This window comes from Sabethes cyaneus, chromosome 2 (assembly GCF_943734655.1).
Source record: "Sabethes cyaneus chromosome 2, idSabCyanKW18_F2, whole genome shotgun sequence".
Lineage (NCBI taxonomy): Eukaryota > Metazoa > Arthropoda > Insecta > Diptera > Culicidae > Sabethes > Sabethes cyaneus.
This window is the reverse complement of record NC_071354.1, coordinates 178,147,572-178,394,910: the sequence shown is the minus strand read 5'-3', so window position 1 is coordinate 178,394,910 and position 247,339 is coordinate 178,147,572. Positions and strand designations below refer to the sequence as shown.

At 40.2% G+C, this 247,339-nt stretch overlaps 4 protein-coding genes across 4 annotated transcripts; 2 read left to right on the top strand and 2 right to left on the bottom strand.

Annotated features, from left to right (window-relative positions):
- Positions 1-6,039: 6,039 nt before the first annotated feature.
- LOC128736400 (uncharacterized) lies at positions 6,040-134,892 on the top strand. The gene is made up of 7 exons (XM_053830881.1): positions 6,040-6,188; positions 90,617-90,672; positions 119,543-120,836; positions 121,386-122,203; positions 122,881-123,317; positions 123,382-123,612; positions 133,714-134,892. The coding sequence occupies exons 1-7, from the start codon at positions 6,171-6,173 to the stop codon at positions 134,568-134,570; spliced, it is 3,711 nt and encodes a 1,236-aa protein (XP_053686856.1). The 5' UTR covers positions 6,040-6,170; the 3' UTR covers positions 134,571-134,892.
- Positions 134,893-165,810: 30,918 nt separating this feature from the next.
- On the bottom strand, positions 165,811-166,809 carry LOC128736399 (uncharacterized). Its single transcript, XM_053830880.1, has one exon. It carries the CDS (start codon positions 166,807-166,809, stop codon positions 165,811-165,813), a length of 999 nt encoding a protein of 332 aa, XP_053686855.1.
- Positions 166,810-167,418: 609 nt separating this feature from the next.
- Positions 167,419-171,183, bottom strand: LOC128736398 (uncharacterized). Its single transcript, XM_053830879.1, has one exon. It carries the CDS (start codon positions 171,181-171,183, stop codon positions 167,419-167,421), a length of 3,765 nt encoding a protein of 1,254 aa, XP_053686854.1.
- Positions 171,184-178,967: 7,784 nt separating this feature from the next.
- On the top strand, positions 178,968-180,044 carry LOC128738203 (uncharacterized). The gene has a single exon (XM_053833163.1). It carries the CDS (start codon positions 178,968-178,970, stop codon positions 180,042-180,044), a length of 1,077 nt encoding a protein of 358 aa, XP_053689138.1.
- Positions 180,045-247,339: the final 67,295 nt, after the last annotated feature.

Below are 247,339 nucleotides of genomic sequence, written 5' to 3'. Positions count from 1 at the left end.
ATTCGCAGGTCCTCCTCGAGCATTGTCCTTGTTTCATGCCCGTAGATAACAACCGGTCTAATAAGCGTCTTGTACAGGGAGCACTGTGTACGAGGCTTAGTCTGCTCGACCGCAATTGCTAGTGGAGCTCATAGTAAGCACGGCTTCGGCTGATTCTATCAAGAGCCGCTTTCAGAGCAGTCTAGATGACATTTACTTATTTTTGTCTTCCATTTACGCAATGCACGTCGTAGTAAACTCCGGCAAATTAGTACAAACGGAACGATCAGTCAGTGGCTGGTAAACGGCTGGATAATGCGGAATATAGACCCCATAGTAGTCGTTAGCCTCTTATCCAGCAACTCCGATCCCGACCTCCTCGTGGTACCAGCCGGAATACGAGCAACCTTTGCGGAGATCGGATAACCAACCCCGGTGGAAACTAAGGTCGTATACTAACCGGGAAGGAGGTATAGTGAGTCTTGGCACTATGAGATGGCAGCCTCATCGCTCGGTAGACTCGGTAGTGTTGCCCCAGTACGGCTACACACCTAAATTCAAAAACTAACAACATACAAGCATATTCGGAGCGGAATATTCGGCATCGACCTAGGCGACGGAACAAGGACGATGAATGGAGACTCGGGACTTGGAACTGCAGATCGCTAAATTTCGTTGGTGCGTAAAGGTTGCGAGCGGGTGCTAATTGAACAGCTGGAACCCCGCAAACTCGGCATCGTAGCTTTGCAGGAAATCTGTCGCAAAGGAGAGAAGTTATGGAAGATCCGTGGCGGAAAGGCCCAGTTTTACCAGAGCGGTGGCGCTACCAACGAACTGGCCAAATACCGACGAGCTAGGAATAGGGCTGTCGGTATTGGGCGCTTTTGGTGAAAACCGGTATTTCGGTATTGGCGTAGAAAATACCGGTAATACCGGTAAAATACCGGTATTGGCAGATTATTCGAAATCAATAGAAATATCGTTGTTTTTCAGTAAATCTTTTTATTTTGAAACTTTAGCTTCAGTATTGTTGCTTAGCAAACTAGAATTTAAGCAGATAGCGATTTAATTATCTTACTAGAACGAATTTAATTGCCAACACTTCCAACAAAACAAAAAACTCCTGTTTTTATCGATGTCTGGTGAACGGCTCTAAGCACATCAGGAATTTTCCTTTCATTTCTTCAAATTTATAGCAGGGAAACCCGCCTTTAATTATTTAAAAATATCTTGTATTTTAGCTTCCAGCATAATTAATACCCGGTCTCCTACAGCCTCTCAAACAATTTTTACTCCATCCCCAAACCGGAACACCTGCATAACGTCATCCTCTTCATTATCGTTCAAAAATACTTTCTCTTCTCTATTACCAATCCCACTATTCGAAGATTGTGGGATGCAGATTTCATCTCCTTGTTTAATCAATGTATCACTCGAAATACTTGAAAATATTCCAAATTCTTTCCTGGCAGATCCTTTGATGGCAAGAATATTCAAAAAGCGCAAAGATTCCCCTATTCTGATCAGAGCCCGGCATCGTCGAAACAAATAAATGAAGCTAACTTTCTCTTACCTGCGCTTCATACATGAAGCGACTTGTTTTTTTTGTTAAACAGAACGTTTCAAGCAAGTTTTAGCTGAAGCTACTGACTGTGTCAAATGACGACGATTGACAGTAAGCCACGAATTGTCGATGTTGAGTAGATTAATCATAATATGCTTTGAATAGTAGGAAATGTTACTCAAAATCAATTCAATTTCATTTTAAGTCTATGCTGACCTTTTTCTGAATATTTGATAGTAAAATACAAATGAAACTTTAAAACCGGTCGTCATGATGAAATTAAAATCCTTTCAATGACGCTGATTTAGGCCAGTTTTGAAACGAAGCGGCGCTGCTTCTGTTGAAACTGAAGCTTCATTACTTCATTGATGAATAACAATTTACTATTGTAAGTGTCGTTTCTGGGCCCTGATCTTGTTTCTTAAATTCGTTATTTGAGGCCTTCGAATAATTTGGTGGCCTTTGAATATCTAGTTGTTCAAAAATAAATTGAAACGCGACGTCTGGTTCATACAATGATACATTTTTTCAGCAAAGTTACGCTACTGTGCCTTAAGCGGGTTCAAGAGCTATAATTATTTGATCCACAATTTCACTGTCTTCATTGTTAGCAGTCGAAGAATCTCGTTACACCAAGTTGTTTTTCTAAGAGTTTTATAATCTTTTATCAAATTTAGTTCTTATTCGAATAAGGAGTTGGAAAAAACAAGCAGATTAGAAAATACCGGAAATACCGGTTTTTTGCCTTTCCAAAACCGGTATTTCGGTATCCAAAAATTGGCCGGTATTACCGGTTTCGGTACTACCGGTACTACCGGTTAGACAGCCCTAGCTAGGAACCAGTTGACCACGATCCTGAGGAGAAAAAAACACCAAAAGGAGGAGAGAGATCGTGAAGAATTAGAGCAACTATTCCGAGCTAATGACACGCGCAAGTTTTATGAGAAGGTGAACCAAACTCGGAAGGGCTACACACCGAAACCTGACATGTGTAGGGACGAGGGAGGGAATCTAATTATAAACGAGCGCGAGGTGGTCGACAAGTGGAAGCAGTTCTTCGATGAACACCTCAATGGCGAAGTCGCAGAAGGAGGCGGAACGGAAATTAACCTAGGAGCGCCCATGGAAGATAGTGATGTCCTAGCACCTGATCTCCAAGAAGTCAAACGAGAAATCAGGCTGCTGAAGACCAATAAAGCCGCTGGGATGGACCGCCTACCGGCAGAGCTTTATAAACATGGCAGAGAAACGCTAGCAAAGGCTCTACACTGGGTTATTTCGAGGATTTGGGAGGAGGAAAAGCTACCGGAGGAATGGATGGAAGGAGTGGTTTGTCCCATCTACAAAAAGGGTGATCGGCTAGACTGCTGCAACTATCGTGGTATTGCGCTGGTAAACTCCGCCTACAAGGTACTCTCCCAGATCCTGTTACGCCGGCTGTCACCGATAGCATAAGGTTTCGTAGGGAATTATCAGGCGGGTTTCATGGGGGCTCGCGCAATTACGGACCAAATTTTTACTATCCGACAGATCTTGCAGAAATGTCGGGAGTACAACGTGCTCACGCATCACATCTTTATTGATTTCAAAGCAGCATACGATACAGTCGATCGAGACAAGCTATGGCAGATAATGCACGAATACGGTTTTCCGGACAAACTGACGCGACTGATCAGAGCTACATTGGATCGAGTGATGTGTTTCGTACGCATCTCTGGGACACTCTCGAGTCCCTTCGAGGTGCGACGAGGGTTGAGACAAGGTGACGGTCTATCCTGCATGCTGTTCAACATCGCTCTTGAAGGGGTGATCCGACGAGCGGGCATCGAAACGCGAGGCACGATTTTTACCAAGGGTAGCCAACTTCTAGGCTTTGTAGATGACTTCGATATCATAGCCAGGAACTTTGCGACGGCGGAGGCAATCTACGCCAGACTGAAAGCGCAGTCTAGGAGAATTGGGCTAAAAATAAATGCGTCGAAGACCAAATACATGAAAGGAAGAGGCTCAAAGGAAACAAATGCGCCCCTCCCACGGACGGTCATCGTTGACGGCGACGAACTAGAAGTGGTAAAGGAGTTCGTGTATTTGGGATCGCTGATGACCGCGGAGAGCAACACTAGTAAGGAGATCCAGCGCGCATCCAAGCGGGAAATCGGGCCTACTTTGCCCTTCGCAAAACGCTACGATCAGGAAGCATACGCCGCCGCACGAAGCTAACAATGTACAAAACTATTATTAGACCGGTAGTTCTTTATGGACTTGAAGCCGTGACGTTGCTTACGGAGGACATACGCTCCCTTGCCGTGTTCGAGCGGAAAGTGCTGCGGACGATATTTGGCGGAGTACAAACTGAAAGCGGAGAGTGGCGGAGGCGTATGAATCACGAGCTACAGGCACTGCTTGGGGAGACTCCCATCGTACATCTAGCGAAAGTTAGCAGGCTAGGGTGGGCCGGACACGTCGTAAAGATGCCGGACGACAGTGCGACGAAAATAGTACTCTTCAACAACCCCACCGGCACCAGGAACAGGTGGGCCCAACGTGCACGATGGCTCGACCAGGTCGAAAGCGATTTGTGACTTCTGAGACGACTAGGGAATTGGCGACGAGTGGCCCAAGACCGAGTTGAATGGAGACGAGTGCTTGAAACAGCACGAGCCGGCTCTATGCTGCTGCTGAAGAAGAAGAAGAAGAAGAGGAAGAAGAAGAAGAAGAAGAAGAAGAAGGGATCGATCAGTCATGAAACCGTGTTGAACAGTTGAAATGAAACTCTTACAATTATTTCAAACAATTTAGATGATGCAGAAAGACTGGTGGTCCCGCGATAATTCCTAGCATCATTACGGCCGCCGAATTTATAAACCGGAAACATAAACGATTGCTTCCAAATGTCAGGGAATTTTACTTGTTCGAAAGATACAAGATACATAAAAGAAAGGCAAAAAGTGATGATTGCCAAAATATCAATACAGGTAATAAAACAATTCCTTTCATTTGGCATACAAGACGTCTCTGTCTCGGAGGATTATAGAGCATCACAAGTGTGTTTATGTTTACGAAGTGATAGGTTATTTGTTTAGTTCTAGGTGCTGATGATGCTAACCACGAAAAGATTTACGAGCATTTGGTAATGGAGAAGTTTGAACGAACGGTTTGGTTATACAGCATATACAGCATCCTGGCTTGAATGGAACTGTTTTATATTGTACTGACAGAATCGACGGAATCGCGCAGTGCTTCTTAACCTTCTGTGTTTGGCCAAACATGTTTGAATATCAAACATTAAAAAGACATTAAACAACATAATAAAAATCACATTTTCGATAATGAACTTTCCCGGCTTGAAGTGATTAACACCTATCCTACATTCCCTAGCTTCATTTATATTTACCAACTAGCTCCACTTATTGAAAATTTTACTATTTTTCTCAGAAACTGGACATAATTAGCGATTTTCTCTTCATCTGTACAGTTGTACAGCATTCCATGATCATCTGGAAGAAAACTAAACATTAACAAAAAAAAATTCTGTCGTAAGTTAATTATTGATTTAGAATATTTTCACTTACCTTAGTCTAGATAAACAAGTTTAATCTAATATTCTCAACCTAAAATCCGGACCATTTGGAAAGTAGTATTTTATTTTAATTTTTTCAATTATGACTTCTTGGATCTTAACTCAGCATATAAGTACAACTAATTTACAACTAGTTTAGTTTCACGGAATTATTCGTTACCCATCCATTCGCAGTTTGTGAAATGAACAGTCAATAAAAATGATTTCAGAATAATCAACTGGACTGAATTCAATTTGCATTTAGCCTCGAGCTGTTTTTGTATGGGGTCCTAAATTGCTTCCACACTGGCATGAACTCAACCCATCGCGCCGTCGCGATGGTTCATCTGCAACATTGCGCTTCACCGTCCGCGTCCATGAAGACGCACACACCCGGTCCCGAAGACCGCTCTTCGGGCCGGTGCGGTGGTGTGGTGCGGCTTTCGCTGTCTGTTTTGTAGCGTAGCCCCATCAACCATCAGCTAGCGGCCGCGATCGATGATGGTTCATCCGTATTGCAGCGCACTCTGCTGGTGCTGCTGCTGCTGGCACTGACGGGCACATCGCGTATCGCGTACGGCGCAGCGGATGTTAAAACCAGATTACCGGCCCGCTCGAACGCACAGTCCGAATTCAACAGTTGCCAGGGAACGACACGGCGAACCTTTTGCTGTTTTTGTGTTGCTTTGGAACAATTGGGGCCTTCGTTTTTTTTAATTTCATTCGCCTGAGAGCTGGGCGCGTTGGAGAAAGGGGAAGATCCAGTTTGCAGCCGAGAAGCGCCACAAGTCCAAACGATCCCATCGAAGTGTATAGTGTTGAAGCGGTGTGAACTTTGAGCTATTCTGTTGTTGTTTTTCTTTTCGGGTGAAAAATTGGAGCAGCGGAAGATTGCCGCTTTGGAAGAAGTGTTTTAACCGAGGAAGAGTTAGTTAGTGAACATTGTTTGAATCATTATCTGGTGTAATTGCTGTTTCGAGCTGAGAGTGCGATTCGACTCAAATAAAGCGAATGCTGACCTACTGCTAGTAGAGAGAATTGCCAGTTCAAAGTGACACCCTCGACAAAATGAAGATAATTTTAGTGGTAAGTGTGATTATGTGAAGTAAGAACGCTAGTTGTTAGCGAAAGCATTCCGTTTATGTCCGGTAACCATTAGATAATTCAAATTTCGCCCTCAATCGAGCAGACCGAGTGATAGGCAAGTGTGTAACCGTGATTTCTCCGCTTGGGAGTCAATCTAGGTGCGAGGGGTTTGACGCCTGTGCACCCATTAAAGTCTTCCGATCCCCTCGTCGATGAGGAGTCGATGGCAGGAGGCTCAAAAGTGATCATGTTGCATTCAGTGCTCCATCAAGCATTCATCATGTTGATTATTATTAGTGGCAGTCCTGGTCGAGGGCATGTCCGGAAAGGGATGGGAAGCGGTTTACAGTTATGTTGCTGCGAGTATAAATGCTAAAATGTAATTATACTTTCATTCGTCTTCTGTCTGCAGTCTGCACGTCGAGTAGATTCGCATACGGTCATCCATAGTCCATAAGTCAAACCGGACCGGGAAAACAGGGGAATGACCCGCGCGTTAGACCTCAAATGAAAGCACCGTGGCCAGTAGGGTAATGTGCACGCTGCCCGTTTTTTTTCGCTTCTTTACCAGCGGTGGATCCTATTTTTTGCCAACCTAGTATTGCTCCCGCGTTGTTGACGAGATCTTGAACTTGGCGGGTATTGAGTGCTTTCTTTTCTGCTAGCCCACCGGCCATCAGCCAGCGTACGTCGAGTTGCTGGTGCTTAACCAGTCGGCGGCGATGGTGGTGGTGAAGAATGGTGAGAAGTCATTTGTTGAGCCAAAGTGGTTCCGTTGTTGTTGTGAAGGAGATTTTGCAAACAAAACATTTCGATTCATTGGATAATGCAGATTATACTGTCAATCTTGCAATGAATTCGGGAAATTTAGGAAAGAGCTTCATTTTGAAGGCTTTAAGCATCATATGCTTTCTATCTAATTAATTCGAGAAGTTTTGGAGGAACGTTTGAGTTGAGCTCTTCACATAGCTCTATTGGTTTAGCTTATTTCGATGATCTACAACTCGGTAGTAGTGGTCTTCAGCATGGTCCTTAGTAGTAGTGGATTTGATTCACACAGTCAATGTGGAATATATGTTAATTACTTCTGCTGAATAATTGGATTTAAACAATCTATTGTCTATTTCCTAAAAAATAGTCAAAAAAATTGGATCAAGATTTCGTAATGTTCAGGCATCAAATATTTTATCTTTCTAACGGGTTCCTATTAGGATCTTAGAGCACATACGAAACTTTTGTTTGTTCAGAACCATACGTGAAAGAGGTTAAACACAAATAATTAAGTAAAATAAGTTAAAAACTATTTCGTGAACTTTTGTCATTTTAATTTTCAAAAGTTTAGAAGAAATGTTGAATAAAACGGTTGGCTTCAAAAGTTTACTGGAAGCAGTTCACATGCTCTTTTCGATGTGAAATTTGATTATTTGAAAAATATATTTAAGTAGAGCCTTGGATATGACAAACAAAAGTCCGTTTGTAAATTCTTTCTTATCTGGCATTCGTCCAGATAATTAATTTTACTTGTGGCGTCCATTCTTTCCGGTGTAGTGAGTAGTTTAGTATTTACACTTCTCACACCGAGGACTTAGGTTTCAATCCCAATCCCGCAGAAGTTACGAACGGGTCAGCTGTTAATGTGAATGACAACCTTTTAAAGAGGCTATAATCAAAATAAAAGGAATGAATTGTTTTAAACTTCTCTTAACTGAATTTACATGGAAAAAGAATTAGGTCGATCCGATCGGATTTTTACGATATTTTTGGTTTGAATGAAACTGTGCAAAATAGTTTTGTAATGAGGATTCAACTACAAGCTGAAAACAATATCATCTTTCTTCTAAGAATTGACAAGTTCTGAACAGCAAAATAGTAAAAATAGCTCAGTGATCCTTTCCGTGAGAATTAATTTTAAATTTTTCAAATTCGTTTTCAAGTGTCTTAATTGAACACTTTGTAAATGAAAAATAAAAAATAAATATTCTAAATTTCTTTAAAAATATTGGAGAATAGACAATAGTTTTTCTATTCTATCAATTGTTTCCTTAATTTTGCCCAAAAATTTATCATGCAAATGAGTATTCTCTATGCTTTTAAATATTAACTTGATACCGTAAATGATAGAGATTTATCATTATTACAATATATTTTATTTAATCCATTATGTGTAATACATTATTAACCACTAAGAATAAACAAGTGTACCCTTGCTAACATACCAGGATTTCTGCTTTCAGAATCCCAAAGATTCCTATTTCATAGGAAAGGCAAGTTAAGGAAATCCCGCGGATTCCAACTGTTGGATTCTCATACAAGAATCCTGGATCTGAAAGCAAAGCATTCTGTACGAGTATTCTGCAGAATTCTTCCACACAATTTCTTTAATAGGAATCAAGTGTGGACTCCGTGAACTCCGTGTGAACCATTTTTGTTTGTCCGGGATCCAATGTTAAATGGTATTTTATTGAATATTTACAATTAGTAATATCAGAAAATAATCATTACTTCTGAAAATACATTTATGAGCATCATCATAAACTTTGTTATCTAAGAACTCGTTAAAAGTAGCGGCTGCAAAGTAGTCACTCAATTATGGAAATTATTTATTCAATTTATTCAAATATTTTATTTGCTAATGAATGTTACTTTCTTAACCTTCCATGTTTTAGGTTTCATTGCTATCTGGGTTACAAATTTCACTAAATGCTTAGATTTCTGCCAAATTAATATCCACCACTCTATACCTATCTTTTCACTGATGAAATTTTTAAATATTTTTCCATCGAAACATTCCCAAAAGTTTGCGTGACGCACATAAAACTCTGAATTAGTCGGCGTTTTTTTTTTGTTAAAGAAATATGTAGTGATTTTGACCACGTTGTTGTTAAATTAAAATGATATGCAAAATTTCAATTTCCGTCAATTTTACGGGACTTGTTTCTTTGCTAGTAAGTAGGTTACGAAGGTAAGCGAGGTAAAGTAGGTAAACTGCATCATACCTAGCTACTTCTACAGTAAAAATAAATATGACACATATTTCGCAGTACCATTGAATTAATTTTTGCATCCCATCTAAACAAATTTTGCTTTTCATTCCATGTTGATCGCTCCTAACCAAAAACCAATAGTAAAAGTAGACCTCAAATCCTTTAAATTGGTCAATTTTGCGTTCGTTGTAACGTCAGTCACACAGTGTTATTCCTGAACGAAGCATTTTTGCACCTAATTTTAACGAAGAGGAGCGTTGTAGCCAAAGGTTTATCGAATCTGCTTTGTCAAGCGAGTGGTCTTGGGTTCGAATCTTAGTAGGATCAGACCATTCGATATCAAGTGACTTTAGCATGGGTTTATTCTCAGGCACCTCATTACCCTTCGTTCATGCTCAATTCTATATGACCCCCATAAAAGCACCCTTGACAGTGCAAAGAGTCACTCTTATTTAACTATGTACTGGTTAGCCTCGCCAGGGAAGGCTGTAATTGGAGGCAATACTGGCATTGAGGAGCAGGTGGGTTAAGTAGACAGCATTGAAGGGTAAATCCCACTACACGCAAGCACGCATAAAACTTAATAAGCATATCGCTCATTCAATTGCGATTATAGCAAAAAATGCAGTGCATGTTATACACCAAACACCCGGGCGATATCGCAATAGATCAACGATACATGGTCGCAGTGATTAGTCCATACAGGAAAAAATGTAGTATACTGCATTAAAAGGGCGAAAATATCGACACTAAAGCATGGATTATAAACAGCAGTTCATTCATTCTGTTGCGAAACTGCAAAAGGAATGAAATGAGAATGCAACACTTGGTCCACAATCACAATAGATCCAATTACTGGTCGCAGTGATAATGTCCATACAGAAAAAAAATGTAATGAAAAGCATAGAAATTTAATAATTTATCCAAATCTGTAGTGATTTTTAAACTTGATGGAAATTTGGAATATGAGGGAGTATATATGCTTTTGTTAAGAGCGAACATTGGAAGAACTGGGAAAAATGATACGCAAACTGTCAATTATTTTTCATAGTTTGTATATAATTTTTCTTATTTCTTCCAAGTTCGTTTTTTACAAAAAACACATTTACTTCCTCATGTGGTCGGTATTAAGTCAGACCTAACCAAGTGACAAAATCCTTATTTTCAGAAAAACGCACTTAAAGTTTGCCACGCTTTGATGTTTCTAGCTTTCATTTCATATCTCGGGTTGTTTACAACATTTGTGTAATCTGCTTAGAGTAAAATGTAGCTTCAAGAATCCTTAATCGTTTGCTGTCATTAACTAATTTTTTTTTAAACTTTGCGTCTTGGTCCGGTCTGTTTCAGCACCGACCATATAAAGTACAAAATAACTTGACCGTAATAAGTCGAGGTAGATAGTAAGTTATTTGATCTGCTACCAATTACACCCTTGAGAAATATTTGAGCTCAAAAAAGTACTAGTAATCTTCAAAAAAACTTAATATTTCGGAAATTTCAGGTAATATCGCATAATAGTATTCTACTAAAACGTGGCTTTTAGCAAGGTAAATAACTTTCTAGAACACTATGAACACGTAAAAATTGACCAGAATAAGTTAGGGACAAAAACTGTTTTTAAAGGTTTGTCCACAAACAACGCTTTATAGCTAATTTCCATGAAGAGATAAAGCTATGATGCCTTTGACAAAGTTGTTTGTATTGATATTTACTTCATCTTTGTTGAACGCATCAAATCTGCATCTCGAATAAGTGAGAAAATTTTTTTTGTATTTAACTTTTAAGGGGATTAATCACATAATGGATCCTGTCAAACGAAGGTTTTTTATATCAAGAAATATTGCAAAAGACACCGTTAGTGAAAAATTTCGCGTATCGGCGTAATCTCACGCGATCGCGTATTTCGCTGTTTGGATCACTGTGCAACCTGGTCCATACAAGATTAAATCGAGTGTTCTGTGACCTCAAAAAATCATTGAATAACTTAAAAAGAATAAACAAAAAACTTAGTTTTGGGGCTGACATAATCGGGAATATCAGCTGATATAATAGGCTGTAGAAATAATCGGGGCTGATATAAACGGAACCATACTGTAAATTTTTGAAATATTTGCTTTATTTTTATGCCGAGGGTCTGTAATCGATCCTGCGCCGAGTGTGCCATGGTTCTCCAACATCCGTCGATCCTGCGCATCCGTTTGATCATAATAGCCATTAGAAGAGCGCATTAAAATCCAGATTCCCAGATTAGAGCCCAGGCCCTACAATTAGATTGTGATGATTCAAGCGCTTTTCAGTAATTCAAGCGTCTATGATTCAAGCCTGTTGCATGTCACGAGTGGACCAATAATATCCATATTCATCAACTACTTCAAATTATTTTGGAAGGTAGTAGTGGAGGTAGTGTGTGACGTGAAGAATGGTAATTTGGATGAACTGGAAAACAAAATTAGGTATTAGACTACCTAATATAGCGGAAAGCGGTAGTTTAGTTAGTAAAACATTCGGGTACCAACCAAGAGAACCTTGATGCAAACCCCACCTGCCGTTGCTCTGATATAATTTTGGTCTATAGGTATCGAAATTCTTCAGTTCATCCAATTAATCATTTTTCGCATCAGATACTTTCTCCCTTTCCATAACAGTTTACGTCATGACCGCGTATAGTATAGAAGTAATAAAAAAGAAAAAATGCTCCATGCTTCAAATTGTTCCGCATCCACCTCCACTTCGACACCAACACCAGTTGGCCTTCTACTTTCTTTGCCGACTAGCATGTACTTTGTTTTGGCATTCTGCACGCTGAATCCCAAACTCATTACTTCCAACTTGAAGTTTTGAGAGCTTCTTCGACAGCTCTGCGATCGATTCTGATAATATCGATACCATCGCAAAACCACCCTACTAACACAGTAGTCATAAAGCAGTTATGGCAACTGATTTGAAACCAATTTCAGTTGTAAATAAGTTTCCTCAACTAAAAGTGTCAAAAGTGTGCTGCTTGGGCAAGTGAACATATCACATCTCATGATGATGATATTGTTATTTTTGCACGTTTATGCTATTTAGAGTGCACAAGGCAATAATGAATAACAGGTTTAAGAGTGTATTCCCTTGCTTCAGTCTAACAACGTTACGAAAACGACTGTGATCTCTTTTTTTATTCTGACAGTTGATTTGGTTCCATCCAGTGTCGTTCGACTCAGCCTTATCAGTTTCGCCGGAAAACCACATTCAAGTATTATATGCCTCTGCTCATTTCACTGGGCTGATTTTGCTTTTTAAGGTTCAATTGGTATAAAGACCGTAAAAATATTCAACTAATTCTCCGCTAGACCGAACTCGAATTGCCGAGTCCTGTTGGTCAATTCCTGTCGGTCAATTCCTGCCTTCACATTCTGTCCATTTATTGTTGGGTCTTTTTCAGATTTCACTTGACGATAGCCCAATATTTCTCGATTGGAGGACGTTCTGATGTGCTGGGAGCGTTCTTGTCCTTGAGCACCACCTGCACGTTGTTAGTATCATACTACTTCCACAGACTAACAGACATAACACATCGAACAAATTTTCTAACAAAACATCGTTTCAATGACACCCCTAAAACTTGGCAAACATACTGGCATCACCTGGTGTATTCTTCGCGCTACGCAGAGTGAGTTGCTATAAATTTAGCAATGCTATAAATTTACTTGTTATTATCTTATCTGACAACAACGCCAGGGCAGGCGAGCGGCGTTCTCACGCAGCGACTGTTATTTGAGTCTTGACTTAAGCGAAAATTTGAAATGATCGTTTTTATTGACGATGGAATGAGGCTCCAGTGTTAGTCTGTGCCAATTCTGTGGCCTTAGTTCCGTAATGGCAGCCCTCAACAACATAACCAAGAAATAACCAGAATTACCCATCTAATCAGTTGGCAGTACACTATATAACAACTGTGTTAGTAGGGATTCCGGCCAAAACAGCACGAAATTTTTGTTTTACTTTAGGAAAATCAGCATTCGTCCACAAAACTTTGCTTGAGGTTGACGACTCCGGTTGCAACGACAACGTCGCTTTGCAAGCCACTGGTACAGAAAACCTACCACACCAGATATCTTAACAAATTTCGACAGTTTCATGTGCTTTAAAATGTCTCTCGCCTTCCCCCTTTACGGTTACTGTGTTAAAAACTCCTACCCTGGTAGCTGTTTGAATTCGGCATTGGCGTAGGTTTCGTCACCCATCATCATACAATCGAACTCCATCGTGTACAGCTACCGGTATCGTGTTTTGGCTGTCTTGTTTTGATCGATGATTTGAAGTTACAATCTTTCTTTAAATCGATAGGCCGCTTTGTTTTTTTTAGCTTGACGCAAGGTTGTAAGCACCCCATCGACATCTTTATATCGAGCTGCAGTAAACGTCAGCGACAGCATGTCCGGGGCTCAAAATTTGACAGCAGGCCCAAATCAGACTGCTGGCAGTTGAGTGAAACGCAGTGCTGACATGCTATCTCATTTTCGCACACACGATATGTTGGCAGCGAAAACATGGTTGTCTGCCAATGGGGTGGTTGTAAGTGATGCTTCCAGGTTGTTTGCAACGTCACAGATGTCACAGGTTAAGGTTTCACCCGAAAGCGTTGGCCACTCTTTTCGTCGTCACTGTGGCTTTTGGCTTTCGGTTTTCTTCCAATCCCAGCTTCCTGGCTGTCGTCAAACATTTCCCGACTACTTCCCTAACATTGGTGATATTTGATTTGGTCTTCTTGAATGATTTTGCAAACTCGTCGTGGGACGTCGTGGGACTGGTCTACCTGAGTAGGTTGGTTGGTATCTAGTATGTTCGAATCCAAGTTGGGAGAGACTATTACAGTCAATAGGATCATTGCATTAGCCCCGCAATTGTCTTGTATACTCTAACAGCTGACTGAATTTTTATGATATGCGAGCTCCTCTTGCTTGGACTGCATTTTGATAACCGAAGAGTAAATATCAAATTCATAGCCAAATCATTCTGCACGCACACGCGTACAAAATAAGGCGTGCGCATTTTTTAAAATGCATGTTTAAAATAAATGCGTCATGTTTAAGTCAAACAAGTCGTGACACTGATCATCCTAAACGCATTATCACCGTGTCTACTTGCAGAAATCAGTAATACATACACTGAAGTTTAATATTTTTTGAAACGATGGTTCTACAATTGATGAAGGGACGATAGGGGAAAGAAATGAAAATTTTTGGTGAAGGAGGGGAAGAGCGGAAAGGAAAGGGGGGGGGGGTATAGGTAGCTACGCTTGACAAGTAGTCATTTTGACTCCTACCTTTTGTCCAATGCTGGAAGGTGCGTGGGTCGAACCAAGTTATAATCTGGGATTATAACCGGATTCGAACCCACAACATCCGCCAGGGAATGTGGCTCGCTGGTACTTGTAACTTTGAACCATAGAGGCGCTGGACAAAAGGAGACTGCACAACCCCCCTCATTAATTAGAGACATGGGCTGGCTATTTTTAGGCACAAATTGTGCCTCTTCCTCCACCTACAGATTATAACTTGGTTCGACACACGCGCCTTCCAGCATTGGACAAAAGGTTATTAGACCAATAACCCCCCCCCCCTTTTTTAGTTGCAATTCAATTATCAATTTCGTTTAAATAAAAAAAATGTTTGTTTCGACTTCGAGTTTACGCAACAAAAATAAAAATAAAGATGCTTTATATCGAGGTAATACTGTCTGTAATATCATGAACTGTAATATACGGAAATGAAGGATAAAACTTAATGATTATTATTACGCAAGTTATTAACAAATGCTATACATAGTATAGACTGTTTTTACTTTTCTTTGTCTCTACGGATATTATTTAATGAAAAAAAAAAACAAATCAGTTTTTGTGACAAACAATTTGACCTCTTTATGGTCTTCTTTCCTTATTTATTGGTTTAATACCTACATAGTAGGTATCATCATCTCTCCTGAAGACATTCGTGGGAATAAATGGTGAAAATTGTTCGAATAAATTAAGTTAATTATGTTAATGCCTGTGAGCGATAAGTGGGCAGTTCAGACTAAATGCAGGGAGTACAATGGAGCTCCCAGCTGGATAAAGATAGATTCTGTAGTGATATGTTTTTCCAGTGGCGATGTTGGCCACATTCCCCCCTAACGGTCATTGGAGTGTTATTATTCGCCGCTTGAAAAGGGTCAGTTGGTGCTCCATACTCATCAAAAAATACGTGCCGCCACCGTACGAGAAGAAACTTGCTTCGTAGGTTATACACATAAAAGAAACTTTTTATCCCAAAGATTTCAGGCCATCGTTTTATTGAATCAATAGGTTCGCAGACACGTGTCGATATGTTTTGTTAAATATGCGTTGCATAAGAAAGAGCAAGTCATTGCGCTGTGCTTTGTAGCGTGGCGTCAACGGAAAATCAAATCAAGACCAATATTGACAACGCCGTAGACCCGTTTATGACCTACTTGAGTCACACTTATGATCGACAGCTGTCTGTCCGTCGTTCATCATTTTGATTCACCTCTAATTGCATCTATTTCCATGGGCAGCAAATCGCGGCGGTCAAGTTCAAGTACATACAGCGCAGCGCTCGGCGGCCGTTCGTTCGTCACATGAAGTGAAAACAAAGCTGCGAACAAATGGAAGCAAAATGGATAAGAGTGAGAAATAATTTAAATTGAGAGGAAAAAAAACCGGTACAAATTTATGACTGGGAAAATGCTCGTACATTGTGGCACAACGAAACCAACAAGATTTCCATCACGATGGTAGTGCGTGTTTGGAAATCCGATCACGGACAATAATTTCGGTGGCTTCGTTTTTCGCAGGCGCCGGTATTCCTTCCATCGTGCGCCGACTGTTGACGTTCTGCGTAACCATGCAATGCTGCATCAGCAATAGTGGAAAAACAAAAATTCCACACCCGAATGCTGCTGCCTGGCTGATATGTATCTTCCCCTGCGTTGCGTTGGCCGCTCGAAACGGTATCGAAATCAAGAAACGAACCCCTCTCTCGCTCCAATGCCGACGCGGCTTGCGGTTCTCATAATTACCGGCCCGATCAGAATGATGTGACTTGACACATGTTGATCCGTGGGGTTTTCACTGCGTGAAAAACGAACACCATTTCCCGGTGTAAATGCGAAATGATCATTCAGCGGAGCGAGCGGTGCAATGATGCCGTGGAGGGTAACGAATGGAAAAGAATTTACTTTTTTTAACGGTTCATTATGCAGCTGATTACACGCTGAATGCGAATGGTGAATGCTCCCCTTTGCTTGGTCCCCTTGGTCCTACCAAGAGGTGGCAGGCGCCATTTTAGTTTGCTAATAAGTTGCCTTGTTAGTAGCCTCCCTGAGAACAAACGACTGGATGCATTTCTACTGGTGATATTCCATTGATTGATTAAATGGTTTGTTAATGAGGTGACAATTAAAGGTATCTCCAATCGAAGTCGAATTGGCCGGTGTCCAATTTACAATAAGCAGAACCGTACACTCGTGCGATGACAGTTCTGCACCGGGAACAGTAGTAAAACGGGTTAATGAAATTTAAAATCCCTCGTCATTAGCGTTCAATTATGGCCATCAAGTCAACAGGCTTTTGACAAAGATATAAACTGTGGAGAGCAGTAACCGTTCTCCAATTGATTGGCTGCTATTCTGGATAACACGGTCGAAATGTGCTTTTTTTTTCTTGTATGAAACAGGCCGAGAATCATCCGCAGCAGTAAAGTTTTGTGATAAAAAAGCGTACATCATGCAACCCAATAAATAAATTGGAACGATGAGCGTTTACTGACATGATACAACATTGCAACGATCAGTCATCAACTGGATGCTATTTGGAATTGATGAAGAAATTTCCGATCTCGGAACAAAAAATGGTCGTGAAACTGATCTACAAACACATGAAAATGAGTATAGGACTATCTAGGGCATAAGATTTATTTCCAGCCTATTAGGTGGCAGCATGAAGGATATTCAAGAATTGTGTTGCAAGTCCATTTATTCGATACAAGCTTTTCATACCAATACGTTTGCTAAGATTTATTGAATGTCTGAATGCATTTTGGTATTAATAAAACGCTTTTAAATTTGAACTATAGATTAGATAAATGTTGAGGTTGCGGCGATATTTTAAGCCTGCGATTGTGTATTTTCTGTCTATGTGTATTCTATTTGCAGCACGCAACAAGATACAGGCTATAAACCATAACAGTTATACAGTTATACAATTGCTGTAACAAATTAAGTATGAAAGATAGCCTTTTCATTTCTTCGGAAAAGTTACGCAACATTTAATGTTCAAGGCCGTCTGCGAAGCCTAGGAGTTGGCTACTCTTACTGAAGATCGTTCCCTTCGTTTCGGTGTCCGGTCGCCTTCAATATCACACATGGTCACACCTGCAATAAAGATGTTGAATAACTTGCAGGACAGTTTATCCCCTTGCCGGAATCCTCTGCTTGATTCGAAAGATCTCGAGAGTGTCTAGAGAACCATACTCGTGCAATATATGCCAGAGCTGTTCGCGCTCGACTGTATCGTATGCTGCCCTGAAATCCACCGCAATGCCGCGGTAATTACAGTAATCTAGCCATTTGGATTTTTAATAGATGGGACAAACCACACCTTCCGTCTAGCGATGTCCGTTAATCGTTCGATTAATCAAATAATCGAATAACAATAGAAATATTTCAACAATTTTCATTCGAATACTGCCAGCACGAGTAGTTAAATTAATCGAATAGTTCGAAGGGAATAATATGAATACAAATAGTCCCTAAATAATACCCCGTTAATTGTTCATAATCGTTCCATTAATCGAAATAATAAAAGGAATATTCGAATATTTTTAATCGAATAGTAGTAGCACGAATAACTGAACTAATCCGATATTGCAGGCAAGGCAATGATCGAATAACTGAAAATTTTGGACATCACTACTTCCATTTACTCGTCTGATAATTTCTCTTTCTATCAAATTCTTGAAATAATCATTATTGAAAAATGAGAGCCCTCATAATGTCACTAAAAATGCGGAAGCTGAAATAACATATTTTCTCCAATGACTCTATATACCTAGGACTAACGGTTTTAGTGTTATTTGTTGCGGCGGATGCAATCTATGCCAGACACGAGATCACAGTAGTCCAAACGGGCTTAAAGTGGAACTTTTTTTCCTAGTATCTTTTGTTTCCATTTTATCATTTATGGTCTTCAACACTTTTGTTCGTATGAATATCCCCCTAAATCTAAAACTGTCATAAGTTATTCATCGCTTATTATAATGAAAATAAAAAAAATAACTTTTTTGTGTTAGCAAATATAGACATAATTTCTTCGACAAAGTTGTAAATATTGTAAAAACAAGCAACTTTGCTGAAGAAATATAATTTCTATCTTTATCGAGTGCTGAACTATAGGGCATATTCTTAAAAACTTCTTTAAACATTAGTTTTTCATACTTAGCTTTTCTTAGTTGCATTTTACAAGAATACAATGTTCTAGGCAATTATCGAAGCTCTCAAAATACATGTTTTTGCAGAACACCTCAAATCTCTTGGACCCTTACTTGCTGAGTTATCGCATATTCAAGCTTCATATTTCCATAGATTCACGAGCCCATGGGGTAAAATGGGGCAAGCGGATTTATGTAATCAGCACCTTATCGTAAAGCTTAAGTCGAGTACTATAAACTTGTATTGGTTCCGCTTGTCCCCAACAACCCAAATGAGAGTACTGCAAGCATATGTTTTATGTGTTTCGCGTTCGCTGTAGGCTCGATACACGTCCATTTTTTGTGTTCGTAGACAGACGGATGGTTTCTTCGGCAAAGTTATAGAAAATATAAAGGCAAACAATTTTGCTAAAGAAATGACATTTCTATCTCTATCGAGTGCAGAGCTACAGAGCATTTTCTTCGGAAATTCTTTAAAAATAAGTTTTTCATATTAAGCGTATGTTGATTGCATTTTACAAGAGTAAATGGTTCCAGACGATTATTGAAAGACTCAAAACACATGTTTATTCTGAAGGTTGCAAATCTCTAGGACCTTTCCTTACAAAGTTATCGCTTGTTTAAGCTTTATTTTTCCTTAACTTCACGACTCAAAAGCGATAACTTTGTAAAGAAAGGTCCTAAAGATTTGCAATCTTCTGAAAAAAACGTGTATTTTGAGTCCTTCGATAATCGCCTGGAACCATATATTCTTGTAAAATGCAACCAACATAAGCTAAGTTTGAAAAACTTATTTTTAAAGAATTTCGAAGGAAAATGCTCTATAGCTCTGCACTCGATAGAGATAGAAATGTCGTTTCTTTAGCAAAGTTGTTTGCCTTTATATTTTCTATAGCTTTGCAGAAGAAACCATGTGTCTATTTACTAATACTAAGTTCAGTACTCAATAAAGATGGATTTCTTCGGCAAAGTTGCTTGTTTTTACAATATTTACAACTTTGCCGAAGAAACTATGTCTATATTTGCTAACATAAAAACGTTATTTATTTATTTTCATTATAATAAGCAATGACTAACTTTAGACAGTTTTAGATTAAGGGGGATATTCATACGAACAAAAGTGCTGAAGACCATAAATGATAAAATGAAAGCAAAAGACACTAGGAAAAAAGATTCGCTTTTCGCCCTTTTGGACCACTGTGGAGATGAACCAGCCCACGGCTGAAAATTGTTGCATAGCTAAGCACTCGTTCAGTGCATTTTGGTGATTTTGAACTAATGAAAGCAGATTTGTTTGTAAAACTGCTTATTATACCGATAGACCAATATAAAGTTAGTTCCCATAGGGATCATTCAATAATGACGTCCACTGCTTATGGGGGGGAGGGGGGGTGTCAATTTTGTGACAAAGGGGGGGCGGGGAAGGGTCTAGGCAAATGTGACATCCGTCGAAGAAAATTTATTCTCAGAAAAAGGCTACAAAAACTCATCGATTTATTTCGATTTTCGAACTTATCTTACTTCAGAAGATCGCAAGAGGGCCCGACATCGTCGAAACAAATGAATGAACTGATTCTTTCCTATCTTCTCTTCACTCAAAAAGCGACTTGTTTCATTTGTTAAAACAGATTCTTTCAAGCAAGCTTCAATTGATGCTGGTAATTGTTTCTGCTGACGGCGCCGAAAATCGGGCACGATTTGCCTATGTTACACTAGATTAATTATACCATGCGTTACATCGCATTGATATGTAAATCAATTTCAGTTCATTTGCAATCAAAGTTTCTAGCGTTTTACTAAATATTTGATAGACAAGTACAAAATAAACTTTAAAAGCTATCGTCACGATGTAGTGAAACCTGTTTCGCCGATGCAGATTGAAGTTGTTTTAAACCGGAGCGGTGCTCTTCAATTGAAACCAAAACTTCATTGATTTGTGACGATTTGCAATTGAAGGTTGTTAGAGGCTTTGTTCGCAGTTCATAAATCATAATCGTAAAAATATTTTTTACTAATAAAATTACATACAGCAATTCGGAAAAAGAAATCTGTAAAAAATCAGTAAAAGTCTGCTCGCTGGGTGGAAAAAGTACAAACGTGCAAAACGTGGAATCTTTTTATAATTTCGTTAAAAAGATAACTTCAAGATCTGTTTATCCGGAAAAATCTAGAAATTTAAATTTCATTTTCTATGATTGTTGAATCTTACACTACTTCTTAAAAGATTAAGCTATTTTTATAAAACACTTTTTACTTTTAACACGCTTTTTATTTCTATTTTAGGTTTGTGTGACGTCCAAAGGGGGGGGGGGGGGAGGTTGAGTTTTGTGGCACAATCGGACAGAGGGGGGAGGGGGGGTCTAAAAAAGCAGAAATTTGGTGGACGTCATACTTGAATCGTCCCATAGACTGCATCTGTATGGAATTCCTTAAATCGTATACAATGCGTCTTTTGTATAGCAAATGTTGCACAGTGTTCCGTTACGATCAGGGATGGCAAAAAATCGCTTTTTTTTCATGTGTGTACTCATTACTGCGACCAGTATAGTTGATCTATTGTAATATCGCCCGGGTGTTTGCTGTATGACCTGCACTGCATTTCTTTTTTTGCTATAATCGCTATTGAGTGAGCGATATGCTTATTAAATTGTATGCGTGCTTGCGTGTATTGGGGTTTACCCTTCCTTCAAAGCTTGATCTACTTTACCCACTTATTCCTCGCTGCCAGCACTATCCCATATTATAGCCGTCCCTGGCGAGGACTCATTCGTACCTCTGACCAGTACACTTAACTATAGGAGGGACATTTGCACTGTTAAGAGGCTTCAGAGGGTAAATATAGAATTCAGCACGAAGGAAGGGTAAATGGAGGGGCCTGAGAATAAACCCATGCTAAAGTCACTTGACATCGAGAATGGCTTGATTCTACTAAGATTCGAACCCACGACCACTCGCTTGTCAAAGCAGACTCGGTAACCTTGCGGCTACGGAGCCCCCCTCGCTTCTAGCGATCAAGATCATACACTCAAAAAAATCAGCACGTCAAGATTACGTGAAAACATAGGTAATTCTCATCCATCACACTTTTCATGTAACATTCACGTGAATTGTTGGTAACTCGCACTCATACTAACCAGTTTTCATGCGATCCTGGTAAGTTGTATCAATTTTCCCTTTAACTAGTACATGAAGCTCACGTAAGTTGCTGTACAGAAGATTACATGATTTTTCACGTGGATGTGACGTGTCGATTTTTTTGAGTGTAGGAGCGATCAGATTCAGATTCATTGACGTCACTACTTGTAAGCGACAAACACTTTGTCGCGACCCGTACAGATTATGACAAACCTCATGTCAGATCATGTTCATTGCATGACTGCGTTGAGAAATATAACAGATACAGACGATTGGCTGTGTGCATCGTATGAATCGCAATACAAACAACATGTGTGACCTTTTTTCTCACAGCTAGGCAAAATGTAACACTATGATCGACTGCTGAGACTGTTTAGGGAACAAAATCTTATGATCAACGCCAAAGGTTCACTGTTTGCCATGATTTGTACGGATCGTGATCTGTGCGTGTGGCGATAACTCACTGATTTTATCAAAATCACTGATCTTCCATCCTTGGTTACGATACGTTGCCGTTGATGTTCGCTGACAGTCAGTGTGATTCCAGTTTTAGTGAACCTCTCGTCGTCCATTATGATGCCTTTCAGCTGAACCAATCACTCGCGGTACAACTTCCTGGCGCAGGATTTGGTTCGGTTAGGCGTCTTCCTTACGTTGAAAGAATTGACCGTTTTGGCTACGTCCCGAATCGAAAGGTTCGGATTGTGCTTGACATGGGCGGCGCTAGCCAATTTGTCGCTCCACGCAAATTCTCAAAATGGTGCCCCAAGAACAAACGGAAAACAACTAGCTTTGCTGTGTGCAAACATTCTACTACCTACACACTCGCAAACGCAGAGTCCCGAAGCGTCTTTCTGCATTCTGCGTGGCAAACAACTCGTGAGCAGCCAGCTGTCCGTGAGGGCAAGCGGCACACTGGGATACAGATTTTGCATTAAATTTTCTGTTCTTATTCTTCTTACGCGCTCGATTCTACACGCGGGTGGGAGTGCGAGGTCACGCGCGTAAAAGGTATCAGTTGCTCAGGCTGTAATAACGTGCGAGAGCGACGACCGTAGCTGTTAGCTAAATACACATTCGCAAAAGTCATTGCAGTGCATGAATAAACAAGAGCGGGAGTCCGGAAGGAATGCTTATGCCGGTGTGCTTATTAGAACGAGTACGCGTGTGTGAGAAAATTAGCCCACACAAGTGCGGGCTTCAAAACACTGGCCACAGTCAACCGCCATTTCTTTTGAATAAGTTAATTGTCGGTTTCTTGAAACCCATTATTAGAATAATAAACCTTCAAAAACGAAAAAGTTCTGTTCATACTTCCTGTTACTTCAGAAACTTCGTCCTCATACCTAGCTACTTCATCGAAGATGCCACTTTCCCACCACGTTTATCTGAGTGTTTTGATTGTTTTCGCAAAACATTGCGAATAGATTTTTATCAGAAGAAGGTGGAGCGCAAACAGAAAGCGAAGAATGGCGTAGGCGTATGAACCATGCCCTGCAGGCACTACTCGGAATGATTCTCAAAGTACACTTGTCGAAAGTTGGGAAAGTACAATGGGTCGGTCACGTCGCAAGAACACCTGAAGACCGTGCAGTGAATCTGTTCTCTTCTAGACCTTCATCGGCCTTAAGGGCCTTATACACGCTAGCATATGTTGGGTTGGAAACAAATAAAATGGTGGCGGGTCATTCAGGTCGAGTGAAAAGCCCAACATCTATTTTTGCCTGCTTGGTTCATGGTGCTCATACACTGGCGAGAGTGGTGACCGAAGATGAATTCAGCAACATTTTCGGCCAACATGTTCGTACGCGTCTGAGGGCCTTTAGAAAAAGCCCAGGACTCAATACAGCGGAGAGTAACTCTAATTACACCACTTGCCATCCCGGCTTTATGCTGCTAAAGAAGAAGAAAGAAATTTTTAATTTAATGCTACAGTTTTTTTTAATGTAGAAGAAATGGCGTCCCCACGAAGTGACGCTCCAAGCAGCTGCTTGTTCTGCTTAAGAGAAGCGCCGGCCCTGGTGCTTGAAGTAATCCCTCACCTTCCTTGCCTTCATGAGGTCGGTTGTCTTCGTTTTTTCCGCTGCCAGGTCATCAATGGGTCTCCTTAAACGATTTAACTACACGGGATACGGTCGAATGATCGATTCCAAACCGTTTCGCCATCTATCTGTGGGACTGAACTGGATTTTCTACGACTGCACCCATAATTTTTCGTCAAAACACTTCTGGTTTAGAAGCCATCTCGATAACCTAAGTGACCAAGTCTTGACAGATTGTGACGAAATTTTGCACATGTAAACGTTACACTCTAAACTAGTTTTACCCAAAATTTCATCAATTTTTACCCATGAATAAAAAGTTAGACACAAAAGAAACTCACTTGTTACTTCCAAAAGAAACTATTGTATTTTTTTTCGAGTGCAATGTTTATAGCTCACAATGGACCTGTAAAGTTTTGTCCTGATTTGGCATGCTGCCACTACAACAAAAAAGTACGACAGCACTCCTATCGAGACAATGGGGTCTAGGAAAAGGACATCAATTCACTCAATTATCCTCAATAGGACACCGCCTCTACTTTCTGATAATAAGGAACAGAAATTGGCGCTAGTGTCTCATCATGCGCCATGCGTGAGAGTATACTTGAAATTGTTAATGTTGCCCTGTTGAATACAACAGATGTCGTTACTTTGTAACGTATATTGTACATATTGCAAACAGCCCAATTTAGCGCTACAATAAATTAACTCAGCGCAGCAACAGTACTTTCTCATGCATCTTTTTTGTGTTTATTGCTAATCGCAATATAACGTTTGACACCTGAACCAATAAATGTTTGGTAAACATTGTTTTAATTTACCGCGTTCATGTTGCGAAACTTAATTTCTTCGAATTGAAATGTCGCAAACATATTCAGTGCTCTCGTATCAAAATCGCTTTCCCCGGGCTCACGGAAGAATGGTAGTAAGATGATATGGAGAGGAAAAATAGGAAAAGTTTATTTTTTATCAAAACTAGGCAGAAGTTATGAAAACCACGAATAAAATGTGGTTAGTGATTGTTTTTTAGGTAGGAAAACATAGATAAGTGAGAAATTTTCATTTTACTACCACTAGAAAAAGTGCAATCTCTTGAAAAGCAACGGTTCGTGTGGTGTCCTATTCTATCCAATTGAGAAATATTTGTCAGAAATTGAAGAAACATGGAAAGGTGACTTTGGATGCAATAAAGATGAAGCGAAGTTCTAAGAAATTTTTTTCGCTATGTTTGCTTTCAAGTGCAATAAATTACCTTCACTTTGAGTGTTCAAAATTTTTATTTCATAAACAAGGTTCCGAGATAGATCTGTGTTTTTGTGTCCAGGTATTAAGTAGCTCAACCATTATGAAAAACTTGTATCGAATAAATATCGTTTAATCGTAACTTGTGGGAATGCTACAGGTTGTCACTTAATGATCGAAAAAAGGCCTTTTACCCTAGTAACAGAGAAACAGAGTTTGAGAGAAGTCAGAATAATAATGCCACAAAGTAAGCCGACTTTCCAGCCACATGATCATTTCATTTCAAGTGATTTAAGTAAGCGTGGGTTTATTCTTAAACCCCTCCGATTCCTATAAGATCCTATTAATGGTCGCAGTGATGGTATCCATATAAAAAGGAGAAAACCGCTACAAGCTAATCGCCAAACCTTGTATTGCTACCAGTGATGTTTGTTCCGTTGCAGGCGAAAAAGGCAAGCCATTCTGCCTTGTGACACACACCAGCATAAAGGATCGATGAGAAAGCAGGGATAGATTCACGATTTTTTATTTATTTTTATCAGCAGCCGGTCAACTTGGTGATCATTAATTAAGGCTAATGATGAGACGTTTTAAATTACATTAACCCGTTTTGCCCGGTGCGGAGAGCTGTCATCACCGGGACCCGATGTAGAGCTGTCATCACGATTCTGCTTTTTTTGCAAACTGGATAGCGGACGGCAGCACCGCGTTGACAGGTAGTTGAACTTGTTCTACAGGCGCCTTTAATTGTTACCTCACTAACAGCCTATTTAGTCAATCAATACGGTGGAAGTTAATTGACGTTGGCAAATGAATCTGTCTGCTAGCAATATAATTTATTGGGTTTTAATTTCCGCAAATTTCATTCCCGGAGGCGTCCATGCCGTCTCTTACTGGGCCGTGGAAAGAAAGGAGGCATTTCGCACTTACTATGTACTTAATTCCGTAACAAAAACCGTTCTATTCGTTACCCTTAGGACTATCATGGTTCCGTTTCGCTTCACGATCATGTTGTTGTTCCATCGGGGAAAAGTAGGTATTCGTTTTTCAAGCCGCGAAAAGCTCCTGTCCTATCTCTTAATTAATATGTATGCTATCACCGCCGATCTCGCTGTAGATCATGTCCACAGGCGTTAGGTTTACTGTTTTGCGTTGTATTTATCGTATAACGAACCGTCAACCAGGCGATTGTCTTGAAGATGTCGTGAGGTTCTGCTAATTAAGTGGACTCCCACGCATTGTTCGTAGCAACATGTTTGCTCAAAGTGATATAATTTTTAGGTAGCACTGAGCTTGATACTCCTTGTCTATATGATTATAATCATATCATTATCACATTACTGAGATAACCCTTTTACACGTTTGTAACACCGAATTCGTTGCGGTTAAGAATATTTATGAAAAATATTTAGTAAAATTCTTAAGGATTCTTAAGTTTTATTTGTTTGAATTAATATTGTCTGATTTCGTCGATTGACTTTAAGTTTATGAATTTGTTTTTTATTATTGTATTTTATTGTGAATAATTTACTCCTTTATTATTAATTTTTGATTAAGAAAATACTTTTTTCGACAATGTTTACTGGGATTTTTTTTGGTGGAAAACCTTTCACGATTATATTTTCGTCCTGCCCATTTATTTTTTATCCCGCCCGCGAGGAGGAAACATCATAACATCTGGAAACCTTACAGCCTACTTCATATGATAATGAAAGCACCCCAACAGGCTCGCAAGAAAAGACACAAAAAACAGCAAACTTGTTTGGAAGAATTATTCCTTTATGTCATTGTAATATTTTATGTCAATAAATTGCCGGCAAACATTGTCGGTTGGCAGCATCGACACGCTAACCGTTCATCAAACTGTAAAAACTGCTAGAATGTAGTCACGAGCAGAGCCGAGATTCATTGACCCTAAATCTAACCGGCTGCCGCGCACCGTCGTCGTAGGGGATTTGCAGTTCTTCAGTGTCTGCTCGTGTCCGAACTGTTCTTCACTATCCATTTTCACCACACTCACTCGTTATGATCCACTGATCACGGTCGGTCGGTTGGCCGGCCGGTCGGTAGCCTGCCGCGGCGGGTGGTGGCGATGGTGGCTGGGATCTGTGGATAATAATTTACTAAAAGCGCTAACGCTTATTATCAAAACGCCAAACAGCCGTACTACTTTGTTCAGCGCCGGCCATATCAGACCATCGCTCCCGTCAAAGATAGCATCTCGTGCGGCCGGGAAGAATTATGCAAATCGCTTTCTAAATTGGCCCCCCCCCCTCCTGGAAGAAAGGAAAGAATGGCAACAGGCAAAACTCCCACAGACCTTCTGGTTCCATACTGCCGAGCCTCCGAAGGGGGCTGCGGGGCAGAATACGGTACCAGGAATGCCATCTTCTGCTCAGTTGGGCATCATATGAAGCTAGAAGCATTGCTTCACATTGCTTGCATGTAACAGAACGCACGAATGCAAAATAATAACCGTCCTGTTTATATCGAGCAATCGACGACCTCATCCATCGTCATATCCCTGACGTAAAAGTAGAAGTAAGTGTTGATGGTATCGTTCTGTAGCAGACGTGCACAAACAAAAATGGGTGTGGATAACGAGTTTGCCCCTTCCCTCAAGTCCCCTTGGCAAACAAGAGAAAACACTTGAGCAACCATTAGCCTGTTGGGAAGCATGCTTACCCGGCCAAAGTTGGCTGAACTCTTGCCGGATTCCTGCCTTTCGCAATTTGGTTTCTTTTGTGGGCCAGACCTACGCGCGCTGCGCTGAAATGCGATCCGCTATGATCCGTTGCACGACCGGTGTGCCCATGCCGGGGCCAACCGGGGAACAGTGTTTGTTTTGCCTTCCTAACCTGCTGATCGGATAATTATGATTAGGAATCGAGCGGTATATTCCTTCAAAATATTGCAACAACCAGAATTGTGCTGTCTGGACGACTGGACTGCGTCAGCATGCGCGCGGAAATCAGCTGCCGGTCCGCGAAACGGGTGTCGGATAACTTTCTCCCGAGGTAGATTACAACAGAAAGATTGGAAGCGATTATGGTTTTGAAGATTTCAGCAGTACCGTTCGAATGCCACTCGAGTGAGCATTTGCGATAATCTCCTGAATTTGCGAAACGGCCCGAAGGTAATTTGTTCTGTTCTTTCGGGTGTTTTATGTAGTAGGGACATGCATTTAGCAACAATTTGTATGTCGCCTATGTTGCCAAAATCAAGACCCTCTTTTGATATGAAAACTATCAACCAACCCACCCTGCAGTAAGACGTAGTCCTGCGGCAATAAAAGTATTATTTTATCTTTTTACTTGTACACGCTAACGTCATCAATTTTTCGTCATTTAAAAGTTGGATGCGGAAACTGAACGATTTTTAAGCATATTTTTGAAAGGGAAATATTTTGTGTCTTTTCTGTTTTACTTGTGTTTGACTCTGTCGCGGTCCAACGTAAATCATTTTTTAATAAAGGTGGAGAAGCGTTTGGTGAGGAAGAATGGTAGACTGGATGATATTGCGAAAAATATATTGCGTAGTTTAATTGCCAAGCGGGACTGGGACTCAGTTTGCGCCCAAGTGTTTTGACAATTAAACTATCAGTACACGACACCTTATATTAGATAATCTCACATCTAGTTTTGATTATTGATGAACGAGAGAATGTGTGTATTGAGGATAATGGGCCGTTTCTTCAATTATAGCATCAGTAACGTGCACTGCCCGCACGAAGGTAGACCCGACGATGAGAAGCGTTCTACGCGAGGTTGAAGGCAACGTACGACAGCTGCTCGTCACGGGACATCAAGATCGTCATCGGGAATATGAACGCCCAGGTCGGTAGAGAAGAAATGTAGGACCCCATAGCCTACACACCGACACGAACGATAACGGCCAACGATGTATAAACTTCGCAGCTTCCCGAGGCCTGGTGATCCGAAGCACCTTTTTCCTGCGCAAGAATATCCACAAAGCCACCTGGAGATCACCTGACCAACGTACAATGAACCAAATTGACCACGTTCTCATAGAGGACCGGTTTTTCGCTAACATCACGAACGTACGCTCCCGTCGGGGTGCGGATATTGATTCTGACCATTACCTAGTAGCAGTACATGTGCGCTCAAAGCTGTCCACCGTATACCGGACACGTCAAAGCCGCCCTCCTCGGCTGAACATCAGGCAGCTAGATAACCCGCAAGTTGCCAAGAACTACGCGCGAATAGTGAATGAGGCACTGCCTTCTTCCGAGGAAGATTGGTTTGATGGGGAATGCCACCAAGTGGTGGAGGAAAAAAAACTGCTTAGAAAAATTATCTAAGTAATGCCACTAGAGAGAACCTGGCTAAATACCGACGAGCTAGGAACCAGTTGACCACAATCCTGAGGAGGAAAAAGCGCCAAAAGGAGGACAGAGATTGTGAAGAATTAGAACAACTTTTCCGAGCTAATGACACGCGCAAGTTTTATGAGAAGGTGAACCAAACTCGGAAGAGCTACTCACCGAAACCTGACATGTGTAGGGACGAGGGAGGGAATCTAATCACAAACGAGCGCGAGGTGGTCAAGAGGAGCAAACAGTTCATCAATAAACATCTCAATAGCGTAGTTGCAGAAGGAGGCGGAACGGAAATCAACCTAGGAGCGCCCATGGAAGATAGTAATGTCCTAACACCTGATCTCCAAGAAGTCAAACGAGAAATCGGGCTGCTGAAGACCAATAAAGCCGCTGGGAAGGATCGCCTACCGGTAGAGCTTTATAGACATGGCGGAGAAACGCTAGTAAAGACTCTACACTGGATTATTTCGAGGATTTGGGAGGAAGAAAGGCTACCGGAGGAATGGATGGAAGTAGTGGTTTGTCCCATCTACAAAAAGGGTGATCGGCTATACTGCTGCAACTATCGTGGTGTTACGCTGGTAAACGCCGCCTACAAGGTACTCTCTCAGATACTGTTACGCCGGTTGTCACCGATAGCACAAGGTTTCGTAGGGAATTATCAGGCGGGTTTCATGGTGGCTCGCGCAACTACGGACCACAGTTTTACTATCCGAGAGATCTTGCAGAAATGTCGGGAATACAACGTGCCCACGCATCACATCTTTATTGATTTCAAAGCAGCATACGATACAGTCGATCGAGACAAGCTATGGCAGATAATGCACGAACACGGTTTTTCGGACAAACTGACGCGACTGATCAGAGCTACATTGGATCGAGTGATGTGTTTCGTACGCATCTCTGGGATACTCTCGAGTCGATTTTTCGGCACGATTTTTACCAAGGGTAGCCAACTTCTAGGCTTTGCAAATGACTTCTATATCATAGCCAGGAACTTTGCGACGGCAGAGGCAATCTACGCCAGACTGAAAGCGGAATCTAGGAGAATTAGGCTAAAAATAAATGCGTCGAAGACCAAATACATGAAAGTAAGAGGCTCAAAGGACAACAACACTAGTAAGGAGATCCAGCGGCGCATCCTAACGGGAAATCGGGCCTACTTTGCCCTTCGTAACGATCAGGAAGCATACGCCACCGCACGAACCAACAATGTACAAAACCGTTATTAGACCGGTAGTTCTTTATGGACTTGAAGCCGTGACGCTGCTCACGGAGGACATACGCGCCCTTGTCGTGTTCGAGCGGAAAGTGCTGCGGACGATGTTTGGCGGCGTACAAACTGAAATCGGAGAGTGGCGGAGGCGTATGAATCACTAGCTACAGGCACTGCTAGGGGAGACTCCCATTGTACATCTAGCGAAAGTTAGCAGGCTAGGGTGGGCCGGACACGTCGTAAGGATGCTGGACGATAGTGCGACGAACATAGTCTTCTTCAACAACCCCACCGGCACTAGGAACAGGGGGACCCAACGTGCACGATGACTCGACCAGGGGTGACATTGCGATTCTCGTTTCAAGTGATTTTGGTTCGACCACGTTAAACGAATGGGCGAAACGAACGAAAATCACTCGAAACGAGAATCGCAATGTCACCCCAGGTCGAAAGCGATTTGCGACTTCTGAAACGAGTAGGTAATTGGCGATGAGGGACCCAAGACCGAGTTGAATGGAGACGAGTGCTTGAAACAGCTCGAGCCACCCCGGTTCTATGCTGAAGAAGAAGAAGAAGTTTTGATCATTTCAGTCTAACCACTCGTACGCACACACCATACGCTCAGAAAGGGCAATCATATAAAAATAATTACGTCGGCGGGTGGAGCGTATGGTGTGTACGTTTATGTTACCAAAAAAGTATGCTTTTGTTGCCAAAATCGGTCCGTGCCCAAATCGAACCATGCAACATCGAAATTCCACTGTATTGGATTTTTCCTTTTTCTGGTGATTCAGTCCGTCTTAGCATGAATTACTATGGTAAAGCTTGAGTCATTCAATATCTGGATGCAAAAACAAATCTATCTCGGAATCATGTTAATGAAATAAAAATGTTGAGTACTAAGAATGAAGGTCACTTAACGCACTTCAATTGAAAAATAGTGAAAAAAAAACTGTTGGCTAACCTGAGCGGCTATTTTGTTCCACCATCTCTTCTCCTCGGTCACATTCTGACTTACGTTTTCACTCTTCTATGGAAGGATACGTTTTTCATGCACGTCTGCTGGTATATTAACCGCCCAGTTACCTTCCAACAAACATTTTTGTCGTTTAACAGCTTATCAAGTGCTAATAACCCGATAATTAGCTATACAACGATTAAATAAGCTACTAATCAACAAAAATGTTCGTTGGGCTTCGCGGTATGATGCTGGTCTAACAAGCCAGTCGTCGTATGTTCGAATCTTGGCTAGGCGGGACTGCTAGATAGCGTCAGTAGGGTTGTTGCACTAGCCTCGTAGTTGTCATGTGCTCCAATAACCGGCGAAGTCTGTCGATAAAGAAGGGTCAAGTCTTAGAAAGACGGAAAAGCCCAAGGCAAGGTCTTGTTTGTCACGAAATCCTGAATTTTTTGTCCATAACTTCAAATACCTTGCCAGTTCATAAGTTTTCTTGCGGATTTGTCGGCACAAAATTTGAACTTGGTAGGGACATTCCCTCGACCAGTGGTTTTATAGAACTTTTGTGGAGGCCATAATCCATCTTCAGGTACGTTTCGTGGTCTACGATGATGCATTCCGCGTATTTCATAAGAACCACATTGTACAACATCCGAGCACATCTTTTGGACACTAGATTTTGCTTTCTCGGACGACTTCCATCCAAGTTTTTGGACCCGATTATGAATTTTCTGTTTTGGTTGGAACCCGAACTACAGTCGTAATTCTACTGGAGGTGGTGTTCTGATAGCTGTCCATCCTGGAAGCAAGTGCCATCGAGTATCCTATTTGTATCTGATTCTACCTGATTTGATTCTCAATCCTGATTCTGACAACTCTTCGGTCCACGCTGGTGAAATGAATCTTCTTGACAACTATAGTGCTGCAATGAACCCTCAAAGTTAACTATGTTGTCAACAAGAACAACCGTTCATTGGATCTCTGCTTCGTCTGATCACAACAGGACAAGATCCGATTTCGGCGGCTCCTTGTCCGTTAGTCAAGCTAAGGTGTTGTCCAGTATTGACTGAAAAGATGGATGCTTGATATTGACCACGATGAAACTATTGCGCAAATCTTCACACATGTTTTGATATAAATATGCTATCGATCGACACGTACCGAAAAGGGATCGTAACACTTCACATCCCTTTTGACATACAAATGAGCTATCATAGGCATAAGTCATACAATAGAGCAGTATTAAGAAGAATCACAAAACATCACACGCTTTCACTAAAACTCCATTATGCGAGGATAAATAATTCGTACAGGCGAATTATGAGACAATGCTTTTCACGATGACTGAAGCTTCACCTGTAAAAATGGATTTCTGTCTGTCTGTCTGTCCCTATGTTCCTTATAGAATCGAAAACTACTGAACCGATTGGCATGAAAACTTGCATATAGGGGATTTTGGGGCCAGGCAAGGTTCTCTCGATGGCAAAAGATCCCTCCCCCCACGAAGAAGGGGGGCTCCCATACAAATGAAACACAAATTTTTGCATAACTTGAGAACTAATCAAGCAAATGGAACAAAATTTAACATGTGAGTGTTTTTGGAAACCAGAATTTTTTCTATGGTGAATTGAAACCCCTCCCCACTTTAGGATGGGGGGCTCCTATACAAATGAAATACAAGTTTACTCATAACTCGAGAACTAATTAATCAAATGGAACCATGTTTAGCATGTGGGTGTTTTTGGAGGCATGAATTTTTTCTATGACGAATTAGGACCCCTCTTCCTTTTCAGGAGGGGGGCTCCCGTATAAATGAAATACAAATTTCCTCATAACTCGAGAAGTAATCAAGCTATTAGAACCAAATTTGGCATGTGGGGGGTTTTGGAGGCAGGAATTTTTTTAATGATGGTTTGAGACCCCTCACCCCTGTGGTAGGGCGATAAGGACTCACATACAAATAAAGCAGAAATTTTTGCGTAATTCAAAAACTAATCGAATCATTAATCAATTACAAGACCCCCAAAAACTATCAATAGTAACACTAGATTATTTAGGGCGAGACGGCTGCAACCCATGACTGTTGCCGGCCACTGCGAGGGGGTAGCCAGCAAGCAGATTTCACCTCTATCTAGGTTTATTTATTTTCCTAGGTTTACTGACCTCTATTACTTTCCCTCAATTGGGCCCGAACGAGCGACAGCGATTAAGGAGAGGATCTTTCCTGCGAAATGGTAATTTCCACGAAAAGATTTTCCGTGAAATGGTACATCCCGCGTAAGGGTTTTCGCAAAATGGTATTCTGCGAAACTCTATATTCCGCGTTATGGTCAACCGAGAATTGGTGTTCCGCAAAATGGTATTCGGTGAAATGGTTTGTAACGATGGCGAATATTTAAATGCTACCCGCTTTATTTTATCAGGCTAAGCAATGGGGGGAGCTGTTTTTTACTTTACTGTGAGGAAAATTTGTATATTAAACCACCCATGAACTCCTCAGAAACTTGAAAAACTTGAGATTGTGACAAAGGTCGTCCGAGATTCACGATGTATGTACAACACAGTTTAACTTGTGGCAATACGAAGTTTGTCGGGTCAGCTAGTATTCCTATAAAGTTGATACAAAAAGACAAGTTTAAATTTCGAAAGTTCAGGAATTTTGCATTACCGGTCGCCAATTTTGCTCTGCGTTGTGTGTTTACGTTTTTTGAACTATTTATTATTGTCTTAGCTATTAGTTTTTTCACAGTTTTTAGGGTTATTTTGAAATAATGAACATCTTCATGGAGCCGATTTTGGGATGGAAAATTATTTCTGGTCGTTATCAACTATGCCGAAGAAATTTGTCTTATATCGAGGTAAAAATTGTTTTATATCGAGGTTATTTTATAAAGAGGTTGTCTTATATCGAGGTATCCCTGATATTGCATTGTTTAATTTACGCTGGGGGAGGATGTGGCATCCTGTTATTTACACCATGTTACGGGGTTTGCCTGAAATGTGTAATGTGTGTTGTTTACACGTTATTTACGGAGCAGGCGGTAGCGTGTATAAACAAAGTAGGCAGCTGACTGTTTCCCGTGGAAACGGGATTCAAAACATAGTCGGTGCTAGATTATCACTATATCGACAGAACTGGCATAATGTGTATCTCCAACTGAATTAGATCGACACTGTATGCTAAAAAATCAATCGCTCAGATAAGACGGTTTTCATTCACAGCTTCACGTTGCAATTTGTGGAAATTCCACTTTGACAATGTCAGCAAACCATTGCAATAATTTGATAGGCAATCACACTCTATCAAGCATAGAAATGAATTATTTTCTGGTACGGCCATGTGAAAGTCTCAGTAGGAACTAAAGAGTATTACAGCTAGGTTGGCTGCTCCTTCCTGGTTGTTTTCTCCATTTCATGCATCCATAAACCGCCAACATTACGCATTTACACTCCAGCAAATGATCTAGTGATGAACGCTAGTGGCTCTCTAGTAAAGAATATAGAATCCCGGAAACAATCTAGCGATCCAATCTGATGACCACTTTTAAGTCATTATGACGAAATACAACCTCGGTGAAAACAAATGAATTTTATTCTTCACTGGCATTTAAAATACAAATCAGTAAACTATATAAGTGTGGTAAATAACTTTTCCTATTTATGGTGTAAGTTGTACTAACCCAATTGTAGAATCTGCTCGGAAATGATTATAACATTAAATGAACCGTTTTCTTGCGTAAAAATATGTTACAGTTTAACGTGTGAGAAGCGAGGTTGTTAAGTTACATTCAGTTATTCTTCAACAATACAGTTGGAATTACTGTATATCACTTGGGAAGTGAGTGCACTCTATAGTTAGCGTAATTTACTGGCAATAACTATGAGTTTGAGTTTATTTTCCAGTTACTCGTGAAGTACAATTAGAATCTTTTCTTTTTATTAAGTATGTGAGAGGCGCTTATTCATTAAAGTCATAAAAAAATGGTACCTCAGCATTAGCGTTTGAATGTAATGGAATAACTTTCAGCACAGTAAACGGACTAATTCTATGGAAAGGTAATTCAGTTTACGCACTTCATAAACTATGCGGTAGAGAATTTCTTTTTCGAGCAGCAAATGGTATTCTTCTCAATTATGTAGCAGGCAGTTCGTTCTACGACGACATTGAGAAAAGACGCGGCGCGGGTAAAGCTATATAAAATGGAATGATGCATTTATAACCTTATTGCGTCATCATGACATTGTCAACTTTATTTGCAATATTTGCTGTGATTACAGAGCACTCGGGCCGAACTGTAAATTTAGATGGGTTTAGCTGTAAATATGTTTTAGTGCAATTTCACAATAATGCTTAGAACTATTAGAAAACTTTCTTGGACGTCTTACTAGAATGACAACTGGGCAAATGACACCACTGAGTAATTTGTTTACATGTTTTGTCATATCAAACGTGTTCGATTTGAGTGGAATGCACTTTTTCTTTAATAAAAACTAAACAATTTGATCATTATTTTCAAAGTGAAAACATAAATTTCTTTGCAAATTCTAACACCATATAAACAAACCACCCACGGCTGTCAAAAAAGTGAGATTAGGTCGCCCCGTGCGCTAGGCTATATAGCTGTCTTATATTACAAAATTGTTGGTGATAGTGCTTGTAACAAAGAAGTTTGTTACATGTTACAGTCAGTGTGTTTTTTAAATAATTAGGAAAAAAGTAACATAAGTGACGCTTAATTCACTGGCGTAACTAACTGAAACCTCTAACCTGTGTCTGAACGAGGATCAGAAAGTTACATGCTTTATTTGCGAACGCTACACGTCGTCAAGACTGGAATCACTTTACTGGCGAATGAATCTGCGGCGAGCGGTGCTCTTTAATGATCCAAGGCTAACCAGTACCGGTACCAGAAATCGTTAAAGAAATTTATTTCTTGAGCATTTCTTGGTCTATCTTTTAACCCATTTCTTTTCATGTGCGTACCCCGCCCTAGGTATTTGATAACAGAGAGAAATAATGTAAAGTTTTAGTAGAAGGTCGATTCATAAATGTAGTTTGTTATCATTTGATATGGAATGCCTTTGAATGGAATAAAAATATAGACCTTTTTATTATCAATGTAAACCATGTAATGGTTTATTACATCCTGTGCCATCGCATATAATTGTAGCACATTTAAATGATTTCGTCGAAGCAGTAATCATGTTTTAACTAGTTTAAATTACAGTCTTTTTACTGTAATAACAGGAAACAATAGGTAATTGTTTTCGCAGAAGGTCAATGATATCCCTCAAATTAAAATAATATTCATATTTTTTTATGCTTGCCCTCGTTATGTCCTACTAATGAGACATATCCATTATTATCTGACGATTGTGGTAATCCCGTGAGCGAATTGTTTCAATTTTTAAGAGTATTCCACTTTACTCATACGGACATTCCGGAGACGAGTTGGCAGCCAACTCCACCGTATAAGAATATTTTCACATATTTTCTAAATCATTATTGCCACATTAAAATAAAGAAATAAAAACTAGCAGTGCGTATTGGTTATTAAGTTAAACATTAATAACTTAATATTCTATTCACCGCTTGATTATTCCCTCAGGAACAAAGCAAAAGTGTAGAACTGGTCTTCCCATTGGTTTGCTAGGTGTGCCTTCCGGACCACTAGAAATCCGGTCATTATCTGCTCGCCATAATGAACTACTTTTTACGATGTGATAAATAGAGTGGAACCTAGCACCGCTGGAGGTTAACTTCGAAATCTTCAATAGCTCTGTTTTTTATCCTTTCACACCATTACCATGATTGCGGTCACGATTGCACGTATTTATCCCGACTCAAGGCCGGTGATGTAAAAATATGTTTAGTGGTCGTTGGACTTGCAGCTGTTGTGCTCTCGGTATAGAAGGTCGACTGCTCCGAAAACGGAAACCCAGACTCATCAGCTGCGTCGACGCCCTCTCGATCGCTTCAGTTGGCGATGGCCTTCCGAAATTACGAGCCTGTCGAAGAACGTTTTGTTGTTGGTTATCTTTTCTCTAGATGTACCTACGTGCAAGCCGACGACAGACGACATTCTGGATTTGAATAGGTTTCACTTCACGATCGAAGATCGAATAAATTTTGTCCTGCAAACGAGACAACCAGCAACGCAGTCCAGCGGGGAACCGGAAAGAACGACAGTCGCACCAAGTCGTCCGACCCGCGTGCTATTTTTTTCCGGGTAAGAATAGCTTTTAGCCGGTTTGACTGCTCTAAAAAGTTGTTTTTTTGCCACAAACATAAAAATGCACTCGAAATGAGCTTTGAAAATAGCGAGTTGACGATGAAAACCGGTCATATAAGCTCAGTAAACTGCATTCTGATATTAGGTATCAGATATCGAGCCAGTGCAGTGTTGGTTCTGAGCAGAAAGAAAAAACAAAAATGATTATCTCTGCTTGATTACACAAGTTAAGTTCACCTGTTAGTACTGATTAGAATAAAGAAATTGAAAATGTTCGTCGTGGGAAAGAAACCGCTCTGAAACCTTTGTATATGACGAAGTGTTTTATTTTTCTTGCTACGTACCTATTATGTGAAGAAGCATAATATGTGGGTCAAGCAAGACATGAATCAGCGATACAGGAAAGAAGTTGGAATATTTCATCAACAGTTAAAGTTTATGGCGCGTATTAGCTGCTGCTTGCTTAGCAACAAATCATTATTAGTAATGAGTGTTGACATTCACTCATTATTGACAATTGCTTTAAAGTAATCAATTCAGTAGTCTGTGCCTATTCAGGAGAAATTAAGAATATAACTTTATTACTTTTATATGTAACTTTGATTAAATGATTATTTTAAATGGTGTAATCTTTTAAACTGGAGCAAATAGTGGCATAAATGTCAACTGATTCGATGCAACGCCAGACCAGCTATACGATTTGGGTCACCATCTCGTTATAAAAAAAAGTGGGAAATGATTTAACCCTCAGGGAAATATGATATATGAAATTTCGCCTTGCTATGCGTACGGCTTCCACGGTTTCTCTACATACTGTCGTTAGGCGCTCCGATCTAAAGACGGCAGTCAACTCGAAGAATTTCTCTTTCATCCTGGTGGCTCCAGCTCGAGCTCGTGTTGCGAGCTCAGTGTTCGACTTTCCACTTTTGCAGCAGATTCGATAGTATCTATGTGACTGCCGGTTGTCCCTGGTTTGACACATTTCTCTAACAACTTTTTCACTTCAACGGTGGACAACTTACAGTTTGAGATCTGGATCAGCCAAGAATAACATGGTTTGGTTTTGCATTTTCCTTGCAACACTCTTGGCAGAGAGGATCAGTGTTTTTTTACGAGTAGGGAAATTTGCTGAGCACCTGCGAAGATACGGTATTATCAGACACCTGAGCAGACAACTCAGGGAGTGGAGTTTGGTATCCAGACTCCCCTAATGGGGCGTGAGGATCCGGACCCACGAAAACCCTACTCGAGTCTCCAGCCTCAATCCCCCTTGGCACCACCTTATCGGTATTATTTCAGGGAGGGGCTATTGTGCTTAACGCACTTTACTGGACTATGGTAGTTAGGCTGTTTTGTAGCTCAAGTACAATCTGGGTAGCAGCCGCGTTGACCGCTTCCCAGACGTCCGAGCTGGAACACATCCTTTGGACTAAGTTATCCGGAGTCTCACTGCCATCATGTTGCTTCTCGCACCCGCGAAACGACGGCATATGAAGAAAGCATGATCTGCAGTTTTCTCCAGTTTCCTGGAGCGCATCCAATCTTCAACAATGCTTATAGAGTGGGCAGCCGTCAACTCAACCTCTCTGATAGATTCACCGTAGACTTCCAAGGTGATATCGTCCGCAAAGCCGACAGTCACCACCCCTACCGGGAACTTTAGCTTCAACACCTCGTCATACATGACGTTCCACTACACCGGGGCCAGTATTGAAACTCTGCGGCGATTCGAACGCACTTCTGACCCTCCTCTGTATTGTAGTATAGCACATGATTCTGGAAATAATTTTCCAGAGTTCTATACAGCGACACCGGCACTTGGACGTTCCGAAGCGAGTTGGCTATGGAGTCCCAGCTAGCGCAATTAGACGCTTTTCTCACGTCGATCGTGACAACTGCGCAATAACGGATACCTGTCCTCCTGGGCTGGATTGCCACCTCGGCTATCTTAGTGACAGACAAGATGGCATCCACCGTAAATTTGCCTTTTCAGAAGCCAAATTGGTTCCTTGACAGACAGTTTGTACCCTCAGTGTACTGTACGAGTCTGTTAAGGATAACCCTCTCCAGCACCTTGCCGGCAGTATCGAGCAGACAGATCGGCCTATATGACGAGGGGACACCCGGAGGTTTTCCCGGCTTCTGAAATAGGGTCAGGTTCTGTCGCTTCCATCTGTCCGGGAAGTGGCCAGCTTCCAGGCATCTACTCATTACTGCCCCGAATAGTTCGGGAGCCTCTAGAATAGCCGCTTTAATGGCGATATTCGGAATTCCGTCTGGCCCCGGTGCCTTGCTCACCTTTAGCGATTTAGCGATCTCAATGAGTTCCTCGTTCGAGAGTATCAGTACCAGTGTGAGAATCTGAGCATAAGGATGCAAACAAATACAGGGGTTAGATATATTAATATTTTTTGAAACAGTGGTTCTATAATTGATGAAGGGACGGTAAGGGAAAGTAATGAAGAAGGATTTTTTTGGGAATGGAGGGGAAAGAGTGCAAAGGAAGGGAGGAGTAATAGGTAGCTACGTTTAACAAGTTGTCGTTGTGACTCCTACCTTTTGTCCAATGCTGGAAGGTGCATGGGTCGAGCCAAGCTATAATCTGAGATTATAACCGGATTCGAACCCACAACACCCGCTAGGGCATGTGACTCGCTGGTACCCTTATACCTATGAACCACCCACAGAGGCGCTTAGACAAATTGATCTGGAAAGGCAAAATTTTGACGAAGTTCAAACGGCCATTTCTTCTACAAAAGACATTTTAGATGAAATCAATTGCATTCGATGGAGAGATTTTTCTAGTTTTTCAAAAAAATTCAAGATTCGCAGTAGGACACCGGAGATATTCCGGGTGGTCCGGGGTATATCAAAAACTGATTTTCTTCATCACTTCTATCTTTTTCTGTCAAGGAAGTTCAATAATATTCATATTTTATCTCATAACTAGATTTCATTTTCAGTCGATTTGTGTAGAGAGAACGAAAATACTTCGAGAAACAACCAAATTACGACCATTTCCGTGAAATGTACATGTATACATAGCTTCAACTTTCGCTGGGAGGGCCGAGAGCCGAGCTGGCTCTTGTCGTATCTACAACTCCTCTCCATTGTAGTCGGTCCTGGGCTAGGGCTACTCGTCGCCAATTCGTTGCGCGTCTCGACACACGCAAGTCGGCTTCAACCTGGTCGAGCCACCTGGCACGTTGAATCTTCTTACTAATATTATTGTCGGCGGTGACTAGAGATACCAAATATACGAACTCATCAACCACTTCCAGTTCATCGCCATCAATTGTCATTGTTCGTGGAAGGCAAACAATAGTTTCTCTGGAGCACGTTCCTACCAAATATATGTTTTCGATGCATTGATTTGCAACCCCATTGTCTCTACCTCTGCCGTTCAAAGGTTTCTAGTACAAGTTGGCAGCTCTTGCTGAAGATCGTTCCTCTCATTTCGATGCCCGCTCGCTGGACCAATATCAATAGCGATATTAAACTGTATCATTTGCTGTCTTGAAATCCACGAAAATATTATGCGTGGATACTCCAGATATTTCTGGAGGATTTGTAGGAGAGTAAAAATTTGATCCGTAGTAGTACGGCCCTTCATAAAGTCCGCCTGATGCTGCCCTACGAATTCTCTTGCTATTGGGGATAGACGACGCAACAGAATATGAGAGAGCACTTTGGGCAGACTTCATTTTCGGTTTTTTGCTCAGTAGATGCTCATTTGACTACAGCGCCTCAATGAAACAGAATTTGAAAAGGTAGTGCAATGGACAATTGTAGAGTTAATTATTATCTACGATATTGCTGAAGAAAGTTTAGTTTTATCGGCGCTACCATTGAGAAAGGCGTGCTGTTGCTTATGGTACTTGTCATTTGTCATTTGGGCTCGAGGAAGATATGCCAAAGTCGTCGTTCTCGCTCGTCAGTGCAGCCCCAGTAATTGATCCAATTCGTCGCGAGGCCTTACTCGTTTACACACGCAAGGGCGGAAGATGAAGAAAAAAGCAAAATCTGTAGCTACACATCCTAGTGGTGCGTTCACGGGCTGTTGGTTTTGTGAGTGGATTGTACAGAAAGACGCTACGAGCTTGTGCGCTCACGAGTGTGCATGTAGCAGAATTTATGCATACGGTTCCAGCGGTCGTTTGTTGTACGCTTGCCGCAGTGCAGTAAGCGTTGGATGCTATGCTTTTCATAGTCTCTCGCGTGTCCCTGTCGCTGTCGGTCCCGCCAGCATATACTTCGTTTTAGACGTAAAGGGTGTCCCACATCAAATTGCACCACGGTTGAAACACTGTAGAAAATTACCCCTTTGGGTATTTAAATTTAAGTAGAATTAGTTTAGAGTGTATTGCTTCCACTCTAGTTTTATCGCGATCAGTTTTTCGAAAATTGTAAAAAATGGCGTCACCCGAAAAGCAACGTCGCGACTTACTTCAAGGCGGATTTCCGGCTGCTTCCGGGGCTACTGCACTTCACCGCCCAGCACGAGTTTGATGTTCCGGAGGAAGTGAGGTTGCAGAAACTTACATAGTTTACCAAGAAATACATCATGTGGCAAACGGAATGCGCCGCTCGTGACTACCGGGACTGTAACCGGGCAGATCTACCTCAAGGAGTATTTACAGAAGCATCTGCCCTCTCTGTTGAAGCAACACGAGGGCCCTACGATCTTCTGGACGGACCTACCTTCGTGCCAATATTCAAAGGATGTATTGGAGTTGTACGAAGCCAACGGAGTCACTTTCATACCCAAGGACATAAACGCCTCCAACGCACCGGAACTAAGACGCATCGGAAAATACTAGGCTATTATGAAGCAGGCACTACGGAAGCATCCCAAGAAGGTCAAGTCTGAGGAAGACATGAAGAAAAAGTGGATTTTCGTACAGATGAAGCTGCAGCTAACCTGTACAAAACTTTTTGAGTGGAGTTAAACGTAAGGGGCGAGCATACGGTTATGGCATTAAAATTATATGAAAGAAATATGCCAAAAACTTACTAATAGGTTATATTTTGTTGTCTGAAAGTTTGAAAAAGAATCGGTCAATTAGGTAATTTTCTACAGCGTTTCTATCGTGGTGCAATTTGATGTGGAACGCCCTTTATTTATCTTCAACCCAATCTTCTCTGCTTCGCATTTGAGACTAGTGTACTGATCTTCCACTGCCACAAATGTTCTGTCGTCAGCATCCACGTCGTTAGCAAAGCAGTGAAATTGATGGGATTTATTGAAAATCGTGCCGCGCATTTCGATCGTCGCTCGGCTTATAACACCTCCAAACGCAATGATGAACAGTGATGAACAGCAGGCAGGAAAGACCATCTCCTTTGCGAACTCCTCTGCGAGATTCGAATGGGTACGACAATCCACCCGAGATTGTCACACAGCACTGGATTCCATCCATCGTAGCCATGATAAGTCTAGTAAGCTTACCCGGAAAGCCGTTTTCGTCCAAAATTTTCCATAGCTCTTGTCGGTTTACGCTATTATATGCGGCTTTGAAATTGATAAACAGGTGGTGCGTGGGGACTCGGAATTCGCGGCACTTCTGGAGGATCTGCCGCAGGGTGAAGATTTGGTCCGTTGTAGACCGACCCTCCATGAAGCCGGCCTGGTAACTTCCCACAAATCTATTGGCTTTTGGCGAAAGTCGATGAAAGATGACTTGGGACTGCGATGGGGGTGGCACATCTTTGTCGCTTGCTACACCAATGTGGTCACTTCCTCCGCTATCATGGTCTTCTGCCTGCACGCCATTCAGGTGTTCATCGTAGTGCTGCTTCCACCTTTCGATCACCGCACGGTCGTTAGTCAAGATACCTCCATCTTTATCTCTGCACATTTCGGCCCGCAGCACGAAGCCTTTGCGAGATCCGTTGAGTCTCTGATAGAATTTCCGTGCGTCGTGAAAGCGGTACAGGTAGTAGGTAGTGATCCGAATCATTGTTAGCGCCCGGATAGGTTCTGACGTCGATAATGTCTGAAAAGTGGCGACCATCTATCAGAACGTGGTCGATTTGTGATTCTGTCTGGTTGGGCGATCGCCAGATGTACCGATGGTAGAGGTTATGCCGGAAGAAGGTACTACGTATGGTCATGTTCTTGGAGGCGGCGAAGTCAACAAGTCTTAGGCCGTTTTCGTTCGTTTGCGGGTGAGCGCTGAATCGTTCAATCACCGGTTTGAATTCCTCTTCCTGACCAACTTGAGCGTTGCAGTCCCCGATGATAATTTTGACATCATGTCATGTATGTATTCACGCTCCAACTGCGCGTATACGTCTTTATCATCATCGGTACTTCCGGGGTGAGAGCTGTGCACGTTAATTATGCTTATATTGAAGAATCGGCCCTTGATCTGCACATTCGGGGGTTGATCGGCCACCACCCGATCACCCGCTTCTGCATCTCGCCCATCACTATAAAAGCTGTGCCCAGCTCGTGTGTATTGTCGCAGCTCTGGTAGATGGTATAACCATCTCTATACGTACGTACCATTGTTCCTTTCCAGCATACCTCCTGCAGCGCTACGATGTCGAACTTGCGGCTCTTCGCTTCTTTAGAAAGCACGTGGGTACTTCTGAGGAAATTGTCATGTATGTATTCACGCTCCAACTGCGCGTATACGTCTTTATCATCATCGGTACTTCCGGGGTGAGAGCTGTGCACGTTAATTATGCTTATATTGAAGAATCGGCCCTTGATCTGCACATTCGGGGGTTGATCGGCCACCACCCGATCACCCGCTTCTGCATCTCGCCCATCACTATAAAAGCTGTGCCCAGCTCGTGTGTATTGTCGCAGCTCTGGTAGATGGTATAACCATCTCTATACGTACGTACCATTGTTCCTTTCCAGCATACCTCCTGCAGCGCTACGATGTCGAACTTGCGGCTCTTCGCTTCTTTAGAAAGCACGTGGGTACTTCTGAGGAAATTTAGACCGACAGTTCCATGTTCCTAATTTCCAATTGTTAGTCCGTTTTCGTCGCTTGGGTCTTTGCCGAATGTTCCGATTAGAGTTATTATTATTACTTACAGTGTCCATTGCTTTGATTTTTTTAGTGGTTCAGGCTTGCAAAGCCCGCAACCAACCCCACAGTATCGCCGGAGGGCCAACGTAGCTCGAAGGAACCCTCCTCCCCTGTTAGCATACGACCTTGGTTTCCACCGGGGTTGGTTACCCAACCTCCACCGAGGTTGCTCGTATGCCGGCTGGTACCACGAGGAGGTAGGGGTAGGAGTTGCTAGATTAGAGGCTATGGACCACTGCGGGGTCTATTTTATGCCCAGTGCACAAGGCACCAATGGTACGCATTACCCAGCCGTTTACCAGCCAACCAGATCGACCCGTAAAGCGTAATACTAGACAGATTTCACTTGCACATTAAAATGAGTACTGTCAGTTTAACCCGGATGAACTCTCGATTCTTTTATGAATGCTTTGACAGCAGTTCGGTTAGAACTGAGTGCTAATCGACCTGAGATAGGTTAATTTATGAATGAGCTATTAGTTACAACCCCAATTTTTGCAAGTGTAAAATATCAGTGAAAGTCGGCACCCTCGTGGTGTCGTGTTACGCTGGAATGTATCAGATAAAAGTGAGAACAAAAAACAATGCAATATTATACGGGTCATTGGTAAGGTACTAGCAAAAACAGAGATATACACAACAATGCGATGATTTGTTTATTTAAAACAATAATAATAATGCAATTGAGTGCCATTAGGAAAGCATTTCGTGTCGTCTATTAAGAATAATTCGCAAAACAAAACAGCTGAAATAATAAAAAAGTCTATTACTGACCATTATATTCTATCATCAATCTGAATGACCGCAGCACGAACGTGAGATCAGATGGTGGTTCGTGCTTAAACTGCCTAATTAAGCCGGATTCCATCCCGATGAGAACTGCTTAAAAAGAATGCTATTTTTGCTATCAGTTTAAACAGTTTTCTAGCAAGAATCGAATATATTTAGGTGCAAAAAACTCACATTAAAGGCTGATTAATAGCTGATACGCGACTAATGATCACCGGGGCAGAGATGCCAAAAAAATAGAAGTGGATATTTTAAGAAAGGATACCATTTGTTAAGATTAGACTGAAACAGTTAAAAAAATAAACTGTGTAAATCTAAAGTATGCTCAATTATAAAGAAAAATTTCAAAAATTTGCATTTTATCATAATCTGTTCTCAAATTCCAAACCTATGAAAGACCTGCCTGCTAAAAAGTAAGCAGTTATCATTAACAGTCAATTATGTCTTGAAAGAATTGACAATCGCTTTAACTGTGAAATATTCATGGAATTTTATTTCATTTGCTGTTTTTGTTCCCTTCCTTGATATTTATTCAGGCAGTTTAAATTTGCATTTTATAGTACCCAATCCGTTGTCTTGTTGCTAACTTCTCACATAAACGCACTCTAAGTTCTATGCATTAATCTTATTTTAATGTTCTCTTTTCTATCATTTACAGGTAAGATACATTTTTCTGTTACTACCTACGCCACCGCCACCTAATTGGTAAGCCAGCAAACCTAGAATCGTGCTAGTCCAAAACAATAATAAGGCATCAAGCAACCAGTTCCAGTCGACATGAAATAGTAGGCGAAAAGTCGCTGAAAGAGCAAACCTGAAACTTTATTCGGTTGCCAAAAAAAACAGTTATTACTGCGTGGAATGACAAAATTTATCTTCCACTCGTTGTTAAGTCACAGTAGATGTAGAACAAGACATTAGCGGGTGTTGTTCTTCTTGTCTGCTTTGCTGTTGCTCTAATTTGGCATTCCATCTTGGAGTTAAGCCACTGCCGGCTCCGGCTGCAAGAAGTTTATTTTTGTCTTCTCAGGCCTCTGGTCTGGGCCGGGGATCTGGAAGCGTCGTTGGTCGAACACGGTAAGTTCAATGACCTACACGCAAGTAGATTGTTCTAGAGAGGAGGAGGAGTCCTGAAACTGATACCTTTCTATATATGGTACGACTAACGTTAGAGCTTCGGATGCACCTTAGGGCTATTTGTTAAGCAAGTATGATTGAGCACATCGCGTGCGTTTGATACATTTAAGCTTATCAACTTTGATGGGAAAAGTAGGCACCATCCGCAATTATAAAAGCTCATGGATGTAATTTACAAGCGCTCGGGACCTATTACGTTATTTGCTTTTCAATGTGATTGCACTCTTATTTTAGACTAACAAATTATTTGAAAGAAAATACATACCGACTTTTTTGTTGTAAATGTTTTTGCATTTAAATACCTAATTTATAATGGTTTTCTTAATTCTTATGCATAAGAAAGCAATAAAATTTCTACTGGATTCAAATAGTCCTGGAACAACCTGCACTCTAGATACTTTGTTCGTCAACGTTTATAACAAAAAATTCTTCTATTTGAGCTACTGAACTAAACTTACTAATATTTTCAGTTAGAACTGAAAACACTGATCGCCCGTTTTGAGTGCTCTTCTAACATGCTGTTAATCACAAATTGAAATGATCTGGTTTGTATGGACTCGAGAAAGAGATATCAGTCTTCTTGATGGGATGTTTTCGCTTAAAGCCTATAAACTCAGGTTATGTGCGAAAGCACTATTTCCTATCTTTTTATGGCTTCTAATCAATGACTTTAGTTTCACTTCTTATACTCTTTTTATCCGCTATTTCCCAATGCCCCAGAAAAGATTAGAAAAAAAGTTAACTAAAACAGCTAACCTGATCCGCTATACAAGTAGATATAAAGATTTCACCTCTTAAAAACTTATTTGTCATGTCCTTTTCAATCTATCGCTTGAAGCAAAAGTTACGGTATAAGCAGAATAAATCTTTACCAAGAAATCTTATTTTCTTTAGGCGCTTTTCATTATCGTTTTCTTTCGAACGATTTTTTATTGCATTTTCACTAGCCGCATCAGTCTGGAACTATATAATGGATGCGTTACTCATAAAAAATCTTAATTTTTGCTCATGCCGCTTCGCAAGAAAATTTAATGATATCCTCATTTGCGTGCACTTAACAACAACCGGTTTGCCAGAGTCTAACGACTAATGGCAACAAGTTTCACACCTAATTTCTCTCCTCGCTTGCCTCGCAATTTTTAGCAGCTCCCTGCCACAGCAAGTTATTAGCTAAAATAATTATTTAAGTCATTAGCCTGACCGTTAAAATGCAGACGTTATAGCATTATGTCCTTCTAGTTGTTCCATTGCTTTATAGCTCCAAATTTGAAGCAAATATTGTGGTTTGTGCAAAATAAGCTTTCAATGTACAATCCTTTTCTTGGTGCTTTTGTCGCATTCTGAACTTTGGATGTGACAATAAAATAGTTTAGGGTTTCAGCTAAACCGTTTGACGAAAGGATAAGTTAATGATTTTCTCATCTAGAGCATGTGAAATCAAAGGAATTTTTTCCTGACAAGCAAATGTGAACTTCACAGGTTGTTAGATAGCTTAGTGGAGATATTTCAGATGGTGATCGAGGATCACATTTGACGAAAAAATCCTTCTACGCACGTGACCAAATCGCAAGCATTACAGAGTTGACTGAAGTTTTTTGGGGCATCTTAGTGGAATACGAAATTTGAAATTAAATAAAAGAAACCTTTTTCCAAATTAGATTCTATTATTTATATTTATTTGCTACAGATACGTATTTCGCCTACGAAAAGTTTTCTTTTATTTGATTTCAGATTACAGAGTTATTAAACATTTTAAGTTTTCGGTTCTGTTTGCCTTAAATTAGCTCTGGTACAATAGCTCAATTCTGTTAATGTTACTGAGAGCTGAGAAAATTTTCGTTAAATTAGTAACTTTTTAGAAGCAAACAGATTTGAAATAAATGTTTCTCAAGGCGTTTTTATCGAGTTTCTTCTAAAAACGTGGGAAAAAACTGATTGCTTTTTTTCGCCAATTTAAAGTTTTGGTGTCGTTCTGTAATTCGTTCTTTGACGTTAAACATCTATCTCTTTTAACTTAATTTTATTTTAATTTTAAACGTATCGTATTAGGTTTTGAATTAGTATCTGGAAACTGCAAGAATCCATACATCATGCACAGCACAACAGATTACCGAGTGCGACTTACTCGTATAAAAAACAATAGCAACAGCAATGGTAGAATGGCCATGTTTAAAAACGCGGAAACTATTTTGTAAAATTATGAATGCGCATTTTATTTTGGTGTAAAACAAGCTAATTCATAATTGTGTAGCATGTAAAAGTATCAAACATAGCCACATCCAATAAACTAAAGCGATTATCCGCGATCTCATCCCACATGTAAGAAATCACGGTTTTCTCTTAAGCTTAAATACAGTCTATCTAATTGATATACTGTCATACTCGATGATTCATCACAAAAACGGCATTAACTAGGCATGGTTTTCACATAAATTAGAAAAAAACTTCAAATTACAAAACAGGGATAGATTGCACCACAGCGGGAACGAACAGGTATAAAATATTTTTAATTTGCTGTACATCTTTTGTTTCAGATTATTCATTAAAAATGTAGCAATATTATGTATTGTATAGGACTTAGAATTTGCCTTAAACTTAATTGTACTTTGTTTAACTTACAATATTTCATCACACATCAGTTGGAGAAAAATAAATGAATAAATTTTATTGCCAATTATGTTGAGATATGAACCCATTATCCAAGCAAACAAACGTATTGACAAACGCTATAACAGACGCTTCCGCCAATTTGGAAGCCTAGTTTTAGGAGTTTATACAACACGTGATTATATTTAAATTTGCTGGTTACATTTAACGCCTGGCTGGGCAAACTTGGTGCGTTTTGCCCACGCGTTTTGGCGTTTTGCCCCACATAATTTATTTATTTATTTATTTATTTATTTACTAGCTGACCCGACAAACTTCGTATTGCCACAAATTAACCTGTGTTGTACATAAATCATGAATCTCGGATGATCTTTGTCACAATCTCGAATTTTGCAAGCCCCCCAGTGGGCGGCGCTTCCGACGGCGGGTCACCGGCAACACTCGCGTCCGTCTCGTCCTGAATGATCTAGTGTTACTATAGATAGTTTTTGTGGTCTTGTATTGACTAATGTTTTATGGAAGAGTCTCGAATTTCTCGAGTTCGATTAGTTTTTGAGTTTCGCAAAAATTTCTGTTTTATTTGTATGAGAGTCCATATCCCCCTACCACAGGGGTGAGAGGTCTCTAACTATCGTAAAATGAATTCAAGACTCCAAAATCTCCCACATGCCAAATTTGGTTCCATTTGCTTGATTAGTTCTCAAGTTATAAGGAAATTTGAATTTCGTTTGTATGGGAGCTCCCCTCTTAAAAGGGGAAGGGGTCGTAATTCACCATAGAAAAAATTTCTGCCATCTAAAACTCCTACATGCCAAATTTGGTTCCATTTGATTGATTAGTTTTCGAGATAAGAGGAAATTTGCATTTCATTTGTATGGAAGCCCACCCTCTTAAAGGGGAGATGGGCCATAACTCGCTTTCTAAAGAAGAGAGGGGTCTCAATTCACCATAGAAAAAAATCTTGCGTCCAAAACCACTTACATGTCAAATTTGATTCCATTTGGTTGATTAGTTCTCGAGTTATGAGGAAATTTGTTTTTCATTTGTATAGGAGCCCACCCTTCCTAAAGTGGGGAGGGGTCCCAATTCATCATAGAAAAAAATTTTGTCTCCAAAAACACCCACGTGCCAAATTTTGTTCCATTTGCTTGATTAGCTCTCGAGTTATGAGGAAATTTGTATTTCGTTTGTATAGGAGCCCCCCCTCTTAAAGTTGGGAGGGGTCCTAATTCACCATAGAAAATGTTCTTGCCCTCGAAAACTTTCACATGCCAAATTTGGTTTCATTTGCTTGATTAGCTCTCGAGTTATGAGGAAATTTGTATTTCATTTGTATAGGAGCCCCCCCTCCTAAAGTGAGGAGGGGTCCCAGTTCATCATAAAAAAATGTTTGTCTCCAAAAACACCCACGTGTCAAATTTGGTTCCATTTGCTTAATTAGTTCTCGAGTTATGAGGAAAATTGTGTTTCTTTGGTACAGGAGCCACCCCTCTTAAAGTGGTGAGGGGTCCTAATTTACTATAGAAAATATTCTTGCCCTCGAAAACCTTCACGTGCCAAATTTGGTTCCATTTGCTTGATTAGTTCTCGAGTTATGAGGAAATTTGTATGGAAGCCCCCCCCTTTTAAAGAGGAGAGGAGTTATAATTCCCCTTATAAAGAGAGGAGGGGTCTCAATTTACCATAGAATAAATTCTTGTCACCGGAAACACCCACATGCCAAATTTTGTTGTATTTGCTTGATTAGTTGTCGAGTTATGCAGAAATTTGTGTTTCATTTGTATGGGAGCCCCCCCCTCTTAGTGGGGGGAGGGGTTTCTAACCATCACTAAAACCTTTCCTGGCCCCAAAAAACCTCTACATGCATATTTTAATGCCGATTGGTTCAGTAGTTTTCGATTCTATAAGGAACATACAGGCAGACAGACAGACAGACAGAAATCCTTCTTTATAGGTTATAGATTTAAGTTTATTTATTTATTTCGGTGCGGTGCGTTCTACACCATTTTACCCTAACAACAAATTTGCAATCTCTACCGGAGGGAAAACCCTCTAAACCGATAGCTGTAAAAACTCGTCTAGCTGTCTGAATACGAGCGAAACGCATCCAAGTCATTGCACAGTGGTCCCAGAGGCATCAAAACACGCGTTTTTTTAATTGCGTCGAAATGGTTGATTATACTGTTTAGACAGTTGTACTGTGTATGTTCAGAGGACTTTCCCAGCGTTAAAAGCTCTTTCATTAGGCATGAACGATTTTTTGATTGATCCCCCTAAAAGTCAGATAGAAAATTTATTTTTTTAACAGTAAGAGATACAGCAAAACAATCTTCTACAAAATTTTTGAAAAGATTATAATAAAGAACTTTGCCCAAGGAAGTAGCTTTCTAGCTATTATAGTTTTAGAGATAAGGAACAATTTTTGTGCAGACTACGAAAATCAATTTTTTGACCACAGCTCTTTCTACAGTATTTATACACATTTGATATGTTGGGCAAAGATTTTCAAACAGCCAAATTACATATTTTTCTAGAATATAGTAACTTGCTATCGTCAATATTTGAGGAGAAAATTAAAGTTTTCTTTTAAAAATCATACAATTTTCAATAGCAATAACTCCTAAACATGCAAATACATGCAATTCACTAATTACCCCTGTGAAAGTACAAGAATAATACTACAAAATGCAAAACAAATTAGCTTGACCCTGGTTATCCCTTTACCAAAACACTCGCATTGAAAATTGTTAAACGGGTGAATTTAACATGGCGTGATACCCCAATCACTGCAAAATAATTAATGAAAACGTGTAATGCAAGCAGCTTGAATTATTTTTATAGATTCAAAAAAAGATTTTCAAAATTCGTTTTTGCATGAAATTTAATTACTGCAGTTCGAGGTGTACAAATTTTGAAGTGTTGTTTCTTCATCCTTCCAATGTATTGGAGGGTTTGAAATGCGGAACTGGCTCTCAAACTCACCGGCTGTGCTGGCATCCTTGCAGGAAGAAGCGAGTAATGAAAAGAACCTTGGAGTCGGGGAAGAGCACACCACTGAGTAGATATTTGGGCTTTGGTGGAACACGACTACTTCACCTTCAAAATTTCTCCATGATATGACTATGAACTGTTGTCGGGACGTCGGCGACCTACTAAGCGCAAGATACTTCGGACGCTCATGATACCGTTCGACCCATTTGGCGTCGAACTACTTGTGGACCAACTCGGTACTTCTGGACCGACTCCAGAGATGTTGTATGCTAGATAAACTCTGATCATCTCCGGTACACCCCATTCATGGCATTCCGAGTGAACGATATTCTGGAGACTACCGATACGAAGCCGCTGGTTTCAAGAATCGGAATTCCTTCGGAAATGATTGGCCTGCTGTTCCTCAATATGGAGCAACAGATACGGAGCTGCGAGCTCACCTGTTAACGCATGATCCCACGACAGATATTAACAGGCAGATTGTCTGATAGTGCTCTACTACCGCCGCAAGTACCACCACCAGAACTGTCCTCAACGAGATTCGACAGTGATACAGGACCCTCCTCCTCAAGTCCGTATACAATACAATCCAGAAACAGTGCCAAAAATGTATGAACGAAGCAACAACCTCATGACCTCCAGCCATGAGTACCTTGCCACTAGCACCTCTGACCGCCTACTCTATCCGTTTGCACATATGGGAGTGGATTATTTTGGTCCGATCTTGGTTTCCGCCAACCGTAAAACAGAGAAACGCTGGGTGCTGTTAGTTACCTGCGTGACCATCCAAGTCATACACTTCCAAATTGCATACACACTCAGTACCGATTCCTGCGTCATGGTTTTGCGCGACGTCATAGATAGAAGGGGTATTCGACAGTGATATAGTGACTATAGTGACCAAGGGACCAATTTTCGTGGCACTGCTTAAGAGCTGAAGGCTGCTCTCGAAAGTCTGTATCGGGAACGTTTGATGGCAGAGTTTACTAGTCCCCGCACTAGCTAGAGTTTCAATCCATCAATATCTCCGCATATGGGCGGAGCGTGGGAGCGTCCTATCCGCTCAGTTAAACAGAATCTCAGTAAGCTACTGTCAAGCATCTCGCTTTCGTACGAAGTACTGGAAAATGCGATGATAGAAGTAGGAGAACATAATCAATTCACGACCTTTGACCAGTATACCTTTGGAAACCGTGCACATTCTAAACAACTTGTTGTTAGACTCGTCTAGCAGATTGAAGCCATGGGTATATCTCGACGGCAATCCTATAATGATTCGAAACCGTTGGCCAACTAATTCTGGAAACAACGAATACGCGATTATCTACCATCAATCACTCATCGAAACAATTGGCATGAACCAGTGAGACCCATTAAGACCTGGGACGTCGTGATAATTGTCGCTCCGAACTTCCCGCGAAATTGCTGGCCGAAAGGACTACGAAGCCAGGAGTTGACGGCCTAGCAATAATTCAGACCCCCAGTGGCATCTTCGAGCGTATACATTTTCTGGACGTCGGAATAAATCAACGAAATAATTTTTTTATTACCAATAATCTACCGCAACAATTTTTTTGCAAACCACCTTTGAAAATACTTCCAGCATCTAAAGCACTGCAGGAGATCTAGGGGTTCTCGGTCGACTTGGCTCATATGGTTGAAGGTTCTACCGGAAGTAACCAACCTACAAATTTCCTGGTGCTACAGACTTTCTCTACTAGCACAGTTGTTACAAATCAGTTGTGACAACCAAAATGTGACTAATTACAGTCGTATCTGAGTTGCCCAGTAAACCATTTGGTTTGTATATCTCGATTGCAACTGAGGTATACGAAATCATATCTGAACGAAAAAGTTATATTTCACGCAATTAAGAACATATATGTACCAAAGTGGAGGCGATATACGTGCGAAAATTTTGACAACTATTTGTTATTCTATTTTGCGCAGTTTTTATAACACGCAACTAAATACTCCTGAATATATGATTAAGATATAATCTATAATTCACAGTCATGAATTGTATATGAAGACACGCACGACTGCAAAACAACTTATTGTTCACTTCGATTTGACATACTCTAATCATTATACAATTCCAATGTGAAATTGACATGAAAACGATTTAATGTGAACTTTCTATTACGATTTTGTGTTATCTGGGTGAGGACGGTCTGAGGGCGCTTCTCAGCACAAAAACAAGAGTCGTCCCGCTAAAATTCCTTTCGATCGCACGTTCCGAGCTGCAAGCCAGCATTTTGGGAGTCTGCTTAGCAAACAGCGTTGCCCAATCGCTCTATCTACGAAGATAAGAAAGCGCTACTTCTGGACCGATTCCAGAGATGTTCTATGCTAGATAAAACTTAGTTTGTCTGATCATCGCCGGTGCAGCCCATTCGTGGCATTCCGAGCAAGCGAGATTCTGGAGCCGCTGACTTCAAGGACCGGAGTTCCTTCGGAACTGGAAAGATTTTTTTCTGTTTTACTTATCTTTTACTCTGTTGCGGTCCAACGTAAATCTTTTTTTATTAAAGCAAGGGGAGCGTTTGGTGAGGAAGAATGGTACACTGGATGATATTGCGAAACTTCGATGTGGAGCCAGTCCAGGTGTGTGCGTATGAATGGTTAGAATGCAATGATCGAAACTAGATGTGAAATTATCTAATATAAGGTGTCGTGTATTGATAGTTTAATAAGCAAAACACCTGGGCGCAAACCGAGAGAGTGTGGGTTAGAGTCTCACTCAGTAATTGAACTACACAATATATTTTTGGCCCCACATTGAAGTTTCGCAATATCATCCAGTGTACCATTCTTCCTCACCAATCGCTCCTCCAACTTTTAAAAAACTGCAAAGATTGTCAAATGAAAGATTGCTTAGGGAATGTCATTTGCTCGGTGTACGAGATGTGAAGAACAGACCCGCGTTTCAAAAACGTTTTTTTTGCGGAATAAATTGATGTTCATCCGTTTTGAAACGCTATTCGGAACTAAGATTGCGGTTGCGAGAAAATATGAGGCGATCCAGTTCCAAGCAAGCGTCTCTCCGAAAGTAATAAGGGTTTATTTGGATGATCTGACGCCCGTTGCGTAAAACATTACCCCGATGTCATTGTGAAATATGATGAATCGAGTTTATGCGACGATTCTAAATGTGCCAAGGTAATCATGATTCAGCTTAGCGCCAAGCACACTAAGCGAATCATGAACTCATCTAAATAGAGCACTTCGAGGTTACTTGTTAGACCAGCATCGAAGCTCACAGGGTGATAGGCTATATCTCCCTTTCGTTCCCTTTTCCGCGCTGCAGCATACTCTCATAGTCTCAGGAAACCATCGCATCATAAAAAAATTGTTTCAACTAATTTGCTAGCGGTAAGAAGATTTTGCAACTCAAAACATTAAAAATTCACTTTTTTATGACCCTTCTACTCGACGAAGCACTCACGAAAGTTAACTTGATGCACATAAAACTTTGACCTACGGCCGGAGTAGTTATTTAGAAAGCTATGATAACGATTTTACCTAAAATGTTTACTTGAATTGATAGGAAAAACTTCAATTCGTTTCAATTGCAATCACGAATTCACGGTAATCGTTTGCTGGTACATAACCAAGGCAACGAGCATAGATATGCAGTGGAGTCAACCCAATTAATTCATCATGATATGGACTAGATATTTTCGCTATTAAACTAACGATCATAGTGCATCGAAAACATGCTAATAATATTCATTTTTACCGTAACCTGAATTTTTGTAGTAAAAGATTTATCATAGCTAATTTCACAGTAAATTATGCATGCAATCTTATGCTTCGTAATTGATTGTAAAAAAGCGAAACTTGCCACTAGCAGCAACTCTTCTCTCTTTTGAGAAGTATGTGTCAATACATAAGCAAAAGAAGGTTAGTGGATTGTAAAAGTTCTGTAGTCACTTGAAAATACCTAAACCATTTAAGTTATTATAATAGTTACTTTTGGGGCACTTTTAAGATCCTTTTACAAAGTTTTGATTGGAAAACGGCTATGATTCTGACTTTCTAAGGGAGTTGTCAAGGGCATTTCGAATACCAACCAGGTTTTAGGTAACTCGAATATATTTTAGGTAAATTCATTTAAGAGTGCTAGTTATTAAATTACAAATGCTGGAATACTGTTATAATATGCTATCAGAACTGGGGCATTTGGCAACATGGGACGTCTAAAACCCTAATGAAATCGAAAGGTCCGTACAACCGTCAACCGACATCATTGAACCAGAGCAAAATAGAACATTGTGGAAATTAAATTATTCATTGATCTATTGAGCGAGCAATGCGAGTCAACCTACTGACAATGTTTATCGGCGGTACCGTCAACGCAGGTAATTCCGATTAGTTCCTAAATTCCGATCATTCAACTAAAGTGAGCGATTTTTAAAAGACTAAATTAAAGTTCAGAGCTCTAGGGCATGCTTTGATCATGAGGATTCTCATTAACTAAGGGTTTTGATTCAATCTTCTAAAAATCAAAGTTGTTTAGATCAAAATTGGTGGTTGATCGGAATTGTCAGCGTTCACGGTAAGTTCCGATAGAACGTCCATTCCATCTTTTCATCATCGTGTATAAAAGTGTACATAAGTGTTATAAAAGCTCGTAAACGTTTGCCATTTATGAATTGCCAGTTTTTATGCCCCTTGAAATGTTTCAAACAACAAGAGGCATCCTTTCCATTGAATTTATATCAAAACTTATTGCTGAATGATTCTTTTATTGCAATGTTCTTTTTCGTTACACTTTAGATTTTGATGGCAACATTGAGCATCCTTTCTTCTCTTTACGATGAAAATTCTATAGGCTAAGTTTTTGTTATTTTCGAACGACATGATGATTATGAATTAAATTGAAAAGTAATAAGCAATTCAGTGTACATATCAGGGTAACCCAGGATCGTTAGCAGAACCGGTAGCCTAGTAAAAAGTTTATCGCCGGCGATATCATCATGGCCTCATTTATGTCAATCAACTGTTCCTCGACGACCACAGGAATTCAATACTGTACTGTATAAAAGTTACTGACAGTTCTATTGATACGACTGGCACCCATTTCGGAGCGTAAACGGAAACTCAGCTGTACCAGTTCCAATTGACAGTTGGTGATTGAGCGTTTTGTAAACATGTCCGCGCGGAAAACGGGTTAATTGATTCAGGCCACAGAGTTACCATCGACCGGCCGCCGCGGCGGGGCGGTCTGTTGTATATCTTGGCCATTTCCAGTCTGACCACAAGGTCTGGTTTCTATTATATTAAACTGTTTATCTTTCCATTGAAATCATGCAGTATTTTCAATCATCTTCAATTACCCTGTAGAGACCGGCCGGATGCCAGAGCCACTGGGATGCATCTGAAATCATATGTATTGTTGCTACTGTCGACCGTAGACACTCCAAATCAAAGATAAATCTCATCTCCTCTGCGGGGCAGAGGACTAGCTGGCAACTACTGTGTGCTGCTCCGTCTCTCCAGCGGGCACCCGTAATTGATAGGAAAAGATTGTAATGATGCCTCTTCTGAGGTCTTGTTGAAAAATGCTGCTTGGATTCTTCGTTACCCAACAACGCAGCTACAAAGGGCCCCGGGTTCTGTAGCTATGAAACTGGCAGCATCTATATCAGATTGCTGATATATAATAAATAATCCGGCCTCGTAAAATTTAGATCACTTCGCTGTTTCTATCAAGTGAAATTGTTCCTATGCAGTCGAATATGCTGACGCTGAAGTAGTAAAATATTAATAACAAAGGTTGTATAACTATAATTAACTCTTCTAAATTGCTAATTTAAATTTTACGCCTTACATTTTAAAGGTAACCTGCCTTAATATAAGATTGTAAAACTTTAATATGAAATATGTCTGAATTGTTCGATTACAATCAAGATTGCGGTTGAAACTTTTATCAACTTTTATTGTTTTCTGGAAATATTACAACGAGAACCCAATTGGGTTCGCAGGCCTCTTCTAATTATTATTGTTTATCTTGAAACGTTATTTACTGCAATTGCATTGAAATTAACTGCACTGCCGTAGTTTTCACTAAACCTACAGTCAGTCCTTGTATACCTATTTATAACATGCAGTATACTATAAGTATTTAGATTATATCAGATTTTGGAACAAACACAATAAATGAATAGAAATAGAATCACAATCTAATATATAAAACTCTACGTATATTTGTTGGCACCGTTACAACTCCGAAACACTAAAACGGTTCTTCATCAAATTTGATATAGTGTAAAGTGGGGTAAGAACACGCACTTAGTTGTATACTTACAATATCTATCCAAAATAAACAATATAAGTTTTCGTCCTAGTAGTTAAACAAGATGAAAGTATGTCTTTTTATAATGAATCTGTAAAAAAATAGCTTTCGTATTGTTCATAAATATCAATAAAAAGTATATATTTTTTCATGCCTGACAAAGCAAATTTCTATCCCACCAGCGGGGCAACAGTAGGCATGGGGTAGGGTAAGAGTGCGCATAAATTAATTTCATTGCTCGAATGTGTCGGAATTCTAGACCTAATTAAAACCAGCATTTTTCGGCAAAACAAACCTTTCATTTTTTATTTCAAGGGTTGAAAAAGCTTGGTATGATTACGATTAACCAAGAAATTGAACAGAAAGAAGATGAAATTGTTCGTTAAATTTCAACGCCAGCTTTTTGCAAGCTTTTGCTTCCTTGCCCGTTTATATCTTTTTGGGTCCCGAAACCTTATGAAGGCTTATCTTTCATTATCTGTTGAGTTCCTATTGGAGCCTCAGCCCCAGTTGCAAGTCTACATTTCACCGAAAGGTTGCCTTCTTATCCTGAAAATTAGATTCCGCTTACTGCTTAACAGGTCTTAACGGATAATTATTTCAGATTTTTTACCTTTCTTCCGTCTCTGTTGTGGGTCCTTGCGCTTGGGAAGTGGTTGAGTCTCTGCGGGAATCACATTCGATCGTTTAGAAAAAGATCCTTTGTTTCGTCATGATCGAGTTCACTAGAATCTATTCTTCTTGAAGTAGAAGGCAATGGATCTGGAACTCCGTAACGTTTCTGTTCTTTATATTGTTTGGGCAAAGTGAAAGCTGTGGAGCATCTTGATTATCCTACTTGGTTCAAGGTCTACATCAGTGAATATCCTAGAGTTCATTGGCACAATCCCACAAACCTCCAAAGCATTCAGTGCTTTTTTAATTGTAATACATTTGCCGTAAGCAGAATCGAATAGCCGGATGGACGGTCAACCAATTGCTACCACATATATCCGTAAACATAGCTTAAAGCTTTAAAGGTCCTGGTTGTTCAGAACCAGCAAAATTAGATCTTTGACCGATGCTTTGACTGACGTTTGGAAATGATTAATCCACTCGCAAAACAACTTGCCTTTCATATAAGCGCAATCCGACACCATCATGGTCAAACCTTTCGGAGCTCCATCGATCAGTTCCGGTATCTTACGCTTCCATTGTAAGATCATGGTACAGAGTATGCTACAATTGCCTGTCTATCGTGAGTCCGAGGTAAATGACCTCATTGACTCATTGAACCACTGGATGACAGAGACAGATCTGGACTGTTACTTTTTCAGCCGGGACCAACCTCGGAAACTTCGAAAGTGGGAAAAGGATAGCCTGGGCTTTACAACAACAACGCGAGTAACGGAGGGTTAGGAAATATCTGGATTACTCTGTCAGACTGACACACACTGTCGAATGCCTTTTGGATATCTTAGAGTGCCACTGCTGTCATTCTGAATACCGATCTGTTCCGCTGAATTATGCTGGTAACTCGATGGTGCTAAATGATGGTGAACATTCTCTTGCGGATCCCAACCTGTTTCTTCAGGAAAATACCATTCTTATGAGCGAAAGAAAGAATCCGGCTTTGGATTGGTTTCTCAAACAGCTTGAAGAGGGCAAAGAGCAACAGAAGGAAACAAAAGGATCTTTCCCCGGTTTCAGCACTGGAATGACTTCATCCAATTTCCACATTGAAGGGAAGTAACCAAGCTGTCAGCACCTGTTGAACAAGTTTGCTATAAAAGCAAATGATCTATCGAAACCGGGGGCTTTCGTACTGACCCAGTGCTTTCGCTTTTTCACTTGAAGTGATCAGTTTAATTCCAGTGCCTGAGCCCCCAGATGAGACAAGAGGAGGAATGTGCTTTGGCCTTTTCTTGAGTCTTAGTTATGGACCAGAAAGGTTTTGAATGAGGTGGAATTTGTTGGAGCTTCTGTTGGAATTCCTTGTTTCTGAGCTCTTCAATCCACTCGTGGATAACCCTAGAAGGTCTGATTGTCATGGATTTTTTCTTCCAGTCACCAGTTGGTAGGCATCTAGGCCTAGGCATCTATTGCGCAACCACATTAGACGTTTGATGCTGGAATCAATATGAAGAGAGGTGCTCACCTGATTGTTGTTGAACTAGGACCTCAATTGCCCAATCCCTGGAGGGACTCCAGCGTCTGGTCCATCAGCTCTGGTATATTCAAAGGCTGTTCGAAATCCATATTGTCATCGTCGGTACGTTAAAACTCGACCCAGTTGGTACAACAGAAGTTTCGTCGCGTCCGTCTGTCTACCGTACCGGTACGGGTATCCAGCTTTAACATCACAAGGTGATGATCGGAAGATATTTCTTCAAAGACCTCTGGTACACTTTTATTACAATGATGTCCAAAATACAGTGGACCCCCGATCTGGAAATTCTAGTCGGACTATTTGGCGTCAAGATGCTGTAGTGTCCGGCTTCGAAATCTTCCGCCAAGATGCTCCCATTCTGATCGGTTGCCCCACACTTCATGCCGAGTAATGAGATCACCGGCAATGATGAACTTCGCCCGCCACCAAGTCGGATTGTAAATGAGGGGCAGTACCGGGCCCTAGTTTATTTGGGACATTAAGCCACTGTGATGTTAGTTGGGCTCATCGATGTGCTAACCTCGACCCTCGATGGGCTCGACGACTTTCAGGTTGAAGCTCGGTAGTAAACGGTATTAAACGTTGTGCCTTTCAGCAATGGCTACATCTCCTTCTTCTGCACTAGTTCGGGCGAATCTAAAAAGACGTAAGTCGGAATGGTAGTCGATGAATTCTAGCTTGAGATGGGTTTCCGTGATGTCACCGATGGCGACCTCCTTCCCGTCAAGGAAATCAAGCAGCTCGATATGTTTGCTCTTCAAAAAGCAACTATGGGAAGGGTGGATATCTGTTGGAGCATGGAGATGCTTAACTAAGGTCTTACAGGAACGCTTGACGGCGACAACCTCCGAGATGAGTTCTTTTGCCGTGAGAGGTATCGGCGGGTGGACCGGTAGTAAAACCTGCATAAGATAGTCCAGGCGTGGCGATAGAGCCTAGAGCTGGAAGGGCAGCTGCAGAGGCGAGTGATTTATTTAATAAAAGTTATATAATCAAAATCGCAAAAAAATTAGGTTTGCCGCACTTCCACGTCAAACGCGTAGCATTGGGCGATACTGTATCTGTATCGAAAAAATCGATACTTTTGGGCCGATACATCGATATTTTGGATCGATACTGAGCGTCCCGATACCGGCCAGTATCGATGCTAAAACGCCGATATTTGTATCGATACCTTTATATAGTAAAAGCTAGAGAAACTAAAATACTTATCCTAATTAATAACCTTGCTTATCCTAATGCGATGTCCATTAGGATTTCACCTGCATAACAATGTTCCGCCAACAAACTCGGTCCATGGCTGCCCGTCTCCAATTTCTCGAACGTCCCACACTTTCCAGGACTTGCTCCATTAAATGGAGTCCATTTGGTCTAACCGTCGAGCACGCTGCGTACCTCTGCGCCTGGAACCAATCGAATTCGAGGCAAACATCATTTTTACGGGATTGTTTTCCGGCATGTCTCGCCCATTGTACCCTTCCAGCCTCAGCAACTTTCTGAATACTGGGTTCGCCGAAAAGCTGCGCCAGCTTGTGGTTTATGTTTTTTCTCCATACACCGTACTCACATACACCACCAAAGATGATCCTAAGCACACAACGTCCAAACGTTGCCATGGCCGTTGCAGCGCTTTCAAGTCTCCGTCGAGCATTGTCCACATTTCGTGCCCGTAGACTATCGGTCATATTTGCGCTTTGTACATGGTACATTTGATACAGGGTTGAAGTTGGTCAAATTTTATGGTCTTGTAGAATCCGTAGTAAGCACGACTTCCGGCAAGAATGGTGAGGTGTGTTTCTCTGCTGCAGTTGTTATCCGACGTCATCAACGACCCGAAGTATATAAACTAGTTTACCACCTCGAACTCGTAGAAATTAAAATATGAGGTGTACCTAAAAATTAAAATAAAGTACGGCGGCTATTTTTATCGATAAATATACTAACGCTGCAAAAATAGATGCATTGCTAGTTCCAGTCTTAAATCAAATTTTAAATAAAACTTTAATTTCAATTTGAAATCCAATTTCAAGTCGGATTTCTTGGGCGATGTAAAAATTAAATTAAATTTCAAATCCTATTTCAAGTCCAATTCGAAGTTCCTTTTTAAGTCCGATTTAACTCCAATTTCTGGCGAAGTTGTAAGTAAAATTTCTAGTATAATTTTACATCCAATTCATGTTAGTTTCAAGTAAAATTTCAAGTTCAATTTCATGTCTCATTAAGTCCTATTTCATGTGTAATTTCAAGTCCTATTTATATATTCTAGTCTGAATTAGTCCAAACTTAAGTTTAACTTCGCGTCCAATTTTAAGTGTAATTTGAAGTCCAAATTCAAGTTCCACTTTTAGTTTAATTTTAAGGACAATTTAAAGTCTTACTTCCAGTTCAATTTAAAGTAAATATTTAAGTTGAAATTGATTCAAACTGTCCAATATCATTTGATCATCAATATCAATTTAAAGTTCAATTTTTAGCATAATGCCATGCTTAATTCTAAGTTAAATTTCAGTTTCTATTTCAAGTTCAATTTTAAGTAAAATTTCAAGTGCAATTCCAGCTCCGATTTTAAAATAATCTTCAAATGCGATCATTTAGATAACTCGCAAGTTGCTGAGAACTACGCGCACTTGCTGAGTGAAGCTTTGCTTTCCTCAATGGAGCTAGCTGTCTTGCCACTCGAAAATGGATGTGGTTGGATACGCTAGGCCGTCAATGAGGCCGCAACCGCGTTGTTAAGTGAAGAAACCCTGCATGGAGTGACTTTTGACGGAGATGAACTGGAAGGGGTTGATGAATTCATAAATTAGGGATCTCTGGCAACCGCCGTCAATAATACGAGTAAGCAGATTCAACGACACATTCTAGCTATGTCAGGTCTACTTTTGCCTTCGTAAGTGATTTCGATCAAGGAGCATAAACCGTACGCAAAATATAAGTGCATTTGCCGTATTTGAACGCAAGGTGTTGGTAACTGGAAGCAGAGAGCGGTCCAAGCATATAAACCACGAGCTGCAGGCACTACCTTGAAAGATTCCCATCGTACACGCATTGGCGTAGCTAGAGGGGGTGCCTGGGGTACCAGGCCCCCTCCAGAAATTTTCCACATTGTAATTGAAAAACCGGAAAAACATTCAGTGTATATATTCCCACCGCGTTGATGTTTTCCTTTTTTGCTAGGTATGGCAAACGCGTAGTTGTTGTCATCGTTAGTAGCCGTCAGTAACCTGATAGCCACCCCGGCTCATGCTGTTATAAACAGTCGTCTCCATTCAACTCGATCTTGGGCCACTCGTCGCCAATTTTCCAGTCTCAGAAGACTCAAATCACTTTCGACTTGGTCGTGCCATCTTCGCACGTTAAGCCTCCCTGTTCCTGGTGCTGAAGTAGCTGTTGAAAAGAGCTGTTTCCGTCACACTGCCGTCCGGTATCTTTACGAAATGTCCGGCCCACGATAGCCTACTGACTTTCGCCAGATGACAATGAGAATCTCTCCAAACAGTTTCTGTAGCACGTGATTCATTCGTCTCTGCCACTCTCCGCTTTCAGTTTGTTCTCCGCCAAATATTGTCCGGTGTGCCTCCCGCTTCCGGCAAGCGACGCTGTGAACAGTTACCGTCCGTGTGAGGCACGTGTTTGATTTATCGAGCCTCTTTCTTTCATGTATTTGGGCTTCGACGCACTTATGTTTAACCCAATCCTCCTAGACTTCGCTTTCGTCGGACCACCCCCTCAAGAGCGAAGTTGAATAGTATGTAAAAAGGATTCGAAAGTGTTCCCGAGTTAAGCATAGTATACAGTTCCAAGCGAAGTGAAAATCGAAGCAAGTGAAAAAGCGTGTCTTTTCGCTCGCGGAAAATAAAGACTGTGGATCTCTTCATAATTTCGTGAGCTTTCGGTTTACAGTTCAAGCGAAGTGAATTGAAGGGTTTACAGTTCGAGCGAAGTAAAAACAAATTTGCAAAATGCGGTATTTACAAGTGGGGCAATGGTGCTGCAGTAATTAAGTGTAGCGCAAAACATTATCAATACGTTTTTAAAACCTAAAAATCAGTAATAACGGTTTGGCGTGATGTCTAATTCTACAAAAAATCCACATTGCTCGTTGCGGTATGTTTTTGGAGTCATGAAGTTTTTTTTGCCAATATTAATAAATATTTCCCTTTTCCACACCTGTACACACTCAGTTTTCGCTAGCTGCAGCTTTGTTCACGAACGTAGACGCTCGCGAAAGAAAAGTACCCAAGTGAAAAAGATGTCATCCACAATCTTTAATTTCGGTGGATCACGTTTGTTTACAGTTCCGAGTGAAGCGAAATGCAGTTTTTGCGCTAGTGAAAAAGTTGAACGTTTTGTATGGGATTTTCACTTCGCTCGGAACTCTATACAGGGCTTTACACACGAAATACATCTCTCGATACAATGTAGCTCTGATCACTTGCCCCAGTTTATCCGGAAAACCGTGCTCTTGCATTATCTGTCATAGCTAGCCTCGATCGAGTGCATCGTATCTGCTTTGAAATTAATAAAGATGTGGTGCATGGGCACGTTGTACTCCCGATATTTCTGCAAGATCTGTCGGATGATAAACATCTGGTCTGTAATTGCGCGGGCTCTCATGAAGCCCGTCTGGTATTTCCCTACAAAACCCTGTGCTATCGCTGACAGCCGGCGTAACTGGATCATAATGAAATTTTTTTTCGGAAGGCACCCCCTGGGCCCCCTCCAGGGAAATTACCTAGCTACGCCAATGTGTACACGGCTGGCATGTTGTACGAATGCACCATTGGCACCAGGATGAAACTGACTTGGGAGTTCTTGATATAGCACAATCCACCCCGGGTCGCTACAACGTAGCATTTTTTTTCTTGTCTCTCTTGCTGATAGCCAAGATAACCAAATTTCAGCAGTGTTTGACTTTCATCTGTCTCAGCAAGTGTTACGCTCTACAGTTATTTCAATGTTTGGATGTTTACTGTATTAGGTGTTAAGGGCCATTAGGAGCATTGTTACCTGTTGGTGTTACCACTTGTAGAGCAAAGTGTTTAATTTAGTTATCTGTATGATTGTAGAGGTACATTCTCACGGTCATCATTATTGTCCAGTTTTGTATGGCTTGTACCTTTTGTAGCGTAAACAGAGGTGGAAGGGGGTTAAATTAATTGGTTTGTCGAATCTAAATCTTCATCCGCATGTTTGGGCAGAAAATGTTCTGATTTTTTAGTTCGACCGATATGGTCACCTCGCTTTTATTCATAGGTTCCATTTCTAGCATTTTTGTCTGTAAGGTTGCTGAGTGCTCGATTTCTGGCCGGCCCGGCCGGTTTTTCACTTGCAAAGCTGGTGACCGGTCAATCTGGCAAAAAGTCGGTTTACCGACTTAAGAAAACGGATTTGCTGAAAAAACGGATGAAAATTAAGCTAAATAATAAACAAAAGTATGGTTTTCGTTGTGGTTGCGTACACCCTGTCAGTGTATCGATACCGATATCGATACTACTGGTATCGATACTTGCCGCCCGATATTTCAGCCGGATCGATACTTTTAAAAAAATTGTATCGATATTCGAATATCGATGCTTCTCGCAGTATCGCCCAATGCTACAAACGCGATCAAAATTACAAATGACCTGTCGATGACCTGTCAAATCGTTACAGTGTTGCTAGTTTCAAAGTTGTTGTTTTCTGTACTGCGTTCTGTTGCGCGTACTTTTACCGCCTGTGTATTGTCCGTTCAGAGAAAAATTAGCGTTTTGCGCTCATTTTGACAACCGCAACTGACAACCGAAACTGACAGTTCTCATAAAACACTGATACAAATTCATCTCAAGAAACACGTAAACATTATGCGTACACGCTGAATTATTTTTAGTCATAACCTGCAAAAATATACATTTAATCACGTAAAAATTCAAAAATTTAAAAAGCACATTTAAAATATCCAGCTTTTTACGCGCTATAATGGCGGACGCTATAAATTGTGTTCGGAATATTCGAACAATCTATTTGATAACTCTGCATCCATCAAAACTGGGCACTCTTCTCCTGTACGGCAGTGTTGCTCTTTCTTTCGTTTACGCAAAAGAAGGAGAGCAATAGTTTTGTTTACATTTCGCACATTTTTGCTATCCTTCTTTGGCGTAAACGAAAGAAAGAGCACGGTAGGGTTGCAATAGAAAAGTGCCAGATTTGATGTATGCAGAGTTGTCAAAAAGATTGTTCGCATATTACGAACACAATTTATAGCGGCCACCATTATAGCGCGTAAAAAGCTGGATACATTTCAATGACGCAGAAACATATTTTTTAGAGTTAGCAATGTAAATACAAATTATTGGCATGGAAAAGGTTAGAAAAAGCATCCCATTAGAATCAAACATAGAGCTGTAGTGAGCTAGACAGAGTATCTAACTAAATCGTGCAGTAGTTTAAAAACCTACTCAACTCGTAGTGAACCACATATACCTGCTACCCCTATCGGGGCTGGTGACGGTCAGTTTCATCATTGATACTAAATGTCATCTTGCAAAACAGTCTCATGCGTTCTTTGTAAGTCTCGCCATTTTGAAATTTCAGATGACGGACTATTGTTCAGCATTTTGCATGAAAAACCTTGCAATTATACTTTTTTTTAGAACGCGTCTCACTGCTAGTAGTCGGAAATAGATGTTTGACACCATTTTTAAAACTAACTGCTTGTAGTTGAAAATAGATGTTTGACACCATTTGACTCATTTCTAGGGGGGGGCTTTAGCATCCGGCCTTTTTTCGACCATTTTATTTGTTTGCCCAGGTCCAGGCTAAACCTGCTCTTGGCCACCCCTAGTTCCGCCAATAAACTTGCCTAAGGTATCAAATATGCAAATTGGCCTGTACGACGAGAGATCAGGGTAGCAGCTGCAGATGTAGACGCCATCGACCACAGCAATCACGACGTCTGTCGATAGAACCTCCTGGATGCGGTATCTACCCATGGCAGCCATCGCTGCCATCAAACTTTGTCCGTTACCCCGTTACCCCGAGAGACTCGGTAGGGGCCTGCGATAATGGCAATATCGCACCTCGTCTCGGCTGCCGTTTGCCAAAGCAACTGCTGAGCCGTGTCGCAGTGGTTGAGGTTAATCTGTGTAACCTGCACCATTATCGTTGTGTAGCCCGCCTAAAATCCGCGCACAGTGGACCACCTGTTGCGTGCTTGTTACCTACTTCTGCTGTGCAGAGCAAGCATCTGGGTGGTTTACTACACACCCGCGTGAAGTGTCCTTTTTCGCCCCACCGCCTACACAACTTAGACCGATCGGGTGCTTTGCACTTACCCGCCCGATGGCCAAAGTCCATACACCTGAAACAGCGCTAAGACTGTGCCAGACAGAATATTAATGTTGAACCGGAAAAAACCTCACGGTCGAAGCATGATAAAGTTGAACTAGAAATAGCTAAAGTCTGACTAAACGTAAATCTGCACGCCCCTCGTGCGTCACCGGCACGCCTCTTATGGTAGGAACTGAAACCATTTGACACAACTTTGTTTACACGTTGTCTCTTGTCATAATATTGGGAGCTTTGCCCAAAGTTAAACGCGGTCTAAAGGAAACACCGCGCTTGAAGCAAACACCGCGCTAGAACTGCTGCCAGAATATTGTAAACAAACGTGTTGTTCGCCTAACTGTGTTGCCAAAAGCAACTAAAACATTATGATTTCTATGTAATTTCTTATAATAACATTAAAATCGTTCCGGATACTTTGAAAGAGAATTTCATTTTTTAGTTGCACGGTGGATAATTTTCAATGAAACTCACAATATTCCACCACGTTGCGAAGTAGTACAGAATGGAACTCGAACGACGTAAAAAATCTTGCACAAACACCTGGAAAATTCAATGTGGTCTGGATCAAGATTGCTAAAGTGCTAAGAATGCCAAAATCAACAGTGTGAAATTTTCTGAAGGGTTATAAAAAGTGCCTACGTGTGGAAAGGTGGTAACGAACCTTCAAGAAAACTGAAACTAAGCACCGAAAGCTGAGGAGGAAGATATTGAAGTGCGATCTCCATTCGGGATATGCCTAGAAGGTAGGGTAACCAACGTATTTTGGACCCCATTAGCAGCTGTACATAATTTAGACACTTACAGCAAATTGAAATGGATGTGTCCAAATTACGTACAGCTGCTGAAGGGGCCCAAAATAGGTTGGTTACCCTACGATGCCAACTAGCAAACCACGCGGAATATCCTCGCTCGGAAAGGCTACAGGTCTTACAGTGTCAGTAAACATCCGATTCGGCACTTGAAGCAGAATTTGATAGCCGAGAAGCAGGGATGATTTCTCCTCAGAGCACGAAAAGAGTATCGAAATATTTGCACTTTACTCAGTTTTCGATATGCAATGAATAGTGTGAGTATGAGGAAAGTACTCCTCTTTGAGTTTCGATATTTTTCTCTTAGTTTGAATGGATTTCACAATTGTGGCAGTAGTTGTTGTGATGAATCGAAAAGATGCACTTTGTGCACAGAGAGTGAGAGATTAGCAAGCCTGCCTAGAAGCGTGCTGGGGGTTTGTACGAACAAGTTTTATCAAAATTCAATATATTCAATATATTTTGATGGACGGCGAAGCCTACGTGAAAATGGACTTCATGCAACTTCCTGGTTAAAAATTTTACATTGCAATTGGGCGTGGCGATGTGCCAGGTAAGTATAAGTTCGTGTTTGTTGATAAATTTGCAATCTTGCTATGAACTGAAAACTGAGCCTTTCATCACTTGCTCAACAATGACATCAAGTATATGTACGGAAGCATGGGGAAGATGTGGCATGCTGACATTTCTACTCTTTTACAGGGATAGCCTAAAATGTGTTGTTTACACATTATTTAGGGAGTAACCGGTAGCGTGTAACTGTAACAAAACTATCTCTTCGAAGGTTGTTGAAAGCATCCCGCGTAAACGGGCTTCATGTCAATCAAGGCTAGATGACTCAAGAAAGCCAGAATAGCACAGATAGAAGACAGGGAGGGAACTCCTGACATGGTGTTTTAACCCATATTTGTTAAAATAAGTATTTTCAGCCAAATAATGTAGGTAATTTTACTACCATGCACTATAGAAACAGTTCCTCCTCTTTTGATTGCCATTCATTATACCTTGCATTCATCTAGAAGTAATCCGGACAATTTAAATTAGTGCAAGCCTGAAATTATGTCGAATTATCGGGTATCATCTAAAATAAATTTCATATTATTATGTCGTGGCCTCACTGTAATAGTACAGGCCGTCAAATTAATGAGTTTGAATTCGTCAATCTTCCAGGATTTTATTGAGGAAACAAGCTGATATGACATACAAACTATTATTATAATTAGCGTCCTCACTTATTTACAATTGGCCTGTTAAAGCTTTGAAAATTGACATAATTCGCAGCACAAAAAAAAAAAACATTTCGCATAGGGGAAAGCACAGGATGTGCAGTGAATCAGTACAGTATATTGTATTACTTTTTCAGCCACTAGATCGAATCTTAATTAGGCTGCGCGGTATGGTTGTAACGGTACATCGTGTTCTGCACTTCTAGAGCAATGTAATTATTTACAAAGCTTGGCTGTAAAATTAAATCAATTAAACTGGAAAACCCGTAATGCAGGAAGTACAGATTTGGTTAAAATGACCAACGTTGAATGCTGCCATCACTCCTCGCTCCCGGCTGGACTTCTTTTAACAGTGAAAATGCCGTTAGTTGAATGATTTTTTTTTGTTTTGTTGTTGTAATTAGACTTACTAAGATCATCAACTTTAGCAGAGCAAAACCTCCTCTCTGTAATTATCTTGTTTTATTTTATCGTTTATCAATCATTGTTAATGTGTCTATCTTGATTGAATCTTATTTATTGGCTTTATCAATTGATTTTATATTAATTCAGACATTACGGGAACCCAAGGAACAGTTTTGTTGCATAATAGCTTATAAACCGCTTGTTCTCACTACTGGTATACAATATACAATATCTGGCTTAAAGAAAAATGTGTGTTAGGGAAAGTAATGAAGTAGATAAAATACAAATAAACCATGAAACAATGAAACAAAAGCTAGAAATTTCTACAAGACGACTTATAGCGCTTCCTGTAGAGATGGATTACAGCTCATGAAGCAAAATCTCAGTAAGAAAATAAACCCTCAATTAAGCATACGGGTGTAATCACTACATAATGAGCGTATTTCGTTGCGATTAGCGTTCAAAATAATTACACTTACCCCACAATGGCGATGCAATGTATTGCCGATCCGAATGCTGGCTGATTGCTGCCATTAATAATTCTTACAAAATAAGTTCACGTTTCTAGTGTGCGAGTGTGATCAAGAGGCAGAGTGCGAGAGATAGAGAGGGAGGGAGAATGTGTCCACTCCACGGTAGCGGTTCAGTCACCCGCGGCTATTCGCAATGCCCTTGACATTGGCCTGCACGCCTTTGCCTGCAGCCTGATGATGTTGATGATGATGGTTACCTGTTCGGTGCTGGTGAGCGCGTGTATCAGACCTGTTTCTTTACTTTTTCTGCTGCAGCTTCCAGAGCGCTTTAGTGCCGCGATCCGATCCGAGGCGTACAAAATACTTTTATTATTCAACCGCTTCGGCGCTGCGCTGCCTGCACGCGTGTGACTGCATAAGAGTGCAACGTTGTGCACATACTTTGTTCCCCGTGCCGCTGCTGCCAGGATCCTGCGCAACATCATGCGGAAATCGTTGACACCGGTTGGATTTAATTGGCGCATCTTAATATGCGCTGCACTTGGGAATGGTGCTAATATGTGCACATGTTCGCATTTTTCAACCCACCGAGTCGTTGTGCAAGTGAACGGAGCCTAAATTATTTGGAAAACGAGTTCTAGTTATTAAAAGCTGTTGTTTTTCATATTTCACAGTGCCATTTTTAAAGAAATCTGATTATTATACTGGATTAGCTTGGCGTAATCGAAAAAAATATGGAATTAACAGCAAAAGCAAAGCTATGGTACTACATTGCGCATTCGGAACTTAGGCTTCTGTTTTTTATTCGACAGACTTCGCAGCCAGCTGTTAGAGTACAGGACAATTGCGTGGCTAGTGCTACAATACTTTTGAATCTTACAGCATCTCCTAGTCGAGATGGCAAAATAAATTTATTTATATCATAAAAAAATTAATAACGTTTTATTATAAACTCAGATCATTTTAGTATTGCGAAAGGTTACAATATTAATTTAATATATTTGCTTGGCTTTGTTGCATTGTTGATTGCTAGAAAAAATATACTTTTCAAAAGCATAATAATAAAAGTGCTATTACACATTGAATCACTTTGGTATTTTTGACGCGTATTGCTTGAAGTGTAATGAACAAGTGCGCCGAAGATAACAAAACGATTCAATCTATAATTGCACTTTTAAAAGCGAGCGCCCTTTTAAAGGTAAAATGATTCTTGCAATCAGCAATATATTAGTGACTTTATTTTCATGCGATAAATATTTCGGAATCCAGTTGATATTTTATTGTAAAATCTAGCAATGGCACTCACTGCTTCATAGTTTTGGATTTCTAACTTTAGAATCACCAGAATCCGAAACGGACGTACATAATTATCGTAGCATTGCCATTATCTCTTGCATACTCTGTGAGGCAATTGCTAATGGAAATAATTTCTTCCAATTTAAAGAAAATCCATTTTTAATGGTATAGATTTGTATGGGAGCCCTCCTCTTAGTTGGGGAAGGGGCCTCTAACCATCATAAGAACCTTCCCCGGCCCCAGAAACCCCTGCATGCAAATGTTCACACCGATCGGCTCAGCAGCAATCGAAATTCTAATAGGAACTAACGGACTGACAGACAGAAATCCATTTTTATAGGTATAGACCAGAAATGAAAAAATATCAACGTGTTTCAGAATTATATAGACATTCAAATAACTATTAAAAGCTTATTAGAGCTGAATGTAAAAATAAGTGGCTAACTACAGCGACAGTCAACAACAACAATAATGACAACGACAACGACAACGACAACGACAACGACAACGACAACGACAACGACAACGACAAAGACAACGACAACGACAACGACAACGACAACGACAACGACAACGACAACGACAACGACAACGACAACGACAACGACAACGACAACGACAACGACAACGACAACGACAACGACAACGACAACGACAACGACGACGACAACGACAACGACAACGACAACGACAACGACAACGACAACGACAACGACAACGACAACGACAACGACAACGACAACGACAACGACAACGACAACGACAATGACAATGACAACGACAACGACAACGACAACGACAACGACAACAACGACAACGACAACGACAACGACAACGACAACGACAACGACAACGACAACGACAACGACAACAACGACAACGACAACGACAACGACAACAACGACAACGACAACGACAACGACAACGACGACGACAACGATAACGACAACGATGACGACAAACGACGACGACAATAACAACAATAATAATAAAAATTAACAAAAGAAAAAGATAAGAATTTAGGAATCGAATAACACATTAGCAACCAATGTTGAACGCCAACTTTGTTTCCGACTATAGCATTGCATCTTTGAATCATTCCATAGATTCGAACAGTTTGTCAAAAAAAAAATTGCGGAGTCGAGACCTAAGCCTTTTGGACTTGCTCAATCAATTGTTGCTTAGTGCGTATAGCTGCACGTTCGTTTTTGCGACTCACGTTTTCCTTCACATTCTTGAACGGAATGAGATCCAGATGTGGAGGCGGCCATTTCATAAACGCAATGCTAACTATCTTTGAACCACTGTTTGTCCACTTAAGCGGTGTCCTTAGGGTCGCTATGTTGCTGAAAAATCTGTGGATCCCCCAGCATGGGTAAAGAGAAACGTTATACAAACTTAATAAACGTTGCTTCAATGACCTACCTAATTTTCCGCTTTTTCCCACTTCACGTCTCGTCTCGTCCTGGTGATACTATCAACACCTTTGGTTCATTACCTTCTTCTATCGGTCCTTGCGTCCAATGAAAAGACCACCGTTGTAAGAAATTACTTACCTCATCATAAGTGTGAAGACAACAAAACATGAAATTGGCCATCTTTCAGGACGATATTGTACGTGAAACGGTCCATAATTCCAACAATTTGATGCATCGAATCAATCTCTTTAGCAGAAAACAGTCCTAGACCATTAGGTTACCTCCATCGTGTTTTACGGGCCCATTAGGCATACGGATGTGTTAGGTATACGAATGTTAGGCATAATGGACGTTAGGTACAATGGACGATAGGCATTTTGCACCAACTGTCTGCCGTTAGCATACAAGAAGTCCAAACGACTCAGTTAAAAAAAGCAGAAGGTGGTTTCGCCGCATTATGTTGCATATAAAGTGAACCGATGCGAGGAGTAGGAAGACGACACCCCATCAGCCATATATACGTTTGCCATACGGACGGTTTCCATACGTACGATTGCCATACAGACGATTGCCATAATGTATGTTTGCCATAATAGACGGGAGCCATACAGACGATAATGTATGTTTGCCATAATGGACGGGAGCCATAATCCATGTTTGCCGTAATTTATATTTTTGGTATGCAGGCCCAGAACTACACTTCGACCAGTTCAAAGCTTAAAGGACCAGCGCGACCAAGTCGTAAGAGGGCTAAATAATTCAGTCTAAAAAAAGCGTCTTTGCCGCTTTTCACTTTATATAGGGTATCTCGATGCGAGGATTAGGGAAAACTAACTAGAGGACGATAAACCTAGAAAAACGAATTGACCTAGACAGATGTGACTTCTGCGGGGGGGGGGGGGCCTGCTCCGCTTCCGACGGTAGGTCACCGGCGAATACTCGCCGTTGCCTGCGGCTGGCTCGCCCTGAATCATCTAGGAAACGTTGAATGTATGGATTATGTCATCCGTCCATTATGGCTAACATACATTATGGCTCCCGTCCATTATGGCAAACATACATTATGGCATTCGTCTATATGACATTCGTACGTATGGCAACCGTCCGTATGGCTATCGTATTTATGGCTCTCGTCCGGTCACCGTCGGCAACAATTACGGCGTGCAGCCATTTAACTAAATCATTTATGAAATGTCATAAAACGAGCAAAAGAGAATACAAAAAAGTGTCTCCAAGGATGTTGACATTTTCTCCCTAATACCGAAAAGTGTACGATACGTAGAACAAACGTTTTCGTTGCTCTTGCAACTCTTTTCAGTGCTTGTGTACTAGTAACAAATGTCGCAAGAAAAATTGGTAAATGTCACCAACCAGTACATTCAACGTCCCTGTGACTTAGCCAACTAGTTTTATCCGCAATAAATTTGCTTTATAACAGTTTTATTATGGTTTTTTAGCTAGGTTTAAGTATGTTTTGATCCGTATCATCTCGGTATTACGTAAACCATAACTTATAAAATTCAACTAAAAACAAGCGGATTCAGCATTGTTACTGGGGAAATCAAGACGCCGTCCTCGTCAGTTAATGATACGATTTACTTGAAGCAGTCCATCAGCAAGCAGTAAGCAAGCATGATTCTGTGAGTTCTATCTCTTATTCAGATGATGCTTTAATGGGTGGATATCCATTTAGGTCTTCGTCGAACGGCGATATAAATTCTAGAAGGTTATATTCTCCATAATACCATAACAACATCAGTGTCATCCAGCCGATCACAGATATCATGGAATGCCGCAGTATGAGCAAGAAACTGATCAACGCTGGATGCTGAACGTAACTATATACAAAAGATATATTCTGAACGAGTTGGAAGTTTAACTAGAACAGTGACCTGTTCCAAGTTAGGAATTTCCACCGGGATAGTTTATTAATTCACGGAAGAACACTTCAGGTCAAATGTCAGCGCTTGGAACCATTTTCCAATATTTTTTGTTTATTCCGACTTTAAACGAAATGACGACGCATCGACTTCAGGTCAGCGTTTTGTTTTTGACCAGCTCTCTAACATTATCATGGTTGCTTTCTATTACTGACGAAAGCATGTCATCTTCAGCTTTAGGGTGGATACGGGACAGACCGACTTGTTTAGGAGAAACAACAGGGCAGTACTCCGATTCGATTTTAGAACATTGACGATTACTGATACATTGCATGTTGTTGCATATTGTAGCTGCAAATGTTTTCTCCATCAATCTTACCGCAACACAATACTTCTGAAGACGAACACAGGATAAGTTTTATTTAAGATTTAGATTGTATTTTAAGTTTTATAATCTATTTATTACCTGTATAATGTTAATATTACTCAGATAACCAATAAGTGTTAACATTAGCAGTAAATCAACCATTTATTGGCAGTTTTTCCTCTTTTGGCATAAGATTTCCTCTTCCTTCAAACCTCCCAGTTGGCCACAAAGTACGACACTGATGGTCTATAAAAGCGCTGAACTGGTAGAGACCGTTAGAGTCGATAGGATTGTAGCGCTACTACAAGGATGATTGATTAAATTTATCAGATTTTTACGTTCCCTTGGGATGGAATGCTCAACGAATAAAAATAAAAATCGATAGTAAATCCAAACAATTTACTCTTCGAACTGCTTCCATGTAGTCTAACGTGTCGTTTGACAATACATGATCTCATCCTTTGCACCACGTGGTTGATGGCCAGTCGGGAGCTGTAAAATATTACGCATACGGCATTACGATGCCGTTAAGAAAGATTGATACGGCGACGTTCGTTGATTTCTTCGAACGTCTGCGAAAGGCGTAAACACTATAATTAGAAGCTATCGGACTGTGAACACTAAACAAAACCAATATATTGCACTTTTCCAGAAAAAAACTGAAAGCAACGAAAGGGTTTTTTTTGACGCAGGGCTACGACTGGCGGAGAGGTTGACAGACATTGGTTTGATCATTGTCAGTGCAGTGGCACAACACACACGTACTCTTGATGATACTCATTTATGGCTTAGGGGAACTGTGGGTAAGACGAACATGGCGTATGGTGTGTGCGAACGAATGGTTAGACTGGAATGATCGAATCTAGATGTGAGATTATCTAATATAGGGTGTCGTGTACTGATAGTTTAATTGTCAAAACATTTGGGCGCAAACCGAGAGAGTGTGGGTAAGAGTCCCTTTCAGTAATTGAACTAAGCAATATATTTTTGACTCTACGTCGAAGTTTCGTAATATCATCCAGTCCACCATTCTTCTTAACCAAATGCTCCTTCACCTTTAATAAAAAAGACGAACAGGTTAAAAAAGCCTCTAATATAATACAGGGAACCTATGATTTCTAAAACCTAACTACAGTTTATTTCAGTTTTTATTATCTATATAAGGTGCCCCGGGGCAAGTGGAACCTAAAAAATGCATAGTTAGGGTTTATTTGACTGTGTATCTGTATGATTGTTTCGAAATTCGTTCAGCACAGAAACTCTTTAGTGGTATCTCTTCGAAGGTTTAATCACGAAAAAGCCATATAAATTTAAATGAAATGAATCTGGAGGAGAATTTTCAAAATTATGGCGATAGGTCCCACTTGCCTCATTTACCGGGGCAAGTGGGACCTATATTCAAATTTGATTAAAAAGTAAAAAATAACAGAAAATTGTGTATGTTAATATACAGCAACGTTAAAGCATTGCAAGAAGCAATCAAAGACAATGTTTCTACAAATGGTCCATGCAAAAATGCCGTAACAAAATCAGATCAGAACGGGCGACTTTATAATTAATATAAAACATAGATCGTGAGCAAATTACGCTGTAATACATTATTACAATGAAAGGTAGTTGAATATGTAGCCGTATCCAATTCTTGCGAGACATAATTTATGATTAACAATTGTTTAATAGCTTGAAAATACGATTATGATCTGTTTGTTCTACGAAGCACAATACGGTAGAGCTACACATAAGAGTTATAGTTACGCTATAACAACGACAACACTTTATTGTTTCAATTCCAGTTGCAGATTTGCTTAATTTTATTAACTTTGCCTTTCCAGTTTTAATTAACAACAACCAAAATGTGAGCAAACTGTTCGTTCCCTTATAAACTGTACTAATGGACTTGGTCAGCTTGGTTTAGTTCTTTCCGGTTTTATTTCAAAGCCTTACTGGAATAAATATTATGTAATTGAACTGAAAATGTTCGGTAGCATATCTAAAAAATGTATTAAGACAGGAAGTTTTACGCTGAAACACTTTATTTTTAATAGGTCCCACTTGCCCCGGGTGCTCTGAAGTGTCAACCTTATTTCGACCCATTTATTGATTGCCGTTTGTCAAAATGAACAACTAGTTTTCGGGTGTAACTTGTTAATACACTCATTATGTTTACTTATTGTTAAAAAACATGTACTTTTACGAAAGCCCGTGGCCAAAATATCGTTTATAGAAACGTGCGTCAAACTTACAACGCAAATTGAAAATAACGCTCGAATTTAAAATCCAATTTTGGTGTTTGGAATGCCAATTATAAATAATCTATAATTTTAATGCATGCGTTTGAGTTGTATCTTTCGTTTCTAGAAAGGTTCGGTTGAAGAGAATGAGGTTGAAGAGAGTTTTATGTAAGGTACCCTGGGGTACCTTATATAAAAGTGAGCGTGAGTACATTTGTATGTTTGCATGTTTGTATGTACTACCATAACTCCAGAACGCCTTGACCATTCTCCACCAAAGTTGGCACACATGTTCCTTGATTTAAGAGAAGAGATTACTAACAGGGGCGGAGGCCCTGACTCCGAAACGCATGGACGGTAGAACATGGCACACATATTCCTTGACATAAGGGAATCACAACTGAAGGGGTTGACAAAAGGGGGATGAGAGGAGGTCATAACTCCGAAATTACTTGACGGTTCTTTATCAAATTCAGAACTGAAGGGGTTGACAAATGAGGGGGGTCATAACGGGAGGAGGCCCTAAATACGAAACGCCTAGACGGTTCTTCATTAAACTTGGCACACCACGGTGTTCAAAATAACGTTATCAAAAAATAAAATATGCCATTTATGCCATGATATGACCAAATCTAACCCTAGATAGCAGATTTGGCTTCCATTGATCTAGGTATTGAATTCTAGTGTTATTTAAGATATCGCACGATAGGTTTTTGTTCGTGGACGAAATTGGCCACTTATCTGGGTGTTTCCAGAAGTCCCCGAAACTTGTCCAGATATAACCAACGTGGTGCTAGGTAGTTTATCTGACTGTCAGTGATCCAGTTTTCAAATTCTGGCGTAATTTGAGGTGTCGCATGATAAGTATTTGTTCATGTTCGATACTGACTATTTTTCACAACGAAAACTTAATCCGGAACATTTCCGGTTAGTCCCAATACAGCGTAAAACTCCTAAAATGGTCGGCATTGGGCATATGTTGCATAAAAAATCAATAACGGCTGTGATTTACGTTCATTTTGGAAGTGGCATTGAAGATTTGTATTTACTTTATATGAATAATCGGCCGTTTAAAACTTCAAAAGGGCGTAACTCAAAAATTCGTGGATCGATTTTTTTAAAAATAGGTTCAGAGGTGTAGGATGACGATACAAACCAACTGGCATTTTCCGTTTAAATGGCATATTTTATTTTTTGATAACGGTATTTTGAACACCGTGGCGTAAATGTTTCTTGACATAAGGGAATCAGAACTGAAGCCCATAACTCCGGAATACCTGGACAGTTCTTCATCAAATTTGGCACACAAAGGGGAGCCCTAATAAGGGGCTAAATGAAAGGGGTTGCAGTTGTGCAAGTGACTTTGAGAAAAGAGAGGCGTTCCATCGAAGAGGAATATATGAAATATAGACCTTTGTTTAGTTTCCATTATCGGGATTCAAATCAATGCATAATAAGCTGCGTGACAGAGGAGAGAACTGACTGAGAAAGAACTGACAAGTCGAGGAACATGAGTATGAATGTATGTTCCGCCATAGTTCTGGAACTTATGGACTGTTCTTCATTAAAACGATGTCTAATACATGTATTTTGGCATGAAAGAGTGAGCGGAGGAGATGGTCTCTTACAAGAGAAGAGAAAGGTTCAAATTGGTAAAGTGGTGCGCTCCTCTTCTATTTGGAACGATAGTGGTTGTTGCTGGTTTTCTGAAAGGGGGAATAAGGTGGCCATTAACAAAGGCGAGGCTCAAAAACGTAAAAAGACTTTTTGTCGATTTATATGGATTAACGGGAAAAAGTCAGATTTAAAAGTGGCTGGGGAACACCATGAGTAAAACTGATAAAGGGAGTAGAAACATTTGAATGAAAAAAGGGGTTTGTTTCTTACATTATGAGAATTTTCGTTACAATAACAGATGTACAAGCGACTGAGTGGCAAAGAGGCCCCCAGTAAGATCGGGCAATCAGCTAGTTAGGCCATTGCAAATCATTTTAAAAGTTTTTGTCACCCCCCCCCCCCCCTTGGTAATTGGCTCGAAAAATCGGGGGGCAAAAAAATAATTTGTAGGATATAAGTTAAATTTTTTTTATAAAATCAATTGTCTGTTGGCTCTACAGCTTGAAAACCTTGAAAAATGAGTGTACGAGTTGAGTTAACGCTTCTAGCATGAAATAGAAATGGAAATTGAAACAGCGGAATTTCCGAAAATTGGCCAAAAAAATTTTCTTTCGTTTTTGTCTTTTTTTCGTAGATTTTTGCATGGAATTTAACAACTTATATATTAAAAGCAAGAATAGATTTGGTTTTCACGTTTAAACTTAAAATAAAAATGCCTAAAATTCATATTTTTTTTTTGCTCGATTAAAAAATTCTCTTTGTTTTTTTTCGCCCCCCCCCCCTTCAGTGGCCCAACACCGGAGGGACAAAAACTTTTTTAAATATTTGTAATGGCCTTATAATATATTCACTGACTCACCCTAGCAATTGAATCGTTTGTTTGAGAAACCACACAAACGCCATTTGACATGAGTCAATTTTCATGAATTTTTGATAGTTTTGAATTCTCGGGGATTCCTACATCTTCTTTCAAATCCTGGGAAAAGGTTACTTCTACTAACCCCTTTTTGTTGGGGTTGAAAATAATTCGAGAAAATCAGTTTTTCGTTGTTTTCTTAAAAATTGTGTCAAAAGCACATTTGGGGTTTCTCAAACAAACGATTCAGTTGTCCTTTTCACCGCTTTATTATAGATATTCTAAAAGCGTATGTAAAATTTCGTTTGTGTTTTTAATGCAGACGTGCTTGAACAGGTATTAAATCGAAATATTTGGTTTTATAGCTAACATTTTAGAAATAAACCACTCAAAAAGCTTATTTCGATGACATAAAAGTTACATCCGCACTTGCAATCACTTGCAATTTTCTGTTTTTCTGTACGTTATCCAAATTCAACAGTTCTAAATGATGATGGGAATGTTCAGACATCATGAGATAGCGTGGTGGTTGGATGCCCATCAAAACATTTACAAATTTTAATGCTTAAGTAATAAAATCAACCGTCTTACTCACAGTTCCGCTACGCAATGGAATGAAACAAATAGAGCCGCACTTTTAAGGGGACATAAACGACTAAATTTTTTGAAAAAGTCATAAATTTTTTATTTTAGTTTTTGATTCTGCAGTCTTTTCCGCTTATTTTGATACTAATTTTGTAATGATCCGACCACGGGAAGTGACCGTAAAACGATCGAGCACATAACCATTCCAGTGCTGCGTGGAAGAACCTCACCGGAATAAAACGCCGCTCCTATAAAACCACGATTTTCAAACTTTATGTACCTTTTGCACAGAAACTACACAACGTATCGGAACAAACTTTTTTTTTGTTTTGTTGGTAGAAGCTTGGCAAAGACTTTTATAACTTTTCAGCTTTGTAAACGAAACACAACAAGAGAAAAAGGAAAAACAAGACAAATTTTAATTTTTTCAGCCATCTTTTTTTCTTCTTTTTCTTTTTTCTCAAGCTGTATTTCGTTTTTCATTTTGGATAAGCCCCCAAGCGCCAATCCATTGTACCGCAAATCATGTTTTTTTCGAATGATCATGTTCAAAGAGCCGTAGGGAAGAGGGGAAGGGGTTCACATATGAAAACCAAATTGTAAATCTATACCTATAAAGAAGGATTTCTGTCTGTCTGTCTGTCTGTCTGTCCTGTGTTCCTTATAGAATCAAAAACTACTGAACCAATCGGCGTGAAAATTTGCATGTAGAGGTTTTTGGGGCCAGGAAAGGTTTTAGTGATGGTTAGAGACCCCTCCCCCCACTAAAAGGGGGGGATCCCATACAAATGAAACACAAATTTCTGCATAACTCGAGAACTAATCAAGCAAATAGAACCAAATTTGGCATGTGGGTGTTTTCGGTAACAAGAATTTATTCTAGGGTAATTTGAGACCCCTCCCCTCTTTATAAGGGGAATTATAACTCCTCTCCCCTTTAAGAGGGGGGGTTTCCATACAAATTTCCTCAGAACTCGAGAACTAATCAAGCAAATGGAACCAACTTTGGCATGTGAAAGTTTTCGAGGGCAACAAAATTTTCTATGTTGAATTAGGACCCCTCCTCACTTTAAGAGGGGGGGCTCCTGTACAAATGAAATACCAATTTCCTCATAACTCGAGAACTAATCAAGCAAATGGAACCAAATTTGGCATGTGTGTGTTTTTGGAGACAAAATTTTTTTCTATGATGAATTGGGACCCCTCCCCACTTTAAGTGGGGGGGGGGGGCTCCTATACAAACGAAATACAAATTTCCTTATAACTCGAGAGCTAATCCAGCAAATGGAATCAAATTTGGCATGTAGGTATTTTTGGAGGCAAGAATTTTTTCTATGATGAATAAGAACCTCTCCCCACTTTAGGAGGGGGGGCTCCTATACAAATGAAATACAAATTTCCTCATAACTCGAGAACTAATCAAGCAAATAGAACAACATTTGGCATGTGGGTGTTTTTTTGGTGACAAGAATTTATTCTATGGTGAATTGAGACCCCTCCCCTCTTTATAAGAGGAATTATAACTCCTCTCCCCTTTAAGAGGGGGGGCTTCCATACAAATTTCCTCATAACTCGAGAACTAATCAAGCAAATGCAACCAATTTGGCTTGTGAAGGTTTTCGAGAGCAAGAAAATTTTCTATTGTGAATTAGGACCCCTCCCCACTTTAAGAGGAGGGGCTCCTGTACAAATGAAATACAAATTTCCTCATAACTCGAGAACTAATCAAGCGAATTGAACCAAATTTGGCATATGTGTGTTTTTGGAGACAATTTTTTTTTCAATGATGAATTGGGACCCCTCCCCACTTTAGGAGGGGGGGTCCTATACAAACGAAATACAAATTTCCTCATAACTCGAGAACTAATCCAGCAAATGGAACCAAATTTGCATGTAGGTGTTTTTGGAGGCAAGAATTTTTTCTGTGATGAATTAGGACCTCTTCCCACATTAGGAGGGGGGGCTCCAATACAAATGAAATACAAATTTCCCCATAACTCGAGAACTAATCAAGCAAATAGAACCAAATTCGGCATGTGGAGGTTTTTGGAGGCAAAAATATTTTCTACGGTGAATTAGGATCCTTCCACACTTCAAGAGGGGGGGCTTCTACACAAAGGAAATACAAATTTCTTCATAATTCGAGAACTAATCAAGCAAATGGAACCATATTTGGCATGTGGGTGTTTTTGGAGGCAACCATTTTTCCCATTATGAATTAGGACTTCTTACCTTTTTAGGAGGGGGGGCTCCCATTCAAACGAAATACAAATTTGCTCATAACTTTAGAACTAATCAAGCAAATGGAACCAAATTTGGCATGTGAGAGTTTTAGATGGCAGAATTTTTTCTGTGGTGTATTACGACCCCTTTCCCTTTTAAGAGGGTGCGCTCCCATACAAATGAAATACAAATTTCCTTATAATTTGAGTACTAATCAAGCAAATGGAACCAAATTTAGCATGTAGGAGATTTTTGAGTCTTGAATTTATTTTATGATAGTTAGAGACCTCTCACCCCTGTGGTAGGGGGATATCAGAAATTTTTGCGAAACTTAAAAACTAATCCAACTCGAGAAATTCGAGACTCTTCCATAAAACATTAATCAATAACAAGACCACAAAAACTATCTATAGTAACACTAGATCATTCAGGACGAGCCGGTCGCGAGTGTTGCCGGTGACCCGCCGTCGGAAGCGCCGCCCACTGGGGGGCTTGCAAAACTCGAGATAGTGACAAAGATCATCCGAAATTCATGATTTATGTACAACACAGGTTAATTTGTGGCAATACGAAGTTTGTCGGGTCAGCTAGTATTAGTATAAAATGCAATGTTTAGAATGCGACAAACCCGAATCGATTCGCTTTTCGCGTTGTTGAGAACAGAATATTTGAAATTAAGCAAAAAATATGGTGTAAAAAGTACTATGCCCCCTTAAATGATTCTACCTGTAAATAGGTCGAATTTAGTTAAAGCTAGGTTGAAACTACTCAAAATGCTCTTGAAGTGTACAAACTCAAACTTTGGGTAAAAATTACAACCAACTTTGGCTACATGCTACCGATAATTGAATTATTCTCTATGACAAATAACGCACTGTTAAGTTCCTACTACCAATTTTTTGGTTGAAAAACTACTTAAAATCTGAGTTTGTACACTTTAAGGGCATTTTGAGTAGTTTCAATCTAGCTTTAACTAAATCCGACCTATTTACAGGTAGAATCATTTAAGAGTGCGGAGTGACATTTGGCATTTTGATTGGTTAAGAATGCAATGATATAATACAATGGTTGCACATGGGTTAATATTTTTTTGAAACGATGATTCTACAATTGATGAAGGGACGGTAAGGGAAAGTAATGAAGAAGGATTTTTTCCCGGGAATGAAGGGGAAGGGTGGAAAGGAAGGGGGGGTAATAGGTAGCTATGCTTAACAAGTTGTCGTTGTGACTCCTATCTTTTGTCCAATGCTGGAAGGTGCATGGGTCGAACCAAGCTGTAATCAGAGATTATAGCCGGATTTGAACCCACAACACCTGCCAGGGCGTGTCGCTCACTGGTACCCGTGTACCTTTGAACCACAGAGGCGCTGGACCAAAGGTACACGGGTACCAGTGAGCGACACGCCCTGGCAGGTGTTGTGGGTTCAAATACGGTTATAATCTCTGATTACAGCTTGGTTCGACCCATGCACCTTCCAGCATTGGACAAAAGATAGTAGTCACAACGACAACTTGTTAAGCATAGCTACCTATTACCCCCCCCCCTTCCTTTCCACCCTTCCCCTTCATTCCCGGGAAAAAATCCTTCTTCATTACTTTCCCTTACCGTCCCTTCATCAATTGTAGAATCATCGTTTCAAAAAAATATTAATATATGCCTGACCGCATTTCAAGGTCATGACTAAAGTCACGAGTTTGGTCAATTGCACATGGGTGTCAAAGCCGTGGAAAATGCGGTCCAGTTTATAACATAATTCTTTAGATTTTTCCTATATTTAGTTACTTTAACCTACGAATCTACTATAGTTTACACAAACTCTGCGCATATGCAACAGGCGAATCATTTACTTATCTACGCAACAAAAGTCTGTTGAATATGGGTTAACGTTTTCAAATAGACGACTGTTTTATTGGTCAGAATTGTTCCAGGTTGCTTCAAACTTTGTTGGGCACGTGCTTGTTAAAGATGCCGATAATACGTAAAGCCTTTTTTCTAGCATTGATTTTATCGTAAACGTCGTTTCTTGGTTAGCCGAAATTAAACACTGCTTTGTATGCGTTTAACTAGCACTACAATTTTGTATGCTACAATTATGTCAATCAATAAGAAATGTCTATATAAACCAATTGGCAATGATCTCCAGTTATAGCCTTCCCTATCGGTTTCAAGCTTTACAGAAGCATGTCTTTAAGACGAAAGTCTTATGGCGTACAATCGATTAACACCCTTTATACAACTCGTTTACAATACGACATTAGTCGGAACATGCAAATTGCACTAGCGTACCAGTGCCTTAATTGAAAACGGGGCACCAACAGCAAGTTTTCGTTGCAAGCTTTGCTCCCGATGCTTGGCCTGGGCACGTCAATGTAATGTTTGTAACGTGGAATAAATCAATAAAAGCGAAGCATTATTCACGATTCGATCACTCATTAGTTCGCAATCACCAATTGGGTTCATTGCCCATCGACAAGAATGAATCACGTTTCGTCGGGAAGAATCCTGCGGCAGGTCTCGGGCCGAAGATTGCCTCCACCATGGGCAATATATTTTTTTTCTCCCTATTGATTGTAACAGATGCCAATGCAGTTAGTTTGATTGCTTCTGGGTGCATGTATAATCGTAAAGAGGCGGGGTAGAATAAGAATAAGGTTTTATTATGGAAGCTACATTCGCTAATAAAAAAAAGCATTCATCAATACATTTGCCGGAGTGATGTGGCTTTTTTTCAATAAAAGTTTGTTCTCAATAAAAGGATTGTTTGTATTACGATGTACATAAAACTAGTTATCTGCATTCTATATTGTGTGTTCAATCACAAGTGGTGGCTGTTCAACACTATCTGAATTATGTTGTTTGGCATAATTAGGATTTGTTTGCTCTTACCATTAGGACTATTTACCGGTAGAAATTAAAATCTATTTATCCGGTAGAAAAATAACGACAAAAAAGTTTGAAACCAACTAACACCTAACTCAACCTTGCATATCATTCATAAAGAAAGTTGATTATTGCAATAAAATTATGATTGGATTCCAATTTATAATTATTTTAAAAAAATGTTGAGTTCTTTCCCGTGGCAATGAAGAATAATTCCATTCGCCTCTGTTAGATTGCAATCATCCTTACACCCAAAACTCGGGGAGAATATTTTGTTGTTTTTGAGCAATAATCTATTACTTTTTTCGTCTTATGACTGTACATTAGACGAAAATAGTAACAACCTAAAAGTAACAAGAAAAATGACAGCTACATCTATGTATGCGTCTCAGCAAAGTACCACACATTCGAAAACTGCGCTATATGTGTTAGTTAGAGATAAGTTCTTGTGGCTGTATGGATGTGATATTCGCTAATTACTCTATTCTTCACTTACTAATTTCGGCGCTAGCGTATGAGTACACTAGCACCAGAATCGAGCAGGTTTGATTTTAGTAACCTGTTCCCAATTTCCAAACCACTCTTCATGGATCCATTCGCAGACCGGCGTCACTTTTGTCCGTTTGCATCTTGATAGGGTATAATAACCAAAACCGTTTTTGTACTTGAGTTGATTTCTCTTATGAGAGAAAAGTTGATTGTTGATTGTTAATTGATTATACGAAATGCCCAAAAAGTTATATTTACATCATCAACAATATTGTTTTATCATATTGTTAAGCTGTATGTTTACCGTATTGCGACACTTTTATTATATAACAATATTCGTTTGCTAAAAATATTGACATTAATTATCGAACTCGGAAAATGTTTTATAAATTAAAGTGTATTTTATATTGACTTTATTCTGTTTCAGATCGAATATATATAAAAATATGTATAAGTTACAAAAAAATTATATGCAAGGGTTCATAATATGAAAAAGGTCCATAACTGGTAGACGAACCCCATAGTTAGAGTGACTATATACAGAGTGGCGACAATGTCAAAATTGGAATGATAATTATCTGTCAGTGTCATTCCAATCGAGCAGACGACCTATCCAACGCGTATGCAGGAAAGAGAAAGAAAAACCTTGGAAAAACCGCATTGCATACATTTGGGATGACATGTCGCCACTCTGTATATAGTCACTCTACCCATAGTTGAAACCGGTTATATATTTGTCATGGCCTGAGCTGCTAGTATAGTTTAACTTTTGAAAATTGACTTTCGATTGTATACCAATTCATTTTTTGAGAGCGGATAAATGAAAATAAGCTCTACAGTTTTTGTTTTCTAAGCAAAAGAAATTCTAGAATTCAATAGGCGGTAGGAATAAAATAGTTTGCTTTGCTTCTTCCATAAAGCTGACACAATAAAAACAAAGCTTAATAGAACAATTTTTCGTTCACTCATTCAACTTTAGCTGTAAAAATATACTGCAATTCAGTAAACAACTATGGGTTTCAAAATATCCGATAATGGATAATTACCTAGTTGCTTTTTGTCCAGAAATTCTGGCCGCGCAGTTTCACTTTTTCGTATTGGAATACGCAAATAAAGTTTACCAATACGCCTACACTTTACAGATGCAAACCAGGGAGCTGGCAGCCAGGCATGTTTTGCAGCTAACATCGAACATATTGAAAAGATGCGTTTAGACTGGACAATTTTTTGGCAACATGTCGAATGAAACAAGTGGAATGCGACATGTTGCTCAATGTTGTTTCTGTCGCCACTTGAACATTTGTGATACGTTGCCATGCATCTCATGGAAACTTCGAAGAACAGTTTGGAACAAGTTGCCAATCTAAACGCACCTTAAGTGTTTTAAAATGTGGTTCACGTTACTCTTTGTTATGTCCGATCTGATACTCCTGCCAGTACGGGTACCAAATGGTTGCTTAGATAGTTTGATGATTGCACAAATTGTAATTGTGTCATCATCTTTACAATAAAAAACAACAAACAGTACCGGATGATAGTTTTCAGTCGCATTCGAATAAGGCCCACGGTTGCTGTCATTTGTTGTAGAAAGGAATGGGGCTGCTAGTCCCCCGATGCAAACGGTAACGGTTAGCAAATTCAACATACAACGCACATTTACAATCAATGTTTTTGTATTGAGTGCTATCCAACAGTCATGCTATGAATGCAAATCAAAGCGCAGGCGCAAATAACAGATAGTTGGACTGTATAACGTATACAATATGCATTAGTGTATGTTATTATTCAGCCGACGACGAACGCTATTACTCTTTAAGTAACAAAGTTGTTAGCAAAAGAAGAATTTTTCGTTATTCCTTTTAAAGTAATAGTTTCAAGTTTTGGGTGTATGTAAAACTTCTACTGATTCGATGTTTTCAATGCGGACTTTCTTATGGCCGTTATACCGTCTAGTTGTCAAGTTGTTCCAATTTAAAATTAGTTCCCAAAATAGCTCACCACAAAACGTTCCTTTCCGGTGCCAGGTGTGCCCGGTGCGCCATAGCAAGTAGTAACATGTTTGGCAAAAAGTGCAAATCGTCGCATCAACTGCCAAACCTCATCAACTGTATAAAAGAAAGCATCAAACAAGCGCTCGAAAATCGATTATCGCTCGTTCGAATAACAGTGACTCGTACTCCCGGAAAACTGAACTAGTTGAGCAATTACAAGCAAATGAAGCAACAGGAAACGATCGGTTCAGTTTCCCGTAATAGTACAAACAACCATCCAAGAGCTCCCCCCACCCCAGCCCACCCCTCGGGGGGTCCAAATGACAGGAAACGTTCCACATCGTGATGCATTTCGGTCGAACTGAAGTCGTAGCGACGAATGTCGTTTCGCCCTTGTATAGCCGTAAAATCGACTATTTAGGCGTCGCATAGACCATGTCCATGTCTTTGGGTCCACCACGCTTTTGCTGAGCAACCGAAACTAATTGTCTGCCTAAAAGGTTTGCCAAATGTGCCACGGTTGCTCCTCGAAGAGTCGAGACGAAAAGCACAAAGCATCCATCCATCCATCATCATGCCAGAAAACCAGAAACGAATCTCTGGACCAGCTTTGCTCCACATTCTGTTATGCAAGTAGTTTCCCACTCCGGGAGGGTATCGCATAATAAATGAATAATTTCGGAATCATGGTTGAAAATTGAAAATGGTTTAGCGGAAATTTCTTTATTAGCTTATGGCGTACGTGTGGCAAACAATCCGGCTTGTTGTGCTGCCAAAATAACAAAAATAAAACGGTCCAAACGAGAGTTCACTTTCATCTGCTGTTGAATCTGCGTGCAATAGCTGCATCGTCAGGTTGGTTGGGTTGGAATGTTTTGCTTATTTTTTTTCTTCTTGCTTACGGCCAGCAGAGGGAGCTTCCTACGGGAGGGAAAATTTCCGTTTTTGTGGGGAAATGTGCATTTAAAATTAACCAAAAAATTAGATCGGTTGTGAGTCGAAGTTCATTGAATTCGAGCGATTGTTTTTTTGCGAACTTTGAAGTAGGTTACAGGAGCAAACCTTTCTGGGGTAAACCATGTTTTCTCTGTGTTTGATGGATTGCTTTTGATGAATGAAACTCATTTTGTTAATTGTGCCATGGTTGAGTTAGTTGGCAATTTAATATTCTGTAAGGGAGACTTCACAGCTGCCATCAATTGAGAAACTGTTTCGGAGCTCTTGAATTAAATGGCATCCATTATCAGCTCGGGTTACATCTGCCTAATAAAAACGAACATTGTTTCATATCGAAATAAATTGCAGGATTCAATCAGAAATCAAATCATTTGTATGCGACCGACCGAAACGGTTTTCGACACAGACGGTCATAATTCGGCGCTCGGTCCGATGACGGTGGGGTTTCTCGCTTGTACCAAATTTTCGACCGTTTGAGTTCTTTGTTCGTACTGAGCTCAACGGCCGGTTCTTGTGTTGTACCACATGCTGAATTATTCATCGCACTAAAACGGTTTCATTTACCATTTACCGCGGTTAACAGGTGCTAGCACTTCATTGCCGATTCTGCTCGGGTGGAATTTCGTTCAAACGAAACGAATGGGTTTTATTTCTCTAGCGATACGATTTTGCTGATTTCGGGCAGATTTTTGCGATAATTGAAATCTGGCATGTTTCTTCGATTCTGATTCGTTCTTTCTTGTTTCTTATCTCTTTCAGATATGTATTCTAGCGACGTGCGTAATTAGTATACAATGCCGTCCCCAGGCAGTGCAGTAAGTTTCGCAAAGATCCGTACAGGAGTTAAGAAGACAAAAAAAATAATAGAAAACAGAACACCGCACCTGCGGTTTTAATGAAGAATTTTATGTTAATTGTTTCGATTCAGCGCATGTTAACCATTTGACGAATAATTGTAAAAGTTCAGTGGAAATATTGATATAATACAATGTAGAACCTATTTCGTAATTGAACTTTTTCAAGTTTTAGTCTTCTCTGCTAGTTTTATGTAAAACCTGTTGTCAATGTTACGAATTGTCCTTTCCAAACTTTCCAAACCGTTTTTCTGTGCTTTTTCTCAGCCTGCATCTTTTATCTTTCAAACTCTTTTAATTAGTCTGTCTAGTATGTTACACATTTTCTCTTGTTTCAAATATTGAGAATGCGAACCTATCAGTGCCATCCATAACCATAACTATTCAATTTTGAATTATTCATACATACCTGGTAGCCGATACGATATACTTAATGAAGCTTTATTTTCAAAAAATTTCAAGTGTTTTCTGCTTTGTATTGTTTGGACATTAATGTACAAATTTGGTTAAATATAACATATAACAGTGTTCATTAGTTCATCCGACAACAAATTGTAGAAATGTTTTTAGAACAACATCATCTTGAGGAAATTTTGCAATTAATCTAAATGTTATAAATTTTAATGAGTTTTCGTTTTTTAACCAGCTCATAAAAGTTTACCATTATTATATTAGTTTCAAAGTTTTTCAAAGTTTCTAATAAGTACATTCATTGCCTGCTTTAAAACATTACAGTTACATTTAAGTTGAGTCGAAGAAACGAGTGTCTTGTTTTGGCCGAAACTGACTTAATTTTCTCAGTCCGTATTTAACTGAAAAGACTCTACTGATTTGTGCAAAACGAATGGTGGTTCCCTTCACTGAAAATATGTTGAAAGTTTCATTCGAATCAGAGACGTTTAAGTTGAATCGTTTACTGGAATCGCTCTTAAGGGAACAACACAAAGGTCCCGGCAATCTGAAAAGAAGCACATAATTAATTGCCCCTGTCAACTCTTTCTGAAGCGCACAGTATTGCAAAGATTTCAAGTTAAAACCCATCACCTAGCGAACAAGATTCTTACAATTCCAACCGACAGAAATGTGGCATTGCAAACATAACCATGTTTGAGCAACGGAGCAATCCACGGAACGCCGAAGGCCAGTTGCTTGAATGCGTTCTATACATTTAGTGCCTCTTGCTTCAGGCGGAAGTGACGAGTGTTTCAATTTGAGAATATCCTCTTCGGCAGTATTAGAGGGCTTGAAGTAAAATGATACAGAATTTTCGTCTTATCCCAACCAGATTCAATGCGAATGTCATTTTTGAGCAACTTAATTTTAACCACCTTCTGTATACTGGGTTCAACGTGGAAACCCGCGAGTTAGTGGTTTAAACTTTTTCTCCGTGGAATAAATCTCGGTGCAACGGTTAGCATTTATGCCAAGAACTCGGGCTCAAATCACAACCTTCCATCTAGAAGTTACGAATGACCTAAGTAGTTAGAACCCACTCAGAATTCAGAAAACTGCGGATACATTCCATTGGCCAGTGTTTGCGAAGATGTTTAATCTTTGTATTAGTACTTTGAGTTCTTATATTGCATAATATAGTTCTAAGATGTTGGACATAAAAGAGTCATAGCCGGAAACTGAAACAAATAGTTTTTATGGTCGTATTGGATTTTATTTAACTGAATAAAAACTTCTGGCTGCTTACAACATCCATGTAGGCAGATTAGAGTAAAATGTTGCTAAGAAAATTCTTGATCGTTTGCTATCATTAACTCATTTTTTAAAATCTTGTGACTTGGTCCGGTCTGATTTAACACCGACCATATATCGCGACAAGCAACCGCGTTGAGCAGGTGAGTCGAGCAGCCGAATAAAGCAATCAAGTCAAGCAGTTGGGTCGTGCAGTCAAGTCGAACAGTCAAATCGAGCAGTCAAATCGAGCAGTCTACTCGAGCAGCTAAATCAAGCTTTTCAGTCAAGCAGTCCGGTCGAGCAGTTGAGTCGAGCAGTTGAATTGAGAAGTCGTGTCGAGCAGTTAAATCGAGTGGTCGAGTCGAGCAGTCAAATCGAGCAGTTAAATCGAGCAGTCCAGTCGAGATGTTTAATCGAGCAGTTAAGTCGAGTAGTCCAGTTGAGCAGTTGAATCGAGTAGTCTGGTCAAGCACTGGAGTCGAGCAGTCGAATCGAATGGTTTAGTCAAGCAGTCGGGTCAAGCGGTTAAGTCGAACAGTTGAGTCGAGCAGTTCATTCGAGCAGTCGAGTTGAGCAGTCGAGTCGAGTCAAGTGATTCAGTCAAGTGACTGAACAGCTTGATTCAACTGCTCGACTAGACTGTTCAATTTGACTGCTCGACTCAGCTGCTTGACTTCTGGTAGTTGAACCGAGTAGTCAAGTCGAGCAGTTTAATCGAGCAGTTAAGTCGAGTAGTTTAGTCGAGCAGTTGAATCGAGTAGTCTAGTCGAGCAGTTGAGTCGAGCAGTCTAGTCGAGCAGTCGGGTCAAGCGGTTCAGTCGAGCAGTGAGGTCGAACAGTTGAGTCGAGTAGTCCTGTTAAGCAGTTTAATCGAGCAGTTAAGTCGAGCTGTCGAATCAAACAGTTAAGTCAAGCAGTTGAGTCGAGCAGTCGGGTTGAGTGGCTAAGTCGAGCAGTTAAGTCGACTCGAGTTGAGCTGTTGAATCAAGCTGTCAGTTGAGTCGAGCCATCAAATCGAGGAGTCTAGCAATCGAACAAACAGGTTGGGCAACTGAGTCGATTCAGTTGATGTCGATGTTCATTCGAACAGTCCAGTCGAGCAGTTCAATCGTGCAGTTAAGTCGAGCAGTCGGGTCGAGTAGTAAGTCAAGCAAATGTGTCAAGCAGTCGAATCGAGTAGTTAAATCGAGTAGTCCACTCGAGCAGTTAAATCGAGCTGTTCAGTCAAGCAGTCAAATCGATTTGTTCAATCAAGCAGTTGAGTCGAACAGTCGAATCAAACAGTTCAGTCGAGCAGTTCAGTTAACCAGTCCAGTCAAGCAATCTAATCGACCAGTCCAGTCGAGTAGTCTAGTCAACCAGTTGAGCAATCGAGCAGTCCAGCAGTCGAGCAGTCTAGTCAATCAGTTGAACAATCGAGCAGTCCAGCAGTCGACCAGTGAGGTGACTGCGAATACAACCCATTACTACGAAAGCTTGACGTCCTGTCAGGGACCTGTTTTTAGTTACCGATAAGCCTCTTATGACGTCCTGTCAGAGACCTGGTTTTCGGTACAGACATAAGCCTCTAATATAAATAGATAATTCACACTTTATGTACGTAACTGAGCTGTTAGAAAATTATGGTTTGGTACTCAGGCACCGTACTTGAGCTGCGTACTCTAACTTGGTATGAACCGGTAGGTTGGCACGGTATCGCTCGCAAACTTTATGCTCGCTGATGATGGTAAAAACCCACATGTTTATAAACGACAGTACTAGTACTAGTTCCCTCCCAGTTGGCCTCGAGGTAAGATGCTGGTCTAATAAGTCAGTCGTCGTATGTTCAAATCTCGGCTGGGAGAGGCTGTTAAAGTCAATAGGATCGTAGTAACTGGCCCTGCAATTGTCATGTACTCTAACAGGACTCTAAAGGAATGCGATTAAATAAGTTGTCCGGCTGCCTTGCTCTGGCACGGTGTCGCACGGTGCTTCGAACACAAACAATACCGCACCATATGAAAGAACTTGGCTCCGAGCTATGGTTTCATTTTCGTTTCGGCAAAATGCACCGAAAACCGAGAGCGTGCTAGCTATGAGCGGAGCAGAACATTTTAGCACGGCGCTGCACGATGGGCGGTGCGTGTTTTTACAAGTCTGGTTCTCAGTAACCTCAGTAATTCAGTTGGAAAACTCCAAGCGCTCCCAGGTTCTCTTCAACCAATTTTCATGTCATAAAGTCCATAAAGAATAACAGGTCTAATAAGCGCCCTTTATGTGGTGCATTTTGAATTGCAGCTCGGATTATGTGACCGTAAATGCACGGAAAGAAATCAAATTGTTATGAAAAACAAGAAAAATGACTTATGATTTGATGATTCTAGTGTATGTTTTACAAAAATATACCATGAATAATAGTCATAATTTCACGAATTTCTTACGGTACAAAGACAACACAAGATCATTAAATTTTACTCGTAATCTTGTGTTCCTAGACCGACGGAACCTAATGGTTCCAACGCTTCTCAAATTTTGCTCCACCACCAAACCTTCTGCACAGCTCTGCTTCGGGTACCAACCCGATTCGAAGCGAACACCATTTTTGTGAGGTGTTGTTTGGCATTCTTGCAACATGTCCGGCCTGTTGTACTCTTCCAGTTTTAGCGACTTTCTATACTGCTGGTTCGCCGAAGAGTTGTGCCAGCTAAATGGTACTAACCCGACACAGCCGATATGTGAGGTCGTTTACGTACAGGATAAAAATAAGTGGCCCCTGTACACTCCCTTGAGGAACTCCTGAAGTTACGTTGAATGTTGATGAGGTTTCAAAGTCAACCTGAACTGGAGCTTTTCATCCAGTGAGGTATGGCTCCAGCCACTCAACTGTCCAACTTTGAAAATCAAGATTGGCAAGATTGTTGATTCAAATGGTTTATCTGTCAGCACATACACATGGCTAGTGAATTGCTTAGTGTTTGTCTTTATCAGTTGTTTGTCCTTCAAAACAAATCACCCACGAATTGCATGTGCTGAAGTCAACTCACTCGACTGTCAGTCATTTTTTTGCACTTTAGTGATCAATTCAGTCGTACTTTACCAGCCGAGAGCCGGGGTAGCTCTTCCCGTATTAAGAATTCCTCCCCATTGTACTCGGTCCTGGGCTACTCGTCGCCAATTCGTAACGCGTCGCGACACATGCAAGTCGGGTTCAACGTGGTCGAGCCATCCAGCACGCTGGACCTCTCCATTTCTGGTGCCGGTGGAGTTCTTGAAGAGAACGGATTTCACTGCACCGTCGTCCGGCATGCTTGTGATGTAGCCAACCCACCGTAGTCTCCGAATTTTCGCCAGGTGAACGATGGGAAACTCGCCAAGTACTGCCTGCAATTTGTGGTTTATACGCCTACGCCATTCTCCGTTATCCGTTTGAACTCTGCCAAAAATAGTCCGCAACACCTTTCGTTCAAGTACCACAAGTGGCACGTATGTCTTCCGTAAGCAAAGTTACTGTTTCAAGTCCGTAGAGGACTACCGGTCTAATTAGCGATTTGTACATCATCAGCTTTGTGCGGCGGCGTATACTCCTTGATTGAATCTTTGAATCTCTTTACTCGTATTATTTTCAGCGGTGACCAAAGATCTCAAATATACGAATTCATCAACCACTTTCAGTTCATCGCCGTCAATAGTCACTGTCTATAGGAGGCGAACGTTGTTTTCTCTCGAATCTATTCCTACCATATATTTGGTTTTCGACGCATTGAATTGTAACCCTACCCTTCTAGCCTCCGTTTTTTGGTCTGGCGATTATTGCCTCTGCCGTCCCAAGGAAATCCCTAGCAAATTATGTCGAGGTCGTCTGCGAAGGCTAGTAGTTGGCTAATCTTCCTGAAGATCGTACCTTTCGTTTCGATGCTCGCTCGCCAGGTCACACCTCCAATAGCAATAGTGAATAACATACAGGACAATCCATCCCCTTGCCATAACCCTCTGCGCGATTTGAAAGGACTCGAAACGCCACGTAGCACTTCACGTGCTCCAGGGTAGCTTTGAGAAGTCGCGTCAGTTTGTTCGGAAAACCGTTCTCGTGCATTATGTGCCATAATTGTTCGTGTTCATTTAAATCGTACACTTCCCTGAAATCCACGAAAATATGATGCGCGGGCACCGTGTACTCCCGACATTTCTGGAGGATGTAAAAATTTCTGGAGTAAAAATTTGATCCGAAGTAGCACGGGACCCCCTTAACCTCGCCTGATACTGCTCTACGAATCCTCTTACTGTTGGGAATGGATGCCGCAACAAAATTTGGGAGAATAGCTTGCAGGTGGCTTTGATAACTTTTGTCACTAGTCAATTTTCGTGCAGTACAAAAGATTGAAAGCTATAAGATAATAACTTTCACTGTCAATGTTATCAATACCGGCTATATTAGCAACACTGACTAGATAATTTACCGCAAATCTACTTACTAGCGGGGATAGACGGCGAAACATAATCTGCGAAAGCACTTTTTATGTAGCGTTGAGAATGGTGATCACTCGATAGTCCTCAAAATATTGGGTGGATCTATCTGTGAAGCTCCATGGACTTCTTCATGAACCCAATGGCATTTTTCACTGCGCTTTTGCTAGCTGCTTTGACGCCACCCTGCAGTCTTCGGAAGAGGCTTCGGTTAGCTCTTCTTTACCCGGCAGCGATGCCTCAGGGCCCACAAAGCTCCCTTTCAATGAGGAGAACGTGCTGCTCAAACCACAAGTACTGATCAAAGAAGTACTGTTTAGCGTCCCATACTGCTATGCGGAAAATGGTTTCTCTTTCCTATCAGCATACGACCTTAGTTTCTACTGGGGCTGGTTTCCCGAAGGTTGCTCGTATCCCGGTAGGTACCTCAAAAAGGTACGGATAGGAGTTGGACACGAAGCTGAGAACCACTATGGGGTTCAGTTTTTGCCTTGTTCAGCTTTTTACCAGCAAATTACCAGTGCAAATGCTTGTGGGGTATATAGAGGCGTATGTAGTCTGTGGAGCCTTCTCTAATAGGCCTTATAATCTTACGACTGATATTGCTGTTACCGGTTGCCAGTGAACCAAATTTAGTTCCCAAATCGAGTTAGAAAATATTTGGGAGCACTGCTACTAATAACATCTTTTTCAAATTCTTTGGGCAATTTCTTTTGAAAATGCGAAAATACTCAGTTTCTAAACCCACTATTTCCGGAGATACAAGAAAAACCCCGATTTAATCCACCTAGTGGTGAAAGGAACCTTTGTTATACGGTCTTATTTGCTATTTGAGATAGAAATCGACACGTCTTCGGAACATAATTCATCTATTGGTTATCGTTGCGTAGTGCGTTGGTTTACATAAATTTTTTGAAAATTGAATAGGTTTACAAAATTTGAACAAAATAGAAACACCTTTAAATTTTGATAGATAGATAGATAGATGATGATTGATTATTATTAACCTGAGTAAGTGCAAATAAAAGTAAGTTGTAAGAGGAAATCTTATTCTTTAACATATACATTGTCTAGTAAAGTCTAGTTTATAGGTTTTTGAGCTATGCATAGTTTCCTGTAATGCCATTCTATTTGAATCACATCAATAGAGTTTTCTTGAATAATTTTCATCAATTGTTATTAATCTTCGGTTACTCACGCTGTTGTATTTTGTACAAGACGTGTAGGTTTTTCAACGCCATATTGTTATAAAGTTACAAAACGTTGTTCAACTAACGTACCTTCTTCAACAAACTAATTGTGCGCAAAATGTCATAATTATTCAATGCATTAATAATTTAAATTGTTGGGAAAATGTATGCAGCAAAACTATCAGCAAATGTAAAATGTTTAAAATGTATCCGTCTGCTGGTAGTCGAGTAATTCGGAGTCAAAATTAGAGTATTCTTTATAAGCAAAGTTCTACAGTTCCTAAACAAGCAAACCTACTATGTTCAGCAAAGTTGTGTATTTTTACTATTTGTACAATTTTGTAGTACATGAAAAAGTCATACAACAATTAAAAAAAGAACGAAAATAGAAAAACTGATTTTACAAATTCATATACAATAAATAAGATTTTTCTATCTTCGCTGCAGAGATAGAAGGTTACTGTAATATCTTGTAATAATATGTTCTATAACTTTGCAGAACACATCAATGTGTTATATTGACACTGAAGAAAAATATTTTATTTATTTCGCTTTTAGGGGGATTAATCAAAATTTGTATTCCACCAAACGATAGAGCTTTCAATTTCAAGAAACTCTTTCAAAGGTTTGATAAACCTAAAACCAAGTTTTGCCAGTCAAAACTCTAGTGCACATGTTTTCTTTGGTTTGGGGCTATTGTGCGCGCGAGTAACTGCGTTACAAAAGTTGGCGCGAATGTTCGAGGGTTAATATCTTTTGACCGGTAAAACCAATTCTTATGAAATTTTGCATATATATTCGTAGTGTCAAAACCTCTCGTTTGATATTAAAATAATTGAAATTAGGTTAATTATCTTGGTTAAAATCTGAATTAATTTTTGTTAATTTTGGTGTGGTGTATACGGTTGCTCGTAACTTTCAAATTAAACGTCCAATCAAAAAATCATTTAATAGTGATCTATTAGGATATATTATCTTGCAAATGAGACTAATAGCGCATAAATCGGTTTGGTCATCTCTAAGAAACAGGCGATAATTATTACCTTGTCAAAACAGGTTTTTTAAGCATAACTTTTAAACTGCTTGTTTGTTTTCAATTAAAAATTCCTGGCCAATTTAGTTTTAATAAGGGCTTTCATTTGATACTAAGATCGTTGAAATCGGTCGTGTAGTTCCGGAGAAACCCGTGTCACGTATGTTTCACATTTTTGCTAATAACTTTTAAACGAAATGTCGTATCACGAAACAACTCAATAGTGATCTACTAGACAATAACACCTTTCAAACAAAAGTAATAGCGAACGATTCGGTTCAGCCATCTCTGAGAAACAGGCGATAGAAAAAATCATTACATACATACACACACACACACACACACACAGACATTGCTCAAATCGTCGAACCCTATCGATTGGTATATGTGACTTGGCCCTCCGGGCCTTGGATCAATTTCGTGTTTTTCGACCAATTTTTAAACCTTTGTTATAGTATAACAAAGGTAAAAAGAGAGTTTGACAAAAACGGGTCTTTTCTTACTAATTGTAGGTGCTCTCGTTAATCGAGGGGAAGTCCAACGGGAACCAAATTTTGGAATTTTACTTTCTGACTTAAAACGAACAATATGGTAAACTTTGGCTCAAATCCGCGAAGGTCGTTCACACGGATCTCGGATACTTCGCGTGGAATGCTCTATATAATAATTCTTGTTGGAGCCGACTGATCAATTTATTTTTGGTAAAATTAGTTACAATAATTTGATTTTGTCTTTTGTCTTTCGAGCTTGTCTTTGAGTAGACAAACATTATAATATAGTTAATAATTTAGACGTTGGGCATCCAAAAATCCAGTAAGAAACAATATTTCTGTTTTACTCACCTTCACCTAACTTCACTCGTTTACAAAATTCGTACGTGATCGGAACAATATCTCTCTTGATCTCTTGTAGCACCTCCCACATAATAACCTAAAAGTCATGTGGCATAATTATAATTATTCTGGAAGAAGTTCAATCAAAAGCTTCGCAAGTTGGCAGCGGCAGGCACTTTGATCGGCTTCCGAGGCAGAAACAGCGAGGCAGGCTGTTTTTCACAAATCATTTCGCTTTCCAGCATAGAAAGTGCTTGATTAATCGATTTGCTTTCCTTTTGGCTGGTTAAAAAGTTTAGAAGCAGTCTCCATTCGACAATAATAGGAATGTGTGTGAACGTACACACCGGCAGCCCGTTATGAATGGAATGGTGTGGTTTGGTGGTTTTGGTGGCGGGGTTTTTGAATACCGCCAAAAAGGCCGAACACTTTGCTAAGTTGGAATATCTGGTGGGTTTCTTTAATTTATTACTGCGCTCGAACCGACGCTCGTTCATTGAGCTGTTTCATTTTTTTTTTGTTCTCGTTAATTTCACTCTTCATTTTGTCGAAATTATCACACATAATTGCTAGGTTGGCCACTTTTGCAGCTCTGCAGGTTTCCTCCGCCCACTCGCTGCTGCGTTTTTCTTCATTGTGCCTAGTACAGAATTTGCTTGCCGTATGTTTGCGCCTCATAAATTGCATCAGAGAAAGCACCGTTTTTCATGCATAAAATTTTCAAGCTTTATCAACTTTTAATTTTTTTTCTTCGCTGCCTCGTATGAACTCTACCCACCGATTATCTAACGAGAAATCGAGAATACAAATCTTGCGGCCATAATCACCAGCGTTGGACCACGCAACAAAGAAGTCAGACTGTGAAAGCAGAAAAATAAATCAACCAGCTAATCATAATTCCACTGAACGCGGAAGTCATTTCTGGCGAGCGAAGAAACACGGGAATAAATGTTCTACCCAATTAAGGGCCAACCTAGGGATTCATTTCTTGTGCTTTGTTCTATAATTTTGTGATCATGAAATTGTAGTGATTGAGCAATCAAGTTAATTTTCTGCCCTGTTGTTTGCTACTTTAGTGCTGTTTTATTATTCTAAGCGAAGTGAAATTAGATTTGACACATAGTGGTGTAGATTTTCTCATGACTGTCTCTCATCCAGTTGATGAATTATGTGATTTCTACAGCGAGTACCCTCTCAGTTTTAACCTATTATTAACAAATATATTTTATGAGATCAACAATCAAACAACAAAATTAATGTAATGTAAAATGGATGTTCTTTTTGGTGAAAGTATATACATTCACAAGCCAAAAAATAAAAGAAGTTTTTTTATTGTGACATGTACAGTCACTATCGGCTACCAGACGTATAAACATCTCAATTTATGGCTACCAGATAAAACGTCGATGACTTGTTTAGTCAAGTGTTCTCAGACTACTCCGTCGTTAGATGCGAACACAAGGTGCACTTTCAATTGTATCGGTACTTAAAAGCAAAATATCACAATTGAAATTGTTCGAAAAAAAAACGATCTAACGATGGCATTGAATTAGCATCTTGGTAGTGCCCTTCTATCGAGAAAATATCGGCCTCACGACGACGACTACGGCCGACGACGGTGGCCATAACTATCTCTCATCAGCGCCTTTTCATACTTTTCCCCGCCTCGACTGAAGTGACGAGGCGGAATTTTACTCACTCACATTTTCCGTGGTGTTCTGCTTTTCCCCCCTATTTTTTTCCTATCTGTTCCGATATTTGTTCGAAAGAAGATCCCAAACAATCGATGACTCTGCATTCGTGACGGTGAAAATTATGATGATGTTCACGCGTTCGATCGCCGGGATGACTGAGGATCGCGTGCGCCGTGAAAATAATTCGTTTATGTTTCGCTTTATTGCTACACACGTACTTTAGGTCTTTATAGAGCTGCCAAACGGGAAAATTAAGCGCGAGAAAAGCTGAACCGTTTTCTGTAGAGCGAAGCATGACGATTATTGCATTCTAACCAGTTCTGTGGTCTAATGAAAAGACTCGCTACAGTAGTCGAATTCGAGCTGTAACGCCTTGATGTGGCTGATTTTTTGTTTGCCTCTGTGTGTGTATTTATGTTCTCGTGTTGTGCTTTAATAACAATAAATGCCATGGTTCTAGTATGTACAGGTACGTTCCACGAAGTAAAGTTATTAATTTTAAAATCTACCTTTATGTTGTGTTTGCCCCTCCTTCTATCCTATCCCGTGTACATATCGCCCACTTGATCTCGTAGAACTTTAGTTTCCCTATCTTTTCCTCACATAACTGTCAAGTTTAATACCAATGATGAGCTGCTTGCTATGGTGCTTTATTAATTCACTTACCAAATGTTGTGTGTGTTTGATCTAATAGTAGTTTTGGAAAGCTGCCACCACATGCCAGCCCCACACGGGTTGAAGCGGTGCCTTAGCATTGCCGGCTGGCTTCGTTTGCTGCTCGTTTCTCCGGAAGAACGCGAAGAGGATCACGAAAGGCAGAAGCTCATCGTTTGTTTGAACTTTTCCTCCCTTCTAGGATTTTCAACGCCAAATGCAGTACGGTGTAATGATAAATTTTGTCATTAAAGTTTTTGAACAGAGATTATCATACCGAGGGAATTAGCAGAATGGTTCAAGATATTGAAAGAAAGGTTAATATGGAGTACATATTCCATTAGTTGATATACCAGTCAGTAAGTATGATGAATTTTTGAAATTTAGAGCGTCAATGTTTCATATAAGCTAATAGTGTGAAAGAGGTTATTGCAACTCTAGTTAAATTCCCAACTCGCAAGAGATAAAAAACTATTTAGTGAACTCGAAATACGATTTGAATTTGAAATTAATCAACCTCTCTTATAGCCTTTATTCACATTCATTGAGAAGTTCTACTGGCGACTTATACTGAGACAATTTTCAGTAGATTCAGTACAGTATAGAGTACTACTTTTTTCCAAAAAAAGCATGAATCTGAATAGACGTTGTGACCAAAATACCGGATAATTCGATTGTTTTTGTATCATATGGCATTCATATGCGAGTAAGTTGACCATAATGATAATAATAATTTAATCAACATTCGTATTCAGTCTAAATTCTAATCCAAATCGATTTTAAATTCAATCCAAATCGAATCCAATTCCAAGCAAAATGTAATCTAAATTTAATCCAAATCCAATCCAATTCCAATCCAAAACCAATTGAAATCCAATCCAAATAAAATCCAAATCTAATCCAAATCCAATCCAAATCTATTCCAAATCATATTTAATTCCAAACTAAATTTAGTTAAAATCTATTGCAAATCAGTGTTCGAAAAAATTGACAACCCTGCATGATGGCGAATATAACGCATTCAGCGTATACAATGGTAGTGTTTCTTTATCTATCAGCGCATGAACATGACTACTGAACTGCTGACAGTGTTTGTCTTTCTCAGTTTTCTACTCTTCAAAACAATTCAATCATGAATTGCAGTGCTGAATAGTTGCTTGACTAACTGACTGATGTCAGTTGCGTGACTGATATTTTAGTTTATAAAGTTTACTGTTTTAAACTGCCTGCTTTTTAAAATCAATCAAAGCCTAGCTGGAGGAAATTAATTATAGCTTCGGAGCAATGTGTACGTTTATTATAATTTCGTTTGCCGTTGTCGACAATTCAAAATGAATGAATGATTCACATTTGATTCCATTCACAATTGTCGAGAATGAATGAATGTAGAGAACAATACGAACATGAACATGAACACAAGTGATTCGTGTGAATTGTTGGTTTCAGGTTGGCAATGCTGAGTTTATTTCATTTTTGTACTATAAACAACAAGAATGAGCAGTATATTGCATTAATTCAGGCGTAATGCATGAATTAATTATGCGATTTTTAGGCACTGATCCAAATCCAGTCTAAATCCAAATCCAATTTATTTTCAATCCAAATCCAATCCAAATCCTCTCCGATACAAATCATAAAGCAAATCCAATCCAAATCCAATTCAACTCCAAACCAAATGCAATCCAAATCCAATCCAAATCCAATCCAAATCCAATCCAAATCCAATCCAAATCCAATCCAAATCCAATCCAAATCCAATCCAAATCCAATCCAAATCCAATCCAAATCCAATCCAAATCCAATCCAAATCCAATCCAAATCCAATCCAAATCCAATCCAAATCCAATCCAAATCCAATCCAAATCCAATCCAAATCCAATCCAAATCCAATCCAAATCCAATCCAAATCCAATCCAAATCCAATCCAAATCCAATCCACATCCAATCCAAATTCAATCCAATCCAAATCCAATCCAAATCCAATCCAAATCCAATCCAAATCCAATCCAAATGCAATCCAATCGAATCCAATCCAAATCCAATCGAATCCAATCCAAATCCAATCCGAATCCAATCCAAATCCGAACTAAATTGTTTAATGCAACCATTTTTGATATTTTTTTTCGGTGTCTCTAGTACTTGATGTACAAGTTTTTTATGAGACTTTTGAAGTGAACCACTAATTCAGTGAGGTATTTTGCATATTCTATCAAAACTTGTTAATCTTTTTTTATATATGTTATTTATTCGTATAATTCATCGGACAATTTAGATCTAAATGTAAGCTTAAAAATTCCTTAATTATTAATATTTATATTGTCAAATGCGTGATGGTTCGTCAAAACTAAAAAGAGAGAGTTGGCAGCGTATTGCGTCAAATAGGAGTCGTCCTGTACCACCATTCTGGGCCGTAAAACTGTTATCTACGTCGGCTTTGTGTGTTTAAACCCAACAGTCGACAGCGATCTTTGTACGATGTTAAATATTTCTGATCCCTCCAGGGTAGATGACGAAGCCCAGAGCGAACAAATTTGCGCTGTACGTTTTCTAGTCTAGTGGTCAGACAGACCCGTGCGGATTCCAAAGGATGCTCGCAACCTCCAGCTTCGACCGTACAATAGAACTATGGAAAGCTTTGAAGTAAAGCGGGTCGTTGTATTCACCAGCGATCTTAAATATGAACCCAGAAGCACGATTGGCTGGTTAATGATGACAGAAATGTGGGACTTCATTATGAGTTTCTCTTCAAGTATTACTCCAAGATCTTTCACCTGTTCCACCCTATTCGGTTTGGCTCCGGATATTTCGTAATCAAACTCTATTGCGCTTCTAGTGCGATGAAAGCTGATGACGCCACATTTCTCCACACTCAATAACAATTGGTACCTTACGCACCTGCCACTAAATAAGTTCAGACGCTTTAGTAATATCCCAAGTAACACACAAAACAAGTTAGAAAATAATCTGTATGAAAAGTAGTCGTTTAAGAGTACTATAAACGTACTATGAAAACATGTGTCGTTATTATTGAGGTTTTGAGATGTTTTGTGATAACATGAATTTATTTGACAGCTCATATCAAATGAATAATGTTTGTTTTTGTACATGTCAACACAAAGTTTTTATTATGTCTCCATTACTAAATTTAAACTACTGGAAGAACAAGTTGTAGCTTATGCTATAATAACGTTTTAAAATGGAATGAAATAACCTCATACATACTTGTTAGAATTGTTGTTTCATTAGATTTCAATTTTTTGCGCTTTTCTGGTAATAAAGAAGTTCTGATATATGTAATGTTATACTATTCTATAACAAGCTGTGTTGCATGGGATTATGCAATCATCTGATAGATTTTCAAGTGATTATGTAAGATAGATTTTCAAATCGTCGACGAAGCAAAGCCTTCCACCTTCATTGAGTAGTAACTCTGTATCGTTTATGTTGATACAGAATAGTAGTGGTCCCAAATTGCTACCCAGTGATACACCAGAGCTATTTGTAAACGCGGCAGACCGGCAGTTACCAAGTTTTGCGAAAAGTTGCCTATCCGTGAGGAATGTTTGCAACCATCTGCACAATCTAGTGGTATACCCAAGTTTCTCCAGCTTGCTCAAAGAATAATGCGATTAACGGTATCAAAAGCTGATACCAGTGTTACGAGCAGTACTAAATCTAAATAAGTAAACAGTAATCTAAACAAGCGAATAGACACTGATGCTGATCCGACTACCGGATCACTGCAGAATTTAGGATCCGTCTCCATATTAATTGGTTATGGGCTACCATTTCCCATTCGCCTCTAACACTCGCTGCTCTAGGAACCTCGTGAAGAGGGCACATCCAACGGGTAGGGTCTGTCTGCCTGCGAACCATCAATGTGAGATCAGGCTAACCATTTTTGTTGGAACAGCAGGTTCAAGCATAATTCATCACAGCTCATTTTATTTAATTGAATCGTACCTCGCCTTGAAGTCTATAAACAAATGGTGAGGTGGCAAGCTAAATTGCTGAAATTTATCTAGAATCTGTCATAAAATGACATTTGGTAAGAACGTTTGGTCCGTCGAGGGGCATCCCTCTCGAAAACCGCACTTGTTTACTGCAACAACATCAATCTATGAAACCGGATGCTGGAGAGAATTGCATGCAGAGTTGAGAAAATACAAACGAGCTTATCCTTAGGGTCTCTAGAGAATGTTAACAAATATTTTGAGACTACTTATCAGGTTGCGATTTGAGAGGAATCATAATAGATCGAGGAATTTGTAAAAGACCTCCCAGAAATTCTACCGTCTTCATTCGCCACCATTCTATGCAGATGATCCAGCACTCTAGAATGAATTGGGTCGACTATGGCACGGCATTTGGGATAAAAGTTTAGTTACCCACGTGTTCGCCGATTTACCGGACGATTGAACTGCTGCTGCTGGTCCCTTAATCGTCGCTCTTACTGCTTTTCCAACATCCGTCCAATAATCTCTATTTTCTTTACCAGCTGTTTTTGTTTTCGCTGAAGGTCGTCTGGCAGCTGAAGCTGTTCTTGTCACAGCCGTTCATGGCTCCTTACTTGCAAGTTGTCTTTCTTTCAGGTTAGCTAGCTGTCTCGAACCCATTCTTCAAATTGACGGTGAGAAGCGTTGTAACTCTGATTCTGGCCCGCTTCATTCGCTACGTTCGTCACGATTCTGTACTTGTTATCGAGATTTCCCTTGTGCTCCTGGGCTTTTTTCTATTTTAGGAGTCTTCAGCCCTCTTCTTGCCCTAAGCAGCAAGATTGGTTTTGATAGACTACCCGTAGTTGCACTCCGTGATAGGTCGAGCCAGTAAGATTACACAAAGAACCACTTGGATGATGCTTGGGAGTAGCATGACACTTTCATTGTGAGTCATCAGTCTTCTTCTTGCTGCTGCTGAAATACTCACTCTGCCTGTAACCTGCAACCTCAACAGTTGCATCTTGGCAACTGCTACGAAGAGATAGATATTTCTGTGGAACTACCGATCTAATGAAGGTTTTGTACCAGATCAGTTTCGCACAGCGGCTTATACGGCTTATACCGTAAGCCCGATTTCCAGCTTAAATGCGTCGTTAGATCTCCTTACTAGTTCTAGTGTTGTTCGTGGCCATTAGCAATCCTAAATATATGAACTCATCTTCCATTTCCTGTTCCTCGCCGTCAACGGTTGTTGTCCGTGGCATCCTACTTTCGTGTATATGGTCTTCGACGCATATATTTTTAGCCCAATCGTTCTGGATTCCAAAGTCATCTGCGCAGCTTAGGAGCACACCTTTACATCAAATTGTACCACTCGTTTCGAAGCACGCTTGTAGGATCACCTCCTATGGAGCCGTCACGTTTTCTGAAACCTCACCGCGTCTCGAATGAAGTCGAGAATGTGCCCGAAATGTATGCAAAACGCTTCACATGATCCTATGTACCGTGAATTCGGGTGAAATTGATCACTTTTTCGAGTATTTTTTAAATATCTTTGAATAGAAACATATTTAGGAAGATGATTCAATTTTAAAATAAGTACTGTAGTGCTGGCTACACGACAGTATCATCTATATCTTATATAAATAATTTTATTTTAAATAAAACTTAATGTAATCGTGAAATTGAAAATTTACAAATAACGGGTGAAATTGATCACGTAGAAATCAAGACGATATTGCTATTAAACCATACGCTCTGACAGCAATAACATAACGTGCAGTATAACATCTGGCGTAATCGAGATATTGCCTGTATGTAGGCAACAATGTCGCGTACAGCAACTAGCACAAAAATCAAACAGTCAGCTCTACATTAGCATGGTGGATGCATCTGCTAAATAAATATGAACGATAGAAAAGATATTAAGCCAATTTTAGCATCGTAATCGTTTGTTTTTGTTTAAATATTGCTGTATATATGTGTAAATGTACGATTTTCGTATACAATCTTCACCAATCTAGTGAAACAAATAATTTAATTCTCCTCATATACGGGAGCTTGACTGTCTCTTTGAATGTGTAGTTGCATTTCGCTATGTAAGCACAAACCGATCTCTTGCACTCTCATGCAACTGCCATATGGAGCGTTTGTAAAATTTGTGCGAAGTATTGTCTGTCTTTTGCACCCTTTTATAAATCTCCATTCTGCTTCACAGAAAGAATAAACTTTCGCAGGTGGCAGCTCCATTTCGCACCCATAGCGATCTAGAAATCTATGTTGCCTCAGTTCATGATGTTATCAATCGTTTTATTTCGTAATAGGTCAAATCAAACAATTTCTGTCGCATAATTTTATTCATGGAAATTATCAAAGCACAGCCAGATAATTAGAGAATCGAATTAGTTCTATCAAAATTTCCTTCTGCAACGAAATTTGTGTTAACAGCAAGGAGTTTTATCGGGCATGTTGAAAATTGCGATTCGATCAAAATAGTAAATTTTAAAAAATCAAGCCATTTACAAGATCAATCTTGCTGAAAGCCAAGTGACTTTGACCTGTAACTCAATCTTTATATGGATGGGTGCATATTCAGCTTTATGAATCAGTATAAACGTAGAATAAAGAGTTTTTTACTCGTTGGTCCAAGGTGATCAATTTCACCCGACTGATCAATTTCGCCCGAATCGACGGTAGCTTTGATTAGTCGCATCTGTTTGTCCGGGAAACCGTGTTCGTGCATTATCTGCCATAGCTGGTCTCGATCGACTGTATCGTATGTTGCTTTGTGGTCAATAAACGTACACGTTATACTCCTGTCATTTCTGCAAGAGTGGATGGTAAAAATTTAGTCCTTACTGACTCGAGCTCTTATGAAGCCCGTTTAATAATTCTGTGATAGCCGACGTAACAAGATTTGGGAGAGTACATGGTCGGCAGCTTTTACCAACGTTATGGTTGCAGCAGCTACTTCTCCTCCCAAATTAGGGAAATGACCCGTTGCCAGCGTTTCTCGGTCATCAATTTCTTCGATGAGGTGTCATCAACGAATTGCTTCTGTCGTATGACGTTGGTTCATCTTCTTGTTAAATTTGCGTGTGTCATCAGCTGTGAATAGTTAAAGTAAGGTTAGCATATTCAATACCTTTCTTGCTATCCTTTTCAATGCTCGTCAACCCATTTCCCATTCGTCATTGAGATCCAGAGAATTCCAAATAAAACTGGTGTGAACAGCCTCGCAATTGGTTAAAATTTGCTCTTCTTAGTAGGATCTGATAATAGAGAGAGATGAAACTTTTCCTTTTAATTTTTACTATTTATTTATTTTTATGTCAGTTAGACTGTTGACCCCCTTGACTTACAACCTTCAAGTAAGCTCGAAACATAGAACTCATGCCACTAATTAAGAAGGATTTAGTACCTTTTACCACAATTGAAGTTAACATATATCCCATCTTAATGGATGAAGTTATTGTAATGGTTTCATATTATACAAAAGAATAAAAAAGACTACATTTAAATAAGACTAACAGTTCCAAAATAAAATGCCAATTTCTTTATACACATCGGGCTGCCTGTATTAGAAAGTATACTAAGAAACGTCAGGTTGTGAAAGTAAACATCGGTAGAGTATAAAAAAACGACACGTAAAAACGGTGCAATCGAACTAATGATTATTTTTTATTGAACTTTCAGGTTTCACTTAAAAGAAGCTCAAGTTTTGATTTTCTAGCAAATGTAATTATCTTTTCGAGCGGGTAAGAGAAAGCCTAAAATCTTTTTTTTACGTGTTTCAAGACTTCAACATGTTTAACACTCTACGCACAGAGTTTTATAAATTAGATATACAGTGGACCCCCGTTCGTTTGAACGATTCCTCATGCAAACTAACGGGGTTCGTTTTTAATTTGAACAACTAGCAATCCTAAATATGCTGAAACTTGTATGAACTGGCCGCCCTGCTCTTTGTTATTGTTTTGGTGGTTTGATTTAGTCTCGTTTAGTTGGTAGTTTCGAGCAGCGAATATGTTATTCTCCGATCGGATTTCTATCGTAATCGTTGGGAAACGAAATGTGAAACTGATTAAACAAGGATTAAACACGCTAGAACAGTACAAACAAATCGTGTTTATGTGCATTGTCTGCGAAGGCAAATGATGCCATGTTGAGAATGACATTTGAACCATTTTTAATTTGCACATCGTGCAAACCAGCGGGGTTCAAATTAAAAAGTGTTCAGATTAAAAACGGTCAAACGAACGGGGGTCCACGGTATTACAAAATTTAAAGATCCAAAAGAAGGTTCTAAAATCCGGGTACAGATGCCTTTATCCCTTAGAGGATTATCATAGAATGGGGCTACTTGCAACACGTAGAACAAACAGCTTTCATATTGTTCATAAATATTGAGCAAACTGTATTTTTCAACAGTTGCTAAAGCAGGCTCTTATACTTACCACTACTACGCATGTGGTGGGACAAGATCCTTTCTGCTCGGATGTAAGTGAGGTGAGAATAAAACCCAATATTTTTCAGCAAGAACAAACCCTTTATTTTATATTTCAAGGGGTAAAAAGCAGCTAATTTTACCAATAAATTAGATTAGCCAATAAATTTAAAAGAGAGAATATGAGACTTTTCCTTCCATGACATTTTTTTCTCTTAAAGAGCCTTTTGAAAGCAATGTCTTTTAGTTTCTTTTGTAGCCTCAGTCTCAGTTGCAAGCTTGCGTTTCGCCGAAAGGTTTTCGCCCTTCTGCTGAAGATTGGTTTGTTCTTTATTAATTCTGACATTATTTCTTCCGTTTTTGTTATGGGTCCTTGCGCTTGGAAAGTGGTCCAATATCTGCAGGAGTCACATTCGATCGCTTTGAAAGATCCAGTGGTTCGTCATGATCCAGTCCGCTAAAATCTGTTCTTTCTGAAGCTGAAGGCAGTAAATCTGGAGCCTCGTAACGCCTGGTATTTTATAGCATCCAGCATAAATTCCAATTATTATGTATGTTTCATTTCTGCACTACTGACAAAGCGACTCCAGCAACATAAAACACCATTCCTCAAGTATGAAGAGTATCATTAAAGCGAAATATTGATCAACGTTTTACAAAAAAATAGTTTCAAAAGCACTTTCCACCGCGAACTGTATCCGTGACAAAAATCTAAATTTAAACAAACAGAGAAGTGTTGCAAGCATCCCCGCCTTACGGTAATCAAAAATGTATGATAAGAGATCTCACACAGACCTATAATATTCATAAAATGAAAAGAAAGTATGCTTACTGTTGCGTTTTATAGTTTACTGCTGATGAAAACCGTTTTTCCACATGTTCTAAATTAACGTGGGTAGTATTAACGACTCTCGTAAATGGTCGGTATGAAACTAATTCTGGGCTGTTGCCCTCTGCTGCAGCTTCAAGAATTCAAGAAAATCTAGAAGTGTGAAAAGTGCAACATAATGGAACTTTTAATAGGACCGTTAGACTAAACTCGGTTATTAAACTTGTATAAACCATCTACGTTGGATCGTAAAGTCAGTGTGCGGAATCGGGGAAAATGGAGCCACAGCTTTTTAATGAACAAGATATCATTCCATTTGAAGCGGTAATAAAGAGAAAATTACCTGATATCGTCGTTGGAGACGAATGGATAGGTGGAGACGATTTCAGTTTCAAAGCTTTAAACTTAAAACGGGATTCCTCGGAAAGTAGCTCATATCAGTTATATATTCAAAAAATTAAAGTAATTTATTTTGTTATTAGTAACGAAATCGATTTAAATTTCATTAAAATTTAGTATTAACAGAGCCATTTCATTGCTAATAGACCAATGGTAAAAGTTACGTTGAGATGCTTAGACTTCTTCATCTGGTTAAAATTGAATTGAAATATATTCGGTTTGAAACAATTTTGCCCTGCCAAAATGTTTTTTTTTGCTGTTTCCTGATGACATAGAACAAGCTACTTTTATTTAGAAAAATCCACAATTGCGTATATGTAACTCGAAAAAAAATTGACGTCACGTAACTTATATGTCTAATAACTGTGCCAAATCTAGTCAAGATCGTTGCACCTGTTGAAAAAGGGAGTTTGCTCCCTTTGATAATGTTCTTTTTGAGAAAACTTGAAAGGGGAACTAGATACTTAAAACGCTTAATTTTTCAATTTGCAATAGTTGGAATATTTCTAAGATGTTGTACATATCATAAAAAATGATAATGTTTACTAACAGAAATCTGTTCGAATCAAGATGTAAATCGTGTGCGTTAAAACCTATTTACTTCTTGACGTGAAAAGATTAAATGATGTCTTTGAACAGATCAGATAAAATACCGATTACTTTCAGTATTACCGTAATAAACCTCAATATAAAACCAACTGATGAACCAAATGAAGTAAAAGTGGTATTACTTAATGGCCGCTTTTTCTTTGAATGTTTTACGTCAGATCATGTAGATTTTCTTCTGCAATTACCTTTTCGAATCGCAATAAAATCCGTTAGCTATGAAGGTACTATTATAACATGGCATTAAGTATCCATAAAATATCCCATGTAAATGCGTAGCAATACAAAGCCGATCTTGTGACGGTTGTTTGTAAAACCGCAAAAAAAACTTCTCAATCGTTGCGGGTTTAACTTTAAGGAGCTTTTCAGTGATGTTTGTGTTGGTTGGGCTTTTGCATGGTGTGAATGTGACTGAAAATAAGGGTAACGAAGGCAGTTAAACAAGGAAGCTGCAAACCTTTGTCAGCAAGGTATGGATCGATTTATTTTTCCCACTGACCCAAATGCCTGCAGGCATTCTTAAACTACGAGCTTGAACTTTGAACGGGATGAGATAATAGACCGAATCAAGGTGACGACATTTGGCAGATACTGGCGCCCTTGTTTACATAACAAACGCAGCATCCAACAAAGATTCACTTGTTTAAACGGCAAGTTTGTTGTTTAAATAGCAATATGATTAAATTATAAAAGCCATTATGCCTATAAAATATGAAATACACATGCTACATTCGATATAAACGAAAAAGAAAATAGTCCAAAATGTAAACAAAGGCGCCAGTATCAGTCAATTGACGGTATTATGATTTGGTCTATATACCATTTTATGAACTGACAGCATTCTTGATAGTGATATTGCTTTACCGTCGGGTAACTGCGTTATGTCAAGTACCAGCACAGGGAAAGTGCAATATCGTTATCAGCAAGTTACCATGTCTCTTGTCACTTAAAATGCTCTATTGACATGCTCTCAACATGCTTAACAGTACTGAGTAATCGGAGCAATACGACTAGTCCTATTTTTAGGCATGTTTTTTGGTTTATTTACATATCCAATACTCGAGCTGTTCCACAAATTTGGAGGTTAAGAAATGAAGGTGATAATCATGTACATACGTCTATTTTGTGTTCGCTACTTTGAGTGTTTGAGATGTCGGAAAACTCTATAGCCGGGAGACCTAGCGTAACCTAGCAAAAAATAATCAACAAGTGTCAGGTTACACAATCTAAACGACTAAATCGCAGGTCAAAAACGAGAAAATTACTGGTCATGAAATTCGCCTCTAAATTGGTCAATTGTTTACCATACTGTGCAGCACGTAGTGCTGTCTTGTAAAAACTATATGAAGACCATTAATTCAATAGGGCCGAAGCCCAACATATAACGGGTGACAACTAAAATTTTGGAATTTTTTTCTCAAGCTGTCAAAAAAAGACTTGAAGAAGAACTGGTTCACCGAAATTAAAGATACATTGTCCTTTGTTGACAATAAATTAGTGTACATTTGAAACATTTGATGTCGGAACAGGAGCGTTGTATGGCCGCCATGTCAACTTTGCGAATGCATACCTTGATTCCCAGGGGCAACACACTGTTGAAAATATATTACTTTTCCCTATGAAAATATTTTTTCAACCTTAATATATTTATACCGTTTCAACTCTAATATAACCTAAAGCCCTACAAAGATTTGCGATGATGCTCTATCCGGCCAAAACACGGTCCATCGGTCCATCTGCATGAAGTTTTTGTAGGAACGGGATTTTCAAACATTCGTCTGGTGCAAACCTTAATTGACAGCCAAACCAGAGGGTTTGTTTTTGAGGGCACGAGAAAGAGAACGATGTTCTTCTGCGTCCATAATGTTGGTTGGTCTTTCACTACCTTGTTTGCGAATAGTTGTTGGGGATCTTAGGATATGGTAAACAGTCGAAGCTGCATCTTATTTGCTTTTTGAATGTTGTACCGTTTACTTTTTGCCGAGATTTCTGTGGCAGCTCGCTGAAGTTTATAACGCGCTACCGAAATGCTTTTTGTTTCGACACCATTTTAAGCATAACTGGGTAAGCATAAACAATGCATAAAATATATTGACAAAAAGAGGAGAGAGAGAGAGAAAGAGAGAGAGAGAGACTTTCATTTCTCTCTGAGCTCGTATGTTGTTGAGTATAGGGGCATCGAAAAAATTCTAAAATTTTAGTTGTCATTTAGTTGTCAGTTAAACATACCGACGATTGACATAACATACAAAAATGACATAACAAAAACATAACATAGAAAAATGACTATGCCAAACCAGCAGAAATGTAATAACAACAGGTTTGTTTACATATTGAGTAGGGTTCATGTGGGTATTTTCGGCCCATCAAGCGGTAGGCTGAATAATATTCAGGAATTACGTTGAAACTATATTTATTCTTGTCTCGAATGATTCTTTATTCACATATCACATCATATAAACCTTATAATTTTCCTACAAATTCAACTTTTTTAGAAACTTTCGGGCCCCTTGGCGAACTAGGAGTCCACTTTGCGAAGAATTGAAAGTGCAATTTTTATTTCTAAACTATTTTCAAGCAATCAAATGCAAAAGTTCCAATATTTGAAGACCTCGTATCAGTAGTGGCCCCGTTTCAGCGAGAATTACTCTATTGCACATCGGCCGTATTGAATTGTTGGTCTTTATATATGTACACCATTGCGAGATAAAGCAATCTAAGTAAAGCTGACCGTGCGTCCCGGAATTTGTTCATTTGTCCTGGATGATCAAGTGACCCGGAAAGTATTCCGCGTGGATTAATTGGTCGGTGTTAAATCAGACCGGACCAAGTCGCAAAATTAAAAAAAAAGAGAAAATAACAGCAGACGACCAAGAATTTTCTAAGCTATATTTTACTCTAATCAGACTACATAAATGTTGCGAACAGCCGGTGTTATGAGATAATTTCGAACGATTGATACGTATAAACCATACATAACAGCAAACTTTAAACGCGTTTTTCTCAAAATCCGAGTTTTGTCACTTGGTTCGGTCTGACTTAACACCGACCAATTCTGCACTTATACGCCTTACTGGAAACCCCTTGCGCACACGAGATTTGATATTGCTGTTGGTGGTTTTCCCATTGTGCTGTTGAGTAGTTTTTCAAGCTGGAGGAAGAAAAACAACTAACACAACCACCAATTAGCAATCTTCATGAGCAGAACGCACGTTTCCTTTCGCTACTTATGCTACTACCATAAAAGTATACCATGCAGTTATATATGGAGATTTCGTAGATAAACTTTACATACAAAATAGTCAACAGAGAGTGCTTGCGCATGAGCTTTGAAAGATGCGCACTATGTTGTTTAATACAGGCTGAGGGTTTTATCCTGATAAAGGGTGTCCACGGTAAAATTGCAAAATTCGAGTTTTTATCCGATTGTTATCAAACTTCCAGAGCATCGAATGAAACCATTAAACGTAGTTTTAACGTCTTTATTTTATTAAATTTCGCCTTCGAATCCGAATGCCCGTACCTTGGCCAAAACCCCACCCATTAGATTTTTCACAACCTCAAAATAGACATGTTTTGCATATTTACCCATACTTTCTTCATTTCTTCGAATGTTTTGACTACTTTAGGATGGTTCAAAAGATTCTGCTTCATAATTGCCCAGAATTTCTCGATTGGTCGCAGCACTGGTGTATTTGAGAGGTAGCGATCTTTCGGCACGAAATCGACATCATTTACCTTATATCACTCCTGCACGATCTTTGCGTAGTGGCATGAATAAAAACCCTACCAGAAGATCGTAGGACAGTTGTGAGACTTTAGAAGAGGAAGAAAGCGCTTTTGGAGACACACTTTCGGACACATTTATCTATGTTTGTGGTAACTGTGGTAACGATATTGCTTGCCAAATCAAGAATTTCTTGTCGAACTTCGACATCTTCTGTTTTCGGAGCTTCTCTGAAACATCAAACTTATCCTTGGAAGTGAAATACTGATTCCCCGGAATCTGGTTGTAGTCCGCTTTCACGTTGGTCTCGTTGTCCATAACCCATTTTCGATTTACTTGTGCAGAATTTTTTCGCGAACGAGCTGTTCTTTCCACGCCATTTTTCAGATCTTTGCACAGCTGATGAAAAGACTCACACAGTGTAAACAATGCACTTTGAACTTTCTCCATGAAAAATTTCTTTTCTTTTGCTTTTAATTTTGCCCAATAGTTCAAAAGTTATAACAATTTGAGGGTGTTTGAGGGTACCGTGGACACCCTTTACTGACATATGTATACTCAAAAAAATCGACACGTCGCATCCACGTGAAAAATCATGTAAACTTCTGTACAGCAACTTACATGAACTTCAAGTACTAGATAATGGGAAATTTGATAAAATTTACCGGGATCGCACGTAAACTGGTTAGTATGAGTGCGAGTTACCAACAATTCACGTGAATGTTACATGAAAAGTGTGATGGATGAGAATTACCTATGTTTTCACGTAAACTTGACGTGCTGATTTTTTTGAGTGTATGTTTAATACTTGCTGTTTCATGCCAATTATCCTCCGAAATAACAAGTACAATCTAATAAACGCCGAAACTGTACCCGAGGTCCATTATAGGCAAAAGTAACTTACCCTACAAAGCATATAGGAAGCGAGCTGCGATTGTTAACACGTAATCCGGTCAGGGGCCTGGTTTTGGTTACAGACAAAGCTCGTATCTTCAGGGAATCAAAAATCACGAGCGCTCAAGAGACAAAGATATTGTCCCTGCTTCAAAATATTGCGACAACGTATGATGAAAGTTTGTCACTATTACATAGAAGTTAGGACAAAGCCAAGTTATCGTAGTTGTTTATCGTGGATACAGATGGTTCATGACAACAATTTTATTGCCTGCGAAAAAGATAAATTTCTGTATGCAACACGTATTGTACGCAACAGAAGCAATCCTAATTAAGTCACACTGTGTCGGCAGCGGCTGTGTTTGGTAGTTACCAAGGTAACGTTGGTAACTTCTGTACGTCAGACTTCCCAAGTAACAATTCCAAGTTTTATTACGTTCGTATAGCGGTTTTCATGACCAATTTCATAAAAGCGCTAATAAAACTATGAGCTCCACCAGAACTTTCTGATGACCGCTATAAAACTGCTTTCTGACTAAGTGGCCCACTCCTCAGAATGTTTTCATAACCGCTATAAGAATCAGGTTATAAACTGAAGTAGTCGTATCACGCTCTGCTAAAAGCAACAATAAAACCGATTAAGCTTTCGCTGCTTGACACCCTTCGCCATAATTTTAAAAAAGCTTTTCGCTTTTCGCTTTTCGAGCAAACGCCAGATAAGTTCGCTAGCTTTCTCAACTTGCAGAAAAGTTTTAGTTTTACTGACAGATCATTCTGAACGATTTGGTTTATAGCGACTAGAATAAAATATCCCATAGAATATTTATTAAATTTTAAGCAATAACGTTGGTTTGCACTATGTGCGCATTTAATTTCATCGTGCATTTTGATATGATAGGTCGATAAAATCAGCGCGCCACTGAAATTTTGCAATTTTCGAAAACTGGTTATTTTAACAAATTGAAAATATTCAGTTAGTGAATCTCAATTTCTAGCAAAATCATTTTAGTTGCTTTTTCTGAAAGAAAAACCGATTGATAATGACCTTCTTTCGGCAAAATACTTTGCTTTGATGAATTGTTGTTTGCGAGGTAAACAAAATACTAGAATATGGCAATATGGCTTCGCATAAAAAAATGATTTTGGTGTTGAACTTTGGTATTCTTCATAATAGCTGTTTGGTTAGGGTGTTACCATTTTAATAGCTCTATAAAACTAACAGATTTATTGCGGTTTGCCAAGTAACCGCGATAAGATCAATTTTGATTGGTGCGCCATTTTGTGTTGCTACGCCACACTTATGGTAAGTTTATAGGAGACATGGTGCAGCCAACAAGTTTTAACGTGGTAATATAAGCAACCTCAATAAATTCGCTTTATTAACAGTTTTATTATGGTTTTCTAGCTAGCTATAAGTGTGTTTGGACTCGTATCTTCTTGGTATTACGCAATACCACAATAAATCCAGTGGTAATGATTCATACCGCAATAAAACTCTTATAAAATTCAAGTAAAACCAAGTGGCTTTGAATTGTTACTTGGGTTTGGGTCAAAGCAAGCTGGTCCTTTTCTAAAGGTTTTTGCTGTTTGTCCCTTTTGTTCAAGTTGCTGATAATGTATTGTCTTTTACCAGCCGACTTGGGACAAAGACATATTTTATTGTATACCTGCATCACCAACAACAAGCGTTTGTGAGAGCGAGTGTGTGTCAAGATGTATTTTTACCGAAAGTTATCATTCTCACTGGTGTGAAGGGAATGTTCCTTTGTCATAATATTTTGTTATCGTGATACATTCTGGTTACTATGTATGTTATCTAATAACTGGTTTATCGCTCTTCGTTTTTGTCGGTTATTTCTGCGTATGATCAATGATATTTTGATACCCTGCTTATCTTATACTAGCTGTAACCCGCGTGCGTCGCCTTGTGTCTAGTTAAGAGCGAATCGGAGGTACGCTATGTAACTCAATGCGATGCAACCACGTACCTTTTGCTCGTCTTGAATACAATCTGCTATAATTGTCTTCCGTCTTTACCATATGTGGGCGGTTCTTACCACGAAAATTTGGCGCCCTATCAGGGGCCTGGTTTTGGTTACAGACAAGACTCTTATAGATAGATAGCCTTTTGTTAGCAAGCACTAAACATTAAAATATTCATATTATATTAATAATATTAATGACAATTATGACAAATGGCGTTATGCCAAACGACTTTATGCCATTGTTTAAAGTGTATCATAATTTTCATATCAATTGAAATAAATGACTGCGTTTATCTACATCAACATTCACCGGTATGATAGTGGAACATAGAAAATTCTATCTCTCTGAGTCCTTAGCCATTACACCGTACTGCTACATTCCCCTCCCTCAGTTTCCCTATCACTTACCAACCGAAAAAAAAGAACCGTTCGCACACCGGGCCACTACCTAACGCAACTTTTTCTCTTTCCAGGATCGAGAAGCAGGTGCTTCGCTTCATCCCGCAGGAAACGTCATTCGAACCGCGGCGCGGTTCACTAGAAGAAACGCATCGTATTTTGCAGGAAATCGAGAAAATCAACATCGCCATGGGTTACAAGAAGAAGCAGGACGTCGCATTTCCGCGAACGCAGGGCTTTAACGAGGGTTACTTCTATCCGAGGCCAGTTTATCAGCCGCTCAATTTCCGTACTACCACCAGTCCGGCTCCACTGTTCAAGCAATTCAACGGTCAGGAACTGGTCAGCACGGTGGACCCTTTTCAGGCTCAGGTTTACTACTATCCGGCACCCTATTTACGCGTACCGATGCCGGACGGAGCCCGTGCTTTCCGACCGCACTTGAAAATGAAGAAAACGAAGGAACTGCAACCGAAGATTTACGTCCTACCGATAGCCGTACACTCGGCGGATGGACAAACGAATGAGATCCGTTACCTTCCTAGTACCGTGGATTTTGGAACGCTTCGAGCGTTCGGCGGTAAAGGGAAGGCAATGCAAAACGGGGAGGTTCCGTTGACACGAGGATTAAAAAAATCGAAAGGAGTAATGGATGAAGTTGCCGTATCGGTAGAGGAAGAAAAGATCGAGGAAGATTTGCTAGAGGAAATGCTGGATGTTGTTGAATACGAATTGGGGGTGGATGAGGAGGCTAAGGATAAAAAGAAGAAGGCACCCCTCGTACCGGCTTTACCAAATGATAAATTTTTAAATAGTAAATTTGCGGATAGCGGCAGCGATGAGAAGGATGATGGAGATTCGGATTTTGACATGTTAATTTTGAACAAATCAGCTGGTCCTGCGGGGAGAAGCTTCAACATTTCCGCTACGTTTCAGAACTTTACCAATCGTTTCAGTATTCTACCGTCGAGTACGCCTACGACAACGCTAACGTCAGAAGAAGCTGATCTGAAGGAATTAACCAACACGACGACGGTGGAGGCTGAAGTAGAAGAAGAGAAGAGTCCGTTCGGGTTTTTTAACCGTCAGAGTGAGCCCGCCAATGGAGGTTTAGTCATTCAGCGGTTGAGAGTTCGCCACGGAGGTATAGCGATTGCTGGTCCCGGTGGGGTAGCAACGGCGGGAAGTGGCGGAACGGCAATTGTTGGTCCCAATGGGACCGCCATCACTCATCCCAGAAGCCTCACGATTGCCGGCCCGGGAGCGAAAATTTACGCCGTACCGGAAACCGTTGACCTGGGGAAAACGATCAACGCAACCAGAAGGAGTTTACCCGTGGATGCAGTGTTGGTAGCCAACGGACCAGTCGTATACTACAGGAATTAGAGGAAATGGATGTGTGACTATTGTTTGGTGTATATATCTTTTGTATAAATTTCGTATACAAAATCCCTTGCCATCAGCTGAGATGAAAATTTTAAATTTTTTTTAACTTAAAGCTTAGAAAGTGGGAAAATTGGGGTTGACAAAGCGCGAAATTGTTGTGGTCTCAGAGCAAGACATTGGTTTCATTGCAAAGGTTGCATTTTTATTCTAAGATTTTAGGTTAAGAAGAGAACAATAAAACTAATGATGATGTTTGTACCAATAATCATGGCAGTTTCATTCGTAGCATAGGTTGCATGTAGTTTAACTTTAGTTTTAGTTTAACTCCGTTACTAGCCCGAACTAATCGTGCGGAAGTGAATAGCTGTCTGTGTGTGATGTAGTTTAACACCTGGTACTAAGACTCGGTGGTTAACAGCAAGCATCTAGTGGAGTGGTAAAACTAGCCCTTTAGTGCCTCTCCCGACAAAGCACATTAATGAAATATTCTTTTCTTACCTCTTTCCCCTCGCAAGCTTCTTCCCCTTCCAGCCACAGCCGTTCCCTTCACCTTACCTCCTGGCACCGGGTACGAACGTGAACCTGAACTACCCACCACCAGCTCCTTTGGTTCCTTTCGGAGGAAGGTCTGGATTCTTCGACGATGCCACCTTCCATCTGATTCCCAGTGCTTCTTTTGCGCCACATCCATTCGGTCGGATTCCGAAAACACTGCCTGTGGATCCGAAGCGAATGCGACTCGGAGGAGCAACCGATCCTATCAAGCTAACTGATATCCGGAACCAACCGGTCGCTGAAAACGGCCAACTAAGACAGCCGAAGCGAATTGTAAATGCACCCTACGTCCAAGCGCTCCAACAACCCAACAACAAGTTTAAAATACAAAAACTTAAGTTAGCTCAATCACCAATCAAGGCTGCACCAGCTAAAATAACTAAAGTAACGACTACGAAAAATGCCGAAAATAATCCAACGAAAACCCAACAAGAAGCAGCTCCTGAGAAATTGCAAGCCTTGATCCAGGATTTTCCTGTCTTTGCAACGGCCACCGGTTCGACAGCTGCCGATCAACCAGTTCCCAGAGTTCCCATCGCACCGGCCGTAGCAGAGTTCTATCCGTTCTACGGCGTACCGGTAACTGAAAACCGAGACGAGGCTTCGCTGATTTTGGAACCGAGCTCGAAAGCCGTTTCGGGCAATGGTGGTACTGCAATTTCAACGCCTGTTTCGCACGCAATTCTAAAGCACGGTAGTTCAACGCGAATTCTTTTTCGCCCGCAGTCCGTAGCGATAGTCGGTGCTAACGGGCGCGCACATGCTCAAGCTGATTTGATTGTAGACTATGTAAAGTAATCAAAAACCAAGTTAAACTGCACTACAGAACAAAGTACGCTTCCGAAAAAAAAAAAAATAAAATAAATCAGTAACTGAATGTAAATAGTGTACAACACGGTGGTTTTCTTAGCATTAACCTCGTCCCACATTCATTGACACACACGCGGGTAGTCCCCCCAAACAGTTTAGCGCATTCAACGGTTGACCCGCTTGTGCAAACGTGACCGACGCACAGTTTCAATATCTAGGTCTTTGTTTCAATCGCTGTAGCATTACTAAATGGTTGTAAATAGTTGAGCCTTCGCTTTGCTGCAGTCCGAAAAGCATGAGCCATACGACATATTATTACACGCACCCACTGCACACCTAATTGGGATGCATGGCGCGTGGCACCATTCCTCCTTCACACCACACCTCAATCTCACGCACAAATTTCAATCTAGCAACAATTCACCTTTTATTTCACTCTATCCTATCAAACTATTTTCTTGACAACACTCAGGCTGAGCAAACCCTCACAGCCGCTTTTAGAATTAGGTTACTACTGATCACCAACCAGCGTTCCAATCCGAACACGGTGCCCTAGTTTAGCTCTGCTCTCGTTATCCTGGCGGTATTGCAGCTGGCAAACCGAAGTTGCATAGAGAGGTGTTCAAACGTTCCCCCTGTCTATCTCCTGTCTCGTTCACAGAGCCTCCGTCGAACATCGTACCGCGTCGGACGTTCTAAAATTGCCCTTCTATGGTGGTGCTCGGGGTCAGATTTTGGAGATTCGTAAGAACTCCGATGGAACGGTGGTTAGTAAGATCCTCAGGGGCGACGACGAGGAAATGAAGCTAAAGGTGCACCAGATCGTGGATGAGTTGAAACAGAACGAAGATATCCTGGCGGAAGATGACGATATCAGGGCGGCCGATCAGTCCTTCGGTGATTATTTGCTGAACATTCAGAAGGCGGCGGCCTCGCTGGTGACGCTGCAGGAGCAGGTGAAGAAAACCGGCAAGCTTTCGAACGATCAGAAAAAGGTCTACGCAGATAATCTGGAGAAACTGGGCGTTGCGGCGCAGAAGTTGGCTCACATTCAGCAGCAGGACGATGATCACGATGCGATTAAATTTTTGTTCGATTGTAAGTGCCCACTGATGAGTGACAATAAATGCAAATTACTAATTGCTTTTCTGTGCCATTTTAGCTCAATTCGATCAATCGGATGCACAAAAGAAAAAGGCCAGCCCTACCACCCACAAGGTTACAACGTTTCCCGGCTACAAGGGTAAAGATGAAGAGTCACATCATAAGAAGAAAGAGGAAGAGGAAAATGTAGGTGAAGACGATAGTAGCTCCAATTCGCAGAACGACAGCGATAGTGTTCAGGTGAACTCTCCCGAGAAGGAAGCCTCGATTGCGGAAGCGAAACCAGTTGGTAAGTGCCGTTGATGATGATTTCATTGAATTCGTTGAATCCGATGCTCTAGTTGGAATAATTTAGTGTAACTTTACAACCACTCTGTTTAGTTCTTTATCAATCAAAGAAATGGTTTTTCTTGTGATGTGATGCTTTTTTATTTATTTTATAAATGCCTATTTTTATTATCTTTGATATTCTATAAACTCATTTGAAATTAGTTTCACATTGCTACATTCATTGCAATTGTAATATGCGATTCCTTCGTTGTTGAAACAAAACACAAGTCAAATATTCAAAGGTTCTAAGATTTGCGCATTAAAAGCTAAATATACCGTTTTGGTAGTAGGGATGCTATACTGGTTTTACCGAAACTGGTTTTACTATTTGGCTATTTTCCATTACAGAATTACCGGGTTTCTCACGATCAAAAACCGGTATTTTAAATATTTTATTTGCATTATCAATTTTTAAATAACAATTGAAGAGACCTTCAATACTATTAAAATGTTTAAAGGTATAGGGAGAATTCAATTTTATGATTGAAAGTTTGAAGAAGATTGAAGATCACTTTCGACCTGGTCAAGCCATCTTGCACGTTGGGCACGTGTTCCTGGTGTCGATGGGGTTGTTGAAGAGAACTGTTTTCGTTGCACTGTCGTCCGCCATTCTTACGAAGTATCCCGCCCACCGTAGCCTACCGACTTTCGTCAGATGTATGATGGGAATCTCTCCAAGCAGTGCAGGGTAGCTCGTGATTCATACGCCTCCGCCACGCTCCGCTTTCAGTTTGTACTCCGCCAAATAACGTTCGTAGTACCTTTCGCTGGAATACGGCAGGGACGTATATGTCCTCCGTGAGCAGCGTTACGGCTCCAAGTCCACTACTGGTCTAATAAGGTTTTAGTACATCGTCAGTTTCGTACGGCGGCGTATGCTTCTTAATTGTAGCATTTTGCGAGGAGCAAAGTAGGCCCGGTTTCCCGCTTGAATGCACCGCTGGATCCACTTACTAGTGTTGTTGTCCGCGGTCTCCAGCAATGCCAAGTACTCGAACTCATTTACCACTTCTAGTTCGTCGCCGTCAATGGTTACTGTCCGTAGGATGCACGCATTTATTTTTTTGAGCCTTTTCTTTTCATTTATTTGGTCCGCGACGCATTTATTTTTAACACAAGCCTCCTAGACTCCGTTTTCAGTCTAGCGTAGATTGCCTTTGCCGTCACAAAATTTCTGGCTATGATATCAGAGTCATCTGCAATGTCTAGGAGTTCGTTATTCCGTACCTCTCGTTCTGCCATAGCTGTTCATGATCGACTGTATCGTATGCTTCTTTGAAATCAATAATGATGTGATGCGTGAGTGCGTTGTACTCTCGACATTTCTGCAAAATCTGTCGGATGGTAAAAATATAGTCCGTAGTTGCACGAGCCCCAAAGAAATCCTACAAAACCCTATGGTATCGGTGACAGCCGGCATAACAGGAACTGGGAGAGTATCTTGAAGACGGCTTTTACCAGCGTTATGACGCTATGAAGTCGTCAAGCTGAGATAGGACAAATCACTCCTTCCATTCATTCCTCCGGGTGCTTCTCCTCCACTCAAATCATGGAAATTGCCCAGTGTCAGCGTTTCCCGGCCATGTTTATAAAGCTCAGCCAGTAGGTAATATTTACCAGCGACTTTGTTGGTTGTTCGAATCACGGCTAGGCGGTGCTGCTAGATAGAGTCAGTAGGATTTTTGAACTAGGCCCGTAACTATCCTTTACTCTAACAGCCGACCGTGAAATCTGTCGATAAAGAAAGGTCAAGTCTTAGAAAGACGTTTAAGCTCAAGGCTTTGCTTTTTTAATTGGTCTTCACCAACCCAATCTCTCGTTTGATCTCTTGGAGATCAAGTGCTGGAACATTACTATCTTCTATGAGTGCCCAGGTTAGCTTCTGTTCCGCCTTTTTCTGCAATCGCGCCATTAAGATGTTTATCGAAGAATTGATTGCACCTGTTGGCCACCTCGCGCTCGTTTGTGATTAAATTCTCTCCCGCGTTCCTACGCATACCAGGTTTCGGTGTGTAGCTCTTATGAGTTTGGTTCACCTTCTCGATAAACTTGTGCGTGTCACTAGCTCGGAATAGCTGTTTTAATGCTTCGTTATCTCTGTCTTCTCTTTTGCGCTTTTACTCCTCAGGATCGTGAGCAACTGGTTCCTCGTTGGTATTTGGCCAAGTTTTCTCTAGTGGGAATGCTCAGACAATTTTTCCAAGAAATTGTTCTCCACATCTTGTTGGCATTCCCCATCAAACCAATCATTTTGTATACTCCGGGGTTCTTCATCTAGTGCGGTAGCGGCCACTCCGATGACCAGGCATATTTTGCCCCAACCGTCTTCGAGGTTTGAAACACCTGACTCCTCGGAAGAAGGCAGTGCCACATCCAATATTCGCGCGTAGTTTTCGAAAGATTACAGATTATCTGCTCAGCCGAGGAGGACGGCCTTAACGTCGCTGGTATACGGATAAAAGTTTTAAGCGCAGATATAGCTGTGAGGTGATGGTCAGAGTCAATACCCATACCCCGTTGGAACGTGTGTTCGTGATGTTAGAGAAGTACCGGCCAACTATGAGAACGTGCTCATTGATTCGGATCACGAGGCCTCGGGAAGCTACGAAGTTGATACATCGTTGGTCATTATTTTTCGTGTCGGTGTGCAGGCTATGGGGTTCTCCCACCAGTTTATACATTTCTTCCCTATCGACCAGGGCATTCATATCCCCGATGACGATCTTGATGTCCCGTGGCGAGCAGCTGTCGTACGTTTCCTCCAGCCGCGCGTAGAACGCTGTTTTCTTAGCTTCGTGCGGGCAGTACACGTTGATAATGCTGTAATTGAAAAAACGGCCTTTTACCTCAACAGATACATTATTTCGTTGATCGCCTTCCAATCTATCGCGCGACCCTGTTTTCTGGAAAACACTCAAAGCCCGTTCCCAGTTCGTTAATAGCGTTACTTGATAAAACTGGGCATATCTGTCGCGGATCTTTCTCTCTTTTGCGACAGATTTCACTGCAGAGATACGTTGTCAAGTTTGCGGGGTTCAAGATGTTCGAGCAGCACCCGGTCATCAGCAGTGAAGTTTTGCGATCTGCAGTTTCCAGTATCGAGCATCCATTTGGGGTTGGCTACCTGATCTTCCTTAAGTTTACTAGTTTTCCGGCTGGTAGCATGAGTAGATAGGGACAGGAGTTGCTGGATAAGAGGCTAAGGCAGGCTAACCAGACGTCTCGGATATGGATGGCTTGTCTCGGATGGTTTGTCTCAGCTTTCGCTTCATTATCACCCAGTATTTCAATACTGGACGAACTCGGAGACAGTTTAATGAAGGGCAAAATTCGCCTGGTGAGGCACCTACCCCTTTGTATCTCCAAATTCTTATCCGTCACAAACCACTTCACAGTGGTCCAGCAGCGAAAATTAAGTGGAAAGTTTTTTGTGGTTCAAAATAGCTCCCCACAATGTTCAGCAAAGTTGTACAACGCTAATAGACAATTAATGCGAAATCAACGACTAAGTTCCAGTATGGCTTGTGAACACATAATCCATAATAACTTTTTATAAGAAAGAGATAGAAGGATAACTTCTTCGACAAAGTTGTAGCTAAAGATTATATAAGTAACTTTGCCAAAGACATAGTAGGCGTATTTTTAGGCCTTTCTAACTTACTTACCCATCAATCACTTTTTCGCTGATTTATTCAAATGCAATGGTTTTATTGCATCATAATGTTCTACAAAGTTGGTTATCTTATCAAAAGACATATTTTTGTAGAACATTGTATGTTGAAAACTCATACGTATAACGAGTTCTAACGTTTTTCCTGTGTTTTTTTTAGTCTTTTTTGGAATAGAATATCTCAAAAAGGGGCAAGCGAAAAAAATCAAACTTGGCCGTTTCTGAAAGCTTGGAGTTTTTTCTCAAACATATGTGAAAATAAAAATCTGGTTTTTTCTCTAACTCGAGTAATTTCAGTTTAATTATTTCATGTTTGACCATTGTCTACTATGCAGTATTTTCTAATATCTTCTTGAAGACGATTAAAGTCAACATGTAAATAGTAAAAAAGTCTTCAAAATTGATTCTTATACGTATTCAGGAACAGGAACATGACTATGATCGTAGTAAAAAAGGAGGAACATTTTCAAGCAAATCCTATTAGAGTCCTGGAGTTTTTTGTCAAATGATTTGAGGGTACCGTTACTGTTATTTTAAATTAGTATCTAAAATGTTCGTGAAAGTAATTAGGTAGTTTAGGAGATTATTTCCCATTCAATTCCATATTAGCTATATCGCCAACCGTTAATAAAATGCTAGTACACGGCGCAGATATTATTAAGGCCACGGCACAACTCATAGGGATATTAAGCGAAGAGGTACAGGAAACGCGAAATAAATGTATTTATAAGTTCAGGGAATTTCACGTCAGAAAATTTAACCGGATTGCCAATTTGGAGGATGTGTTCAAACGCCTCCTGCTGTCGTCCGATCCAGTCAGTCATTGCAATTTAAAATCGTTCGTATTGTACACGTACTCTGGAGCTTCCACCAAGCGCAAACCAATTATTAATATAATAAATTATTATATTGCTAACAATAATAAAATATTTCGAAAACAAAACATTTATTGAATCTCTCAAATAAATGACTACCCTTTTTGTTTTCCAAATCAACGATATACTGATATAAGGTGGTTAAAGTTTGCGAAAAGGATCTATAGTTTTTTTTCTCTTTTACCTCTTTGCCTGTTTTGATATACTTACCTGCGATTAAAAAATGACATAAAACTAAAATAACAGTTAACAATATTACGTATGAAATAACCAATATTTTTTGCTTTTTTATTGAAAATTAATTTTAAAACATTATTGATGGTAGATTGAGCATATTTGCAAAACAATGAAAATTGAAAGATAGATATTTATCGAAAACAGCTGGTGCTGATAGAAAACTGATGTCATATCTAGAGTTCGAAGACTATTTTACGTGACAATCAGAAGAAATTGTGTCAAGATACGACAAATTTCTTTTTTACTATTGACATGTTAACTTTAATCGTCTTCAAGAAGATATTAGAAAATACTGCATAGTAGAAAATGGTCAAACATGAAATAATTAAATTTAAATTACTCGAGTTAGAGAAAAAACCAGTTTTTTATTTTCACATATGCTTGAGATAAAACTCCAAGCTTTCAGAAACGGCCAAGTTTGATTTTTTTCGTTTGCCCCTTTTTGAGATATTCTATTCCAAAAAAGACTAAAAAAACACAGGAAAAACGTTAGAACTCGTTATACGTATGAGTTTTCAACATACAATGTTCTACAAAAATATGTCTTTTGATAAGATAACCAACTTTGTAAAACATTATGATGCAATAAAACCACTGCATTTGAAGAAACCAGCGAAAAAGTGATTTTTGAGAGGTCTTGTTGTAAAACACCCTGTAAGTTAGAAACGCCTAAAAATACGCCTACTATGTCTTTGGCAAAGTGACTTATATAATCTTTAGCTACAACTTTGTCGAAGAAATTATCCTTCTATATCTTTCTTATAAAAAGTTATTATGGATTTGTGTTTACAAGCCAAACTGGAACTTAGTCGTTGATTTCGCATTAATTGTTTTTTAGAGTTGAACAACTTTGCTGAACATTGTAGGGAGCTATTATAAAACGCTTAGCCGCAAAAGTAAGTTTCCACTTAACTTTCGTTTCTGGACCACTGTGCACTGGTTTTCACTCGGATGCCAATGAAACAGATCCCTTGCCAAGTCATGACTTTTTATCACGAACCCATCCCGCGTTTCGTCACCACCCGGCCGCACAGCCCTCGAGACCGGATTCTTGCCTATGTTTATTGTTTGAAGCTTCTGTTGGGCTCCCCACTTGCACGGTAACACTTGTAGCCATTCCGAGACGGATTTGCCGTACAGTACAGCGGTCATTATTCAGTTTTTCCACCAAAGCACAATCCGTGATGCTGTGATCTGCTTTGACTTTCTGAGTGACCCTCAATCGCAGTTGACGATCAAGAGTTCAGCTCCAATGTCTGGCCTGTGCCTTACGGACAGCCCTGAGAGTTTCCTTACACCCCTCAATTACTCACACCACAGCTTTTTTAGGATAATCCTTCAATCCCGCCAGCTCTCGAGCCGACACTGATTGATTCTGCAGGTGACCGCACACAATTACCGTCATTTCTCCTCCTGCATGATGAATATCTCGAAGCCAAAATGAAAATCTCCAATTTCAAAATGATTACATTTTTACTACCGAACCGATTTAGCCAATAAACCACTAAATATGTCCCACATTCATCCAAAAAAATCTGGTCCTTTTAGGCTAAGAACCACTATGGGGTCTGTCTGTATTATGCATTACCCAACCGGTACTACGAGGTACTATTTAAAAGGTATACTGTTTGAATTTTATGTATGAAAAATAAAACAAAAACAATCAATCTAGCACTGAGTTGGCTGTTCTCAGCATGTTACGAATCTCAGTTAATGACAGTTTGGAAAGCACGCCATTTTGTTCACAATTGCTAATTTTATAAATTAAACAAATATTAACAGTACAACACAAAACAATTTGATGCTTCTTTACGTTAGGGAGGAACACAAACTTTTAGAAAGTTTCAAAAAACAAAAAGTTTGATTCCACTTCATTTACACTACTACAGTACTACCACGCTAATCTGACAAATTCATTGCCGAGTCGAAATTCGGCTGTGTGGGTATGAAATGTCGTCTTGCTTACATCCAGAAAGTTTTCAAAAATATTTATCGGAGATATGTACTAAATTTGTTTTATACTATATAATGACATGTAATTTTTTACGGTTTGCGATGTTCCATTTATGTGCATGTCAAAATACGCAGGATTTTTTTCGAAGTGTAAAGTTTTGCCCAAATGAGGGGAATTTTACCTTATTTTTCGGGGTGTTTACAGATGCATTGATCAATAGCTCTGGAAGCCGCTGAAAAAAAGCCAATCTTTTTTCGCCAAAAGTAAGCTGCATCATTTTACCCTTATTTTCTCAGTTAACGTCGCAAAATTAGTATGGCACGATCTTTATTTGTAAAGGAAACAAACAGGACCAGCGAAACTGATAGATATAGCTGTGTGCGGTGAGCAAGGACTACATCATTCAAATCCTTATAAAAGTATTTTTCTTTTGATATCAAAAAATTGAACCTAGCTCAGCGGAATTTTGAGATATAGAGATAATTGTCTTTTTTTTTCAAGAAAATCCCTACTGGCCAGCACACCGGAGTTTCACAATTCGATTTTAATTTGTCATGTTCGATTTAGCTGAAACTTTGCATAGACAATCTCTTTAAAATATAAGTCGTTTTTTGACATTAGCTTTTTTGAAGGATTTTGACTGCTTTTTTAAAAGGGAGTATTTGCCCTAGTATATTTTAATCAATTTTATTACAATATCGGCTCGCTCAATTTACAGTGTGCATTCAGTAAAGTTGTATAATATCTCGTTTAGTTTCATAAACAATTTATATAGGTATACACTGTGAAATTTAAAAAAATCAGCATTATTTTATACTTGCCTGTTATGAAATGTTGACGAAACAATGCCAGTGCTCTAAGAAATTGGCAGCCCTGCCAAAATGCATTGTTAAACGCATTCGGCGCATACAGTGTTACCCCTGGTAGTATTCTTTTATCTATCAGCGCATGGAGCTGACTACTGAACTGCTGATAGTGTATGTCTCTCTCAGTTTTCTACCCTTCAAAACAATTAACCCTCTAACGGGCAACATCGTAAAAGCGATGCGATCGAGCAAATGATTACTTTATCATGAAAGTACACTCAAAAGAAGCTCGAGTGTTGATTTTCATGGGAAACATTTATCTGGAGGACCATATGTCTAGGTATGAAATAGTCCAATTTCTCTTTTTAGTTTTTTATGCCTAACGCTCTACCCAAATATTGTTTTAGTTCAAATATCTCACAAAATTGAAAAAAAAGCATGTAAATTACGCATTGGAAAAGTTTGAGATTGAACGTTTTGTGTTAGATGTCCTTTTTCTTCAAACGTAAAATAGGGGATTTTCGCACTATAATTTTTTTCGGAATTTTTCGGAATTCTTGTTTTTGAAAGATGATAACTTTTGAACGCATGGTCAGAATGTTGTGATATTAGTATCAACATGCAAGGAAATCTGTTCTCAACATATTTCTCATATTGTCAATTCAAAAAAAAAATCGTATGTGGTTCTGAAGCTTCAAAAGCGAAGGTCGTCTACAGACGGTCTTACCCGTTAGAGGGTTAAGGTGAAATTAGTGATTATGAAGATAAATTGATCTCTTCATCTTCATAGTGGTTTCCGAATGGAATAAGAACTGCAAGCGACCAATAATCTATTTATATAAGAGGCTTATGTCTGTACCGAAAACCAGGTCTCTGACAGGACGTCATAAGAGGCTTATCGGTAACTAAAAACTGGTCCCTGACAGGACGTCATGCTCTCGTAGCAATGGGTTGTATTCTCAGACACCTCACTGGTCGACTGCAGGACTGCTCGATTGCTCAAGTGGTTGACTAGACTGCTCGACTGGACTGGTCGATTTGACTGCTCGATTTGATTGCTCGACTGGACGGCTCAACTGAACTGTTCGATTCGACTTCTCGACTCAACTGCTTGATTGGACAGATCGACTTGACTGCTTGACTGAACAGCTCGATTTAACTGCTCGAGTGGACTACTCGACTTAACTACTCGATTCGACTGCTTGACACATATGTTTGACTTAATACTCGACTTGACTGCTCGACATAACTGCACGACTGAACTGCTCGACTGGACTGTTCGATTCGACTGCTCGACTGGACTGCTTGACTGGACAGCATGATTTATCTGCTCGACTAGACTGCTCGATTCAACTGTTCGATTAGGCGCTCGACTCAACTGCTCAACTCGACTGCTCAAATAAACTGTTTTACTGAACTACTCGATTGGACTATTCGAATCGGCTGCTCGACTCAACTGCTCAACCCGATTGCTCGATTCAACTGCTCAACCCGATTGCTCGATTCAACTGCTCGACTAGACTACACGATACGATCACTCGACGCAACTGACAGCTTGATTCCGCAGCTCGACTAGACTGCTCGACTTAGCCACTCAACCCAACTGCTTGGCTTAACTGTTTGATTCGACAGCTCGACTAGACTACTCGACTGAACTGCTCGACTCAACTGTTCGACTTAACCGCTCGACTGAACCGCTTGACCCGACTGCTCGACTAGATTGCTCAACTCAACTGCTCGACTATAAATAGATTTATAAATAGATGAGACTTTGACTGACCGATAGTAAACATTGTTATATTTGAAGTGTCAAAAAAATGTAAAGAACTGCGCTTATTTAAATATTTTCCTTTTTAATTTTTGAAATCGATTTATAGAAAATCCCATTACTATTAATTTTCATACCTTGTAGCTCTGCCGAATGGTTATAGGGGACAAAACCTATTTTCGTTCCTGTTTTAAAACTGTACATCACTGGGACACTTACAGTAAAATGAAATGGAACTATCCAAATTATGTATCGCTACAAATGGGACATAAAATAAGCTGATTACCATAACTGAACAACTTTTGAATCTCACTAACGCTTCCTGCATACTTAATTTTTTCGTCTAAAATTGATGTTCATTTTGAAATGTATTCAATGTTACTAAGTAAATATAGTTCAAAATGTAGTACAGCAATTCCCGATTAGGTCAAGGGATCTTTTAGTTGAAGGGTTAGCACTGGTGTGCAATTTATTCTATGCCAAATTGGCTAAAGTTATATCAAAGTTCTCTTGGCTATCATCATTATTTAAATGCGTCTATAATAGGTCCTTAGCCTAAAATAAGCGAAATCGTTAGTTTCAGTCAAGGTATTTGATAAAGTTTTGTAGAACTTTGAAGATGCTCTTAAATTTACTAAAGTTTGTTGTTGAAAATAATATCCAAAAAACGATTGATCACAAAATATCAATAAAATTTTATTACCTTACTTCTCAACATAAGCTAATTATCTTATTCCATGTCGTCCACAGGTTTGGCCATTGCCGGCGAAGGAGGAGTCGCATCATCGAAGCCCGTTGCTACCGCAGTCGTCGGAGATGGAGGCCTTGCCGTCGCGCGTCCCGTAGCTACTGCCATCGCAGGAATCAAACCCAGTGAAATCGGATCGCTAGGGTTACCGATCGCCATCAACAAGAAACTAGTTACCAAAGGCAAATACGGCTTGGTGGCAGCAGATCAAGATGTACCGACTGGACTGCTTGTGGGACCAGGATTTCAAGAAGCTCGTGTTTCTCAAAACGAAATCGAAGCAGAAATTGACGATGCTCGTCAGCAGGCATACGGGCAGGTCGACGCTCTAGCTCCATCCTTCGATACGGAAAAGTTTTTGGCCAGCTTAAGACTGAAGGCAAAGCAACAGCAACAACAACAGCAAAACCAGCCACCACAACAGCAGCAAACGACGTTTAATCCTCAATCGCTTTACTATCAGCCGCAGTCGAATATACCTCAATCGTATCCCTTCTTGAGTGATTACCTCAGTAGTTCCCAGTATCCCGTGTACACTCCGAGTTTCCTGCCATACTACAGTTGGAATCCTTACACGGCTGCTGCTGCCTACCAGAATCAACTGGCACTCTTGGCTGCCTATCAGCAGCAACAACAGCTGGCATTTCAGTCCCAATATAATCCATACTTTTTTAACGGCGGCCACGTTGTCCCACAGCATTCCTTTCAGCAATATGAATATCCCCAGCGAGCTGCATTTTACTCTGCCCCAAATGCCATCAACCAAGCCCCACTCAGTGCCACTGCCGCTGCCTATCAAGGCTATTACAATTATCCATCCTACTCAGCCCCATCGCCATACAGATTTTTCTACTATTAATCTGCGCATCACCAATCCGACCCCGGATAAGCCGGGTATGGGTGATTCATACATTCTAAGTATCAGCTCCAATGGGAAGTAAAACAAAGAGACTTGAAATACATTCCACCCCGTCATTTAGGATAGTCGCGTACTGTATCACCTCACCACCGGTGTGGGGATGACTTTTGTAGATCGTCTCAACGAACGGCAGGCAAGCTTCGTTGACGAAGATCTACGAGACCTTTGCCTCCAACGCCGGGGCCGGGCTAGTTTTTCCATTTAACAAATTATAGGGAATCGCGACGAGGGTGGAATTCGAAACAATACAAATAGGTTAAGGTTGCTTTCCCAACGAAACACAAACACACACACACACTCACACGATCAAATTCGGTTGATTAGAATCGAACAAATTAAGCAATTAGCGATTAGACTGTAAGAAAACGATTTAGGAAACAAAGAAGTAAAGCTAAATAAAGAATATTTTGATAAGAACTTATTTGAGTTATTGGGTTGGTCTAGAGTAAGTTCAAAATTGGTGGAATACAAAAAAGAATCCAACAGGACCGGTGTAATGCTTGAAAACAACTAAACCTTTGTAATATTTGTAATTGGAATGATTTATTGGTTGCTTTCTGAGACGGCGGGCCAAAGCTAAACTAAATACATGAAAAACTCTGCAATATGGCTAATTTGAAACGAAGACGAGTCGAAGAAAACAAAAGGCCCTATTAGTTAAGTCTCGTCGAGTGTCACTTTGCTCGACTGACCGACTTTTGATATTACACGAGTCACACGTCACACACGATGTTGTGGAGTAATTCTGACTGAGTCAACCACTAAAAAGCTAGTGACTCAACCGTCAGCAAATGATGCCTAAGTTTGGTTTGTTTTACTCATGCATTGAGTCGCTATGCTGCCCGTTTTACCCGCACTCGACACTCGACAGGGACTGAGTCGAGTCGAGTTGCTCGATATGACTTACATTATAGAGCCTATAATATCTGACGCCATTTTAGACCAAAATCGATGGTACAACCCTTTTGGTTAGTAGTATTGCCGATTCAGCCAGGGTGTTCGTTTAGATATACACTCGGTTAATGCTAGTATTGCGAATTGATGTGACTACTTTAAGCCTTCAGCAGAAGCCACCAGACAAAAGACGATACGTGGTTTTAACCCCTTTTTTCTCCTCTGTTGGGTACTCTTACCACTGCGTCCATTATTTTGAACTATTGTGGTATGCCCCGTTTTATTATTTTACTATACGCTTCAAGCTAACCTATCACCTATTAAGGAATTGACAGGCTGGTAGCTGGAGTGAGACATGTGCCAATAAGAGATGATTAGGTTCATGAACCTAGCAGCAAGGGTAAATTGCTGTGGAGGGCATCCTGGTACTCCACAGGCTCCGTTGCGACGAGAGAATTTATAGTACCCCCTCCACCATTCATCCCTCGGCACGGGTCGCGTCACACCTTGAATTAGGGGTTTATCCATTAAAGTTTTTACATAATAGCCATGGATAACAGCTATTACAACCATCCCCTTTAGGGGCTATGAACCCTCTGCTTTGGTTCCTGGGAGTCGAGAGAACCGTCCTGCAGGCGGAGAGTTTACACTTCAGCCTTCGCACCCTTGAAAAACCCTAACCCTAACCCCTTGAAAAAGATGTCAAATAGATCGAAACGTCAGGCATAGAAAAGGTAAAGTGTCGTTTTACTTTGCCGACTGTTCTGCCGAAAAAAACAAAATTCGTGAATCTTCAACAGTCGCCAGCTCCAAGTTTATAGTTATCGAGAATTATTCCGAGGTGTTTTACTTCATTCAGTATAGGGGAAGTAATAGTATGTTTCCTTCGCCTATACCATTCCATTACGGTTGTGTTGAAGGGGTTTACATTAAGCCCCTCTTGTAAGCACCATAACGCGGTGGTGTTTTGAGCTGCTTGCAAGCGACTTGACAGTACTCCGTCAAACTTTGTCAATTGTCTCATAACCAAGCAGTTATAGCATGTAAAGGGGTGCCCCGGCCACCAGTGACCAGACCAAGGGGGAGAGAACTGCTCCTTGTGGACATCCTTTGATCACTGAAGTCGTGGCCGACGTATCTCCCAATGATATGTGATTTCTCTACCCGAAGGCATTGCTTTTTGGCGAGTAGGGAAATCTGCTAAGCACCTGAGCAGATACGATCAGACACCTGGGAAGACAACTCAGGTAGTATGTGAGGATCCCGAGCCACTAAAACCTCACTCGAGTCTCCAACCTCAATCCTCCCTGGCACCACCTTATTGGTATTACTTCAGGGAGAGGCTTTTGTGCTTAACGCACCCTCTTAGATAAGTACTGGACCAAGGTGAGTTAAAATAGGCGATCTAGTTTTCACAGTTTGTAGAACAGAAGTGCGCGGAACGATTGGTTAGCAACCATTGACGTTGTTTATACATTCAATAGTTTGCGCTTTGAAAATTTCGGTGATCGTCAAGGGTAACCCAGCGGGGGTGAAAAACAAATTCTTACATCACAAAACCTCTCTTGACTAACCTTGTACTGGACTATGATAGTTAAGCTGTCTAGTCGCCGTTGATCGGCTCTCCGGCGGTTTTTTAAAATACAATCTGGGTAGCAGCCGCATTAACCGCTCCTCAGACGTCCGAGCTAAAACACATCCTTTGGACTAAGTTATCCGGAGTAGTGTCCTGTCCGCTCACTGCCATCAAGTTGCTTCTCGCACTCGCGAAACGAGGGCGTATGAAGTAAGTATGTTCTGCAGTTTCCTCTACACCCACGCATTCGGGACACGCGGGAGACTCCGTATGCCCGAACTGCTGTCTAAAACAAGCATGTCCTGACAGAATCTGTGTCAGGAGGAAGTTGACCTCGCCGTGGCACCTGTCGACCCACCCGGATACTTTTGTGGAATCAGACCATGCCCTCTGCCATGCACTATGGGCCAGAAATTAAAATTTCGGGACAAAAATATTTGCGGTTAAACAGCATGTCTCAGCTCAATGTGGTCTTCGGCAACTTTTTGAATAAAAAATTGATGCATATTTTGAAGGGGTCGTCCAATATTTAAGCGTTACTTTAACAACAATCTAAGTAATAACTTTTTGAGTAACCTTTTTTGGCTGGTAAATGGCTTGGTAATGCGTACCATCGGTGCCTTGTGCACTGGGCATAAAATAGACCCCACAGTGGTTCACAGCCTTTTACCTAGCAACTCCTACCCCAACCTCCTCATGGTACCAGCCGGGATACGAGCAACCTCGGGTGGAGATCGGGTAACCAACCCCGGTGGAAACCAAGGTCGTATGCTGACAGGGGAGGAGGGCTCCTTCGAGCTACGTTGGCCCTCCGGCGATACTGTGGGGTTGGTTGCGGGCTTTGCAAGCCTGAACCACTAAAAAAAACCAAAGCAATCGACTCCGTAAGTAATAATAATAACTCTAATCGGAACAATCGGCAAAGACCCAGGCGACGAAAACGGACTAACGATTGGAAATTAGGAACATGGAACTGTCGGTCTCTAAATTTCCTCGGAAGTACCCACGTGCTTTCTAAAGAAGTGAAGAGCCGCAAGTTCGACATCGTAGCGCTGCAGGAGGTATGCTGGAAAGGAACGATGGTACGTACGTATAGAGATGGTCATACCATCTACCAGAGCTGCGGCAATACACACGAGCTGGGCACAGCTTTTATAGTGATGGGCGAGACGCAGAAGCGGGTGATCGGGTGGTGGCCGATCAACCCCCGAATGTGCAGATTAAGAATCAAGGGCCGATTCTTCAATATAAGCATAATTAACGTGCACAGCCCTCACCTCGGAAGTACCGATGATGACAAAGACGAATTCTACGCGCAGTTGGAGCGTGAATACGACCGCTGCCCAAGACATGATGTCAAAATTATCATCGGGGACTGTAATGCTCAGGTTGGTCAGGAGGAGGAATTCAAACCGGTGATTGGACGGTTCAGCGCTCACCCGCAAACGAACGAAAACGGCCTAAGACTTGTCGACTTCGCCGCCTCCAAGAACATGGCGATACGTAGTACCTTCTTCCAGCATAACCTCTACCATCGGTACACCTGGAGATCACCCAACCAGACAGAATCACAAATCGACCACGTTCTGATAGATGGTCGGCACTTTTCAGACATTATCGACGTCAGAACCTATCCGGGCGCTAACATTGATTCGGATCACTACCTAGTGATGGTAGGGATACGTCAAAAACTATCTGTTGTGAACAACATACGATACCGCCGCCCGCCACGGTATAATCTAGCGCGACTGAAGCAACCAGAGGTCGCCGAAAACTACGCGTTATCTCTCGAAACCGCGCTGCCGGAAGAGGGAGAGCTGGATGAAGCCCCTCTTGAAGACTGTTGGAATGCCGTGAAAACAGCCATTAACAGCGTAGCGGAGAACGTCCTAGGCAGTGTGGCACCGAATCGACGTAACGAATGGTTTGACGAGGAATGCCAGCAGATATTGGATAAGAAGAACGCAGCGCGGGTACAAATGCTGCGTAGAGCCACCCGTCAGAATGTGGAGCGATACAAACAGAAGCGGAGGCAGCAAACCCGACTCTTCAAGGAAAAGAAGCGCCACCAAGAGGAGAAGGAGTGCGAAGAACTCGAACAGCTGTACCGCTTTCACGACACACGAAAGTTCTATCAGAAACTCAACGGATCTCGCAAAGGCTTCGTGCCGCGGGCCGAAATGTGCAGAGATAAAGATGGAGGTATCTTGACTGATGACCGTGCGGTGATCGAAAGGTGGAAGCAGCACTACGATGAACACCTGAATGGCGTGCAGGCGGAAGACCATGATAGCGGAGGAAGTGACCACATTGGTGCAGCAAGCGACGAAGATGTGCCACCCCCATCGATAAGGGAAGTTAAAGAAGCCATCCAGCGGCTGAAGAACAACAAAGCAGCGGGAAAGGATGGCATTGGAGCGGAACTTATTAAAATGGGCCCGGACAAGTTGGCCGGCTGTCTGCATCAATTGATTGTCAAGATTTGGGATACGGAACGACTACCGGAGGAGTGGAAAGACGGGGTTATCTGCCCTATCTACAAGAAAGGTGATAAGCTGGATTGTGAGAACTACCGAGCCATCACTATCCTGAATGCCGCCTACAAAGTGCTGTCCCAAGTCCTCTTTCATCGACTATCGCCAATAGCCAATAGATTTGTGGGAAGTTACCAGGCCGGCTTCATGGAGGGTCGGTCTACAACAGACCAAATCTTCACCCTGCGGCAGATCCTCCAGAAGTGCCGCGAATTCCGAGTCCCCACGCACCACCTGTTCATCGATTTCAAAGCCGCATATGATAGCGTAAACCGACAAGAGCTATGGAAAATTTTGGACGAAAACGGCTTTCCGGGTAAGCTTACTAGACTTATCATGGCTACGATGGATGGGATCCAGTGCTGTGTGAGAATCTCGGGTGGATTGTCGGACCCATTCGAATCTCGCAGGGGACTTCGACAAGGAGATGGTCTTTCCTGCCTGCTATTCAACATTGCGCTTGAAGGTGTTATAAGGCGAGCGGCGATCGAAATGCGGGGCACGATTTTCAATAAATCCAGTCAATTTATCTGCTTTGCTGACGACGTGGATGCTGTCGGCAGAACATTTGAGGCGGTGGAAGATTAGTACACCAGACTGAAACGCGAAGCAGAGAAGATTGGATTGCAGATAAATACGTCTAAAACGAAGTATATGCTGGCGGGCGGGACCGAGCGCGACAGGGCTCGCTTAGGCAGCACCGTGGTAATCGACGGGGATGAGTTCGAGGTAGTCGACGAGTTCGTATACCTTGGCTCGCTGGCAACAGAGGACAACAATACCAGCCGTGAGATTAAAAGACGTATTATCAGCGGAAGTCGGGCCTACTACGGACTCCACAAACACTTGCGGTCGAACAATCTGAGCCCCCGTACAAAGTGCACACTGTACAAAACGCTAATTAGACCGGTTGTCCTCTACGGGCACGAAACGTGGACATTGCTAGAAGAGGACCTACGAGCACTCGGAGTTTTCCAACGGCGGGTGCTAAGAACCATCTTTGGCGGAGTGCAAGAGAACGGTGTATGGAGGCGAAGAATGAACCACGAGCTCGCGAGTCTCTACGGCGAACCAAGTATTCAGAAAGTGGTTAAAGCTGGACGGATACGTTGGGCAGGACATGTTGCTAGAATGCCGGACAACTATCCTGGAAAAATGGTTTTCGCATCAAATCCGGTAGGAACAAGACGAAGAGGGGCACAGCGAGCGAGGTGGCAAGACCAGGTGGAGCGAGATCTGGCGAGCACTGGGTGCCCGCGGAACTGGAGATCAGTTGCCATGGACCGAAACAGATGGAGAAATTATACTGCGCAGGCCTTGTCATAAGACGTTAGGCCAATTAAGTAAGTAAGTAAGTTACCTTTTTTGTACCTTTTTGGTTTCACAATATTAAAGATTAACCAGTTTCAAGTAATTTTTGTGAAGATATCAAACTTCTACCTTTTACCCATTTTCAGCAATAGACCTTTGTTTATAAACGACCCCTCAAATCACATTTCTTCTTGTAACATGTTTATTTCAACAGACAGCTTAATGTAATGTTCTAGAAAATATTTTGCACATGAAAGAGGAATATTTTTGCTGAAAACTGTTTTGCTTTATATGCATTAATTAATAAGATATAACTGATTTTAGGTTAAAAACCGTTTGATGAAAAATCCGAATATCTTAGCCATCTGCAGGTATCTGCAATTAGTTTGCATACCAATTTGTAGGGAATTATTAAAGCTATCTGCCCAAATATGTATTTCAGAGAATACCTGGGAATACCATGGCTGGAAATACCTGGGAATAGTGCGGATTTTTTTTCCATACATTTTATAACTTAATAAATATGCGTCCCAGCGTCAAACAGTCTTCACAGAAAATATGAATTTCAACATACTAAATAACTTTGTAGAACATTTGTAAGCAATAAAATAATCGTGTGCAAAGTTATTGAGTGTAATTGATTTTTAAATGCTCTTTTTTAACACATCATTATATTTTGTAACCGGTAAGAGATAGATAGTTACTTTATTCAGCAAAGTTGCTTATTCTAGTATTTTCTGCAACTTTTGGAGAAAAAACCTTGTCTTTAAAATTATTTAAGAAAACAAAAGTTTGTATCACCCTAATAGGTGAATTCATGGTCTCCCTAATAATGCAGAAAGAAGCGCTATATTTTATTATTTTACTATTATTTTACTCCGAAGACACCACCCTTGAAAAAATTCACATTTTTCATCAAACGGTTTTTAGCCTAAAACAGTTATATCCTATTAATTAATGCAGAAAAAGCGAAACAGTCTCCAGCAAAAATATTCCTCTTTTATGTGCAAAATGTTGTCTAGAACATCACATTAAGCTGTCTGTTGAAATAAACATGTTACAAGAAGAAATGTGATTTGAGGGGTCGTTTATAAACAAAGGTCTATTGCTGAAAATGGGTAAAAGGTAGAAGTTTGATATCTTCAGAAAAAATGCTTGAAATTGGTTCATCTTTAATATTCTGAAACCAAAAAGGTGAAAAAATATTTACTCAAAAAGTTATTACTTAAATTGTTGTTAAAGTAACACTTAAATATTGAACGACCCCTTGAAAAGATGCATCATTTTTTCATTTAAAAAGTTGCCGAAGACTATATTGAGCTGAGACACGCCGTTTAACCGCAAATATATTTGTCCCGAAATTACAATTTCTGGCCCATAGTGCCATGTGGTTATCGAAACCGATCTTGTGATACTCCTTATGCTTCTAGTTCCACGTTGGTTGAAGCAGACTACGTCCTCGCTGGTGATGATGCCAATAGGCATCATATCCGCTAACACGTAGATTGCGTCATGCGAAACTGTGCGATACGCACTCGCCACTCTCAAGTACATGAGACGATAGGTACTTTCCAGCTTACCTAGGTAGCTTTTGGTTCCTAACGCTGATGACCACATCGGCCCGCCATACCTAAGTATGGACTGGTCCACGTTGGCTAATAGCCTTCGCTTGCTGCCATATACTGCAGAGCTATTGGACATCATACGAGACAATGCCGAAATAGCTGTGGAAGCCTTCTTGCAGGCATAGTCGACGTGGCTCTCGAACTTAAGCTTGTCGTCGACCATGACTCCCAAGAGTTTTAAGGACCGTGTTGACAAAACAGTGCAGTCCCCGACGCTGATCTTTACTTGCTGCACCGACTTGCGGTTGTCTACCACGATAACCTCCGTTTTATGATGCGCTAGCTCCAGTTTACTGGAGTAGACTTCTCAGGTGAAGTCGTCCGCAAAGCAGACAATCACAACCCCTACCGGGAACTTTAGCTTCAACACCTCGTCATACATGACGTTCCACAACACCGGGCCCAGTATGAAACCTTGCGGATCCCTGCGGGGATTGGAACGACTCAGCGGTCTTAGGGCAGAGCCTTGGCTCATGGCGCGGAAAGAGGCCCTCGATGATCCGCTCCAGTATTTCTGGCGATCGCTCTGCGGGCACCATCACGCCCTTGGTCTTTGCCATTACGACCCAGTAGGCATCACCCCACAGGTTCGCATTGGCACTAGCGCATAACCTTCTGTCCACCAGTAAGCCGGTGACCTACCATACCTCGGTCGACTTTTCTTAAGCTTAGTGGCGTCACACGCTCGCGACAGTACCTTAACCAAATGATCAGCGTTCGGATCGGGCATATCGCGATCACCGCACTCTCTTCGGATCGCTTCCAGAACTACTTCGGGATCGAAGTATGATGTCTTCCATCCACGGGTGGTCGGAGCGTCGGCTCTACCAGCCGTCTGCCGCATTGTTATCTGACCGACCGTACTGCCTGATTACTACTGTGAGCAGGCTTGGCATACACTTTTCGCTTCGATTTTGCTCTTTTGATTACTGCATCTCAGCCAAGCAAAATTTGAAAAAGTGATGTATGAGGCGTTTGTAGAATTTGTTATTATCTACAATATTGCTGAAGTAAGCATTACTGTACATTTTGTATTTATGGCGCTATAAGGCTGCTACCCTCTTGGTAGCAAAAAGAGCGCTCTTTTTGCTACCAACGCCATTACTACCCTACAGCGCGGTAAATACTAAAGATATAACTTCACTTTCTTCAGCAATATTATAGATAATTACTAGCTCTACAAATGCCCCATACTCCACTTCTTCAAATTCTGCTTGGCTGAGGAGCAGTAATCAAAAGAGCAATTAAAAGCGAAAAGTGCATGCCAAGCCTAACCGTGAGTGTAGCCATTGTTTACCCTCCAGTCTCCTATCAGACCAGGACCGAATGTCACGTCGACGATTAACTCCGCATCATTTCTACTGAACGTACTTATGGTGCCGACGTTGGCCAGATCTACGTTAAGCTTTGCCAGAGCCTCAAGCAGAATCCGACCCCTATGATTCGTGCGGCGACTTCCCCACTCTACCGCTCAAGCGTTAAAGTCTCCCGCCACAACCACCGACCTTAGACCAGTGAGCACAACTGATATTCGGTCTACCATCCGCATAAGCTGCTCGATAGACCAACTCGGCGGAGCATAACAGCTGCAGTAGAGCACTCCACCCATTTTGGCAACCGCAAATCCCTCGTCTGTGGTTGACACAACCTCTTGAACCGGGAACCTGCTTGTGGTTTATGTAATCGCCGTCCCGGACCTATCCGAGACCCAGTTGCCGTTTCCGGTATGGGGTATGGGTCCGAGATGATTGCAATGTCGGCCAACGACTCAGTAACTGCTCGGTACAACAGCTGCTGGGCCGCATATCAGTGATTCAAGTTTAGATGCGTTATCTGCACTACGCCCGTGTTTTAGTCGCCGGCGCGCCTGCCGGGCTCTCCTGTTGTGTGCTTAGCATCCCGTTGGCCGGTACATACAAGCACTTGGGCAGCGCTGTACAGTCCCTCGCTATATGACCCGCACCGCCACATCTCCTACACATGTGGCTTCTATCTGGCTCCTTACAGCTCCAGGACTTGTGCCCTCGCCCAAAGCGACGGAAGGAGGCCTCCTGCTGCTGGAATACGCTCAATGGGCATACGAACTATCCCACCTTCAGCTAAGCCACTTTCAGGGCTGCATTTCCGTCTACCAGTGGAAGTCTTATAGTTGCTACCTGGGTTCCCGTCGGTCCCTTGCACAGACGAACTGCCTCGGTAGTCACCGCCACGTTACATTACTTCTTGACAGCTCGTGCTAGTTCGCCCGCTTCAGTGATCTCGTCCAGGTTTTTGAGCTGGAGTGTTAGTGCGCGGATCTACGCTATCGCCGAAGACCTTTTCTGCCAGCACTTTGTAGACAGAACCCTTCTCAGTGGATCATGACGCCCGTGCGACAGCGGCGGATACTCCGCACATCTGCGCCAAGACCTTTCAACTCATGGCCTTCAAAACCTCCGCATATTTCGTCCCCTCAATTTTAAGGATAAGGGCATCGCCTTTGTTCTTCTTTTTTCTGACTACTTTCGGTGGAGCTCGATCCTCCTCTTTCTTCCTGGCCTTCTTCTTTTTGACTAATTCCCACTGATCGACTTGTTACCCTCGGTGGGTCCTTCAGTTGACTTGCGACCCTTTACGATCAGGCGCTTCTTCGGGCCCGTGGGGGTTTCCTCCCCTCGATTCAAACGACTTCTCAGTCTCTTTCTCTGCCACTTTTACTCGCGTTTCGAGTTCACTGTGCTCCTTCGTCGCAGCACGCATGGTGCTCCGAAGCATGATTAAACTTTGTTTCAGGTCCTTTGCTAGGGTGCTGCGACCTGCCACGAACTCGATAATGGCATCGAGCTGATGAGACGCCGCTATCACTCTTGGTAGTATATATCTCTTCCACTGCTTTTATTAGCGTTCATCGCTGCGTCCGGCGTAAATGCAGTTGGAACGATAGGTGTGCCGCTTCCCTTTCCGCTTACGCTGGCGCTTCTACTCGTGTCCATCGGCGGAGGTCTCTGGATACCACCTCTTGCGAACAAATTATGTAATCCGTCCATGCTCACTGAAGTAAGGTTTGTTTTGTTATTATTCAAATAGAATCCCACGAGTTAAGGGGAAAGAAAAGTGCACCGCATCAGAGCCCCTCATGATGTGGTAAGGGCTGAATACTGTGGAGAGCGCCCTGGTACTCCACAGGTTCCGTTTGAGGCTGAGTATTTATAGAAACCCCCCTCCCCCCTCTCCCCTCCCCTCCCACTATTCATCCCTCGGCACGGGTCGCATTACACCTTGGATTAGAGGTTTATCCATTCACGTTTTTACTTTTAGCCATGGATAACAGCTATTAAAACCATCCTCCTTTCAGGGGTTTTGAACCCTCTGCTTAGGTTTTCAGTATTTCCAGGTTCATCAAACATGCTTCTACCGAGATATTCAAGAACTCAATAAAATCCGGTAAGTTTTTGAGGCAAAATATCGTGTGCTCGTCGACACTGACGTGCAGAGGCCCGGGCACATTGGGGCACGTGCCCCACCTTCTATAACAAATTTAAGGGGGCATAGTACTTTTTACACCATATTTTTGGCGTAATTTCAAATATTTGTTTCTCGATAACGCGAAAAGCGAATCGATTCGGGTTTGTCGCATTCTAAACATTGCATTTTATACTAATATATACAAGTTTGTTTTCATATGTGAACCCCTTCCCCTCTCTCCAATGGCTCTTTGAACATGGTCATTCGAAAAAAACATGATTTGCGGTACCATGGATTGGCACTTGGGGGCTTACCCGAAATGAAAAATTCCAAAACGACATGAAAGTATATTAAATTATCTCGTGTTTGACCCATCCTTTTTTTGAAATTCGAATGCATAACAAAATAGTGGACATTTAAACATAAAAGTATGGTTTTTAGTCGAAAAAATTGACTTTAAACATTTCTAAAAAATACAAAATTTGCAATATCGAAAAAAGGATGGGTCAAACACTAGGTAATTTTGTTGGCTTTGAAACAAAAAAAGAATCACGAGAATTGCTTGGGCCGTTCTTGAGATATTTATGGTACCGACTTTGAAAACCTGGTTTCGAGAAAAACGGTGTTGAAGTTTTTATTCGCTGTGTAATCGCTGCAGACATGCGCGGTACAAATAGCTGTAACTTTGTCATTTTTTGAAATTCATCGAAGCGGTTTCAAACACACATGCTCAAAATGTTAATCTTTCGATATAATCAATAAAAAAAAAATCGACTTTTTGCCTTTCTACTATATAAATATATAGTATAAAGGTATAGAAATCACTTGGAAAACCGGAAATGGAAAGAAGGTCCTGCGGGCCGAATGTTATATACCATTCGACTCAGTTTCGAAAACTGAGCATTTTCTGTGTGTGTATGTATGTGTGTGTGTGTATGTGTGTGTGTATGTGTGTGTGTGTGTGTGTATGTGTGTGTGTGTGTGTGTGTGTGTGTGTGTGTGTGTGTGTGTGTGTGTGTGTGTGTGTGTGTGTGTGTGTGTGTGTGTGTGTGTGTGTGTGTGTGTGTGTGTGTGTGTGTGTGTGTGTGTGTGTGTGTGTGTGTGTGTGTGTGTGTGTGTGTGTGTGTGTGTGTGTGTGTGTGTGTGTGTGTGTGTATGTGACGCTTTTAATCTCACTCACTTTTCTCGGAGATAGCTGGACCGATTTTAATGTTCTTGGTGTCAAATGAAAGGTCTAGGTGTCCCATTGGTCGCTATTGAATTTCATACTGATCGGACTTTTAGTTCAACAGTTATGTATAAAAATACGAAAAATATGGGACTTCATTATCTCATAGGTCTCTTAACCGATTTGAACAATATTGATTGCATATGAAAGAGGAGCCTTGCAAACCCTTAACTTCCAAATTTCATGACGATTGGACTTGTAGTTTGAAAGTTACATAAAGAAATGTGAAAAAATAGTATTTAAAACATATTTATGTAACATATAAGCATTAATTTAATGAAAAACATCACACATTTTATGATTATTTGAAAATTACTGCTGAGATCTATCAAACGAAACCGAGTTATTTAAAATCGGACGGTTCATTCAAAAGTTATTCAAACTTTAACACTTAAGCACCGTATATTAAACCGTTAAAACGTGTGAAATCAAAACATATCAATCAAATGTTGATTGTATTCAATGTATGAGATGTGTATGTATGTATGTATGTATGTATGTATGTATGTATGTATGTATGTATGTATGTATGTATGTATGTATGTATGTATGTATGTATGTATGTATGTATGTATGTATGTATGTATGTATGTGATGACAATTTGCAATTTTAAAATTTGCAATGAAATTCAAGAAAAGTGAGAAACATGTCAATTGTCTGAAGTTTTTGAAGCCTCTTAGTGGAATACGAACTCTGAAATTAAAGAATAGAAACAACTTTTACCGACTAAATTCCACTATTTAATATTCATTCGCGATAGATACGTATACGCTTTGAAATAAGACACTGATGAAGCCTGCACGTCGTAGGCGAACTACGTATCTGTTGCAAATAAATATTAAATAGTGGGATTCAATCGAAAAGTTTTTTCTTTTCTTTGATTTCAGATCTCAATTGTCATTTTCTTCGCTTGCTGTTACTCACAATTGTACAAGAAAAGCAAAAAGCGAAGAAAAGCAGTTTATTTAAGCATGTAGGTATAGTGGTGTATAGAATCAAAAATACTAGTGAGTTGATTTTTCCAAATAAATTTGTACAAATTCCAAACAAATTCTGCGCATCAATAGATGCTCTTTTCAATCAATAGATACTAAGGCTTAGAAATGTTATGTGAAAAATAGGAAGTAAACGTTGCACGGTAGAAATTTTGTAAGATTTGTTTTCGTTAGTGATATTTTAAAGGACAGATATCTTATATCATGTATCATGTTTTAATAAATAAAAGCACTGGGAATCATATCGATCGTATTTCCCATTCTCAAGCATGTTTATGGCGCAGCTTTGGCACTATTTTTCGACCTCATCTTGTTGTCCTAACCCTCTAACATTGTAAAAACGATGCGATCAAGCTAATGACTATCTTTTCATGAAAGTACATTCAAAAGAAGCTTAAGTTTTGATTTTCATGCAAAAATAATTATCTGAAGGAGTGCTAGCTAAGAAATAGTTCCATTTCTCGTTTTCATATCTAATGCTCTATTTAGTAATTTTTTTCTAATTCAGATATATTGCAAAATTGAAGCCAAGCAAACCAATAGTAAAATTTTGAGATCAATCATTTTGTTGTAGATATCCTTTTTCTTCAAAAGCGAAATATAATAATAATTTTTCTGAACTCTTGTTTTTCAAAGATGCTAACTTTTGAATGCCTGGTATTAATATCAAAATATCAAAAAATCTGCTATGAACAAATACTTCATATTGTCAATTCAAAACAAGTTTCGTATGTGGCTCTGAAGCGCGAAAGTAGACGTCTGTAGACCCGTTAGAGGGTTAATTTCTAATTTTCTATACATATTCATTCAAGTCTGTAAAAATTATCTTTTGTGTTTACATTATTTTTCTATAAATATTATAAAACTAAATAAGGTGTTAAATGACGCTTACATGTATTTACGCACCCAAGGAAAGAAAATATGATTATTTTTCACAATACGTTGTGAATTTTACTGGCAAATAAGGATTTTGAGGAATACGGAACGGATATTTAAAAATATAGTCTAATATAACATCTATACATCTACAATTAAGTTCCTGAGAAATTAAATAATGATTATTGTGGCAGTAGAAAGGCTAGGTTACGCCGCTAGGTGGATTAATTCGGGTTTTTAAATTGAAAAAGTACTATGCCCCCTTAATGTATAAAAAATAGTTCCTCAATATGTGAAGTCGTGAAGTCTGGAGTTGTCAATTCAATAACCCGGTATTGAATAATAAGCGATAAGAAAATTAATTATGTTAAAATAGTTTCTGCTTCAAATCCAATTTTAGGTACAATTTGGAGTTTAAATTTAAGTCAATTGTCATGTCCAATCACAAGTTCAATTTCAAGTCCAATTTCAGTGGCCCATTTTAAAGTCAATTTGTAGTCTAATTCAACCCCAATTTCATGAACAACTCCCGGTTTAATTTCAAATCAAATTTCAATTTGGTTCTGATTTCATGTTCCATTTAATGTCCCTTTCTAAGTCCAATTTCGAGTCTTAATTCCATTTTCACTGTTCATTTCATTTTCACTGTTTTGGTTTGGGCACGCCAGTGCTCAGCGACAATTCGCCATATTCGAATTAAAATAAATTTAAATTAAAATAAGGATAAAATTGATTTTTGTGTTCCAACAGCGGTCGGTCAAATTTGGTATAGTTCATACCAAATTAGTCGTCGGTTTCAAATTTGGTACAGTTCATATTGCGAGGATTTGCAAGCAATATGCCAACGTCGATGCCGCTTAAGACAATTTTATATTTCAAGTAAACCTTCAGGTTTTTTTGGTTTGCTCATACCTAGAATATCTCCTACCTTCGCCCCCAATCGCGGCAGATTTTCACACATTACGTTAAAAATGTCCAAAATAACTTGTATTTAAAGCGGTGCCAAAGAGATTAAATTTACCATTGGCTAGAAACTTGAATTTTAACAATGAAAACACTCTCCTTCCTGTTAGGTTAAACTGTACTGCCAAATGTAACCTCAATCAATTCATTCAATGAAGGATATAAAAACATTAAAACACTTTATTGGAGTTTGTGCCATAGTTTTTTTTTCTTAAATCCTTCATTGCCAGAAACTAGAGAACGCGCAATCAGGCCATAGATTGTCGGTCAGTCGTTATAGGATAATAAAATTTATTGTTGCAAGCAGAGTTTATGCTCAATGCAATCAAATTTATAATAGCTCTATCTGTATGGCGTATGGCGCGAAGCACAAACCAACAAAGTTTTCCAGTTTTTCCCACTGCAAGAAACTGCTAATGACCTTTCGGTGAAAGTGTGAAGATAACTGCGATATAGATGTTTATATTTAGATTATGAGCCAACAACGCAACGGTGGAAAGGGTTCTGGTAGAAAGGACGAGAAGGCTGATTTACGATCTTGAATAATCTTGCAGTCGATAGGTTCTCGTTAAAGCGTAATATAACGTTGGTAGTTGGCAGACGAAGTTCAAGAAGTCCAAGATTTTCCTATTCATCAACCGAAACCAGTTAGAGGCTTTATGGCCGAGTATAGGTGTCATAAATTCCTTTTTATTGCACTTGCTTCCAGATCGAATAGAACCCGATGAGGTTTGAGAACAATTTTTGTCGCGGTCTGGATTTTCCGGCTCGAGACGGGTCCTGCAGATAAAACTATTGTGACTTGATGATCATCAGGCTCAGACTTTTGATATTCTCTTCACTAATGAGAAAAAATAATTTTTATTAATTTAATAACAATTGGCAGTCATTCTTATTCTATTTTTTATTGTGCTGCTTCATCTGTTAGAGTAATAAATTAGGTAATGATACAAATTACATTTTTATTGAAATTCCACAGTGGAAATGAGAGGAAGATCATTTATTCACGTGATTGCGTTTAAAATTACCTCTCTCGAGCAATTAGAACTTAGGTAATAAATATACTGTTTTGAAGTCAATTATTTTACTTATACTGAACGACGTGTTTCTCGAGGCTTCGTGATTCATGACGTCGGTCGGCTAGCTCTTTCACAGTCAGGGATGGAAAATCAAAAGTTTTGATCAAATCTGTGAGTTATCGCCACACGCAGAGATCGTGATCTGTACAGTGCATGACAAGCAGTGAATCTTTTTGGATTCAATCATAAGATTTTGATTTCGTAAATACTCTTAGCAGTCGACCGCTTCTTTCCTACCTACGAGCAGGGTTGCCACATGTACAGATTATTCTGTGTTTAACAGATATTTGAAAGAAATCGCCTGTACAGAATCTGTATGCATAGAATACCGATTTTCGCCAAATTACACAGATTAAACCGATTTTTGAGTTTTTACATGAGAGTGAAAGAGACGGAAATAGTCAGTAAAATGACTTTCTATCTCTTTCACTCCCCATTGTTTTGCATTGGACAGATTTTTGCACAGATATTTTTCCTCGCCGTACAGATTGTCAGATTTTTCCAACAAAAAACACAGAATTATATGTGGCATCCCTGCCTACGAGGACAACGGTTACCCGCTTTACTCACGCAATGCATTCAACCGATCATCTATTTTATTTCTCATCGCGATCAAACAATGCACACGGTCTATAATGAAGATTGCCATAAACTGTACAGATCACGATCAAGTATTTATCGATGAGCGACGGTGTCCTGTAGTTAACAGTCTTTTTCTTAAGTTCTTTGCTGTTCTATCCTATTCTAGGTTCTATAAATACTCAGCCTCAAACGGAGCCTGTGGAGTACCAGAGCGGACTTTTCTTTTCCCTCAACTCGTGGGATTCTTATGGAAAACAAAATCAAAAATACAACAAGTGTAGATACGGTGGAAAACCCGTTCGCGAAAGGAGGTATCCAGCGTTCTCCACCAAGGGTGGAGAAGGATGCAACTAGGAGCGCTAGTGTGGGTGGCAAAGGCAGCGGTATGCCTACCACACCGGGCACAGCGATGAACGGCCCAGCGCTAATCAGGGCGATGGAGAAGAATAGACACGCTGTACCTGAAGTGGTAACAGCGTCACAGCAGCTCGATATAATAATCGAGTTCACGTCAGGTCACGGTAATTTCTCCAAGGACCTGAAGCAGAGCTTGCTCATGCTTCGGAGAACCTTGAATGCAGCGACCGAAACGCACAACGACCCCGTGGCGCGTGCAGGAGTGGTGAAGAAGGTGACCGTGAAGGCGTCGAAGGCAGTACAGACGGACGCTTGCCCGTTGACGGAGTGTCGCAACGCGGCCCAGGAGGCCACGGAAAGCGCTACCACTAGCGGTAAGGCGTCCGCCAAGCGTCTGAGACAGTCCCCGGGGGATAGCACACCTGGTGGACCGAAAAAACGCTTGATCGGTAAAAGCCCTCAGGCTAGTGGGTTGGCAGAGCTAACCGATGAACCAGCGAGAAGTTCTAAGACGGGTGGCCCGTCGACCGAGGTTAAGGCCAAGAGAAAAGGCGGAAGAGGCTCCAGTAATAAAACAGCTCCACCTAAACCAGCAAGGAAGCGAGCGAAGAAGGGCGACACTCTTATCCTGAAAACCGACGGGTCGAAATACTCTGAGGTTCTGAAGGCCATGAGAGGAGACGCCCTACTCAAGGATCCGGGCGCGGACGTGCAGAGCATCCGCCGCTCACGCACGGGCGATATGATCCTCGAGCTAAAGAAGGACGCCATCAATAAGAGTTCCACATACAAGTCCATAGCGGAAGGAGTGCTCGGGGACGGAGTGCAGGTACGTGCTCTCACACCAGAAGTGACTGCCCAGCTTAAGAACTTGGACGAGATCACCGAAGTGCGCGAGGTTGTACAAGCTCTAAAAGACAAAAATGGGGTGGTGGGGGTAACCGAGGCGGTTCGCCTACGCAAGGGTCCGGCCGGGACCCAGGTAGCCACCATACGACTTCCGCTGACTGACGGAAACGAAGCCCTGAAAGCTGCTAGGCTAAAAGTGGGGGGGGGGGGGTCGGTATGCCCACTGAGCGTGCTCAAGCAGTCGAAAGCTTGCTTCCGGTGCTTTGAGCACGGACATAAAGCTTGGAACTGCAAGTGGCCAGATAGGAGCCAGTTGTGCAGGAGATGTGGCAGTGCTGGCCATAAAGCAAGGGACTGCGCGGAGCCTCCCAAGTGCCTAATCTGTACCGGTAAACGGGACGCAAAGCACGTAACGGGAGGTCCAAGGCGCCCAGCCGGTGTGCCGGCGACTAAGCCACGTTCATAGTGCAAGTGACACAACTCAATCTGAACCACTGCAGCACGGCTCAGCAGCTGTTACACCAAGCAGTTTCTAAGTCAGTAATGTACATTGCCATAATCTCGGATCCATGTCGCGTCCCTGCCGGAAACGGCAACTGGTTCCCGGATAGGTCTGGGACGGCGGCTATATGGACGACTAGTAGGTCAACTGCAGACGAGGGATTTGCGGTTGCCAAAGTGGGTGGAGTGTTCTACTGCAGTTGTTATGCTCCGCCGAGTTGGTCTATCGAGCAGTTTACGCGGACGGTAGATCGAGTGTCAGTTGTGCTGACTGGTTTAAGGCCGGTGGTTGTGGCGGGCGACTTTAACGCTTGGGCGGTAGAGTGGGGAAGTCGTCGCACGAACCATAGGGGTCGGATTCTGCTTGAGGCTCTGGCAAAGCTTAACGTAGATCTGGCCAACGTCGGCAACACAAGTACCTTCAGTAGAAACGTTGCGGAGTCTATCATCGACGTGGCTTTCGGCAGTCCTGGTCTGATAGGAGACTGGAGGGTAGACAATGACTACACTCACAGTGACCATCAGGCGGTCCGCTATTGTGTCGGTCAGATAACGAGGCGGCAGGTGGCGAGTTGAGCCTACACTCCAACCACCCGTGGATGGAAGACATCATACTTCGATCCCGAAGTATTTGCGGAAGCGATCCGAATAGAGTGCGGGGATCGCGGTGTGCCGGATCCGAACGCTGATCATTTGATTGAGGTACTGTCGCGAGCGTGTGACGCTGCCAGGAAAAGCCGATCTAGGTATGGGAGGTACCGGCTTAGCTAGTAAACGAGTCTGCTTCGAAAGGTTATGTGTTAGTGTTCATGCAAACCCGTGGGGTGATGCCTACAGGGTCTTAATGCCAAAGATCAAGGGCGTGATGGCGCCCGCAGAGCGATCGCCAGAAATGCTGAAGTGGATCAACGAGAGCCTCTTTTCTCGCCACGAGCTAAGGCCCTGGTCTCGGGCCGCCGAGTCATCCCACGACCGACGTTCCAGTATTTCAGACCATAACGTAAGATGGTCGACCTCCCTGCCGAACATCCAAAGTAACGTGGGCGACGGCGGTTGAGAGGTAGGGGAGGAAGCGACGGTTATGAACGAAGAACTCATTGAGATCGCTAAATCCCTAAAGGTGAGCAAGGCACCAGGACCAGACGGAATCCAGAATTTGGCCATTAAATCGGCTATTTTGGAGGCTCCCAAATTATTCGGGGAGGTAATGAGTAGATGCCTGGAAGATGGCCACTTCCCGGACAGATGGAAGCGACAGAACCCGGTCCTATTGCCGAAGCCGGGAAAACCTCCGAGTGTCTCCTTGTCATATAGGCCGATCTGTCTGCTCGATACTGTCGGCAAGGTGCTGGAAAGGGTTATCCTCAAGAGACTCGTACAGTACACTGAGGGTACAAACGGTCTGTCAAGGAACCAATTCGGCTTCCGAAAAGGCAAATCTACGGTGGATGCCATCTTGTCTGTCACTAAGACAGCCGAAGTGGCAATCCAGCCCAAGAGGACAGGTATTCGTTATTGCGCAGTTATCACGCTCGATGTGAGAAATGCGTTTAATAGCGCTAGCTGGAACCCCATAGCCAACTCGCTTCGAAACGTCCAAGTGCCGGTGTCGCTGTACAGGTTTCTGGAAAATCATTTCCAAAATCGTGTGCTATGATACAACACGGAAGAGGGACAGAAGTGCGTTTCAATCACCGCAGGGGTTCCGCAAGGTTCCATACTGGGCCCAATGTTGTGGAACGTCATGTATGACAAGGTGTTGAAGCTAAAGTTACCGGTAGGGGTTGTGATTATCGGCTTTGCGGATGACATCACCTTGGAAGTCTATGGTGAATCTATCAGAGAGGTCGAGTTGACGGCTGCCCACTCTATAAGCATTGTTGAAGATTGGATGCGTTCCAGGAAACTGGAACTAGCGCATCACAAAACGGAGGTTATCGTGGTGAACAACCGCAAGTCGGTGTAGCAAGCAGAGAGCAGAGATCAGCGTCGGAGACTGCATTATTTCGTCAACGCGGTCCTTAAAACTCTTGGGAGTCATGGTCGAAGATAAGCTCAAGTTCGAGAGCCACGTCGACTATGCCTGCAAGAAGGCTTCCACAGCTATTTCGGCATTGTCTCGTATGATGTCTATTAGCTCTGCGGTATATGGCAGCAAGCGAAGGCTATTAACCAATATGGTGCAGTCCATCCTTAGGTATAGCGGGCCGATGTGGTCATCAGCGTTAGGAATTAAAAGCTACCTAGGTAAGCTTGAAAGTACCTATCGTCTCATAGGCTTGAGAGTGGCGAGTGCGTATCGCACAGTTTCACATGACGCAATCTGCGTCTTAGCGGGTATGATGCCTATTGGCATCATTATCAGTGAGGACGTGGAGTGCTTCAACCAACGTGGAACTAGAGGCATACGGAGTACCACAAGATCGGCTTCGATGACCACATGGCAGCGGGCATCGCCTGATTCCACAAAAGGCCGGTGGACACATCGGCTTATCCCGGAACTATCCGGATGGGTCAACAGACGCCACGGAGAAGTCAACTTCCACCTGACACAGATTCTGTCAGGGCATGGTTGTTTTAGAGAGTATCTGCACAAGTTCGTGCAAGCGGAGTCCCACGCGTGTCCCGTATGTGGGTCGGGATCCTCACGTCCCATTAGGGGGATCGGGATACCTAAACCCCACTCCCTGAGTTGTCTTCTCAGGTGTCTGATAGTATCGTATCTTCTAAGGTGCTTATAAGGTCTATTAGACTACCTAATGTAACGGGCGCCAGTAGTTTAATGACTAAAACATTCGGGTACCAACTGAAAAAGCGTGGGTACGAGCCCCACTTGTCATTGCACTGCACATTCCAAAATTCATCCAAGAATGATTACTTCGCATCAGAAACTTCTTTACTTTCCAATATAGTTTACGTCATGATCGCGTATAGTGTCTTATACGAGTACACCCAATTCTTTTTTACACGGGGATGCGTCCCGTGTAAAAAAACCGTGCCAAAATAAACCGTGTTATTTCGAGAAACCGTGTAAAAAAACCGTGTTATTTCGAGAAACCGTGCAAAAAAAGTCGTGCAAAAAATATTCATGTAAAAAAATCCGTGCAAAAAAAGAATTGGGTGTACATAATGTATGTGACCCAACCTTCCGGGCCTCATATCAATTTCGTGTTTTCCGACCGATTTATAAACCTTTGTTATTGTATAACAAAGGTAAAAATGTTGAAACACGATGAAGTTGTAGTTTTTAAAATCAAATTGAACTAATTGAGTGAAAAAATGAGAGTTTAGTTTCTAAACAAGGGTAAGTCGCTTAGAACACTTTATCCACCTCAGCTCATTTGTTCCGCTTGACATTGTCAAAAATCGGCAGAGCTGCCAGATTCCAGTATTTTAAAGTTTGGTCGTCAAAAAGGTCAAACTTGGATACAACAAATTGTGCAATGAATGCACAGCAATTGTGATCAACGAGGTGAACTGTGTAAGATATCGTACCCTGGATAATGCCTAGCACAATGGTCTCACTGACTATCTCCTTGTTTTCAAATTGAATTAAAAAATATTCTGCAGCACTGCCGCTAAAAAGAATATTTCTAGATAGAGTATCTGTGTAAGATCTATGCAGCTTTTTTAAACCTAATATGTAGGAGATGTAAGCCAAGGAAAATAGGATGGTTTAACAAAAACGGGTCATATTTTTAAAAAAGGAGGTGCTTCATTAATCGAGGGAAAGTTCAACGGACATCAAATTTAGGATTTTTACTTTATGACCTTAAACAAACAATCCGACAAAATTTGCTTCAAACAACCAGTACTTTTTCTTTTAGTTTTGTTCAATATACATGACTACTGTGCGATGCAATTTTTTTTATCAATAATAATAGGTATTCTGAACACTCGAACATCGGTCCCCATCGGTCCGACCCTAATTATTCGATCCGTATTCTACGCACTCGGCGTAAAAGTACCTCGTTCGCCATTACCCTCGTTCTGCCGTCAAGCGTGGCCTCAGCTGATGGGCCTCTAATTTGTATGGGCCTAAGGGTTCACGACGTTCTGCCAGTCATCAAGCACTCATTGCTATCGGTATGAAACTTTCAAGTTCACAGATGCTATTTATTCCGATCGATTGTTGTTGTGGTCACGCCGGCAACTATTTCGAAATGCGCACATGCAAATGCAGCACATCCAGTGCAGCTTCAATATCAAGCTCAAATTGCAGCATCGTCCGTTCGGTGCCCACCACTCTGCTGTATGCTCGACCAGCAGCAGTAACATCAAAGGCAAATAAACCGGTTCGGGCTTTGCTTGTGCATAGTACACAGCCAGAGACCCCCTGGGACGGGAGCCGCGAGATCAGGCATCAGGCACTGCATTGCGTCTCTATTCGTTGCATTAACGTGGTGCGGGAGAAAGAATCTAAACTCGAATTCTTGCAGAACCGGTTGGTCCGTATAGATACGTACTTGTATAGTTATTCGTGGGAGCATCAACCAATTCGAGATGATACTGAAGAAGCGCTGCTGCGGCCTGCTTGCTACAGAGTGATGGGCCTCTACTCGAAATGGGCATTTCGCCGAGCTGCAACGAAGCAATTTTACATAAATTATGCTGATTGTTGGTTCGCGATTGCGAAATATTTTTATGCGTCGTTTTCTAATGATTTAGATTTCTTTTTATGGCGTGAAGGAAAAACTGGCTAGGATTTCCTGTTAGATATTTGTTAGTTGAATATGAGTTATGGAATGTGGTAATCGGTAATCGTAACGGTATTGTGGCCGGTCTATTACAAAGATAGGCGATTTATATCACTTTAACTTCAGCTTAAGAGTAGGAATCAAATTGAAGGGAGTCTTCGATTGGAACAAACACGACAAAATGGACACCAAGCATAATAAATGACAAAGAGTGAAATATACGAAAAGATAAAAATGCAGTGAACAAATGCATTATGAAAATTGGGGTGATTTATTTCAAGATATTGGACTTTGGACAGCTGAACGTCGTGCAATTAAATCATTTATTTGTCTATTTTGTTCCGATATGTTCCGATTTTGTCAGCCCCATGTTGAATATTGGGCTGACAAAATGGGGACACTGACAAAATCGGGAAATTTTTTTCAAAATTCAATACTTAAAACCTTGCAATATCGAAGACTTCTAATAAAAATTAAATTTTAACCCTCAATTGGTCAACCGAAAGCTCAATCAACCGGGCACAGCACACTGGTCCAGTGCCTTTTTTTGCGCGCATTAGCTTTGAGCGGGAAAATTTGGTTTTAGGTTTATGGAATCTTTGAAAGAGTTTCTTAAAATTAAAAGTTCTATCGTCCAGCGGAATTCAAATTTTGCTTAATCCCCCTAAAAGTGCAATAAAAAGTTTATTTTTCTTCAGTTTCAATATAACACATTGATATGTTCTGCAAAGTTTTACAGCAAATCCTTACAACAAATTTTTCTGAAGACAGTAACCTTCTATCTCTTCACCAAAGAAAGAAAAATCCTGTTTCTCATATATGAAAAATCGTTAAAATCAGTTTTTCTATTTTAGCTGATTTTGTAGTTGTTGTATGACTTTTTCTTGTTTTACAAAGTTGTATAAATAGTAAAAATACATACTATTGCTGAATATGGTATACCTCTATCTTTACTTGTTTAGGAACTATAGAACTTTTACTATAAAAATACCCTAATATTGACCCCAAATTACTCGCAAGAAGGTATCATTTTATTCAAAAACTCTCCCCAGAGAATCAGAATAGTGTTGAAGTAGACTGAAATGTTTTATAAATCATGTTTAAAAACACAAAAGCTAAAAAAAAATTTTGGAGTGACAAAATTAGGAAAAAAGCTGATAAAATCGGGAGTAGACTAAATCGGGGGTAGAATAAATCGGGAGCCGACAAAATCGAAACATTACTGTATCATGTAACGTTGATAATTTTTGAGGATTTTCATCTGAAGTACAGTTTTACCGGCTCTTCATGCAAAAAACTGAATTTGTTCTTGCAATGGGTATGAGCTTCGTTGCTTAAAAAAAGCATATTTGGTGTGTGGTATTGTTCCTTACCGCAATGTATGACCATCGTCAAACCGCAGATCCATCACACAATTCGTCCATATGATATCCTTTGATCGGCTGGGAATAAGCCCGTTCGTTGTCATGATTTTATGGGAATCTCACCGATAGCATCGTAAATCTTTTCGATTAGCGAAGATGCATTAAAGTCAAGGCTTTGTGATAAACAATGTTAGCCACCACGAAGAGCACTGTTCCTTTCCTTGTGTACCGATTGAGTGACGACAGACCGGCAGGATGCTGCGGAAGGTGGTTGTATGCTGCTGCCAGGAGAAATAAATAGCGCAGAGCTCGATCGCCACAAAGGGCTAGTCCGGTTGAGATGGGATCGACGAGCAGAAACCAGGCGAAATAGCAAGAAGGAAAATTTCCAGTTTCAATTACAGTGAGAAAGATAGACGGGTTAAGTGCGCTGCACTAGGCCTTTCGATGCATTTTTTTATGCTTCTACTTTACGGTGTTCCATGTTTTGTGTTTTGTTTTGCCGATTTCTTCGGTTTTGCTATGGTTCGCGCGTTGTTTGTTGTTGCTGTTCTATTGCACTGATAGCATTGAATTTTTTTGCAGCTTGGACGACCGAGGGAGATGGCGTACGATGCGATGATGATGCGGAGGTGGTTTACGCAGGACTATCTACGTACGGAGTCGCTGGCCGGCTAGTTGAAGCACACCAAGAATGGTAGTAGATAAAGCTTATAAAGGGCTCTTCTTCCTTGGGCACTTCCAGTCAGTGTCGGATAGACTCCGGATCTAGTCGCAAAGTTGGATCAATAGTTGGAATATCGTGAAGGCAGACGAAAGAGTGCTAAGGTAAGAGTGTTTGTGATTGTGATGCTAGAAGAAGCTGTAAAAGTTCTGAGATATGAAAATAATCATTTTTTGGCGACTGAAACAAAGGATCGTTGATCATTTCAATGTTGCATACGAGTCCTCGTTGCGAAAGTTTTTGTAGTGTTAATAGATTACTATTAGTGAATGCACAAGCTAAAATTATTTTTTTTATGTTGTTTTTCAAAGCTCAAATAATAGTTTGAACAATGAACAGAAGCACAGCGCAAAAATTGTATTGTAGAGCAGAGATGTAGACAGATTCGTTGTGAAAACATGAACATTACTTCAATGCTGTAACGATTTGGTTTTACCTTACAATTGTTATAATAAAAATATTTAAACTTAACTCTTGACTTCTCAGTCAAAAACCATAAATTTTCATACCAGGTTTTACATCACTTTAACATTCTCTGTAATAGTTCGGCCAAAACATGCTGTGTTTTAAACTCTCAATGTAAAGCAAGACTTGGGATTCGAAAAATTTATTAGAAGGAGTTAGTCGATATACTGTTTTTTTTGTAATTTGTGATAATATTATTTCCAATCAGTGATTAATGCAAATTATGTTGAATAATAAAACTGCTCAAGATAGTATGTGATAGTCCTAGTCCTTTATACGTGATGTTTTTTTATATTGGGGAAAAGTAAATGTTAAATGTGAAAAATTTAAATTTGGGCAAACTGAAAAATTCTCAATATCAGGCCAAAAATATAGACTTAGCGAAGGCGAGTAGTACTGGAAGTACAACGGTGATATTCGCAACGAAATGAATCTAGATTTTGAATCGATCAGTTGCCTATTAGAGATTCTTTTAAAAAATCGTTTGTTTTAGCATCTTCAAATGCCACTGGATTGGTTTCGACCTTTTGATGCTCAAAGAATGTTGTTTTTATTAAGGATCCCAGTTGCATAATGCTCTTTTACGACACGCAGTTTTGATCAAAGTAACTTGTTCTGGATTTCACAGGGATAAATTAACCATTTTTCGTCAAAACGCTGCGGCCAAAAGAAAGCAATTTTTTATTGTGAAATCCTTACCCCGGCCAGGCATGCTGACGAATGTATCCTATCATCTCTATAAAATTTATATTAAAAAATTGGGCGCAGTTTTTAACCTTACTTTTGTAATCATTCGGCATTTTTGCGATAAGGTAATTTATGTCATCGAAATAGATGTATCACTACATGATTATGTCTTATTATTTCCAAACAGGCTTCCGATAGGTTACTGCTTCTCCTTATGTTAGATCTTGGTACGCCGATATGTATGATCACCTTGGAATGCTTCCTGAATGCTTACAGAACACGATTGTTTATTGATGCTTTAGTCAAATGAAATTATTGGGTTAAAAGTAAATATTTCTAGCTTCCGCTGAGCAAGATTTAAACTTTTTGCTTCTAAGAAATGGTTTGCATAAGGATTTCAATTGTTTGCCTCTTGTGATCGGCGGATTTCGCGCCAACCCGACCACAGTCTGACACTATCCTTTCAGAAAGTTTTGTTTAACTTTTCACATCGCAAAAAATAGAAACTTCCTTAAAGAAAACCTAAACTTAATGATCACGAAGGCTGGTAAGGGGAACAAAACAGTGATCCTAGCTGTTGAGGAATGCCACGAAAAGATGGTTGAATCAAGTATTCAACTATTGTACAGATATTACCCGTGCAATAAGTACTGGATAAGCTATTATACAACAAGGACCAATAAAATGTTCCTCGGGTTGTGAAGTGATACGGCATGAACTTACAGCAAACTTAAAATTGTACACAGGAAATAAATGAAAGTCCCTTCTTTAAAACGGCATTGACTACAAACAAAGAAACAAACAAAGTAAACAAAGAAAATGGGGGGCTCCGTAGCCGCAAGGTCACCAAGTCTACTTTGACAAGCGAGTGGTCGTGGGTTCGAATCTTAGTAGGATCAGGCCATTCTATGTCAAGTGACTTTAGCATGCGTTTATTCTCAGGCCCCTCATTACCCTTCCTTCATGCTGGTTTCTATATGACCCCCATAAAAGCACTCTTGACAGTGCAAAAAGTCACTCTTATAGTTAAAATGTACTGGGCAAGCCTCGCCAGGGATTGCTGTAATTGGAGACTGTACTGGCATTGAGGAGCAAGGTGGGTAAAGTAGATCTAGCATTGAAGGAAGGGTAAACGCCACAACACGCAAGCACGCATAAAATTTAATAAGCATATCACTCATTCAATAGCGAATATAGCAGAAAAATGCAGTGCATATTATACAGCAAACACCCGGGCGATATCATAATAGATCAACGATACTGGTCGCAGTGATGAGTCCATACAGGAAAAAAACTAAGAAATGCACTAGAACTGTCAAAAACGCGATGCGTAGAAGTGTTGCGGGTAACCTCACCGTTAAAAGTATCCCCTGATGACGGTAAAAAACTGATATTTAAATAAGTTTATTGTGATTGCTTATTACTTACTTATTCAGCCGATAGCCGGGGTGGCAAGAATTGCTCTCCATTGTACTCGGTCTTGGGATACTCGTCGCCAATCCGTTACGTGTCTCGACACACGCAAGTCGGCTTTAACCTGGTCGAGCCATCTAGCACGTTGAGTCCCTCTATTCCTGGTGCCACTGGTGTTCTTGCAGAGAACGGATTTCCCTACACAGTCGTCCGGCATCCTTGCGACGTGACCGGCCCACCGTAGTCTCCCAACTTTCGCCAGGTGTACGATGGGAATCTTTCCAAGCAGTCCCTGTAGCTCGTGATTCATACGCCTCCGCCACTCCCCACTTTCCGTTTGTACTCCGCCAAAAATAGTCCGCAACACCTTTCGTTCAAAGACGGCAGATGCACGTATGTCTTCCGTAAGCAAAGTTACTGTCTCAACTCCGTAGAGGACTACCGGTCTGATTAGCGTTTTGTACATCGTCAGCTTTGTGCGGCGGCGTATGCTCCTTGATCGAAACGTCTTGCGGAGGGAAAAGTAGATTCGATTGCCAGCTTGAATGCGTCGTTGGATCTCCTTACTCGTATTATTGTCGGCGGTTACCAGAGATCCTAAATATACGAACTCTTCAAACCACTTCCAGTTCATCACCGTCAATAGTCACTGTTCGTGGGAGGCAAACATTACTTTCTCGGGAGCCTCTTCCTACCACATATTTGGTTTTCAACGCATTAATTTGCAACCCTATCCTCCTAGCCTCCATTTTTAGTCTGGCGTAGATTGCCTCCGCCGTCCCACGGTTTCTAGTAATGATGTCGAGGTCGTCTGCAAAGGCTAGGAGTTGGCTACTCTTGCTGAAGAGCGTTCCTCTCGTTTCGATCCCCGCTCGCCGGATCACACTTTCAATAGCGATATTGAATAACATACAGGACAGTCCATCTCCTTGCCGTAACCCTCTGCGCGATTCGAAAGGACTTGAGAGTGTCCCCGAAACGCGCACGTAGCACATCACTCGTTCCAGAGTAGCTTTGATCAGCCGCGTCAGTTTGTCCGGAAAACCGTACTCGTGAATTATCAGTCATAGCTGCTCGCGTTCAACGGTATCGTATGCTGCTCTGAAATCCACGAAAATATGATGCGTGGGCACGTTGTACTCTCGACATTTCTGAAGGATTCGTCGGAGAGTAAAAATTCGTAGTAGCACGGGCCCCATAAAGCCCGCCTGATACTGCCCTACGAATTCTCTTGCTATTGGGGATAGACGACGCAACAAAATCTGGGAGAGCACCTTGTAGGCGGCGTTGACCAGCGTAATGCCGCGGTAGTTACAGCAATCTAGCCGGTCACCCTTTTTGTAGATGGGGCAGACTACGCCTTCCATCCACTCCTCCGGTAGTTTCTCTTCTTCCCAAATCCTTGAAATCAGCAAGTGAAGTGCCGTTGCTAGCGGTTTTTGGCCATTTTTGTAGAGTTCTACCGGGAGTCGGTCCTTTCCGGCGGCTCTATTATTCTTCAGCAGACCGATTTCTCGTCGAATCTCTTCGAGATCGGGAGCCGGTACGCTGTTGTCCTTTGTAGGCACTCCGAGGTTAAGTTCCATTGCGTCTCCTGCTGCTATATAGCCGTTGAGGTGCTCATCGAAGAACTGCTTCCACCTGTCGACCACCTCGCGCTCGTTTGTGATTAGATCCCCTCCCTCGTCCCTACACATGTCAGGTTTTGGTGTGTGGGCCTTGCGAGTTTGGTTCACCTTCTCGTAAAACTTGCGGGTATCATTAGCCCGGAATAGTTGTTTAAGCTCCTCACGATCTCTATCCTCCTTCTGTCACTTTTTCCTTCTCAGGATCGTGGTCAACTCATTCCTCGCTCGTCGATACTTGGCCAAACTCTCTCGCGTGGATATGCTCAGATAGTTTCCCCAAGCTCTGTTTTTTCTCTCTATCGCTTGTTGGCATTCCCCGTCAAACCAATCATTTCGTGCACTCGAGGTTTCTACACCTAGTACCGCGGTTGCGGCCTCATTGACGACCGAGCGTATCCCACGCCATCCGTTTTCGAGGGTCGAAACATCTAGCTCCACAGAGGATGGTTTTTGATATGAATTAAATTATGGTTGTATATGAGCACCACTGGCATTATATTAAATTTGTTAAAAAAGTATTTTTTATATCCTAATTTTCGTAGTTACTGGCTTTACAAGAAAATTTTCGAATATCCAGGTAAGTCTCATATAACTGGTGCTTACATACTTACATTATCCATCTAGCTCCCCCCATCTACTAACAACAATTCCTTTACCGAAATACTTGTGAAGATGCAGAGGATTCCCTGGTCTTTAGTAGCAACAAGTATTGGACTAACATTCCTTCCCATCCAACCAGGACCCGCATTCGGACGTGGCCGGCATCGCTATTGATCAGCATGTAGGGACCTGATAAGGTTGCACAATGAGAAATAGCGTACTGTCCCAAGTATGCTTTTTCCAGTTATCATTTTGCAATTTTCATCGGTCCTGGTCAATAACGGAGTAGCAGCACACGGGCGGTATCCCATGCTTATGCTTATGCTTAAAATATGTTACTTGCAAAAATTATTTTAATCACCATCATCATTTCAAAAGTATATTACATACGTCACTTCACAGTTGCTAATACTTGTGTTTGTTCTTTGCCGAAACTGGTCGGCGGTATGGTTCCAGTTATCCGAAACTGGTCGGTTAAGTGGATCGAAAAGTATGGGATGTGAATTGACACAGCGAACGAATTTGATACGAGCGATTGTCTCCGTGATCTTTATCGTACTGATTGGTATTGTATTATATTGAGTGTAAGATTGATTTGAATACAATGTATATATATAATGAGTAAGGTATATAAGCGGTATGCATTTATGTAGTTTTAAGTAGAATAATTATTGGGTTTAGGATTTAGATTAATTCTTTTAATGTTTTGCATGTTTAGATTATAAGGTTCAAATTTAATTTCGAGGAACGCAACATCCTGGGCCCCGTTGAAGCGTAGCATTCAAAGTTAAACTGGTTGTTTGAGGATAGCTGTATATTCTGCATCACAATTTTCGATGGGCAAAATGCAAAGTTCTGACGTTGCACGACGTCGGGTTCCATTCTGTGTGCGTACATCTACGACTCGGGTGATGCCATCAGCCCCAGGGTAGACAGCAACCACTCGTCCTAGTGGCCACCGTTTTGGAGGTACGCAGTCCGTTTTTAGGACGACCATCGTCCCGACAGCAAAGTTAGGTGGCACCTTCCTCCATTTAGCAGGTCGTTGATGGAGCAACCCGATGTACTCAGTTGACCAACGTTTCCACAAGTCAGTTATGGCACGTTGGGTTGCCTGAAAGCGAGAAAGGCGATTGAGTGGCTTTTGTTGATAGTCCTGCTCGGGAAGTTGGAACGGTGACTCTCCAATTAAAAAGTGCCCAGGAGTGAGGACGGAGAGGTCACTAGGATCGTTCGATAGTGGAGTCAACGGGCGGGAGTTCATGATGCTTTCAGCTTGGGCGATAGCTGTGCGGAAATCATCTAAACGGTACGGCGTCGTTTTCATGATGCGAATGAGGTGATATTTAAATTTCTTAACTGCAGCCTCCCATAAACCGCCGAAATGTGGTGCCCGTGGCGGAATGAACTGGAACTCAATTCCACGTTGCAGGCATTCATTGGCCCAAGAAGTTGATGCAAACTGCTCTCGATACTGTCGTCGCATATCCCGTAACTCGCGCGCGGCGCCTACGAACGATGTGCTGTTGTCGCAATGTATGATTCGAACGCGTCCGACACGACTCACGAAGCGTCTAAGCGAATTGACGCACGCAGCTGCTGATAACCCGTCGACGATGTCCAGCGCTACGGCTTTAACGGCGAAACATACGTACACGGCGACCCAGACTTTTACCGATGCGCCTCGACCTGCGAGCGGTCGAACGAGAAACGGCCCACAATAGTCTAGCCCTGTTTGTTCAAAGACCTTCGATGGAGTAATGCGTGCAGCTGGTAATGGAGCCATGTATTGGTCACATGGATGAGGACGGCAACGGGAGCATGTCAAACATTGGTGCACTGTTCTACGTGCGAGTTCTCTTCCACGTACAGGCCAGAATCGCTGGCGAATGATTGACAGTAATTGTGCAGGTCCAGTGTGTAGTGTTTGATGATGGATGGATCTGGCAATCAACCGAGAAAAGTGATGATCATACGGTAGTACCATTGGAAACCGAGTATCGAAGCTTCCAGAGAGATTGGCTAACCTGCCTTGGATCCGCAACGTCCCTTGTGGGTCGAGCATGAGGTCGTAACTGTTGAGTGGTGACTTGAGATTGGCTTTCTTGAGAGAGGTTTCACCATGACCTTTCCCCTCGAGATAATGAATTTCACTGGGAAAGGATGCTCGTTGAACAACACGAACTAACGATTTGAGCGCCTCATCATATTCGTTCGGTGATAGAGCACCGGTAAGCCTGTTTTCCGTATTCGATTTACAGTTACGCAAGAATCGGCGACAGTACGAAGTAACCTTGAGTAAGCGAGCCAGGTCCGAAAATCTTTCTATCAAGCACTGATCAGTAGTGAACGCTGCTAACACAGTGGTTGCCTTACGCTCCAAAGTTAATTGTTCCTATGCCATCGATGAAAGCGTAGCAGTTTGCTTAGGCCAGTGTTCACGGTCGAGAAGCAGAAACGGTGGCCCGTGCCACCAAAGAGTATTATGTTGAAGTTCATCGGGCTGGAGTCCTCTCGATAAGCAGTCGGCAGGATTGAGTGCTGTAGGAACATACCGCCACTGGGAGTCTTGGGTAAGTCGATGAATCTCGGCAATACGGTTGGATACGAATATCTTCCACTTCGACGGGGGTGAGCGAATCCAGTGTAGAACGATGGTTGAATCGGACCACAAAATTGGGGTTCCAGCGAATGTGGTCGTCTGAAGAATCGTATCTATCAATTGACTTCCCAGACGGGCAGCGCAAAGCTCTAACCGTGGCATAGTTTCGCCACTTTTTGGAGAAACACGGGATTTTGCGATGAGTAAATTACTGAATTTTGGACCATTTGAATCGCTTGCGACGACGTAAAGGCAAGCTCCATATCCTTTCTCTGAGGCGTCAACAAAACAATGAAGTTGGTAGTCGGTTATACCAGTGCCTAATACCCAACGAGGAACACGAATTTCTTGCAGCACGTCGATAGACACTCTAAAGGATAGCCACCAGGATCGTAACTCTTCGGGCAATTCGTCATCCCACTGGAGTTCTTCCAGCCACAACCGTTGTATAAACATTTTAGCGCTTATAACAATCGGTCCAACAAGACCCAGCGGGTCAAACAGTTGTGAAATTTCGGACAATACTACTCTTTTGGTTACCTTTTCAATGGTGGATAATTGCGGAATCTTGAACCCAAACACATCCGCAGTTGGAAACCAGAGGAGTCCGAGCGTTTTAATTGATGGCGAACGATCCAGTTCGAGTTGCGGTTGCCTTTCCCAGCGTTCCTCTGGAATATCCATAATGCACGCAGTATCATTGGAACTCCATTTTCGTAGAGAAAATCCAGCACCATCCAACAATTCGATGAGCTGCCTCGCAATTTCTTTCATGTCTTCGATGCTGTTCGCGCCGGTGAGAAGATCGTCGACATAAAAGTCTCGCTTTACTGCCTGTGAGGCTAGTGGATACTCCTTTCCATCGTCATCGGCTAGTTGGTTTAAGACTCTCGTGGCAAGGAATGGTGCACACGAGGTTCCGTACGTTATGGTGTTCAACTGGAAGGTCTTCAAAGGTTCTGACGCATCATTCCGCCACAAAATTTGTTGGAATTGGCGATCATCTTGATGAACCATGATTTGGCGGTACATTTTTTCAATGTCCGCCGTCATGACGTAGCGGTGTGTACGAAAATTGATAATAATGGATAATAAAGCTGGCTGTACTGTTGGTCCAGTAAAGAGTAGATCGTTTAGCGCAATACCGTTACTGTCTTTACATGAACCGTCGAACACGACTCTTATTTTTGTGGTTGTCGAGTCGGGTCGATGAATGGCGTGATGGGGCAGAAAAAACTGGGGTAACGCGACGCGAGTCTTCATCTCTTCCATGTGGCCAAGCTCTTCATATTCGTTCATGAATTGAGTGTAACTTGTTTTCAAGCATTCGTTCGTTTGCAATCGTCTTTCTAAAGCAGTAAATCGGCGGGCGGCAACGGGCCAGGAATCACCGATCTTTTGTAGTATCTCACTGCGAATCGGCAACCGCACGATGTAGCGCCCGCTTTGAGTACGGCTGTGAGTAGTTTGGAAATGATTTTCGCAATGTAGCTCGTCAGGAGTGAGAGCCTTCCCTTGATCGAAGTCTTCGACTTGCCAAAATTTCTTCACTTGAGCGTCCAAGGAATCCAGTGTAGATACCAGACATGCTGTGGGTGTCACGACATTTGTTGGAACTCTACCAGCTATGAGATAGCCTAACGATGTTTTGTAAAACATAGGCAAATTGTCTGTCAATGTGAGTTGCTCTGCTTGAAAGAAAAATGGAAATAACTCGGCTCCGATGATAAGGTCAATGCCGTGGCTTACATTGAACTGAGGATCCGCCAGAGGTAAATGTTCAGGAATCCTCCAGTCACTAATGTCAACGGTGCTAGTCGGCAGATGAACAGTGAGCTTTGGCAGAACTAGACATTCCATTGCATAGTTATCCGTTTCAAAACGAGATGAAAACGTGATTGCACATGTGTATCGAACGTTAACGATGGCTTGGCCAATTCCACTCACCGGCACGTTTACCTTTTGACGTGGCAATGAGAGACGTTGATATAGATTCTCCGAAATAAAGCTTGATTGAGAACCACTGTCCAGGAGTGCACGAGCAGCTTGCGGTTGGCCGAATTTGTCTTTCACTAGCACTAGTGCCGTAAACAAGAGCACAGTGGAATCACTTACAACTGTTTGACATGGAGATGAGACTATACCGCGCGAAATGCAGGGAGGCGCTGAAACCGGAGGCGGTACGAACGAAACCGACGGATTGACCGAAGCGACAGCGATGTCACTGATAAGCGATTCGCGGGACGAGTGTAACGGCAGATTATGAACGCATGGCTGGACCTTACACAATGTAGCTTGGTCCTGGTGGTAGCTTGCCGGAGCGCTTGACGTGCACAAAGCGGTAGATGGTTGAAGGTGAAGCAAAGTATGGTGTCTTTTTTGGCAATATTTGCAGGGCCCACTGGTGCAGTTTTTGGAAAAATGGGTCGACTTGATGCAGTTAATGCATAAATTGTTCTTTTTTACCAGCTCAAAGCGTTGCTGGGGGGTTTTTCCCCGAAAAATTTCACATTGGAATAGATAATGTGCCTGTTGGCAAGCAGCACACTTCAATCGTTGTTCAGATGTAGACTGGTTAGAGGTAGCACGTGAATTTTGAGGTTTAGTTTCTTCTAGGTTGAATGCCTGTTGCGATAACTTAAGGGACTGCAGTGTGCGGGAATGTTCATGCATAAAGAGTATTAGTTGATCGTACGAAGGTCTTTCTTCTTTGAAACGATGGGTTTCCCACAAAGCTTGCGTGTCTTTATCCATTCGACGAAATAGTAATTCTACTAAAACTGAATCCCAGTGTTGTTCTTTCGTTTCAAGAGTATCTAATATTTTGACGTGCTTTTCAAATTCATCTGCAAGATCGGAAAGCTCACTTGCAGATGCAGATTGCATGGGCGCGATAGAAAAAAGTGCAGCGATGTGCTGCTTGATTAAAAGATTAGTATCTTCGTAACGATCATGGATCATCTTCCAAGCTACCGCATAACTTTGGGCTGATATCGGTAGCGAGCAAACAATTCGAGCAGCGTCACCTTTGAGAGAAGCTCGAAGATAATGTAATTTTTGTATGTCCGAAAGCAAAGCATTGTCGTGAATCATGGATCGGAACAAATCGTTGAAAGCCGACCAATCTTCTGGTTTCCCATCGAATTCAGGGATTTTTAATTCCGGAAGACGCACACCAGGGGCCGTGGGCGATGGTTGTGGTACCGGCACAGGTTCGGGAACAGGCGAGGGCACTGCAGGGGCTACAGGCAATTTGGCCGATAACGAACCTTTCAACTGATAATACATTGTTTGAAATTCTGCACGCTCTTGATTGAACTCGGGCTCATCAGTGCGCAGCACATCGAGTTCAGTTTCAACGAGCTCAAATTCTTCCCAAAGGTGATCTAATTTTTCCAGACGGAATGGCACTTCTGCAGCTCGGGATGGATCATAATTTTCATTGAATTCCTCAATAAGGTGAGCAGTTCCAAGAATGTTGATACGTTTAGCATTAAGCTGCTTAAGTTGCCTTGCCTTTTGCTGCCTCGTCCTGAGGCCTCTCGTGGAACTATTCATGACAAAAGATCACTCACCTGGTCGCACCGTACTTAACCTCAACTCAAGCTACGGTGTATTAGTAGCTGAATAGAAAACTAATCCCGGCTCGAAGAATTACGTAGAGCCGGCACTGATGCAGCACGAATCTGGTACACAGGTGATTTTGGCCTGCACGATGGCAATGGTTCCAGCACGATCTGTAGTAGTAATAGGCCTCGATGATTTCTCGACGACAGCAACAGCAGTAGCAGATTCCGACGACCGCAACAGCAGCAAATGATTTAGCACATCCGTTGTGCGTACAACCGGCAGAATTTTCACAACACTTCACTTTAATCCTAGATCCGAGACACGATCTAGAAATCTGAACGATGGTATTTCCGCGTGCTTATGAGGCTTAGACGAAACCACGTTTTTCTTGCTCACAATGGACACAATAGCAATTTGTATAGCAATGGCGCACTATTCACACGGCACTGGGACGTATGGTTTCACGCGGGTTCGAGATTATAGAGTTCACCGGGATTGTCCCGGGTTTCGGCACCAAATTTTTTTTTTTTTTTTTTTTTATCGTACTGATTGGTATTGTATTATATTGAGTGTAAGATTGATTTGAATACAATGTATATATATAATGAGTAAGGTATATAAGCGGTATGCATTTATGTAGTTTTAAGTAGAATAATTATTGGGTTTAGGATTTAGATTAATTCTTTTAATGTTTTGCATGTTTAGATTATAAGGTTCAAATTTAATTTCGAGGAACGCAACAACTTGCTAATATATCTTTATTTGCTGTGTTATTTTTGGAATATCTTGAAATGTTGGCAATTAAAATTTAACACAATGTGTTTCAATTAAGAAAATCATTACAGGGTTTGTTATGAATTAGGTATTAATAAGAGGCAGTTTAGTTATAGTTTTTGATATTTTAATCACTTACGGAGGCTAATTTATAACAACGGTTGTTATAATATATTATAATATATCTAATTAATAACAACTGTTGTTAGAAATTTTGATAACAAAATAACAAGATGTGTTATCATTTTTGTTAGGTCCTCCTGATCGGGTAATCTACAGGATCTTGGACTGATTTGACTCCAACACGCTTACTTTCCGATCCGTGTATTTTCGACGTAGGACTACGTCTTACGGCAAGGTTTGGTTGGGTAGGGTCTTAAATCAGTAAAATTTTTTTCTTTTTATTACCTTTGTTATACTATAACAAAGGTTTAAAAATTGGTCGAAAAACACGAAATTGATCCTTGGCCGGAGGGCCAAGTCACATATAACAATCGATAGGGTTCGACGATTTGAGCAATGTCTCTCTCTCTGTGTGTGTGTGTGTGTGTGTGTGTGTGTGTGTGTGTGTGTGTGTGTGTGTGTGTGTGTGTGTGTGTGTGTGTGTGTGTGTGTGTGTGTGTGTGTGTGTGTGTGTGTGTGTGTGTGTGTGTGTGTGTGTGTGTGTGTGTGTGTGTGTGTGTGTGTGTGTGTGTGTGTGTGTGTGTGTGTGTGTGTGTGTGTGTGTGTGTGTGTGTGTGTGTGTGTGTGTGTGTGTGTGTGTGTGTGTGTGTGTGTGTGTGTGTGTGTGTGTGTGTGTGTGTGTGTGTGTGTGTGTGTGTGTGTGTGTGTGTGTGTGTGTGTGTGTGTGTGTGTGTGTGTGTGTGTGTGTGTGTGTGTGTGTGTGTGTGCGTGTTTTTTTTTTTAGCGAGTAGGGAAATCTGCTATCAGACACCTGAGAAGACAGCTCAGGGAGTGGGGTTTGGTATCCCGTGAAGATCGTGAAGATCCAGACCCACTAAAACCCTACTCGAGTCTCCAGCCTCAATCCCCCCTGGAACCACCTTATCGGTATTACTTCAGGGAGGGGCTATTGTGCTTAACGCACGCTCTTAGATAACTACTGGACTATGGTAGTTAGGCTGTTTATTCGCCGTTGATCGGCTTTCCAGCGGTTTTGTAGCTCAAGTACGATCTGGGTAGCAGCCGCATTGACCGCACCCCAGACGTCCGAGCTAGAACACATCCTTTGGACTAAGTTATCCGGAGTAGTGTCCTGTCCGCTAACTGCCATCATGTTGCTTCTCACGCCCTCGAAACGAGGGCATATGAAGAAAGCATGTTCTGCAGTTTCCTCAACGTCCGCGCATTCGGGACATTCGGGGGACTCCGCATGCCCAAATTTGTGCAGATACTGTCTAAAACAACCATGCCCTGACAGAATCTGTGTCAGGTGGAAGTTGACTTCGCCATGACGCCTGTTGACCCATCCGGATAGTTGCGGGATAAGTCTATGTGTCCACCGGCCTTTTGTGGAATCAGACCATGCCCGCTGCCATGTGATCATCGAGGCCGATCTTGTGGTACTCCGTATGCCTCTAGTTCCACGTTGGTTGAAGCACTCTACGTCCTCGCTGATGATGATACCAATAGGCATCATACCCGCTAAGACGCAGATTGCGTCATGTGAAACTGTGCGGTACGCACTCGCCACTCTTAAGCACATGAGACGATAGGTGCTTTCCAGCTTGGCTAGATAGCTTTTGGTACCTAACGCCGATGACCACACCGGCCCGCCATACCTGAGTATGGACTGGACCACGTTGGCTAAAAGCCTTCGCTTGCTGCCATATACCGCAGAGCTATTAGACATCATACGAGACAATGCCGAAATAGCTGTGGAAGCCTTCTTGCAGACATAGTCGACGTGGTTCCCGAAATTGAGCTTGACGTCGACCATGACTCCAAGGAGTTTTAAGAACCGCGTTGACGAAATAGTGCAGTCCCCGACACTGATATTTGCTTGCTGCACCGACTTGCGGTTGTTCACCACGATAACCTCCGTTTTATGATGCGCTAGGTCTAGTTTCCTGGATCGCATCCAATCTTCAACAATGCTTATAGAGTGGGTAGCCGTCAACTCAACCTCTCTGATAGATTCACCGTAGACTTCCAAGGTGATATCGTCCGCAAAGCCGACAATCGCCACCCCTACCGGAAACTTTAGCTTCAACACCTCGTCATACATGACGTTCCACAACACCGGGCCCAGTATGGAACCTTGCGGAACCCCTGAGGTGATTGGAACGCATTTCTGACCCTCCTCCGTGTTGTAGCATAGCACACGATTCTGGAAATAATTTTCCAGAATTCTGTACAGCGACACCGGCACTTGGACGTTCCGAAGCGAGCTGGCTATGGAGTCCCAGCTAGCGCTATTAAACGCATTTCTCACGTCGAGCGTGACAACTGCGCAATAACGAATACCTGTCCTCTTGGGCTGGATTGCCACCTCGGCTGTCTTAGTGACAGACAAGATGGCATCCACCGTAGATTTGCCTTTTCGGAAGCCGAATTGGTTCCTTGACAGACCGTTTGTACCCTCAGTGTACTGTACGAGTCTGTTAAGGATAACCCTCTCCAGCACCTTGCCGGCAGTATCGAGTAGACAGATCGGCCTATATGACGAGGGGACACCCGGAGGTTTTCCCGGCTTCGGCAATAGGACCAGGTTCTGTCGCTTCCATCTGTCCGGGAAGTGGCCAGCTTCCAGGCATCTATTCATTACTGCCCCGAATAATTCGGGAGCCTCTAAAATAGCCGCTTTAATGGCCATATTCGGGATACCGTCTGGCCCCGGTGCCTTGCTCACCTTTAGGGATTTAGCGATATCAATGAGTTCCTCGTTCGTAACCGTCACTTCCTCCCCGACCTCCAAACCGCCGTCGCCCACGTTACTTTGGATGTTCGGCTGGGAGGCCGACCATCCTACGCTATGGTCTGAGATACTGGAACGTCGGCCGTGGGACGACTCAGCGGCCTGGGGCCAGGGCCTTGGCTCGTGGCGCGGAAAGAGGCCCTCGATGATCCGCTCCAGCATCTCTGGCGATTGCTCAGCGGGCGCCATCACACCCTTGCCCTTTTATGTGTGTGTGTGTGTGTGTGTGTGTGTGTGTGTGTGTGTGTGTGTGTGTGTGTGTGTGTGTGTGTGTGTGTGTGTGTGTGTGTGTGTGTGTGTGTGTGTGTGTGTGTGTGTGTGTGTGTGTGTGTGTGTGTGTGTGTGTGTGTGTGTGTGTGTGTGTGTGTGTGTGTGTGTGTGTGTGTGTGTGTGTGTGTGTGTGTGTGTGTGTGTGTGTGTGTGTGTGTGTGTGTGTGTGTGTGTGTGTGTGTGTGTGTGTGTGTGTGTGTGTGTGTGTGTGTGTGTGTGTGTGTGTGTGTGTGTGTGTGTGTGTGTGTGTGTGTGTGTGTGTGTGTGTGTGTGTGTGTGTGTGTGTGTGTGTGTGTGTGTGTGTGTGTGTGTGTGTGTGTGTGTGTGTGTGTGTGTGTGTGTGTGTGTGTGTGTGTGTGTGTGTGTGTGTGTGTGTGTGTGTGTGTGTGTGTGTGTGTGTGTGTGTGTGTGTGTGTGTGTGTGTGTGTGTGTGTGTGTGTGTGTGTGTGTGTGTGTGTGTGTGTGTGTGTGTGTGTGTGTGTGTGTGTGTGTGTGTGTGTGTGTGTGTGTGTGTGTGTGTGTGTGTGTGTGTGTGTGTGTGTGTGTGTGTGTGTGTGTGTGTGTGTGTGTGTGTGTGTGTGCGTGTGTGTGTGTGTGTGTGTGTGTGTGTGTGTGTGTGTGTGTGTGTGTGTGTGTGCGTGTGTGTGTGTGTGTGCGTGTGTGTGTGTGTGTGCGTGTGTGTGTGTGTGTGCGTGTGTGTGTGTGTGTGCGTGTGTGTGTGTGTGTAATGATTATTGTCTAGTAGATCACTATTGAGTTGTTTCGTGATACGTTTCGTTTCGTTTAAAAGTTATAAGCAAAAATGTGAAAAATACGTGACGCGGGTTTCTCAGGAACTCTTTACTTGATCGATTTCAACGATCTTAGTATCAAATGAAAGCCCTTATTAAAGCCAAATTGAATTTTTAATTGAAAACAAACGAGTAGTTTAAAAGTTATGCTCAAAAAATCTGTTTTGACAAGGTAATAAGCATTGCCTGTTTCTTAGAGATGGCCAAACCGATTTATGCGCTATTAGTCTCGTTTGAAAGATAATATATCCTAATAGATCAATATTGAATGATTTTTTGATTGGACGTTTAATTTGAAAGTTATGAACAACCGTATACACCACTCCAAAATTAACAATAATTTATAATGATTTTAACCAAGATAATTTACCTAATTTCAATTTTTTAATATCAAACGAGAGGTTTTGACACTACGAATATATATGCAAAATTTCATAAGAATTGGTTTTACCGGTCAAAAGATATTAACCTTCGAACACTCGCGCCAACTTTTGTAACACAGTTACTCGCGCGCAAAATAGCCCCAAACCAAAGAAAACGTGTGCACTAGTGGTTTGACTGGGAAAACTTGGTTTTAGGTTTATCAAACCTTTGGAACAGTTTCTTGAAATTGAAAGCTCTATTGTCTGGTGGAATTTAAATTTTGATTAATCCCCCTAAAAGTAAAATAAAAAAATATTTCAAGACAACACATTGATGTGTTCTGCAAAGTTATAGAGGATATTATTACAATAAATTTTGCACAGTACCTTCTATCTGTGCAGCGAAGTTAGAAAAATCTTATTTATTGTATATGAATTGTATATGAACTTTGATTATAATGAAAAAAGGATCTATCAAAATTTAAAAGTGTTCCTATTTTGTTCAAATTTTGTAAACTTATTCAATTTTCAAAAATTTTATGTAAACCAACGCACTACGCAATGTTAACCAATAGATGAATTATGCTTCGAAGACGTGTCTATTTCTATCTCAAATAGCAAGTAAGACCGTATAACAAAGGTTCATTTCACCACTAGATGGATTAAATCGGATTTTTTTTCTTATTTTACCAACTATGTCGGCCAAGACAAGATCAAATTTTGATATGAGTTATTCGAATTCCACAACACAGTTTGATATTATTTTGCTCTTCGCTCCTGCTCTGGATATCTCGGGATTCCAACAACAAACAAAATTACTGTTTTCAGTTGATTACGCAGTTCCGCTGGTACGCAGACCAAGATCCTTCAAACGCTGGAAAAAGTTTAATAAGTTTTTCACCAAGCAGCATTAATATACGAGTGAATTCTGTTAGGTTTATGCACGCCTCTAAATCCAAGTTGACGCGAGTAACGAAAGGTTAAGGCACAGACTAACAGACGTAACACCTCGAACAAATTTTCTAACAAAACATCGTTTCAATGACACCCCTAAAACTTGGAAAAAAACACTAGCATCACCTGGTGTAGTCTTCACGCTATGCAGAGTAAGTTGCTATACATTGAGCAATGCTATAAATTTACTTGTATATTATCTAACAACAGCGCCAGTGCAGGCGAGTGGTGTTCTCGCGCAGCGACTGTTATTTGAGTCTTGGCTTAAGCGAAAATTTGAAATGATCGTTTTTATTGACGATGGAATGAGACTCCAGTGTTACGTCTGTTAGTCTGTGGTTAAGGCATCGCTGAAATAATAAGATACGATGACAAGAGGAATACCATTTTTAGTACACTGCGTTAAAAACCGATTTTGACCGATAGGTGTTGGGCTGTTAGCTGTATTGAATGTTGTTAAATTTATTGTAATTTAATTTATTAGACAATAATGCGAAATAGAGCCAATAGTTTTGAGCTTTTATATATAACTCAAAAGTAGATCTGGAAATCATGGGTGCAATAAATCTAATTGCACCGCGTACGAAAAATCTAAACCCCAAAGCCCATTATGCGTTCGATTTGGGTGCAGTTTTGCTTATAGGTATAGGTAGGTAATAGAAATTTTATCAAACCATAAAATACTTCTTTCTATTTTTGGAACTCTGTAACTTGCTGGCACCTCTCCATTTACCGATCGTAGCGCTCTGCCAACTCGAGCCGACTTTTTTTGTCGCGTATGAATCCATATATTTTATAGATTCGTCATTCTGTTCCCTGCTGCAGCAGACAAAAACGAAAGCCACTGAATTGCGTATAGGGTGTTTCGGCAAAGCAAAATTCGATGCCGACCAATTTTAATGAAACCTGATGGCAAGGACAAAGCTCGCGTTCATCCGCATCCAGCAACAGCCCACGAGGGTTCGCCAATGTCGACTTCGTGCGCCTGCATTGTCCATTTTGCTGGACCAAAGCCAAAGCGGTCCGCCGAGAAGCCGATAAGACGAAAGTCTGGGCCATTCGGACTGTTTTTTATTTATTTTTTGTTTCTGCCAACCCCGAAAACGCCGGGACGGTTGGCGACAGGAATACACGCGTGGCGTTATGCGAACCGAAATCGTAAACTTGCAAGCTCGTAACCATGGCACGGCATGCGTGTGCTTGTCTGGTGGCCGCAAGTCTGAAGGTTGAATGGGATGACATTGAAACATATTCAGCAGCATTGGGATTGTGAAGTCGCTGCTGTGTCCTTTATTTTTTGGAAGGCTGACGCGTAATGTCCGGTTGCTGCAACAGGATAGTGCAGTCACTGCAATTATGCTTTATTCAAATTTCAGCCTCTGTTTTATGACACCGATTTATTATGTCAACGATTTATATTGCGGTAGAATCTGATGTTATAGCATTCGTCATTTAACTTTTTCATTATTTTCAAAAAATTTATTAATTTATTTCGATTGCGTGTAGTTTCCAGAATTTATTGCGAATTCCTATAGATCGCGCAAAAGCAAAATGAATTTCATTAAAACTTCATGGTGACAAATGATCTTAGTTATATTAAACCAACTACATTCCATATAAACTTCTTAATTATATTTTCTTTTCCACCTATAAATAAATGATTAACCGTTTAACATTTTTGATCACTTTTATCTCCACCCTCAGATGGGACGACTGTCTTCACTTATCCTACTGGTAGCAGCTTTCGCCGGATGCCAAACGGCACCAACCACCACTACATTCATTCAGCCCGCTCAGTTTTATCTGCTGCAACCTCAGCCATCAACACTGAAGATTCAGCCACACCTAATTCAACCGATTCAACACCTCAAATTGCAACCTAAGCAGCAACTGATCTATTACTATCCGTCGATCCCTTTGGGAAGTCAAATTCATGACAAACCGATTCAATTGATCACTCTAAAGGATGAGGAAGAGGCACCCTGGTGGCAGGGTTTTGTTAATTTCTTCCAACCAAGCACGGAAAAGCCGGCGGGAGCACCCGAGGCGGCAACGGAAGCACCCGCCGAAGGCGAAGCCATGAAAAAACAACAAACGTTCATGGTACCAGCCGACGCTGAGCAGCTCCCTACGAAAACCGGAGTCCAATACAATCCACATGGACACCGATATTACATCTTATCTGGGGCTCCGCAGTTCTACGGGAACTTCGACGCTCTTCGAAATCCGCTGAGTCCTATCTTCAGTCTGCAACCACTGCAGGCTATTCACGCCCGGGCTAACTCGGATATCCAAGCAGAAGACGATCAGCAACGTCTTCAGCCCCAGATAGTAACCTCTCTCGCACCGATCGCACCTGTTCCGGCGCCTGTTCCAGCACAACTCAAAAACGACCTTTTGGAGTCGCATCCGGATAAAATCCATGCCACCTGGGCACGCTCTTTGGACGAAGAATCCACTCCGGAGCCTCAGCAGCAGGAGTTGCCGCAAATTCAAGGTCGTTCACAGCAGGATGAAGACGAAAATGGACAAAACCTTCCGCAGGCCGATATGGACGAAAGCAAAAAGGAAGACCGAGAAGAATCGCGATCATCGCACGAACCATCCGTTGCTGCGGTGAAACCTGCCGGATTGGCTATCGCCGGCAGTAGTGGTCTAGCTGCTTCCGCTCCAACTGGCACAGCCATTGCCGGAAAGAAAGGCTTAGCCTTGGCGTCGCCTTCCGCTACCTCCGTTGCTGGGAATTTCTTCGGCGATGATGACGACGATAAGAAAAATTAGGTTCTCTCGTTAGGCACGAAATAACATAAACAGACACACAATGGCTGATCTTTAGACTTCGCTTACTTACGAAAATCTTGAACCGGAACTAGTGATAGATAACTCAAACTGTGAGCTGCTCGAAAATCTCAACAATGGTGCTGGTAGAAAAAAGCTTACTGGGCGAATCGAGCTCCACATGGGAGGCGTTCATCCAATATTAGCCATTTTAGGTACACACAAGGATATTTTCGTATACGTAATACTAGCCGTCCCTGGCAATGAGAATTCTTCACTGGATTTTACGACGACGGGGACACAAACCGGACTGACTATCCCACCTCAAAGAGCGCGGGAATTACTTCTAGACCTACTTATGTATGAGACACAATTTGGATTCGAAATCGTAGTGTTATACTAGTATTTAAATTATTAGCCAAAATTTTTATAAGGTGTAATTATGCCCCATTCATTAGCGATTAAGTATTTCAATCATCAATTCATTCATTCGTTCATTTTCACTGTAAATGGATTGAGCTGAAGGTAGCCCGAGAAAATGTGACTCAAATATTTCAATTCAATCCATGGAAAACCCATAGCTAACCAATGTCATGCATTTCATCACGATAAAAATGTTTTGAAAAGAAAATAACAAAAAAAATATATAGAAAGATGGTAGAAAAAACACGAATCTTTTATTTCTTCCTCTAATATACCGTTTGCAATTAGGATGTAACATCTCTTAATTAGAGGACAAATAAAACTATGCGGTCATTAAAGATCTAGCTGATTGCTCGTTCTTAATCGGGATTCGAAATTAGTCTGAGCTTATGCGCTGTATGATCGCGTAAATGTATTATATTTCGCCCCCTAGAACCTAATTTCCAATTAACTTTGAGAGTTTAGCTAGCTTAGTTTGGATTTTTTCAAATTTATGTTGCCAATTATGGTCAATCAACGTTTTCTCTACAAGAATTTATGATTTTTATCATTAATCGGTTACGTTTTATTATTGGAATTGGGTATTTAAAATCTTCAGAAATAATTTAATCTTCGCCCCCCTATATTCAATTTTGGTCGCCCGTATGTTCTAATTTTCGCCCCCATGCGGATTGTAAGCCGTTTCCTTACCACTTTTTTACTTGGAACGCATATGCCGTGCTACCGACATATTTTAAGAAAACAAATCTCTGAAACTATTCACGTTTGAAACCGCTTGTTTCTTAGTCAACCTTTTAGTCATGAATATCAGGCCATTCCTTAGCTGATGCTTGTTCTCCAACAATAACGTGTTTACCTTTGTATATTAAAGATGCAAACCGCTCCGAAAATTTCAAGATTCGAACAGTTCAATGACATCCTTCCTGCATGCACCCAATGCATGGTAAACAAACTGTATCTTTGAGTTTTACGTTCTTAACGTCCAAAATTGGGGTACGTACTTGGACATTTCACGGAATAAAACGACCAATTTGGAGCTCCGAAAGCACCGATAGCTGATATTCCGGAGTGACTAATTTGTCGTATTTCAATTTTTATCCAATCTAGTGCCTATAACGGGCAAAATTATCCCACTGCAATTCAGAATATCTCCGTCAAAAGCGGTACCGAATTTCACTCATATATTGTTTGATTGATCTAACCTCAATCTAATTCGTTTCTTTTAAAACAAGTTGAATTAAAATGGAACGAAATTTAAAGCAAATGCCGCCACAAGTCTGATTGCAAGCACCCCGATTTTCGACGTGGGGAACATAAAGGTTAAGCAAAATAGTCGCCTGTGACTTGTAGCAGGAACCAGAAAGCTTAGTTGGTGAAAGAAAGTTGATCAAGACTAACAGCATAATTGCTTTAACTTTGCACATATTGGATAATGTAAACTCATTGAACTGTAAAAAATCTGCTTATCACTCAGGAATGCAACATAATAATATAACAACACTTTATTTTTTTGCCCCTTTATATTTCGAAAATTTTTGAAGGGGAGGGGGGGGGGCGACAAAGACTTTTTTACAAATTTGTATAAGCCAATTTACAAAAAAAATCCAATCCAACAAATCCAAAATGAAGCCTGAATATTCCTTTCTAACGATTCTAACGATCTTTTACTAATGATGATGATGATGATGATGATGATGATGACGATGATGATGATGATGATGATGATGATGATGATGATGATGATGATGATGATGATGATGATGATGATGATGATGATGATGATGATGATGATGATGATGATGATGATGATGATGATGATGATGATGATGATGATGATGATGATGATGATGATGATGATGATGATGATGATGATGATGATGATGATGATGATGATGATGATGATGATGATGATGATGATGATGATGATGATGATGATGATGATGATGATGATGATGATGATGATGATGATGATGATGATGATGATGATGATGATGATGATGATGATGATGATGATGATGATGATGATGATGATGATGATGATGATGATGATGATGATGATGATGATGATGATGATGATGATGATGATGATGATGATGATGATGATGATGATGATGATGATGATGATGATGATGATGATGATGATGATGATGATGATGATGATGATGATGATGATGATGTTGATAATAAAAAATTTTCTCTCCAGTAGCTTCATCACAACCCAGGTAACCAATAAGCATTTCCAATGCAATTTAAAAGCAAGCCAATAAGCATTTAAGTTGCCTTAAATGCTACTTAAATGCTATTTTGGCAAAATATGCGGCTACTTTACTGCTAGCCCTCTTATAGTGCTGACAATGCTTATTTGCAGCTAGTTACCAGCAAGAAGAATTTAAATAGAATTGTGGATGCCAATTTACAACAGTTATGCAGTCAAAAAGCTGATAAACAACAACCTGCAGTATAAAATGTCAGGGATGCTAATAAACGACTGATTTACTGCTTATTTTAATGCCTATTGGTTACCTGGGTATGTTATTTAATACTGTTTTTCGAAAATATGTATGACTTTCAAAAATAAATTGCACGAAATCTATACCTATAATCGTGAAAATTTGCACGTAGGGGTTTTTGGGGCTACGGAAGGTTCTCTCGATAGCAAAAGTCCCCTGCCCCCATTGAGAGGGGGGCTCCCATACAAATCTATACCTATAAAAATGGATTTTTGTCTGTCTGCCCGAATGTTCCTTATAGAATCGAAAACTACTGAACCGATTGGCGTGAAAATTTGCATGTAGAGGTTTTTGGGGCCAGGGAAGGTTCGTATGATGATTAGAGACCCCTTCTCCCTCTAAGAGGGGGGGGGCTCCCATACAAATGAAACACAAATTTCTGCATAACTCGAGAATTAATCAAGCAAATGGAACCATATTTGTCATGTGGGTGTTTTTGGAGAAAAGAATTTTGTCTATGGTGAATTGAGACCCCGCGCCACTTTATGAGGGGGGGCTCCTATACAAATGAAATGCAAATTTCCTCATAACTCGAATGAGATCACCTCTATCTAAGTTTATTTATTTTCCTACATCTACTGACCTCTATCACTTTCCTTCAGATGGGTCACCCCTGCGAAATGGTACTTTCTATGAAAAGATTTTCCGTGAAATGGTACATTCCGCGTAAGGTTTTTCACGAAATGGTATTCTGCGAAACTTTATATTCCGCGTTATGGTCAACCGAGAATTGGTGTTCCGCAAAATGGTATTCGGCGAAATGGTTTGGTAATGAATGCGTATATTTAAATAGCATCCGCTTTATTTTATCAGGCTAAGCAATGGGAGGAGTTGTTTTCTACTTTACTGTGAGGAAAATTTGTATATTACAACACCCATGAACTCCCCAGAAACTTGCAAAACTCAAGATTGTGACGAAGGTCATTCGAGATTCACGATTTATGTACAACACAGTTTAATTTGTGGCAATACGAAGTTTGTCGGGTCAGCTAGTAAAATATAGGATTAGCATTATATTTCAAGGCATAGCAACAAATAGTTGTATAAAGCAGACTTTTTCTGACTTTTTTATTTCCTTTGTTGATCTAGTTACGCTTATTAAAACTAGTACTAATATGCCCAGCTAAGCCGGAAGTCGGTGATATTTAATTCATTCCAATTTCAATCTATTTTAAGCCTATTTCAAGTGGAAATTCAAGTCCAGATTCAATTTAATTTCCAAGTTTGGTTTCACATTTTGGTTTCACAGACTCAATTTGAAGTTCCAATGTGAATTTATTTTCAAATTCAATTTCACGATCAATTTAAATTTAAAAATAACCTAGTTTAATAGTTTAGACCTGTATTTGAATTGTTCAAGGTTCACAACAAATGTAGTTAATACAACTATCATATTGTATTTTATAAAATTCAGAAGATATTTACTTACCGCTCGATTCATAAAATTTATTGAGGCCTTTGGATTGGCACGTATTCTGGTAAATATAGCGATATAAACAGCATACCGTTTCAGTTGTGAGTTTCTTTAAAAAACGGAAGCGAAAAAATTTAAATATCTACAAAAAGTTTTCTCGATTTTGTCCCATTTCACCTTGTTGTTGTAATATGTGATATCATAGGATTAAAACAACATTTCAATTCAAAGCGTTTTATTCATCAACCAAAGCTAAATTCAGTGCCTACAAATGTTCGTAACTCCGAATCCGCTGATGGTATCCTTTCAGATTATTGTCCGCTTCCCGTACAAGCAGCATTTGGGGTCCATATCCAAAGAGGTTGAAATTCTCGTAGACGTCAGTGAGCACGGCTCCCATGTACCAGTTGATGTTTCTCAGCGGAAAGGCTTTCATAATGTTGGAACCCGCTTTATACAACATATCCATTACCTTTGCATAACGCTCGTCATCAGACAAGTGTGGTTCGTAGCCGTGCGGAAAATGGCGATTCATTTCCAGCGAATTTTCCGCGATCGGAGGGTTTACTTGACCTTTAACGGCAGCTTCCAGTAGAAGAACGATTGTAGTTACTATGAGTAGTACAAATTTCATGTTGATTAAAGTTTAAAAATTTCAATTCAGATACGTCTTGTTGTAAAGAAGAATATCAACTGAATTAAAGTGGTCACGTTGCTGCTACTCGTAGGTAAAGAGAATTTACCCGCTGTGTCCTTTCTCTTGCCGAAATCGTTGATTTGGCTTCTCTAACTTTCACCATTTTGGTGGAGGGGAGACTTTTGTTGATAAACATTCTTACCATTACTTGGCTCTGGCAAGAATACCTCAGTTGATCATTTCATGTCCAACAACTGACCGACCAAGGTGTGCGCTTATTGTTGGGTCTCACTTTATTCAATTTTTGATTTTCTCAGCAATTACGGAATATCCAACAATGTTAAGACATGCATCGTTGACCTTAATATCCTTATCGTTGCTTCTTGCTGCAAGCGTGGTACGAACGGAGTCACACACAAATTTCAACACATTGGCCGGATTGGAAGGATTCCCCGCGGGTGACGCTGAGGCCGAAGCACAGTACAAACTGTCGGAAGAGGCAGTGCTACGGCTGGCGGATGCTCTCACGGCAGCCAAAAATGGTGCACGGGATCCGCAGGCACTAATGAACCTTCTGATTGGATCTTCCAGTTTGATCAGTGACATGAACAGCAATCCTCCGTCGTGGGTGCTGTTCGATCAGTTCGATGCCTTTTTCTATGTAGCCCAGCTGCTGCCGCAGCAAAATCAAATCCATTATGTGAAACGGTATTGAATGGAATAAAAATTATATGTTGCTGTAATCTAGTTGGTACTTTGTTGAAAGAAATTCCTCCATGTCTTATTCGTAACCGATTCATTTAATTCTTTTAATTCGCCGATAATTCGTATTTCGCATTGAAAGGTTGAATCTAGAAACGTTGAATTGATGCCATGATTTTTTATGACTTTTGATAATTGATATGATGACTTAATTTGAATAAGATTCATTGTAAATAAAAGGACAAAATATTGTTTAAAAAGAACAGTTTTCTTGTCTTAACAAAAGTTTATCTATATTACTACAACCGAGATGCTAAATTATACGTTTAGATGCACAGTAGGTATTTATATTTTGCAGAAATTTTACGAAAACTGTAAGGAAAACAATAAATGCATGTAAATCATAGAATTGTTGCATATTTTAATACTAATTGATAATATTGAGGGATGTATCTAGTAATGTCAGTAAAATAAAATTAAACAGTTTTATCAGTAGTTAACCTTATTATACGTGTGGAAAACTTTAAATATACATTACGATGTATCAATTAATGCAGATTTCTAAATCATTCCCTAAATTGAACAAAAACATTGTTAAAATCTGGCATCGCTGTTTGTTTCTGATCCTTTTATGTGTATTACAAATAAAAATTTATAACTTAACTATAAAAAATATAGAAATTTATAAACTATGACATTGCTAATATCTGATACGTGCATCACTATCGCAATATAGTCTATCTTGCCTGAAAAATTTCAGTTATTTTGCTGCATTTTCGTATCGGCTGCTTCTTCAACTACTGCAGATACAGCAGTTAAAAAGGCGATCCTACTTCCACTCAGAACTCATTCAAGTTTAGGCTGTTGCCAAGTAAAACACGTCCCCCAACTTTCACCACAATGAAACTCAAACCAAGTACTGCAGCGATCAAATTGCTGGCACTGCTGGCGATTCTCACCGTCATCATCGGCACGGTGTCTACAACCGATTCGTCCTTTTGGAAAGCTTCGCCCAAGCACGGAGGCAAATTTGCGGCATCACTAACGCAACACCGAGAAACCCCGTACAGCAAACAGCACCCGGTACCGGTCGAAGCTCGTCAGCTGACTGATTTACCCACTCAGCAAAACGCGAAACAGGAAGAAGAACACGCCCCGGTGGCACCACCAAATCGGAACGTTCAACAGTCCCCAAAAGAAATAGTGAATGATGTCCCTTTTCCCTCCTGGAAACCCACCATCAATTTCGAGCAATTCCAAACAGACGGATCGTCAAATCTTTTCCAGATGCAAGCTCCTGAGCTAATAAAAAAGCTAATTTCATTCAATTTCACCAGCGCAGATTTTTACAACTCCGACGAGACTCGTGCCGGGTACAATCCTCAGGTTCAGTTCGCTGTATTTCAACCATTATCTGATAAAAGTATGAAGAAAATTGAACGATACCTCGCCGCCTCCGAAGAACTGCTAGCCCTCTACAACGACATACAAGTTCTCTCGATAAGTAACGTCGAAATTCTACAAAACATGGTCTCAAACACTAACCAAGATTTTGTCGGTTATTTCAATTAATATCGGTTCGCAACAAAAAATAAATTAGCAAACATTTCCCCTGATTGTATATGTTTTCTTTTACACTAAACTCCGAAAACTCCTCCCTTGAAAAAAAAATAGCAGTTTCAAGTGTCAAGGCTGGGAAGCCTTTATTTACTATCCCCCGGTTCCGTACAGACCACAGTTCCTCTTTAACCATCAACCGAACGAGATGCACTTGAGCGTTGTTCTGATCGCAGCCGTGGCTACAATCCTGTGGCTGCCGAACGTTCCCCGGGTAGTCGTGGCACAGACGACGTACATCGAGGAGATCCCAGTGAATGCACCGGTGGCCTGGTACCCGCAATTCATGGACGTCATCGTTGGGTTCTACACGCACGTGCTGTGCAACTTGATAGAGATTTACAAGATTGCCAAGTATCGCTTGGAACGGCAGAATGCTCTGCTGAAGCAGTTCCCACCGTTTTACGGTAGCATCGGTTTGTACTACGACGGTGACCACCTGCGATCGGTTCTGGCCAGAAGCAGCAACTTTGACGAGATACGGAGCGCCAACTATTCCGTTCCGCAGCCAAAAGTGGCGCTTGATGTGGTGGATTCGGTGAAAATTTTAATGGAAAATTTGAAGCAGTTGAAGAACTAGAACGAAGTGTTTCATGTTGATGTGTAGTGTTAAAAAAATATAAAAGATACAAACAACCGAAATTCGTTTATTTATTTTAATTCTGTGTTAGCAATTTGGTGACATTCTCATGAATTTTCCGTAATCGGATTTGTTTTGGCCTAATAAAATTATTTATTCAAAATTCTTCATTTTGACTAACTGGAATTATTTTCTCGTAAAGACCCATAAGTTGCCAATACAGTGACTTACATTTAAGTTTTGAAAAGTTTTATCATTCTGGTTAGGCATGTCTGTTCTTTACATTTTTATGAAAATATTATTTAATCAAAATGTTAGTTTAAGGAGAAATGAGTCGTTATGGATTCCGCAAATTTCAAAAGCAGTTTTTTTATTTGAAACAAAAATTCTGTTCATTAATAACTCCTAAAATCATTCTAGCCAGGAACACGGCTTGATCGTCGACATGTCTTCTTTCCAAAGTCTAGCAAGCGGCAACGTTCGTCATACGACGGTAGATTTGGTGGAGCACTTTGAGATGTTGACGGAAGGCATGTTACTCGAACACCAATCTTCAAATTTGTACACTAGGCGATGCAGTTTAATGCAGTCGGAATCTATTTTGATTACTTTAAAGATTTTTACATCATCGGCATAAAAAGACCGACAGTCAGGTGGCAGAAGAGCTGATAGTTCATTTAAAAAAATAGAAAAGAACAGTAGTCCACGGGTGCTCCCCTGTGGTACGCCACAGATGTTGCAAAACGAGTCGGAAAACTCGGACCCGATCTCCACACTCAGCCTACGGTGTGTTAGGTACGATTGTAGCCACTTGCACAACGGTGCGGAAACTCCCACCTTCTCAAGTATCACGAGGAGGATACCATGATCCTCCCGATCAAACGCTGCTTTCAGGTCCGTGTACACTGCACAATTTGCATTCCTTAATTCATGTTGCACAGGTGGAACGAGACAATGTATATTGATATGAATTTTTATTGAAAACTAGCTGACCCGACAAACTTCGTGTTGCCACAAATCAAACTGTGTTGTACATAAGTCGAATCTCGAATGACCTTTGTCACAATCTCGAGTTTTGCAAGTTTCTGAGGAGTTCATGGGGGGTTTAATATACAAATTTTCCTCACAGTAAAGTTGAAAACAACTCCCTCCATTGCTTAGCCTGATAAAATAAAGCGGATAGTAATAAAATATTCGCCATGATTATATAACATTTCGCCGAATACCATTTTGCGGAGCTCCACTTCTCGGTTGACCATAACGCGGAATATAGAGATTCGTGGAATACCATTTCGTGAAACCCTTACGCGGGATGTACCATTTCACGGGAAATCTTTGCGTGGAAATTACCATTTCTCAGGGGTGATCTTCTCCTTACTCGCTGTCACTCGTTAGGACCCAATTGAAAGAAAGTAATAGAAGTCAGTAGACCTAGGAAAATAAAAAATCTATATAGAGGTAAAATCTGCGGGCTGCCTACCCCCTCGCAGTGGCCGGCGCTCCCGACGGTGGGTCGCTGTCTCGCTGGCAACACTCACGGACTGCGGCCCTCTCGCCCTGAATCATCTAGTGTTACTATTGATAGTTTTTTATGGTCTTGTTATTGACTAATGTTTTATAGAAGATTCTAAAATTAAGTTTTAGTTATAGAGTTAAGCAAAAATTGCTGTTTTATTTGTATGAGAGTTCTTATCCCCTTATCACAGGGGTGAGGGGTCTCAAACCATCATAAAAAAATTCCTGCCGCCAAAACCCCCACATGCCAAATTTGGTTCCATTTGCTTGATTAGTTCTAGAGCTATGAGGAAATTTGTGTTTCATTTGTATGGGAGCCCCTCCGTCTTAAAGGGAGAGGGGTCATAATTCACCATAGAAAAAATTATTGCTTCCATAAACACCCACTTGCCAGATTTAGTTCCTTTTGATTAATTAGTTTTCGAGTTATGAGGAAATTTGTATTTAATTTGTATAAGAGTCCCCCCTTCTAAAGTGCAGAGGGGTCCTAATTTACCATAAAAGAATTCTTGCCTCCAAAAACCTTCACATGCCAAATTTGGTTTCATTTGCTTGATTAGATCTCGAGTTATGAGTTATGCATTTCATTTGTATGGGAGCCCCCCCCCTCCTCTCTTAACGGGGAGTGGGATCATAATTCCCCTCGTAAAGAGGGAAGGGGCCTCCATTCACCATAGAAAAAATTCTTGTCTCCAAAAACACCCACATGCTAAATTTTGTTCCATTAGCTTGATTAGTTCTCGAGTTATGCAGAAATTTGTGCCTCATTTGTATCGGAGCCCCCCCTCCTAGGGGGGAGGAGTCTCTAACCATCATAAGAATCTTCCCTGGCCCCAAAAACACCTACATGAAAATTTTCACGTCGATCGGTTCAGTAGTTTTCGATTCTATAAGCAACATACCGACAGACAGACAGACAGACAGACAGACAGACAGACAGACAGACAGACAGACAGACAGACAGACAGACAGACAGACAGACAGACAGACAGACAGACAGACAGACAGACAGACAGACAGACAGACAGACAGACAGACAGACAGACAGACAGACAGACAGACAGACAGACAGACAGACAGACAGACAGACAGACAGACAGACAGACAGACAGACAGACAGACAGACAGACAGACAGACAGACAGACAGACAGACAGACAGACAGACAGACAGACAGACAGACAGACAGACAGACAGACAGACAGACAGACAGACAGACAGACAGACAGACAGACAGACAGACAGACAGACAGACAGACAGACAGACAGACAGACAGACAGACAGACAGACAGACAGACAGACAGACAGACAGACAGACAGACAGACAGACAGACAGACAGACAGACAGACAGACAGACAGACAGACAGACAGACAGACAGACAGACAGACAGACAGACAGACAGACAGACAGACAGACAGACAGACAGACAGACAGACAGACAGACAGACAGACAGACAGACAGACAGACAGACAGACAGACAGACAGACAGACAGACAGACAGACAGACAGACAGACAGACAGACAGACAGACAGACAGACAGACAGACAGACAGACAGACAGACAGACAGACAGACAGACAGACAGACAGACAGACAGACAGACAGACAGACAGACAGACAGACAGACAGACAGACAGACAGACAGACAGACAGACAGACAGACAGACAGACAGACAGACAGACAGACAGACAGACAGACAGACAGACAGACAGACAGACAGACAGACAGACAGACAGACAGACAGACAGACAGACAGACAGACAGACAGACAGACAGACAGACAGACAGACAGACAGACAGACAGACAGACAGACAGACAGACAGACAGACAGACAGACAGACAGACAGACAGACAGACAGACAGACAGACAGACAGACAGACAGACAGACAGACAGACAGACAGACAGACAGACAGACAGACAGACAGACAGACAGACAGACAGACAGACAGACAGACAGACAGACAGACAGACAGACAGACAGACAGACAGACAGACAGACAGACAGACAGACAGACAGACAGACAGACAGACAGACAGACAGACAGACAGACAGACAGACAGACAGACAGACAGACAGACAGACAGACAGACAGACAGACAGACAGACAGACAGACAGACAGACAGACAGACAGACAGACAGACAGACAGACAGACAGACAGACAGACAGACAGACAGACAGACAGACAGACAGACAGACAGACAGACAGACAGACAGACAGACAGACAGACAGACAGACAGACAGACAGACAGACAGACAGACAGACAGACAGACAGACAGACAGACAGACAGACAGACAGACAGACAGACAGACAGACAGACAGACAGACAGACAGACAGACAGACAGACAGACAGACAGACAGACAGACAGACAGACAGACAGACAGACAGACAGACAGACAGACAGACAGACAGACAGACAGACAGACAGACAGACAGACAGACAGACAGACAGACAGACAGACAGACAGACAGACAGACAGACAGACAGACAGACAGACAGACAGACAGACAGACAGACAGACAGACAGACAGACAGACAGACAGACAGACAGACAGACAGACAGACAGACAGACAGACAGACAGACAGACAGACAGACAGACAGACAGACAGACAGACAGACAGACAGACAGACAGACAGACAGACAGACAGACAGACAGACAGACAGACAGACAGACAGACAGACAGACAGACAGACAGACAGACAGACAGACAGACAGACAGACAGACAGACAGACAGACAGACAGACAGACAGACAGACAGACAGACAGACAGACAGACAGACAGACAGACAGACAGACAGACAGACAGACAGACAGACAGACAGACAGACAGACAGACAGACAGACAGACAGACAGACAGACAGACAGACAGACAGACAGACAGACAGACAGACAGACAGACAGACAGACAGACAGACAGACAGACAGACAGACAGACAGACAGACAGACAGACAGACAGACAGACAGACAGACAGACAGACAGACAGACAGACAGACAGACAGACAGACAGACAGACAGACAGACAGACAGACAGACAGACAGACAGACAGACAGACAGACAGACAGACAGACAGACAGACAGACAGACAGACAGACAGACAGACAGACAGACAGACAGACAGACAGACAGACAGACAGACAGACAGACAGACAGACAGACAGACAGACAGACAGACAGATGTGCTCGAAACGTCTATTTTTTCGCGTAGTGTTGAAATCCACAAAGTTTTTATCACGCGAAATTTTGGTTTTTTTTTACTCGAATTTTGGAATATACGCGGTTTTTTACGCGGTTTTCGGAATTTATGCGGTTTTTTAACGCAGTTTTCGGAATTTACGCGATTTTTTTACGTGGTTTTCGGAATTTACGCGGTTTTTTACGCGATTTTCGGAATTTACGCGGTTTTTTTACGCGGTTTTGATTTACGCGGGACGTATCCTTCGCGTAAAAAGCGACTTGAGTGTATCTGAAAACTGGAAGAATTCATACAGCACAGCCTACTAGATTACCGCGTGCGATGTATACAATCTGACACGTATGAAAAACGATAACAATGCTTTTCATAATGCTAATAGAGTCAGTAGGATTGTTGCACTAGTAATTCCTGTAATACTCTAAGAACAGACTGTGGAGTCTGTCGATAAAGAAGGGTCAAGTCTTAGAAGGCCGTTTAAGACCAAGGCTTTACTTTTTTTGCTTTTCATAAGTTGAGGGTTCGCTTCCACTTTTGCTTGCATAATCTTGCAAAACTCAAGCCGCCTAGGTTTATTCGCTGGCAGCAGCTCTTGAAACTGCATTGTGCAAAAGATGCATTTTTACCCGGTTCAGCACGTTCCACACCTCCATGGTGACAAGGAACTGTGCCGCAATTTGTTTTGTGCTAATCTTGGCGTTATCATAGACGTCCCTGGATTAAAATCATTGTGCAACAAAACGAACACTTCGGAATTTGTATTCATTTACTTGCATTAGGTAGCCGACGATCAGAAAAGCTACAACCATACGTCTGCTGGGCTGCTGTACAATTAGCGAAGCCTTAACAAAAGTGAATGTCCACGAGTCCTTCGGGAGAATACATTTTAATAGTGCAATCGTTTTCAGAAATGTCCCAGAATGACCCTATAAGTCAGCTTCAAAATTGTTTTCCAAATGCGTCTAACCGTGTCCGTCGCACGCCTTGATCTAGTGTGCTATGCGTGATGTATGAGTTCGAGCAGTTTTCCCATACTAATTCAACACCCAAAACCACGCGTTTAAAATTATATTGCAACGACACTAAAACTGATAGACGTTTTACGTTAAAAAACGAATTGTAGAACGGTACTAGAGGTTTGAATTGGTAAAGAATTTTTATCAGTTTTATCACACATTTTTAGGAAAAATTCAATAAAAATGACTAGAGAAATACTTATTTCAAAGCTTTCATAAAAGTTACTAAATCTCATGAAGTAGGAAGTTCAAAAGAAAGTTTCAGTAAAAAAAAATTCAGCTTTCGAATGAAAGTAACAGAATTGACCTAGCTAGCATAGTTTTTGTACCAGAGCTGATTTAACGTAAAAAGAACCGAGAACTAAAAATGTTCAATAACTCTACAACGATTGAAATTTGGCCATATGCGTAACAGGATTTTTTTCATCAATTGTGATCATCACCCCCTGAAATATCTTCACTAAGCTACCTAACACCCTGTATATTGCCAAGTGAATAAATTTATCTCCAACTATATATTAGGTAATGCAGTTTCGCAAACTTTACTTTCCAGGAAAGCAGTTTGAATGATTGGTCACAGACCAAGCTTTTCTCGTTGACTCACTATTCCTGCCCTCTCACTGCTGCCTATTTTCGCCCACACGAAATGTCTCGAAACGAAGGCAACTTATTTCACGAACCAACTCTAATGCATATCTTGTTTCGTAAACCCTGCAGAAAATTTATAGCGAATTTATTTATTTAACCCGGGTTGAAACTGGATGAATTTAATCTGTTAAATAATTAAATTCGCTATTTGAAATAGTAAGACGACAATCTTGAAACGAATACAGTGTAGTGCCGTACATTGCAGTGATTTGATCCTTTTCTGGTCATTATTGGGTGTGATATATTTACATAAATAAATTACAATTAGTCTTGCAAAAGTATATCTGCAAAAGTGTTCTGCAAAATATCTTTATTATTAAACCAACTTCTTGAACGCTTCGCGCACTTCCGGCATCATGCTCAGCACTTGTTTGATGTCCTGCTGGTCGAGAGTCTGCTTGAGCATGTCCGATATCAGCACTCGTTCCGTTCCATTGTAGACGCCATTCGGTGCCAACAGCTTCAGCTGTGGTACCGGATAGTCGAGCCACTTCCGATAGTAAAATATCATCCCATCATGGTACGCCGGTAGTGCGTTAACCTTCCGTGCCAATTGCTTCAGCAGGATGTTGGCTTTCCGGTAGACCGAAATCCGTAAATCGAACCACCGCAGGATGGCTTCGACGCGTTCGACGAAATTCTCCGGCAAAGCGGCATCGGAGGGGCCAATGATGGCGGCGACGCACAGGATCAACAGTGAAGCCGTAAGTTTCATGTTGTTGGTGGTTTTCCAAAATCGCTCTATCTTACCCAGTCGAACGACCATTCGAAACTGTTCGAAATGAGATGGTACAAGCAGTTTAAGACATCGTTCTTACTCTGTCCTGCGAAAAACGTGACAGAATTGGAAAGGAAATTTACTTTCACCAATACACATGTTGGGAGTTGGGAGCTATTCAGTAAATATATTTCAGTATAAATTTCAGTACATAAGATGTTATTCTTTATTTACCAGCTTTTTTTTTAACAATTTAAGCATTTTGAATCGTCGATCTTATCTTTGATCAGATTGTTGGAAATGAAACTGATATGCTTATCGTATCCCGACGAGAGTCGAGCTTTATCGATGAACAAAGATCGGAAAATGGATCTTCGCGGTAGCTCACTTTCCAAGGCGTGGATGACGGCTTCGCAGTACTGCAGATACGATTCGATTGAATCCCCCTGACTTGGTAGATCGGCGATTGCGTTACGTGCCTGCTGCAGATTCTGCTGCTGCTGCTGCTGATCGTACGGTGACTGGAAGGCCGTGGGGAACCGGGACGCTCCGTGGGCTGTGGCCAACAGGGTGAAAACCAATAAAGCGGAAGTGACGCACTGCATGATGGCGACTGGCGTTGCTCGAAACGGTACCGACCTGGGAATGAGAAGAGTTTGTTGGGTTGGACCTTGTGAGTGAATGAGTAAAAAGCATAATGCGGTATTCTTTATATGCACCACTTGCAAGATGTTGGAGGCCCGTCACTTTAATATGTATGTATATAGTTAAATAGACTCCATAAGGTTGATTTTTGTTTTTGAATTCACATGAAGTTGAGTAGAGAGAATTTTGTGACTTTCTTATGAAAATGGTGCGTAGTTGAATATATATTGCAATACGCAATAAATGCAATAAGAAAATTTAATAAACTGTATTTTTCTAGAAAAATAGAATATAGTTATCTGAAAGAATGGTAGTTTTCGGTTTTGTAGTCAAATTGCTGTTAAAAAGAATGTTTTTCTACTGCTTTCGACGTTTCGATTTATATTAAATCTTTTTCAAGGATACCTTGAAAATACTGTGCATTTACAAAATTATTTAACGGGTAATATAATATTTATGCTTATCTCCAGATAAGTTCATTAAATCAATTAATGTGGCACGCTACACTATCTTGTTGACACGACAGCTCCTACACATAGAGGACACACAATTGCGACTAAAAACAACAAAACACAAATAAATTTTGCAAAAATAAAATGGGTAAGTAAAAGGGATTGCATTTGGTCTTTATTTAGACTGTTTACAATTGCGCAAGAGGTTGGGAAATAAAAGGGCGGTAGGATTACAGGGGCTGGGGTTTGAGAGGAGGCCCGGAGGAAGAAGCAAAGCCTTGAGTATAAACGCTTTTAAGACACTTCCACTTCTTTATCGACATTTATCGACTTTTCTGCCGGTATAAGAATAGAAGACAATTACCGGGCTAGCGCATTGATGCTACTGACCACCCAGCCGAGAACAGAATATGAAGTTTTTATTTGAAAATGGACTTGAGATTTTACTTGAAACTGGAATTGGTCTCGAAATTGGATTTGAAATAAATTTTGTTTGCTCTTTGAATATGAAATTAGATTTGTAATTAAGCTCGTAATTGTACTTAACATTGAAATTAAAATAGGACGAAATTTGTTATGAATTTAATTTAAATTGGACTTGAGATTAGACTAGGGATTGCATTTGAAATTAGAACTGAAATTGGTATTCAATTTGTACTAGAAATTGGACTTGAAATCAGAATTTAAATTTGACTTAAAATTGAATTTAAATTGGAATTAAATTTGACTTGAAACTGGACATGGACACAAAATTAGATACGAAGTTTGACTTAATATTAGAAACTGCATTTTTCGTCAGGGTTTATATTTCTTCTGTTCCGTTTTTTCTCTTGTTCAGTACTGCTTTTTCACTTTTTGCTCCGTTTTTCTTATTTCCAGTATATGAAAAAATGAAAATGGTAGAAAAAAATGAATAGTTAAAATAAAAACAATAAATTTTATTTTAACTATTCATTTTTTTCTACCATTTTCATTTTTTTTTCTCATTTATCCTTTTGCTGTCTCTTATTTCCTGTTTGATTCTTTCAGTTCTCTTCGTTTTGTCTTATTTTACTTTCTTTTTAATTCTGTTTTTGCCCCTGGAATTTCACTCGTTTTTCTCTGTTGTCTTCTCTCCTGTTTCCGTCCTTTCACTTTCCACTTCCATTTCTAGTTTTCATCTTTTTCTAACACTTTTTATCTCTTTTTTCTCCTCTCTCGTCCCCATCTGTTTCGTTTTTCCTCTCTTATGTGGATACTCTGTTCTTCCTTCTGTTTGGTCACATTTATTCTGTTTTTGGCTGTTTGTGGCGGCCTCCCAGTTGGCTCCGAGGTATGACGCTGGCCTAATAAGCCAGTCGTCGTATGTTCGAATCTCGACTGGGAGATGCTGTTAAAGTCTGTCGTATAAAAACAGAAGGTCAAGTTTCGATAATAAAATGTAGCACCTTGGCTTGGCTTTGCTTTGCTTTGGCTCCCTTTTTCCCATTGCTCTCCAGTTTACCTTATTTATCTCTGTTTTTCCTCTATTAAAGCGGGACTTTTTTTAATGATTCTTTGGAAAATTACTGTTTTTCTATCTTCTTATTCTGTACCCTTTGACCATTTTTTTGTCCCATCTTTCTCTTTTTATATTCCGTTAGACCTCTTTTTCCCGTTTCTTTTATCGGGTTTTTTCTCTCTCGCTGTTCTTTTCTCTTTTGTTTTCAATTGTTTTCTGTTTTTTTCCTCTTTTGTCTGGTTTTCTGTCTTTTTCTCTCTCCTGTTAATTTTTTCTTTTTCTGCATCTTCCCTTTATTTGTCTCGTTTTATTTCGTTTTTCCTTTTTACTGCCCTCTGTTTCCTATTTTCTCGTTCTCTTCTTTTTCTATCCCAATTTGCCCCTCGTTTTTCCTCTTTTACTTTTCATTTTTTGTCATTTTCATTTGTTATTTTTAGTCTTGTTTCGACTTGTTTTTATTACTTTTTCCTTTTTCGTCTGCTCTGTTCTTTCTCTTATTATAAAAAAGCAAAACCGTGGGATTAAACGTCCTTTCTAAGACTTAACCCTTCTTTATCGACAGAGTTCGCAGCCGGCTATTAGAGTACAGGACAGTTACAGGGCTAGTGCAAAAATTCTACTAACTAAGCACTGTCTAGCCGAGATTCGAACATACGACAACTGGCTTGTTGGACCAGTATCGTACCTCGAAACCAACTAAGCAGTATCTGATTGTCCTCATGTTGTATCACTTGCTTTTTTTCTTTTCCCTCTTGTCTTCCGTTTTCATTCGCTTTTCTCATTCGGTAATTCTTTTGCTGCCTCTTATTTCCTTTTTCATTGATCCGTTACTATTCGTTTTGTTCTTATTTTTAATCAAATTTCTGCGCTTTTTTCACTCGCTTTTTTTTGTAATTTTCTTACCCGTTTTTATTATTTTCATTTCCTTTTTTTCTATTTTCGTTTTCAGTTTTCGTCATTATCTAACTCTTTTTATCATGTTTCTTGTCGTCCTTCGCTGTTCGTTTTTCCTTTTATCAGATGTCCCGTTTTTCTTTCTTTTCTGTCACATTTATTCGGTTTTTGGCTCCCTCTTTTCTTTTGCTCGCCGATATTCAATTTTTATCACCAGTTTATTTATTATTATAATTATAATTATAATTATAATTATTTGACTCCTTTTCTCTCTTTTATCTCTCGTTTCTGCGCTCTATTTTTTTCTGTTTTTGTTTTCTCTCGTTTTTCCTTTTTTATTTGTCATTTTCAGTCTTGTTTCGTCTTTTTTCCCTTTTTCAAAATTTTATAAAGAGGCGAACCAGCCGCAGGATGAAAACCTCTCCAATAAAGAATAAAAAACCATTTTATTATTTTCTCGTTTTCGTCTGTTCTGTTCCTTCCTCCTATTGCCCTTATTTTATATCACGTGCTTTTTTTTCCCTCTTGTCTTCCGCTTTCATTCCGTTTTTCTCTTTCATTTATCCTTTTGCTGTCCCTTATTCCCTGTTCCTTTGTTTCGTTTTGTCTTATTTTTGCTTATTTTCAATCCTATTTTCGCTCTTGTTTCCGATTTCCGTCTTTTTGTTTCCCTTTTTTCTTTCAGTTTTCGTCTTTTTCTATCTCTTTTTATCTGGTTTCTTCTCGTTTTTCGTCTGTGGTTTCCTCCCTGTTTTTCATTTGCTAGCCGATTTTCAATTCTTTCTCTCTCTCGTTTCTCCCGTCCTCTTTTTACTCCCGTTTATTTCCTATTTCCTCTATCGGGTCTCTTTTTTCTCTCGCGCTATTCTTTTCTCTTTTGGTTTTGTTTAGTTTAGTTTAAACTTGCTTTTTGTTTAATTTTCCCTCTTTTTATCTTCCGTTTACCCATCTTTTCAATCACGTTTTTTGTTTTTCTTGTACTGTCTTCCCACTATTTGTCTAATTTTCTCTCTTTTATCTCTCGTTTTTGATTTTTTGTCTGCTGTTTGCTCATCCTCTCGTTCTCTTTTTATTCTTTCTCGATTTTTCCTTCGTTTTTCTCCTTTCTTTTTTGTTTTTTGTCTTTTTAGTCCTGTTCTGTCTTTTTTCTCCTGTTGACTTCGTTTTCTGTTGTTTTCGTTTTCGAGAAAGCGGGATTAAAAAAGAGAAAACAGTGGAAAAATATAAATGTTAAAAAACAAGGCCAAAAATGAAGAGACTCAGGGGGAAAAGAAAAGAAGAAAGATTATTATTATTAGGGTATTATGCCTATCACTGAACGATTCCAATTATTGGACAGCGTCCAATAAAACGGTAATTCTAGAATACACATACGCTCAAACCGTATCAAAGTGCACGAATTACTCACTTTGATCAGTTGTGGATCATTTCTTGTAACAATAGCGTTACATAAGGCAAGATTTGATAACAAAAATTCAAGTTAAACATTGTCATGTACAATATGGGCTATAACCCTCAATTTTGTTAGCATTTCAGATAATAAACATGTCTCACTAATTAACGTTTAAAACAACTATATTACCACATCAAGCTGTACACAGCTAATGATATTCATCTATGCATTATTTGTCAACATTTTCAAGCAAAATAAAAAATTACTTATAGTTTTTAAAATATTAAATTTTGACTGTTTAATCATTGGACAATAAAGCAATGATTGTCCTAAGCTTGTACAAGAACTGAAATAGCGTGAAAAAACCGCATTACTTCTCATTATGCATGTGTATTTGACAGTTTTTATGTTTATGGCACTGTTTACAAATAGTTTTCATTCGTACGCAAAAGTTTTCCGATGAAATATGTAATGGTATTAATTTTTTGTTTTATATACATGCTTTTAATTTTTTTGTTTTAATACAACAATTTCGAGAAAAATAGTCCTATTGCAAATTAAAGTTACTCCAGATTTGTTTAAACTATTTGTACTTGTACTTTATCTGAGAAATTTTACTATCGTGTATTTTATTTGTTGCTAAAAGTGCCTGCTCCTGAATCAGGGTAATCACAAAAATTATCATTTTAGTCTAAAGACTTGAAGAAAATTAAGAAGTTTGAATCACCGAATCGTTCTGGTCTTAATAGTACTGACAGCAAACGTAAGATACTTCTATAAATATTGTAGAATGGTGAATGGTGCATTTTTTCAACTGTAAGGAAACGAATATTCGCTGATTTTCAGATTATTACCTTGCTAACAAATTTGTTTCGAGTAACCAGGAGAGAAACAAACATAGTTTCCCTTATAAAAAACAGTACTTGCCATTAGGCCGCAGGAAATAGAAGAATAGGAAAAAGTATGCTTCGAGGAAACCGTAAAGAGAAAAAAATTTGCGGGAAAGCAACAGAAATGAAGGAGAAGAGCACCGAAGTTTAGAAGAAATATATTGATAATTAGTAACATTTTAACTAATTGCTGATTATTTTTAATGAATATATCTTAAAATGTATTCGTTCCTAAAGCTATTAAATTAACTTTGAGCTCGGTGCAATATATTGCATGTCCAACCATTGGACAATCAGTGTCCAACTATAGGACAATACGGTTTCAGAACTGTTCAACGATTGGGCATTAAAGCGTTGTCAAAAAATCGCATATTTTCCACGAAAAGCTTATTTATTTCGCGAAAATGGCTATGTAATGTGAACATATTTTGTGTCTGATTCAGATTTTTATGTTTCTGTCTATTTGTAATTATTTGTTTAGCAAATATCGTTAAAACTCAAAACTCAGAGGCTTAGCTGTGCGATCATTGGCAAATTACCCTATTTAATGTGGTTTTAACCAATTGATCGTTCACCAGAAGAAGAAAGATGAGATGGTGAATGACCCTTTGGGTTAAACCACCCAAAAAAAAAAGATGAGATATAAGAGAACAACAATAACAAAGAGTAAGAAAACGGACAGAAAAACAGGATAGAAATGGAGGAAAAGAAAAAGAGAAATTACGAGAGCAGGAGGAACGAGAACAGATAAAAAAGAATTGAGAAAGAAACGGAAGATAAACGGAACGAAAACAGGTTAATCCAAAAGAGAAATGAGTAGTGAGAGAAAAAAAGAAACTCGTTAAAGGAAACGAAGAAAAGTGGCCAAACGGAATATAAAAGGATAAAGATGGGATGAAAACGGGAAAATGCGTCAAAAAAAAGACAACAGTGAAAAAAATAATTTTCAAAAGAATAAAAAAGTGGTAAAACAAGAGATAAAAAAGAACAATAAGAGATAAAAGGAGAAAAAACAGGTGATAAAAATGGAAAACCGGAGAGCAAAAGAAAGAAAGGTACCCAAAAACAGAATAAACGTGAAAAGAACGAGAAACGGGGCATCTAAGAATAAAACGGAACAAACGATGATAAACGAGAAAGAAAGTAGATATAATGAGTTAGCAGGGAAGCCTTACCCTGGGCACGCCAGTGATTGTTACGCTAACTTTATTCGGAAGAAATATTATCACGGTTTCTTTTTTCTTTTCTTGCACTTGCATTCTGTAGTAATAAATTGGTTTGGTTAAATACAAGAGCGGAGAGTGTCGAATAATTAGAAGGCTGCCAAAAATATACTCAGTGCTCTATATAGTTCATCTTTTTCAGGATCTTATTTCGCGTCACATTTACCCAATATATACTTATATGTGAGGATGTACATGGCCGGCTGAAAGCCCTTCCCAACGCGTTCGTGTAATTTTGTGCTCTCTCTACGTTCTTCAAAACTTTTTCGAAAACTACTTTCACCAATCAAAAACAACCCGTACCAGTGAATGTAAGTTTAGTGTATTCTGGACCTTCCCCGCTGATTCTTCGACAGTTTTACTCACTTAAATCGTGCCAACTCTTAAGGTTGTGGTTTTCCAACAAGCATAATTGATTTACTTCCTTTCAGTACAGCTACGGCTAAGGTAACTCGAAATGGCTCTTCGATTTTTCCTTTTCACTCTGATGCTAGTTCTGGCGTTGGCGGTCGGATCGATCCGTGCCGACAGAGATGACATCGTGCGGGACATGATGCGTGATGTAGCCGGCAAGTTCGAGAAATTTTCCGGAATTTACTATCTTAATGCGTACTTGATGGACATGGTTAATATACTGTCTAGCATGAAACCACACTACGGTGCTATAGAAATGCGATATAATGAACCACTGCCTGTGCTGTAGTTTGTAGATCTAGGTCTAGATTTTAAGAAGCCTATACTAAAAATAAATCAATAAAACCTTGACATTCGATGCGTATTATTTGGGATTGTTTTCTTTTGCCCTTTTTAAAGTCTATTATCTTATACTTTCCATAAAATCCGTTCGCTGCGTACTGGTACAGGAGTCAAATGTTGATCTTGAATTTTCGTTTATCCAATCAGAAAAAATGCTAGGTTCGAACCTAGTAATAACCGAATTCTTTGACATTAGGCCGTATGAATAAAAGAATTAGAGCAAACTCTCCCATAAGATTTACACGGGAAAAGCAAAGCAAACTGTTTTACTCATACGGCCTATTGTCCTGAATCTTGTTCAGATAAATTGTCTTGTAACTCGTCCGGGTATGCAAGCTGACATAACAAATGTGATTTATGTTCAAAGCAGTCTTTATTTCATATATCTAGTTTGTGGAATGTTATTGATAAATCCGTATCTAGCAATCGTAGTCTTCAGATTAGACCAAATCAAATAGATGAATGACAATGGAACTGTATTGCCAACACTAATTTGCGTTCTAAAACTATTAGATGGTGAACGTATGTTTGTTAAGGTGTGATAGAAAACATTTGAAATAAAAACAAACGAATTCATTCATCGATCAATTTATTTAGCTAAAACAATAAACTTATCCTTGGAATGTTCAGCCAACCTGCCAAAAGCGATAAGTAAATTTACCGCCGAAACTGCCACTTCCTGAGCCACGTTGAAAAACTGTCCACTTTTGGACTGTAGCTTTGCCATCAATGCACTGACCCGTTCCGGTGGCACTTCTCCGCTATCTTCTGGCTGCGGTTGCTGCTGGTGGTGATGGGGGAAACCAAGTTGCGCAAGAGCACTTTTACCGGCGGTAGTTTTCTGTTCCGATAGGGACTGCTGGCTGAAAAACTCGTAATCATCATCATCGTCCGATAGAAGCAAATCCCGCTCCTGTCGCGCTGAGCCCGGGTTTTGAATGAGAGGAATCACCGATTTGGTTTGGTCATAGCTGGACACCAGCACCACCAGGCAGGATGCGGTCAGCAGCGTAAATAGGAATAATCCGGATGTCATTACAGCTGAAAGTGCATAAAATTTGAATTGCAGTCCCAAAAGATCCACTCCAAAAGAACTCACCTGGTATAGTACGATGCGAGCGTCGGCAGCGAATGAAACTGGCCAAGTGGGCTCAACATTGCTTTATACATTCAAGTGGACTGAGCGCGGACCGGTGCCATGTGTAGAACTTTCGCAGCCGGAGAAAGGTACCCCGAGTGAATGAAAATAGTGTTTGCAGTGCGCGTTTATCAGCGTGGAAGATTTTTCAACACATTTTAAAACCCAATCAAAATCAAAAATCAACATTACAAATGATTTTTAGTAGCTTGGTACTGAAAAAAACCACTCGTCTCCTTTTTCGTTGGAATTTATAAATGCTCCTTGTTCAGTTCGTCTGTAAAGCTTTTTGTTATAATAAAGCGTCGAAAAATTAAAAGTACCGATATGATTTTATAATTTAGATATATTTTTCAGTTTATTTTTTAATTTTGCAAGAGTTTGATTTTTAACGAAACATTCAAGATTGTTGCTCCCCGTCTCCTAACTAATGAAATGCTCAGAACGAAAGTCGATTGGACGTCTGTGGAGGTACTTTCACTCGTACATAGTAACACAGAAACAAACAACTTGAACGAGTTTATTGACAGTATGAAAAATGCTTCTGCAAGGAAGGTAACGTATGATTGTGGCGGATCTCTTATCTAGAATTTAGTAATGGTAAGCAAAATTGAAACATTTCAACCTCAGCTGTCAGAATGATTTATTACTCTTTGTAGAATCTTTTATTTCGCCTGGCTGTCCTCTTGGTGGTAGCGCACGAGTACTGCTGCATATCCACTGACTATGGAGATCAACAATCGGAGGAGATTGACCCTCAAGAAGTAGAAGAAGCGCAAATGAAAATTCACTTTAGCCTGATGACCGAATCTCGCCAGTTGCCTGCGGTAGACAATCGACTCGATGCGAATGCAAGTGCCAACATGGATCGAATGGAGTTTGAACAGTTGGTTCAGAAAATAAACGAGGAAGTTTCGGCGCTCAAAAGTCAGGCCTTGATTTTGTCCAAAGCCTATCAATCGCTGCTAGCCAAATATAAAAGCGAGGTGAAGAAACATTCTGAATGTTCTCAACAGAATGGACCAAATGGGTACAGTGGAGGACAAGGTAAGATTCTGTTCTTTCAAATCCTATGACAGATTACAAAATGTTGATTTTGTGTTTTTCAAAAATCTAATTAAAACGTCTTTTTAATAGGTTCAAATCAAGGAACTATTCCCCAGCCTACATACAGTAACATTCCAACTAGTATTACAACACAACGCCCACCGGCCAGCAATTACCAACCTGAAGCTTGCAACTGCAAATGTCAATTCACTTGTCCGGTGTGTTATGAATCTAAACCGGCAGGAAATACCTACAATTACTACATCAATGGTGGAACGCCCGCCTTTCTAGATCATCAACAATCGTTTCCTCAACATTTTCATCCTACTCAACAACATGCCTTTACCGGTCCCCCAGTACAAAGCTACCAAACGTTAGTAGATAAACCTAATCGAGTTTATTCGGCCGATCCTGACAACCCGGATGCTGCCGGAGCCGACGGTTGGAGGAGCAAACCGCTTGAAACCCTTCATGACCTTCATCAACATCTGGATCCCAAAGTCGAACGATGGAAGCAAAAGTTTTTCGATCGACACGAGCTTCGGAAATTGGAGAAGCAGTACAGTCCGGATGAGATACGGTCGCTGTTCCAACAGTGGCAACTGGCTCGGCTGTAAGCGAAAATTTGCTTGTAAAGTGTTTATTTAAACTAAAAAATATTTGACTAATCAATTGAAATTTTATGTCTAATTGAGATTTGAACTGAGTATACACTGGTGCTTCATCAATACTAAAAGTACCAAAATTGTTAGAAACTAGCTCTATAAAACCCGGCAAAGTTGCATATTTGTGCTGCAATAAAGACAAAATATTCAAACAAAATAAATAAACTTTGATAATGAAAAACGACCGTTTGTTTCTGTTTTAAATTCAATAGAGCGGGCTTTTGGTCACGGGTTGCGTTTTATTTTCCGTTTACAGTCAACGTTTCAAAGGATATCTTTTCATCTTCAGCACAAAATGTATACAAATATAAACTACAAATCCTTTGTCAAGTATTTTTTGAAAAACACGAGGTTGATCTAAGTATTTTGTGTCCTAGAAATACATATAGTTCCCGGTTTCTGTACAACAAATTTTACTCGGGCCCGTCGAATACAGATTCATTGATTCAATTTTTTTTCTTGCTGCTTCTTCTCAATCGGGTAGGTAGACGTTTTTTGGTACATAAATATCATCTCTGTACTAGACTAACACCGCACTGACTAAATAACTTTCTTTAAATACCCAAAGTCAGAACAGGAAAGTCAGAAAACACAGAAAACTGGACAGTCAGAAAACAACGAAAGCTGAGAAAACAGGAAATTCAGAAAACAGAGTAAACTGAGCAAACAGGGAAGACAGAAAACAGAGTAAACAGAGTAAACTAAGAACAAGAAAGTCAGAAAACAGAAAAAAAAACTGGAAAGTCAGAAAACACAGTAAACTGAGAAAACAGGGAAGTAAGTAAACAGAGAAAACTAAGAAAACAGGATAGTCAGAAAACAGCGTAAACTTAGAAAACAGGAAAGTCAGAAAACAACGAAAACAGGAAAGTCAGAAAACAGAGAGAACAGGAAAGTCAGAAAATAGAGTAAACTAAGAAACCAGGAAAATCAGAAAACAGAGAAAACAGGAAAGTCAGAAAACAGAGAGAACAGGAATACAGAAAATAAAGTAAACTAAGAAACCAGGAAAATCAGAAAACAGAGAAAACTAGAAAGACAGTAAACAGAGCAAACTGTGAAGACAGGGAAGTCAGGAAACAGAGAAAAAAGGAAAGCCAGAAAACAGAGTATACTGAGAAATCAGGAAAGTCAGAAAACAAGGTAAACTAAGAAAGCAGGAAAGTCAGGAAACAGAGCAAAATTAGAAAACAGGAAAGTCAGGAAACAGAGAAAACTGAGAAAACAGGCAAGTCACAAAACAGAGAAAACAGGAATTAGAAAACAGAGTAAACTGAGAAAACAGGAAATTCAGAAAACAGAGCGAACTGAGAAAAGTCAGAAAACAGGGTAAACAGAGAAAACTGGAAAGTCAGGAAACAGAGTAAACTGAGAAAACAGAGTAAACTAAGAAAACATGAATGTCAAAAAAGAGAGTAAACTGAATGAACAGGAAATTCAGGAAACAGAGCGAACTGAGAAAACAAGGGAAGTCAGAAAACAGGGTAAGCTGAGTAAGAAAGCAGGAAAGTCAGTAAACGTAGCAAACTGAGAAAACAGAAAAGTCAGAAAACAGAGTAAACTAAGAAAACACGAAAGTTAGAAAACAGAGCGAAGTGAGAAAACAGGAAAGTCAGAAAACAGAGAAAACTGGAAAGACAGTAAACAGAGTAAACAGAGCAAACTGTGAAGACAGGGAAGTCAGGAAACAGAGAAAAAAGGAAAGTCAGGAAACAGAGTAAACTGAGAAAACAAGAAAGTCAGAAAACAGAGTAAACTGAGAAAACAGGAAAGTCAGAAAACAGAGAAAACTGGAAAGTCAGAAAACAAAGTAATTTGAGAAAACAGAAGAGTCAGAAAACAGAGTAAACTGAGAAAACAAGAAAGTCAGAAAACAGAGTAAACTGAGAAAACAGGAAAGTCAGAAAACTAAGAAAACAGGAAAGTCAGAAAACAGAGAAAACTAAGATAACAAGAAAGTCTGGAAACAGAGAAAACAGAGAAAACAGGAAAGACAGAAAGCAGAGTAAACTGAGGAAACAGGGAGGTCAGGAAACTCAGAAAACAGGAAAATCAATAAACAGAGAAAACTGGAAAGTCAGGAAACAGAGAAAACAGAGTAAACTGAGAAAACTGGAGAGTCAGAACACAGAGTAAACTGAAAAAACAGGGAAGTCAGAAAACAGCGTAAACTGAGAAAACAGGAAAGTCAGAAAACAGAGAAAACTGAGAAAACAGGAAAGTCAGGAAACAGAGAAAACAGGAAAGTCAGAAAACAGAGTAAACTGAGAAAACTGGAGAGTCAGAACACAGAGTAAACTGAGAAAACAGGGAAGTCAGAAAACAGAGAAAACAGTAAAGTCAGAAGACAGAGTAAACTGAGAAAACAGGAAAATCAGTAAACAGAGAAAACTGGGAAAGTCAGGAAACAGAGAAAACAGAGTAAACTGATAAAACAGGAAAGTTAGAAAACAGGGAAAGCCGAGAAATTAGGAAAGTCAGGAAACAGAGAAAACTGAGAAAACAGGAAAGTCAGGAAACAAAGTAAACTGAGAAAACAAGAAAGTCAGAAAACAGAGAAAACTAAGAAAACAGGAAAGTCAGGAAACAGAGAAAACAGAGAAAACAAGAAAGTCAGAAAGCAGAGAAGACTGAGAAAACAGGGAGGTCAGGAAACAGAGAAAACTGGAAAGTCAGGAAATAGAGAAAACTGAGAAAAAAGGAAAATGAGAAAACAGAGAAAACTAAGAAAACAGGAAAATCAGAAAACAGAGAAAACTAGAAAGACAGTAGACAGAGCAAACTGTGAAGACAGGGAAGTCAGGAAACAAAGAAAAAAGGAAAGTCAGAAAACAGAGTAAACTGAGAAAACAGGAAAGTCAGAAAACTGAGAAAACAGGAAAGTCAGAACACATAGAAAATTGAGAAAACAGGAAAGTCAGGAAACAGATAAAACTAAGAAAACAGGAAAGTGAGAAAACAGAGAAAACTAGAAAGACAGTAAACAGAGCAAACTGTGAAGACAGGGAAGTCAGGAAACAAAGAAAACTGGAAAGTCAGGAAATAGAGTAAACTGAGAAAACAGAGTAAACTAAGAAAACAGGAATGTCAGAAAGAGAGTAAACTGAATGAACAGGAAATTCAGGAAACAGAGCGAACTGAGAAAACAAGGGAAGTCAGAAAACAGGGTAAGCTGAGTAAGAAAGCAGGAAAGTCAGTAAACGGAGCAAACTAAGAAAACAGGAAAGTCAGAAAACAGAGCGAAGTGAGATAACAGGAAAGTCAGAAAACAGAGAAAACTGGAAAGACAGTAAACAGAGTAAACAGAGCAAACTGTGAAGACAGCGAAGTCAGGAAACAGAGAAAAAAGGAAAGCCAGAAAACAGAGTATACTGAGAAATCAGGAAAGTCAGAAAACAAGGCAAACTAAGAAAGCAGGAAAGTCAGGAAACAGAGAAAACTGGGAAAACAGGGAAGTCAGGAAACAGAATAAACTGAGAAAACAGGAAAGTCAAAAAACAGAGAAAACAAAAAAGTCAGAAAACAGAGAAAACTGGTCGGTCAGAAAACAGAGTAAACTGAGAAAACTGGAAAGTCAGAAAACAGAGTAAACTGAGAAAACATAAGAGTCAGAAAACAGAGTATACTGAGAAAACAGGAAAGTCAGAAAACAGAGTAAACTGAGAAAACAAGAAAGTCAGAAAACAGAGAAAACACAGAAAACAGGAAAGTCAGGAAACAGAGAAAACTGGAAAGTCTGGAAACAGAGAAAACTGAGAAAACAGGAAAGTCAGGAAACAAAGTAAACTGAAAAAACAAGAAAGTCGAAAAACAGAGAAAACTGAGAAGACAGGAAAGTCAGAAAACAGAGAAAACAGAGAAAACAGGAAAGTCAGAAAACAGCGAAAAGTAAGAAAACAGGAAAGTCAGAAAACAGAGAAAACTAAGATAATAAGAAAGTCAGAAAACAGAGAAAACTGAGAAAACAGGAAAATCAGTAAACTGAGAAAACTGGAAAGTCAGGAAACAGAGAAAACAAAGTAAACTGAGAAAACAGGAAACTTAGAAAACGGGAAAAACCGAGAAAACAGGAAAGTCAGGAAACAGAGTAAACTGAGAAAACAGGAAAGTCAGGAAACAAAGTAAACTGAGAAAACAAGAAAGTCAAAAAACAGAGTAAACTGAGAAAACAGGAAAGTTAGAAAACGGGAAAAACCGAGAAAACAGGAAAGTCAGGAAACAGAGAAAACAGAGAAAACAGGAAAGTCAGGAAACAAAGTAAACTGAAAAAACAAGAAAGTCAAAAAACAGAGAAAACTGAGAAGACAGGAAAGTCAGAAAACAGAGTAAACACAGAAAACAGGAAAGTCAGGAAACAGAGAAAACTGGAAAGTCTGGAAACAGAGAAAACAAAGTAAGCTGAGAAAACAGGAAAGTTAGAAAACAGCGAAAACTAAGAAAACAGGAAAGTCAGAAAACAGAGAAAACTAAGATAATAAGAAAGTCAGAAAACAGAGAAAACTGAGAAAACAGGAAAATCAGTAAACAGAGAAAACTGGAAAGTCAGGAAACAGAGAAAACAAAGTAAACTGAGAAAACAGGAAAGTTAGAAAACAGAGAAAACTAAGAAAACAGGAAAGTCAGAAAGCAGAGTAAACTAAGATAACAGGAAAGTCAGAAAACAGAATAAACTGAGAAAACAGGAAAGTCAGAAAACAGAGAAAACTAAGAAAACAGGAAAGTCAGAAAACAGCGTAAACTGAGAAAACAGGAAAGTCAGAAAACAGAGTAAACTGAGAAAACAGGAAAGTCAGAAAACAGAGAAAACTAAGATAATAAGAAAGTCAGAAAACAGAGAAAACTGAGAAAACAGGAAAATCAGTAAACAGAGAAAACTAGAAAGTCAGGAAACAGAGAAAACAAAGTAAACTGAGAAAACAGGAAAGTTAGAAAACAGAGAAAACTAAGAAAACAGGAAAGTCAGAAAGCAGAGTAAACTAAGATAACAGGAAAGTCAGAAAACAGAGTAAACTGAGAAAACAGGAAAGTCAGAAAACAGAGAAAACAGGAAAGTCAGGAAACAGAGAAAACTGAGAAAACAGGAAAGTCAGAAAACAGAGTAAACACAGAAAACAGGAAAGTCAGGAAACAGAGAAAACTGGAAAGTCTGGAAACAGAGAAACAGAGAAAACAGGAAAGTCAGAAAACAGCGAAAACTAAGAAAACAGTAAAGTCAGAAAACAGAGAAAACTAAGATAATAAGAAAGTCAGAAAACAGAGAAAACTGAGAAAACAGGAAAATCAGTAAACAGAGAAAACTGGAAAGTCAGGAAACAGAGAAAACAAAGTAAACTGAGAAAACAGGAAAGTAAGAAAACGGGAAAAACCGAGAAAACAGGAAAGTCAGGAAACAGAGAAAACTGAGAAAACAGGAAAGTCAGGAAATAAAGTAAACTGAAAAAACAAGAAAGTCAAAAAACAGAGAAAACTGAGAAGACAGGAAAGTCAGAAAACAGAGTAAACACAGAAAACAGGAAAGTCAGGAAACAGAGAAAACTGGAAAGTCTGGAAACAGAGAAACAGAGAAAACAGGAAAGTCAGAAAACAGCGAAAACTAAGAAAACAGGAAAGTCAGAAAACAGAGAAAACTAAGATAATAAGAAAGTCAGAAAACAGAGAAATCTGAGAAAACAGGAAAATCAGTAAACAGAGAAAACTGGAAAGTCAGGAAACAGAGAAAACAAAGTAAACTGAGAAAACAGGAAAGTTAGAAAACAGAGAAAACTAAGAAAACAGGAAAGACAGAAAACAGAGTAAACTAAGATAACAGGAAAGTCAGAAAACAGAGTAAACTGAGAAAACAGGAAAGTCAGAAAACAGAGAAAACTGGAAAGTCAGGAAACAGAGAAAACTGGAAAGTAAGGAAACAGAGAAAACTGAGAAAACAGGAAAGTCAGGAAACAAAGTAAACTGAAAAAAACAAGAAAGTCAAAAAACAGAGAAAACTGAGAAAACAGGAAAGTCAGAAAACAGAGTAAAGACAGAAAACAGGAAAGTCAGGAAACAGAGAAAACTGGAAAGTCTGGAAACAGAGAAACAGAGAAAACAGGAAAGTCAGAAAACAACGAAAACTAAGAAAACAGGAAAGTCAGAAAACAGAGAAAACTAAGATAATAAGAAAGTCAGAAAACAGAGAAAACTGAGAAAACAGGAGAATCAGTAAACAGAGAAAACTGGAAAATCAGGAAACAGAGAAAACAAAGTAAACTGAGAAAACAGGAAAGTTAGAAAACAGAGAAAACTAAGAAAACAGGAAAGTCAGAAAACAGAGTAAACTGAGAAAACAGGAAAGTCAGAAAACAGAGAAAACTGGAAAGTCAGGAAACAGAGAAAACTGGAAAGTAAGGAAACAGAGAAAACTGAGAAAACAGGAAAGTCAGGAAACAAAGTAAACTGAAAAAACAAGAAAGTCAAAAAACAGAGAAAACTGAGAAGACAGGAAAGTCAGAAAACAGAGTAAACACAGAAAACAGGAAAGTCAGGAAACAGAGAAAACTGGAAAGTCTGGAAACAGAGAAACAGAGAAAACAGGAAAGTCAGAAAACAGCGAAAACTAAGAAAACAGGAAAGTCAGAAAACAGAGAAAACTAAGATAATAAGAAAGTCAGAAAACAGAGAAATCTGAGAAAACAGGAAAATCAGTAAACAGAGAAAACTGGAAAGTCAGGAAACAGAGAAAACAAAGTAAACTGAGAAAACAGGAAAGTTAGAAAACAGAGAAAACTAAGAAAACAGGAAAGACAGAAAACAGAGTAAACTAAGATAACAGGAAAGTCAGAAAACAGAGTAAACTGAGAAAACAGGAAAGTCAGAAAACAGAGAAAACTGGAAAGTCAGGAAACAGAGAAAACTGGAAAGTAAGGAAACAGAGAAAACTGAGAAAACAGGAAAGTCAGGAAACAAAGTAAACTGAAAAAAACAAGAAAGTCAAAAAACAGAGAAAACTGAGAAAACAGGAAAGTCAGAAAACAGAGTAAAGACAGAAAACAGGAAAGTCAGGAAACAGAGAAAACTGGAAAGTCTGGAAACAGAGAAACAGAGAAAACAGGAAAGTCAGAAAACAACGAAAACTAAGAAAACAGGAAAGTCAGAAAACAGAGAAAACTAAGATAATAAGAAAGTCAGAAAACAGAGAAAACTGAGAAAACAGGAAAATCAGTAAACAGAGAAAACTGGAAAATCAGGAAACAGAGAAAACAAAGTAAACTGAGAAAACAGGAAAGTTAGAAAACAGAGAAAACTAAGAAAACAGGAAAGTCAGAAAACAGAGTAAACTGAGAAAACAGGAAAGTCAGAAAACAGAGAAAACTGGAAAGTCAGGAAACAGAGAAAACTGGAAAGTAAGGAAACAGAGAAAACTGAGAAAACAGGAAAGTCCGGAAACAGAGAAAACTGAGAAAACAGGAAAGTCAGAAAACATAGTAAACTGAGAAAACAGAACAGTCATAAAACAGGGAAAATTGAGAAAACTGGAAAGTCAGAAAACAAAGAAAACTGAGAAAACAGGAAAGTCAGGAAACAGAGAAAACAGGAAAGTCAGGAAACAGCGAAAGCTAAGAAAACAGGAAAGTTAGTAAACAAAGAAAACTAAGAAAACAGGAAAGTCAGAAAACAGAGAAAATTGATAAAACAGCAAAGTCAGAATGCAGAGTAAACTGAGAAGACAGGGAAGTCAGAAAACTTAGAAAACAGGAAAGTCAGAAAAGCTATGACCAAAACACAAAGCCTGTTTCACAACTGGGGACATCTTATATGGCAAGTAATTTGTAGCAGTGGCTAAAAAGTGCTAAATGCTTTCGAAACTTCACGAGAAATAGTGTTTTGAAAAGCGCGAGATTCGCTTTTGGACCCACTCGACAAGCGGTCGCCATTCAAATACGATCAAACCGTGGTACAACGGCAAAGGCGTTCCCAAGGAGTGTGATCCGGCGAATAGCTTGGGGCTAACGTCGTTTGAAAAATAATTGTTGATTGTGAAGGGAAAACTGAAGAAGTCGAGTGGAACTGCTTGCGACGAGTAATAGTTCAAGTAAAAATAAAATTAACTCTAAAAAGTTCTCGGGAAATCATGCATAAATTAAATCATATTGTATGTCTGTGACGTGGGGAAGGTTGTAAGGTGAAAAATTCGAAGAGTCATCGTAGCTTGTTCCCTGTGGAAGAAACTACATCACTTTAAACTACATCACTAGTTTTGTGCTAGTTGCACACAAAATTTTCAGTTTTTTAAGCAATATTATTTAACGATAAGTGTGGGAAGTGACTAAGAAGCACAGATCGCCTTAATTTCGATGAAACAAATCAATACACTGTTTTTATGGCAAGAACAGCAATTATAAATTCAAAATTTACGAAATGTGTCGTAAATGTGTTCAGGCGTGAATTAAAATTGCGGTAACTGGGAGAAAGGTTAATAAAAACTGGAACAAAAAACTATTTTTTTGCCATTAAGGAACCTTCATTAACGATCCTTGGTGCAGTACAAGGAAATAATAAGGCCGCTCACATTACAATAAGAAACAATGTAGTGGCGTGTGTTGTCAGAAATAATGTGCTTATTGGTGGGAAATTTATGCTTTCCAACTCACATAATGATTGGTATTTCGTTGTCTTTCTTTGATTCGACGCCGCTGTTTTGGACCGAAATTGGGTTTTGACCACAATCACTGATGAACTTGATCTTCTGCTGGGAAAGGACATTCTCTCGCGCACAGTGGGTGAGACTGCGAGAACGATTGCGCTGTTAAAATATAGGTAAATACCAGTTTGGTTTAAAAATTGCAGCCAATATTGATTATACGGTGGCCCACAGTTTGTTACCTTTCTTGTGTCCAAGCTTAGCAACTGGCACAAATTGTGCAGCCGCCGCTCATGACGTGCAGTTTCGTTGGTGGCATCAGCTGTGAAAGGCGAGCAAAAAAGTTCTATAATTGCGGCAACAGCAGTCTGGTAACTTTCCTTCCGAAAGGAGCCCAATACCGTTAGTCAGGATAGTGCGAGGCTCCTTTTTGCTGCGCGTAGGATGCTTCAGAGTGAAAGGAGTTTGTAACGGTATTTTGAAAGGTGCATCTTATACCGACACGTGACCGTTGACCGGCGGAGAAATTTGGTTTGTAATCGACTATGACCTGATTTGTGTCTGTTGTTTTTGGCAAAATTATTTTCTTATGGTTTGTGGTTACCGCTTCATGGTGTCACTCTACGAGGAGTTAAAAAAAACTTTCAACGGAAGCGTTCACGTACACGAACAGTAAAATTCCAGAAATAGTGTGCCGCTTACTTTCACAAATTGACTGTAAAGTCGTGCTAATGGGAACGGCCAAATTTGAGAGAATAACCTCTATGCTAATTATTGTTGCATTGCGTAGGATTCACGTCCGCAAAAGAATTGCTGCTTAAAGGAATACCATCTAACCGAGTGAAACATGTTAGTGTTAGTACAGGGTTCATGACGTTGAAGTCAAAGTTCAGAAGCTTTTTAAGCTTAGAATTTATAATAGTAGAACAATCTCTCGCCACACTGGGTGAAATGTTGTGGATCATTGTAATACTTAAGGTCAGGAAGATGTTAGTTTAGCTTTACAAAAACAGATGTGTTGGGTTATACGAAAACAACTATATATACAGGTTAAATTCAGCGACTGCCGCAAATCGTGTAACTGCTCAGGATAAGTTAATAAAACGGAAGACTTATGGTCCAGCTTACACTGTAAGCGTATGTAAGTACATCACGACTGCTTTGAATCAAAACGAAACCGCCCGACAAAGGAGTTGATTGGTGAAAAGCATAAGTCATTTTGAAATATAGTCCGGAGAATACAAGGCACGGTGATAATCCCAATTGTAGCTTTTGGCCTCAATGGGATGGGTCACCAGTTCCAGTTCGAAGATACGAAAGCAAGAACAGGACCAGGATTGAGGTCATTCCATGAGAGAAAAGATAAAATCATTTGACGCGCGTTTATATGTTTGCAAGTTTGTATGCTTCCAAATTAATTCTACTCTAATATTTGAACAAAATATTGAATATTCTGTAGATTATTGCAGGAACCAGAACTTCAATCAAAACAATAGAACTCAATTCAAGAAATAAATGACGATAAATTTCCTTCAACACAACTAATTCTTAAACGCATAAACGGCATTTTATTACATTACGTGATAAAAATGAAAAATTACTCAAACTCATTACTCATATTCGAGTAATAGGTACTGGACAAGAATAATTGAGAACGCAGCAGAAATTGATTTTTATCTTTCTCCAGTTGATAAACCGGTGAAAAAAGCACAATGTTTACTTTTGTACAAAATTTCACCACGTTCGTTAGTATAAAACCATACTACGAATCCGTTTGGCAAATAAACGAGAACAGGTTTCCGAAATGAGCACCAATCGCGTCCCCCTTGGCAGATTGTTGATCGTAGCAGTGTTCTTCTGCTCGACATCGCCGCTCTTTTTCCTGCTACAGGACTCAGTTGAGCTAACAGTTCGCGACAACCAGCATCGACCCGGATTGCCAGCAACCATCGGCCACGCGAGCATCTCTAAATTCATTCAAATACCGAACCTGAAACCGTTAGTACTCGCCACACGTCAGCAGGTGATTCAAGAATTTCTGACAGACAACTGATCGGCGCATCGGTGCATTGAACAGTTGCAACAGGAAGCAGTCAGTAGACTACCAAGCAAACAGAAGCAAACTTCCATAAAATGAATCGTAAAAGTTTCGTGATTTTGTGTTTCATTGTGGCAATGAAATTTACAATCTCGCCCGGTTTACCATTGGACAGCAATGCACAGCTGATCAGACCTCCGTCCAACATGGTTTTCTTCTACGTAAGTCAGATGAATAAACAGTTCGAACGTCCACTTCTTTCGTACCTGGTATCGGACGTGCAAGGAATTAAGAGAAAAATCGGAAGTGCATTGGCCGAGTGCAGTAATTTTGGTGTAAAGCTTTTTGACAGACTGACTAACAAGTTAGATGAAACTGACAGTTTAAAGGATGATTTCTAAATGTATGATAAATAAATGATATTAAAAAAATTACACTGTTATTTTACTTTTGGACTCTAACGTAAGACGAAATATCACCGTTATAAGAAACTACCAAAATTCATGTTGTAGAATGGTTTCTCAGCAAACACCTAATGACAATCTTTACAAGCAAAGACTTTTCATTGGACAATTGCTTTTTGAAAACTTCCAACTTGTAACAACAAACAATCAAATGACTTGAGAAATTTAAAAGACCCATAAATCAACGTCATCAACATCAGTATATTTTTCAAACGTTATTTTAGCTATTACATTTTATAAGTTCTTAAGATTCTTCAACGCTTCGTATAGTTGTTCATTTTCTACAGCCATTCCGTGTTCTCCCTGCCGGCGTCCTTTGATAAAATCCGGCACCCCACTGTAGTCGGTATTCCGCCCGGTGCCGTCGTAAGCTACACTCGGCCTAACGTACTCGTCGGTCCGCCGCAACAGTTCGTCGTAGGAGAGTGCCTTCGATTGGCCGCTCTGCAGGGATTCGATCACATCACGTTGCTCGTCGATTAGTTTTTTCGCGTACCACAGATTGTAGTTTTCCTTTCCTTTCAGGTCCAGGTTTTTGTCGACCTTCACCCAAAGATCCTGCAGGTTCTTTTCTATTGCGTCCGAGTTATCGCTGAGGATTTTCAGATAAGCAGCCATGTCGACGACAATCTTGCGCCAAGAGTCCCGGACCGGCGGTCCACTGTGGGTTTCCTCCAGACCGGCCATCGAAGGTGACCGAATGTTGCGGTAGAATTCATCATCGAAAGGATCGGCCAGCGTGAGGCTCACGCTGATACCCAACAGCAGGCAAAGCAGGGTGCTAGCAGAGACCATCTTTCTTGCTTCTGTTTTGGGAAAGAAAGCAGAATGGACCTGGACTGTTCGGATAAGTGAGCCGAAATAAATGTTGTGGCAATGTAGTGGAAGGATTTATATAAATTTTCCGATGCTATCGTATCTCGATGGTTTGCGAACATCGTGTACATTCACTTTTGCGATATGTACATATGTATACTCTTTGTCCCTGTGTGAAAAAACTGTGCACTTGGCGACAGTTTGCTGATTTAATAATATCCAGGATAATTTTAATTTAAAACTGTATATTTGAATTTGATTTCTGCCAAAGTCAACACGATTCACGTTTACGACGAATAAATATTTTAATTATCCATTCCCATTGAAGAAAAATTATCAACATTGTCAGATCAATCCTCCTCCTAACTATTCTCTGAACGGTAGGAATGGCTTAAGCCGTTAATCTATAATTTAATTATAGATTTAGTTTTAACCTTACTGGACTTCATTTGGTTTTAACCTTACTGGACTTAAATATATTCTGAAAAGGTTTTCGATTTTGCTTTCTAAATTGTCATGAAGGCGCAATATTTTTTCTGAAAATATTTATCTGAATTTTATTTTAATCTAAAACCAATATGTTAACATCCCTTCATCAATTGCAGAACCATCGTTTCAAAAAATATTAATATATTAACAATTTTGTGTGAGTTACTATCTCGAATTTTCAATTTTTGTTCAATATTTTAAATGGCTTGAGGATTTTCACCTAAACCAATTTATATTACCAAACGTCAGTGGCCGGTTGAGACAAAAACAAAAAAGTGGGGTATCGATCAACTTGTCAAGTTGAAAGACGGATGTGCTTTTTGGGCAATCTTTCGAACTTCCGAAATATGGCACGGGAATGTTTTTACTAAGCATCATACCCAAGTAACAATTTGGGTTTTATTACACTCTTATGATGGCATTTAAGAGCAAAATTGGTCATGAAAACCGTCATAAGAGTACAATAAAACTCACATTGTTGCTTGGGTAGAGAAGGTAAGACATGGACTCAATTCATCAGTGAACTTTAAATGAAATTAAAATTGGGGTTTGAATTTGGACTTAAGTTGCATTACACTCAAAATTTTACTTTGCAAAATATTGCACTCAAGTTTTTACTATTTACTTTTACTTTACTTTACTTTTTCGGCGACAATCCGCTTATATTCCGCTTCGAATCCATGCCGAATTTAGGAGCCGTCTCCACATTACTCGGTATTGGGCTGTCACTCTCCAGTCGCCCCTAACAACCGCTGTTCTAGCAACCTCGTCAACAGCGCTTATCCAACGGACACGGGGTCTGCCCCGAAGTCGTCGGCCTCTGTTGGGTTCTCTGCTAAATATTGTTTTCGCTGGTCTCTCATCCGGCATCCTTGCTACATGGCCAGCCCATTGTAGCCTGCCGTATTTTAGTCGCTTCACAATATCCGCATCTTTATACACTTGGTATATTTCATGATTCATGCCCCTGCGCCACACTCCTTCGTCTAATATGCCGCCAAGAATTGATCGCAGGATTTTACGCTCGAAAACACGCTTCGTGGCCGTATAGTTCCACCGGGAGAATTAGCGTCTTATAGAGCGCGAGTTTTGTACGGAGTTGTAAGCTACGGGACCTCAGCTGGCTATGTAATCCGTAGAAGACCCTGTTGGCAGCCGCTATCCGCCTTTTTACTTCACGGCTCACATTGTTGTCACATGCCACTAACGTACCAAGGTAAACGAATTCGTCGACCACTTCAAAAGTATTTCCTCTATCACCACCGCAGTTCCAACACCCGAAGGGCTACCATGCTCTCTACCAGCCACCATATACTTTGTTTTGGTAGAATTCATGATAAGCCCTATTCTCGCAGCTTCCTCCTTGCGTGTACGCTTCTTCCATAGCTCTACGGTTAACACCGATGATATCGATGTCATCCGCAAACCCTAGGAGCATATGAGATTTCGTGATGATGGTACCGCTTCAAAGCACGCCGGACCTTCGAATAGCTCCTTCCAATGCAATGTTGAACAGCAAGTTCTAAAGTCCGTCACCTTGCTTCAAACCATCTAACATCACAAACTAGTCCGATGTCTCACCCGCTATCCTGACGCTTGATTTTGAACCATCAAGGGTAGCACGTATCAGCCTAATCAGTTTTGTAGGAAAACCATGTTCAAGCATAATCTGCCACAGCTCGTTTCGTTTAACTGAATCGTACGCCGCCTTGAAGTCTATAAACAAATGATGAGTCTGCAAGTTGTATTCCCGGAATTTATCGAGGATCTGTCGCAAGGAGAAAATTTGGTCCATCGTGGAACGTCCCTCTCGAAAATCGCAGTGGTATTCACCAACAAAGTTTCCTACAACGGCCTCAGTCTGAGAAACTAGATGCGGGAGAGAATTTTGTATGCAGAATTGAGGAGAGTAATACCTCGATAATTGCTGCATTCGAGTCGATGACCTTTTTTGTAAACTGGGCATATGAGACCTTCCAACCAGTCCGTAGGTGATTCCTCCTCAGTCCATACCTTTAGTATAACCTAATGGATTGCACAATACAGCCGTTCGCTCCCGACTTTCAAAAGTTCGGCGGGGATGCCGTCCTTTCCAGCTGCTTTGTCGTTTTTCAGCTCTCTCGCTGCTTCCCTAACCTCGTCCAAGGTTGGTGGATCCACAGCTTGTCCATCATCCTCAATCGTTATCCTGTTTCTGTGGACCGTTCCATCTAGTTCACCATTCAACAATGCATCGAAATATTGTTTTCAACACCTACGCACTATGGGCCAGAAATTAGAATTTCGGGACAAAAATATTTGCGGTTTGACGGCATGTCTCAGCTCAATGTGGTCTTCGGCAACTCTTTGAATAGAAAACTGATGCATATTTTGAAGGGTCGTCCAAAATTATAACGTTACTTTTAACAACAATTTAAGTAATAACTATTTAAGTAAATTTTTTTTCAGCTTTTTGATTTCAAAATATTAAAGATAAACCAATTTCAAGTAATTTTTCTGAAGATATCAAACTTCTACCTTTTACCCATTTTCAGCAATAGACCTTTGTATATAAACGATCCCTCAAATCACATTTCTTCTTATAACATGTTTATTTCAACAGACAGCTCAATGTGATGTTCCAGACAACATTTTGCACATAAAAGAGGAATATTTTTGCTGAAGATTGTTTTGCTTTATATGCATTAATTAATAAGATATAACTGATTTTAGGTTAAAAATCGTCTGATGAAAAATCCGAATATCTTAGCCATCTGCAAGTATCTGCAATTAGTTTGCATACTAATTTGTAGGAAATTATTAAAGCTATCTGCACAAATGTATATTTCAGAGAATACATGGAAAACCATGGTTGGGAATACCTGGGAAAAGTGCGAATTTTTTTTCATACATTTCATAACCTAATAAATATGCCATATAACAGTCTTCACAGAAAATATGTATTTCAATATACTGAATAACTTTGTAGAACACATGAAAGCAATAAAATAGTCGTATGCAAAGTTATTGAGTGTAATTGATTTTCAAGTGCTCTTTTTTAACACATCATTATATTTCGCAACCGGTAAGAGATAAATAGTTGCTTTATTCAGCAAAGTTGCTTATTTTAGTATGTTTTGCAACTTTTGGAGAAAAAGACTTTTTTTTAATTATTTGAGAAGGCAAAAGTTTGTATCACCCTAATAGGTGAATTCATGGTCACCCTAATAGTGCAGGATGCGCTGTCTTTTATTATTTTACTTCTCCGAAGACACCACCCTTGAAAAAATACACATTTTTCATCAGACGGTTTTTAGCCTAAAATCAGTTATATCTTATTATTTAATGCAGAAAAAGCAAAACAGTCTTCAGCAAAAATATTCCTCTTTTATGTGCAAAATGTTGTCTAGAACATCACATTGAGCTGTCTGTTGAAATAAACATGTTACAAGAAGAAATGTGATTTGAGGGGTCGTTTATATACAAAGGTCTATTGCTGAAAATGGGTAAAAGGTAGAAGTTTGATATCTTCAGAAAAAATACTTGAAATTGATTTATCTTTAATATTTTGAAACCAAAAAAGTGAAAAAAAAATTACTCAAAAAGTTATTATTTAAATTTTTGTTAAAGTAACACCTAAATATTGGACGACCCCTTCAAAAAATGCATCATTTTTTTATTCAAAAAGTTGCCGAAGACCACATTGAGCTGAGACATGCCGCTTAGCCGCAAATATGTTTGTCCCGTAATTTTAATTTCTGGCCCATAGTGCTACGATCTTTCGGTAATCAGGTTCCCCTCCTTGTCGTTGCACATAACAGGAGTTGGCACGATCCGGTTTCTGATTCCGTTGATCGTATTAAAGAAGCTTCTCGTATCGTGCCTCTCGAAGCAATTCTCCGCCTCCGCAAAAACGCGATCCCAGTGCTGACGTTTCTTACGACGGTGAAGTCTCTTTTCGGCAGCTCTAGCATCTCGGTATCTCTCTCTGCTCTGGCGTGTAACAGTTGCAGCCAAAATGTGACTTCTGGCTCAATTCTTCTCATCAGTCACTCGCTGGTACTCTGCGTCAAACCATTCACTGGAAGTGGCTGCAGCAGTAGTACCCAACACTTCCCGCGCTGTAGTACTGATCGCGTCGTGGATGTGGCTCCACTGTTCGTTCAGGTCTCCGAGATGCTCACCGATCCGCTCATCAGTCTTCCGAGAGTACTCTGCAGCAACTCCCTCCGCTGATAACCGCCGAATGTTCAGTCGTATCTTCCTCATTGACTTCGATTTGAATACGTTGGACAACCGGGCGCGGATCTTGCTTACTACGAGATAGTGGTCCGAGTCAACGTTTGGTCCCCGGAAGGATCGCACGTCTGCGACGTCAGAAAAGTGCCGGCCATCAACCAGAACGTGGTCGATCTGAGAGCAGGCCTCTCCACTGTAGTGGAGCAGGCCTCGCCACTGTAGTAGATGTGATACTTGAATGTCGTGCTCGCAATAGGATCTACTGCGCGGAATTCACGTTCTCCCGTCTTCGGCCACCGCACTTCCTAGATGGCTGCAAGCTCGACCTTCATCTTCTGCAGCTCTCTTACCAGGATACTCGCGCGTACCGGTTCAAGTAGAGTCCTGACATTCCAAGTACCAAGTTTCCAATAATCGTTGTCCTTTTTCCTTTGCCTAGGTCCATGCCGATTATCCGGTTGTAGTTCCTTTCCTGAAGTTCTCCTAGCGAAAGTTGTTTAAGCATACTGCCATACTGGGGCTGCGATGTCTAGTCTCGTGGACAGGGCTGCTGTCTTGGGTATAGCTGGCGAGACACAGCGTGTCATAAGTCAGCCGTCCGGTCCGGATCAGTCGCTGTTGTATGCCGCCCCTAACCTGGGATATAGCCGCATACCTGGTACGGAAATGGCGATTCACCGTGCAATGGAATCACCGTCGCGAGCCGCTCCTGACCTGGAGTCAGACGCTCACGACTGGTAAGGCTGTTCCTTTTGCCAACACTCAGCAGCTGCATGAGTGCGTCCTTCCCTGTCGGTATACGACCTTAGCTTCCACCGGGGTTGGTTACCCGATCTCCACCAGGGTTGCACGTGTTCCGGCTGGTACCACGAGGAGGTAGGAAGAGGAGTTGCTGGATAAGAGGCTAATGACCACTGTGGGGTCTATTTTATAACTACAAGTACGCGAGGTACCGATGTTACGCATTACCCAGCCATTTACTAGCCGTTTTTACTATTTATTGGACTTAAATTTGGGCTCATAAAAAGCAAAGGTGCTACATTCCGTTATCGAAACTTGACCTTCTGTTTTTTTGTACGACAAACTTCGGCAGAGGCTGTTGGAATCAATAGGTGGAATCGTAGTAACTGGCCCTGCGATTGTCCTGTATTCTAACAGCTGGCTGCGAAGTCTGTCGAATTTGAACTAGTAACGGAGCTAACATTAGACGTGAAATAGGACTTAAAATGAGACATGGAATTAAATTTGAAATAGGACTGGCTTGAAATTTAAAAAATCGGAGTTCAAGCTGGATTTTAAAATCACAAGTCAAAAATACAAAATTCAGAGTGTTACTTGAAAGTCAAAAGCAAAAAGCTACAAATTAAATGTAAAAAACTAAGAGTCCAGGTCGCAAACAAGTAGCCCAAACGATAATAACAAAAACTTTAAATTTGAAAGTCAAATATCCGAAGTCTAATAATATAAGATTTGATGGATTTCGCCCTATTACTTTTGCAGAGTTGAAGGATATTTGTTTTTCTTTAGAGAAATCGGCTGGTATCGACAATGTCAACGCAAAAGTAATACAAGATTGCTTTAATGTCATTGGACACGACTTGCTGGACCTTGTTAATGAATCGTTGCAAACTGGGCACGTGCCTAATGTTTGGAAAGAGTCACTTGTGATTCCTATTCCCAAAGTTAATGGAACGGATAAAGCCGAAGAGTACCGTCCTATTAACATATTGCACACATTAGAAAAAATTTTAGAACTTGTTGTCAAAGGCCAGCTTATGAATTACTTAAATTATAATCATTTGCTAATTCCAGAGCAATCAGGCTATCGAGAGGGACACTCTTGTGAAACTGCATTAAATCTGGTGCTAGCAAAATGGAAAGAAAAAATCGAAGCTAAAGAAACTATTCTTGCTGTATTTTTGGATCTAAAACGCGCGTTTGAAACAATCTCAAGACCCTTATTGTTACAACCTTGAAGCGATTTGGTATTGTAGGAATGGCATATAAATGGTTTGAAAGCTATTTATGTGACAGAACTCAGAAAACTCGCTTTGATAATTTGAATTCTGATTCCCTTGCCAACACACTTGGTGTACCGCAAGGAAGTGTATTGGGGCCCCCTTTGTTCATAATGTATATCAATGACATGAAACGAGTTTTACGGTTCTGCGACATAAATTCGTTTGCGGACGACACTGTTCTATTCATTGCGGCTAAGGACCCTCATGAAGTTGTCACACATTTAAACCAAGATTTACATTATCTTTCGAATTGGTTGAAATTTAAACAGCCTAAGCTCAACATTAGCAAGACAAAATATATGATCATTTCAGCCAACTCCAAGCCAGACGTAAACGTTGAAATTGATGGTGAGACTATTGACAGATAATTTTCGGGTTGGAAACGTTTTGGACGAGCCTTGGACATTTTTTGAGAATGTTGATATTCCTTGAAAGTTTGATATGTCTGCATTAGAAGCCAGTTCGTTATTTGCTTTTGCACCTGGCTACATTGTCATTACATAAATATCTTAATAGATAAATCGTCTCGCTCAAACCGTTGTAGGGGTATGAGGTGGGACCATCATCATCATCATCATCATCATCATCATCAAGTCAAAAGTCAGACGTTAAAATTCAGAAATCAAAGTGAAATAGCGTCAACCGCCAAAACTCAAAATTAGAAGTCAAAAGTTAAAGATCAAAAACCAAAATCAACAGTCAAATCTAATCTAATCTCACACTAACGCAGCCAATTCTTGAACGCATCCTGGAAAATGACGATTAGGCCATTACAAATATTTTAAAAAGTTTTTGTCCCTCCGGTGTTGGACCACTGAAGGGGGGCGGGACTCAACGCGTACTCATTTTTCGAGTTTTTTAGGTTGTAGAACCTAAAAAACAATTGATTTTATAAAAAAAAATTCAACTAATATCCTCCAAATTATTTTTTGCCCCCCGATTTTTAAAGGGAATTTCCAAGGGGGGGGGACAAAAACTTTAAAAAAATTTGCATTGGTCTAATTGAAAACAAATTGGAGGTACCTAACACTTCTGACGTAGAGCTACGTCAATCCAAAATTTGGATTCGAGCCAGCGTCACGAAAGAATGAAAGGTTTTGAAAGCTTATAACTCTTTCAATTTTGAACGGATTTTGATGGTTCGCATATCATTCGATTCAAAAAAGATGTAGCAAATATGAGTTTTTCTTGATAAAAATCTTTACTAATGGCGGTACAATTATTTAGCAAGATGATATTATTATTTCCGTTATAATATTTTACATAGGTCAGGGCATAGGTCAATGTGGTGTAAAAAGTTTTCTTTATTATTCCAGGTTTCTACGTAAAAACCCGCCTAACGTAGTTCTACGCCAACTACGCGGTCGTGTGTGGTACACAACTTTTCTGATTTTTGTTGTTGTGATAATCTAGATTCACTATAACGGAGAGTAACGGAATGTTTGACCAAAACGCCTAAATGTACCTCTAACGCTATGTATCTCTATGAATCGCCACTACGCGGTTAGTGCTTACCTTTACTGCAATCTGTCATAATTTATTTGCGTCTTCGCTCACATTTATATACAAACTAGCTGACCCGACAAACTTCGTATTGCCACAAATTAACCTGTGTTGTACATAAATCATGAATCTCGGATGATCTTTGTCACAATCTCGAGTTTTGCAAGCCCCCCAGTGGGCGGCGCTTCCGACGGCGGGTCACCGGCAACACTCGCGACCGTCTCGTCCTGAATGATCTAGTGTTACTATAGATAGTTTTTGTGGTCTTATATTGACTAATGTTTTATGGAAGAGTCTCGAATTTCTCAAGTTCGAGTAGTTTTTGAGTTTCGCAAAAATTTCTGTTTTATTTGTATGAGAGTCCATATCCCCCTACCACAGGAGTGAGAGGTCTCTAACTATCGTAAAATGTATTCAAGACTCCAAAATCTCCCACATGCCAAATTTGGTTCCATTTGCTTGATTAGTTCTCAAGTTATAAGGAAATTTGAATTTCATTTGTATGGGAGCTCCCCTCTTAAAAGAGGAAGGGGTCGTAATTCACCATAGAAAAAATTTCTGCCATCTAAAACTCCCACATGCCAAATTTGGTTCCATTTGCTTGATTAGTTCTAAAGTTATGAGCAAATTTGTATTTCGTTTGAATGGGAGCCCCCCCCCCTCCTAAAAAGGTAAGAAGTCCTAATTCCTAATGGGAAAAATGGTTGCCTCCAAAAACACCCACATGCCAAATATGGTTCCATTTGCTTGATTAGTTCTCGAATTATGAGGAAATTTGTATTTCGTTTGTATAGGACCCCCCCTCCTAAAGTGGGGAGGGGTCCCAATTCATCATTGAAAAAAAAAACTGTCTCCAAAAACACACATATGCCAAATTTGGTTCAATTCGCTTGATTAGTTCTCGAGTTATGAGGAAATTTGTATTTCATTTGTACAGGAGCCCCTCCTCTTAAAGTGGGGAGGGGTCCTAATTCACCGTAGAAAATTTTCCTGCCCTCGAAAACCTTCACATGCCAAATTTGGTTCCATTTGCTTGATTAGTTCTCGAGTTATGAGGAAATTTGTATGGAAGCCCCCCTCTTAAAGGGGAGAGGAGTTACAATTCCCCTTATAAAGGGGTCTCAATTTACCATAGAATAAATTCTTGTCACCGAAAACACCCACATGCCAATTTTGGTTCTATTTGCTTGATTAGTTCTCGAGTTATGAGGAAATTTGTATTTCATTTGTATAGGAGCCCCCCCTCCTAAAGTGGGGAGAGGTTCTTATTCATCATAGAAAATATTCTTGCCTCCAAAAACACCTACATGCCAAATTTGGTTCCATTTGCTTGATTAGCTCTCGAGTTATGAGGAAATTGGTATTTCATTTGTACAGGAGCCCCCCCTCTTAAAGTGAGGAGGGGTCCTAATTCAACATAGAAAATTTTTTTGCCCTCGAAAACCTTCACATGCCAAATTTGGTTCCATTTGCTTGATTAGTTCTCGAGTTATGAGGAAATTTGTATGGAAACCCCCCCTCTTAAAGGGGAGAGGAGTTATAATTCCCCTTATAAAGAGGGGAGGGGTCTCAAATTACTCTAGGATAAATTCTTGTCACCGAAAACACCCACATGCCAAATTTGGTTCTATTTGCTTGATTAGTTCTCGAGTTATGCAGAAATTTGTGTTTCATTTGTATGGGAGCCCCCCCTCTTAGTGGGGGGAGGGGTCTCTAACCATCACTAAAACCTTTCCTGGCCCCAAAAACCTCTACATGCAAATTTTCACGCCGATTGGTTCAGTAGTTTTTGATTCTATAAGGAACACAGGACAGACAGACAGACAGACAGACAGACAGACAGAAATCCTTCTTTATAGGTATAGATTTGTAACTGTTAACTATGGTGGCGCGGTTTTCATCAGGATACTAACATCTGTACATCGTTGTATCATGAATATGGTAATATTCATGGTGTTATTCATGGTGTAATATGGTGTTTGTAATACCAATTTCTTTTTCGGTACCTCGAAAAATCCTGCCCCGGAAAAAGAATGTTCGTAAGGTGCGCAAAACTGGCGCATCAAACGATTTTTGTGATGAGGAATAATTATATGTGTTTCTATGTAAGTATTATTTACGATAATATCCGAATAAGCACGACTCGCTCCATACTACTATACAATTCTGTGCTGAAAACCGTATATGAATAAATTATTATGATTGTGTACGATTGAAAATAAACTTGGGCGCGCATTCTCAAGCTTTAGTTACGATTCCGGATTTATTTACGATAATTTTAGTATATCGATATACTGTTTGATGCTAGCAGGGGAACCTCCAGGGTAACTAGTAATCGAAATTCTACCAGGAGGTTCGCGAACCAAAAAAGGTTGGGAACCACTGCTCCACTGTATAAGCTTCTCCATACTTCTTAACGCTTTTGAATACCGCAAACTTTGAACATTTTGCGATTCGCGCAACAATAGCTTGTCAGAGCATCATTAGTGTAGAATTAATGTGCATGTCAACATGCAACCCATGCTCTTAAAATTTGCACTTATTTTGACATTTATCAATTGTGTTGCAAAAATGAGCAATGCACATACACACTATTTCAATGATTTTTCACTAAGAATCAACCTTGATTCATTGAAAAAGAAGTGTCCACATTATAAAATGAATATTCTTTATCGTTGGCTGATAAAACGTAATAGGTACTCGATATGCATTTTCATTCCGTAAAGATGTACCTGAACATAAAGATAAAGAACGAATAATAAACGTTGGTTTGTTTTTTTTTTCTTTTACAACATCAATCCTCAACCAAATTATCCAGCGTAGCATGCTCTTCTTCTCCATTAAAGTTAAATCTCTTTTGGGAGGTATAATTTTCAGTTCATAAACGGTTACTCACTACAAACCGTAATCTGTAATTGAAAACAAACCGAAACACAGTCATTATCACTCAATAAGAGTGTCAATAAACACGAAACGAAAACTAGGTCGATGCAGAATTACGAACAAGCGAATGCAACATGATAGCGTATCGAACAGGATGGCCCCTGCTCAGTGGCCACCAGAAAAAAATTTCTGATAGCGTCAACTTTCACTGTGAAGAACGCCTTTCCAAATGCCATGGCGGCATCCTGATGCATTGTCTAAAGAGACAGGTCAATGAAGCACCAACGGCAACAGCAAAACTCGTGACTTTAACTGATAAAAAACAAAAAACAAAATATTCTGGACAGGTCAAATTTCCATACGATTGGAACCTTTCACTTCATATTAGCAAGCAAAAAGTCAAAAGAAGATCAGGCTGCTCGAAAGACGCTCTCTCGTGCATTCCTTGTCAGGTTTTGGAATATAATATAGTAATTCGATGGAAGAAATTACGACATGCAATTTCATTGGGGGCTAATTAGCTGCCAGATTGAAAACAGCGATGGTTCTCGTAATGGCAGGAATGTCATAATGATTGAATTAATTAGCTGATTAAAAGTAAGAACACGACTTGCCATTTATTTAAATTAAAAATGTTAACTTGAGTCAAATGAAACCGAACACTACGCCTTGATCTTAGCCTTTGGGCCGAAAATGGATATCGTCGTCATGGTGGAATGAACGGCCGTATCCGTTAACTTTCTTTTGACGTAATAAGAACTTCAGAATAAAAATTCGAATGAGAAATTAAAAGGATAAATTATTTTCCCTAACGATCAGCTATTTGAACATATAGGTTGATGAAAGGAATAAAGTTATGTAAAGTTGTTTCAGTGTCCTTGGTGAAAAAAACAGGGTAAAAAGCAATGAAAAGGAAAGGGTGCAAGTTTCTGCTCCTAGTTTGTAACATTTTGGTAGATTTTATTCATAGTCACTGGTTTGCCCTATCTTTAGTTTAAAGTTTGATATTGCACACATTGATTTGCGGTTGATTTCCTATGTTTCAAGAAATTACTGTTATTTGTTGAAAGGTTATTTTTTTAAGTAAACTTACTTTTTTTAATGCCTACGAACTAGGCCTAGGAAAAGCCTAATGAAACTGAGGATCGGCAAAGTATTTTTATTGGCGAAAGAAGAGGCAAATAGGCTGAATTTAGAAACCTGCTGAAAATACCCCCCGTACCCTAGTTCATAGACTTAAAGTATGAACAAAAACCGCATTTGAAAATTTCAAGGCCACCAACTTTTTCAGAAAACTTCAATTGAAATTTAGTAATTTTCTCGAGTTTATCTCTAGCATAGCATAAACCGGCTTGGCGATTTCTTGGCCTAGTGAGCGGTTGTATTCCAGGAGCGGCTCATGATAGTGTTTGATCAGGAGTGGGCGACTGAATAAAAGAAATGTGTTGTCTTGGTATGGAAGCTAAAACGGCATCCCCATCACGAGACTTGGTATACTGGCCCTAGTAAGGAGGCCCACCTAAACCTGCATAGCGTAGGGTGCTGCTCGAACCGAAGCGTAGTGTAAGGTGCTGCTTGAACCCCTAAAAGTTCTGTATAATGGCACTGCAAGAGATCCGACGCAAAGGTGAGAGGTTGTGGAGGAGCCGTGACGGTATAGCCTATTTTTGACAGAGCGATGGAGCACCTAATTAGCCGGGAATAGGCTTTGTAGTGATGGGCAGAATGCAGGATCTTGTGACGGACTGGAAAGCGATAAATGTTGACGATAACAGAACATCTCTTCAACTACGCCATTGTCAAGGTTCATTATCCACAGTTCACCCATAGTCGAAAAGGTAGCACTCTACGCGCAGGTGGATGTAACGTACGACAGCTATTCGCCACCGGACGTGTGCGCTAAAACCTATCGACCCCTAGTGACAAAGTCGTCCTCCCTGGATAAACATTAGGCAATTCAAGTGTTCGATAACTACGCGCGTCCGCTGAATGAGGCTCCGACGTTTTCTGTGGAGCTAGGTGTCTCAACCCTCGAAACAGATGTGACAGAACACGCTCGGCCTTCAATAAGGTCGAAATGCTAGGTGAAGAAACCCTGAGTGTCAGTAATGTCATGTAAGCGATGGAGAGGAAAAAAGGAATTTGGATAAACTATTTAAGCATTGTCACGAGAGAGAATTTAGCCGAGTATCGTCGAGTATGGAATGGGTTACCCACGATCCTGGGGAGGAAAAAGACAGAGACCGTGTAGAGCTAGAACAACTATTCTGGAAATCTGGACGATTGACAGACGAAAGTTTAATGAGGGGGTGAATCAGTCTCGAGGGCGAAGAGAGAAATCTTACCATAAACGAGTGCAAGGTGGAAGCAGCAATGGCGATGTAATAGAAGGTGGCGGAACGGCTGGTATACTATAGGAGTGCCTACAAGTGACCACAGCGTTCCAACTGCCGGAGTGAACCAAGTCAACAAAAATGGTAAAGGACCTCTAGCAACGACACTTTACTGGATAATTTCTGCGAAAAAACTACCGATGAAGCTCATGAAAGGTATGGTTTGTCCCATCTACGAAAAGGAAGATCGTTGCGATTCCTGTAATTACCGCGGCGTTACCCTGAATAACGCCGCCTGAAAGGTACTCTCCTATGTCTTATTACGTCAGTTATGTTAAATAGCAAAAGCTTTTGTAGGGTAGTACCAAGCGGGCTTTATGGATGCCAGGATCAAATTTTTGATATTTCGACAAATTCTTTAGAAATATTGGAAGCACATCGTGCGCACGCATCATATTTTCGTAGATTTAATGGCAGCATATGATACAGTTGGCCGCAAACAACAATAGCAGATAATGAGCGAGAACGGGTTTTCGGAACTTTCGCGACTGGTTAACGAGCTACCGTGGAGAGAGTGACAATGCATCAAATACCAAATATATGATAAGAAGATCCTCCCGAGGAAACGACGATCGCCTCTCATGGTCAGTGACTATTGACAGCGATGAACTGGAAATGATTGATGAGTTCGTATATTTGGGATGAAAAATGGTGAAAGCGTACGAACCACGAGTTACAGGCACTAATTGGACAGATTCCAATCGTAAACCAGGCGATAGTCGGGAGACAATGGCGGGTCGGCCACGTCGCAAGGATGCCTCATGACTGTGCAATAAAATCTGTTCTCTGCAAGAAGCTCACCGCCACTAAAAATAGAGGAGCTTATCGTGGTATCGCTCGACCAGGTTGAAGCCGACTTGCGTGGGTTGAGGTCAATAAGGTCAAAATAGAGAAAAATTGCTTTGTTTCTCTTTCATTACAGGAACTTTCAGAGAGATAGCAGATGCCTAAGTGGTTGTGTGACAAAGGGGTGAGTTCTCAGAGGGCGTCAAGAGAAGACCTAAGAAGAGGTGGGGAAATAAACATTCAAGTGAAGAGAAAAACTTCGTTTCCATAACAAAAACAAATGAACAAGTGGCAGCATTTTATGTTTTATTACGTTCCTCTAGTGGTTTTCATGACCTATTACAGAGATGTTTACAGTCTCTTTAAAAGTAAGGACTAAGATCAAGTAGTATTATTATGCTCTACTGAAAGCACCGATGAGTAATTCTCGCTGAAACGGGGCCACTACTGACACGAGCTCTTCAAATATTGAAGCTTTTGCGCTTAATTGATTGAAAATGGTTAAACAATAAGAATTACATTTTTGAATCCTCGAAATAGTGGACCACTCGTTGGCCAAGGGGTCTAACAATTTCCAAAAAATGTTGAATTTTGAGCAAACCTTGAGATCTATATCATGTGACATTTCATAAATTTGCCATGAAACATCTAACAAATGGCCCGGTTCTGTAAAGCAAAAGAACAGGGCTTTCAAATAGAGTAAAAAAAATTTGGCGGCCATCTTGGATTTGGTCGCCATATTGGATTTTATCAAAAAATTGCCGTTTTCACCACCGGTGATATTTCACCGAAAATATCAAGAAACTCAGATTATAAAGAAAACGGTGACTAACTCAAACAATAGCTATAAGAAACCTTCATAAAATTAGGTATGCAATGGCATCAACTGAATAAAACAACCAGTTATTTTTAGCAAGGCTCACAATTTTCATGTAATTATTGTGATATTTCCAAAATTTGCTATGAAACAAACTACAAACGACATGGCTTTGTAAAGAGGAGAGATAGGGCTTATAAACGAAGTGAAAAAAATTGGCGGCCATCTTAGATTTGGCCGCCATGTTAGATTTTATCAATAAATCGCCGTTTTCGCCATGATTCCCCCAATTGATTTTAATTTTAAGACCACCATCGGAAAGCTGAGAAAAAATGCACGAAACAATTAATTTACAGAAATGCAAAAACAGTTTATTTCAGAGCCTAATATTTCCTCACGTATAAGCAAAAGAATGGAAGAAGATTGACAGAAACGAGGGTTTGTTTGCAAAAAGTGTGTGGGCACCAAACTTGATATTTTAGCTTTTCGACCAAAAATAACTAACTTGGCTTAAATACGAAAATATTTGTAAATGACTCTTAGCTGAGTAGGACTGAAACACAATGCTTTGATTATGAAGAAAAGCATATACAGGGGTTAGACAAAATGATCGGAACAGGCAAAATTTTGATGAAATTCAAACGGCCATAACTTTTACAAAATTGAACATTTGTAGATGAAACTAATTACATTCGACGGGGAAATTTTCCTAGTTTTCCAAAAATACTTCAAAATTTGCAATAGACAGCGGACACCGGTGATATTCCGGGATGTCTGGGGGTATGTCAAAAACTGATTTTTTTAATCGCATGTATCTTTTTCTGTCATGTAAATTTATTAATTTTCATATTTTATCCCAAAACTAGATTTCATTTCCAGTCGATTGCTCGAAAAAGAGCGGAAATCCGACATGAAACAACCGAGATATGGTCATTTTAGTGAAATCAGTTCTGGAAATGTTGCAGGTAATGTCTTACCTTTATGACCATTTTAAAACATAACCAAAACCATTCCAATATGGATGTCAAACTTCAAAAATTTGCGGGCTGAAAATCTTCAAGTTTGACACCCATATTGACATGATTTCGAATATTCCCTGAAACGACCACTTCCGCCGGGGGTACCTAGAACCTGCTACAGGGTTGCCATGGCACGCTGCCAAGAGCCTGGAAATGCTTCCAGTCATGGCAGTCATATTGACATGGTTTGCGTCATGTCCTAAACTGGCCAGAGCAATAGATGTTACTAGTGGTGATTTTACTAGAATGGCCGTAACTTAATTGTTTCTCGTCGGATTTCCGTTCTTTCTCGATCAGCCGACTGGAAATGAAATCTAGTTTTGGAATAAAATTAGAATATGAATAAATTTCCATGACAGAAAAAGATACAAGTGACGAAAAAAATCAGTTTTTGACATACCCCCAGATAACCCAGAATATCTCCGTTGTCCGCTGATTATTGTGAATTTAGAAATATTTTAGAAAAACTAGAAAGATTTCCCCGTCGAATGCAATTAGTTTCATCTAAAAATCAGAGGGGTTGTGTACAAGACACGACCGCATATATAGGTGACGCAGGACTACGTAAGTCTCTTTGTAGTGATAGTAGCATGTATTCATGCTTGTAATCATTCGATTCTTCATGTATACATGCTATATGCAACATATATAAATGCTATATGCAACATATATACATGCTACATGCGTTGTATGTAACATTTATCAAAGTAGTAACATTGCATACGTTCAATTCTCAAAAGATTGTGCATTTGAAAACAATTTAACAAAATCAAGAACACAAACTATAGCTTTCCTGCTACCTTACTGAAATTAAAGATTGTTTTTATTACCCATGGTTCCCCACGTTGAAGGGATTTTACCAATTCAATCCTATTTTATCAACAGCACATCTTTTCAATACACTTCTAATGAAACGGTAAGCATGCGTATTCACGGGAAACTAGCAGTCATTGACTTTTCGTCGGAAAGCCCAATTTCGGAAGCAGCTTTTCGGCCCAAAAGCGGGATTGTGTTTATAAAAATGTATATACTGCATTCTTTTTGCCAATCTGAACACAGCGAATATATTTTCATAAACCGAATTTTTGTTTCAAACAAAAAAACTGCTTTTGAAATTGGCAGCATCGATTATGACTAATTTCACCTTCATACAGAGTCGTATTATAACCGAACACTACAGCTGTAGCACATTTTTCCAACACAGATATCAAACTCGCCGAGGTTTATTCGTCTCGCAGTAAACAATTTGCGATCTGTTGGGACAACGAACTTGTGTCATTTTTTCTGGCACACTTCCCTAACACAGACATCAAATTGGACTAGGTTTAACTGCGGTGTAAAGAAATCTTGTTGAAATCAGGAAACTTTGTCACTTGTTTTGGCTTACTTCCCAAGCACAGATATCAAATTGGTATAGGTTTAGATCATCGCAAAGAATCTTTCAACCAATCACGAAGCGAGAATTCTGGTAAAAGATAGGTTCATTATTTTCGATTTTTCAATAGTTCAACATCAAGAACCCATACTTTTTTTCATTTGGGTCAATTCTTAGAAGATTTTCCGATCGATTGGTGTAAGAATATTAGACTAATCTCAAGATTTTAGTCTTGACCTTGGAATGAGGTCATACATATATTTAATATTTTTTTGAAACGATGGTTCTACAATTGATGAAGGGACGGTAGGGGAAAGAAATGAAAATTTTTGGTGAAGGAGGGGGAAGAGCGGAAAGGAAGGGGGGGGGGGGGTATTGGTAGCTATGCTTGACAAGTAGTCATTTTGACTCCTACCTTTTGTCCTACTCATGCACCTTCCAGCATTGGACAAAAGGTAGGAGTCAAAATGACTACTTGTCAAGCATAGCTACCAATACCCCCCCCCCCTTCCTTTCCGCTCTTCCCCCTCCTTCACCAAAAATTTTCATTTCTTTCCCCTACCGTCCCTTCATCAATTGTAGAACCATCGTTTCAAAAAAAATAGTAAGAATATTGAAAATCGATCGGAAAACCGCGGAGCTATTAGCGTTCAAAACCTTTCATTTTTCGTGACGCTCGCATTTTTCGATTTTTTGGAATGACACCCTATCACTTGCCGTAAGACGTAGTCCTACGTCAAAATGTCCAATTTTATGGAAGTAATGGCCGTTTGAATTTCATCAAAATTTTGCCTGTCCCGAACATTTTGTCAAACCCCTGTATAACATGCAGTCAGTCAAATAAACAAAAACACCATAATAATTAACTTTTAACTTATTGAGCATACACGGATTTAGATTCATAAATATACGGGCTTTAGTTAATTTTAAACATGGTGCAGGGGAACTGTGGGTAAAATGAACAGGGGGGTAAAATGAACAGGTAGTAGGTAGCCAAATTCCCAGTAAACCGATTAAAATCTGTTCCAGATCAATAGGTATCTTCTCCTAGAAGCATTTCAAGCTGTTTGAGACAATATGTGATGATCATAAGCTTTTCAATGTGAAAAAAATTGAAAAAGTTAAAAAATATTTGCTGAAATCTGACGCCGATGGCAATTCCCACTAGTGGTAGATGCTCCAGTAGTTGTGGTAAGTAGTACCAGTAGTGGTGGAAACTCGAAATATATCATAATTTTGGCGGATTTTGAGATAATTCAAATTTTCTATTGTTAAATATATATTTGTTAACAATTTTATCTAAGATATTCAGTTAAAATCTTAGATGTTGGTGCAAAAATTACAAATTTCTTTTGAGCAGACCAATAAGTGCAATTGCTTAAGAAATTCGTAACAATCCATAGCATTTTAACAAGCCTACGCTGTTATCCACCTGATACCATGTTCACTGCACTTAGGGCGGTTAACAAAATTCCACTATTATAGGCAAATTTTCCACTATTAGAGGAACATTACCACTACTTCAGGAGCACAGACTAATGTCAGGAAAAGCAATATTTTAAATATATCAACCAGCAGAATGGTATAATTTTGGTATGTATGTATTTAAAGCTACATTGGTGCACCATATTATCATGTAGTTCAATTGGAAACTGATAAATTTTGCGTTCAAATTGTCTTTAGACATAATCCCTCCACTACTGGAGCATCTACCCTATTAGTAAATAATCTATTTTGGCGAAACGAATTAAATTTCGACTATTAATATCATTTAGTGTTGTTTGCTTATCACTATCCTGCGGATCTGTCAAAAATTGCAAATATTTTTATCAACTGTTTGTTTATAATAAACACTTAAAAACAACTGGTGTTTCGGGGTAAAATGAACACCTCACTATGGGGGCAAAATGAACAGTGCGTATAATGAAGTTTTTTTCCATTTATCAGCAGCCAAGCAACAAAAATGATCGAGTCTCTCGAAAAATGACGGAAAATGATCGAGTGCTGGAAAATGATGCGAGTTGAAAATCAAGCATTGTATGAACGTGGCAAAGATACATTATGTTAACTTTGCGGAGTACCATTTTAATTCCAACAGCCCTGTAGATTATCTACGGTTTATGTAGAATAATGATAATGTAAAATAATGTTTAATTTATCCAAACTGCATGTTAGCTTTAGTTTTCTATGAAATGTTCATTTTGCCCCCACTACATGTTCATTTTACCCAGAGGAAAAAAAATCAGGCTCGAATGTGACGCTTTCGAAAATAAGGAATTTTTCATAAACAAATCGTCTTTTTTCAAACATCTTTACCGTTCTGATTCCAACTTCGAGCACTTAAGCTATGCTGAAACTTTCTTCAAAGAAAAATGTTCAAAAACATCTATTCAATTCTACTACCATAAATGGTTTAATAGCATGACAATTTAATTATTTTCATGTTAAAATTTTGAAAATGAGGATAAAATGTTAATTTACATTGAAAAACACTAAAAAACGGTTGTTCGGTTTTGATTCAAACTTCGAACACTTTCATGGTCGACATTCAAATCTCGAATATTTCAGTCGCAGGCATCGAACACTTGTATTACTTTGAAAAGTATTAATGTTTTTAGTGTCATTTAACTTAAATAAGTGAAATTTCGTCCTTTTTCTAAACACTGTCTTTTTAAATCCACCTAACAGTATGATTTAAATTTTTGACACAATAATTAGTTGCAATCCGTACTTCTGTAGTCAATTGCTAATATTTTCAAACTCTATGTACCACATCTGAAGCAAGGTAACTTTGTACAGCTTTACAATGCAGATAATTCATTTTCCCGAAGGAAAATCCGGAAAAACCGGATATTATTTGTGGGTGTTCGAAGTTTGAATCACACCTCAAAACGTGATTCAAACTACGAACACTTTTTATATATCTAATATTTTTGAAATAATGCATGAAATATTGTATTCTAACTATGCTTTACTATATAGCTTGCACTTGCCTAATAATCGCGAAGTGGGAAGGTAAATGTTCTAAAATTGGTAAAATAATGCAAACGAAAAAACAGCTACTTTTGCACCAAACGCTAAGAGTATGCGAACGAAGTTAAAATCTGTGTTCTAATTTTTTCCAGCGCCTGCTGATTTCTTACAAGGAGTCCTACAGTTCAATATCATACCTCACCGGCTAGAGGACATTCTAACGAACACGGTGGTGTACAATAAACGTAATATTTTATCATATTAGCGATACTAACGAGCATTTTATTCTGACGTGTTCGAAGTTTAAGACTGTTCTAATATTGAATCAGAACGGTATATATTGCTACGTGGAATATGAATCCAGCTTTCAATTCATGTAGTGCGTTCAGCATTTGGTTGGTTCCTGGGGGGGCACATGGCGAAATTGCTAAGGGTGTTTATTTTATCCCCAGCTCCCCTACGGAATTTTAATCAAAGGTGTACGGATTTTGAATCAGACATGAAAAAGTGTACGGATTTTGAACCAAGAACTGTACATTTTGTGCTCGATTTTTTATAACTAAGATTAATTTTAGCTTTCTGTGATTCCAAATAATGTTAAAATAAGCAACTTACTGTCAAAAGAAAATGTGATGAATTGCATATTACAATTCCATAATTTTGTATTGACCATTTTAAATTGTATGGTTCTTGGGTGTACGGATTTCGATACGGCACGGTATTCAACTTTCACTCTTGCTTTGTCATCTGATTTTGATTTATTTCAACACTCAATTATGTTCTGTATAAAAATTAAAGTAAAACCCAGCTAGCATTTTCATATGTATAAAAAAGGTAAAAATCAGCATTACGTACAGATATACATGCTAAAAAAATCGTATTTCATGCGCAAAATTGGCATATCCGTACTATTTTGGAGGCGATATATGTGATTACGAATAATTTTGAGCGTTACGACTATATAAGTATTTATGTACGATAATATCCGATTAAGCGCGAGTCGCTCCGTACTACTCTACGATTTTGTGCTGAAAATCGTATGTATGTCAGTCATTATCATTATATACGATAGAAAATCAACTTGATCCCACTTTATCCAGCTTTAGTTACGATTTCGAGTTTGTTAGGCGATATTTACGATAGTTTTCGTATATTGATATACGAGTTGGTGCTAGCTGGGAACTTTAATTCAATTTTGCTTTGCTTGTAATTAATGCTACTTGATTTTGTCCCAATTTTGCTTTTTCATTCATCATTTTTAATTCATCATTTTTAATTCATCTTGCATCTGAGTTTTGCTAATTTTTAACGCACGACAGTAAAAAACCTATCCGTTATGTAGGACATGTAACCCGTATCATTCTTGTAACAATTTTAAATAGAAAATGAGACATGCGCTTCACTGCGTCCCACCAAAAATGTCAATCGAAAAATGAATCTTTCTAAGCTGTCAATGAAATAAAACTACAGAACAAATGTAACAGTCAATTTTATTGTCGTAAACGTCGATTAAGTTAAATAATCACATATCATCAACTAGTCATTCTACTCACTTTCCGCAATAGAAACCATTTCGGGCAATGCATCCCCTGTCTCTTCTAACACGGAACTTTCTTCCACTTGTGGTTCTTCTGCATTTTCCAGTTTCAGTTCCCGACTGCCACGAACGTGACGCCGGATGGAATTTTTCGCCTGATACGCGCCATGATTCTGCGAGGGCTTCCCGTTGGGATAATAAAACAAATTATAGTTGACATTATCTTGACCATCACGGATTGCCCCGTTAACTTTATCGTCTATTTTCCCCACCAAACTGTTCATTTCGATAAAATTCGACGCGACCCGCTGTACGCAGCCTTCCAACTGCCGGCGAGCTTCACGAATCTTCTGCAACTTCATTTGATCGTAAGCTTCTTCCTCCTTTGAGTAGCCAACAGCGTCCGGATCGCCGAGATCGCCATCATTGTTAGCACTGTCATCGTTGTTTTGGTCAGCCGATGCCGACGGAATAGCATTGGAAGCATCCACTTGCCGGTACATCCTACGCAACGCTTTGTCCATCGCTTCCTGTCCTTTGAGCATATCGTCGACGATCAGTAGCTGTCGTTCTTTACCGAGTTGTCTGATATCCTGCTGCGGCTGTGGTGCCGGTGCAACAACGGTGCCGATTATAATTAGTATCGTTCCCAAAAGAATCAGTTCGTAATGCATTTTACAGCCTGTGAAGTAAGAGAGGATTTTATTAGTCCTCGATAAAATACGTACATTAAAGAAGATGTTACTGTTGTTCGATGGCCGATGACTAAAGCAATAATAAAACCGAGCAGGGGAAAATACGAGTGCTTTTATATGGAATAAAGTCACTGAGTGGGTCCTTTCACCAACCAGAAAGCAGTTGCGAACAATTCTCGACCGCAGACCTGAATTCAGGAAGTATTAGTAAAATTAAAATCATGCAGAACATTCATGTAATAAAATTCCTTATTACGTTCCTTTTCAACCAAGTATCTTGCATCATTTGAAGTGTCCACTGAATAAAGTGAAAGGTGGGGATACAAGAAATTTTCCCATTGGGTGAAAGGATATAAAATTGTAACATGCGCGTGCAAAGCACGCTACTCTCTGATAAGACTCCAACCCATACAGTTGTTTACAAAGAGGTATTTCTGAAATTGATTGTTTTAACCAAAATAAGAATTTACAATAAATGGATAAAAAACAACCTTTATTCTGCCAATTTCCAGACTGCAATGAAAGTGGACGCCAAAATACTACTGCTCCTGTTCGGGGGTCTTATGCTGATCAGTGTCGCCTACGGTCACGAATCAGTTCATCTGAGTGTGGAAGACAAACGACGCGTTGTTCGAAGCATGCTGGATTCCCAAAAGGACATCCGTCGAGCACTGCTTAAAATACGGCAACAAATCATAGGACGGATCCCATCGAACGGAAACGGCGAAGACGCTGCTGATGCCGACGATAACGATAAAGATGACGGTGATGGGTTCGAGGGGGATGACAACGATATCGGCGGTGTGGAGGAGGAACAATATTTTAAAGAGCAGCAGAAGAAAATACGTGAAGCCCGCGAAAAACTGGAAGCTTGCGTAAGACAGATCGCATCCCGGCTAATATCGATGCATGATTTGATCGAAAAAATCGATGATAAAATTGATGAGGAAATTAAAAACGCAAACAGTGCAGTAAATTATAATTTATACTACAAACCGGGCAATTCACTACCACCTCGTCCACCAACATTGAGACCGACCCGACCTCCTAGACCAACCTATCCAACTGCGGGACCAATCGGTTCGGCGGCCGGACACTACAATCGATATAACAGAAACAGCTTCCGCTCTAGTCGTTCCCTAGACGACACCATTCCCACCGGTGACACAGAGCAACTAAGCAATCCGGATATTCCTAGTGTTGTGACCTACGAAGGACCCATTCAGAAGGCAGTTCAATTCCAATTGAATCAACAACAAATTGAACAATGATCGAGATTAGGTTTAGAATAATAACAATGAATTCTGTGTGTTTTTTCGAATAAACGTATAAATTTTTTTTATTTGTGAAAAAAGATGCAAATCACTTCAGCGGGATTATTGGAGTGGCAATTTCCTTATTGTATTGCCTAATTTTTGTCAATAGTAAACGAAGTTGAGAAAAATATTCTCTTGGAATGAAGCTTTCAACACGTTTTTCTTCAGTTTCCTTGGTTTCTACAGCATTTGTTGCTAGTAACGGATAACCTTCCGTAATCTGGCCAGTTGCACTTGATGGTACGATCACGGAACTAACCATTGGCGTAACTTCAGTACTAGATACTGTTGGTAGAGTTATCTGCTTTGGTGGGTGTGTTATCGAAGCTAACGTAGAAGATTTGACTATTTTCTTGATCGTAGTTTTTACAGCACCTTTTGTCACTGTAGGATTCGTTTTAACAGTTTTGGAAGGTTTCACTTTAAGGGTGCTTCCCAGCAATGGTCTAACTGTCGTGCGCTTCTTTGCTGGACTTGATTCAGATAGCGATGACCATAGATCAGATATCACATCCAGCGCTGGTTGAATTATGGGAAATTGCTTTACCTGGCCTGCTTCGGAAATTTCCAGAACGTAGCTGTCCTTAACCGGATTGCGTCTTCCAAGAGATGCTGTAATGTTTAAAACAACCAAATGTAATACTAGAAACACCAAATAGGATCGACAAGGAAGCATCATTCCATTGACAAACTAACTAGCTACAACCGAATCAGACGAAGGTCAATCGAAAAATGCCGAAATGAAGTACACCAATTTGGATTTAACCCATATCGGAACGAAGTGAATGCACTGGTGATGAAACTGGTTTTCGATGCTGCAATTTTTTCTCCAGGCCAAGTGTATACAGAGCAAAACAAGTTGAAACAGTTAACGCGATTTTGCCAAATTTTGGAATGACAGAAAGCAAACTGGTTTCAGGGAGCAGTTATGTAAGTCTAGGTAATGACCTTTTACAAAGGTTTTCAAATATTTTTCATGCACGCTACTTTTGAATACCTCATTTTTTATTGCCGACTGCGAAATTGTTAAATGCACACATTTTATTTTCAATCTTTCGTCTTAAAACTATTTTTGTAAGTATAGGATAGAAAAATTTCCTTAATTATTTTATGCTTTTAATTACGTTGAAGCATTTTTATATGCTTAGTACCTCATTCACTGGCGTACCCAGACAAAACCAGAAGGTGGGGCACTGACCTCCCCACTGGTTTGGAAAAATTAAGTCGAAAAGCAAAGCTATTCCTACGTGATCTTCCGAACTTTCGAGTTACATCAAGAGATTTTTTATACAATAATTAGTCGACACCATACTATGCAATACTAACTATATCAATTTAAGTTCACTATGGTTTCTATCGCTATAGATAGATAGTATTCTGCGAAACTCTATATTCCGCGTTATGGTCAACCGAGAATTGGTGTTCCGCAAAATGGTATTCGGCGAAATGGTTTGTAATGATGGCGAATGTTTAAATGCTATCCGCTTTATTTTATCAGGCTAAGAAATGGGGGGAGTTGTTTTCTATTTTACTGTGAGGAAAATTTGTAAATGTAAATGTAAACACCCATGAATTCCTCAGAAACTTGCAAAACTCGAGATTGTCATAAAGGTCATTCGAGATTCAGGATTTATGTACAACACAGTTTAATTTGTGGCAATACGAAGTTTGTCGGGACAGTTAGTTTATATATAGAACTCAGGTAGGGTCTGGTGCTGCTTCGTCGTAATTGCCTCTTCCCTATTCCAATACAAATTATTACAAATATCCACGACATGACTCACTATGTAAAATTAGTTCTTCTTCAATATTCAAGCGAGTTGGCTACCACGCGCGATCGATGAAAGTGAACTGACCTGTTCAAATGCTTTTTTATTAACCTTCTGCGGCTGAGGTGCCCTAATCTTTACCATTATGCTGACGTGGTAGTCTGTTGGACACCTAAACTTAACTTATTAATTCTTATTATTGAATTATCTATATTCTGATATTAATTATTTTAGAATTGAGAACATATACCGTGGACCCCCGTTCGTTTGACCATTTTTAATCTGAACACTTTTTACTTTGAACCCCGTTGGTTTGCACGACGTGCAAATTAAAATTGGTTCAAACGTCATTCTTAACATGACATCATTTGTTTATGCAGACAATGCACATAAACACGATTTGTTTGTACTGACCTAGCGTGTTTAATCGGTTTCACATGTCGTTTTCCTAACGATTAAGATAGAAATCCGATCAGAAAATGCAATATTCGCACTTGCAACTGCCAACTAAAACAAACCACCAAAACAATAACAAAGAGCAGGGTGGCCAGTTCACACAGGTTTCAGCATATTTCGGGTTACCAGTTTTTAAAGTAAATTAAATAAATTAAAAAGTAACCCCGTTAGTTTGCATGAGGAATCGTTCAAACGAACGGGGGTCCACTGTATTTAGAAACCTGTTAGATGTAATAAAAGCGCAGATATGAGTCGGAAAACTCTGCAAGCTCTGATGCTGCAAACTCTAAAATCAAAACACAATAGGGTACGGGAGGGTATTTTCAGCAGGTTTCTGAATTCAGCTTATTTGCCTTTTATTTCGCCAATAAAAATACTTTGCCGACATACAATTTTAATATGTTATAACTATTTTCTCAACCCTGGAAGTAATCTACTATTTTTTATTCAAAGAACGACAAAAGCACATGTTCTTCAACTAGAACTAGGCTATAGGCCGAAAAAATAGATGCCATCGCTTAATGGGCTGAAAATACCCTCTCGTGCCTTACATAACGCTTCTCTTGAATTTGTCTGGTTTTCGGTGTCTGTCAGACTCAATGTGATATATACAGGTGTGGCGATGGATTACCTACGAATGGCCGAAACTCAAATGGCCGAAAAAACAAATGGCATAATATATCTAATGGCCGAATCACGAACGGCCGAATCACAAATGGCCGAATCACGAATGGCCGAATCACAAAAGGCTGAAACACGAACGACCAAACTTCTTATTCGGCCGAAAATAATCACGGTACCTGCACAAATGTTGGGTATATGCTGTTCTTACTCGCTGCCGCACGTTCGGACTTAACTAAGGGATAATCCCTACTAGTCAGTAAACCTAGGAAAATGCATGCACCTAAATAGTAGTGGTCGGCGCTTCGGACGGCGGGTCACCGGCGCACACTCGCGGCCTGCGGCCGTCTCGCCCTCAATCATCTAGGAAATATTTGCTACTGACACGATCAATAAACCTAGAATAAACGTAAATCAGTCGCACTTAGGGAAAGAAAGAACTATCAATTATCTATACTATATCTACCAAAATAAAAAATAAGACGCAGAGTATGTCTTGTTCTTTTAAAACTAAGGTACAGAATTTAACGAAAAGCTTTTTGCCTTTCTACTATATAAATATATAGTATAAAGGTATAGAAATCACTTGGAAAACCGGAAATGGAAAGAAGGTCCTGCGGGCCGAATGTCATATACCACTCGACTCCGTTTCGAAAACTGAGCATTTTCTGTGTGTGTGTATGTATGTGTGTGTGTGTGTGTGTGTGTGTGTGTGTGTGTGTGTGTGTGTGTATGTAACGCTTTCAATCTCACTCACTTTTCTCGGAGATGGCTGGACCGATTTTAATGTTCTTAGTGTCAAATGAAAGGTCTAGGTGTCCCATTGGTCGCTATTGAATTTCATACTGATCGGACTTTTAGTTCAAAAGTTATGTATAAAAATACGAAAAATATGGGACTTCATTATCTCATAGATCCATTAACCGATTTGAACAAAATTGATTGCATATGAAAAAGGAGTCTTGCAAACCCTTAAGTTCCAAATTTCATGACGATTGGACTTGTAGTTTGAAAGTTACATAAAGAAATGGGAAAAAATAGTATTTAATACATATTTTTGAAACATATAAACATTAATTCAATGAAAAACATCACACATTTTATTATTATTTGAAAATTACTGCTGAGATCTATCATACGAAACCGAATTATTGAAAATCGGACGGTTCATTCAAAAGTTATTCAAACTTTAACACTTGAGAACCGTATATAAAACCGTTAAAACGTGTGAAATCAAAACATATCAATCAAATGTTGATTGTATTCAATGTGTGTGATGTATGTATGTATGTATGTATGTATGTATGTATGTATGTATGTATGTATGTATGTATGTATGAATGTATGTATGTATGTATGTATGTATGTATGTATGTATGTATGTATGTATGTATGTATATATGTATGTATGTATGTATGTATGTATGTATGTATGTATGTATGTAAGTGTGTATGTGATGACAATTTGCAATTTTTAAATTTGCATTGAAATTCAAGAAAAGTTAGAAACATGTCAATTGTCTGAAGTTTTTGAAGCCTCTTAGTGGAATACGAACTCTGAAATTAAAGAAAAGAAAAAACTTTTACCGACTAAATTCCACTATTTAATATTCGTTCGCGACAGATACGTATACGCTTTGAAATAAGACACTGATGAAGCCTGCACGTCGTAGGCGAACTACGTATCTGTCGCAAATAAATATTAAATAGTGGGATTCAATCGAAAAGTTTTTTCTTTTCTTTGATTTCAGATTTCAATTGTCATTTTCTTCTCTTGCTGTTACTCACAATTGTACAAGAAAAGCAAAAAGCGAAAAAAAGCAGTTGATTTAAGCATGTAGGTAAAGTGGTGTATAGGATTAAAGTGTATTGATTTTACCAAATAAATGTATACAAATTTCAAACAAATTTTGCGCATCAATAGATGCTCTTTTCAATCATTAGATATTAGAGCTTAGAAATGTTATATGAAAAATAGGAAGTAAACGTTGCGCGGTAGTAATTTTGTAAGGTTTGTTTTCGTTAGTGACATTTTAAAGGACAGATGTCTTATGTCATGTATCATGTTTTAATAAATCCAAAATGACAAGCGCAGGAAATCATGTCGATCATATTTTTCATTCTCAAGCATGTTTATGGCGCAACTTTTGCACTATTTCTCGACCTCGTCTTGTTTTCCTAACCCTCTAACATTGTAAAAACGATGCGATCAAGCTAATGACTATCTTTTCATGAAGGTACATTCAAAAGAAGCTCAAGTTTAGATTTTTATGCAAAAATAATTATCTGAAGGAGCACTAGCTAAGAAATTTCTCTTTTTCATATCTAATGCTCTATTCAGTTATTTTTTCTAATCCAGATATGTTGCAAAATTGAAGCCAAGCAAACTAATAGTTTGTTGTTTGTTTGTTTGTTAGATTATAGTCACTTTAACCAGCTTGGGTCATTCGTGACTTCTGCGGGGTTGGGATTTGAACCCGGGTCCTCGGCGTGAGAGGCATGAATGAGCAAACTAATAGTAAAATTTTCAGATTAATCATTTTGTTGTAGATATCCTTTTTCTTCAAAAGCGAAGTATAATAAAAAAAAAAATTCTGAACTCTTGTTTTTCAAAGATGCTAACTTTTGAACGCATGGTATTAATATCAAAATATCAAAACATCTGATATGAACACATATTTCATATTGTCAATTCAAAACAAAACAGTCTAAGTTAGTTAGATACTGATGAAGGTCACACGTCGAGACCGAAATACGTATTTATCAATAGAGCACAGTAGTAGAATTAAAGGATATAAATAACTTTTTGTTTTACTTCTTTTTTATCAATTCAAAAAAAGTTTCGTATGTGGCTCTGAAGCCCGAAAGTTAAGGCCGTCTGTAGACCCGTTAGAGGGTTAATTTCTAATTTTCTATA

Bases quoted from the DNA above. Each gene is read 5' to 3' on its own strand.
- LOC128736400 (XM_053830881.1), top strand. The intron at 123,318-123,381 runs GTAAGTGCCCAC...GTGCCATTTTAG, and splicing joins GATTAAATTTTTGTTCGATT to CTCAATTCGATCAATCGGAT. The intron at 123,613-133,713 runs GTAAGTGCCGTT...TGTCGTCCACAG, and splicing joins TGCGGAAGCGAAACCAGTTG to GTTTGGCCATTGCCGGCGAA.
- LOC128736399 (XM_053830880.1), bottom strand. From the start codon at position 166,809: ATGGCTCCATTACCAGCTGCACGCATTACTCCATCGAAGGTCTTTGAA.
- LOC128736398 (XM_053830879.1), bottom strand. From the start codon at position 171,183: ATGAATAGTTCCACGAGAGGCCTCAGGACGAGGCAGCAAAAGGCAAGG.
- LOC128738203 (XM_053833163.1), top strand. From the start codon at position 178,968: ATGGGACGACTGTCTTCACTTATCCTACTGGTAGCAGCTTTCGCCGGA.